Source organism: Symphalangus syndactylus, chromosome 11, assembly GCF_028878055.3.
Source record: "Symphalangus syndactylus isolate Jambi chromosome 11, NHGRI_mSymSyn1-v2.1_pri, whole genome shotgun sequence".
In the NCBI taxonomy this organism is placed as follows: domain Eukaryota; kingdom Metazoa; phylum Chordata; class Mammalia; order Primates; family Hylobatidae; genus Symphalangus; species Symphalangus syndactylus.
In genome coordinates, this window is record NC_072433.2 from 114,211,018 (window position 1) to 114,454,810 (window position 243,793).

General features: G+C 39.0%; 2 protein-coding genes and 1 long non-coding RNA gene across 3 annotated transcripts; 2 read left to right on the forward strand and 1 right to left on the reverse strand.

The window, feature by feature from the left end:
• Window positions 1-11,706: 11,706 nt before the first annotated feature.
• LOC129492704 (uncharacterized) lies at window positions 11,707-67,550 on the reverse strand. The gene is made up of 2 exons (XM_055297899.1): window positions 67,005-67,550; window positions 11,707-11,742 (listed from the first exon to the last, which is right to left on the reverse strand). The coding sequence occupies exons 1-2, from the start codon at window positions 67,548-67,550 to the stop codon at window positions 11,707-11,709; spliced, it is 582 nt and encodes a 193-aa protein (XP_055153874.1).
• On the forward strand, window positions 18,911-56,728 carry LOC134731858 (uncharacterized). The gene is made up of 3 exons (XR_010114502.1): window positions 18,911-18,932; window positions 41,283-41,367; window positions 55,207-56,728. It is a non-coding gene; the product is annotated as an uncharacterized lncRNA (long non-coding RNA).
• On the forward strand, window positions 67,240-242,791 carry MEGF10 (multiple EGF like domains 10). The gene is made up of 25 exons (XM_055299182.2): window positions 67,240-67,483; window positions 108,119-108,252; window positions 116,117-116,218; window positions 117,526-117,626; window positions 153,788-153,880; window positions 180,333-180,579; window positions 182,520-182,640; window positions 186,393-186,529; window positions 194,231-194,443; window positions 201,771-201,945; window positions 203,254-203,374; window positions 204,179-204,342; window positions 206,805-206,907; window positions 217,469-217,615; window positions 218,813-218,947; window positions 219,481-219,609; window positions 222,556-222,684; window positions 224,862-224,990; window positions 227,121-227,249; window positions 229,575-229,811; window positions 231,683-231,810; window positions 233,224-233,347; window positions 238,683-238,727; window positions 239,499-239,705; window positions 241,219-242,791. Exons 2-25 carry the CDS (start codon window positions 108,137-108,139, stop codon window positions 241,407-241,409), a joined length of 3,423 nt encoding a protein of 1,140 aa, XP_055155157.1. The 5' UTR covers window positions 67,240-67,483; window positions 108,119-108,136; the 3' UTR covers window positions 241,410-242,791.
• Window positions 242,792-243,793: the final 1,002 nt, after the last annotated feature.

Genomic DNA, 243,793 nt, shown 5'->3' on the forward strand with positions numbered 1-243,793 from the left:
GGCTGCAGTGAGCCCTAATTGTGCCACTGCATTCCAGCCTGGGAGACAGAGTGAGATCCTGTCTCAAAAAAAAAAAAAACAAAAAAAACAAAAAAGAAGGTAGAATTATCCCCGTGGGACTCTAGAAGGGGAAGTAGGATGAACTAAAAGGAGTTTCAGAGAAACCAACCTCAGCTAAATATAGTGGGAAACTTCTAATAGCCAAAGTGCCAAAGTTCTTAGGATAGAATAGTTTTTTGCTTTTGTTTTTTTTCAGAAGTACAGACTTCCTCATCCCTAAATTAAATTAAATTGCAGTTAGAAGAGTGATACCTACTGTTGGAGGTGAGGTTGGATGTGGCCTTGCTAACTGCAGAGCTAGGGCCTAATTTGAATGAGGTGTTTATTTACGGCCTGGCATCCTAAGCAAGTTCACTGAAATTTATGAACATTACAACATTCATTCTCACACTTGTTCTCCAACCATAAAAGAGATTATTTTCTTCACTGAGTAGGGCAGGGGGTTATGATTTTTTATAAGCAACCGCTCCAATAGCCTGTATTGTACAATCTCCCAGCCTCTAAGTCCCAAATGTACACAACACGGCGACATGGGTAAGGGGCACAGAACTGTCCAGGAGTGCTGCTGAGAGGTTTTGTTTTCCACTTACCCCTCACCCCTGAATGCATCATTATCCCTCCCCGGCTGAGGTGTCTCCTTCCCCTCAGCCCTTCCTCCAGGGTCCAGCTTCAGGAAAGGCCCCATGCTAAGTAATAAATAAGAGGAGGGCAGGATTTTAAATCTCACCACCCTGGCTTTATTTTCTGATAGTAAAATGGAAGAAAAATAGAGTGAAACCTTCATGATTTATGGGCTCCCTTCCCTTCGGAGGTTTTCCAGTTGCATCTTTGTGCTATGCTTGACATTTATGATATAAGGTATTAATATCTGCAAAGAAGAGCTGCTGGTGCTAATTATTCAGACCTGCTCTGACAGTGAACTGGTGAGCAGCACTCATATGTCAGATCCCATCTACACATTAAGTCTTTCACTTAAAATAGGTGGGAATTACGAGGCACTATGGGCCTTAGCTGTATAGATTGTGCAGAAAGTCTATAGGATATATTAGTAAATCAACTATGATAGGGCTGCTGAAAAGCAAGCCAATACCTGTCTGATAAATAGAATCCCCAGGAAAGTCTTTGATTTAGGAAATGTGCCAGAGACATAAAATGATATGAGGGAGGGAAAATGCAAATGATGAAACTAACTTTTCCTACTTCAGAAAGGAAAATGTTTGCCTCTCCATCCAGTCCTTCAGGTTGTCAGATGTGCCTTGTTTCTAGCAGCTATTTGTAATATTAATGATTTTAACAGTATCAAACAGACTGGGTTTTTACACTTGATAAATTTTTGATGTTGAACCTTTGAAAAATGCAGTGATGTGATTTTTTTTTTCTCCAGAGTTTCTCCCCAGAAACCACTGTTAATTTGCAGATGCCAACACATGACTAATGGTTTTATCTCAAAAGATTAATCCACATTAAATTAACATAGGACCAAGGCCTCAGGATTGTATAGCCTTTCGTTGTGAGAGATTCCAGGCTTTGTGACTCTGACAGACATGCTGGCAATTGTCTCCTCATAAGGGATGGTAGCTGGTTAATCAGTCAGTCAGCCTGGTAAACCCTATTATTGCCTACCTAAGAGTCAATGCCCTCTTCTTCATCAAGAACACCAATTTTGTTCAGGGAGCAATGTGCTCAGCTCCAGATGATGAGATATGATAGATCTGCTTCAGTTCTGGTGAACTAAATTCCCTGTGATTGGTTCAGAGGTGAGGAAGTGACCTAATTCCGGCCAATGAAATGCAAGAGAAGGATGGAAACGAGCTGAATGGGTTGGAGGAGGAAGGGATGGTGGCTTCTGGAAAAGAAAATAAAAGGTGATCATGACGTGGAAGTTAGTCCTTTTTGTTTCTGTAATTTCCTTCCTGAGACTGCATGTGGCTGTGAGAAAACTGGTTCCTGGAGCCAGCAGCTATGTTGGGCTCTTGAGTGGAGACCATAGCCAGAACTTTGGGTGGCAGAGCAGACAGACAGGAAGAAACTGAGCCCTTGCTGATGTCGTCAAGCCACCAAATCAACTGCAGTCAGTTCCTTCTGCCTACCTCTAGATCACTTTTTAAACAAATAACAAATGTCATGGTGCAAGGCACTGTTAGTAAAGGTTTCTGTATGCTGCTGCTGGAAGTATTTCTAATGATACAGCCAATTTTGCAAGCCTGGAAATTGTTCTTTCTCTCTTAAAAAAATTCATGTCAGGCCGGGCGCGGTGGCTCACGCTTGTAATCCCAGCACTTTGGGAGGCCGAGGCGGGCGGATCACGAGGTCAGGAGATCGAGACCACAGTGAAACCCCGTCTCTACTAAAAATACAAAAAATTAGCCGGGCGTGGTGGCGGGCGCTTGTAGTCCCAGCTACTCGGAGAGGCTGAGGCAGGAGAATGGCGTGAACCTGGGAGGCGGAGCTTGCAGTGAGCCGAGACTGCGCCACTGCACTCCAGCCTGGGCGACAGAGCGAGACTCCGTCTCAAAAAAAAAAAAAAAAAAAAAATTCATGTCATACACAGAGCAGGGAACATCACACACTGGAGCCTGTCAGGGGGTGAGGGGCTGGGGGAGGGATAGCATTAGGAGAAATACCTAATGTAAATGACGAGTTGATGGGTGCAGCAAACCAACATGGCACGTGTATACCTATGTAACAAACCTGCACTTTGTGCACAGTTAACCAAGAACTTGAAGTATAATAAAAAAATTTATGTCACACATGCATATGGTAAAGCAAAATGTTGAAAAATAGATCATGGTGTTAAATAGCAAGTGCAAGTATTATTCCCAGCTCCCAGTATCCTCCTCAGAGGCAACTACTTTTAATTGCTTCTGTTTCAGTCCTCTGATGGTTAGATTGTAATTTAGGGTAATTTGCCTATTCTTCTATACTGAACACATTATTTAGACAGTATATATGCCTTCCCTACTTTGAAAGAATTTATCTTCTACTACTCCCCACATGCATTACATTTCCTCTACAGCTACATTTATAGCTTTAAATCAATAAGTGCCACTTTTCACATTTTTTACTCCATTATATATAATTAAATGCAGAATTAAGTGGTTTAATCCCCAGAAAATGGAATGTAATCCTATGTCACTAAACTAGTCATAGAAGCATGTTCTAGGCATTAAGCTCAAATGGATTCTCTTTCTTCACACTCAATTTCTTCAAAATCATGCCACACTTTAGTTGTTCATATTTACACACTGGTTCTTGAAATTATTATTTTATCCAAAATTGCTAATTGTCTTACATTTTTCTTGTTGTGAACAGAAACACACGTGTTCTTCATGATACCACAAAGACATCAGCTTCTTAGTTATACTATTGTCAAATGAAAAAAACTTTCTTAGAAGATACTATTTTCCTAGGTGTCTGATTTCCTATCCTAATTTGGTCAATAATATATTCCTACAGAACTGTGAAAAAGGCATTGCTCCATTTTCTTCTGGTGGTATTTCAAATGAGAAGTGTGATGCCAATTTTATTTTAATTTTTCTGTAACTTTTTTCTTGACACTCTTTAGCATTTTCCCCACCCTTCTTTAGTGTTTAATTCCATAAGAATGAATTTGAGAGTATCTATATATTTACTCTGCTTCATATTGAACCTTCAATCTTTTTGTTTTGAGTTCCTGGAGATTTTCTTCTACTATTTTTTTTAAGTTAAAAATAAATAATTCACACACCATAAAATTCACCCTTTTAAAGCATACAAAGAAATGGTTTTTGTATATTTACAAAGCTGTGCAACCATCACCACACTCTAGCTTTAGAACATTTTCATCACCCCCAAAAGAAACCCCACGCCCATTAGCTATCACTCACTCATTACCCCTTTTCCCCAGCCCCTGGAAACTACTAATTTACTCTCTGTCTCTATGGCTTTGCCTATTCTGGACGTTTCATATAAATGGAATCATACAATATGTGGCCTTTGTGGCTTTGTGTCTGGTTTCTTTCACTCAGCATAATGTTGTCAAGGTTCATCCATGCTGTAGCATGTAGCTCCTTTCCTTTTTGTGACTGGATAATATTTCATTGTATGTATATACCACATTTTGTTTATCCATTCTTCACCTATGGTTTATTCAATGATTTTCTCCTGCACATTTTTTTTTCAGCTTTCTTCTGACAGTTCTGTTAGGCGGGTGTAAGACTTCTATTGATTCTCTGATTTTAACTTTTATTTCATATTTTTGATTTCTTTTTACTCATTATTTTGGTGGATTTCCTTGATTTCATTTTTCAGTGTTTGTGTTACAGGTAAAATTTTTTAGCAACCATATTTTTATGAGACTGAAGCACTACCAACTGAGCTAACGAGGCACCTTAGCCATATTTTTAATTTCCAGTAACCCTTTCTTGTTTTCTGGTTGTTTCTTTTTTATAAGAAGGCTCTTTTGGGCTGGATGCAGTGGCTCATGCCTGTAATCCTAGTGCTTCAGGAGGCTGGGGTGGGAGCATGGTTTGAGGCCTGGAGTTTAAGACTAGCCTGGGCAACAAAGCAAGGTACCCATCTCTACTAGTACTTAAAAAAAAAATTAGACAAGCATGGTGGCACGTGCCTGTAGTCTCAGCTACTCCATAGTAGGCTGAGGTAGGAGGATCCCTTGAGCCCAGGAATTTGAGGCTGCAGTGAGTTATGGTCATGCCACTGCACTGGTCACAGAAGTGTCATGACTTTATTTCTGCCTTATTTATTTACTGTAAATGTCATGTGGCTTTGCAAGGGGGAAGTGAACTTGTGTGCCCGGCATGCCATCCTGAAGTGTAAGTCTTCAAGGATCCCACGCATAAGAATCTATGGTACATCCAAGAGGTCGGCAAATAGTCAAATTATCAATTTTATTTATCTTTTCTTTCTTTCTTTTTTTTTTTTTTGAGACGGAGTCTTGCACTGTTGCCCAGGCTGGAGTGCAGTGGCATGATTTCGGCTCACTGCAAGCTCCGCCTCCTGGGTTCACGCCATTCTCCTGCCTTAGCCTCCCCAATAGTTGGGACTACAGGCGCCTGCCACCACGCCCGGCTAATTCTTTGTACTTTTAGTAGAGACGGGGTTTCACCGTGTTAGTCAGGATGGTCTCGATCTCCTGACCTTGTAATCCACCCGCCTTGGCCTCCCAAAGTGCTGGGTCTACAGGCATGAGCTACAGCGCCCGGCCTGGTCCCCTCCTCTTTCTTCTTGCCAAGAACTTCACAAAAGTATATTTCTCTCGGATGGCCTTCCTTCTGGTCACAGTAGTGTCATGACTTTATTTCTGCCTTATTTCTTTACCGTAAATGTCATGTGGCTTTGCAAGGGGGAAGCGAACTTGTGTGCCCGGCATGCCATCCTGAAGCGTAAGTCTTCAAGGATCCAGTGCAGAAGAATCTATGGTACATCCAACAGGTCGGCAGATAGTCAAATTATCTGGATGTATCTGGATGTCTTCTTAAGTGAAATAATTATTCAGAAAAAAGAACAAGTTCCCTGACTCACACTCCCATCACCTTGTACTTTGGCTCTCTTCATTCTAGTTATTTTTTTTTTTTCAGTAAATTAAAGTCCTAATTAAAAGAAAAAATGAACAGATTCTCACAGGTAGTTTCAGGAAGTATCCCAAAGACACTTAGGTATTGACATCTTCGAGAAGTTTAGCTTAGTTTTTTATCCATTCTGTATATATGGCCTGATAGTAGGTTACCTCCCCAGCTTACGTATTTGTGACATGGATGGAAGCTACAATTTAATTTTTACCAGTGTGGAACCTGAATCGGGGCAGCTTGACCTGGGTCATAAAGAAGTTCAAAAGGGACTCAAGACATTATATTAAAACCTACTAAAGTGGATATAAAAATATAAAACACATGCCTCACCTCAATTCCCACTAATTTTTTGAAAGCAGTTCTTTAGAAAAGGAAAATTCATTTAAAAACAAAACTAAAACACCCATTTATCTTTCCAAGGCATAAATGACCACTGTCTTTCACTTTGGGGCTTTCCTTTCTCTCTCTTAAAAATTCAAGGGGAGTTGGAGAGGCTATAAAAGTCTGTCTTTGGGTTGCAAAAAAAGGGAAGCTTTCTGTCGGCAAAAATCTCCAGCGGGTGGGCTGCAGTCTCCTCCCCGTGAGATCTTGCAGGTATAATATTCTGGCAAAAACGACTTTTCATTCCATGAGAGGGAAGGAAGACAGTGAGGACATCACAGCTTTCAAACTTCTTGTTGTCCATCGTCCTGGAGTGGGAAGGTGGTGAAGCTCTTACATTCGCTTGCCTTTTGTTTCTTCTGGGTCTTCGCTGTGATCTCTTTCCTTGTCCCCCGCCGGCCGCACCTGGACACAGTAAAGGGCCACAGTAAGGGCTCTCAAGCGTTGGAGCTGCTGAGTCATCTGACCTTCATCGCGCTAAGCTCCTGACAGATGTTAAACAGGTCAGGGATGTTTGGGCAAACCTCTCACCCTGGCATTGGAGTCCAGTCCAGCTCTGTCACTAATACTTAACCTTCTTATGGGCTCACTTTTCTCTTGTAAAAAGGGGTCCCTAATACTTGCCCACCTTACAGGAAGTAACATAAGCCAGGGTATTTGTGAGTGCGTTTTGGAAAGCACAAAGCCCCCTTGCAAATGTGAGATGTTATTATTGCTTCCCTTACCCTGGCTCTAGTTCCAGCCCGGGGCCTACCCACAGAAACCAGCTCTTCCTGTTTCCTCTGTGTCCCGCGGTAGCACCGAGGAGGCTGGTGCACCGGGATCCGTGGTTCCCGCCCGGGCCCGCCGCAGCCGGTTCTGAGGAAGCGGCTCTGAGGAAGCAGCTCCGCTGCACCGCCAGCCTCGTCCTCGCACCGGGGTCCCTGGAGCGGGTCACCTCGCCGGGTCGAAGCCACCCGGGCAGGCCTGGCGGAGGGAGGAGCGAGGCCTGTCTGCTGGAGACCCGGGGAGGCGCGTCATGTGCAAAAGGGTGAGGCTGCGAGGAGCTCACGCGCGGAGGAGTGAAAGAACGGGGTGCGGGGGCTGCTCGAGGGGAGGCGAGGCCGCGGGGAGGCGAGCGCGAGCGACCAGGAAGCAGGAAGCCGGGGCAAGCTACCTGTGCCCTTTACGGCACCCGTTTATTTTCAAGCGGCTTCCTCCCTCAGCAACTCCGGGCGTGTGTTATCAGCCGGCATGGCGTCGCTGCCCCATGCCCTGGGCCGCTAGGGGCCCGCAGGCGACGCGGGAGGCAGAGGGAGGGGAACGAGCAGCGCACCCCCCTCTAGCGGCCGAAGCAGGGACGCCCAGGGCGCAGGCTTTCGGGCTGGACCTCGAGACACGTGTGCAAAGTATGTGTTTTTGCTTGACACTTGGAGAATTCTGTTTTTTGGCTTTATTCCTGAAAGCAAAAATGGGCAATTGAGGTAAATGAAAAAGAGAGGCATCAATAAGAAAAACGAACGAGTTCATCAGTGAAGTTTTATAGCATCTAAAATTTTAGTTTTTGGTAACTAAAACATAGTGTAGGCAGCAGATGGGACTGTAATATCCCTTGTAGTTTGTCCATTTCGTTCCCCAAGTGTGAAGTACTGTGGCCGTCGGCAGCAAAAAAGCGTATTGGTGGGATTTCAGGGGATTAGATCTCTCACATCAGCAGCCATTCCATCCCATTTTCTTCTCAGGACTGGTTTTTGCTGTTCACTTTTTCCCCTTCCTAGCCCCATTGATCAGGGAAAGGGATGGAGCTGGAAGGCAGGGAAAAGTGTATGGGTCAAAATTAAGCTCCGATGTTAAAACCCTGGTATTGAAACCCCGGTGTACCCAGGCTTGAAGCTAACTGCATGGCGCTCACCCTTTAAATGGTCAACATCCAAGCGAGAAGGCAGAGAGGTCCAGGACTAAGCGACCACCCCAGGGAGGGAAGGACACAAGTGAAATCTGCTCTGGGAGTCCCAGATCTTAGTTCATCCTTGGAGAAAAGTCCCAGAGCCAAGAGACTTACAAAGTGACATGAATGAAAGAAAGAAAATAAACAATTGTTGGGTCTGTCAGGAAAGGAGAATGTGGAATTGACCAAGAACCGTTATATTCCCAGGCTCCTTACATATATTATGTATCCCTCCCAGCAGCACAGTGAGGCAGGCCTGTTTTGTGATTCCATTTTGTAGATGGGGAGACTGAGGCACGTGGAATCTGTTTGCCAACACCACATGGGTTTGTGGACCTTTGATTTGAATCTCAGCCTCTGTCGTTTTAAATCTTGTGTTATTTTCTTAATGGGAAGCAAGAAAAACATATTTGTGTCCTAAAAACCCAGTAGAACTGTGGTATTTTAGTGCTGGAAAAGTGCCTGCACTTATTCAGTCCCTTTCAACGCATTTATTTCAAAATTGAAGAGGCATTTATTTCAAAGTTGAAGAGGCAAAATTGCCCAGAGTTGGGCAAGGCAGGCTTGGAATGCTGTCTTGTGTCAGGAAGGGCACTCACCATCCACCCGAGCCTTTTAGCCCAAATCTGGACACTATCTTGGTGACTCCCTGCTACCTCTTACAGGGGATCCATTTGTAAGTCCTATAAGCTTCAGCTCTAAAGAACTGAATCCTCCCCCTTCTCTCTCCTGAGTTTATGCAGTTGTCTCCTAATTGATATTTCTAATTCCACTCTTCACCCTGTAGTCATAGTGATGTTTACAAAAATGAAATGGTTTCATTCCTCTGCTAAAAACACATCAAATACATCTCATACTCTTAGATTAAAATCTAACCTCCTCAGCATGGCTGCTAGATCCTCCATGAGCTTATCCTTTTCTGCTGATCTTGCTAGGGTCCCTCTCTTCTTCCTGCTCCCTGCTGTTGCCACATGGCCTCCTTTCTGTGCCTTGGGCATATTAGGGATGTGATGCCGGAAACACTCTTTCTGGGAATCTGGTTAGCACCTTCCCATCCATCAGGTCTCTGCTTAAATGGCAGAAAAGCCTTTCCTGACAGCTGCACTCCAAGTGACCCTGTAAAATTACTCTATCACATCAACCCCTTTATTTTCTTCATAGCATTTATCACCGTCTATAATCTTCTTGATAATCTGTATACTTATCTTTATGCACTAGAATGTAAGCTGGGGATTTCACTATCTTGTTCATGACTGCTTTCCAAGGCTTAGACCAAGGCCTGATACATAGAAAATACTCAAAAATATGTGTTGATTGAATAAATGACCAAATGAGCTTAGGCTTCTTGATTCCAGGCCAGTGCCCCTTCCTTCATTGGCCCACTATGATATAGGTGTGTGACATACTTGGGAGACGGAAAACAGAAATGTCGCCTTCAAAGGCTAGTAGAATCAGGAGAATGGAGAATTTGGAAGAAGAGAGAGAGCCTAAACAGACTGAGAAGCGTGGGAAGGGAGAGCAGGGATTAAGTCTGGACTGTGGCCTGTGACAAGATCTCCAGTGAATATTTCTTGATTTACCCACAAACACTGTGATGGGGTTTATTACACATAACAGCAAATTCCAAAGCAGCGGTGGCAGCAGAAAACAATGAAGGCAAAGGAAGTAAGCCCGGGAAGAGAAAGCAGTTTTTGGACAACAGTTCTTTCACCTCAGCATTTTTCATGGATTTCAAATAAGCGGTAACAATATTTTTATTTGCACATTTTCTTTGAAAGTAAAAATGATCTTATTGATTTTCAAAAATGAAGTAATCAAAGCATATGTTTACATTTTTCTTGCTATTTTATCTTATTTACAAGTGTAATGGTTACCATTCAGGTGAGGTGGCATATTCTGAAGCATCAGAAGCTTTCTCTCCAACGAAATTATCTTCCTCATTTTGCTTAAATTTTATATAAGTAGCTGAATGGAGCTTTAAAATGCTGACAATCAAGATCAACAAAGGCTGAGAAGTTACTACATACAATCCTGTGCTCCCTGAGCATGATACATAGACTTTGAGAACTTTGAGGACAGGCCCTGTGCTCTGTTCAGTTTAGTGTCCTAAGGTCAACGGCATATGGTAGGTGCTTGGGAAACAGTCACTGTCTTTAGGATGCATAGTAGATGTTCAATACATGTTTAAGATGTGGGAGGGGAGCAGAAGTGAAATGGTAACAAGAAGTAGTACAGGGTAAATGTCCCAAGAGAAGTGCAAAACTTGGAGATGTAAAGGAGGAAATTATGGCTTTTCAGAGGGGTCAGGGAGAACCTTATGAAGGGCAAGTATTTGAAGATAGAAAAGATGGGCACTTATTATTAAATGGATGAATGCATGCATTAAATTGCCAAAGGACAGAACATTCCAAGCAAACACAGAGGCAGGAAAGCATCGTGATTGTAGGATTCAAGCAGAGGAAGAAAAGCCAAATGTCTGGAGCAGCAGGTTGAGGAGACTGTGCTGTTGAGGCCTTGGACCCCAGTAGATGCCAGTAGAGTGTGCTGGATATTTCTGTGAGCCTTAATCCCACCTTGCTGGAGGTAAATTTAATTTGTCATTTGGATGTTCTTTGTTCTTCAGTATCTCAGAGACTTTGTGGTTCCTTAAAACACAGGAGAATCACTCCTAATTTTTGGCTCATTATGGTGGCCCTATTGTCGAAGTTGTCATGAACTCTTGAATGGCAGTGACTGTTTCTCTGCTCTTCTTGGCCTGCAGGCATCTTTCTTCACAATGGAGGCCCTATTGCCAAGGGTACAGCCTCCCTAGCTTCACCACACAGTTAGGCCCCGCAGAGGCCTTGTCTTCTTCCCCAGGTTCTGCCAGAAGTAGGACACAGGCCCGTTGATGATTGTGGAAACCACCACACCTTCCTGGTATAGGGCAGTCTCCTTCTCTCCTTTGTTACTTCTGCTTCTACCTATGTTCCTCCAGCATAATCCACTTCAGGAACCCAAGCTCTTGAAGACCAGACACAAGCAGGTGTAGTAGGTCATTTGCTTTCAAGCTTCTGCCACAAACTTCCCTGAAGTAAGGCAGCAATTAGCCTGGCTACTTGCTTGGAATAAGGGAGGAAAACACTGGCAATACAAAGCACAAATTAATAGTTCAATAGATTATCTTTCATATGCTTAACTGGGTGGACAATGAGAAGGCACTGAAGGTTAATGAATAGTAGTATTCACTCTTTATTATTCACTTTTTTTTTTCCCATTAGATTAAGAATGGAAGGGAAGATGAAAAGCAAAAAGAAAGCACAGTGCAGGATGGTAGAAATTAGAGATTTGGAGGACACAGTCTTACCGGGAACTCATTTGTCATGGCCAGCTAAACTCTGGGCTGCCCACTTCCTTTTTTCCTTCACTTTGTTTAATCCAGGCTGAAGCAGGTGGCCCTGGTAATAGGGTTGAGAAGTTTCCTGTTGCATCCAGGTGGGAATCAACTTTTCAATTGTTCCTGGACATTACATTAACTTTGAAAGCTATCTATGGGGATTTTTTACCTCAGACCATTTTCAAATAGGCCTTCTGTGTAGGGAGAAATTCACTAGGCCTTAAATAACAGAAACCCAGAAAAAAAGTGACTTAAAAAATTAGGGATCCGATTATTCTTATTTACATCTGGAAGCAGAGTCAGGGCTCATACTGAGGATTTGTGAAGCCCCCAGGATCCTCCTGTATTTCTGCTCAGTAATCCTTACCATGCTTTATCCTTTTGGGGCCTGGTGGTCACAAGACTTTGGCTCCACCTCCAACACGATGTATCTAGAAAGGAAGAAGGGTATGCACAAAGCATCTAGTCACTTGAGTCTATGTGCCTTTTAAAGAGCTTCCGCAGAAGTTTCATCCTTCGACTTTCACTTGTATTTCATTGGCCAGGACTGTGTTACGTGGCCATTCATAGGTGCAGAGTGGGCAGGGAAATAAAGTTTTCAGCTAGGTACATTGCCACTGAGAAAAATTCAGGTTGGTTTGTAAAGAAGAAATGGATATTGAATAGACAACTAACAGTGACTGCCACATTCTATACCATTTTGTCCTTTTATCCAAGTTAATGTGCCTCCTGGGAGAGCAAACCAAATTTTAGCAAACATAAATAAATCTTCTATCAATGCTTCTCTCCTCTGTGCATCCACCAAAATGAATCCACCAAAAAGAAATAACTTTTGTATTGGTATCTCATATTATGCATATTATAATTTCCCTCCGTTCACATAGATCATACTGAATTAATTATATTTAGGCATGCATAAATGTAGTTATTTAGAAAGCTCCCTATAATGGCCAGTTCTTTGTTAAGTGTCTTTTAGTGCTTTTTTCTTCTCTCACTTTTTACTTTTCTGTGTGGGCTATCATCTCATCTATATTGGTAGTTCAATAACAACTTATTTCCAACTCGCATATCTTTTTTTTTTCTTTTTTTGAGATGGAGTGTTGCTCTGTTGCCCAGGCTGGAGTGCAGTGGTGAAATCTCGGCTCACTGCAACCTCCACCTCCCTGGTTCAAGCAATTCCCCTGCCTCAGCCTGCCGAGTAGCTGGGATTACAGGCGCATGCCAGCACGCCCAGCTAATTTTTTTGTATTTTTAGTAGAGATAGGGTTTTACCATGTTGGCCAGACTGGTTGCGAACATCTCACCTCAGGTAATCTGCCCACCTTGGCCCGCCAAAGTGCTGGGATTACAGGCGTGAGCCACCGTGCCTGGCCTCCAACTTCCATGTCTTTATGAGCCAGTTATTGCTTATAACTGCCTATACATCCAACTTTATTCAGAATAAGAACTAGTTTCACAGATGCCTTAAATTCAAAATACCCAAGGGATCTTAGTGTCTTTCTCTCCCAAACTTTTACCTCCTCTGTGTTTTTTTCACCTTGGTGAGCACACATGCCCACGCCAGAAAACTGTGAGTCATTCCTGAATCTTCCCTTATGTTTCTTCCTCCCCATGACCATTTGATGTTTAAAGTTTTGTCCAGATAGTGTACTGAATATTCTCAAATGTGTCCTCTTTTCTCTAATCCATTGCTACCCCTTGTGTTCACCTGGTTTGGACTAGTTGTTTTTAGCTATTTGTTGCCATATGAATAGCTGTCTGTTAGATTTCTTCAATAACTGCATGTCATCCAGAATCTGCAGCTCTCTGGTAATTTTTAAATTATCGTGTTTTCATTTGGATGATATTTTAAAACATGAACAATTGTGGATCACCTCAATGGCTTCCTTAGAGCTGAGTACTGACAATTGATTTTGGTGCCTGCACCAAATCTATCTTCTGCATGGAAATCTGTCTCCATACAAGTGATGTCATCAGTCACATTGAATTAATAAATTAATTTGAATTGTATTGTTTTTGTTAGTTTATACACATTTTTATAGTTGCAAAAGAGCTATAAGCATAAGATGCTTGTGCTTAATTTTAAGTTTGCATATATCTAAATAACAATATACTAACAATATTTAAGTGGAGTTTGGCTCTAGGATAATTTATCCTTTTAAAGAGGGTGCATATATTACTGAAGTGGGTTAGCCCAGGGTCAGCAAACTTTTTTTTTTTTTGAGGTGGAGTCTTGCTCTATCGCCAGGCTGGAGTACAGGGGTGCGATCTCGTCTCACTCCAACCTCTGCCTCCAGGGTTCAAGTGATTCTTTTGCCTCAGCCTCCCAAGTAGCTGGGACTACAGGCACGCACCACCATGCCCAGCTAATTTTTGTATTTTTAGTAGAGACGGGGTTTCAACATGTTGGCCAGGATAGTCTCCATCTCTTGACCTCATGATCTGCCCACCTCAGCCTCCCAAAGTGCTGGGATTACAGGCATGAGTCACCAGGCCCAGCTAGCAAACTTTTAAGGTAAAGAGCTGGATGGTAAATATACTAGGCTTTGGTGGCCATATAGCCTCTGCCATAACTACCGAACTCTGATGTTGAAGCATGAAGGCAGCTGAAGACAGTAAGTAAACAAATGAGCATGGCTGTGTTCGGTACAACTTTGTTTACCAAACCAGGCTAGATTTGGACTCCATGTACAGTTTACCAAGCCCTGGTCTAGAGAATACACTCCAAATGCTTTGGCTTGATGTACAGTGTGTTCATCTCTCTAGACTCATCTCCTACCCAGTATTCTGAGCATGCCCTGTGCTCCAGCTGGACAGAACTACTTCTATTTCCCAAGGACATCACCCTCTCCCACTATTCCATGCGTTAGCAAATGCTTCCTGAGATATCCTTCCCTGTCTTCTTAAACTATCTCCATCTCACTCTTTCAGATAAAACTTAAAAACTGCCTCCTCTCGGAAGCTTCTCTGGCCCTTTGAACTGAGTTTATGCTTCTTTATACTTGCTCTGTACTTCCAAAACATTTTAGGGAAACTTAGCTATATTACAATTGGGCATTTACTTGATTATTTGACAGTCTGCTGTTCTGGACAGTCTCCTTGAGAGAACTGAGATAATCCTTTCTTTCTTTTCTGCAGCTCAAGCTGCTGTACCTGTTGCCCCCAGATTTAGGGAGTGATGGAGAGAACAGAAGGAAATAAGAGAGAGTATGAATTCCATATTGACTTCCTGTTTACCCAAAGAAACTAAGAAACAAATCCTAGAAATGTCTGCATTTTCCTTGAATTGGCAGTAAGGTATTTTTCCATTTGTGGAAGTGGGTCTTGTGATCTAAGTCAGTTTTAAAAAAATAAAGGGGGTTTTATGTTTGCACATCTGGGTTTGGGGACTGTAAAATTCATGCCTGTTATAGAAGTTATTTAACTTCAGCCAGGCATTGTGGTTCATGATTGTAATCCCAGCACTTTGGGAGGCCGAGGTGGGTAGATCACAATGTCAGGAGTTCAAGACCAGCCTGGCCAACACAGTGAAACCCTGTCTATACTAAAAATACAAAACTAGCTGGGCATGGTGGTGGGTGCCTGTAATCTCAGCTACTTGGGAGGCTGAGGCAGGAGAATCACTTGAACCCGGGAGGCAGAGGTTGCAGTGAGCTGAGATCACACCACTGCACTCCAGCCTGGGCAACAGAGCTAGACTCTGTCTCCAAAAAAAAAAAAAAAATTATTTAACTTTGATAAATGGTGGGACTTCATTGAAAAATAAGAGACGAAGAAGAAAAAGAAAACATGCTATGTGTGTTTTGGGTGTGGGTAGGTAGGCTGAGTTGGGGAGACAATAATGAAAGCCTGGATTTTTAAATCCTACAGCAGGAAGAAGCCCAGAGGGGATGGTTTAGGGAAGCAAGCCTGTGAGTGGTAGAAAGGCCAGTAATTTTAAGTCCTGGGCAGGGTTAGATTTGAGGACTCAGGGCAGGGATGTGGGACTTTCCCTCTCCCTCCACCTCTTTGTCCTTCCCTTGCTTCTCCCTTCTCCCTTCCTCTATTTCTGTCATCTGGATGTTTCTACCCTATGGTGTCTTCTACTGAATATTTGGGAAATGTTAATGCTAGTCATCTAATTGTTAAAATCAAACTCTTTTACCCTATGTAGTTCTCATTAAAAGATGTTGATTTTATACAAATGTGTTGACATTTTACCATATTATGTTTTTAACAGGGTATAAACTTCAGACTATATATATGTGTGTGTGTATATATATATATATATATATATATATATATATTATGTATATACTGAGATGGAGTCTTGCTCTGTCACCCAGGCTGGAGTGCAGTGGCGCAATCTTGGCTCACTGCAACCTCTGCCTCCCGGGTTCAAGCAATTCTCCTGCCTCAGCCTCCCGAGTAGCTGGGACTACAGACATGCACCACCACACCCAGCTAATTTCTGTATTTTTAGTAGAGACGGGGCTTTGCCATGTTGTCCAGGCTAGTCTCGAACTCCTGAACTCAGGTGGTCCACCCACCTCAGGCTCCCAAATTTCTGGGATTACAGGCGTGAGCCACCATGCCTGGTTTCAGACAATATTTTTTATATATTAAAAAAAACCAAAGTCTTCCTTTAGTCAACACATGGAGGTTAGTGGTCCTTCTCTAGAAACATTACCATCATCATCATCATCTCATTGACAGCTCGTGGTATGCCAGGCACTGCACAGGTAGCAACTCAGTGTTGACACCAACCATATAGGAAGAGTTCTGTGACATCCCATGTTACAGATGTGGACACAGAAAGGTTAAGTAACTTGCCCAAAGTCACAAGGGTGGGAAGTGGCAGGGCGGTCTGGCTCCTGAGGTGGTTTGCTTCACCTCCACACTTCACTTCCTCTCCAGATTCTAATTCCCAAACTTGCTAATATCTTCTAATTGCTGTAGGATATTCATCCCCCATCTGTGTCTATTTATGATCTATATCCACCTTTTGTGAATACAACCAATAAAGTTTTGTCTGTATAAATGATCTGTGTAAATGTCTCTTGGTATTAAGATGGCTCATGAGGAAATAGAAATTATATTTTGCAGTCTTTGTCTGGTTTCCACAGTAATGGATTATGTCTATAGGATATGAACTCAATAGGTTAGAAAAGTGAAAGAATCATCATCAGTAATGGTACAACTGACATCATGTGGCTCCTGAGGTGATATATTGAGAAGGACAAACATCACCTATGCGTTAGTACTGCCAAAATGTTTCACCTCAATCTAATCATGAGTAAACAATCAGACAAACACACATTAAAGGACATCCTGCAAAGCCGCTGGCCAGGACCCTTCACAGGCATCAATGTCATGAAAGACACAAACGCTGAGGAACGCTTGAGATTGTTGGAGACTAAAGAGACAAGATAATAAAATAAATGCGTGAGCATTATTTGGATCCTGGATCAGGGGAAAAAAACAGCTATACAGGATGTTATTGGAACACCTGGGAAATTTTGAATTTGTGTATTAGATAATGTTAAAGTTCCTGAGCAATAATTATATGCTGGTTGTATAAGAGAATGCCTTTGCTCTTAGGGGATAGATGATGGAAGACACACACACACACACACACACACGACAGAGAATATACACAGTATATATATATGTATATATATATACATATATATATACACACACACAGTATTACATATATATACTTTATATATATATAAAGTTAACAAAATGTTAACAATGGATCTAAACGAATGTTAAATGGATCATTATTGTAGTACTCTCATGACTTTTCTGAAGGTTTGAAATGTTCATAATTTAAAAATATATCTGGGAGTAGAGAAAGATTGGGAATATAGATCAGGCAAGATTAGTCCAGCATTGATTGTTGTTGGCGCTTAGGGTTGAGCATATAGGGGTTCATTAGATTATTCTGTCTGCTCTTTTAGATGTTTGAGATTTTTGCCCAATAGTTTTTAAAAAGAGAATGATTTAGTCATATTTCCTGCTGCTGACTCTCAATAAATGTTTGATGAGGATAAACTGCCATGACAGATGGCTTCTCTACCTGTGTCTTACCCTCACCCCTACTTCTACCCAGCCCCAGCTACTATTTTCCCTTGCCTGGACCCTGCCCCCATCCCCCATTTATTATCCAGCCTGAAGCCAAGGTGATGTTTTTTAAAATGCTAAACTGATCACACAAGCCCTGCCCGAAACTATTCAAAGTCTATCGAGTATTTTAGGAGAAAACTTTCTACCTCTGTTCAGCCTGGGCCTTCCTCACTCACCGGCTCCTTTCCTTGGGTTCTGGCCTCAGGGCAGTTTTAGGTCTCTTATTCTTGCCCCAGTCTTCCCTACACCTATGTAGAGGCTTGTCCCTCAGACCAGAATGCTGTTTTCCCTCTTTATCAAGTCAGGGCTTATTCACTCTTTAAATATCAGTTCAATATCGCTTCTTTATGAAATCCTTCCCTGGTCTATTTGCTTAGCATGAAGCCCCAGCATGGGCCTGGTAGCAGGTCCATTTCTCTGGTAACATCCTAGTTGGAATTATAATTCTCTGTGATTGGCTAATGACTTCCTCTAGGTTGAAAGCTCTCTGATGTCTCTGTTTTGCTCATCATTGTATCCATAGAAGGTGCTTGATATCGACACATAATTTCATACATTTTTAGCTATTTTTTTCACTAACATTATTTAGAATTTTTATCTTTATAGAGTTCCTTTGTACTTATCTTCAAAAGGACAGGTGATTGTCTCCTGAAGCTTAATTTTAGTTCTTAAATTGATGTGATCCCCTCTGACAATATGGAAACATTATTGTCATAATGCTTCTTGAAAAATTGGTTAAGTCACTTGGCTTCTGTTTCCTTTCACAGTCAATATGACTTCATGCAAAATGATGCAGCAGTTCACATCATTCTGTCAGCCCGTATCAAGGAAATATTGTTTCCTAAAATTAAAATTGTGAATCAACTCACAGAAGGATGTTGTCAAATAAACAAAGAATCATCGCTTATATTACACTGCCAAATTTTTGATAAGCTTAATTCCTCCAAATGCATTTAACTTTAATGAAGAGTAATACAATTTAATAACAACATAAAATGGAATAATTTATCTTTCCAGACCTAGACATTGGGCAGATGTCTTCTGCTTAATAAATTGTGTCAAAATGCAAAAGATTTTTCCTTCTCCTTCAGATTTATCTCTCCTTATTTTTATATATGTGGCTTGGGGAATGATCTATATGTACGTATTTAATTAAATCACTCATCAGGCTATAGTGTTTATGGCTGCACCTCTCTGGGATTTGTTGTTTCAAGTTCCCGAGGCACTGATATTTATATAACCCAATAAAATGTGATAATTATTAGTGTATTTGTCAAGATTTTTTAAGTCGCAAGTGACATATAAGCAAACTCAAATTAACTTAAGCAACAAAGGGAATTTACTGCCACATATAACTGTGGAAAGCAAAGGTGGAGGTTGGTTTCAGGGGCTCAGATGAGGTTGATAGGGGTGTCTCTTCATCTCCTGGCTTGCTTTGCCCTGTGCTACTATCATTCTCAGGTAAGCTCTCTTCTTATAGGTAACAAAGGAATGTTCATGAAGCAACGCAGTAAGTTATTCATTGATATAGGGTGAATTTTGGGTATTTACAGATGGGGTAAAAGGCTCCAGCTGAGCCTAAACTGGGGTTTGGATTGTGCCTGGGTGTCAATTTATGTGATATGATTTTTTGGTGGGGGGCTTAAGGAGAGGATTTGTTACAAGACTGCTGGGAGAGGGGCAAAATGGGGAGGCATTACTTGGTGCTATGTGTTCCACCATGGTTCAAGGACTATTAGTTTGGTGCAAAATTAATTGTGGTTTTAGCCATTAAAAATTACTTTTTTGAGCTTCTGTGGAAAGTAGAGCTATAACAGTGAAATAATCACTTTTTATGAAGAATTTCATAAGTTATGAGGGGATTGTACAGTTTTGGTACATTAGGGTGTGATAGCTATAAAATGCTTCCAGGAAGCAACAGTGCAAGACAGCACAGCATCTCACAGGGAGGCACTGAGGAGTCCAAAGGCTATAACTTCCCTCTTGAGCACCCTCTGGAGACTCCAGAGCTGCTTGGGTCCCTATGGTATGGTGCCAGAGAGTGGATTTTAGAAACAGTAGGTATATCTCCTTGTTTATGGAGGATGCTTCCACTTAGTTTTATAGGGATAGATTACATGACCCCAGAAGGTTACTTATAGGGAGGGGAACAATGCAGAACACATTGTCAGCATTAAATCAGTGGATGAATGTGAAGATACAAAGAAACAAGGTTTGTGTGTTGACAAATGCTTCAATTTGATAAGACATAAAACAGCCAGCTTATGTAGAAAGCCAGTGGCATTATCATAGGATGTTTCTCATTTACTGCCTATAAGGAAGTCATGTCATTGCTCTGTAAAAGCTTCCTAAGATAGAACCAGTACTAGAAGAACCATGTCAGTCATGTTGCAAATATCTGAGCAACATTAAGACTTCTTACATTGGGAATAGTCTTCCTATATAACCCCTTCTCTGGTTAAAAGCATTAAAAAATTTTAAGAGGCATATATAATGAAATTGCAGGGATTTATAAATTCAAATCAGTGATGTGGTCTGCAAAAGGTAAGTATAAATTGTTATCTAGGTAAAATCCTCTATTTTGTTTGTATAAGTTCGGATCTTAAATTAAACTGCTGCTAGCAGAATGCTCATTAAAGTGGGTTTAAAATTCCAAATGAAAAGTTATTGATTTCAAAAAGGGCAAACACAACTAAGCCTTTAGAATCATCTGAAGTTATTAAATTATCAACTTAGTTACTGTTTTTTATTTTTTTAGTAATTTGATCGTTTATTAGGTAAACTGCATAAGGTATAACGTTTGAAATGGAACTGAAAGATATCAGCCAATAGTTATTTTCCACAGACATTTAAAAATTAATGGTTTGCTGAAAAATGGTGATGGGTTTTGATCTCCGTTGCCCCCAGATTCCTGGACCTCATAAAAAATACAGCCTACTTTATGTCTATTTGAAGGAAAGATTAGGATGAGGGTCAGATGATAAATTTTTAGCCACAAGTATCTAGCCAAAAGAGCCTGACTTTGCCCTATCACATTTCCCATGTATATTTATGGACTGTACCATTTGGGTATTATAATAAAAATTTTTATCTGTCCCTGGAGGCAAAACTGAGTTATATATTAAATGGCTAGTTTCTTTGTTTTCTGCTTAGGTATGCATGTAATGTGGTAGCATAATATATATTCCACACTTGTTTCATTCCTGCAGAGAGATAATATTTTTGCAGCTGACAGAGTAAAGACATCCTGTGCTTGCAGAATAAGAGAGAACATATTGTCAGGATAAAATACAGATGTTCCCATTGTTTTTTCTACCTCATGGTTGTTTTCAGCAGAGGTTAACTTTCATGGGCATGTTTCCCTGTCCTTGTTTGGGCAGTTGGACACAGAATTTCATAGTAAATTCAGGACTATAAAAGATGGTTTCAAGGAATGTATTTCAAAATGTTTTTAGTGGGGGAAAGTAAGTAAAAAATTTATCCCTCCCAAAAAAGCTCTTTTCATAAAAATGTTGAAATTTAAATAACTTTCATGTTTCTCTGTAAGGAAGGAAGTTGAGTATGTCCAATTTTTCTTTCTTAAAAAATTTATTTTTCTTAAGTGAGAAACAAATACAAAGTTTCTTTCATCACAGTCTAGAAAAAAATAAACGGAATCTTTTGTGACAAAGATGGTATCCTCATTACATCTGATGACTTCCTCTTTTCTATTCTAGAAAGAAATCATCCAAAAAATGTAAAAGAGTTATAAAAAGGTCATTTGTGTATCATCATCAGACACTTTTTACCTATATCAATGAAGCTCAGGAGTTTTAGTTGGAAATGGTAGAGGTGGTAGCAAATGAGGGGGTCGCTAATAAGCCACTGTTCACATTTTGGCTGTTCATGCTGGAAAAACAAATTCTTCCACTGTAAAGATAAGAGAAAAATCACCAGTCAAAACCTAGAGACCAAAAATATGTCTTGAAAATAAAGAGAAGAGTAACTATAAAACATTCTTCTGCTGGGCATGGTGGCTCATGCCTGTAATCCCAGCAGTTTGGGAGGTGGAGGCAGGCGGATCACCTGAGGTTGGAAGTTCAAGACCAGGCTGACTAACGTGGAGAAACCCTGTCTCTACAAAAAATACAAAATTAGCTGGGCATGGTGGTGCATGCCTGTAATCCCAGCTACTCAGGAGGCTGAGGCAGGAGAATAGCTTGAACCCAGGAGGCGGAGGTTGCAGTGAGCCAAGACTGCGCCATTGCACTCCAGGATGGGCAACAAGAGAGAAATTCTGTCAAAAAAAAAATTATTCCAGAATGTAGGGTATAAATTTCAAGAACTGGCAATTTAGAAGACAGCCAAGAGGCAGGAAAGATGAAAGCAAAAGAAATAGTATTATTGGGCTATTGTGCCACTGCACTCCAGCCTCCAGCCCAGGTGACAGTGCAAGACTCCAAAAAAAAAAAAAAAAAAAAAAAGAGAAAAGAAATAGTATCGTTTTCACAGGAGTTCCAGAAGGAGAAAACTGTATGGATGAATGAAAGCAATAGCCAAAGAAATAGAAGAAGGCATTTTTTCCAAGTTGAAGAATTCAGTCTTCACATAGAGAAAGCTTACCGGAGACTGGGCAGGCATAATGAAAAAAAGCCATATTCAGGTGGTTCACCATATTCTGGATAAAGAACAAATGCTAGAAGCAGCCAACTAGGAAAAAATGTCACCCCCCACCCCACAAGTTTAAATGACATTGGACTTCTTATTTGCAACACTAACACTAGAAAACCTGAGAGAAAATGTGTGACTTCTGAAGAAAAGAAATTATGTTCCAATAATTATATACTAAACCAAGCTATTATCAAAACGCAAGGCAAATCAAAGCCTGGTTCAGATTTGCAAGAATTCAGAAATTGTATGACTCATGTATGCTTTTTCTTAAAAAAAAAAAAAAAAGTATACCTTTAAGAAAAAGCTAATCAAAACAAAGAATTTTAGAAATGTAAAGACATGTTTAAAAAATAGCAGTGAGCTGCTCAAGGAAATAGGAGAGGACACAAACAAATGGAAAAACATTCCATGCTCATGGATAGGAAGAATCAATATTGTGAAAATGGCCATGCTGCCCAAAGTAATGTATAGATTCAATGCTGTCCCCATCAAGCTACTATTGACTTTCTTCGCAGAATTAGAAAAAACTATTTTAAATTTCATATGGAAGCAAAAAAGAGCATGTATAGCCAAGACAATCCTAAGCAAAAAGAACAAAGCTGGAGGCATCACGCTACCTGTCTTCAAACTATACTACAAAGCTGTAGTAACCAAAACAGCATGCTACTGGTACCAAAACAGATATATAGACCAATGGAACAGAACAGAGGCCTCAGAAATAATGCCACACATCTACAACCAACTGATCTTTGACAAACCTGACAAAAACAAGGAATGGGGAAAGGACTCCCTATTTAATAAATGGTGTTGGGAAAACTAGCTAGCCATATGCAGAAAACTGAAACTAGACCCCTTCCCTACACCTTATACAAAAATGAACTCAAGATGGATTAAAGACTTAAACATAAGAACCCAAACCATAAAAACCATAGAAGAAAACTTAGGCAATACCATTCAGGACATAGGCGTGGGCAAAGACTTCATGACTAAAACACAAAAAGCAATGGCAACAAAAGCCAAAATTAACAAATAGGATCTAATTAAACTAAAGAGCTTCTGCACAGCAAAAGAAACTATCATCAGAGTGAATAGGCAACCTAGAGAATGGGAGAAAATTTTTGCAATCTATCCATCTGACAAAGGGCTAATATCCAGAATCTATAGGGAACTTAAATTTACAAGAAAAAAAACAAACAACCCCATCAAAAAGTGGGTGAAGGATATGAACAGACACTTCTCAAAAGAAGACATTTATGCAGCCAACAAACATATGAAAAAAGCTCATCATCACTGGCCATCAGAGAAATGCAAATCAAAACCACAATGAGATATCATCTCACGCCAGTTAGAATGGTGATCATTAAAAAGTCAGGAAACAACAGATGCTGGAGAGGACGTGGAGTAATAGGAATGCTTTTACACTGTTGGTGGGAGTCTAAATTAGTTCAACCATTGTGGAAGACAATGTGGCGATTCCTCAAGGATCTAGAACCAGAAATACCATTTGACTCAGCAATCCCATTACTGGGTATATACTCAAAGGATTATAAATCATTCTGCTATAAAGACATATGCACATGTGCACATGTATGTTTATTGTAGCACTGTTCACAATAGCAAAGACTTGGAACCAACCCAAATGCCCATCAATGATAGACTGGATAAAGAAAATGTGGCACATATACAACATGGAATACTATGAAGCTGTAAGAAGAATGAGTTCATGTTCTTTGCCAGAACATGGATGAAGTTGGAAACCACCATTCTCAGCAAACTAACACAGAAACAGAAAACCAAACACCACATGTTCTCACTCATAAGTGGGAGTTGAACAATGAGAATATATGGGTACAGGGAGGGGAACATCACACACCAGGGCCTGTTGGGGGGTGGGGAGCAAGGGGAGGGATAGCATTAGGAGAAATACCTAATGTAGATGACGGGTTGATGGGTGGAGCAAACTACCATGGCACATGTATACCTATGTAACAAACCTGCACATTCTGCATGTGTATCCTAGAACTTAAAGTATAATTAAAAAAAAAAAGCAGTGAGCAATAAAAACGTAAATTTAAGTCTAAAGAAAGTGTAATGTGGTTGTGAAACTAAGTGAAATTTACAACAATAAATTTTGAAAAGATATACATATATAAAATTTAGATTTAAAACATATTTTATATTTATATATATTTATAAATTATATTTATATATTTATATATTTATATATAATTCATAATATTTATAAATATTTAAAATAATAGATAATATATACTATTGCATATAATTTATAAATGTTTAAAATAATATATACTATATAATAGTATACATTATATAATAATGTATGATTATATTATATATAATATGTAATAATATATGTATAAAAATATTATATATATATATGTATATACCATACATACATAAATGAATGACCTGAAGTTCCCTAGAGGTGTGAGATGAAGAGAGAGGTAGGGAAAGAGGAAGTAAAGCATGATAGTTTTCAGCTTGAAAAAGAAGGGTCTATATATGTTTCTGGGTTCTTAACATTGATGGAGAATAAATTAAAACATGTTTTACAAAATTTTAGACAAAACAAATTTTAAATGAGACCATTTAAATAAGCCTGAAGGATCAAGAGAATGAGCCAGTTGTGTAGTTGCTGGCCAGAACAAAATATTATACTTTTAAAAGGGAGGCAATATAATCCAAACTGTGTATAATAGATCATCTGCAACATTTTATGTGCAATAGAAAATTACTATAGAGGCAAAGAACCAGGAAAATATGACCCATAGCAAAGATTTAAAAAAATAAAATAGAAAGAGATCCTGAGATGACTCAGATTTTGGAGTTAGAACAGTTTTTAAAACACTGTTTATACACGTGTTCAAAGATTTGAATGAAAACATGAATGTAATGAATGAACAGGTAGGAAATCTCAAAAGAGAAAAGCAAGGTATAAAAAATACCTAACTAAAAATACTAGAAGTAATAATTTCCCTCAGTGGCTCAAGACGAGATTGGATAATGCAGAATAAAAGATCAGAGAATTGGAAAACACAATGATGGAAGATAACAAAATGGAAAAACAAAGAGAAAATGTATTTTAAAACATGGATAGAGCCTTGGAATCTTGTGGGATAATATCAGTTGTCCCATATGTAGGGAAGTCTCAGAAGAAAAGGAAAAGGAGAATGAATCAGAACTATTCCAAGAAATAATAACCAAAAGTGAACTTGGTGAAAAAAAATTAATCTGCAGATCTAAAAACACCAAAGCAGTATGTCTTTTAAAGTATTCGTGAAGATTGAAAAGTAAAAAAAAAAAAAAAAAATTTAAATTAATGTAAACTGAAACTATTTGTCCACAATAGCCATGGTACTAAAAGAAATGCTAAAGAAAGTTCATCAAGCTGAAGATGAAACTTAGAACTATAGGAAGGAATGAAGATCATTGGACATGGTAAACGTGGGCAAATATAAATAAATTTTATTTTCTCACCTTTAAATTTCTTTAAAACATAATTGACTGGTTCAAGCAAAAATAATAACAATGTGTTGTGGCTTGGGTACTGTGTTGTGGCATTTCTAATATATGTAATAGTAAAAATGACAATAGCATTACAAATTGGGTGGGGTAAATGGGATTCTACTGTTGGAAGATTCTTATATTCTATGTGAAATGTTACAGTATTAATTAGAAGTAGACTGTGATAAGTTAAAAATATATACTACAATCCCTAGAGCAATCACTAATACATACACACACACAGAGAGAGAGAGAGAGAGAGAAGAAGAAGAAAAAGGTGGAGGAGGAGGAGGAGGAGAGAGAAATACTCAATAGAGATAGAGGCGATAAAATAGAGTACTAAATCATATTTCATCGATTTAAGAAGGTAGAAAAGGACAAATAAAAGAAACAAACATACAAACATGAGATGGAACAAATAGAATATGAACTGCAAGATGGTAAAATTAAAGTCAACCATTTAATTACATTGAATGTAAATGTACTAAATATTACAATTATGAGGCAGAGATTATTAGACTGGATATAAAAACAGGAGCCAACTAAAAGCTGTCTGTAAGAAAGTCTCTTTAAATAAAACCACATAGCTAGTTTGAAAGGAAAGACATAAAAAATTGTGGCTCATTCTGTTTTGTGCTGTGGAATCCCTGAGAGTGGGTAATTTATAAAGAATAAAAATTTATTTATTGCAGTTCTGGAGGCTGAGAAGTCCAAGGTCAGGGCAGCAGTAGGTTTAGTGTCTGGGAGGCTTTGGTCTCCACCTCCAAGATGGCATCTTGAATACTGCATCCAACAGAGGAAGCAACACTGTTGTTCACATGACAGAAGAGTGAAAGGAGGAATGCAAATTTACCTGTTTATGGCAAACCCACTCCTGTGATAACAGCGTTGATTCATTTTTGAGGGAGGAGCCCTCATGGCCTGATTACCACTTAATGGTCTTACCTGTTAACACTATTAAAGTGGTAATTAAGTTTCCAACACAAGCTTTTTGGGGGCCCATTTAAACGATAGCAAATATATACCATACAAATAGTAACCATGAATAAAACTTTTGTGGCTATGTTAATATCAGGCAAAATAGACTTCAAGATGAGGATTATTACCATAGATTAAAAAAACTTTCATAACAGAAAAAGGATCAGTTTGTCAAGAAGACACAGTAATCTTAAACGTGTATTTACCTAATAACTATGTTTAACATCATTTCTGGCACATAGGAAGAATACATTAAATGTAGCTATTATTAATACAAGGATGACTCAACACAAGGAAATCCATTAATATAATTTACTATATAAATAGATAAAAAAATTTATGACATTTCAATATGGGCAAAAATGTATTTGCTAAAATTCAATAATCATTTGTGATTAAAAACAAGTAAACAATAAGTGTTGGTAAGCTAGCAATAGAAGGAAACTTCATTGAACTAATAAAGATTAGCATAAAACCAGAACAAACACCATGTGTGATGTAAATCATCAGAAACATTCCTACTAAATTTAGAGACAAGATAAACTTGCTCCCAGCACGGTTGTCATTTAACCTTGTAATAGAGGGCCTAACTCTAACCAATGCAAATATACAGACCAAAAGAGAATAACATGACACATAAATATTATAAAGAAAAGACACAGATATAATTATTTGGAAACTAAAGATTGCCATGCAAATCCAAGAAATTATATGAAAAAATTATTAGAATCAGTAAAATTCAGTATGACAGTCACAAAATTAACATAGAAAAAAATCAATGCTTTTCTATATATTATCAGTAATATGCTAAAGAATGAAACAGAGAAAAAACCTATTTATAATAATAATAATAAAACCCTAACAATTGTAAGATTCATATGTTGAAAACTGTAAAATATAGAAAAAAATCCAATAATGCAGATATGCAGATCTTTCCTAAACAGAAGACAATTTTTTTTGAGATATCAGTCCTCCTCAAGTTAATTTAGAAATGTAATGCAATCCTAATCATTATTTATGAAACTTACATGCTATTCTATTGGTCAAATGGTAGACAAAATAGCAAGTGACCTGGAAAACTCCTAGAACAAAAAATGAGGGAAACTTGTCTTTCAAAAATCAAAACAAATTTGAAAATATTAAAGTATAGAGTTTGCACAGGTATAGGCAGAGATACTGGCTAATAAGATTGGATGGAATCTAGGAGGAGCAGTATGCACATCAGGGTTTAGTATAGTAAAGAGCACTGGATCTCAAGCTAGGCTACACAGTAGCTGTGTGTTCTTGGAGAAGTTACTTAAACTATCTGTGCCTTGGTTTCCTTATGTGTAAAAGAGGGATCATTATACTACCTACATCTTATGGTTGTTGTGAAGATTAAATACATTAATATACAGAAAGCACTTAGAAGAGTGCCTGAAATATGGTCAGAACTATGTAAGTGCTTGCTGCCATTAATAATAAAAATGGCAAACAATTAAGTAGGAAAATGAATTACTTTACAAATTAGGGTGAAACTTGGTTATCCATTTTCAAAGCAATACAGTTAGGGGTGATTTGTTATCCATTTTGAAAGAAATACATTCAGACATATGCCTTAAACCATACCCAAAAAGCTAAACATAAAAGTACTAGATATAGCTGCAGAAAAAATCTAAGCTTGGGGTAAAGAAAGCCTATCGAAGTAAGATATAAAACATTAAAACCATAAAGGAAAATAATCAAATATTAAAATACAATAAAATTTAAAAGGAAATTTTGTATGCAAAAGACATAGTAACATAATAGACAAGCTTCAGCCTGGAAATATATTTGCAAATATATTTTGCAAATATATATATATTATATTAGCAAAGGATTAATATCAATAAGCATCAGTAGGAAAATAACAATCCCTCCAATAGAAAAATGAATGATAGATATTAAAAAGCAATTTATAGAAAAAGAAATACAAATGTTCAATAAACCCTACAAAATATTCAACCTCATTGGTAATCAGATAAATGTAAATTAATGTGATACATTTTAATCAATTTTCACTAATCAGATTAACAAAATTATAGAAGCTTTATAATACCCAGGGTTAGTAAGGATATGATAGATTAACACAATGATACCTTATTGGTAGGAGGATAAGATGACAAAATCTTTTTGGCGAAAATTTTTTTACTATCTATTAAGATTAAAACTGCCTTTTTTTTTTTACTTAGTTATTCCACATTTATGATCTTATTCTGAAGAATATTTTGCATATAGTGGGCCTAAAGTCTATTTACAAGGATGATCATGGCAGGTTTGTTCATGATAGTGAAAAGAGGGAAACATCCAAATACTCATTAGTAGAAGAGTAGTTAAAGAGTGTATGGTAAAGCCATAATGTTGAATACTATGCAGCTATTAAAAAGGATGAAGTACATATAGTTTCATATCATTTATAATATATATGTGAAAAGCTTTTCAAGGAATAAGTGAAAGAGTAGTTTCAGAATAGTTCTATTTATTCTTTACACATGTATTAATGCACATATACTTGCATGTTCTGTTTACATGTAAATATGTGAGGGCATAGGAAAAATAATGAAAATAAAAGTACTAAATTGTTAATTGTGGTTAACTCTGGGGATGAGTGGGATAGAGTGAGAGAGATAGACTGCATTTTTAGTCTTTTCAATTAGGTATAGTTTTAACTTTCTATGATGAAAGTCCACTTATACACATCTTGTATAATAAAGGACAATGAAACATAATAGAAGAATAGCTATTGAAGAACTCAAAGAAAGACCAGGAGGCAGGTTGTTTTCTTGACAAATGCTCTTAATATCTAATTCCTACGACTTTAGCACTGTTTTAGAGCAAAGACATGAATGTTTTTTTTGAGACAGAGTCATGAATTTTAATTCATTTAATATAGCTAGCATAATCCTGAAACCAAATTTGACAAAGATAACATAGGGATAACACAACACTACAATTCATACTCATAAACACGGATACAAACATTTAAAATAAAGTGCTGAAAAATCCAGTTAATAATGAAGTGCAGTTTCTTCTAAAAATGCAAAAGTGATTTAACACTTTGACAAATATTAATGCTCTTCATAGGTTAAAAGAGACAAAGCATGTGATTGTCTAGAGGTGACTTTTCCACCTATTGATCTATTTGTTTAAAAAAAATTTATTGAGCCAGGGATCATTCTAAATTCTGGTATAAAAGCAAATACAAATATGATAAAGTATGAAGGAGTGTTTAGATAGGGGAAGTCCTAGATATGAAAGAAATAGATAATCAAGCTTCTATCTGATAGCAATAGGAAATAATATTCATGTTAGGGAAAACCAGGAGTATTCCTATTCAAGTTGGAAGCAATACAATCAATTATTATGATTATTAAAGCTGTATTTAATAAGTACTAACCAATGCAATAGGCTATATAAAAGAAATGTCATATATATTGGAAAAGAAAATTATAATACACAATTTTAGTTATTTGTACATTTATATGATTCTCTACCTAGAAAACTGAAGATAATGAGTTGAAAAAGTATTAGGAGATAGAGATAGGCATTTGGTAAGGTGTCAAGTTACAAGAAAAATACAGAGCTTTCCTGCACACTAGAAACAGCCAGTTATCATATGTATATAATGGAAAAGGATGTCATTATAATAGCAAAAATGATATAGCAGGCCCAGGCAAAAATAACAGAAAATTCACAGGACTTATAACAAGAAAATGATAAACTTTTTTTGAGAATTGAAAAGAAGTCTCAACCATGTTTCTAGAGGAAAATATTCAGAATTAGAAAAATGTCAGTTCTCCTTAAATTATCTTTCTTTAAAATCAATGCAATTCTAATAAAAAACAATAATGTAATTTGAGAATTGAAACATAGTTCTTATTTAAATTTTAATCTTTATTTTTGTCAAAGTCATACATATTCACTTTAAATATGCTGAGTTCTGCTAGCTTATAACAGCAATCTACAGCTTTGCACTTTCTAGCTTCTGATTCCCATTTCCAAAGTAAAAAATTTCCAACAGTTTAAGCAGTTTTTACTGGTATTTACATCCATATTTTCAAATAAGCAGATTTTTCTGCTACTTAAGTTTTGTTTTTCTTTTTCAGTTTTGAATATTATCTATTGACTTCCTACTATTGAAGATAAGATTTAGTTTTCTTAACCGCTCCTCAAACCCCAACCAGTCTCCCTCCCCCAACTCAAATACACCCTGCACAAATGCACAATCATTTAATCTTCTTTGGTTCTATTCATATACAGTGTTAAAATTATAATGTCTATATAAATATCATTCACAGGTGAGTCTCACAATGTTCTACAATTTCATTTTATAATGGAAATGAAGCACTGTTTCTTCTAAAAAAATGCAAAAGTAATTTTTTTATGACAAATATTAATACTTTTCATAGGTTAAAAGAGATAAAGCTTTTCCAGAAAAGCTAATAATTATTTCATTTTTTTAAAAGTTGCATTGTGACTGGGTGCAGTGGCTCACACCTGTAATCCTAGCACTTTGGGAGGTTGATGTGGGCGATCACCTGAGGTCAGGAGTTCAAGACCAGCCTGGCAAACATGGCGAAACCTCGTCTCTACTAAAAATACAAAAATTAGCCGGGTGTGTTGGTACATGCCTGTAATCCAAGCTACTTGGGAGGCTGAGGCAGGTGAATTGCTCAAACCCAGGAGGCGGAGGTTGCAGTGAGACAAGATCACGCCACTGTACTCCAGCCTGGGTGACAAAGTGAGACTCCATCTCGAAAAAAAAAAGTTGCTTTGTTACTGATATTGATATCGTAATCACCTGACAGGTTCTTTTTGCCCCCTGCACAGATAAAATCAACTCACTGAGACAGTGGTATTGCAGTAGAGAAAGAGTTTAATTAATGTAGAACTAGTCAAGCACAAGATGGGAATTTATTACTCAGATCAGCCTCATTGAGAACTCAGAGGCTATGGTTTGTATGGATAATTTGGTAGGCAGGGGGCCAGGGAATGAGTGCTGTTGATTGGTTGGGGATGAAATAACAGGAATGTGGAAGACAGTCCTTGTGCACTGAGTCAGCCTCTGGGTGGGGGCTGCAGGACTGGGTGAATCATGAGTCACAGGTCCAGGTGGAGTCAGTTGGTTGCCAGATTGCAAAAGTCTGAAAATCATCTCAAAAGACCAATCTTAGGTTTTACAACAGTGGTGTTATCTATAGGGGCAATTGAGGAAGTCACAAATCTTGTGACCGCTGGCCATGTGACAACTGAGCAGCAAGGGATTATAGAAAAGCAAGATAGGGAACAATGACTGGTTATCATTTAACTACGCCTACATTTTAGCAAAATTCCCCTTCTTATAATCCTAATCTCATAGCCTTTCGATAGTCTTACAAAGGCAATTTCAGTCCCCAGACAAGGAGGGGGGCAGTTTTAGGGAAGGACTATTATCATCCTTGCTTGGCCTACACCCACGAATGAGTGAGGACAGCCAGCCTATGAAGCTAGAAGCAAGATGGATTTAGCCATGCTACATTTATCTCACTGTCATAAACTTTGCAAAGGTGGTTTCAATACAATGGATAGAGCTAAAGGGGAGGAGACAGTAAGAATGAAAATAAGAACCTCTTAATACATTCAAGCACTTAAGGAAAATCTAAGAACTCCAGTTCTTGAAAATATGGATTTTGAATCCATCCTTCCACTCCACAATGGATTCGTCTTTTTCTAGTCTTACTGTCCTGCTGTGTTTCAGGACATTCCATTCATTGTCATCCTGGGAACACAACCTCGTTTTTTGATGTTGGAGCTCCATTTGCTGGATTCTATGTCTTCCTCTTTCATGGTTTACAGCCTTGTCTGTGGGGAGCACTTTATTGAGTAGATTCCAGGGAACTGTGCTACAGAACTGACCTAGCGAGGAAATGCTACTGCCACTGCCCCAACAGGCACGAGAGAAAACTGCTGTTGCTTCTGTGCCCCCTAGCTCAAACCAACCACTGGTATCCTCTGGGAAATCTGTGCTGCCATGACTGCCCTAACCAAAGCCTGGAAGCCTCTGCAGTCATCTGTGCCTGTAAGTTAAAACTGTACCTGGCATTGTGTTTTAAAATTAATCTGTTAGACCCTTTTCTTTAAATACATCTTTACAAGCTGTGTTTTTAAATGTTAAGAAATGTTAATGTTAAAAAAAATTTCCTCCATTCTATTTACACAGATTGGAATAATTTGAGCTTGATCAGGTGATATTCAAATGGATTAATTCTCATTGAGTTGGTGAGCAAAAACAACCTGTGATGACAAAATTAGTTTATAATTTTAAGTTAACATACACAGTTTTTTACAAGTTGTTTGACCAAAGGAGATAGTCCTTGATGTTTCCTGTTAATAATTATCCCTGATGTTTATTATTGATGTTTCCTCAAGGATATCCTTTATCCTTGATATTTTCTTTTAGTAATTTTCCATCCACTGACCACCCCCACAACCCTGCTCCATGGTCATAAATCCCCACTTGTTCTTATTGAAGTCAGAGTTGAGTTTGATCTCTCTCCCTTGCAGTGAGACCCTATTACTATGGTACCTATACCTATTGCTAAGGGCTCCCTTGCTTTGAGTAAAGTCTGCTTTAACAAGTGTCATGAATATATTTTTCTTTAACCATAGTAACTTATATCACATGGTCTAATTGCAAGTTTGTAAGTCAACATTTTATAGAAATATTAAAAATAAACCTTTGTAGGGTAGAAGAGGGCAAGTTTCCCCTTCACCCTCTGAAGACTCACTGAAAATAAACTGATGAAAGGAAGATTAATAGGAGAAAAAGGCATACAAAATTTATTTAATGTGCCCTGGGGAGAAACACAGGACAGTGATTACCCTAAACCAGTGAGGTCCAGTTTTTGGTTATATACTCTTCTTCATAGGGAAGAGAGAGATGGGGAGTAGGGTATAGGAGTAAATGATTTGCAGGGGAAATGAATAAGTCCCAAGAACAATGGCCTTGGGCAAAGTTCCTGTGAGCTCTGGAGGAAGTGGTTGCAAGGTGAGGGGCAGAACTTCATTGTGAGCAAAGGTTGTCTTATGCAGATAGAGTCTCCCAGTTAATCTCTTGGAGCTACTTCTCATAGATGAAAAGTGTGTGAGAATGACTCCCAGTCCCTTCTCTGTGGAAATTGACTCTTCTCCAGTGGTTAATCTTTCCTAGCTATTTGATGAGATTCCTAGGGCAGAGTCTTAAGACAATTGCATTTCTTTTGATTAAAAAAAAAAAAAGCTTTCTTAGTCAAATAAGGAAATTCCAGAGAGAATCCCTCCTGGTTCTTTGGGAAAGAAAGAGAATATCAGAGACAGGGCTTTGGGGGAAGGTCAGAGAGACTGGTTCCATGGCTTATTTCTGAGGCTTTTCAATTTTCTTTGATTCAAAGAACTCAGCATGACAAGTGCCATATTTTGTGGTACTGCTTCTTGTGCCTCAACAGGGCAAATAAAAAGGATTATCTTTGTAAACCAAAAAGTATCTGAGAAAAGTCTCAATCAATTTAGACGTTTATTATGCCAAGTTTAGGGACATGCCCGTGACAGTCTCAGGGGTTCCTGAGTGCCATATTAGGGGTATCATTTTCTGTACTCCCAACACTTTCAAGTATTATAAGAAAGCTTTGTTGTTAGCAAACTGACCTAGGCAGAAACTCAACTTTTTGGAGACCAAAAAAGAATAATTCTAACTTAGATTTCTTAGAAATAGGTATGTACATAATTGCTAAATATTACTTATATATTTGTAAAGTTGTAAGAGCTGTCACAAAGAGTAAACAGACTTATTTTTTCACATTTATTAAAAATTAAGATTTGTTTCTACTATTTGAATTACATTTGCTATCAAGTGCTCAACTAAAGAATATCTTTAACATAGTGATGAAACTATTTTCTGCAAGTCCATGGGTTTAAATTGTTTAAATAGTTGGGTGACAATATGAATCAGATGGAGACCCATCAATCTGATACTTAGCTTTAATTTCCAATTGTGCTCAGTATTCTTGCTTGCATAGCAAATTCTCTTCCTGCTGGAATAAAAGCATGAAAAAATTTTCCTAATCTCAGAATTGAGACCAAGTGACTTTTACGTTAGCATTAGTCATTCTCTCTTTGGGGTAATCTATGACAACACTGAGAAAATGAGATTGGTTTTAAGAGTTTGGAATACAAATGAGGATGAAGAAAATAAAGAAATAAGGAATTATGTAATGGTGGTAGTGGCTTCAAGCACTGTACCTTAAATTCTACAAAATTAATTATAGAACAGAGTTATAAGTACTTTCATGTTCCAAGTTAGAGCAATTTTGAGTTGAATATCATCCATTAGTAATTATTTGATTTTTTTTGCTTCAAATTTGGAACAATATTACTTTGAAAGATACACAAGGAAAAAATAGGATTGGAGGACAAAATTTATAGACATTTCTCTGAGTTTCCCTTACCTAGTGCTAAGGTTTGTTTGTTCCCTCCAAAACTTATGTCAAAATTTAATTGCCATTGTGATGGTACTGAAGGTGGGGCCTCTAATCGGTATTTAGGTTATGAGTGTTCCACCCTAATGAATGGACTAATGCTGTAATTGCAGTAGTGGATTTGCTCTCTCTTGCTCTCTCCTGTCCTCTTTTTGTCCTTCTGCCATGTGATGCATTTCATCATGTGTGATGTAACAAGAAGGCAGCTTGCAGTTTACAGGTCCTTGATCTTGAACTTCCCAGCCTCCAGAACTTTGAGAAATAAATTTCTGTTCGCTATAAACTACCCAGTCTATGGTATTCTCTTATAGTAACACAAAATAGACTGAGATACCTAGCTATATATCCATCTTTTGAGCAAGGCAACTATGGTGGTGAGGGTCATTGGAGAATGGCTGAGGGGGCCACAGTTATATAGTAAGACGTCTGATCTTAGCTGTGTCCAAGAGCCGATTACAATATAATTTGCATTTATGAGATGATCTGAGCTTGAAATCTGAACAATTCCAGATGAGAATAGGCAGCAGAGGAGGATACAATGAGGCTGATTGTGACCCTCCATGATGCAGGATTGGTAAACACAGCATGGGAGAGGGGATGCTCAAGATTATCAAAATAATCATCTGCCACTCCCAGGCCAAAGACCTAGTTCTGTATAATTAGGATGTACACTTCCAGGGCTATGATCTTCTCAGTTTATAACTTTTTATTTTTCCATGATCTAACAATCTCTGTTTTGAGCTTCCATTCTATTTGGTGGTAGAAAATTAACAGAGTCCATTCTTCATTCTTCCAAGATCTGAGGGATGGTGGGTCCTTGAGTTGCACTGAAATGTCAAAGGGGGAGAGTGTGGTTTCGGGACATCATCTGTCCTGTGTGGAATTTGCTGTGACCTAGAAATTATCTGGTTCCTGGTTGTCATTATCCTGCTGTTGTGATATCCAACATAATGTCCACATTCCTACAATGTTTCTGGTTTTGTGTGGCTTATACTGCTGTATCCCCTAATCATGGCTGCAAGACCCCTCCAAGTCTATCAGCCCCCTCTCAGCTAAATTGCTCAGCTTTTAGGGGTAACTTTTGGATGATGTCTTGTGCCACTCTGGAGCCGTGGGAAACTGGGGAGTTGTCTCAAGCCCTCTCTGCCTAGAGAGACTGCCGTGTCATGGTATTTCAGGGTGTCAGTTAACATGTTTCCAGCTGTGAATAACAAGAAACTTATCTTAAATTACCTAAGTGAAACTACCTTATACTGCATAAGAATTCAAGAGATGGCTGGGTACGGTGGCTCATGCCTGTAATCCCAGCACTTTGGGAGGCCAAGGTGGGCAGATCACCTGAGGTCAGGAGTTTGAGACCAGCCTGGCCAACATGGTGAAACCCTGTCTCTACTAAAAATACAAAAATTAGGCAGGCATGGTGGCGTGTGCCTATAATCCCATCTACTCAGGAGGCTGAGGCAGGAGAATCACTTGAACCTGGGAGGTAGAGGTTGCAGTGAGCTGAGATCACGCCACTGCACTCCAGCCTGGGCGACAGAGTGAGTCTCCATCTCAAAAATAAATAAATAAATAAGTAAATAAATAAATAAATGTAAAAAAAATAAAAAAGAATTCAAGAGGTAAGGTGGGTTTCAGGCTGTGTTGATCCAACAGTTCAGTAATGCAATTAAACACCCAGGTTCTCTGTGTTTCTCTACACTGCCTGTGACCTGTCACCTTTGTTCTTAAGCAGACTCCTGTCTTGGTTGTTTGATAGATGTAAGGAGAAAATAGGGATTTCTCTTTTATATCTAGCTGGTTTCTCATGATTCATACTTAAGAATAAAGAGTGTTCCCAGAAGGTTCTGGTAAACCTCCCTTCATGTCTCATTGTCATAAGTAGGTCACATGCTCATTTCTGAAACAATTCTTAGAAAGATAAATGGAATTACTCTTAGACCAAAATCAGGCTGAACCCTGAAGCTGAGGTAACTCTGTCACTCATTGTCTCCTGCTGTACTTGGCTACATGGTGAAGAGATGGGTATCTGGACAAAATTTAAAAATGTATTAGGAAGAGAACAAGGAAGATGGATATTCTCTGAGTAATACTACGAATCAGAATTTAGTTAGGAAAACAAACGACTCTAGGCATTTCAAGCACAGTGGATTTTAACAAAGGGAGTTAAGTGACAAAATTATTGGAAGGGATAAAAGAGACAAAAGGAAGGGGGATAATATGATGTTAGTCAGTGCTCAGGAACTTTAGGAAGATGCTACTGCTGCTACAGGAAACCACAACTGCGCAATCCCTCATTCCTCTGAAACTATTCTCGTTTGTTCCTGTAGTTGCTACAGTAGTAGGAACAGGAACTGTAGTGCAGTTCAGTACAGTACAGGAACTGTAGTGCTGTTCCTATGGGGCACTCTGCTCCAAAGCCAAAGCCAGGAGAAGATGTGCCTCTGCCTTCCTTCTTCCTTTTCATTTTGTAATAAACAGATTTATTGAGATATAATTTATATACCATATAATCCAATCATTTAAAATATATAATTCGATGCCTTTAGTATATTCACAGAGTTGTGAATTCATCACCACTATAAATTTTAGAACATTTCATTACCTCCAAAAAGAAATCCCTTCTCGTTAGACATCACCCCTCAATCCAAATCCCCTTATACCACACTATCTGGCTCTGGGCAATCAGTAATCTGCTTTTTGTCTCTATAGGTTTGCCTAATCCGGACATTTCATATAAATACAATCTTACAGTAAGTGGCCATTTGTAATAGATATCACTTAGCATAATGTTCTCAGTGTTATGGTTCATTCATTCTTGTTGTAATATGTGTCAATATTTCATGTGGTCTGATTACTAAATATACTGCATAGTATCAATATACCACATTTTACTTATCCATTCATTAGTTAATGAACATTTGGGTTATTTCTACTTTTTGGTTATTGTAAATAATATTGCTATGACCATTTGTGTACAAGGTTTTGTGTGGAATTATACATGTTGAATGTATACTTAGGAGTGGAATTGCTGGTTCATATGCTAACTCTAACCTTTTGAAGAATTGCTATGCTGATTTTAAAGCAGCTGCCCCATTTTACATTCCCACCAGCAATATATGAAGGTTCCAATTTCTCCACATTATCACTGACAGTTCTTATTATCTGTTTTTTAAAAAAATTTTATTATTGCCTTCTTAGTGGGCATGAAGTGATATTCCATTGTGATTTTGATTTGCATTTCCCTAATGTCTAATAATATTGAACATTTTTTCTTGTGCTTATTAGCCATTAGTATATCTTCTTCGGAGAAAAGTCTGTTCAGACGCTTTGCCCAGTTTTTAATCGGATCATTTGTCTTTTTATTATTGAGTTATAATAGTTCTTTATGTGTTCTAGATACAAGCATCTTGTTTTGCAAATATTTTCTTTTATATCATAGGCTGTCTTGCACTTTTTCTTAATGCCCTTTGGTATATGAGAGTTTTTAATTTTGATGAAGTCTAATTTACCTGTAATTGCTTTTGCTGCTTGTGCTTTGGGTATCATATGTGAAAATCTATTGCCAAATCTGAAATCATGAAGATTTACTCTCTACATTATCTTCTAAAAATTTTACAGATTTAGTAGGTACAATTAGGTCTTAGATCCATTTTGAGTTAATTTTTGTGTATGATGTAAGGAAGGGATCCAACTTCATTCTTTTGCATATGGCTATCCAGGTGTCCCAGCACTTCCCTTTAATCTTGTGCAAGTCCCTTCCACTGGCAAGTCTGGAACTAAAATTAGGCTAAAAAGGGAAATTGGTAAATGTAGTTTCCAGACGTCTAGCCCCTGTGATATAAGAGAGAGTTTACAAGGGTGGGGACCAACCCACAGTATTTAACACCTAACTACCATAAACATTAGGCTTCTGTGGGGGTTGCTGTCTCTTGGGTGTCTAGACAGAAAGCAGGCCACATGCCTCCTTTTGTTCAAAGATCCTAAACCTATCAAGGATCACTTTATCACCCTCAAATCTTGGGATGGATGCAGAATGTGGGATCCCAGCTCACTATTTTATTTCTCTCATCTCTGTTTTTCTTTCTCCCTAGTCCAGAGAATTCTAAAATTGAGTCTAAGAAAAACTCTGTCCTATATCTTTCCAGATATTTCTGCCTTCCACACTTTTGCTCTCTATCTCTCTTTCTTCTCTTAGATTGGATCCTTAAGTAAAACTGCCTGAAAAGGAGGGCCTTGATGAGGAAAATTTTGTTATTAATTAATACTTTGAAGTTTTATCCTGCCGTACACTGGTAGAAATAGAGATGAGATGGGTGTGGAGTGGGGCAAATTATTACAGTACTTGCTGAAAGTAACAATAGTAGCCATGTTAAGATAAAAGAGTAACAACGAAAAAGTCCTACTTCTTTAAGAAATATATGCATATGAGCATATGAGGTGTTCTCTACCTTTAAAGGTATATTGCCTTGCTTTTCTTAATTTCAAAATAATTTGAAACATACTATGGTAAGATTTTAAAAGAAGGAAAGAAAATCTTAAAGGTGCAAGATTATTTTAGACTGAATATTAGACAATAGAAAGCAGCACTTTGCCTGATAGATTGGGAAGATGGGCTCATGAATGTGATGCAGTGTGTCAGAGACAGGAATAAGAATTTGGTGAAGGAAGAGGGATTCCCAGGGGGAGGTGAATAATTATAGATAAGAAGCTAAAATTAATAGATAAGCAGGACATTCATGCCTTTGCTATAGATTTCCAGTTATGACTAAGCAGGTATTAGAGGGTAATTTGGCAATGGTTTTACAGTTGTATTTTATAATGAACCATAGCATACTAATATAGATTAAACTGTTTAAACATCTTGGGAGACTTTAATTTATTCAGCTTAAGAGCTTAGTTGAAGGGAAAATAGTGGAAAGTAAGCTGTAGGATTGCTTTTCCTGAATTCTAAATTTAGCTTAAGCATATTTCTAATCTTCTATGCCAGGAATATTTTTTCAAAAATGCATTTGAATTGATTAATCTGATCACCTTTATTAATATGGGATTTGGATAGACATAAACATGCTTACTGTATTTTACTGTGTCGGTTTTTAGGCTAAGTAATCCTGTAAATGGTTAGCTATTATATTCTGTTCGATTACCAAGGTACTTAACTTAAAGCCAGTATGATCATAAAAGGTAAGTAAATCTTCAGTGACAATGGTGGAGATTCCACACACGGTTACATGTGAGAAGGCAAAAGGAACTGCATCATGTGACCAGAGCCTGCAAAATGTAATTCCCATTACATTATGACAGAAATTTAAAAGAAATAGACTGTGGGAAGAGCAATACAAATTCACAGCCACTGTTTTGGGTCTGATGACCCAAAGATAAATAGTATTCCTCACCAAACTGATTCTCTTATGAAAGGAGGGAAACTTTCCATTACCAGTTGTATAAATTGCCCCTCTCCCTTTTCAATTTAGGCCCAGATGACCTCACATTACATATGGGTATAAATAAGGTACTTTTTAATGAACTACAGAAAAGGAAAACACTATGTGAAAACTCAAGGATGTGGTATCAGTATAACTCTCAAATTCAAAAAGGAAACTAACATATTCAGAGTATCTCTAACATACCATCTCATTTAATCCTCATAACAGGCCTAGGAAGAGGGAATTATTATCTCTAGAGGTGGAAACTGTATCAGAGATATTTTAGAATCTAGTTTGTCTGATTCCAAATTCTATGTACTTTTGATTGTTACATTTTGATAGCACTGTTTTAGGTGTGAAAGACAGAAACGAATTTAAATTAGCTGAAGAAAAGTGAGGGATTTATTGGCTCATAAAACTGAGAAGTATAGTGATAATCTTACTCAGTGAACAAGCTCAGCTGCAGGCATGGTTGGATCTAGAAGTCAAAATGGAACTCCTTCTCTCTGTGTCTTAGTTCTGCTTTTCTCTGTGTTGCACTCTCCATCAGGCAGGTTCTCAGAAGCTCTAGCTTAAATCCCATGGAAAAGAGATCCTCTTTCAAAGTTTCAATAAAGTTTCAGGATTGAATCTCATTGTCCTGGCTTGGTCTAAGTAATCCTAATACATGCTAAAAACGATTTGAAAGAAAATTAAGACAAAGGGGTAGCTGCTTCAGAAAATGTGAATTCTAACTCTTTTTTAAAATTTCCAACTTTTTTTTAATTTCAGGGGTACATGTGCAGGACGTGCAGGTTTGTTACATAGGTAAACGTGTGCCATGGTGGTTTGCTACACAGATCATCCCATTACCCAGGTATTTTTCTTTTATTATACTTTAAGTTCTAGGGTACATGTGCACAACGTGCAGGTTTGTTACATATGTATACATGTGCCATGTTGGTGTGCTGCACCCATTAACTCATCATTTACATTAGGTATATTTCCTAATGCTTTCCCTCCTCCCTTCCCCCTCTCCACAACAGGCCCCAGTGTGTGATGTTCCCCTACCTGTGTCCAAGTGTTCTCATTGTTCAATTCCCACCTATGAGTGAGAACATGCGGTGTTTGTTTTTTTGTTCTTGAGATAGTTTGCTGAGAATGATGGTTTCCAGCTTCATCCATGTCCCTACAAAGGACATGAACTCATCCTTTTTTATGGCTGCATAGTATTCCATGGTGTATATGTGCCACATTTTCTAAATCCAGTCTATCATTGATGGACATTTGAGTTGGTTCCAAGTCTTTGCTATTGTGAATAGTGCCACAATAAACACACGTGCATGTGCCTTTATAGCAACATGATTTATAATCCTCTGGGGATATACCCAGTAATGGGATGGCTGGGTCAAATGGTATTTCTAGTTCTAGATCCTTGAGGAAACACCACACTGTCTTCCACAATGGTTGAACTAGTATGCAGTCCCACCAACAGTGTAAAAGTGTTCCTATTTCTCCATATCCTCTCCAGCACCTGTTGTTTCCTGACATTTTAATGATTGCCATTCTAACTGGTGTGAGATGGTATCTCATTGTGGTTTTGATTTGCATTTCTCTGATGGCCAGCAATGATGAGCATTTTTTTGACTCTGTTGGCTGCATAAATGTCTTCTTTTGAGAAGTGTCTGTTCATATCCTTTGCCCACTTGTTGATGGGGTTGTTTGTTTTTTTCTTGTAAATTTGTTTGAGTTCGTTGTAGATTCTGGATATTAGCCCTTTGTCAGGCGGGTAGATTGCAAAAATTTTCTCCCATTCTGTAGGTTGCCTGTTCACTCTGATGGTAGTTTCTTTTGCTGTGCAGAAGCTCCTTAGTTTAATTAGATCCCATTTGTCAATGTTGGCTTTTGTTGCCATTGCTTTTGGTGTTTTAGACATGAAGTCCTTGCCCATGCCTATGTCCTGAATGGTATTGCCTAGGTTTTCTTCTAGGGTTTTTATGGTTTCAGGTCTAACATTAAGTCTTTAATCCATCTTGAATTAATTTTTGTATAAGATGTAAGGAAGGGATCCAGTTTCAGCTTTCTACATATGGCTAGCCAGTTTTCCCAGCACCATTTATTAAATAGGGAATCCTTTACTCATTTCTTGTTTTTGTCTGGTTTGTCAAAGATCCGATGGTTCTTGATGTGTGGTATTATTTCTGAGGGCTCTGTTCTGTTCCATTGGTCTATATCTCTGTTTTGGTACTAGTACCATGCTGTTTTGGTTACTGTAGCCTTGTAGTATAGTTTGAAGTCAGGTAGCATGATGCCTCCAGCTTTGTTCTTTTGGCTTAGGATTGTGTTGGAAATGCAGGCTCTTTTTTGGTTCCATATGAACTTTAAAGTAGTTTTTTCCAATTCTTTGAAGAAAGTCATTGGTAGCTTGATGGGGATGGCATTGAATCTATAAATTACCTTGGGCAGTATGGCCATTTTCACGATATTGATTCTTCCTATCCATGAGCATGGAATGTTCTTCCATTTGTTTGTGTCCTTTTTTATTTTGTTGAGCAGTGGTTTGTGGTTCTCCTTGAAGAGGTCCTTCACATTCCTTGTAAGTTGGAGTCCTAGGTATTTTATTCTCTTTGAAGCAATTGTGAATGGGAGTTCACTCATGATTTAGCTCTCTGTTTGTGTTATTGGCATATAAGAATGCTTGTGATTTTTGCATGTTAATTTTGTATCCTGAGACTTTGCTGAAGTTGCTTATCAGCTTGAGGAGATTTTGGGCTGAGATGATGGGGTTTTCTAGATATACAATCGTGTCATCTGCAAACAGGGATAATTTGACTTCCTCTTTTCCTAATTGGATACCCTTTATTTCTTTCTCCTGCCTAATTTCCCTGGCCAGAACTTGCAACACTATGTTGAATAGGAGTGGTGAGAGAGGGCATCCCTGTCTTGTGCCAGTTTTCAAGGGGAATGCTTCCAGTTTTTGCCCATTCAGTGTGATATTGGCTGTGAGTTTGTCATAAATAGCTCTTATTGTTTTGAGATACGTCCCATCGATACATAATTTATTGAGAGCTTTTAGCATGAAGGGCTGTTGAATTTTGTCAAAGGCCTTTTCTGCATCTATTGAGATAATCATGTGGTTTTTGTCTTTGGTTCTGTTTATATACTGTATTATGTTTATTGATTTGTGTATGTTGAACCAGCCTTGCATCCCAGGGATGAAGCCCACTTGATCATGGTGGATAAGCTTTTTGATGTGCTGCTGGATTCGGTTTGCCAGTATTTTATCGAGGATTTTCACATCAATGTTCATCAGGGATATTGGTCTAAAATTCTCTTTTTTTGTTGTGTCTCTGCCAGGCTTTGGTATCAGGATGATGCTGGTCTCATAAAATGAGTTAGGGAGGCTTTCCTCTTTTTCTGTTGATTGGAATAGTTTCAGAAGAAATGGTATCAGCTCCTCCTTGTACTTCTGGTAGAATTCGGCTGTGAGTCCATCTGGTCCTGGACTTTTTTTGGTTGGTAGGCTATTAATTATTGTCTCAATTTCAGAGCTTGTTATTGGTCTATTCAGGGATTCAAATTATTCCTGGTTTAATCTTGGGAGGGTGTATGTGTCCAGGAATTTATCCATTTCTTCTAGATTTTCTAGTTTATTTGCATAGACGTGTTTATAGTATTCTGTGATGGTAGTTTGTATTTCTGTGGGATTGGTGGTGATATCCCCTTTATCATTTTTTATTGTGTCTATTTGATTCTTCTCTCTTTTCTTCTTTATTAGTCTTTCTATTGGTCTATCAATTTCGTTGATCTTTTCAACAAACCAGCTCCTGGATTCATTGATTTTTTGAAGGGTTTTTTTGTGTCTCTATCTCCTTCAGTTCTTCTCTGATCTTAGTTATTTCTTGCCTTCTGCTAGCTTTTGAATGTGTTTGCTCTTGCTTCTCTAGTTCTTTTAATTGTGATGTTAGGGTGTCAATTTTAGATCTTTCCTACTTTCTCTTGTGGGCATTTAGTGCCATAAATTTCCCTTTACACACTCCTTTAAATGTGTCCCAGAGATTCTGGTATGTTGTGCCTTTGTTCTCATTGGTATCAAAGAATATCTTTATTTCTGCCTTCATTTCGTTATGTACCCAGTAGTCATTCAGGAGCAGGCTGTTCAGTTTCCATGTAGTTGAGTGGTTTTGAGTGAGTTTCTTAATCCTGAGTTCTAGTTTGATTGCACTGTGGTCTGAAAGACAATTTGTTATAATTTCTGTTCTTTTACATTTGCTGAGGAGTGCTTTACTTCCAACTATGTGGTCAATTTTGGAATAAGTGTGATGTGGTGCTAAGAAGAATGTATATTCTGTTGATTTGGGGTGGAGAGTTCTGTAGATGTCTATTAGGTTTGCTTCATGTAGAGCTGAGTTCAATTCCTGGATATCCTTTTTAACTTTGTGTCTCATTGATCTGTCTAATGTTGACAGAACTGCAATGCAGCAGTGAGTCTGGGGGAGGGGTGCCCGCCATTGGTGAGGCTCCAGTAGGTAAACAAAGTGGCCGGGAAGCTTGAACTGGGTGGAGCCCACCGCAACTCAAGGAGGCCTGCCTGCCTGTGTAGACTCCACCTCTGGTGGCAGGCAATAGCCGAACAAAAGGCAGCAGAAACCTCTGAAGACTTAAATGTCCCTGTCTGACAGCTCTGAAGAGAATAATGATTCTCCCAGCATGGAGTTTGAGATCTGAGAATGGACAGACTGACTCCTCAAGTGGGTCCCTGACCTCTGAGTAGCCTAACTGGGTGGCACCCCCAGTAGGGGCAGACTGACACTTCACTCGGTCGGGTACCCCTCTGAGAGGAAGCTTCCAGAGGAATGATCAGGCAGTAACATTTACTGTTCAGCAATATTCGCTGTTCTGCAGCCTCCACTGCTGATACCCAGGCAAACAGGGTCTGGAGTGGACCTCCAGCAAACTCCAACAGACCTGCAGCTGAGGGTCCTGACTGTTAGAAGGAAAACTAACAAACAGAAAGGACATCCACACCAAAACCCCATCTGTCGGTCACCATCATCAAAGACCAAAGGTAGATAAAACCACAAAGATGGGGGAAAAACAGAGCAGAAAAGCTGAAAATTCTAAAAATCAGAGCACCTCTCGCCTCCAAAGGAATGCAGCTCCTTGCCAGCAATGGAACAAAGCTGGATGGAGAATGATTTTGATGAGTTGAGAGAAGAAGGCTTCAGACGATCAAACTTCTCCAAGCTAAAGGAGCAAGTTCAAACCCAATGCAAAGAAGTTAAAAACCTTGAAAAAAGATTAGAACAAATGGCTAACTGGAATAACCAGTGTAGAGAAGTCCTTAAATGACCTGATTGAGCTGAAAACCATGGCATGAGAACTACGTGACAAATGCACAAGCTTCAGTAGCTGATTTGATCAACTGGAAGAAAGGGTATCAGTGATTGAAGATCAAATGAATGAAATGAAGCAAGAACAGAAGTTTAGAGAAAAAAGAATAAAAAGAAATGAACAAAGCCTCCAAGAAATATGGGACTATGTGAAAAGACCAAATCTATGTCTGATTGGTGTACCTGAAAGTGATGGGGAGAATGGAACCAAGTTGGAAAACACTCTTCAGGATATTATCCAGGAGAACTTCCTCAACCTAGCAAGGCAGGCCAACATTCAAATTCAGGAAATACAGAGAATGCCACAAAGATACTCCTCGAGAAGAGCAACTCCAAGACACATAATTGTCAGATTCACCAAAGTTGAAATGAGGGAAAAAATGTTAAGGGCAGCCAGAGAGAAAGATCAGGTTACCCACAAAGGGAAACCCATCAGACTAACAGCGGATCTCTCAGCAGAAACTCTATAAGCCAGAAGAGAGTGGGGGCAATATTCTTAAAGAAAAGAATTTTCAGCCCAGAATTTCATATCCAGCCAAACTAAGCTTCATAAGTGAAGGAGAAATAAAATCCTCTCCAGACAAGCAAATGCTGAGAGATTTTGTCACCACCAGGCCTGCCCTATAAGAGCTCCTGAAGGAAGCACTGAACATGGAAAGGAACAACCAGTACCAGCCACTGGAAAAACATGCCAAATTGTAAAGACCATCGAGGCTAGGAAGAAACTGCATCAACTAACGAGCAAAATAACCAGCTAACATCATAATGACAGTATCAAATTCACACATAACAATATTAAGCTTAAATGTAAATGGGCTAAATGCTCCAATTAAAAGACACAGGCTGGCAAATTGGATAAAAAGTCAAGACCCATCAGTGTGCTGTATTCAGGAGACTCATCTCATGTGCAGAGATTCACATAGACTCAAAATAAAGGGATGGAGGAAGATCTACCAAGCAAATGGAAAACAAAAAAAGGCAGGGGTTGCAGTCCTAGTCTCTGATAAAACAGACTTTAAACCAACAAAGATCAAAAGAGACAAAGAAGGCCATTACATAGTGGTAAAGGGATCAATTCAACAAGAAGAGCTAACTATCCTAAATATATATGCACCCAATACAGGAGCACCCAGATTCATAAAGCAAGTCCTTAGAGACTTACAAAGAGACTTAGACTCCCCCACAATAATAATGGGAGACTTTAACACCCCACTGTCAACATTACCCAGATATTAAGCCCAGCATCCATTAGCTGTTCTTCCTGATCCTCTTCCTCCTCCCACCCCCCACCCTCTGATAGGACCCAGTTTGTGTTGTTCCCCTGCCATGTGCCCATGTGTTTTCATAATTTAGCTCCCACTTATAAGTGAAAACATGCGGTATTTGGTTATATTTTCCTGCATTAGTTTGCTAAGGATAATGGCCTCCAGCTCCATCCAAGTCCCTGCAGAGGACATGATCTCATTTCTTTTTATGGCTGTATAGTATTCCATGGTGTATGTGTACCACATATTTTCTTTATCCAGTCTATCATTGATGGTTGATTCCATGTCTTTCCTTTTGTGAATAGTGCTGCAATAAACATATATGTGCACATGTCTTTATAGTAGATGATTTATATTCCTTTGGGTAGATACCCAGTAATGGGATGGCTGGGTCAAATGGTATTTCTGCCTGTAGGTCTTTGAGGAATTACCACACTATCTTCCACAATGGTTGAACTAATTTACACTCCTACCAACAATGTAAAAGCATTCCTTTCTCTCCATAACCTCAACAGCACCTGTTTCTTGACTTTTTAATAATAGCCATTCTGACTGGTGTGAGATGGTATCTCATTGTGGTTTTGATTTGCATTTCTCTAATGATCAGTGATGTTGAGCTTTTTTTAAATGTTTGTTGGCCACATGTGTGTCTTCTTTTGAGAAGTGGCTGTTCATGTCCTTTGCCTACTTTTAGTGGGGTTGTTTTTTTCTTATAAATTTGTTTAAGTTCCTTATAGATGCTGGATATTTAGACCTTTGTCAGATGCACAGATTGCAAACATTTTCTCCCATTCTGTAGGTTGTTTGTTTACTCTGTTTGATATGGTTTGGCTGTGTCCTCACCAAAATCTCATCTTGAATTGTAGTTCCCATAATCTCCATGTGTCATGGGAGGGACCTGGTGGGAGGTAATTGCATCATGGGGGTGGTCACCCCCCATGCTGTTCTCCTGATAGTGAGTGAGTTCTTACAAGATCTGATGGTTATATAAGGGGCTTTTCCCCCTTTGCTTGGCGTTTCTCCTTCCTGCTGCCATGTGGGAAAGATGTGTTTGCTTCCCCTTCTGCCATGATTGTAAGTTTCCTGAGGCCTCCCCAGCCCTGTGGAACTATGAATCAATTAAATCTCTTTCCTTTTTTTAATTACCCAGTCTCAGGTATTTCTTTATGGAAGCTTGAGAATGGATTAATACACTATTGTGAGTTTCTTTTCCTATGCAGAAGCTCTTAAGTTTAATTAGATCCCGTTTGTCAATTTTTGCTTTTGTTTCGATTGCTTTTGGGGTCTTTGTCATGAAATCTTTGCCTGTGCCTGTGTGCTGAATGGTATTGCCTAGATTTTCTTCTAGGGTTTTTATAGTTTTGGGTTTGACATTAAAGTCTTTAATCCATCTTGAGTTGATTTTTGTGTATGGTGTAAAGAAAGAGTCCAGTTTCAGTTTTCTGCATATGGCTAGCCAGTTCTCATGGCACCATTTATTAAATAGGGAATCCTTTCTCCATTGCTTGTTTTGTCAGGTTTGTTGAAGATCAGATGGTTGTAGGGGTGCTGTCTTATTTCTGGGTTCTCTATTCTGTTCCATTGATCTATGTGTCTGTTCTTGTACCAGTACCAGTACCATGCTGTTTTGGTTACTGTAGCCTGGTAGTATAGTTAGTATAGTTTGCCTCCAGCTTTGTTCATTTTGCTTGGGATTGCCTTGGCTACTCAGGCTCTTTTTTGGGTCTATATGAATTTTGAAATAGTTTTTTCCAATTCTGTGAAGAAAGTGAGTGGTATTTTAATGGAAATAGAATTGAATCTGTAAATTGCTTTGGACTGTATGGCCATTTTCATGATATTGATTCTTCCTATCCATGCGCATGGAATGTTTTTCCATTTGTTTCTGTCCTCTCTGATTTCCTTGAGCTGTGGTTTGTAGTTCTCCTTGAAGAGGTCCTTCATTTCCCTTGTTAGCTGTATTCCATGGTGTTTTATTCTTTTTGTGGCAATTGTGAATGGAAGTTCATTCATGATTTGGCTCTCAGCTTGCCTGTTGTTGATGTATAGGAATGCTAGTGATTTCTGCACACTGATTTTGTATCCTGAGACTTTGCTGAAGTTGCTTATCAGCTTAAGAAGCTTTTAGGTTGAGATGATAGGGTTTTCTAGATATAGGATCATGTCATCTGCAAACGGAGATAGTTTGACTTCCTCTCTTCTTATTCGAATACGCTTTATTTCTTTCTCTTGCCAGATTGCCCTGGCCAGATATTCCAATACTATGGCCAGAACTTCCAAAATAGGGGTGGTGAAAGAGGGCAATCTCTAGATCCCCTTCCTAGGGGTATGTACAGACCTCCCTCCTTGCCTGAGTTGCAGCCACGTTTGTTGGGGATCCTGGGGCTGGAGTATGTAAAGCTCCCAGGTCTCTGTGCATGCTGGAGCAGCTGCTCTGCTAAGACTCCACACAGCACTGTGTATTGGACCCAAAACCCTGACGGCATGGACTCACAAGGGGATCTCCTAATCTGAAGGTTGGAAAGATCTGTGGGAGAAGTGTGGTTTCCCAGGGTGGTGCATTCACTCACTGCTTCCCTTGGCCAAGGGTGGGGCTTCCCTTGGCTCATTGTTGCTCCTGGGTGGGCTATTGCCCCATGCTGCTTTTCTTCGTTCTCCACAGGTCGAGTTGTTTCCCTCATCAGTCCAAATGTGAGTACCTGGATATTTCAGTTGAAGGTGCTGTATTCACTCCCCACTTTCATTCTGCTCTGTGAGTGCCATGCACTGCAGCTGCTTCTAATTGGCCATCTTGGATCCCTTGAATTCTAACTCTTAAGCCTTGTGTATATATGTTAAAGATACAGACTGCAGAATAACTGCACTACTTATGAGATATTTTCATGTGGATAATGAAACCAGATAACCATAGCAATTGGTGCTGATCATGAAGATTCCTGAAGTAAACAGATGGCCTTTACTTCTCTGCTTTTGAAAAGGTCTTAGTTACATGATAAGGTCACACACACAGCTTCATTTGAATCTATATAGCAGTATATTTGATAGCATGCTTTTCTTAAACTATATTTGGAAGGCCAAAGAACTAACATTTATCAAATACCTACTTATGTACAGGCAGCATATAGGTACTTTAAATAATTCAGCAGGCATTAGCCACATGCAATATTTAAGTTTAGAATTTAAATTAATTAAAATTAAATTAAATGAAATTAAAATTCATTTCTTCATTCACACTAGCTGTACTTCAAGTGCTGAATGACCATGTGACCATAATGAGCAGCATAGATATAGAGCATTTCCATCATTGTAGATTCCACTGGACAGCTCTGGATGTCTATCTCAATTCTTTTTTCAGAATGAAATCTAGCAATCTTAAATCATGTTAAATAACACCATGAAAAAACAATCAGCCCAGAATGTGGTATTTTCTACAAAGAAACCCAAACAGATCTGAGACCTTATAAAAGCCAGTATCATGGGGAAAAAAAGTAGAGGCAGAAGATATTGTTCTAGATTTAAAAAGACTTACTTAAAAGAGCTAACAACCAAATGTAATGATTGATCTTGATCTGAACGGAAATAATTTTGTGAAAAATTTTTGTTTCAATGAAGAAACCTGAAAATGGACTAATTAGATAATACAAGTATCTAATTAAATTATCTAATAAAATTAGATAATACAATAGAGTTATTTTCAATTTTGCTAGGTATGATAAAGGTATCATGGTTTTGTAAGAGTATATTTCAATTTTTTGGAGATCTTTGCTGAAGCATTTAGAAGTAAAGTATTTTCATATTTTAAATTTACTTTAGAATGATATAATAAAAATAGATGGTAAACCAACTATGCCATAATTGTGAAATATAGGTGGTGGAAACTATTATATTATTTTAAATTTTGATATATTTTAAAACTTCTAAAATCAATGAAAAGATTTTAAAAATCTATTTTTTTAAAATGGATTTTGCCTTTGGTGTCACACTTAGAAAATGTTTTCTCAAGCAAGGGTTTTAAAAGTAATTACTAAGATTGTCTTCAAGTATTCTTATGGGTCATTTACTTCAATACTTAAATCTTTTATCTCTCTGAAATTTGTTTTGACGTGATGTATGAGATAAAGATGACTTTTATGTTCAGGTAGTTAGATGGTAGTGAATATTTTGTTGAGTCTCTAAATTTATTTACCATTTTTTTCTAGAAAAGCCCTTGCTTTTTCTTTAGGGATCCATATCCCTCTCATTTTTCTGGTTGTGTGTTTTGGGTAATAACAGTAATAGAAAATTATAAGCCTCATATTCTTTAATTTACCCTTGGCTAAGAAATAACTGAAGGAAAAACCATAGTGCTTGTTGGTAGTTTAATAGGAAATTGAAAGAATGAAAGTCTGTTGAGGCACCAGCAGACAAGCCCTGCGCTAGCCATCATTATATTGTGTTAAATAGATAGGAAAAAGCTTAGACAGTACTAACATATCTGTTACCATAAAACGAAAGTTAAACTATATGTTTATTGCCTGTTTTAGATCAAAAAGCAAAGTTTCTATGCCTGTTTTATAAGAAGGGATCAGACAATAATATGAAAAGCATTCTAAGTGTTTCAAGTAGAGGATTTACTACAATGCATCAGGTGCTTAAATAATCAAGGGCTGAAGGAGAGTGAGTCAAGGGCCTGCCACTAACTTTTAGGTGCAGCACCACAGAAGGTTAGAGTCTCTGTCTATCAGAGTCAGGAGCTTGCAGGAAGCTCCTGCTTATCTCATGGGACTTTGTAGCCCCAAGATGGGTGGAATGGCAGGGGACATAGAAGCTACTACAGAAACTCACATTTAGGAGACCCATGCTATGCCTTCTACTGCTGCCAGAGAAAGAAGAGAAATAATTTCTGCCTCACTGCTGCCTTTCAAAGATCATGTGAATTTATCTTTAAGATGGAGACTAAAAATACCTCCAGAACTCTGCTGGCTAGGATGTCACAGAAATATACTTCTCAGGCTTCTGGCCTCTGCACTGTAAGGAAGGATGGAAAAATTTATAAGGTGGGCTGAGTGTCAATAGACAAATCCAATAGAAGGGGTGAGGGACTTTCCTACATATTTAAATGTTTGTTTAAAAATTCAACGGATTGTTGACACCGAGAGTAGACTGTTTTTGTTACAGGAAAAGATATTTGTGAGACTAGTTGGTGAAGAAAGCAATTTGAAGTTGTAAATCATATTAGTCATAGAGGATTGGTTTCACTCACCAATTGGTTAGAATTCACTTCCTATGACATCATCTAATCTAGCAGAGCTTCCCCAACTGATGGGTCAGCCAACCCAAAGGGTAGTAGGGGTGGCTGAGCAGGGCTGGGTAACCAGGAAAGTCTTGCCAGGGGCTCCAATTCCCTTGTTTACCATATTATAACCATATAAACATAACTATCTTTTTCTTAGTGTAGTCAAAGCACTGCACTTAGTGAAACAACCTTCTGTTGTTTTCATGTCAGTGACATTCCAGAGTGTGAAGACTCCGAGGTAAATTAATGTACAAGAAATGTAAGGAAAGGCTCTGCCAGAGCACTTGCTCTTCATCTGTGTAAACACATCATGACCATTTAAGGCTGTAAACCGCAGGATATAATATTAATATCCCAGAGGGTAGTTGAGTAAATAACAAGGCAGGCTCATATGAATTCCCTGGGTTTAAAGAAAAATTAAAGCCTTGATTAATTAATTCATTATGTGCAGCTTCTCCTCCCTTCCTTTACTTTTATAGCAGGAGTGAGATAATTATTATAATCTGAGAGATAAGCCTGCTTCAACTGAGAGCTGTGTTTGGGCAACTCTGTGGTTTGGGCAAATGTATTAAGTGACTTAACAAATTCATACTCAGAAGACTCTGATGTTAAAAAGAATTTCCTACTTAGGAAAGATAATTTCCAAGTGGAAAAGAAAAATCCTCTACTGAGTTATAAAATTTTTGTTTAAAATATATTCATTATATTTGAGAATTGCTATGCACGAGGACACCTCTTCATGCTTGAGATGTATCAGTACACAAAATAGGCAAAGATTAAGAAATTTTTATTTTAGTGGGAGAAAGACATATCAAACAATAAACATAATGAATAAGTAAATTATATAGGATATTAGAAGGTGAAAAGTGGTATTAAAAAAGAAAAGGTAGAGCATGGTAGAGGGGATCAGGTGTGTTGGGGAAGGGGTGATGGGCTACAATACTGAATAAGAAGGCTCGTTGAGAAGATGAAATTTGAGTAAGATGTGCAGGAGATCAGGGAGCAAGCCACACATTCCAGGCAGAGGGAACTGCAAGGGCTCTAAGGTAGAAGTCAGTCTGGTGTATTTGAAGAAAAGCAAGGGGACCAAAGTATCTGAAGTATAGAGCAAGGGGAGAGCAGACGATAAAACCAAGAAGCACTGAGAGTAGTGGATACCATGTGCACTTCAGGACCAAGGCACTCATTTCCCCAGATGCAAGAGTTTTTGGCTGTAGATGGCTCCTAGCTCAGTTCCTCATCTGGCATTGCCTTCAACAGAAAAGAACTTCATTTGCAAGGTTATGCTCTCTTCCGTGAGCAGACCACATCCAAAGACTGTCCTTGAGGGAGTATAAGAGTTGGGTGCCCCTGCCTCAATTCAGGCCAGCTCTGTGGGCCTATTGTAACTATATCACAGTCCACTGGTCCTTCTGCCGAATTCTGCTTTCCTCACTTCCTTATAAGTGTTACTCCTGAGAGCAAACCCAAGAAACCTCCTGCCTACAAATCTCCATCTCAGAGTCCATTTTCTGGAGAACAAGACTTGAAACAGAGGCACTGTGAACACTTTGACTCTAAGATGAGAGAACATAGGGGCTAGAGTAAGAGAGAAACATGATCTAACTTATGTTTTAACAAGATAACTTTAGCTGTGGCACTGGGAGTGATTGGTGGAGGGTTAAGGTCAGCAACAGGGAGAACAATAAAGAGACCACTGCATTAATTCAGGAGTAATGATGAAGGTCTGGAGTAGGTTGGTGAATGTATTTTGAAGGTAGAGCCTACAGAATTTGCTTATAGTTTGAATGGTGCGTGTGAGAGAAAGAGCAGCTCAAGGATGACACCAAGGTTTTTGATATAAGCAAATGAAAGGATAAAGATGCGATTTGCTGAGATGGAGATGACAGGGATGAATTTGGGAAGGGCAGACTTTTGAGGGAAAATTGGGAGTTGGGTGTTGAACATATTAATTTTGAGATGCCCATCTGTGAACTAAGTGGTGATGTCCAGGAGGCAGTTGGGCGGAGATCAAGGCTGAAGATCTATATTTAGGAGTGGTCAGTAAAGGAATGGTATTTATGGTTCTGAGCCTGGATGAGATAGTCTATGGAGTTATTGTAGCTAGAAAAGAAAAGTGATCCAATGACTGAGAACTGGGCGCTTCAAAATTTAGAGGTTGGAAAGATGTGAAGAAACCAATAAAGGTAACACAGAAGGAGCCACCAGAGAGAAAAAGGGAAAACTATAAAAGTCTGGTATCCAGGATATCAAGTCAAGGAAAATATTCAATGAAGGGAAGAGAAAAATGTTTCTGACAATTGGTTTCAGCAACTTGAATCTCATTTGATTACCTTGAAAAAAAAGAGAGCAGTATTAAATTGAGGGTTGGAGCCAAAACCCTGATTAGAGGAGATTTAAGAGAGAATAGAAGGAAAATATATGAAGATACTAAATTTAGAAATTTAATTCAAGGAGTTTACAGTGAAGAGAATAGCTGTAGGAGGAGAACCAAACAAAGTTCTTTTTTTAAGTGGAAGAAATAATATTTGTGAATGCTGATGGGAATACTCTTGTTGAGAGGAGAGAATTAATAATGCAGGAAAGACAGGGAGAAATCCATGTCATTTGGGAGGCCCAAGGGAATGAATTTAGTGCAGAAGTGAGGAGGATGGCCTTAAATGAGAGTGTGGTCAATTCATCAGGAGGGAAGACAAAGCACACGACCAGACATGAAGGTGGATGACCAGCTGTAGTTGCAGAAGTTTGTGGAGATTCTTCTCTAATTGCTTCATTTTTCTCAGTGAAATAGGGAAATGAGAAGCAAGGTCTTCAACTGACAGTGAAGATGAAAGAAGAGATATTGGATGTTTGAAAAGAGAGAAGGTCACCATCTAGAAGAATGGAAGAGCAAGTGAACTAAGGAGATATAATTGGGTTGCTGGGTAGTGCCAAGGATCCACTTAGTACTAATAGTCATGAATTTAGAGTGATGCTCGTTAATGTTTGTATTTTTACTTTTCTCCAACACATTAAATTGCACCAGTGCCACCATGGAGTTTGTGGAGAGTTGGACTGAACCAGCATTGGGATTTTGCCGGGTGAGTAAAATGTAGCAAGAGAGGAGCAAATGAGTTGAGTGTATGGAAGTAAATTACCATGATGACTGACCATGGTATTTAAGCCAAGTAAGGAGGGAGGCAAAGACTTAAAATGTTGAGGAACATGAAAAGGCTAGGATCAACGGATTTGGATACTGATTTATTAGAAGAATTATTTGAGTTGGTGCTCCAGACTGAGTGAACAAGAGAGTTAGAAAAATAATTATGGAAGAGTGAGGTGCTTGAAACTGAGATTATGGAGAGGCTACAATTATTGATCATGACAAAGTCTAGGTTGTGGCAATAGTAGTCAGTAGCTGAGGTAAGATGGAGAACATGTTCATTGAAAGAAAGGAGATCCTGGAACTGAGTGCCCAGGATTGTTGAAAAGGTCATCCACAGAGAATACTAAAATAGCCAAGAATTCTCAGAAATAGTGTTGGAGTGATAGCGAGCCACCCCTCAGCTACACTGGATCTCCACGGGTCATTCCCAACAGCATGGGAAAACAGCAATTCCTCCCACCTCAGAAAACTCTCCTGTGATCTTATATCCCTGTCTAATTACTGCCTCATTTTTTTGCTACAGTTTAGAATAAAACTTGAAAGGCAATACTCTGTGTCAAATACTTCTCCTTCCATTCTAATTTGAACCCTCCCCAAATGGACTTTCAACCCAGCACCCCGCTATAGAAAGAGACTCCAGACATAGCATCTATAAAATCAACCAACCTAGAAGCTTGACGGGGTAATACATGCACAATACAATTGGGCTGATGCAGGATGGTGTTATAGACAAATAACTTAATTGAATCAAATCTGCTTTTTCCCTCCTGACTAGTTGATATAAAATGATCTGATCAATCTGTTTGTCTTTTCTATTTCTATTACTTTCAGGATGAAAATAGCAATAACTCACTAGTGTTTACTTTTAACTCGATCATGAATATGTGGGCAAAAGAGTTTATATATTATTATATTGTATTAAAATAATATCCACTGTTTTCTTTCAAAAACACTTGGCTAAATTATTGTCGTACTTGTGAACAAATGAATATTAATTTTAACATGAAAACATACAAAATTTTTTATAAATCTTCTTTGTTAAATATGAGAAAATGATCCTCTCATTCAGGAGGGGTGGTATTGTAAATCGTAACATTTGCACTGATTAAACATTTGCTGGTTCTAAGTAATTCTGCATGATGATTCAGATGTGCCTTCTCTCTGTCAATATTACTTGGTGCCTCCATTCACTGGAGGACAAATTCCATACAAGATGCAAAGAGATGCTCCTCATGATGGTGGTTCAGTTTTATTAATACATGAAGTGTGTGCTCAGCCAAGTCCAATATTTGCCTGGCTTTTGTTCACTTGTCTTGGTTTCATAATAGCATTTCTCCACTGGCCCACATTGAGTTGTGTGCTCATCATCTGTTAACTGTGTTTCTCCCTGTCTGATGTCTTCCTGTAGTATGTATTGTTACCTCAGTTGCATTCCCGTTTGTATTTGAGAAACACTCACCTTATTAGCAGGGCTACTACATACACGCGTGCAGTTTGTGGACTGCACAAAGGCTCCCAGCAGAGAAGGCACGTGAGGCTGAAATCCAGGCATGCTGTGATCCCTGATTCCTGACAGTGTTCTGTAGCCACTGGAGAAAGGAAGATTCCTGCTTATTTTCCCAACTAGAGGCATGCATTTTCCTCATTTTGCACAAAGCACCATATGGGCTTATAGCAACGCTGCTTATGAGACTTGCTGAGAGGAAGAGCTTTCCTCGCAGGAGAGAAACAACAAAGGGCATATACTTGCTTCTTAGGACTCCTTTCCAAAGGGGCCTTGGGCATGCGTCTGGGGCTCGGCCAATCAGATACATCAGCCCTGAGCTTTGAATTGGAACCTGGGACAATGGAGAATTCTTTTGGCAGCTTAGGGAAGTCAGCAACCTCCTATTCCCAGAGGCAGTGGTTGCCTCAGAGTCAGTGTCCAGGGCTGGAGGCAATGATGGTGAGAACTCCAACATCTGGCATCCAGTGGCAGGGCTTTCCCAGACCAGTTCCAAGGAATGATTTTAACTCTGGGAGCAGAACTTCATTCTGTCCTTGCACCATCTTCCTAACCTAGTCTTCCAGCCCTCTGGGTGTTATACTTAGCACCCAGTAGCTTCTTGATAAATTCCTTTTCTGCTTAAAGTACTGGAAGTCAGTTTCTTTTGCTGTGTAACCAGTTTATTGGAGAGTCAGTGGGATACTAACATGAAGCCCTTTTATCTGATTTCTCCTACATTGTTTTCAGGCATGCTTTGATGAGAGTTTTCTGTCCCTTCACGACGTCTCAGGAAGCGTCTGTGGCATTTCAGACACTTTCAGGTTTAAAAAGTTAAGTTTATAGCTCAAGCCTCATATCCACTTTTTCACTCTTCCTGTCAGTCCAGGTGTGACCAGGGGCCAGTGGTCCTGCCCTGGGGGAATTGTGTGTACATTGCTTCTCTCCTGCTCCTCTGCTTCCTGCTCTTCATCTTTTCTGTATCTCCTGGAGTGTTGGGGTCGTGCAGCAGGGATGAAGGAAAGGACAGGCATCTGTTTAGCTGCTGCTGCTGTGGTGCACACGGGATGGCCAACTGTGCCTGTGACAGATGTCTGGACACTGCTGAAAGGCAGGGCATGGGCAGGCTCTTCAGTAGGCCTAGCAGGGGCCCCAGTTGCACAGGCATCTGATGTGGGTGATGACCACAACCCGAGTTCTTCTGCCCCCTCCACCTTCTGCTCCCGCTCCTTGGCTGTGCTCCTCCACTAGCAGGCAACCCTCTTAGGCAGGGTAAGGACAAGATTGCTTAAGCCCAGATACCTCTTGTGGTGTCGGTTTGGCCCTAAGGAAACTCAGGCATTTTTGCCTCACCAAACGATGGGAACAGAAGCTGCCTACTGTCTCTTTCCAATTCCTTTCTTCCTGTTGAAATGTGTGGGGAGAGTAAATCTGCCTGCCCCGCCTCACAGAAGTCTAACTAGGGTTGGAGATGGCTGGCTTCTACCTCTTGCTAGCATTCTTCATCACTGTGATTGTTTCTTTTGCTTTCCCCTCCATTTTTACTTAACTTGCCATAGGAGGGAAGAAATATTCCTCTCACCTCTTATATGTGGAGCAGAAAAAAGTCACCAGTTGGGTTGATGACTCCCACGTGGCAGGAATTCTGATGACTCCTCTTGAGTTTCTTAGTTTTTTCCTATAGGGGAAAAGGAATAGCGGTTGGGGTGGCTGCAGCAGTGGTTGCTGGTGGTGTCGAAGCTGGTTTTCTGATGCCTTTTATTAAATCCTTCAAGGAGTGGATTTGGATACATGTTCGAATATGCACCAGTTATGATTTACTCTCTGAGACTATGCCCACGGTTCCCCAAAATTGAAATCCCATTTACTTTCCTGCTATACTTGTAATAAAGGCCTGACCAATTCGCAGTGCTGTGTCCAGTATAGTTTATTGATGACTTAGAATCTATTGCATTGGTGCAAAAGTAATTGCAGGCTTTGCCATTACTTTTAATTACTTTTAATGGCAAAACCTGGAATTATTTTTGCACCAATCTCATAGTTTCTTTTCCCAGTGGTATCCTGTTTTCTTTTTGGGACAATATCCCCTCTCCCCACTTTTCTGTGCTTCTGGAAGGATGGTGTATCAGGCACCTGTCCCACTACGGAAGTTTGAAGGGCCAAATCCTTCCTGTTTTCTCAGAATAGTCAGGAGGGAGTGCAAAACCTAAGTTCAGCCAAATGAATGCTCTCTCCTGTGACTTTGATCTTGAGAGCATGATGTGAAGACTAAGGAAAGAAATGGTTCAAGTTCATTAATCTCAGCAGGGACAGCCTGACCAGATTGGTTCAGCTCTGAGACCATGGCTTTGATTTTTTTTTTTTTCCCAGTCCTCTGAAGGGATTCTTGCTCATTTTTAACTTTGGTCCTCCCAGCTGCCCTCTCTTCTGGAATCCCTCAGTGTTGTTTTTATTAAGTTAGTTGGAGTTGGTTTCTGTTACTTGAAAACAAGAACACTGACTGATACAGTATGCATTCATATTGCAGACAAAAGAAGAGCACACTACAGGAAATGTTTTTTTTCCCCCGATACTTACATCACTGCCATATTCACCTTCAGTCAACTTTTGCAACTTTCTTTTCACACACATTCATAAGTCCTCATTATGCAGAATACTTAAATTTATTTATTCCAAATTATAATAGATGTATTCACTATATGAAATGTTGAAATTAAAAAAAAAGCAATTTCAGGAAGATATTCGTGTCTTTATTTCTGTGATTCTCTGGTCTTGGTATATGGAAGACAAATCCTGTTTCTTGCTGAACCTCTTCCAAGCATGATCCTACTTCACAGTAAGTTTATGTTTACAAGAATATCCTAGATAGGCGTGCTGCCCCAATACACCAGCAATGCTTTTACAAACTGCCAGTCCAGACATATTTGGGAGTCCTAAAAGTAATTTAACATTTAAATAAAACAATACAGAATAGAACTTTGCTTCTCAAAGTGCAAACCAAGAAACAGAAGCATCCATGTAGGAGTTTGTTAAAATGCAGTCTCCACCCTGGATACTGAATCAGAACCTCATATTTAACAAAATCTGTAGCTGATGAATGAGCACATTAAAGTTCGAGAAGCATCGTTAAGAAATCATGAGAGGGCATTACATATGGTAAGAGTAAGTGTTGTTTCATGAAACTTGTTCTGATTATATACTTACCAAGATAAGAATTTGTTCATAATGAAAAATGTACTTCTTACTGTGGATCATATTAAAACTTTTTTTGTGGGAAAACACTAAGCTAGGGGAAAATAAACAGATGAATCTGGAATCCCATTGTTGCCCCTTTCAAAGTAAGAATACTAGGATTGCCTTAAATCTGTGAAGACTATTACATGAAGAAGACAGAAAAGTACTCGTAACTCCTGATACAGGGTCCAAGGCTGCAAATACAATTTCCTCATCCATTGTTCTGCTCTTCCCTTTCTTCCTCCACTAACTTTAAAAGACAGTGATCTTCTCAAAAACCTGGACAAGAGTCATACTGGAGAAGGGAGCTTAAAAAATATCTAGGACTGGAAGAAGAAAACTGAAATGAAGGCATCTGGGAGGAGACTCATGGTCCAAGAACCCCACCTTTCTAATCCTCTACGTCCCTTGGCTGAGACCTATGGCTAAAGACACGACCTCTTCCAATCTTGCCCGCATTTGTGTTGTGGGGAGAGATAAAGCTGTGTACACACAAGAACTTTAAGGCTCCTGAGCATTTTTTTTTTCAGCGCAGATTTTCAGTGACTATGGGGAAAAAGTGTTTAAACATAGCACAATGGTGAGATTTGAGGAACCACAGTAAGCAATCAGAAGACCGGAACAAACATATGTAGTTCTGAGGCAGGTGAAGTGGCAGAGAGAGCACAAGCTTTGAAGTCAGACTCAGGGTCAGTCCTCCCTCTGCCACTCACTAGATATGGGATCATGGGCAAGATAATTGATCTCTCTGAGACTTCGTTTTCTTACCCGTAAAGCAGGAATAATATACATGCCTCTTGTTGTTAGAATTGAATGAAGTAAAAAAAATGATAACCTTCTGCCATACTTACGAGTTTACACTCTGCAGTAACCCCCACTTCTATTTTTTTAAGTGGGAAGAAGGTAAACTCTGTGAACTCTAGTCTATTGCTGTAACTAAGCAAGCTTTTAAATCATAGATTTAGAAGCATAATTTGAGAGCACTACTGAAAGGAAATTATGGGTATAAGAAGTCAATCTTGTTTGCTAAGAGGTAGAACTGGTAGGGTGACTTAGTTTTCTTTATTCAAAATATTAGCAGACAGGTAAATGGAACAAATGAGAATATATCTGGATTTATAAGGCAATTGAAAAAATATCTCATAAAATCCTTGTGGATCAGATGAAGAAAGTAGACTGGATGTAATAACAGAATTGTAGAATTTATCAGCAGTTGAATGACTATACTACAAGATGTGAATAAATATAAATGGACAGGAAAGTCTCTGTTAGAATATGCATTTTATTTCCTTCTGCTTCTACATTTCTAATAATTATTTGTTCAAGAGCATCGTGGCTTTCTGATCAATTCCCAATATCATGATTTCAAGCTGGCTAGCTAATATACTAGGAAAAGAGTTAGCTCCACCAAGCCCTTGACAGGTTCTAAAGATGGACTGCATATACAAAAATGGAATTTGATAGACCTAAATGAACAGTCTTATAAAATTACTATGAAATTCTCAACTAAAAATACAAATAATATTTTAAGATGTCAAGATTAATAGCAAATATGAAAAATAATTGGAATTTTAGTAGATTATAAATTCTATGTTAACAGAGTGATATAGTTACCACCAATAAAAAAGTCTACTTAATCTAAGATTACATTAGTTATGTTGTAGTGTTCAGAATAAAGGTAGTAAAAATTAGTAAGGAAATAGAAGACTTGACCAACAGTGTCAACTAATCAGACCCAGTTGACATTTTTAGAACAATCTACCCAATAGCAGCAGCAGTTGTACATTGTTTTCAGGTGCACATGAACCATTCACCAAGAAAGACCATATTTTTGCCATAAAGCAAGTCTCAGCACCTTTAAAAGCATTGAAATAAGATGAACAATTCTCACTGGCTGCAATAAAATTAAATTAAAACAAATAAAAATATATCTGAATGCCATTACTGGGTATTTAATCAAAGGAAGCGAAATCAATGTATCAGAAGGATACTTGTGCCCCATGCTTATTGCAGCACTATTCGTCATAGCAAAGAGATGGAATCCATGTAAGCATCCATCAATTGATGAATGGATTAAAAAATGTGGTATATACACAAAGTGGAATACTATTCGGCCTTAAAAAATTGGAATCTTGTTATCTGCAGCAACATGGAAGGAACTGGAGGACATTAAGTGAAATAAGCCAAATACAGAAAGAGGAATATCATGTGTTTTCACTCATATGTGGGAGCTAAGAAAGTTGATCTTTTGAAGGTAGAAAGTGAAATAATGGATACCAAATGTTGGGAAGAGTGTGTGAGTGAGAGGGAGACATGAAGAGAGGTTGGTTAATAAGTATAAATATTCAGTTAGATAGAAGTTATAGGTTCTAATGTTCAATAGCAGACAAGGGTGACTATTGTTAGCAGCCATGTGTTGTACATTTCAAAGTAGCTAGAAGAGAGGACTAGAAATGTTCCTAACACATAGTAATGATAAATGCTCAAGGTGATGAATACCCGAGATGCTCCCCTCGTAACATACTCTATGCATGTAACAAATTTTCACATGTATTCTGCAAATATGTAAAACATTATGTATCAATAAAACAAATATCTAAAAAATTCACTGAAATTTGGAAATTAAATTACAGTGTTCTGTATAACCTATGGGTTAAGGAAAAAATATTTCGAACTATATAAACAGGTTATCAAAATTTGTGGAACATGGTTACAGTAGTTATTAGAGAGGAGTTTATAATTTTAAATGCTTATATAAGAAAAAAGAAATATAAAAATCAATGAGCAAAAATTTGACTTTAAGAAATTAAAGAAAAAAGAAGAGAAAAATAAATCTAATGTATATAGAAGGAAGGAAATAGTAAAGGTAAGAGCTAAAATCAACAAAGTAGAAAATGTGTAAGTAATAGAAAAAAATCAATGAAACTAAAGGCTGATCCTTTGAATTGATTTTTAAAAATTGATGAACTTCTAACCAGACAAAGAAATAACAAGAAAATAAAAATGCAGACCAATAATTTTAATGAGTATAGATACAAGTATCCTGAACAAATTTTAACAAATCAAATCCAACAGTATATCAAATCTGTAATACATTACATGGACCAAGTAAGCTTTAACCCAAGAATGCAAGGCAAGTTTAATAAATAGTTCAATTAACTAACAGAAAAAAGGAGAAAAACCATATAATAATTTCAACTGACACGGAAAAACATTTGACAAAATTCAATAGTCACTCATGGTAAAATAAACAATTTCTAATGAACTATAAATAGAAGGAATTTCTCAATTAATAAAGGGAGTTTAATGAAACTTACAACGAACATCCTACTTAATGGTACAAGACAGATTGCTTTGGTTTATGATGAGCAACAAGGATGGGATACTAAATTTTAGCATTTGTATTCAATGTTGTACTGGGCATCCTATCCAGTGAAATAAGGCAAGACAAATAAGTAAAAGAAGCAGAGCATGTAGAAAATCCTAAGGAAACTGAAAAAGAAAAACTACCAGAACGAATAAGTAAATTTAGCCATGTTGCAAAATGTGAGGGTACTGCACAAAATTCCACTGTATTTCTCCATACTAGCAATGAACAATTGGAAACAAGAACTGAAAAATAATTCCATTTATGAAATATCAAAAATAAAATATTAGGGATTCATTTTTAAAACGGTGTGTAATACTGCTATGTTCAAAGCTACAAAATATTGCTGAAAAAAATTAAAGAATAACTAAATTAATGGAGAGATATAACATGTTCATAGGTTAGAGGAATCGATATTGTTATGTCCGTTCTCCTTAAATTGATCAATGGATTCAAGGCACTCTCAATTAGAAAAGTGAATTTTTAAAACATTGACAAGCGAATTCTGAAATTTACATGGAAGATGAAAACCAAAGAAACACAAAAACAAAAGCAGAAGAGTTGAACAAATTTTGAAAAAAAATAAAAGGAGCACAATTGGAAGACTTATTACATCTAAGTTGGAGTCCTATTATAAAGTTATAGCAATCGGAACAGTATGGTTTTGGCATAGGAATAGAAATATAGATCAAATGAAAGGAATAATGAGTGAATCCTGAAATAAACTCACTCATCTATGGCCAATTGATTTTCAATAAAGGTATCCACTTACTCAATGGGAAAAAAGATAATCTTCTCAACAAATGGTGCCAAAACAACTGGATATCCATGTGGACAATAATGAACCTCAGCCCTTACTTCATACCATACACAAAAGTTAACATCAGATAGACCGTAGACCTAAATATAACAGCTAAAACTATAAGCTTCTATAAGTAGCCATAGAAAATCTTCATGACCTTGGGGTAAGCAAAGATTACTTATGTAAAACCTAACAAGTACAACCACAAAAAAAAAACACACTTGATAAATTGGACTTCATCAAAATTAAAAACTGCTGTTTGAAAGACACCATTAAGAAATTGAAAGACAAGAAACAGACTGGGAGTGTATATTTGTTATATATATATCTGACAAATGCCTGGTATATGAAGAACTCCTACAACTCAGTAATAAGAATCCAAAGACTTGATTAAAAATTGAGCAATAAATTCAGACACTTTATCAAAGAACAGCTGGCATGAGAGCACATGAAAAGCTGGTAAACATCTTTTATGGTCACCATCATTAGTCAGTAGGGAAATGCAAATTAAAACCACGATGTGATACCACTGTGTACTCACTAGAATGGCAAAAATAAGACAGAAACTACCCAGTGTTGATGAGGATGTGAAGCAATTATCATATCTTGCTGGTGAGAATGTAAAATGTTTTCCACTTTGGAAAGCAGTTCATCTTTATATATAGTTAAACACACAGTTAGTGTATTAATAATTTTACTGATGTAAGATAAGAAAAATAATAATGTATGTCCACAAAAGGACTTGTTCAAGATTGTTCCTAGCAGCTTTATTCATAATAACCCCATATTGAAAACACCGCCAATGTCCATCATTTGGTAAACTGGTAAACAAATTGTGGTATGTCCATACAATGGAATACTACTCAGCAATAAAAAGGAACAAACTTCAGATACAGGCACAACATTAATGAGTTCCAAAAACATTGTGTGGAGTGAAGGAAGTCAGACACAAAGGACTATGTAAGTGATTCCATTCATATGAAATGTTAGAAAAGACAAATCTAATCTGTAGTTACAGAAAACAGCTAAGTGGGCCAAATATGGGGTGGGATAGAGGTTGACTTTAAAGGGGTGCAAGACAACCCTCTGAGGTGATGGAATTGTTCATTATCTTGATTGAAGCAGTGGTTACATGGATGTGTACATTATTCAAAGCTCATGAAGCTGTACAATTAATATGAGTGTAATATATTGAATGTAACTTATGCCCCCAATAAAGTTAATTAAAAAATTAAAAGGAAAGTGGGGCAACCAAGTTTCATAAAGCAAAATATCTTTGGGTAATAAGTGGCATCAGCTAACGGCCAATTTCCTTAGAAAACAGCCATACGCATTAATCACCTCTAGAATTATTTGTGCCTGTGCTGCCCAGATCAAAGTTCCAATTCCTGGCAGAGAGGGCCTGAGGGGCTTAGCTGAGGTCAGTTTCTCTGTTCTGGACAGGGAAAAGCTGGACCATCCTGACTGACCTTCCCGCCCAGACTGCTGTCCTTGTGGCAGGGATGGTATCTCAAAGAAAAATATAGGTACTGTTACCAGAGAAGGGGCAATGATGACTGCTAAACAAACAAACAAACACCAAAACAGTCTTCCCCTGTGTATTTCCAGGGAGAGTAAAGAGGATGGTGAAGGGGCTTCAAACTTATCTATGTTCATTCATTCCATTCATTTATTCACTCAAACATAATATGGAGTCTGTACTATTTTCCAAGAGCGTTATTGAGTAGGGACGCGAGTGCTCTTGAAGTCTCTCTAAAAAGGAGTTCTTATTAACGGGAGGAAGAGAAGCCTGGTAGGAGACGGTTATCTGGAGTGGTTATGGGGCTTAAGCCTGTTTTTGTTCTTTGTGGGGACAGAGGGATAGAATTCAACGACACAAGAAAGAACTTTGCAGCAATCAAATTTGTATCTTTTGGGGTCCTGTAAAAGCTGGAAAACTCTTTAGTCTGGAAGAGGAAGATGGACAGTCCGAGAAGCAGATTCCAGAATTCACGTCCTGTCTAACCCACAAATGGAAGAGCCCGTTCATGGTTTTAACATTCCATCACTGGGCCTCCCGGGGCCTCCTCGGCGAGTCGGCAGAGGGAGCCATTCCCCAGTAAATTGCCGCGCGAGGCCTCCGAGGACCTGGGGGGATTTTCCTGCTCGTCCCAGGAGTTCTCTCTCCGCCCCGCCTTGTTAAAGCAGACTATCCCACCCTCCACCCTCTGCCTTCACCTCCCCGCCCCACCTTTCCATGTACTTTGCTGCCACATCACATTCTCTGGCACGGCTTAATCACCATCCTTTCTGGGTCCCACCTTTGCGCCTTCTCCCCTGACACCACTGAGGACCCGCCGTCCACTCCAGTTGGCTGCTCGGGCGCCGGCCACCGTCCCACAAATCCTTACAGAGGGTCTAGAACACCTCCCAGGGACTCTGACGAGGGACTCGCACCCAACGTGCGTTGGGAATCAGGCGGGCACCCACTCTGACACCCCTTCGGTCACCCCCTGCGGTGACCCCAACATTTGCTAACTTCGCGACCAGGCCTTTGGCGGGGTCACCCACCAGGCGGAGGAAGCCGCTCAGGCAGGGGCGACTCACTATCGAGGTGCAGCGGTCAGGCCGGGAAGATCCTGCGTGTTGCGCTAGGGACTGCGCGCGGCGCCAAGCGACAACACCCCAGCGGCCACTGCCCCGGCAGCAGCAGCTGCAGCAGCGGCAACTGCTCGAATCCCGGCTCCGGCTCGGGTTACCCACCTCCCCCTCCTCCAGCATCTCGGGCCACACAGAGAAAACCTTGTTCAAGTTTGCAGCAAGTACTTTCCCGGTGCGCAAAACTGGGGGACTGGGAACGCATTGAGACGTTCCTGTTTCCCGCGTCTCCACCTTTACGCCTGAAACAAGACTCCCAAAGATCGCTTTCTTCTGGGACGCTGCTTGGACGCTAACCGCGTTCATTGGAACAGATTTTGTGTCTTGGCTGGCTTTGGGTGAAGACCGGGGGGAAAAGGTTGCGCTGCGATTCTCAAGATCTCTGGACCTGGGTAAGAGTTGGGCAAACTCAACTCCGGCGGCTGCTGGACCTTGGCCGGACGCCGGAAGGCTTCTCATGGGCGGGGGGCACATTTTCCTTAGCCAGGGTACCGGGGTGCGGCGTGAGGTGGGGCGAGATGGGCTCAGTCTGCGTTGTTCATGGGCTTCTCAAGGGTTTATTGTTGTTTGCATTTCGTTTTGTTACATGGGATTGTGTAGGAAAATCTTGGAGTATTTTTGATGGAGAGACATCCTCATTACGCATTTTATTTTGCATAATTCCTGCCCTTGTATTGCCTTGCCTTGTGTTTGTTTCATTTTACCGGGCTATATAGCTGGATGTAGGGAGATTTGTGGGGAATCGGACTGAGCTTGAAAGGCAGTTTCAGCTGGGCCCTTTCTTCTAGGTCAGTTGAACTTCCTTTCTGGGATCTTCACTGTTTTCTAAACTTCTCTTTCTCCGGTCCTTGGTATTCAGATTGTGCAGATAACGCTCTAGGTTGGCGGGATGCTCCCCCTTCCTGAGTTCTCAGCGATCAGTAGGGGTGTGAGGTCGCAGTCTTAGACCAAAGGGGCCTTGTCAGTATGCGTGGCTCCTTAAGGAGTGCTGGGAGGGACGGTTTTTCAAGTGATAGTTACTTAAGAAAGATAAATCCGGTGTTGATCTTTTTCTTTTAAATTCCTTGTTAGAGGACTTTTACACCTGGTTTAGGGAAGTGTTTTGGCCTTAATTTTCTTTCTGGAAGTATTTTTCTTAGTGACACCACTGAGTAAATGAATGATGGCAATATCTTTGCTGCTTCTTTAGAAAATATCCTCATGCAAGGACCCACATTCTTCAGGGGAAAGTCAAAGTTGGAGATTTTATTAGCCAAAATTTGCCATTATTATTGTTCTTAGGCAGCGATAACCCTGCTGTGCCAAGGCAGAAGAGAATGACATTTCTTCTTGGTTCTTCTTGCCTTACTCCTTTATATCCTGGGTCTCGCTTTGTGTATAGGCTTCCCAAATAAAAATGCTTCATTCCTTATGGACAGAAAGACTGGGGCCAACTTATATTATCCAGAAACGTCATCTTCCTGACAAGAGTGCTCCAAGAGGTCAGCTTGCAGGGAACTTTTAATTTTACCACTGAGAGGTCAAAGAGTTCAGTTGGTAAACTCTGGGCACCTGCCAGCCTGGGTTCAGCTCACAACTCTGCCACTTTCCAGTTCTGTAATTTTGGGGTAAGTTACTTAACCTGTTTATCCACATATGTAAAATCAAAATGACAATAATAGCACTTACATCAGATGATTGTTAAAGGGATTAAATAAGTTAATGCATGTGAAGGACCAAGAAGCCTGACACATAGGAGGCCCGAATTAGCTTTATTATTATTGTACAGCTAGCATTAACTATTGTGTATCCCACTAGTATAGCTTCTATTAGCTGTCAGTAAGTGTTAGCTATTATTCCTATTTGGATGGACTTTGAAGGCTGTGCTCATGTGTAAGCTTCACTACCACCTGTTGTCAAACTTAGCTCAAACATGATCTTCGTATTGCTTTTTTGTTGTGGCGCTTTTAGTAGGAAAAATAAAGGTGTATGTGGCAGAGCTGGAATTTATAGGGTGGTGGGTCATGGATGGGCACCAAAGACTACTTGGAACAGGTGAGGAGGTTGGAAATCTACACTCAGTTCACTGCCTGTATACCTCCTTGGAAATCCTTTGCATTAATATACTTTAACCTGTTTTTTAGAGGTCACTCATTTGTTCAGTAAGTATTTATTCAACATCTATTACATGTCAAGCACTGTTTTAGGTTTTGTATTTTAAAAATGACTATGCATGAGTATTGGCTTTATGTGCCTCCTCCCATTTCAAGTGTGTGACCTAGCACTCTATAAATTAAATCCCAAGTATTTTTAGCTACACAATTTCCATGCCCGTTAAAATGCACATAAGAGCACATAAAAAGCACGTATCATTGAGAAATTGAACAAAATATTCCGTAAGACCCCAAGCAGATTGCTTTTCTTCATTTAGGCTTCAGTTTTATTATGTATAAACTTGCGTTGAGAGGTAGGGAAAGAGTAGAATAATCTCCAGTGTTCCTTCTGGCTCCAAAATCCTTAAATTAGCTGCCTTACTTCATTGGTGGCTGTTTTTGAACCCCCCCTTTTCTCTTTTAACGTTTGTTTTAGGTACATAAATTACGTTACTTCCATCTTTGCATATTAATCAAAGTGAGTAACAACAACGATAATTAATGAAAAGGGAAAAGTGTTTATCTCTGTCTGTATTTCACTATTCTCAGACTTTGGTTTATACCAGAAGCATGCAGTGGGGAGACTTGTTAAAATATTAGAGTGAACTATGAGAAATTGTTGATATTTGACCATTTTTGACCTAAATAAATGGCAATTTCCTATGGTTCAAACTATATAAACCCTAACCCCTTCTGCCTTGATTTAGATGTAGTAAGTCTGTGAGTTGTGAGAAGTCTGCATTTTTACAAGTTCCCCAGGTGATTCTAATGGAAAACTCAAGTCACATGCTCATTTAGCAGCAGTGAATTTACCTTCTTTGTGATTGTCTGCTTGGTTTAATAGTGTATTTCTAAAATGCAAATCCGATCAGTTATTCCCTTGTTTAAAAATCTTTGGCAGCTCTCTGGATGGTGAATGTCAGTGTTACCTGGGTGCATGTTGAAAATACAGATTCCAGGGCTTCACTCCAGATGTAAGGGCCAGTAATCTGCATTCTGAGATCTCCAAGTGAACCTGGTAAAGGTGACCTCAGATCACATTTGGAGAAACACTGGCTTACAGCATAAAGTCTCACCTCTTTCCCACTATACACAAGACCACATTTGCAGCACTTCTCAGGGTTATTTTCTGCTTCTCTGGTCCCCAGCTCTCCAGCCCCCACTGATCTTGATCTTGTTACTATCTCAAGAATACGTTGTGCACTCTCACTCTTCCATGACCCAGCTGTGTATGCTGTTCCTTCCGCTGAAAATGTCTTTGACCCTCTTTCCTGACTAACCAACCACTTACCACCCATTCATCTTTTAAGACCCTATTCAAATCCCTTGGAAGACTTTCCCTCTGAAGTTTATTTTCCCAATTCTCTCATAAACTTAGCGATATCTCATGCGAGTTCCCATTCTTGTGGATGGCTTTAATATAGCATATATCACATTATATCACCCATATTTATTATCTGAATGTTTATCCCTAATAGATTGGTGAGTTCATCTTTCCTTATTGTAAGCTGTTATACAAGTGGCTGGCCCATAGTAGTTATGGAATAAATGCCTAAAGAATGTTGGAGAAAAGTAAATGAATGAATGATAGTCAATATTTTCTTAGCACACAAAGTGGTTGGTACAGTCTTGTATACATATGGGGAGTGTGGAAAAGCCAGTTGGGAATTTCCAGTTTGGCTAGACATAGCCTAGGAAGTTAATAACTTGAAGTGGGGCTGGGCATGGTGGCTTACGCCTGTAATCCCAGCGCTTTGTTAGACTGAGGTGGGAAGATCACTTGAGGCCAGGGATCCTAGACCAGTCTGGCCAACATGGTGAAACCCTGTCTCTACTAAAAATACCAAAATTAGCTGGGAGTGGTAGCACACACTTGTAATCCCAACTACTTGGGAGGCTGAGGCACAAGAATCACTTGACCTTGGAAGGCAGAGTTTGCGGTGAGCTGAGATCGCGACACTGCACTCCAGCCTGGGTGACAGAGTGAGACTCTGTCTCAAATAATAATAATAGTAATAATAATAATAAATAACTTGGAGTAGAAAAAGGACAAGACAGAATATCCTAAGAGGGCTTATGAAACACCAAATGCCACTGAATTAATGTTACATGTTGAACATTATTGCAGACAGTATAATGAAGAGATGAGCTTATCCTTTAGGATGGTTTTGGTTTGGTTTTTGGAATGACAGTGTCAGAGCACTGGAAAGGAAGTGCCAATGCCAATAAAAATAACCAGCTTTGCTCTGTGCTTTTCTATTTATAAAACACTTCTGCCTCTGTTTTTGTATTTGATCAGAAACACGGTGAATGCTTCAATACTGTTTTTCCTTCTTTCCTGAAAGGACACATTCCTGAAAATAGGTCTGAAGATTGTATAAAAGCCTACATATTATAAGGGATTCTGGCCCTAGAAAGCCAAATATATTATGAAATCTCTAATTATATCTTGCTATTTAGACACAGCGTTCAGTGTATACTCCTTTTTCTAATTTTTCTTTCTTTAAACTTTACACAATTTTGGTTATTTTCTCCTCATTTCAACAACAGTTGACCAGCTCAAGTTCAATAAATGTCTGATTCAGACGAAAAGATTTGCCATTTTTGGCATGTCTAATAACTTCTGCCTTTGTCTTACTTAGTTTATGAGACAAACACTTCTCATAATTACTATTAGGCTTTTAATTTCCCCATTTCCCATTCACTTTTTTGTAATAATGAAAATATGCAGTAACATTTGAATAAGTGAATGAATAATTCTCTGGGTAATGACAAGGATGGTGATTCTGCAAAAATTGAACTATTGGCTTATGGGCAGCTGCACCGTAAAATAAACAACATAAAAAGTTCATTCATTAGCTGGCATCTGAGTGTCGTCATGACACAGGGCAGGGAGGTAGTAGCATCAATAGATGTAGTACGAATATCCACATTGATGGACTTCAAACGAAGCAGTATTGAGGACTGCCTATACTCAATTTCTCAAGGGTGTGTACCCAGTATCTGGTTTTAATAATTAGTTTAGTTTTAAGAATTAATGTAAGATTCACTGGGTTCTGTTGATTTATCTTCTTTTAAAATTATGTTTCTGAAATGAACTTTTTCTAGCTTAGCATAAGCCTGTATCATTTTCTGCCAACCTTTGGAAGTCTTTTAACTGGTCTCCTAATCTCTTTATTCAGTCATTCATTCATTCTTCATATCTGAATGTCCTGAAATTTTCAATTTATCTTTTGTCTCTCTTTACCATTTTGGATTATTGCTCACCATGATCATTCTAACTCTTTTTAAATATAGTTATTGCAGAGGACTAATTTAGAGCATTTAATAAAAGGATTTCTCATACTATGAGGGAAAAAGAAGGTACAAACCAATGTTATTTTACTTTATAGAACTTTATTTGTGGAATGGCAAGTCACTGTGTGGATGTTATTTGATAATGCAAACTCTGTGGCATTAGCCAATCTGGAAAGTGTGAATGTGATAATACATCCTGTTATTATGGTTGTTCATTTCTATTGATTTCCTCTCTTATTTCATTTCTAGTGATTTATACTCCTAGCAAAAGAAACTATGTAAAGCATTTAATCACCTCAATTTCCTACCTAGAGGGCAATAAATTGTACCTCTTCCCACTTCTAAGACAAAGAAAACAGTATTTCAGTATGGAAAACCTCATCTTGATAGGTACATGTGCAGGATATTAGCATCTGGTAAAAACATCTTATCTTTGGGAACATCCTAGAGGATGACTAAGTGCCTTGTCATTAACGTCTTGTCTGACCCAGATGAGCTGTACAGATTTGGCTGGTTCTCAACATAGCCACAGGTGGTGGTTCCCAAGATGGATCTTTTGAATACCTTCTGCTGAAGAATTTTGTCTTTTTTAAAAAATAATTTTTGATGGCAAATTGAAAACTAAAACACACAAATTTAACTTGTTCCTCACAGAGTGAAATAGAACTATGAAATTTTTGCTTGGTGGCACAGAAGACTAATCCTACAATCAAAACAAAAACATTTAAAGATCCACCCCTATTGACATCTTGAGAAAAGTACTTGAGTTTGGATGAAGAATTGATAAAAAGATGTGACTTGGTTCTTTAAAAAAGTAATATGTTGGAGATTTACTTTTTGTTCCACCAGTTTTTTTTTTTTTTTTTTTTGAAATGGAGTTTCATTCTTGTTGCCCAGGCTGGAGTGCAATGGTGCAATCTCAGCTCACTGCAACCTCCGCCTCTGGGTTTCAAGCAATCCTCCTGCCTCAGCATCCCGAGCAGCTGGGATTACAGGCACGTGCCAACATACCTGACTAATTTTTGTATTTTTAATAGAGAGGAGGTTTTGCCATATTGGCCAGGCTGGTCTCGAACTCCTGACCTCAATTGATCCGCCTGCCTCAGCCTCTTAAAGTACTGGAATTACAGGCATGAGCCACCGCGCCTGGCCGTTTATCAGATATTTATTAGCTGTGTAGGGCATAGTGATAAATACCATGTGTAATTACCAAGAAGCTCTTGCCTTCGAGGGAAAAACAGATTAAAAAAGTACACATTGCATGTCTATATAAAATATCGCATGTAACCCATAAATATATACATCTACTATGTACTCTCAACAATTAAAAAAAATACAACTGAACAGGTAAGCCTGGGTATAGTAAGAGCCAAGTGGCAGTTTTGAGAGCTGCCACAAGAGCTCACTGGAGGCTTCCTGGCAGTGTGGAACCTTGAAGGAGAGATTTGAATGGATGGGGCATCTTAGGCGGGGGAATGGGCTCAGCAAACATGTAGTGGCAGGAATTTACAAGGCATCTTCAAGCAATACTGATTAAACCATTCCTCAGTAGTGGTGAGTTTACATTTGAGAATAATTTTATAATAGGCACTTACGGGACCTGCCCATCCCCATAGTACTATCTGCATTAAAGGAACCCTTCACATTACACTGCAGTTATTTTATAGAAACTAGATGAGATTAGGGGGACCTATCGAGATTCAAGTAAAAATTGGCTAGAAATCTTCCTCCCTATTCCATGAGAAGATGTAAAATGAGAAAACTGTTCTTCCTTTCAACCACTATGGAATTCTTGGGGCTAGAGACGGAGACAGGGCTCATGTTTCTTCTAGTGTCACCTAGATCTGAATTCATATTTTCCCTTAAGAAGTTTAAAGATGATCCGAAGCCACCCACCCAACCACGAATAACCTTCACTTCATAAAATGCCACCAAATGTGTGGCTTGAGTGTTTCGAATTTTAAGGTTTGGGACTATGGAAAGAGTTCATATCTTAATACTTAAAACTAAATATTAAACATCTTTGCTTTCTAACAGTTCATCCTACCATTGCCACGTTCTCACCACCCATCCTTTTCTGAAGGCTACCACCTCCACCAGGTGGCTTCAGCACTGTCCTGCTGTCCCTGCACTCCTGCTCTCTTGCTCATTGATGACCCACCCCCACATTCCTATTATCGTCTGAAGCCCTCATCATTCTCACCTGTCTTCGTCTCAGGTGTTTTTCCCCCAACACTAAGATTTGATAACCACAGTATAAGGTATTTGTCCTGCCAGTATCCTCCCTGCTTTCAGTTGGTTCCTTAAACACATGTGCAAAATCAGACCATGAGTGAGGTTAGAAATGCTTGAGGCGTGTTTACCCTGTGCTCTGACTTTAGAGGCACGAGAATCACCTGCAGATACTGGCTCCTCCCTAGCTTTTGATTCAGTAGGTGCGTAGTGGGGTCCCAGGATGTGTATTTTTAACAAGGTGTGCTGATGCAGGTGGCCCATATATGCATGACAATCCTTGTTAGACTTATAGTGCCCCATTCAAAAGGCATGCCTTTTTTGTGTGTTTTTAAATTTTAGTGACTTGGCCAGAGGGGATCACAGAGAATAGCTGGTCTGTGAGAACCCGTGCCTCTCCTCTCTACTTGAAGGGACAATGGCTGTAACACAACGCTGTTCATGTGACAGCCGGAGAAAAGGACCCATTGTTCAGGGGTTGGCTGATGTGCCATTCCGCTGCGGCCAGCCATCCAACTGAGCTCGGTAGCCCCAAGGAAACAGACACACTTAAATCAGAGAGACAAAGAAAGGAGGTCAAGGCCTTCCACAGTTAAACTACTTGCAGCAATGTGTCAGAGGTAGGATCTGGGAAAGAAAAAAGTAATTCCAAGGAAGTATCATTAATCCTTTGGTTCTGGAGCTGCAGACATGGCGTTGGGGGAACACAAGTCTGTCAAAAAACCAGTGGATCTTTGGCCAAGGAAGAATTATTTTCTACTGCGTCACACTGATTGCAGGACTTATCTGATTGCAGGATTTTATTACTGATTTTAAAAATAAAAAAGGCTCCCTGTGTCCCCAGGCTCATCAAAGGTACCTGATCTGAAAGCCTGCCTAAATCAAGATCTATGACTTCAGAGAACAATTCTGTGTTCCTGGGAATGGTCACTATGTATATATTAATAATTCCCTTCCAGATCTAGATAGCTGTTTTGAAGCTAAGAATTTTTTGAGTCTGAAATACAATGAGCGGCATTAGAAAGTTATTGATAAGTTTGGACAGTTATGAGGCTGGGGGGCTCTCCAGATGCCATCTAGATACCCTCCCTCACCCCTAACTTTCAAACTGGATTCTAGCCCTGGAGGGAAAGGGTTGCAAACTTCCTGTAAAGATCTAATCCTGAGCCCAACAATTGCTTACATTCTTTGTGTCAGAAGATTCAAATTCAAGGTCACAGCCTTTGCAAAGGTCGCAGACTTTTTCCACAGGATTGTTCTTTTAGCCTGATTACTCCCTTTATGAAAAAGTATGTCATTCATTCAGCCTTTGCCTCTGGATTTCTTTCAAAGGGAGACTTAGTTCCTAGTTCCTGTGGATACTTGTAGGTAGCTTTTCTTTTCTTTTCTTTCCTTTTTTTTTTAAGTTAATCACAGAATACAGACTCCAACAAGGCAGAACAGGGAAAGCCTTTTCTGGACGTGATGGGTTCTGGAGAGCCCATTTACACCAAGTGTTAGGCAGCTGGTGTTCACTGGCCAGTAGGAATCCTTTTGTCTCTGAGATAAGAGGTTTGTGTCCAGGAGAGGGCAATATGTGATTTGCTTGAGGTCACTTAGAGCTCCTAGTAATTATGTCTGTCATTGTACCTTGATTATAGATTATCATTGCAAATCCATTAAAGAAGGAGAAGCAAGCGGATTTCAGAGAGGCAAGTGGCTTTATTTTCTTCATTCTGTTTTCATCCCCCCCCGCCCCGTTACAGTTTGTTTCTTCTTTACTAAATGGTTTTACCAATGATATAGATGACTTTTAAGTGGAGAATGGGAAGAGGAGACTTCGTGGGTGGCAAAAGGATTGTGCTAAACACTCTCCTGATTAGTTCATTAATTTTCAATTTGTTGCCATTAGGTCTGTTCATTTGGCTCCCCATTTGTGTGATATAGAGAGGCTTGCCCTCAGTGCTTCGAGGCCTGAATACTGTGCTATCCTTGAAGTTCCGTGTAGGTGCAGCACTTTTTTAAAAAATAGGAAAGTTAAATGGTCCCTTTTATTGTTGTTGTTTGTGTCCCAAGTAGTATATATAATACTAAATGCCTTTGTAGGCATAGGATGCTTAATGGGACTTAGTTTTGTGTCAGAATAAGGGCCCTGCCCAACGAGGGCTTCTGGGATGCTGACATTACGTTTAATCTGAGCACTGGTTGTTATGGGTATGTTCAGTTTGTGGAAATTTATTGACCTGTTCAATTTTGATTTATGGCTTTTTTTCTGTCTGCATTTTACACTTCAATAAAAAATTCAAAAATTAAAGCCCCATGTTTAATGTAGAATTAAGAATCTATCATGATGGGAAACTGGAAACTCTCACATAATTTGAATCCTGGTGCAGCTGGGAGGGCCTAGAGCTTTAAATACCCATCAATTCACCCTTACTTCTATAGTCAGAGAGCTGTGTGTCAGAATGCAATGCATTAGCACCATCATAGGTGATTGCTTTACTTCTCTAGGCAGCAACTCTAGTGCCTAAGAGATCAATAGTGTTAGCAGAGCCCCACTCTTTAGAATCTAAAACAAATGCACCTCTCTAAGTTGGCCAAGCAGCAAATCTTTTCATTCCCACTTTCCACCCTCCTCCCATTCATTTTAATCTGTCAGGAGAAATCAGAAGAAGACTCTATGGATTATGGATGTTTTCCTGAATCTTTGGATGACATCTCTCTTATGGTCTAATAGTGGAATGCTTTGTTTCCCCCTGATTTCTCTAACTGGAATGAGTTGATATGAGGGGTGAAGTCTTTGGCTTATCTCTGTCACTCATTTCCACTGACACTTCCTTGGCTCCTCAGTGAGACACAGGAGCAATACCTGCAAACCCATGCTTCCAGTCCAAGAACAACCTGTCGTCCTTTTTCTCTTGAGAAGACCCTTGTCATCCATCAGTGTGGCACTGCATATATTATACTAAAGTGAGCCATGAGTCATTGTACCGATAGAACATTCCAGCTTGCTTTTATAATATGGAGTTGGTAGACTGAAATGGAGAAAATAGGAGCATTTTTTTTCTCCAAAAGAGAGTTTGGGGCCCTTCGCTTTGAAATGGGTGCAGCACATCTATGAGAGGTCTGAGTACTAAATGTGTACCCTTCATTTTGGCCATTGGACTTACAGGTTGGATGTTGATTTACACAAACACATGTGATTAAAGTTGTGTGTTAACAGACAAGATTCTGATGTTCTGGGTCTATTGCTGACTTTGTCATTTACTGTATGAGGTATGACAACCTGGGCTGGGATCCCTTCTCTACCACTGACATCTTGGTGACTTCGGGCAGGCTACTCAAGCTCTCTAAAGCCTCTTTTCATCAAATGTGAAAAGATAATAGCATATACTTCAAAGATTGTTGCATTTAGCATAGTGGTAGGCACATAGTAAATGCTCAATATATATTAGTTATTATTATTTAACACCAAGTAATGTTAAAATAGGGAAGAATAATTAACACATCTAGGAATCAGGTCTGTTTCTCATGAAAGAATCATTCAAATGCTTAAATAAGATTCTATTAATTAAATGCAGATGTTAGAAAATGTAGTTTCTGATAGAAGGCATAAACTATAAGGAATTTACAATATTTTGGAATACAAAACATTTAAATTTACTTATAAGGATAAATGTCTTTTGAGATAGTATGTTACTAAACAAAAAGTTATTTATCTTAACTATAGAATTAGGATGAGGCTGCTAGTGAATGAATTTGTTTTTCCTTGGTAAGATGTCAGCAGAATTGAAAACAGGTGTTCAAACAACGTCTTGTGTACAAATGCTCCTAGCAGCATTATTCACAAGAGCCAAAACTATTATTTTTGGTGGAAACAACCCAAATGTCCATCAACTGATAAATGGATAAACAAAATGTGATATATTTACAGAATGGAATATTATTTAGTCATGGAAAGAAATGAAGTACGTATGACACATGCTACAACATGGATGAACCTTAGCAACATTATGCTAAGTGAAAAAAAGCTAGACACAAAAGACCACATATTGTGTGGTTTCATTTACATAAAATATCTAGAAGAGGCAACTCAACAGAGACAGAAAGTGGGTTAGTGGATTCCACGGTCTGGGGGAAGGGAAAAATGAGGAGTGACTGTTTGATGGGCATGGCTTTTTCTTTTAGGACAATGGAAATATTCCAGAACTAGATAGTGATGATGGTTGCACAACAGGGTTAAAATGATGAATGTTTGGTTATGCAAATTTTTTAAAGGTCAAAAAAATTATTTCAAAAAAATCAGCAGATGTTTGCATTTAGGTGAGACGTGTCTGCATAGATCAGTTGACCCCTGGTCACATGTGTGCTATGAAGCAAGCCTTTGTTGCATGCTGAGGAGAATACCAAAAATGGCAAGATGCAGCCTTCAGCGCCTTGCCAGTCTGTTTATGAGGAAAGGAAAGGAGGAGGAAGCAGGTAATCTGTTCCAAGTGAATCCGTCTCAGAAGATCACCGGATTTGGTGACCAGAGAAGGCTTCTTGGAAGAGATGGGACATTGAAAGATTTGTGAGCTTTGTGTAATCACAGAAGAGGAGAGAGTGCCCCAATGGCAGAAATGTACAGCCCTGGGGAGGGAGAGGAGTATGGGCAAGGACAAGCAGGGATGGCCAGACTAAAGGATTTGTATAATGGAATATCAAGAGATAAGGTTGGGGCCGGTGCAGTGGCTCATGCCTATAAGCCTAGCACTTTGGGAGGCCAAGGTGGGCAGATCATTTGAGGTCAAGAGTTTGAGATCAGCCTGTCCAACATGGTGAAACCCAGTCTCTACTAAAATTCAAAAATTAGCTGGGCATGGTGGTGTGTGCCTATAATCCCAGCTACTCGGGAGGCTGAGGCAGGAGAGTCGCTTGAACCCAGGAGGCAGAGGTTGCAGTGAGCCGAGATTGCACTACTGCACTCCAGCCTGGACAACAGAGTGAGACTCCATCTCAAAAAAAACAAAAAAAAAGCAATAAGGTTGGAATTGTAGGTTGGAGCCAAGTAGGGAAGTCCTGGAAAGCCGGCTGCCAGTGCTTAAATTAAATTCACTAGGCAGTAGATAGCAAAGGCTTATCATTGATGATAAAAATAGAAAATGAATTAAAAATGGGGAAGACAATAAGGAGACTATTGCAGTAATTTTACTAATTGCAACACAACCCATCATTATTTCTTCAGTAAATATTGATTGAGCCCTCATTATACTCCATGCAATCTTCTATGCTAGGGACAGGGCAATATCTAAGATTAAACACATTTCCTGCCCCACTGGAGTTGCATTCTAGTACACATTTCAAGCATTGACTTCTATGTCCAGTGGACAAATGTAGTTGAAAAGTTAAGGTGTGGATGTATTAAAATGTAGTGGGGTATGGGTCCTAGAATCAGATTTCTTGGCTTTGAATCCTGGCTTGCCCCATTGTTAACTGAATGTATGTCCATGAAACAGTTACTCTATGCTTCAGTTTCCTTATAACTTAAGAGGGGATAATTATGGTAGCTCTTTAATAGAGCTGTTATGAAGTTTAATTGAGAAAATAAATGAAAAGGACTTAGGATAGTACCTGGCATATAGGAAATGCTCAGCAGGGCTTTCTTGTTTTTTGTATCTGAGATTTTAATTTCTACTCAAGGATTTGTCTAGGTCACTTCTGTTTTTAACTGAGTGAGTCTATTTCAGAATCCTGGCATATTGTATCTCACGTCTGAGCTCTCCTTAATATGCCGTATGATTTTGGACATTGAACTTATTGAATTAATTAGCATACAAACTCTGCCTTCCTAATTCAGGCAAGCTGCAAAATTCTTCTTTCCAACAGACCACCGTTCTGGTCTTGGTTTGGACAGAAGCTTCTAGATAATGCTCCTTCTAGACCCTGAATCAAGAAGTCTTTTGAAGCATCCTGGCCTGAGAGAGCCTGAGAGGTAACCAGACCTCAGCACATCTAGTCTCCCTCTGGAGAAAGCCAGAGTTTGAATTTAATTTCTTTGTGTTACCGCATCATAAGGGCCATGGGCCTCCTCAGCTCTCTGTGCCTCTGTGCCCCTTTCCATGAGCTGGGATGAAATAGCCAACTAGAACAGCTATCAGGACGTATGTTCTTTCTTTCTTCACTATTATTATTTTTTGAGACAAAGTCTCCCTCTGTCGCCCAGGCTGGAGTGCAGTGGCATGGTCTCAGCTCACTGTAACCTCTGCCTCCTAGGTTCAAGTGATTCTCTCACCTCAGCCTCCCAGGTAGCTGGGACTATAGGAGCCTGCCACCATGCCCTGCTAATTTTTGTATTTTTTGGTAGAGACGGGGTTTTGCCACGTTGGCCCGGCTGGTCTCAAACTCATGACCTCAAGTGATCCACCCCCCTCGGCCTCCGAAAGTTCTGGAATTACAGGGGTGAGCCACTGCAACTGGCCTGGAGGTGTGTTCCTATGAGTGTATTAAGAAGGATGCCTCGAAGCTTGTGGAAAGATTGCATAAGCTTTGAGGGCCCTTCAATCTGTACCATAAATTGATTGTAGAATGTAAGCTCCTTGAGCAGATAGAATTGATTTTATTTTCCTTTCTACTCCTAAATGGTTAAGCATAGAGCTGTGGACTGAATTGTGTCCTTTCCCACCCTCTAAATCCATATGTTGAAGTCCTCACCTCCAATGTGACTATGTGAGGAGAGAGCTTTTAGGAGGTTATTAAGGTGAAATGAAGTTGTTGGGTGAGGTCCTAATTTGATAGAGTTGGTCACCTTAAAAGACGAGGAAGAGACCGAGTGCTCTCTCTCTGCCATGTGATGATACAGTGAGAAGGCGGCTGTCTTCAAGCTAGAAAGAGAGCCCTTACCAGAAACCAAATTGGCTAGGACCTTGATCTTGGACTTCCTGCCTCCAGAACCATAAGAAATAAATTTCTATTGGTTAAGCCACTCTGTCTATGGTATTTTGTTAACAGCCTGAGCAGACCAAAGCATTACAAGAATATTTGTGGACCTAATTTCAAGATTATTCAGAATTGTGGTGACATAAGAAAAACATGAAAAACTGAACCTAACCCACAGTCCTAATATTCATTTAAATGGATAATGTTGACTTTATCTCCTACCATTCATTAGTGAGGCCAAAAGGTTACAGAATTGGTTGGTTAAAATTCCCCCAAGACTCATTTTTCCTCCAGAGGAGGTGCTAATGAGCAGTGAAATAGATCGAAAGCTGGTGAGAACCATCGTCAGAGAATATGAGGTAAGGAAAGAGCCTGGGCAGTTTTTACTTCAGACTTTTAGTTATTGAACAATTGGCCTCATAGCTGTGTTTTCATAGGATGCACCCAGATTTGAGGGGGTGAAATGTGAGGGGAGGCTGAGCAGCAGAGGCCTGCCAGTGAGGAAACATTTCACCTGGGCCCTAGGAGACATGTGAGGTGCTTCCTTGCACCCAAGAGAAGAGATCCTGCTTCCAGAAGAGTGATGACTGTGCCTGAACCCAGCCAAGGATTCAGGTGCGGAGATTTCCTCACTATAGCTAAGCCAGATGGTCCACTTTTATTTTGGTGAAGGGCAACCTGAAGCAAAGGCACTTTTCTTCTGCCACTAAAAAAAAAAAACAAAGCAAAAACAGAAACAAAAAAGCTTGTGATGTGGAGCTCTGCCAAGCTAGGGCTGGAAAAAAAAGTCCCTTGCTTTCCTTCCAAGGCAGTATGTAAATGATGCTTTGTAGTTTTGTTTGTGCAGCCACTGGGGATGGTTTAGAGTGCCTCACTAAAGACCATGGCTGCTATAGAATCTGATTTTTATGATTATGAATATCCTATAAGCTAACCATCTAGGTCCAGTTATCACCTCCCTGCACAATCGTCTTTGGTTGAAGATATTGAATTATATTGAATTGCTATGAAAGCCAAATATCTTCAGAAAGTGATTACCTTCATCTGCTTATAGAAGTTCGAGCATGTGCTTATGTGTAGCTCTTTCCCTAAAGGACAGGACTCTGATCTTTCTGGCTTTTTCTAGAGTTCAAGTGTGGCAGGCGTTAACTGAGACATTAACTCTGCACCCAAGGAGGGTTTCTTGTAGCTTAACCTAAGGAGTTTTCTGCTTAGCTAGAGAATTTGGAAGACCATTTTTCATTTCTTGGCCAGGTTGTGCTATTTACAAAAATGAGGCCATGTAATTAGGGCCCTGGTGGCGTGTGGATTCATTCACTGGTACGTAAGAGAGACTACAGTGTTTTCATGGGTTAGTGGCTGACTGTGCCCTCTCTGTTTCCTTTAATGGTAAATATGTCACTGCTGAGAAGGATGGCAACCAAGTCCTGACAGGCAGATTTTCAGAACAAAGTGTTAGTGAGAGAAGAAAGGTCTGTGCAAGACAGGCAAGGTTTGTCACTGAGTTCTAAGGAACAGTTCTTTAAAAAAAAACAGGCAGCTTCCCAATTTGTGTCTAGGATTTGGACCCAGCATAAGTAAAACCCCAGGTAGAGCAAAACCTATTTAGCGTATGCTGGGAACCACTGTGCCCTTCTTCCATGGTGCACTTACAGAAAAGAGGAGGGGACTGGGCCTCACAGCTTGGCTCCGACTGCTGTGCTCTAGAAGAAAGAGCCATGTGCAGTGGCCGTCCCATCCATTCACTGTGGCCCAGCATTGTTGGCAGCTAAGCGAAGATGCTCGCGGGTGGTTAGCACTGGGCCTCAGATTCCTTGTTGAAGGCCCAATGGGGAACCCATGGTTAGAGGAAAGAAGTCCAGGCGAAGCGGAGCTACTTAAGGAGAGACATGCTTTTAGGAGGTTTCGCTTCATTGACTCAGTTCAAGTTTTATCTTAAAGGTACTTTATGCTGGGTTGTGGGGGTGGTGGAATCAGCTGAGTTTGAGATTCCAGCATTACTCATGAGCCAAGCTTAGCTGCCTGCTTTTAGAATTGCATCAACTTGAGGTCATTTTTTTAATGTTTTCTAATCCTGGAGCAAATGAAAAGCATCGACAGTGATGCAGATTTCAAGGCCAATGTCACTAATCCATGAAAATGTTTGTTTTGTTTTGCTTTGGCATGGCCTTGAATGAAACAACGACAAAGAAATCCTTCCAGAGTGAGAGGAGCACACTTTTCCCCTAGAGTTCTGTTAGATAACCCAGAATACTCAAAAAAATACTGGCTCTGGAGCCTAAAGACCTTGCCTTGAGTTGTAGCTTTGCCACACCATATGATGTTAGACACCTGAGAAAACTGTTCTGTGCCTCGGTTTCTTTCTTCGCAAGACAAAGAGATCAAAAAGGCCCTTCCGAACCCTGTGAACTTGACTAGGGAGCCTCTGGGGCCATGTCTGGGCTGTTGGGGTGCAGCTGAGTGGTGGGAATGGGGTGGGCAAGGGTTTATCACTGGCAAAAGCTATGGCAGAGCCCCAGCTTCACCTGGGCTAGATGTTTTGCCTGGCCACGGAGCTGCACGCCGAATGGAAGTTATAAGACTGTGTGACTGAAAGTGTTTATTTTGAGGATGAGTATTAATATCTAATATCTGTGGGGCAGCTGTTTCCCTGGGTGCTCTTCCTCTATGTTGGCTCATGGTGAGGGCACAGCCTAAAGAGCTCTACTGACATGTCTCTTCGAATACAACTTTAGCATAGTCTCAAAATTTCACTAACTTCAGACCAAATCCAAATTTTCTTCTATCCATGATGGAGACATTTTCTTCCACCCCACCATGATAGATCTTTGAGAACATGTATAAAAATTAATGTTGCTATCTTCTTTTATTTTGAACTTACAAATTAAAAAAAAGGAAATTGTTGGCTTTAAAACATTTTGTAAAGTCTGTTTTCTGTTTGCCAAAAGACCCTGATGGCACAGAGCTTCGGTTCAGGAGTGTGGTCTGTAAACACCGGTCCTTCTCCATGGGATAATAGAGCCCCGGGATTCTAATCCATGCCACATGCGATGACCTGAGCAGACCCTGTAGGAAAACAGAAGTCTCGCTGTCCCCTCATGGAGCAGTTGTTCCCAGTCCGTTGTACAGCTGTGGCCTGCTTTGTTGGAAAGTGCAGCGTGACTTGATCTTTTAAGCTCTTTTCTCTCTATAGGTATTATAAATAACAACTGGTCTGTGGCAGTACCTGCCAGGAGAGCTTGAGATCTGCATTCTGTACCTAAAAAGCATTGTTTTTTTGTAATCTTAACTTCATTAGCAATTATGAGAGTGGAGAAAAATAAAACCCAAAATCAAAGTGACTTTGTTATGACCCAGAAAATCCAAATTAGGGAAATAAGAATTGAAATTGAGAAAGACAAGCTCCTTTAAAACCTCAAATTCCTTAGAACTTTTCTGAGAACATAAGGAACACAAACAGGTCCAGATCCCTAAGGTATTCCAAGTTCAACAAGCAAATCAGTTTGAATTCAGGCAGGCTATTGTCGAGAGCTGGAATTCTGACATTGCATAGTGGCTTTGAAATGCTTGACAGCCTTTTGGTTTCCATATACTTAAAGTTAAGAAAATGTGGCACATATATACCATGGAATACTATGCAGCCATAAAAAAGGATGAGTTCATGACCTTTGTAGGGACACGGATGAAGCTGGAAACCATCATTCTCAGTAAAGTGTCACAATGGCAAAAAACCAAACACCTCATGTTCTCACTCATAGGTGGGAATTGAACAATGAGAACACATGGACACAGGAAGGGGAACATCACACACCGGGGCCTGTTGTGGGGTGGGGGGAGCGGGGAGGGATAGCATTAGGAGATATACCTAATGTTAAATGACGAGTTAATGGGTGCAGCACATCAAAATGGCACATGTATACATATGTAACTAACCTGCATGTTGTGCACATGTACACTAAAACTTAAAGTAAGATAAAAAAAAAATAAAAATACAAAAAAATTAAAAAAAAAGAAAAAGTTAAATTGTTCTATTTTGGTTTCTGTGTGTGGGTTCTGGAGGGATTGCCATCTGTTTTAGAGCTCTCCAGAACCAAGAGGTAAAATTCTGGGACACTGGCCTAAGGAGAAGGGGGTGAAGAGACCAGGCTGACACGGGATCACATTGTTGTTATTATGTTTTCCCTCCTTCCACTTTGAAGTCCTAGCAACTGCATTACCAGTCTATGTGCGGTCCTTGTGATCCATGGAAGAATTCATGAATGTCTGTCTTCATCATGCAGATGAGTAGTGAAAAGAAGTCAACAAGGAGTTCTCACCTTTTGAGCAGACATCTGTTACTTACGCTTTAACACTAGCTTGCTTTTAGACTTTATAAAATATTGTGGTAAAATGCACATCACATACCATACAATTCAGCATTTTTTAATGTATGGTTCTGTGGCATTTTAAGTACATTCAAACTGTTGTGAAACCATCACCACCATCCATCTCCAGAACTTTTTCATGATCCCAAATTGAAACTCTGTACCCATTAAATAGCAGCTCCCCATTTTCCTCTTACTCCAGCCCCTGGCAACCACCATTCTACTTTCTGTCTTTATGAATTTGACTACTCTATGTACTTCATATAAATGGAATCAGACAGTATTTGTTCTTTTGTAACTGGCTGATTTTACTAGAATAATGTCCTCAAGGCTGGCCAAGTTGTAGCATGTGCCAGTTTCACTGCTTTTTGAGGCTAAATAATATTCAATTGTAGTATATACCACATTTTGTTTATCCATTCATTCATTAATGGACATTTGTGTCATTTCGACCTTTTGAGTATTGTGAATAGTGCTGCTATGAACATTGGTGTACAAATATCTGTTGAATTCCCTGCTTTCAATTCTTTTTTGGGTATATATAGCCAGAAGGGGAATTGCTGCAGCATATGGTAATTCCATGTTTTTTGAGGAATCACCATACTGTTTTTCTACAGTGGCTACTCCATTTTACATTTCCATCAGCAATGCACAAGAGTTCCAATTTTTCCACATCCTGCCAACACTTACTTACTGTCTGTCTTTCTTTCTCTTTCTTTCTTTCTTTCTTTCTTTCTTTCTTTCTTTCTTTCTTTCTTTCTTTCTTTCTTCTTTTTTTTTCTCTCTCTCTTTCGGAGGGGGTGATAATAGCAATCCTAATCAGTGTGAAGTTATCTCATTGTGGTTTGATTTGCATTTCCCTAATGATTGGTGATATTGGCCTTTTTTAAATGTGCATATTGGCCATTGGTATATCTTCTTTTAAAAAATGTCTATGCAAGTTATTTGCCCACATTTTAATTAAGTTGTCTATTTTGTTACTGCTGTGTTGTAGGAGTTCTTTTTATATTGTTGATATTGATCCTTTATCATGCATTACAAATATTTTCTCTCATTCTGTGGTTTGTGTTTTCACTCTGTTGATAGTGTCCTTTGTTGCAAAAATTTTTAAATTTTGATGAAGTCCAGTTTATCTGTTTTCTCTTTTATTGCTTGTGCTTTTAGTATCATATCCAAGAATCATTGCCAAATTGCTTTTAGATTTTTTTTTAAGGATAGCCCCTTTCTCTGTAATACCACAAAAGCCATTACTTGTAGAAATTTCTCTTTGAAGGGATTTTGCTCTGAGATGTCCCTTTTTTACTTGTTTGGAGAGTGGCCTTTTTAATTACTTGGGAATTGGTTGATTCCACTTTCACCATTCTCTATCATTCTCTTCTCTTCTTCTCAGGGAGATCACAAAGGCTCATTTATGGATAAAAAGAAAAGAGGGAGTGAGGGAAAGGCTTAGTTTGAAAATAGCCTCAATCATTTGTACTATAGGGGCTAAGGAGAGAAAGGGCAGGTTTCAGAACGTCTGGGGCATATGAGTGGGTTCTTTAGCAGTCATGACTTGCAAGGCATCTGTGACACCAAACTGGATTGCCATTTGTCTAAGAAGGCTGAGATCTACTTCCTAAAGCACCCTCCTTTTGTCCTCAGGCTGGAAAGATTGCTGAAAAGTGAGCAGGCCCCTAGGTGAACCTCTAAGGAACCTCAGCCCCCCTCCCAAAGACATAATATTCCATGCCTGAAACTTCTCCAAGTATATAGACAGTGACTTTTTATAAATGTTCATTCCTTTTTAGAAAACACAAGATATTCCTCTTATTTTTATTAAGTGTTGATAAAACCCTTCTAATTGAAAATCCTTTTCCTCCTTGCCAGTTTCTCATACTTTACTCACTATTATTTCTGGATTATATTCTGTGTACAAAAATCACCATTTAATAGTAACTACACATCCAAACACTATAGATATTGCTTAGTATAAAAAAGCAACTGGGGAGTACATCATAAATTCATACGATCTCATCTTGAAGAGCAAACTAAATACTGAGACAGCCTAAAGGACATTCTTCTTTACACTTGGTGGTTCCAGAAGAGTGTATTTAAATGTTATGTAAGTTTTAGTCTTTTCTCATTACTTATGTCACAGCTGTGGACTTCTGAGCCATGGGGCTGCTGTTTACTTTAGACAGACAGTTTTGAGTTAGGTGAGTATTTGAGTATTTTCCTACCCAGCATGTGTTCAGATGTGAGGTGTTTGCTTTTATGCTTGTATGTCTGGTATGAAGAATGGTTTTGTGTGCCAATAATTGTCCCTGTGCTGCTGCCTGTACAGTAATTTGACTCAGGAATACAGAGAACTGTGTCTGGAATTTGCAGTTTTAAGAAGTTGAATGATGACATACTTCATAAAGAGAACTCTTTTCAAATGAACTGTAGTTTAATTGGTAGATCCCTCACTTGCCTATGTATAGACTTGAAGAAGTCGGAGAACAGTTTTACTGATGTAAAGGAAGGCTGGCAATAAGTTTCTCTAATATGCATGTTACAGAATGCAGTGTTAAATTCCTGAAATCTCATTTGGTGATGGTCTTCAAAAAGAATCATTTTTATTCATACGGCCTCAACCATCTAAGGGACTAGATATCCAGATAAGACAGCTTCTCAGTGTTGCGTGTACTTTAAAAAGTCATAATTACTCCAGGAGCTAGGAAATTGCTTTAAATCAGCAGCATCCCATCACAACTCCTAATTTTAATGTGTACAAGTAGGCATCCTAACAAAACCACAGCTCAGCCCCCACCTCGTCTCGCCTTGCTCCTTCCTCTCTCACTGTGCCTCCTTTTCATGGGTTTCCAGGGAAGCATGGTCAGTTTTGAAGGAGGGAGAGAAGGCAGAGAGGGATGAAAGTCAGAGCAAGCAGCCCAGGCCCCACTTCTATCTTAACTGGCACCAAGAAAAAGTGCCTTCAGCTGGCACAGTGGCTTGTGGGCACCAGGCTTTGCTTGTTTGCCATAGAAATCCTGGTCGTAACAGAGCCCAATGCCATTAAGGCAGTGAGCAGGAAGCTGCTTTTATGGGGAGCTTTTTGGCACCGTGTCCGACATACACTCCAGTCAATCACAGTAAAGGGCCTAATAACAGATGTGGTAATTAAGCCTGAAGAACTGTCTCTATTTTTTCATTTTTATTTCAGAGAATAACAAAGTGCTTCATTAAACCCCCAATCACACAGAGTTTTGAATTGGGCATACTGATGTGGTAAAAACTTACATCTCTGTAAAGACTTTCTTCTGAAGTTCTTATCAGCAAGGATGCTTCAGAGGGAAGGTTGGATCCTTTTAGCCAGGACAGTTATGTTCTTTCTGGGTTGCACTTTGCACTCCAATACCAAACTATATTCCGAATCCTGGGGTACAACCAGTTTCCTATAAGTACCTTGGATATAAATAAACAGTTTTAGCTTTTATGTGCTTTTGTAAATGTAAAATGTTCTCTGACTCTCTTAGGTTCAATTTTACTGCTTATAGCAAGAAATTAACTATAGCTTTCAATCTCAGAAAGGTTTCAGATAACCTGAAACCATGGTAAATTACCATATTTTAATAAGATAAATTATCTTGAAAAAATTTAATTACATCTGAAAAGGTCTGTCTTTGATTGTGGCAGTTTCTAAGGCAAATGTCTTCATTAAGGTTGTTTTTCTTTCTTTTTAAATGATGAACATGAATCTGGCTCATCATTAAAGGAAATTAATCTAAGAATTTAATGACTTGGGACAGGTAGAAAAAGTATATGTTCTCAACAGCAAGAACACACGGCTGAAAACTTTCTCTTCAGCTCTTCCTGGATTGTGAAGGCTGGTTCTCTGTGACCCTGGGGCTCTTGGAAAAGAGCATGGCTGTCTTTCTGACATGGCTCTATGGGATCGTGTAGATTTGGAAGCCACATTTATATCCCAGAGATAATTTTTTTGTTTCTAATTCCATGTAGCCATAGATACACTTTGTAAGATTATTGCTTTATTATCTTCTCTCCAAATGCATACTTCTGAGTTTTCAGGGTACCTCCAAGAGAATCTGTAGTTGACTAGATTCTCTTAACCTGACCCATAAAGCATACGATTTATGGAGAAGAATCAAGATTTAATTATAATTTCAATTCTTGTGTTAATAAAGCATAAACTTAACCTACTCATCTGATTAGCCTAAAATGTAACTTGTGTGTATTTAACATTTGTACACACTTATATGCACAGACACATATAAAAACAGTACTAACCTTTATGGCACTTCATATTTGTTTTCTCGTCTGAAACTTAATATTTACAATTCACTTTTTACTACGTTTATCCATTTAGACAACCTTTTCCTCCATTGATGTTAAACATGTTTCTTGCTAAATGCAAAATCAGCAATGTACAGACTCAGATTTTGCCACATTAAAACTTGTTTTAAGAAACTACCCATATATACACCTTGTATCTAAAAGGGAGAACTCCCAGATACATTGGGGAAGACTTGTGCTCAGGCAGACATCTCCCTCAGGATTATTCAATTGCTGAAAAAGTAAAGCTTTTCTTTAAATAAGATTCAGAATAACTTCCTTATAGTTTTTCCTAAGAAGGGCAAGATTTTCTGGGATGATACACCTCACGTTTTAGTTTCGGTTCCATTACTGGTGGGGAGATATTTCTGTAGGTTCGGGGAGATGCCTTGAAGATGAAGTGGAAAGTTGGCCAACCAAGGGCGGCCCTGAGCTGAATCGCCACCTCCTGGCGGAATAGGTCACTTCAGGGATTGTTTCTCAGTTACCCAGGCTGCCTGCTGAGGCATCTGTTCTCCCCATTTATGGATCCCACTCTGTTGTTTCTCTCCCACCTCAACCCTCTGGATCGGTTGCCTGGGACTCACAGGATATGATCCCTTAACTCTCCTCAAGTGCTCAATATAGTTTAATGTTTCATGACGTTATAGATCCTGGTTTTGTTCTTACTCAGCAACCGTATATTGATCATCTGTTATATTCTTGCAGATGGGCAGAGAAGTAGAAGTCAGGGAGGAGTAGAATAGGAGACAAGACAAAACCATGGGCTCTGCTTTCAAGGACCCAACAGTCTAGTTGAAGAGGTGGGATTGGTTATGTCAAAAGATGACCAGCAGCCCAAGGCAACGGAGAAATATCAGATGAAGGATATGGAGAGTTGGTTCCGTTAGAGATTTCTATGCAGTTTCTAGTGAAAACACTAGAGAATTTTTACTTATGTCCTGAACACACTGTTAAGTAGATCTTGCATGAGAAAATAAATTATTGCAAAGAGAGAAGTAAGTTGACAGAAAGCTTATGTAATGGTTTGAATTTCAAACAATTAGGGAGGCTTAGATGTTGGACTAAGGGAATTTTAGAAATGAAATCATAGGCTCTTTCAAATTAGCAGGATAGGAAAAATATATTCCAGGCAGGAACTATTTCTACCCTTCATAGATTCTTCAACTGAGATATTCTTCATGTATAGTTTAAATCATTAGATTTTATTTTCCTGTTTAAATTAAATGATTAGGAAGTTTAAAATCTTGAACAAATGACAGTAATATAGTTTATGGAAACTGTCTTTATAAGAAGGAAATGAATGTATTCATTGTGATGGGGTGCACTTAATTTTGAGTGCTTTTGGCTGCTGTTGTTTCCAATATTTGCAGTAAAATGAAGGCACTGCTATTAAAGACTTTGAATCTTAAAAAAATAGGAGTTGAGGGAGAGAATTTATAATAAAAGCAACAGGGAAGTGACATTTGATGAGGACAAGAACAGAAATGATTAACGAAAATGTCAGAGGTTGCAAAGCTTGTGGCCCTGCTGAGTTCAGAACTCAGTGTTAGTTCAAAAACCTTTAGCTTCCTTAGTTCAAATTGCCCTTAAAGAGTTATCAGAACCTGCTTAAAAGTAAAGGTTTTTTCCCCATAAAACTGTAATTATCTTGATATTAATGTTCCAGTTTATTTATGTATTTATTTTTAACATTATACTTGGTGTGCATTTATGCCCACCTGTGCGTAAAGGAAATTCTTGCCTTATTTGGGTAATATACAAACACTTATGTACATTTGGGGTCCTTTAATATATTTTAAAATTTATAGTTACAGTATGACCTTCATCAAAGACCATCACAGAACTTAATTCCTTCTCAAAATTAAAACTTAAAAATATATGAATCTTGGCGGCCATGGTGACCCATGGCTGTAATCCCACAACTTTTGGAGGCTGATAGAGGCGAATTGCTTGAGCCCAGGAGTTCAAGACCAGCATGGGCAATATGATGAGACCCGTTGTACAAAAATTAGCCAGGTGTGTTGGAATGCATGTGTAGTCCCAGCTACTCAGGAGGCTGAGGTGAGAGGATCCATTCAGTTTGGGAGGTTGAGGCGGTGGTGAGCTGTGATTGTGTCACTGCACTCCAGCCTGGGCGACAGAGTGAGACCCTGTCTTAAAAAAACAAACCAAAACAAAATAACCCTTTTTTTTCTGTCTATATTTCAAGCATATATTTTGAATCACTTTGTAATAAAAATCTTTTTCTTTTCTAAACTGTGCTAATCTAACACTCCAAGAACATGTTGAAGCAGAGCAGTCTTTCAGTTGCTGTAGACCGTAGCAATCTGCTAATTGCTGAAGGTTCATCCTAGGGTATATTCCCACACATTGTTCTTTCTGGTGAAGTTTGCTGAAATGGGCCCCTGTACCAGCCCACACAGGCAGGCCCCAGGAATTTTGCTTTTTATCAATGGAGATGCAACACTTCAAAAGTCGCTTTAGTGCAGCAAAAGGCTGCCATATAAGTTTGGTGTCATTGCGACTTTGCTCTGCCTCCTTATCTTGCCTTTGTTAACTTCCTGCTGGCTTCTGCTGCATGACTCCCAGCCCCTCCTGGATGCTCCCTTTGCTGCTGTCAAATGTTTGCTCATAGTCACCTCACCTTGCCCACAGCTGATATGAATACCATGCCTGCAAGAATCATGACCAATGCAGCCATGTTTGAGCAGGTCCAATTATTGATAATACAGGAAGGCTAATGTGTAGAAAGCTTTAAGCTTTAAATGAATTTACAGAATGATTAACTATTAATTAAGCCATTGAAAGTGCCCATACTTTCTCTTCAGAGACTACGTATTTTTTATCTCTAATTAAAACAAATTTCCCCCAAACAAAACTTTCAGTGTTTTTTCATATTTATAATCACTGGTATTGCAATCACTTTGTTTCAACTCTAGGATTTTCCACTGCAGTTGTATATTAGCAATTAAATGAGATAATCTTGACCTTCCGTTTCTGCCTTTTAAATATTAAGAATAATGATTTCAGGGTTCCAGAACAACTGATTTGCATATTCTGAGTTTTATTTTTCCTGTGGGCCATGCATTCATTCAAGAATGCCAAGAACATGTAGAGATGAACAGTGTACCATTCTGACATTAAGGAGTTTGGTAGCTAGTGGAGAGTTGAGCGGTGTGGTGTGTGTTACTACTCTGACGAAGAACACATCAGCTACTCTTGGGATGTTTCAGGGTATTACAGGAGCAAAGAAGAAGAATGACAAGGTTAGCCAGGGAGCTCTTCTAAGAGAAAGTGACAGTTGATCCTTAAAGAATGAGTGAGAATTAAGTTGACCAGAGAGTTAAGGGCATTCCAAGAAGGAACAGCATGGGCTAAGACAGAGGAGTGAAAACCTCTAATGTTTGGGAAAATTCAAGTACCTGAGAATTGTTCAAGTGACATATACATGAGTTTGTTGAGTGATGAGCCTGGACTCAGATATCTTGAGTCTTAAATGCCAGTTTGAATTTTACCTAAAAGGCAAGCTCTCAAAAGCTTTTAAGAAGGGGAGTGTGGAGTTGTTTGTTTTTTTCTTATAAATTTGTTTAAGTTCTTTGTAGATTCTGGATATTAGCCCTTTGTCAGATGGGTAGATTGCAAAAATATTTTCCCATTCTGCGTGTTCACTCTGAGGGTAGTTTCTTTTGCTGTGCAGAAGCTCTTTCGTTTAATTAGATGCCATTTGTCAATTTTGGCTTTTGTTGCCATTGCTTTTGGTGTTTTAGTCATGAAATCCTTGCCCATGCCTATGTCCTGAATGTTATTGCCTAGGTTTTCTTCTAGGGTTTTCGTGGTTTTAGGTCTAACATTTAAGTCATTAATCCACCTTGAATTAATTTTTTTGTAAGGTGTAAGGAAGGGATCCAGTTTCAGCTTTCTACATAGAAAATGTGGCACATACACACCACGGAATACTATGCAGCCATAAAAAAGGATGAGTTCATGTCCTTTGCAGGGACATGGATGAAGCTGGAAACCATCATTCTGAACAAACTATCACAAAGACAGAAAACCAAACACCCCATGTTCTCACTCATAGGTGGGAATTGAACAATGAGAACACTTGGACACAGGGTGGGGAACATCACACACCGGGGCCTGTCATGTGTCCCCTGTTATGGGGGAGGGATAGCATTAGGAGAAATGCCTAATGTAAATGACGAGTTAATAGGTGCAGCAAACCAACATGGCACATGTATACCTATGTAACAAACCTGCATGTTGTGCACATGTACCCCCTAGAACTTAAAGTATAATAAAAAAAAAGTTGGGGGTGGGGGGTTTGATGTTCTGACTTGTGTTTTTAAAGCTTTGGTGACAGTGTGGAGGAGGAATTGAGTTGATTGGTAAAAAGGATGAACTAGGCCAGGCGCGGTGGCTCACGCTTGTAATCCCAGCATTTTGGGAGGCCGAGGCGGGCGGATCATGAGGTCAGGAGATCGAGACCACGGTGAAACCCCGTGTCTACTAAAAATAAAAAAATTAGCCGGGTGTGGTGGCGGGCACCTGTAGTCCCAGCTACTCGGAGAGGCTGAGGCAGGAGAATGGCGTGAACCCGGGAGGCGCAGCTTGCAGTGAGCCGAGATCGTGCCACTGCACTCCAGCCTGGGTGAGAAAGCGAGACTCCGTCTCCAAAAAAAAAAAAAAAAAAAAAAAAAAAAAAAGGATGAACTGATCAAACTGAAAAACTAGTCAAAGTTAGTGTTTCTTGACATTGGTTTTGAAACTTTGCTATCAGTAACGGGATCAGTAAGTATGATTAGTGTCCTTATAAATGAGACCTCAGGGTGCTGCCTTACCCCTTGCACCACGTGAGAACACAAGGAGAAGGCACCATCTGTGAATCAGGAAGCAGCCCCTCCCCAGACACTGAATCTGCCAGTGCCTTGATTCTGGACTTCCAGCCTCCAGAACTGTGAGAAATAAGTTTCTGCTGTTTTTAAGGCACCCGGTTTATCGCACTTGGTTATAGCAGCCTGACCTAACACACCTATTTTATCTTTACAGTAAAAAGTCAAACTGAGGGATAAAAACTTGATGATGTTTTCAGGAATACCCAACCAAAAAAGTGGCCATTTCCTCCTCCCTGATAGAAGTTTGTGCTAAGATAAAAAATGATAAACAGTTTTAAATCATGAGACCATACCAAGTAGCCATGATTGGCATCACTGGCTAAAAATGAATCTAAAAGAACTTTGAAAAGCAGACGAAGTAGCCAAATGATATGCTTTAAAAACTTGTAAAATCATCCTAGAATATACAAAGCTTAAAAATGCATGAAGTAAGAGATGAGAACTCTCCAACAATCTTGCCATTGAAAAATTGACTTAAACATAAAAAAAAATAAGTTAATGAAAAACACTGCCAATAAGCAGATCAAACATAATTGGCTGAGAATGAGGGGAGGAAAAGCTAAAATGCTGGTAAGCCTATAAAAGTTGTAAAACTATGTATGCCCAATTGCAAACAAACAAACAAACTCAAACTCCTCTACCAGAACTTTTAAAAAATAACAGAAGAGAATATTTTTAAGGTACATAAGCAATGCACAATTGCCTAATGGTCCATAAAAATTGCTAATTCCTGAAAAACCTGTGACTTGAAATATACATTTTTCAGTAAACTTTTATTTGTCAAACTCACCAATTCTAAATCTTGCTCCAAACCCTTTTCTTTACTTCTCTCTTTCATTACCTCCCTCCCTCCCTCCCTCCTTCCCTTACTTTCTCTCTTTCTTTCTTGATGGAGTCTGGCTCGTTGCCCAGCCTGGAGTGCAGTGGTACGATCTCGGCTCACTGCAACCTCTGCTTCCCAGGTTCAAGTGATTCTCCTGCTTCAGCCTCCCAAATAGCTGGGAATACAGGAGTCTGCCACCATGCCTGGCTAATTTTTGTATTTTTAGTAGAGACAGAGTTTTACCATGTTGGCCAGTCTGGTCTTGAACTCTTGACCTCAAGTGATCCACCTGCCTCAGCCTCACAAGGTATTAGGATTACAGGCATGAGCCACTGTGCCTGGCCTGGCTTTTCCTCTTTAAACTAGTTTTTCTTTTCTTAAATTATTTGTTCAGATTTACATAGACATAGAGACTCGTCTCTATGTCTTTATTGTTTAGATTCATTCATTCATTTGCTGTGCTGGGTGCTGTTTTAGGTACTGAGGATACTGCAGAGAACCAAGAAGGCATCATTGCACTGAGGAAATTAGGAGATGTCAGTTTACCTTCCATCAGCTCTTTCACATGGCCATTGGCAAAACTTCTACCATGCTTGCATCTAATCTGCTCCTTTGATGCATAGATTGAATAGACATAATTCACTGCGAGCTCTTCCTCCTGGGATTGAAAAGGAGCATTCACAAGTTGCCTTATTAAAGTCTTTGGCTAACTAATCAATTTTTTACTGTTAAACTTTTATAAGCACCCTAGGGCCAATTATCTCTATATTTGTACTCTATTAACAGTGGCATCAGACACAGAAAGAAAGTAATTGCATCTTTATTATCTTTGTGTATAGCAATTCATATTATTGGGCAAGACAAACTGACAGGATCTTGAATTTTGGCCTAATAGTGGCCTAAGGAGAAGCCATTTAGAAAATAGCTTTGTGACCTTGGGCATACTTTTAATTTCTCCAGACCACAGCATCATCATCTGTAAAATTAGAGTATTGGACCAGCTTTCTGCTAAAGGCTATGTTCACACAAAAGTCGATGAATCTTAGGCATTCTGGAGGTTTATAAGAAAAGCAAAGAGAAAATATCACTCTCATTATAAGTTTGCTTGCCATGAAAGCTGCTTTCCTGACAGATGTTTCTGAAAAGGAAATAAAACAGAGAGGGAGCCAGTAACCTGCGAGTGATCAGTTTGATGCTGCATCAGACTACAATTTACCCCTGTCACTGTCTCCACCTGCCCTCATGGCATCAGGTCCTGAATTTCACTAAAAATGGCAGGGAAGGACAAACCAGGAGACACAGGGAAATTAGAAGAGATAATTATGGATAATGTGAATGAAGGAAGTAATATGGAGAATGACGCTCGATTTCCTAACAATATGAGATTGTTCTCCAACCATTAGGGTCAGACAGGGTCATTTCTTGAGTGAAAGATCAGTCTAGATACCACAGGAAGTGGTGTTGCTAATTCAGCATGTGGCACTTTTATCTACTGAAACAAAGTTCCATTTTAAGAGTCATAAAGTTGGGATTTGGGTTGTGGCTTCGTATATTTGCATACATATGTGATTGGCCAGGAAGTGGAAGTGGGAGGTGAGGCTGCGCAAGCATTTTCTCCTTAACGTCCTGACCAAATGCAGCTTTGAATAATGACATTCTTTTACCTACTTATACTTCCTCAGCAGTTTCCTTGCATTTTTGCCTCAAATCTTCAAAGCTTTTGATGATGTGGGCTTAAAACCATGAGGATAAATGTGTTTAGATTCTTTTGTGGCAATGCCTGCTGCGAGATACCTGTGGTCACTCTGCTTCCTGGTCTGGGTTAGTGGTTCAGAACTGAGTCCACTGGGAAGAATGGCAGTTGAGTCACAAATGTCACTGATTATTCAAAACATCTGTACAGTGTAAATATGGAAATATCTTTTGTACTTTCCAATTCACATATTCAGTTTTGACCGGGAAGTAGCTTAGTCTCTTAGAGTATCTAACTTTTAGTGAATTTGCATTCCAAGAAGCATTTATTGCTACAATACACAGGTGAAGTGTTATTTTAGAAAGACTGAGACTGTTTTACCTGATGGACAGGTGATTTGACTATAAGTTAAGAGAACTGAGTTCTGGGTTCTAGTGTTGGGCCACCTACAAATGAGCTCTGTGATCACGGCCAAGTCATCTTAACTTGACCTTCTATTATTTTATCCATAAAATGAAAGGATTTTGATTGGAATCCATGAAGGCCTTCGACTCTAACATTCTGTTCTACTATTTCTTACACAAGAGCTCTGTGGATTCTGGACATATGTATTGCTCTAGAAACCCTTGGGAGCCAAGTAAATGTTTAAAAACTCAAATTTCTGTATCCTGTTAGAGGAATGCTCAGGGTGTGTGTGTGTGTATGTGTGTGTGTGCGTGTTCATGCATGTGTGTGCTCATGCTTGCCTTAATGGAATCTGGATAAATTCAGTTGACAGGAAAATTTTCTAAGATTTTGGTTTTACAGAAATTATTTTCCTCATAAGGTCTTTGTTCCTCTGTGGGGTTTTCTTTTGACCTTTGAGGAAAGGAAGGCTTAACTTGGATTGCTCATCTGTGTCCTAATAGTGAGTGTCTCAGTATTTGAAGGTTAGCTTAATGACCCAGAGATAGGAGAGCAGATGACATGTAGGTGCCCCTTGTCATGCCAGTGATAGGGGCAGAATATCTGTTAGCATCCTTCTGACTGTTGCTGCAGACACCACTGAAAAGGATCTTCCCGAGAGAGGGACCTAGGCTGTACTCAGGCTTCCTCTCAGTGTCCCTGTCCTCCCCATACCATGGGAAGGGAAAGACTGAAGATTCTGATGATGCTCAAGTACCCTGCTACATGTCAGAGAATTATATTTGCTCCTCTTTCTCCTTATTATAATTTGACTTGTCTTTTCTCAAGGAAATTGCCTTCTTTTGTCATTTATTCTATTATGATTGGATTTTTTCCCCTGCTTGTCTCATCAGAGGATTGGTCAAACTGGAAATCTTTCAGCTTCTTCAATTAGCGCTTTTGTTAAAAAAAAAAAAAAAAAGCGTTTTTGGTTAAAATAAAAAAAAAGCCCTAAGTCTTCTTTTCCTCCTGGGTTGATCATGTTCCATTTTCTGGGTCATTTTTCTCAGATTCCTTCACTGTTGGACTGCCTGAGGTCTCATGAGGTGTTTGGGTGTTTCACCTTGAGTCAATCTCAAGCCATAGTATTCATTGCCATTCCTGATCTGGCCCTAAACTTCCTTTCCCACTCACTTTCACACTGTGCTTCAAATAATCCTGCCTCTTTGCCTTTCCTCTGAGCACTCACTTTCTCCTGCCTTCGCTGTTACTGATTCCTCTGCCTATACTGCTCCATCTACCCAGCAAAAAGTTTCTTAAAGACCTTTTCTGTGGAGTCTTCAATAATGCTATCTGTTATCCGCATTCACCAGTTGTAAGTACTTTCTGAATGCCCATACATGTTTTGTAATCCTCCTTTCACCCTAATCACATTTTACATTGCCCTGTCATTGCCATCTACATGGTACTACTCTCATGTTAGATTGTTAATTCTTTGAGGGCAAACATGGCCTTCACATGATTACAACAGCTGATGAAATTTGAATTAGGTCTATGGATTAAATTGGTAGTATTGTATTAATGTTAAATTTTTTGTGTATCATTATACGATAATTATACAAGTAAATGTCCTTATTCTTAGGAAATGTACATTGAAGTATTTAGAAGTAAAGGAGCCTGATGTGCACAAATTACCCTTAAATGATTACAAAAAAATATAATGTGTATATATATATATATATACACACACACACAAACACACACGTTGCGTATATATATATATATGCACAGGCATTCTTTGTGGTATTTTTGTAACTTTCAAGTAAATTTGAAATTATTTTAAAATAAAAAGTTTAAAAAATTAAATTGTCATATATTACTGATCAGGGATAATCATAGAAAAGTAGCCCAAGTGCGGAAAAATAAAAGAAACATTTATTTATAGATGAAAAAGTAACCCAGCGAACAGTCTGAAATTCATTTATTTAATATTTTATAAGTGACCTACACACAGCACATGATGAACTCTCCAAGTTATGATGAGGCAGGTCAATTCTTCTAGCAAGTCGCATGCTAGATGACTATGCCTAAATGGCCAGAGAATCTGGGATGGTGCCTTGTGTGGAAGAATAGCAGATGTACCTCAAAGTACAGGCATTGTGAGGTTATGCCTCTTGGCACAAAATAACTCAAACTGTGATTAGAAGATGATGAGCTCTTGCCAGGAGTTACAATGTAGAGAAAAGATTTCAGAATCATTGCAGGTGGTTACTTCTGTATGTTAATGCTACTAAAGATGCCAATGAAATGATGGGCATTAGGAGGTATTTTGGAAGTAAAACTAATTTTGGTATGACATACTTAAATATAGGCATATTGGTTATATATTGCTGCTTCACATGAACTCAAAAATTAGTGGCCTAAAGCACCAAAGATTTATCACTCACAGTTTCTGTGGGCTAGGAAGTTGAGAGTAGCTTAGCTGGTGGTTCTAGGTCAGGGTCTCATGAGTTTATAATAAGTATGTTAGCAAAGGCTGCAGTCATCTAAAGGTTTAACAGGGGCTAGAGGATCCACTCCCAAGATGGATCACTTGCACAGCTGTTAGCAGGAGGCCTCAGTTCCTTACTGTGTTGGTCTCTCCACATGGCTGCTCGAGCATCCGAATATCGTAGCAGCTGGCATCCTGTGAAATGGTGTTCAAAGAAGTGAGATGGGAATTTCAGTGCCTTTTATGATCTAGTTTGGAAGTTTATCATTTTTGTAATATTCCATTGATTATACAAGCCCACTTATTCATTGTGAGAGGGGCTTACACAGGCAGGGATCGTTGGAGGCCATTTTGGAAGCTGGCTACAATAATACGGTATAATTATGGTTGCTGTAGCAGCATTGAAAAAAAGAGGAAAAAGAGAGTGAACTTTATAAAAATGCTAAGAGGGCTTTTGATTTTGGTGGACAGGCCAGGAAAATTAAGACTCTAAAGGTTGAGAAGAATGAGTAGGAATGTTATTGAACTGTATCAAATTATGACAAATTTGGAAAAATAAACATGATTTTATTCATCAAAGTTTGGAACAAGAAGTAGTGTTTGAAGTTTCTTTTTCTAATAAAAAAGAGATGTAACCTTGTTTTCTCAGTAGGAAATACATAGATTGAACCCAGAAGATATAACCAGGGGATTCAGAAAGCTTTAAACCCAAAACAGCTCTCCTTGATCTCTACCATAATTTATATTATTTCTCCCAGTCCTGCTGATTCTTTCTCTCATTGGTTTCTCGCACACTTCCAATTCCTAGGCTACCACCCTAGGAAGGTCGTTCCACTTCACACGTGAGTGCAGTAACCTCCACACTCTGTCTTTGCCTCCAAAGGATTTGGTCCCTTGGTTGGTTTTTGCACACCTTCTCTGTTAATCTCCCAAACACCTCTTTCATCAAATAATGCCCTTGCTCAAAGACTTCAAGTAGATTCTACTGCAGACAGAAAGAATTAAACTGAACTCCTTAGCTTGGTGCGAAGGCCTTTTATCACCACCAAACACCACCCTCCTTTCTAGGATTACTTCTCACAATCCGTCATAAAACCTTCTGCTCTCCACCCTCGAGGCTTGGCTGTTATCTTTCTCTTTGCCTTGTGGCCCCTCCTTGAGTTTTTATTTACTCGGGAGCTTCCTTTTATCCAGGTGTGATGCTGAGGGCTGGTCACAGGCATTGTCGCCATCAGCCAGGCCTGTTCGTATATCTGCTCTTACCTGATTGTCTGACTTCCAGGGAGACGTTTAATCTCAGTATTCCCTGTATGGGGATAATAGACCCTCTCCTGTGGACTCAGTGAGGTTTAATTGCTAGTGTGAGGTGCCACTCAGTGATTTCTAGATTCCTTTCTTTTTCAAGTCCCTGCTCAAGTCTGACTTTCTTCATGAGCCTTCATAGCTCTTGTTGGCTTCCCCTCCTCTTAAAACTCTGGCAAGTCATCTCTAAATGGACTCATTTGGCAAATAATCATATTTTGTTTATAATTTTTTCCTTAGTAGATTTTAAGCTATTATGGGCAGAGACTGTGCTTTACAAGTCACAGGAGTTGCCATAGTTTCTTGCACTTAGATCTTTAATGAGTATTGTTTTTAGATTTTTTCCCCCATATGTTGTGGGTGATGGATTCACGGAGACATTGTAGAGGATTTTCCAAAGCTGATGATGAGTGAGTTACCAGGGTCTTCCCCAAATTATCCCTTAACACCACCTATATAATGACTGTGCGGTTGGCTGTTTAGGTAGGTAGGGCCACATCGCTGTTCCCATAGCAGCTTTTTCTGGTCTTAATCATGGTGTGCATCATGCTGATTGAATAGGTCAGTTTGTGGCCATTTTCCATGTGGGGCTGTGAGCTCCTTCGGGATAGCTCAGCACTGGACATTGTCAGTGCCTTGCCCAGTTTTTGTTTGATGTGAAGTGCCCGAAGAATTAGAACCATTAGTAAACATTCACTTCATGCTAATGTTTAGGGATTTTTTTTGTGGAGGGGGGGCTTGTTTATAAAACCATTATAATTTTATAAACAGATTTGAGTGTGTATATATATATATATATATATATATATATATATATGTATACATATATATATGTATTTTTTTTAGACAGGGACTTGCTCTACCACCCAGCTGGAATGCAATGCCACAATCACAGCTCACTACAGCCTCGACCTCCCAGGCTCAAGCGATCCTCCTACCTCACCCTATATTCCACCCCTCTGAGTAGCTGGGACTACAGGTGCATGCCACCAAGCCTGGCTAATTTTTTTTTTTTTAGAGATGTGGTCTTGCTATTTTGCTGAGGCTAGTTGCAAACTCCTGGGCTCAAGTCATCCTCCTACCTCGGCTTCCCAAAGTATTAGGATTATGGGAGTGAGCCACCGCACCTGGCCTTTCTTTTATTAATGCTGGTAGGCACACTCATTTAACTTAAATGAATACTCTGTTTCTGCCATTACATGATTTAATTTGATTTAGAATATGTTTGTTGTGGGTCTGATGTTAGCAAAATGACATGAGGCCCTCAAAACAAAGTAAATATAGCACTTGTACTGTTTGAAATGAATAGTCATACCTGAATAATATGTTATTAGAATAACTAGCCTTGCTCAGTGAACAGAGAAGTCATGCTAATGCCTTAAGGATTCCTTTCATCAGCAAACTAGTATTTCCATGGAAGTCCCCATCTGAGATTGTTCTCAGGGCAACCAGCAAGCATTACTCATTCTACATCTTTAATGCACTGAAGCTGGACCATTGCTTCTCTGTTCACGGCCTCAAAGCTCCAGGAAGAACTTAGCACACTGCCTCTGCCAGCCTTTCTGAGTAGTTTGAGGAAGGGTGAGTACATCCTTTATAGATAACACGATGGAGTGGTCAGGTGAAATGGATGGCTCTTGTTGAAAAGTGGCTATTCTTAATCAATAAATTTGTTTTAATTTAACTTAGAGATATGTGAGAGAATCTTAGTAGCAGAAAATGAGCTTGAGAAAAAACTGGTTGAGGGTACCGAAGTTATTTCTATGTGTGCACTTAATTGATTCTAGGAAGAAAATAGATTTTGGAGCCAAAAGGAATCATCTGGAATAATTTTCCCCTCTGTTGTTTCAAAAATAAATTAGTAAGTCAACACCCCATTATTTATTTCTCTTTAACTCAATGATAAAGAAACTACTGCTTATCATCAGAACTAAGACTATCCATTGTAAGGATTTTGTTCATCCTGGTTATTTATTGAGGCTTTTGTGGTAGAATAAGCAAAGCTTGCCTTCCAAGTGGAGCTGCAAAACACAGGCAGCAAGAGTTAACTCTGTGGGCTGTTTCCCTTTCTAATAGGAGCACTTTAGCAATGCTAATCAGTTGTACTGATTTTGTTTTGATTTTTCCATAATAATTAAGTGAATGATCTGAAATGCAATCAAGTTTGGCACTAGGGGGTTTATGCAAATGACTCTTTTTTTTTTTTTACATTTTAAATTTTGTTAAATGGAATCATAAGGAAAGTTATTTGAAGAGGAAGTCTGAGTGGGTGAGGGTAGCCAACACCCAATTTAGAGATTTGAATGTATTCAAAATGTCTATCTTAAAGAAGCAAATCACCACTGCATTGCCTTTGTTTTCAACTGAAATAATACTATTTTTTAAAAATTGCATTTTGTTTTCATTTGCATTCCAAAGTGGAAAATTATAAGACAGGATGATGCAGCATAGAAGAGAGAAATGAGGAAGAATAAATTTACTGGACTTTCCTTCTTCAGAGTAGGCATAGTGGAAAAAGGGTACTCAATATGTTTACTCACCATGTTTACTCACCAAAACCTATAGAAGAAAACAAAGAAGATAGGGAAAAAGTAAATGAATGCCCTATCTATTTCTTTTTTCTTTTCTTTTTTTTTTTTTGAGTTAGAGTTTCACTCCTGTTGCCCAGGCTGGAGTGCAATGGCACAATCTTGGCTCATTGCAGCCTCTGCCTCCCAGGTTCAAGCAATTCTTCTGCCTCAGCCTCCCAAGTAGCTGAGATTATAGGCACCTGCCAGCATGCCTGGCTAATTTCTTCTATTTTTTAGTAAAGACGGGGTTTCACCATGTTGGCCAGGGTGGTTTCGAACTCCTGACCTCAGGTGATCCACTTGCCTCGGCCTCCCAAAGTGCTGGGATTACAGGAGTGAGCCATGACGCCTGGCCTAAATGTCCTATCAACTTCTGATTTTGATTGCATCTCAGTGCCTTTATTAAACAAGATAGAATGAAAGGATAATCCATGTTTCCTAATTTAGAGAAATGCTGTGTTTCTTAGTTCTCTACAGCTTATTGGCATATTTGTGAGATGTCTTCCCTCCTCATCGTCTATAACATCTGTGTTATTTTCACAAACAGTTTTAACCAGCTTATGTGAATTTGCATGATCCTTGCCTTTTGATCAAACAATTCTTTTTGGTTTTTCAGACTATTCTAGAGCTCAGTTAATTTTCTAATTTTAATTAGGAAAATGTATTGGGACAAAGAGACCAAGTAATACACACACATATCCACACATACACACACACACACACTTATTTTTCAATGTACTGATATTTTTTCTTTCAAAAATGGTACCTGTGACTTCTCAATGCAGTTTGATATTTCTGTACACTGAACTTCCAAAGCAATTAGAAGGTGGCCAAATTCTGTTTTTTCTCTGTTATCTCCTCTTCACAGGGCAATGCATCAGGTACAAAGCAAGAAGAGAAACCAGAAGATTAGTGTCAATATTTTTACATTAAAATAAAACTCACAACCTCTTTCTTGTTCTGGGACTTTGATTCATGGCTTGTGGCAATTTCTAACTTTACAGACTAAACATTTCTAATTGGTAAATGGATGGCTTGAGTCTGAGATGACTCAGGAAATAAACTTTCCCATTTGGGGTAATTGTTTATGAGTAGATGGCAGGTTACTGCTTACCAGCCTTCATGTCTTTGAGGAAAGAATGAAAGCTAAACACATTTCACACTTCATTGAAAGGAATTACTTCTCCTCACATAGATAAAGCAATGAGACAAGGAAATAATTGCCATGCTCATTTGTTACAGCCAAATATATTAAAGATTTTTTGGATGGATGAGGAAAACACTAGCTGAAACATCACATGGCTTCAACTGTAAAACAGGGACAATAAAAACTACTACTTAGTTAAGTTGCTGTAAGGATTACATAGATAATTCGCATAAATGGCTCAGTACTGTGTCTGGCACACAGTAATCGGTCAGGAAATGTTAGCTGTTATTGTTTATTATTATCATCATCATCATTTTTTATTCATTCCCCTTAAATGAAATAGCTTCTGTATATAATGTTAAGCTTCAGATTTTACAACTTCATGATGCATGTGAGAAACGTCAATAATTTGAATTAATCTATAAGTTAATTTTGGTTACCTATTTACACTTTATCTATTGGAATTATTTAGTGACCATTGAAATATCCTTTTTAAGATTTTACAGCTTCTTTAATGGCTTACACAGTATCTTTTAATTATACTACAAATTCATGATTTTTTTCCTTATTCCAAGTCAAACATTTTCTTTTAGCCTTTGTTGAGTCAGCAATAGGTAACTTGTCACAGTATACTTAAACAATCTTGATTTTGAAGAATTTAATATTTCCTCATTTGATCTGTCCTGAATTTGAATGATAAGCTATTTCCTAAAGTTGTTTTTTTGCTGTTATTGTTGTTTGTTTGTTTGTTTTAAGATAAATTTGTCTTTTCAAGCATTATTCAATACATTTGGTTCCCAAATATTAAAAACTTCTTGGTGTGGAAAATTAGTATAACTTCTTAAAATGCCAGCTCCCACCCAGAAAATCACTGCTTTGCTCAAATAATCTGGCTCATTATTACTAGTTTCACTAGTTTACCAACAAGCAGGTTGGTACTTATTTTGTTTGTAATTAAGAAATGGATCAGTGATTTCTAATTTTGTATCCATTTTTATAATGATTAGATGACATAGTATGACAATTAAACTTTTCCTTCTTACTAAATTCCAGAGGCTGCAGGAGTGCGTGTGATTCTCAGGTGCAAACCATTACAGGTGTTACAGACCCGGGCCTGGCGCGGGTCCTAGCACATCGCATGTGTTCAATAAATGCTTGTAGGTGGCTTTGCTTGATGATATCAGAGGAACCTTCAACTTGACATATCTAAAACTGAACCCAAAGCTTCCCCTCCCCAGAGGAGGGCTTCTGTGAGTCCCATCTCAGTGAGGGGCTAACAATCCCCAAAAGGGGCTAAACCAGAAGCTTCTCCCCTCCCTTAATCCATGTTCAATAGCCAAGTCCTGTCGATTCTGCATCCTAAAAATCTCCCAGAGCCACTCCACTTCCTGCAACCCCGTTGCTGCTGCCTTGATCTGTTCACAGTCGTGTCTCACCTGGCCTCCCTCCAAGAGCCTCCCCTTGCAGCTAGAGTCATTCTTCTAATGCCACTCTGCACCATTTACTAGCTCCATGTTATCCTTGGATGAAGTTCCCTACTGCACAATGGCTTATGAAACACATTGCGACTCACCCTCTGTCTCTTTCCCCAGCTGTCCCCTTTCTCTTGCCATGAATTAACTTGAACTCCCTAAATGCACCTGGCCCTCCCTTACGTGTGGATCCCTCTGCCTGGAACATTCACCCTCTTCTATCTCCTTTGCCAGCCTATCTATTTTCCAAACTTTTAAATATGTTACTTTACGGTCTTTAGGTTCATTTTCTCTAACATCGACATGCAAACAGCTTTACATGTTTTTCTATGTATAATCTAGTTTTTAGAAACCCCTGTGAGATGTTTGGTTTCATTTCTATTGAGCAGATGGAGAAATTGAAGCACTATGTTTAAGAAACTTATGTCATGATTACTAAATTATAAGTATCTTAATGGGCGGAGATAGGGACTGGTTCTGTGTTTTATATCCAGCCTTTGCATGATGACTAGGATGGAGCAGACATTCAGTGCATTGAGTGACTTATTGACTGAATCTCAGTTTGAGCCTGAGGTACCTCTGTCTTGATTCGATGGAGCTTCTGTTTCATCATTTATTTTCTAGAACAAATGAGGCCAGATACCTCTGTGTGCCCTCCTCTTCTAGAAGGGAAATATGCCAGGTGAGAGAATGTGGAGGCTTGTGTTGCTCTGAATTGTTCTGGTAGATTTCTTTAATATTGGCTGGCATAAATGAGAAGGGCTTTTGTTCTTGTGGCAATTGATGATGATTTGCATATTTTAGTAATTTACAAAATAGTAGCCACCCTGCACAACATAAGAAACACCCCTCTCTCCTGGACCATGGAATTTGGTGACCTGGCTATTGAAATACATGCCTTGTTATGCACATTTCAGCCCCAGTGACAACTGGTACCTGGTGGTTTCTGTACTGAAAAGAATTCTGTGTAAGTCATTTCAATGCATTTCTAATTGGGATTTTTTTTTCTTGTAGGTTGTTCTTCAGAAAAAAATGGTTATTTCTTTGAACTCATGCCTGAGCTTTATTTGTTTATTGTTATGCCACTGGATTGGGACAGCATCACCTCTGAATCTCGAAGACCCTAATGTGTGTAGCCACTGGGAAAGGTAATGGTTCTGAAAGGAGCCTGACAAAGAATTGCTGAGAAGTTCCCTTATTGACTATAATTATCAGTCAGATGTATAAAATTAGAATTTGTGAAGAGATTGTGAAATTACTTTTATGTAAAAATCATTAGTCATAGCTAGCAAATTAGGTAGTGTTAGTCACCTTGGTCTTATAGAGTATATATTATGTGAAAAAAATCTTGATATATCTAATTCTAATGCAGGTGCAATTGTAAGATTCAGGGAAGACATTAATGGTGCAATTAAAAGATCTTCCTAAGGTGTCGTCTCTGATTTGAATTTGCATTAATTTTGGGGAGCTGGACTTATGCATGGGAACCCATGAGTGAGAAGTGGAAAGGAGCATGAGATAATATACTGAAGTATTGAAATATATGGGATTTAAAAGAATTTTGCTGTAGATGGCTTGAAAAGGGAGACCTGAATTTGGTGTAAACTGGCAAGGCTGCACAGAGGTAGTGTCCCCTGAGATGCTCTTGAAGAACTGAATAAGATGAGTGGGTTGCAATGATTGGAAGGGGATCTTGGAAGGGGAGGCAGTTTGGCAGTTTGAAATCAGTGCCATGCGGACCACCGAAAACTGTGCACAACCAGAGCAGAGTTAGTACCGTATTGGAGGAAGGTGTGGTTGTGTGAAGGCAGATGATGTAATGTCCAGATATGAGCAATTTGCAGTAGAAAGTACAAAACAGTAGGTCATCTTCCAGGACTTTATAGTCCCTTTGGAACACAAAAATAGTACAAACCCATCCAGCCATATTGCAGTACAATAAAGTCCAGTTGGCTCTCCTCTAATGTGCTACTTGAATTTCCCAGAAATTATCTTTACCCAAAAAGTGTAAATGCAAGTGTTTTAAACAAAGAGAAGATGTTAAATACTGGAGGGTAATATGTATTTTTAGTAGCTGTAAGTACAATTATATCAAACTCTTGATCTTCAGCACCATGATTAGCAAACCACCGAGCACACATTCTAATCACCTTTGTCCCCCACTGTTAGGACGCATAAAGCCCAGAGCCTCTCAAGCACAGCAGTGGTATTATTCTGGGGACACGCTGGTTTCTCACTCAGTATTATTTTTGGTAAGGGCTTATCCCTACCTCCATTGGTAGTGTTACAAGCAGGGTAATTAAAACACAATTACCTGAGTAGTCAATGGAGTTATACATTATTATGAAACTTTAAGCTGCAGAGAGAATATATGTATATAATAAAGTTCTATATATTTGTGGTATTGACTACATTATACAGAATTTAAGCAGAAGGACTTCCGATTAGTTCTCTTTATAATATTTACAGCACCTCCCATAAAGCATTTCATCAATAAAATATATAATAAATACTTATTAAAGTAATGAATCAGTGGCTACATCAATGGGTACAGGTCAAATTTAGTAAAGGAAGAGACCATTGGTGGTTGAACTTCTTGGAGGGATGATAGATTTGGGATGGGAGGAGAAGTCAAGTTTGTGAGATGCTGTGAAATAAGAATCAACAGATCTTGATAATACATTGACTGAGGAAGTGAAGGAGGCAGAGAAGACCAGTATTTAGAACTTGCTGTGTGAAGTAATCCAGATGTCACTGCGCATATGGAAAAATAAAAGAAAGAGAGTTGATTTGAAAGGGAAGGGGTTAGCGTGGGTTTGCCATGTTGGGTTTATAAAATCAATTTAAAATATGGGCCTGGAAGTATTTGGGAATATAGATTTGGGAATATCCAGCATGATGAGATGTGAGATGTGAACAGATGAACTCTCTCAGGGAAAGACTATAAGAGAAAAAAAGGCTGGGTGCGGTGGCTCAAGCCTGTAATCCCAGCACGTTGGGAGGCCAAGGCAGATAGATCACTTTAGGCCAGGATTTCGAGACCAGCCTGGCCAAAATGGCAAAGCCCCATCTCTACTAAAAATATAAAAAGCCGAGTGTGGTGGCGCATGCCTGTAATCCAGCTACTCGGGACGCTGAGGCACAAGAATCACTTGAACTCAGGAGGTGGAGGCTGTAGTGAGCTGAGATCATGCCACTGCACTCCAGCCTGGGTGACAGAGTGAGACCCTGCCTCAAAAAAAAAAAAAAAAAAAGAGAGAGAGAGAAAACAATTTCAAGGCTTCAAATAATCCAGCACCCACTTATAAATACACATTTTGTTCTGCTTCCCTGGTCAGCAGTTGACCAGAGCTGCCAATGCATAAGTGCATTGTCTGGCTCACCACTGATAATTCCCACTGTCTAAAACACTGCCTTGCATTTGGCATGTGTTTAATAAATTGTTGAATGAGTTCATCTTCTGATAGGAAACCAAATGACTAAATATGTACATCAATGTGGGAGGGGCATGGAGAGTGAGAAAGACAGATAGACAAGGGGCACATTAATCTCTAAACCTAATAGAACCCAACAACTGTGCAAGTGATTAGTGCAAACTCTAAAATGCTCACTAAGGGGCAGGGAAATTGAATGTGAACAAATAGGAAAATGATGAAAAAAATTTCCAGTTTTTTTTAAATGTACTACCAGGAAGAAGAGTTGACAGCTATAATCTTCTTATTGATAAATTTTCTGTTGTAAGGCTAGATAATGATTTCTAGAAGAAAGGTAAAAGAAAGTAGAATTGTTTTGGTAAGAATGGGGACCAGTATAGAAGATAAATTGTTCAATTCTCACCTATGAGTGAGAACATGCGGTGTTTGGTTTTTTGTCCTTGCGATAGTTTACTGAGAATGATGTTTTCTAGACATGTACCCTAAAACCTAAAGTATAATAATAAAAAAAAAAGAAGATAAATTAAAATGATCAAATAAAGGCACAGGTGACCGGTTCATCTAGTATTTTCAAAAATGTAAATGGGCTTGAACTGAAATGGGGAGAGGAAGATGAGCTCCAAGGGCATAATTCTGGTAGTAGGGCTTATTTTAAGCTCTTCTTATGCTCAAAACCACCTGTAATCAATGGCTCAGAACCATGCAATCACCTGGAGGTTACTTCTCAGACTGGTTGGCAGAGCTGAGGCATGAACTTGTTAGAAATACAGACTCTCAGGTCCCAACCCAGACCTACTAAATCAAAATCTGCATTTTAACAAGATTCCAGGGAGATTTTTCTGCATATTCAAGTTCGAGAAGCACTAAACAAAAATACTTCCATCAATGGCTTCTAACTGCATCCCAATTGATATCTGAATATTTATTTTGAAATAGAGATGTGCCTTGTTTTAATGCAGCAATTGTGATTCTAAGAAATTGTACATAAAATGAAATTAAAGAAAATGAAATCATTTAAAATACTCAAGGGGTGTTTATGATTAAAGGAACTCTGTACAGTGTCTTTTTGGAAAATGAATAACTCTAGAAATTATCTATTCCTTCTCCTAACCTTCCTTCTGTATTCTGTGAATTTGAGTTTTTCCATTCAGTGGGGTTTCTTCCAAAGAAGGTGCAAGTGAAGAGAAACCACACTTTGACCAAACCTTCAATTACTAACACAGAAGGGAGAGTAATTGAATCAGCAGTTCTGAAGCAAGCAGAGATAAGAAATGAAGATTATTACCATATCTGATTAAAGTAACAAGATAATTTAGGCAGGTAAAATGTAATTAACCACTTTGGAACCTGCCCAAGTGATAATGGCTTCCTCCCCTTATTCTCCATCTCCTCCCCCACTCCCTGGTTCTTTGACCTTAAATTAAATCTTGCTGGGGTTTCTCCCCAGAAAATACTTAATAGATTAATATCATGGCAATGATATATTTTCAGTATGTCTGAGAAGATTAAACAAACAAACAGGAAATAAAGAGTTTTGCCTCTGAATGCTGAAAGTTGTGCAGAATTGGGATCAGATTTTTAAAATTCCAGTTTCCCACTCCTTGTCTGTTTTAGAAGCTTTAAATGCTCTATAGTGATGTTTGAGAGAGGATGGGGCAGGACAGTGTCTGAGGGTCTTGGTGTTACTGCTGACTCTATATGGAAGCTCAGTGTTGCTCATTGTCAATGAAAGTAGGATTGGACCAGATAATAGAGGAGATGCCCTCACACTCTGTGACTTCAGGAGCAGCTGCTGGTGAATGTGGAGGTATGGAGTGTTAGCAGAGGAGCTAATTAAGTTCCATTAGCAGCCTAAGCACTGGCCAAAGTGGCCATGATAAAGACCAGAGGAGGCAGGCCCATTCTTGAAGACTCTTCCCTTCATGATTCAAACACATTGCTTCCAGAAAATGGGCCCCTCGAAGAGTGACAGCTTAATGGCCTAATGATTGGTGGGTATTGAGCAAATTAGGTGTAGTCACTTACAAAGTATTTGGCAGTCATAATTTGAAGACTATGTACTAACAGGGGAAAATGCTTATGATATACTCAAGTTAAAAAGGAATGTTTTAGAAATATGTGCTTGGCATGATTATTATAATGTAAGAATTTAGAAGTACCCTCAACCCAAAACTAAAACCTCCTGGAAACTGTAAAGAAGCACAACAACATGCCATTGGTGGTTATGTGAGAGCTATGGAATTCTCTCTCTTGCTCTGTTTTTTAAAAATGTGTTTTCCAAATTCCATAGTGTGATTATAATACCTTTACAAATGAAAAAAAGGAAAAAACTGTGTAGAAAGAAAAATAATGTGTAAGAAACAACAGAAAAGAAATTCATGTTGGAAAGGCTTAGTACCTTTCTCCTATAAGCTTAAGTGGAAGCTTCAGTTTCTGACCAATGAAAATTAGGCAGGTAATTATCATCAGTCAGAAACTGAAGCTTCCACTCAAGTTTATACAGTAATTTAACTATGGTTAAATTAGTTGAACTGTAGTTTAACATAGTTAAATTAGTTGAACTATAGTTTAATATAGTTCAAAATAATTTATATGCAGTCAGTTCTGTACTGGGTTTGAGTGTCAAAACAATTTTAATGAGTAGAGCCAAGATTAAGGAGAAATACTCAAAACATAATGAATTTTATACTCCTATTTCCCCCAAGCTATATATATTTCTCCATGGAAAGCTATACTGTGTTAACATCCGGCATTTAAATATTGGCCTCTCATTAGATTGAGAGCTCCTTGAGGGCAGGAATTGCATAGAAGTTGCTCAATAAATGTTTGTTGAATTGAAATCCTAAATACTTTGATTGTCCTTTTAATAAAAGGGCTATTGGTGAGCAGCAAGTGACAAGAAGAGGAAATTCATGTACTCCAAAATTCCCTTTCATTTAAAAACTCTTTTTGGTTCCTAGAAATCAGTGAAAACATTTTATATGTGTGCTTATAGAATTGGTTCTTCATCCACATCAAATAGAACTGGCCAGGATGCATTTGTTGATGATAACTTTTGCACTCCAAGGCACACAAAATTGAATACCATAACATGGCCTTTGAAATTTTCTGGAAACTCTGTATCCGGTCTAGCTCCAACAAATGAATTTAGTTCAGCTAAATTAGTACTGTAGAGACTGGTTGAATAAGTTTTTTCTCCCAGCTGGCATTAATTTAGAGTGGCTTCTTTTTTGTTCTTACAGCATATGTGGTAAGTTGCTCTATTTTGCTCATAGGTGGTGTAGGACTGTACCTGTACACCAGTTGTATACACAGAGGACATTCATTCACTTTGTTCTCCACTAGAAATGGAACAGAGATATAATGCTGTAGGCCTTAAGATTCAGCTATTTACAAGCAGCTGAATAGAAAGTGTGAACTTTAAAGAATGAGAGTCAGAAAATATGATTTAGTATTGAGTTTATTCAGGCACAAAATTTGAGGGCGGCCATACAGAAAACACACTTCAAAGGAATGGGCTCAGTGTTCCCAAGTGGGGAAGTTAAATTTTCACCTATGTAGGCAGAAACAGAAGTTTAATAAGGTTCGACATTTTCCATAGAAAACCAGTACATATGTTACAGCGATTTGATTGATTACAGTTTGCTACATTTCAAGGAAGATTGCTTTAACATTTCATGAGGAAGGGTAATGATCTGAGGGGGTCTTATCTCTGATGCCATTTGGTTATTTCTAATCATTTATAGAAAAAAGAAGTTGCGGCGACAGAGCGAGACTCCGTCTCAAAAAAAAAAGAAAGAAAAAAGAAGTTGCAGCTGCCTGCTGCATGAGTCAGTCCACATGGTTATATTCCTCTCAAGGCTCAAAATAATTTAAAGTTCCACTAGCTTTAAATTTGAATTATTTAATTTCATTGGAGGAAGAAATATTGGTAAGGAAGTCTTAGAACCTCAGGACACTGCTAGGGGTCTGAAGAAAATACAGATAGCTTAATGTGATATGTCATTCCAAGAATATTAATATTTTAGCAGGGGCCTCTTGTGTTACCCAAAAGGAGTTACATCATAGCATGCAGGCATTTGCACACTGTATCCTCATCTGAACGTATTTTTGCAGGTAGCAATGGGTAACATTTGTTGGAGGCAGAAAGAAACAGTCATCTAAAGTATATGTTAGAAATTCAGGGTGCTAAATAAGAGGGGATCTTCAGCACCATCTCTGACTCCTTTTATTTTAAAATGTGATCATGAGGACCCAGGGAAGTGAGGTTATCTGCTGAACATCTCCCAGTTTCTCAGTGTCAGTACAGAATTATAACCTTCTAATCCAGTGCTCTTTTCAACAGAGCCTGTTTCATTGCCCAACATTTATGAAGGGTCCCTAAATTTACCTAGAAATAAATTGCAATATCCCAAAGAATGAAATACACAAAACTATGAATACTACGATTATTTCATGGCTGTCCTATTGAAGCCTGATACATAATGACTACCAGAGACCAGCTGCAGAAAGAAAACCCATTGTTTGTGAGGCTAGCACCACGTAGCTTTTCAAATGAGAAGGTTCTGTCTAACCTGAATTCTTCATGCTGACATTTTAACTTCCTTCCTATTAGTGAACTTGGGCTATTGATTTGCAGCAAATGAGTCTGTGATTATGGCCCATTTTTTTGTTTGTGTGAATTAAAGATTTTAGTGAAAATCTTTAAGAGAATTAAAGCAAATAGAATAAATTGTTTGGAGAAGATTATCCACGTTTTCTTATAGGCAGACACTAAGCTCTTTAGCATGTAATAGACTGTTTAAAATGAAGAAGTCTGGAATTGAACAATGAGTATTCTTCATATTTCATGGATGTTTTCCACCCGTGTTCTTAGGCCCATAGGCTTGTATGTTTTCACTCTAATAAGAACCTGTTAGTGAAAATGTATTGGAAAACAGACCATTTAAGTAGTAGCAAGCTGTTGGTATGATTATTTTAGGTTAATTATCTCAGCCATATGTTTAGAATCAGGTTTAAAGACTACTTTATAGTATTTATTTAGTTGTTGTATACTGTATAGTCTTCCTTTGCCTGAAATCAAATTATTCCAAGTTCCAACTAGAGAAAAATATGTTCTTTCTGATATTTTAAGAATCAGTAGCAAAATGCACTCTATTACTTTACTTGAATTGTTTCTTTGCTGAATAACATTATTTGCATGCAGACTTAGAATGAAAACCTCTGTGAATGATCTTTGTTATCCTTTGAGCCCTGGGGTAAGAGGAGGGAATTAAATGCAGAAAAATACAGAGTGGAATTTTTAAATTTGGGAATATTAGGGTTTATAGTGAATAGTAAAAGAGAATTTTCTTTAAAATTTACAGCACAAATCCTTGTATTTTAAATATATTGTTAAAATTGATCCTTTTGGGGTTCTAGTTTAAATAAAAACCCATAAAAACATGGACATTCTCTGTTAAAAGTCACTATGGAGTTGCAAATGGAGATAATTTAGCTTACAAACTTTTAAATACATAGTATATTATTAATTTAAAAAAGAGAAATATTGATTTCTTATTTTTCCATTTCTTTTCAGCTACTCAGTGACTGTGCAAGAGTCATACCCACATCCCTTTGATCAAATTTACTACACGAGCTGCACTGATATTCTAAACTGGTTTAAATGCACGCGGCACAGGTAATAGAAGCTCAGACATGTTTATGAGTTTGGCTAACTGGGAATAGATTCTAATACAGAGATATTAATGACAGCAGAAAGTGCATCCATTCATTCAGTGAATAGGTATTGAGGGCTTGCTACTGTCTTGTCTTTGTGCCAAATCACAGGGGATATAGAAAAGCAGAAAGATAGCCCATGCCATAAAGGAGCTTACAGCCTAACTGCAGAGAAAGTGTCTGCTGTTTACCATTATTTGTTAACAAGAATTCATCTAGCCTCTGTGTTGTGCATAACTGGGGGAGACCCTGTTACTTATGGACAGCAGCAGATGTCAAGAAATTCATATCTTAGCATATGTTTCCAGTTGAACATCTGACTCAGTTTAGACTAACTTAAATTTGACCCTTAAGTAAAACAAGACGTATTTTTTTCTATAAATGTGAACACAGAAACAAAACTAAAATATAATTAAATATTAATGTTAATATAGAAGGGAACTCTGATGCCCTAATTTTATTAGTAGTGTACTAACATTTATAGTGTATGAGTTATGCCTTGAGTGCAGCATCTGCTGATTGTACTGCACTAAATGATGTTATGCTCAATGTCATTTCTTCACACAAGCTGGCCTTGGCCACTCTGTGTAAATTAGCATTTCCCACCTGTCACATTCTATTCCCTGATTCAGGCTTTATTTTTCTTCACAGCATGTAAACATTACCTGCCATTATATGGTCTAATCATTTGTGTAATGCATGTCCTTACTTTAACAAATTCAGCCAGATCTGTCTTCCCGAGTAAAATGTAAGTTCCTTGAGAGCAAGGGGTTTGTATTGTTTTGCTCACTGCTCTTTCCCCAGTGTCTAGAACAGTGCCCAGGATATAGTAAGCGCTCAATAAACACATTCTATGTAAGTGCATCAGTGAATAAATGGTGCTTTAGTTCATTGGAGAGGTCTTTTGTCTGTTAGCCTTCTATATTATAATGGGATGAGACTGCCCTAAGGTTTTTAAGGGAATTCTGTGAACTCTTCCTTTAAAACATACATAAGTGAATGATGCTTAGATGGGTATCACATATGAATTAATCAATACTTTTCAACATATCTTAAGATAAGTGAAAGAGGGAAATCATGAAACTACTGACCCCTTGAAATAAAGCATAGATTGGCTTCTATAGGGAACCTTAATATCTTCTTAGCAAATTGATGAGTTAGTATTATATTGGTCTAGACATGTGTTCCATATTTCTTCATAACGAGTTTGACATACTTTGCTTTTCAGACCTTTATTATGTTTAATAGCTAATTTTTCCCTCTCTATAGAGTCAGTTATCGGACAGCCTATCGACATGGGGAGAAGACTATGTATCGGCGCAAGTCTCAGTGTTGTCCTGGATTTTATGAAAGTGGAGAAATGTGTGTCCGTAAGTAAGACTTTCACGCCTTTGAGATTTGCTTGTTTTTCCCAGTGCTGGTTTGCTTCTGTTAATGGCAGCTGAGACAGAGGCCTGGGGAGATGGGTGTCTTGGAACATTCCTTTTCACTCTGGTTGCTACTTTTCCTTGGCTTGTGTAATGAAGGAAACATTAACTCTGTCCTCCTGTCTTATCCAAAGTCTCCAAATGAATGTTGCTTAAGGTGAAAACAGCTGTTACAGAAAGATGATTCAAGGCCGGATGTGCTGATGTAAATTATAATTCTTCAATAAATGCGTCATTGGAAATTGGTCAGGACTCACTGGACCTGGGTCACAGAAGAGAACAGAGACCTAACTTTCCCGCAGCTGACCTGAGTCAACTTCCAAGAGGCCAGCATATTCTTTTCTGGTGCACAGAATGATGAGGCTTATTAAATGTAGAGGAGTTTTCACATTAAAAAATGACAATAAGTCTGCGTCACAAAATAGAACTTCTTTTCATTGTCATTTTCCCTCTTCTCTACCCTCTCCACTTCACCAATTCATTCTGAGATGCCTTGAGAGAAGTTTGGTATCTTATGACACACTTCAGAGAATCCTAGAATATGAGATGCATGTGAGATGCAGTTTGCAATTGAGATTTCTTTCTTTGTGTATAGGTCACTTAGAAGAGAGATCATTAAAGACTATTTTATTTGAGTATTATGGCTCAACACACAGCTAGAGGGGCAACTCTGCTTTCTGAGTTGAGACGCTGATGTTGAGTAGCATAGAGAGAAGGTTCTGCTGTAATTTGGAGGCACCAGGAAATGACTGGATAGATCTCAACTTAAGAATCTGGGGTGACTTTAGAGGGTGGAGCCAAGATGGCCGAATAGGAACAGCTCCGGTCTCCAGCTCCCAGACCGAGCGACACAGAAGACTGGTGATTTCTGCATTTCTGCTTGAGGTACCTGTTCCATCTCACTAGGGAGTGCCAAACAGTGGGTGCAGGACAGTCGGTGAAGCGCACTGTGCGCGAGCCAAAGCAGGGCGAGGCACTGCCTCACTCGGGAAGCGCAAGGGGTCAGGGAGTTCCCTTTCCTAGTCAAAGAAAGGGGTAACAGATGGCACCTGGAAAATCGGGTCAGTCCCACCCTCATAGTGTGCTTTCCCAACGGGCCTGGAAAACGGCACACTAGGAGATTGTATCCCGCACCTGGCTCGGAGGGTCCTATGCCCACGGAGTCTCTCTCGCTGATTGCTAGCACAGCAGTCTGAGATCAAGCTGCAAGGCGGCAGCGAGGCTGGGGGAAGGGCACCCGCCATTGCCCAGGCTTGCTTAGGTAAACAAAGCAGCCAGGAAGCTCGAACTGGGTGGAGCCCACCACAGCTCAAGGAGGCCTGTCTGCCTCTGTAGGCTCCACCTCTGGGGGCAGGGCACAGACAAACAAAAAGTCAGCAGGAATCCCCAGAGACTTAATTGTCCCTGTCTGACTGACAGCTTTGAAGAGAGTAGTGGTTCTCCCAGCACGCAGCTGGAGATCTGAGAACGGACAGACTGCCTCCTAAAGTGGGTCCCTCACCCCTGAGCAGCCTAACTGGGAGGCACCCCCCCAGTAGGGAAAGACTGACACCTCACTGGGCCGGGTACTCCTCTGAGACAAAACTTCCAGAGGAACTATCAGACAGCTGAATTTGTGGTCTCACGAAAATCCGCTGTTCTGCAGCCACCGCTGCTGACACCCAGCCAAACAGGGTCTGGAGTGGACCTCTAGTAAACTCCAACAGACCTACAGCTGAGGGTCCTGTCTGGTAGAAGGAAAACTAACAAACAGAAAGGACATCCACACCAAAAACCCATCTGTACATCACCATCATCAAAGCCCAAAAGTAGATAAAACCGCAAAGATGGGGAAAAAACAAAGCAGAAAAACTGGAAACTCTAAAAAGCAGAGCACCTCTCCTCCTCCAAAGGAACGCAGTTCCTCACCAGCAATGGAACAAAGCTGGATGGAGGATGACTTTGACGAGTTGAGAGAAGAAGGCTTCAGACGATCAAACTACTCTGAGCTACGGGAGGAAATTCAAAACAATAGCAAAGAAGTTAAAAACTTTGAAAAAAAATTAGAAGAATGGATAAATAGAATAACCAATGGAGAGAAGGGCTTAAAGGAGATGATGGAGCTGAAAGCCAAGTTTCGAGAACTACGCGAAGATTGCAGAAGCCTCAGTAGCAGATGCGATCAACTGGAAGAAAGGGTATTGCTGATGGAAAATGAAATGAATGAAATGAAGAGAGAAGGGAAGTCTAGAGAAAAAAGAATAAAAAGAAATGAACAAAGCCTCCAAGAAATTTGGGACTACGTGAAACGACCAAACCTACGTCTGATTGGTGTACCTGAAAATGACGGGGAGAATGGAAACAAGTTGGAAAACACTCTGCAAGATATTATCCAGGAGAACTTCCCCAATCTAGCAAGGCAGGCCAACATTCAGATTCAGGAAATACAGAGAACGCCACAAAGATACTCCTCGAGAAGAGCAACTCCAAGACACATAATTGTCAGATTCACCAAAGTTGAAGTGAAGGAAAAAATGTTAAGGGCAGCCAGAGAGAAAGGTCGGGTTACTCACAAAGGGAAGCCCATCAGACTAACAGCTGATCTCTCGGCAGAAACTCTACAAGCCAGAAGAGAGTGGGGGCCGATATTCAACATTCTTAAAGAAAAGAATTTTCAACCCAGAATTTCATATCCAGCCAAACTAAGCTTCATAAGTGAAGGAGAAATAAAATACTTTACAGACAAGCAAACGCTGAGTGATTTTGTCACCACCAGGCCTGCCCTAAAAGAGCTCCTGAAGGAAGCACTAAACATGGAAAGGAAAAACCGGTACCAGCTCCTGCAAAAACATGCCAAATTGTAAAGACCATCGAGGCTAGGAAGAAACTGCATCAACTAATGAGCAAAATAACCAACTAACATCATAATGACAGGATCAGATTCACACATAACAATATTAACGTTAAATGTAAATGGGCTAAATGCTCCAATTAAAAGACACAGACTGGCAAACTGGATAAGGAGTCAGGACCCATCAGTGTGCTGTATTCAGGAAACCCATCTCACGTGCAGAGACACACATAGACTCAAAATAAAGGGATGGAGGAAGATCTATCAAGTAAATGGAAAACAAAAAAAGGCAGGGGTTGCTATCCTCGTCTCTGACAAAATAGACTTTAAACCAACAAAGATCAAAAGAGACAAAGAAGGCCATTACATAATGGTAAAGGGATCAATTCAACAAGAAGAGCTAACTATCCTGAATATATATGCACCCAACACAGGAGCACCCAGATTCATAAAGCAAGTCCTGAGTGACCTACAAAGGGACTTAAACTCCCACACAATAATAATGGGAGATTTTAACACCCCACTGTCAACATTAGACAGATCATCGAGACAGAAAGTTAACAAGGATATCCAGGAATTGAACTCAGCTCTAAACAAAGTGGACCTAATAGACATCTACAGAACTCTCCACCCCAAATCAACAGAATATACATTTTTTTCAGCACCACACCACACCTATTCCAAAATTGACCACATAGTTGGAAGTAAAGCTCTCCTCAGCAAATGTAAAAGAACAGAAATTATAACAAACTGTCTCTCAGACCACAGTACAATCAAACTAGAACTCAGGATTAAGAAACTCACTCAAAACCGCTCAACTACATGGAAACTGAACAACATGCTCCTGAATGACTATTGGGTACATAATGAAATGAAGGCAGAAATAAAGATGTTCTTTGAAACCAACGAGAACAAAGACACAACATACCAGAATCTCTGGGACACATTCAAAGGAGTGTGTAGAGGGAAATTTATAGCACTAAATGCCCACAAGAGAAAGCAGGAAAAATCCAAAATTGACACCCTAACATCACAATTAAAAGAACTAGAAAAGCAAGAGCAAACACATTCAAAAGCTAGCGGAAGGCTAGAAATAACTAAAATCAGAGCAGAACTGAAGGAAATAGAGACACAAAAAACCCTTCAAAAAATCAATGAATCCAGGAGCTGGTTTTTTGAGAAGATCAACAAAATTGATAGACCGCTAGCAAGACTAATAAAGAAGAAAAGAGAGAAGAATCAAATAGATGCAATAAAAAATGAAAAAGGGGATATCACCACCGATCCCAAAGAAATACAATCTACCATCAGAGAATACTACAAACACCTCTATGCAAATAAACTAGAAAATCTAGAAGAAATGGATAAATTCCTCGACAAATACACCCTCCCAAGACTAAATCAGGAAGAAGTCGAATCTCTGAATAGACCAATAACAGGTTCTGAAATTGTGGCAATAATCAATAGCTTACCAACCAAAAAGAGTCCAGGACCTGATGGATTCACAGCTGAATTCTACCAGAGGTACAAGAAGGAACTGGTACCATTCCTTCTGAAACTATTCCAATCGATAGAAAAAGAGGGAATCCTCCCTAACACATTTTATGAAGCCAGCATCGTCCTGATACCAAAGCCAGGCAGAGACACAACCATAAAAGAGAATTTTAGACCAATATCCTTGATGAACATTGATGCAAAAATCCTCAATAAAATACTGGCAAACCAAATCCAGCAGCACATCAAAAAGCTTATACACCATGATCAAGTGGGCTTCATCCCTGGGATGCAAGGCTGGTTCAACATACGCAAATCAATAAATGTAATCCAGCATATAAACAGAACCAAAGACAAAAAGCACATGATTATCTCAATAGATGCAGAAAAGGCTTTTGACAAAATTCAACAACCTTCATGCTAAAAACTCTCAATAAATTAGGTATTGATGGGACGTATCTCAAAATAATAAGAGCTATCTACAACAAACCCACAGCCAATATCATACTGAATGGGCAAAAACTAGAAGCATTCCCTCTGAAAACTGGCACAAGACAGGGATGCCCTCTCTCACCGCTCCTATTCAACATAGTGCTGGAAGTTCTGGCCAGAGCAATCAGGCAGGAGAAGGAAATAAAGGGTATTCAATTAGGAAAAGAGGAAGTCAAACTGTCCCTGTTTGCAGATGACATGATTGTATATCTAGAAAATCCCATTGTCTCAGCCCAAAATCTCCTTAAGCTGATTAGCAACTTCAGCAAAGTCTCAGGATACAAAATCAATGTACAAAAATCACAAGCATTCTTGTACACCAATCACAGACAAACAGAGAGCCAAATCATGAGTGAACTCCCATTCACAATTGCTTCAAAGAGAATAAAATACCTAGGAATCCAACTTACAAGGGATGTGAAGGACCTTTTCAAGGAGAACTACAAACCACTGTTCAATGAAATAAAAGAGGATACAAACAAATGGAAGAACATTCCATGCTCATGGGTTGGAAGAATCAATATCGTGAAAATGGCCATACTGCCCAAAGTAATTTATAGATTCAATGCCATCCCCATCAAGCTACCAATGACTTTCTTCACAGAATTGGAAAAAACTACTTTAAAGTTCATATGGAACCAAAAAAGAGCCCGCATCGCCAAGTCAATCCTAAGCCAAAAGAACAAAGCTGGAGGCATCACGCTACCTGACTTCAAACTATACTACAAGGCTACAGTAACCAAAACAGCATGGTACTGGTACCACAACAGAGATATAGATCAATGGAACAGAACAGAGCCCTCAGAAATGATGCCGCATATCTACAACTATCTGATCTTTGACAAACCTGACAAAAACAAGCAATGGGGAAAGGATTCCCTATTTAATAAATGGTGCTGGGAAAACTGGCTAGCCATATGTAGAAAGCTGAAACTGGATCCCTTCCTTACACCTTATACAAAAATTAATTCAAGATGGATTAAAGACTTAAATGTTAGACCTAAAACCATTAAAATCCTACAAGAAAACCTAGGCAATACCATTCAGGCCATAGGCGTGGGCAAGGACTTCATGTCTAAAACACCAAAAGCAATGGCAACAAAAGCCAAAATTGACAAATGGGATCTCATTAAACTAAAGAGCTTCTGCACAGCAAAAGAAACTACCATCAGAGTGAACAGGCAACCTACAGAATGAGAGAAAATTTTTGCAACCTACTCATCTGACAAAGGGCTAATATCCAGAATCTACAATGAACTCAAACAAATTTACAAGAAAAAAAAAACAACCCCATCAAAAAGTGGGCAAAGGACATGAGCAGACACTTCTCAAAAGAAGACATTTATGCAGCCAAAAAACACATGAAGAAATGCTCATCATCACTGGCCATCAGAGAAATGCAAATCAAAACCACAGTGAGATACCCTCTCACACCAGTTAGAATGGCCATCATTAAAAAAGCAGGAAACAACAGGTGCTGGCGAGGATGTGGAGAAATAGGAACACTTTTACACTGTTGGTGGTACTGTAAACTAGTTCAACCATTGTGGAAGTCAGTGTGGCGATTCCTCAGGGATCTAGAACTAGAAATACCATTTGAGCCAGCCATCCCATTAGTGGGTATATACCCAAAGGAGTATAAATCATGCTGCTATAAAGACACATGCACACGTATGTTTATTGTGGCACTATTCACAATAGTAAAGAGTTGGAACCAACCCAAATGTCCAACAACGATAGACTGGATTAAGAAAATGTGGCACATATACACCATGGAATACTATGCAGCCATAAAAAATGATGAGTTCGTGTCCTTTGTAGGGACATGGATGAAACCGGAAAACATCATTCTCAGTAAACTATCGCAAGGACAAAAAACCAAACACCACATGTTCTCACTCATAGGTGGGAATTGAACAATGAGAACTCATGGACACAGGAAGGGGAACATCACATTCCGGGGACTGTTGTGGGGTGGGGGGGGGACAGCATTAGGAGATATACCTAATGCTAAATGACGAGTTAATGGGTGCAGGAAATCAACATGGCACATGGATACATATGTAACAAACCTGCACATTGTGCACATGTACCCTAAAACCTAAAGTATAATAAAAAAGAAAAAAAAAAAAAGAATCTGGAGAGCCCAGTGATATCACTGGTTCTACCATCACTTGCCTGGGTGGCCTCAGATAAACCATTTATACCTCTTGGAGGTTCCTTTGCTGCCTCAGAGATAGGGCTTGGAATAGTACATGTCTCATCTTTCTTCCAACCCCTGGATTCTATTCTGTATGCAGACAGGGGCAGCTCCTTAGCTTGGATTCAGAATGGGCTATATTTAATAATACATGTTCATAGAAAGAAAAATTAGAATATGTAACTAAGCAAAATGAAGAAAATAAAAATACGTTGTGGATATTTTTCCTGGTCAGTAATTATACTTCTGTAACATATTGCAAATGTCAGTATACTGTTGCATTATAAATACTTGTTTAATCAATCTCAGCTGTTGAATGTTCACACAATTTCCAAGTTTTACCTATTGTAAACTACTCTAAAGGACATCATTGTGGTTAAATAATTGTTCATATCCTTCATTAAGTAAAGATAAATTCCTAGCAGTAGAATTACTGGATTAGAAGTGTACATATTTTAAGACTTTCGGTGTATTTCTCTTTAAATACCCACCAGCAGTAAATGAGAATGCCTTTTTGCTTATACCCTGAGCCAATCTTCCTTTCACTAATTTTTTCTTAATTTGCATGTCTTTGCTTAATAATGTTGCTGAATAAGAAAAATTACATGTTTATAATCAAACATCTTAGGGAATAATCATGAGCAGATCTCAGTGGCCCAGGCTGATGGGAAATTTTCAAAAGAAAGCAGCGTGGAGTACACACAGGGGTGGGGATTGGGGAGGCCTGGCCACTTAGGCTGGCCGCTTCCCAGAGGCCTTCAGTGACATTATCTTGATGCCTTTACCTGGGTTCAACCTTACAAGCACAGCCATCAACATACCAAGAGAGTGCTTCTGTCTCCCAGCACACATTTCTATTAATCCAGGCATCATAGAATTTGTATATGAAGCCAGGATGCTATTTTCCTAAGTCATACAAAACTTAGAAAAGTGCTTGTGCCTGTCTTCTGGCCATACTTTCTCTCCTTGAAGGCCTGGCATGTGGGATGCTAGATTTCACTGGCAAGCTGGTGGGGGTGTGTAGATCCAAGCAAGCTCAAATAGAGAGACAGCTTCAGTGTTTCCTGGCATAAACCGCATAATTCAACACCTCTGTTTTTTAACTCAGTAGTGCAGCCCTTCTTAGAAAGTTAGGTAATTCCACTAGCACTATCATGCCTGAAATTACATGGGTAAAAATACGTTTTCTCTCCTGCTAGACAGCTTGCAAAGCATCCCCCAAACTGCTTGAATGGACACCTCTAGCATTTGCCTCAGAAATTCTCTTTTTTTCTAGGCCTCTTGCTGACCAACTGCCCCTGAGACTGCAACATTTTTTCCCCTAGATATGCTAATATATTTAATCAGCTTACTCTCTAGTCTCACTGGCCTGGGAGCTGTTGGTCTCTGGTCTCTAAAATATTTTGTGTCTCTCCACTCTGATGTCTTGATTTCATTGCTTCCCCCCACCCCCTCCCTGCCCAACAATTGTTACGCTTCTTTGTTCTTGGAGGTGACTCCCAGTGACTTTTCTGTACTCTTCACGGCTGGTACAAGTGAGGCAAGCTTGTAGATAGAGAAGGAACAAAGAATACTTGATTCTTGTTTGTGTTTTCATAGTCTCTTTTTTTCGACCAAGTTTTGCTGCCAGACAGATAACATGGTCACCTTTCTTAACTGGTCCAGTTACCAAAATAAATTAAACACAGGAATCAGTCATCATTTTAAGTTAATTCTTGGTAGTTTACCTAGAAGGAAAACAAGGATGATTTAATGCAAATACCTGTATTTGAAGCAAGTTTCTTTTATGTACTCAAGCAGCACCTTCAGGAGATCAGGTCCTGTCTTCCCCTCCCTCCCCACCTCTGTTCATCCTGCCCCACCCGCTCCTCCATGATAGATCCCACTGTAGATGGTCATTCTGGAGGCTTGACATGGAACTGCCAGCTGCCTCACCCTCTTTCCACAGCTTTCTGAGGTTTCCTGTGGGGACCTGGCCGGCTGTCTTCGCTATCAAGTGTTAGTGACATGTCCTTTTGGTTCTCATCTTCCCCTCACCCACTCCTCCCACTTTCAGAGATCAGAACACTTCACAAATATTAAAAGTAGCTCTTCCTTAGGAAATTGTCAGGGATATGTATGCTGAAGAATCATCTTCTCAGGGCCAAGCACGATGGCTCATGCCTGTAATCCCAGCCCTTTGGGAGGCTAAGGTGGGAGGATCCGTTGAGCCCAGGCATTCGAGACCAGCATGGGCAACATAGGGAGACCCTGTCTCTTAAAAAAAAAAAAAAGAGTCATCTTCTCTAGGCTCCAGAGACTTTGCTGAAGAGTGGGCTGCCAGTTCAGAGTCAGCTGTGGTTGAGGAAGGGGAGCTGAGTGGCCTCCAGGAGCCAGGCTCACCTTGTGAAGGAGTCTATGGAAGAGTGCCCATCTCAGAACCGTAAGGACAGCTTGTAGATGTCATCAGGATGGTGGTAGGACCATGCAGCTTAGTTTAACTTGTTTTGGGAGAAAAGCAGGTTTCTATTTTACTTGTCCATATAAAGGAAGTCATTGTTCCTTTATCGTAGTCATTTCCTCTTTCATGGGAAAAATCAGACTCAACACAGTGGATTCAATTCAATTGAATAAAACATGCATTGATTGACCTACAGTGTAAAAACCAATGAGCTAGACCCTAAAGACTATGTATATGTATGTGTATACATATAAGCCAGACATACTTTCTGCCATCAAAGAGTTTTGCAGTCTAAGCATCTTTTTCAATGCATTTCAGACAACAACAAAGTCATAGTTAAGTTTATTGTGTGCTTACTACGTACCAGGTATATACATTATCTTATAAAATTTCTAAAATACTATGAGGCAGATATAATCATACCCATGTTAAAGATGAGGAAAATGTGGCTTTGAGAAATTAAATAACTTTTTTATTCTGATCAATTGGTGGTGGGTAGAGGAGGAGGATGCAGATATTTATGCTGAACAGAGAATGAGATGCTTTACCTAAATAAAAGAAACGAAATTGGCAGAGTAGCTTATGAACCAAGGATTATCCAACTCCTGTCCATGTCACATGTTGTCAAGAAATTTTCAGCTGCATCTCGTTACATGACTGCAAAGATTTTAAAAAAACATATGTATTAAATAATTTTGCCTTGAAAAAAGAAGTTGAGAAAATTTTCTGTTCTCTATGTTCAATTCCATCTCTCTTTTTAAGGTGACTAAAGTCAATAAAAATCTCTTTTTTTTTGAAATTGGATTTTATAAGTTTCTTGAAAACAACTTTAGAGTAATTAAGTAAATAGGTCTCACACATGCGGTGATTCTGTCTACATCGACCAGAGGACTGATCGCTGACCTTACAGGCATCGTTGGTGGATATTCAGGATTGTTGTTACTGCTGCAGTTTCTAAACTTTTGGGAAATTTAGCAAGGCAGCCTAGTCAGGTGCTCCTGCCTTCTCTGTACTGTCAAGGTTCCAGGGAAAAGGACAGTAGCTCAGAAAGATCCTGAAGATTTTAAGTTTCATATTAATACATTGATGGCCAGAGCGTCCTGGAGTTAGTCCTTAATGTAGATTCACATGGCAACTGTCCCAAGATGAGGCTCTCATTTCATGTTTATGTGCAATAGAAACAGCAGGTGGTCACTGAATGGCTCTTCATTCTGTCAGCTGTGGAGATTCTTGGAGAAAAAAACTCTAGTTTTCTTGTGTATAGAGCATGATGAAGAGACCGGCTCTGCTTCTGACTGGAATGAGCACACAGAACTTTTGGGGAGGCTGGTAAAATGCAGATTCTGATTCCATGGGTCCAGAGTGGGGCCCAAAGGTACGCATTTCTGCTGAACCCTCAGGCTGTGTGGAAGCTCCTGGTCCACAGAGCAGACTTTGAGTAACAAGGCTGTCTGTCTGAAAGACCAATGCATGTCATCAGGCAGGAAAGACCAGAGCAGAGAGTATGGGCAACAGTGTGGTTAGAAGCCTTTTCTTAGAATGTGGTTAGAAAAAAAGAAAGGATTGGAAATTTTTTAATGAAAATATTACTAGGACAGGAAGAAATCTGTGATTCCTTGTGGTGGTTTTACTTTGTTTATAAATTTAATTAGACTCTAAATTTGTTCATCCTTCAAGATTAATATTCTTGCCTGATCTGTGGTAAGAATTTAGACATCTTTCATTATTTTTGATTTGGAGATTTTTCTTTTATTTCAATTGTTTTTTAAGGAACAGGTAGTGTTTGGTTATATGAATAAGTTCTTTAGTGGCGAATTCTGAGATTTTGGTGCACCCGTCAACCAAGTAATGTACACTGCACCCAATGTCTAGTCTTTTATCCTTCACCCACCTCCCACGCTTTCCCTTAAGTCCTCAAAGCCTATTGTATCATTCGTATGCCTTTGCATCCTCATGGCTTAGCTCCTACTTAATAAGAGAGAATATGCAATGTTTGGTTTTCCGTTCCTGAGTAACTTCACTTAGAATAATGGTTCCCAATTCCATCCAGGTTGCTGCAAATGTCATTATTTAATTCCTTTTTATGGGTGAGTAGCATTCCATGGTATGTATGTATGTACGTATGTATGTATGTATCTATCTATCTATCTATCTATCTATCTATCTATCATCTATCTATCTATCTATCTATCTATCTATCTATCTATCTATCTATCTATCATCTGTCACATTTTCTTTACTTGTTGATTGATGGGCATTTCGGCTTGTTTCTTAATTTTGCAATTGTGAATTGTGTTGCTATAAACATGCATGTGCAAGTATCTTTTTCGTATAATGACTTCTTTTCCTCTGCTAGATACCCAATAGTGGGATTGCTGAATCAAATGGTAGATCTACTTTTAGTTCTTTAAGGAATCTCCACACCGTTTTCCATAGTGGTTGTACTAGTTTATGTTCCCACCAACAGTGTAGAAGTGTTCCCTTTTCACCACATCCACACCGACATCTATTATTTTTGAATTTTTTGATTATGGCCATTCTTGCAGGAGTAAGGTGGTATCATATTATGGTTCTGATTGCATTTCCCTGATCATTAGTGCTGTTGAGCATTTTTTTCATATGTTTGTTGGCCATTTGTATATCTTCTTTTGAGAATTGTCTATTTATGTCCTTAGCCCACTTTTTGATGGGATTGTTTGTTTGTTTTTTTTCTTGCTGATTTGTTTGAGTTCCTTGTAGATTCTGAATATTAGTCCTTTGTCAGATGTATGGATTGTGAAGATTTTCTCCCACTCTGTGGGTTGTCTGTTTACTCTGGTGATTATTTCTTTTGCTGTGCAGAAGATTTTTAGTTTAATTAAGTGCCACCTATTTATCTTTGTTTTTGTTGCATTTGCTTTTGTGTTCTTGGTCATAATAATTTGGAGAATTTTAAGTACAGGTTGAGTATCCAAAATGCTTGGGACCAGAAGTGTTTCAGATTTTGGATTTTTTTGGGTTTAGGAATATCTTCGTATCCATAATGAGATATTCTGGGGATGGAACTCAAGTCTAAGCATGAAATTAATTTATATTTTATATACATCTTATACATATAGCTTAAAGGTATTTTTATACAACATTTTAAATAATTTTGTGTATAGAACAAGATTTTGACTGTGTTTTGACTATGGCAGGAGCTCAGGAATGAAATTTTCCACTTGTGGCTTCATGTCAGTACTCAAAATATTTTCAGATTTTGGAGCATTTTGGCTTTTGGGTTTTTGCATTAGGGATGCTCCACCTGCATTAATAAAGAAATCCTCAGAGAAATTAAATCGAGAAATGTCTGGAGGAATGAAATAGTTGTAATATATGTGTGTGTGTACATATACACGTGGGTATTTGTATATATGTATTTGTGTTGTGTGTATACATATATATTGTATGTTTTTAATGTCACATAACTGGCCTCTTATAAAATTGCTATTGATTTAAATCTCAGTTCTTGCACCTAAATATTGATCCAAACACATTCCAATATATTTTCATTAACACGTATCAGTTTTTATAATAAATATTTATGTATTCTAGAGACTTCTGTGGCTCTTCATGGGATGGCATAGAGTTAACCAACACTTTTTTGTTATATACATTAATCCTAATGCATACATAGGAACTATAGTTATGTTAGGGAGACAGAGAAGCAAGAATTGTGATTAGTTTAAACGTTTATGGTTAAGAAATCACTGGATACTATTCTCTGCTTTCAACATATACCCATCATTTGACTGTAAATGCAAATATGGACATCCTAAGTGGAGTACACATGACCAATGTATAGTTTTCCAAGGAAAACTGTTATATTTATTATCTCTCCCTTTTGGCCTCCAATAAAAAAAAAGTTCAGTTCAGATTGTTAACACAGAATGGAGAAAACACATGAATCAAACTTAGGTTCAAATCTCAAAGCTACCCTGCATATATAATGTCCCTGGGCCACAACATCCTTGATTTCTGTGAACCTCATTTCTTAACCTGTAAGATGGGTTCTAATGCCTATTAATCACGTAGGGTTGCTGTTAGGATCTAGTAAGATATATGAAAGTGTTTTGAAAAATGCAAAAGACTTGCATGTACAGTATTAACTAACTGAAAGTGATGGTTCTGGACTTGATTTTAGTAGTATTTGTGATGTTTGGATTTCAATTAGAAGATAACAATTCTTTTGCTGTAGCTCTAAAATTGAGTAAATATTAAGCCATAAGATTTTCATGAAGCTTAAAGTAATTCTCATGGGAATTCTTTATCATGAATATCAAACTGACTTGCTAAATTGTGCACCATGATCCATTTACTTATATCCATGTGCTTATGACTACTGTGATTAGAGATAATTAATATGATCAAATCTTCCTTTCTAGTCATATAAAATGTATTGTCTTTTCCTTTTCTCTCAGCAGAAGAGTGTCCCTGAAATGAAAAAGCCTGTCTTGTTTTTCTGATTCTAGCTTTGTAACACATGTAGCTATTTTAAAATGGAAATGCAATCAAATTTAAATGTGGAATTATTTTTATATCAGAAATACTTTTTTGATTTTTTTATCTCAAACTACAAAGGCAATGAATTTTTCATATAATAAGCCAGATCACCCAAATATGCTAACTGCTATTTAGTATTTGTTAAATGTGAAGTATGTGTGCTTCTGTATGTGTGGGTGGGTGTGTATGTGCGCACACGTATATGCAATATAAAAAAGCCTATTCAGAGCTATACTTTGTTTTTAATAATTAGTATTTGATTTACTATAGTTATAAATCCAAAAACATAGTTGCTTCTTAAGCAAAATTCAGCTTACAGATGTTTCATTCATTGGTCTAACAAATTTAACAAACACATTAAGAAGCCTTTGACTAATGTTTTATAAACTTAAACACCTTCAAGTTTTTAAAATGGAATTCGTACATTTAATAGATTTGATTTTCATTTTAAATAATTCAGCTTCCAGGCTGACAAACCTTCCCATATACTTAAACATTTTTGTAAATCTAATAAGCCCAACTTACAAATAAGGTGAAATCTTATGAACTCTAAAATGTTAAAATATAGGCTGGACGTGGTAGCTCACGCCTGTAATTCCAGCGCTTTGAAAGGTGACAAGAGCGAGACTCCATCTCAAAAAAAAAAAAATTTACATTAGTAAGATTAAACTTTAAAATGACATTTTAAAATCAATTATTCCAGTACACATTTAAAGAACAAAATTAGAAAGCTGACCTTTTATTCTACGGACCACATTCTCTTAAATATTATAAATGTCTTGTTAAAACTAAAAATATGAACGCTATAGATTTTGATTCTCTCTCACATTTCTGTGCTTAACTGAAAATCTTCACAAGGTTGAAAGATAGTTACCTTCTAAGCATCACCTCATAAATTTTGGTTTAATTTTTAATATAAGTTGGGTAGTCTCTTCAATCATTGAATTTCTTGATATTTATTTTTATTATGGTAAAAACACATGACATTAAATTTACCATTTTAACTATTTTTAAGTGTACCATTTAGCAGTATTAAATATAGTCGGCCAGGCGCAGTGGCTCACGCCTGTAATCCCAGCACTTTGGGAGGCCGAGGCGGGTGGATCACGAGGTCAGGAGATCGAGACCACAGTGAAACCCCGTCTCTACTAAAAATACAAAAAATTAGCCGGGCGCGGTGGCGGGCGCCTGTAGTCCCAGCTACTCCAGAGGCTGAGGCAGGAGAATGGTGTGAACCCGGGTGGCGGAGCTTGCAGCGAGCCGAGATCGCGCCAATGCACTCCAGCCTGGGCGACGAGCGAGACTCTGTCTCAAAATAAATAAATAAATAAATAAATAAATAAATAAATAAATAAATAAATAAAGTCATGTTTTTGTGCAACATATCTCTAGAACATTTTTGTCTTGCAAAACAGAAATTCTAGACTCATTAAACACCAACTACCCCTACCCACCTCCAGCCCTTGGCAACCACCTTTCTACTTTATGTTTTTATGATTTTGACTACTTTAAATTCTTCATATAAGTGGAATCAGACAGTATTTGTCCTTTCATGACTGGCTTATTTCACTTACCATAACCATAATGTCCTTGAGGTCCAGCCATATCATAGTAACATGGGACAGGACTTCCTTTTTTTGTTTTTGTTTTTTTTTGTTTTTTTGTTTTTTTTTTAGGCTACACAATATTTTTTCTGAAGTTTTTAAATATCAGAGAACATGGTCCTTGACTACTACCTCGATGGAGCATACTGAACTACCACCTGTTCTAGATGGCGTACCCTGTACTTATTCAATGTAAGACATATTATTTCCTAGTACTAGTTTCAAATTAGAACTCTCAATCCAGTTGGCTACTCTGATTGATTAAATTTTTGTGCATATCTTTGGTCATTGAGATATGTAAATATTTTTGGCCTAACTACCATGGTAATTGACAGAATTATGTATTCTTTTCATATAATTCTTATATGAAAATCTTATAAGATGTGTGGTCCTTTATTTCTTGTAAATGTTAAAAAGATATCCTATTGCATTTTTCGAATTTCATGGCTATGTTTGGAAGTGAAATCACAACCTCTAAGGTCATCTTGTTGACTCCCTTCCACTTTGCCTTTGGGCTCATCTCACATATAGTTTGAAGTTACGCCAGCGACATTGGTGTAGCTCTTTCTCCAGGGTGTTAATTTCATCTGCAATATCAGCAATCTCTAGACACTTCCCCTTTCTTTGTCCCCAACTTTCAGCCTGCCCGAGGCTCCAGATAGTTCTCTAATTTAGAATTTTGATCTTGTTCCTAAGATGAAAATATGTATAACTCAAGTTGTCTTGAATATTGTGTGTCCCAAGCTTGTCTGTTAATGTCTGTTCCCTCCCAATTGCTGTGCCTGTTTTGCTTCACTTTCTCCTTCTTTTCTCCCTGCCCCTTCCTGCCCTCCATTCCTTTTTCCTTCCTCCCTTGGTTCTCTTCCTCCTTTTGTCTCTCCTCCATTTTTTCCCCTTCTCTCCTTCCTTTCTAAGCAGCAGGCACACCGAAGACTGAAGGATGAGTAAACCACTGTTGATGTTCTTCAGGTCTCAGTCTGTACTAAAGAGAAGGAATGAAATACAGACTGCAGAAGGAAGGGAAAGACCCTTGGGCCCTTCCCTTCTCAACTGTGCTACTCTGTTTATCAGAAGTAAAACACCTAGGCTGCTTCAAAAAAGACATAAATTTGTTGTATATATATTTTTTTCATTGATTTTTAAAAAAATTTTGAAGTTGTGGTTTTTGTGGATACATAGAAGGTGTATATATTTATGGAGTGTATGGGATGTGTTGATACACGCATACAATATGTAATAATCACATCAGGGTAAATGGGGTGTTCATCACCTCAAGCATTTATTATTTGTGTTGCAAACAATTCAATTATACTCATAGAGGTAGAGAGTAGAATGACGGTTATCAGAGGATGGGAAGGATAGTGGGGGTGGGGTAGGGGGAAAATGGGGATGGTTAATGGGTAGAAAAAATAGAATGAATAAGATCTAGTGTTTGATAGCACAACAGGGTGATTATAGTCAGTAATTATTTAATTGTACTTTAAAAAATAACTAAAAGAGTAAAATTGGATTTTTTGTTGTATGTATTTTTTAATTACCTAAAATTATTTTTCATAGTGAAGCTATTTTTTTATCTGTGTAAAAAACTAGAAAACAGATGAGCAAAAAGAGAAAATAAATCATTCATAGTCCTGCCATTTTTGTTTGTATCTTTCCAGATATATTTCCATTTCTTTAAATTCAATATAAATTTGTAGGTTATACCATGCATATTTTTTGTAAGCTGCTTTGTTCATTTGTATTATATTGTAGACATATTTTCTTGTCTATAAATTACATCTAAATAATAATTTTATAATTACATTTTACTATATTAATATATACTAATGTTAGGCACACATAGTTTTGCAGCTACAGGGAGCATCATTTTATTTATCCCTTTGCATGTGTGAGTGATTCATACAATAAATTATTTTAGGTGGAATTTCTGGAATGAGAGGTATGCATACTGTATCATTTAGAATTAGATTTGGCTATGTAGTGCCTAGAAGTAGGCAAGCCAGCAGGGGACCCAAGCAGTTTTTACCTTTCTGCTCCACCATCTCTTTGTCACATGCTCTTGCCAAGCTACAAGGGCATCTTTATTCTGCCACTCCTGTAACTTCACACTACACGTGGAATGAGCCCAAAGGCAAGGTGGAAGAGAGTGAACAAGATGACCTTAGAGGTCGTGACTTCACCTCCAAACATAGCCATGAGACTTGCAAAGTGCAATGGAATATCGTTTTAACATTTACAAAAGTATGGTCTTCATTTCCATGTACCATTATTGACCCCCACACAACATCAACAGATGGAATAGGTGGGAGAAAGAGGCAAATGGCAATGCCAACTGTCTCCTAAGGAAGGTTCCTAGAAGTGATCATGTTCCTTTTATATCCCACTGGTCACTTGGTCTCACCAAGCTGCAAATGCATCTTTAGTCTGTGTGGTCAGAGGCCCAGTAAACATATGTAAAAATATATATATTTCTGTGGGAAGGGGGAAATGGATATTGGAAGACAGGAAAAATCTTAGCCACATTTTAATGCATTTTGAGACACATTGCCAAATTGCTGTCCAGACAGGTTGTGACAACTTACATGCCCACCAGTAATGTTTGAAGGTGCCCATTTACTTACATTTCTGCTGACCTAGGTATTATTATTGCTTTCAACCTTTTGGGTGAAAAATGGTACCTAGCTTTTTTTGCATTTCCTAATCATTAATAATGCTGTTCACTTTAAAAACTTATGTTTATTGCCGGGCATGATGGCTCACTCCTGTAATCCTAGCATTTTGGGAGGCCGAGGCAGGCAGATTACCTGAGGTCGGGAGTTCGAGACCAGCCTGGCCAACATGGCAAAACCTCGTCTTTACTAAAAACACAAAAATTACTAAAAATACAAAAATTAGCTGGGCCTGGTGATGCACACCTGTAATCCCAGTTACTTGGGAGGCTGACACAGGAGAATCGCTTGAACTCAGGAGGTGGAGGTTGCAGTGAGCCAGAGCTGAGATGGCACCATTTCACTCCAGCATGGGCGACAGAGTGAGACTCCGTCTCAAAAAAAAAAAAGAAAAAAAAACGGGGGGGTTTATTTACCATTTGTATTTTGGCTTTAGGGCCAGGACCAGGGTGGGAGATACAGTGAGACTGCCTTGTTCTTCAGAGAGCCATAAGAACAATGAACAGAAGCAACAGGGGACAGTGGCAAATGAAAGAAACAGGTTGATTTGGGGGCTGATAAAGAAGACAGTTGGAGAGAAAGTCTTTACTAACATATGCCCCAGAGAGATCAGTACCCATGGATGTGCCCAGCAGCAGCAGGAGGTCCAGGCCCTTCCTAGCTCTTGCCCTCATTGAAATCACGGATGCTTGTTCTCTCCTCACCCCATAATTCCATTAGGCCTCCTTTCCCAAGACCTCAACTGTTTGCAGTTTGCAGGGATGATCTAGAGCCAGGGAAATTTCTTGTCTTCTACTACTACCTACCTCTCCCATGAGCATTGTGGATAGAGGAATGATCTCTGATTTCTGGCAGTGAGGTAAGCTCTTGGCAGTCCACATAGATATGTGAATGGCTTGACCTATGGAAAGGAGAGAGACTCGTGATTCCCCACAGTACTGTGGTTCATTCAGGAACATGCTGGAATAAATGAACAACTATTGAGGTTGCCCTCGGGACCTAACCATTATTTATAATATTATAACTCCAAGAAAATTTACACAGCGGGTTTCCAAACACATCTTTGAAACCCGACCTCTTAGCATGTTGGGGACTGCTTATAGATTTAGTGACATGGGACTTGGAAAAGCTCACAGGAAAAGCAGCAGAAGAGCAGAGTGGGAAGTTGGCAGCTACCCTCTGTGGGAAGGATTGGTTAATCCAGAGAGAAGCCTGGCCATACGTTCTCAGTTGGATGTTCCTGGCTTCATCTCCACTGATGGCAGAGAAAGCGGATCATTGTAAGCAGGGCCGCTTGCAGCTGAATCGTGAATGACAAAGGAGATGTCCAGGGGTCCCTTCTCCAGTCCAGCTCCCATTCTCTTTGCCCTACATGCCTTGTCTTCTCCCGCTGGATGCTGCTGTAAAGGAAGGGACTGTTCTGATGATTATTTTCTTTGGGGTAGACTTAAGTCTGCTAACTCTGTTTTTGTTAGATGGAGAAGGTCAAATGCTAACTCCAAGTTCAAGTTCTAATGGGGGCGTCCAGGCAAGTGTGGCTTGTAAGAAGGACAGAGGGAAGAGGTTTAGGGACTGGGTAACCCACTTTATTGCCTGGCAGGCCAGTGCTGATGGTGAGAGATCAGTTCCCATGGATGTGTCCTGCCTGTCGTTGGCACTGGTTAAGAGAACTTTGGAACCGTAAATAAGAAGCCTTAACTCCCACACACTGAACTGTATATGATTTCCTGTTCTTAACAGAAAGGAGTGTGACAATTGATTACCAGAGCAGTGAATGAATATTCACAGCTGATTTTTAACTTGGCCAACTTTATGTAAAACTGAACCGGCTGTGGGCAGATAAGGAGCTGGAACTGTGGTTGGTGTTTATATGAAAAATAGTTCTGTAGATGAACTTTACTCTTGTTTGAATGTCATGCTTCAGAAAACAATGGGTTTTAAGCTTAAATTTTGAGGTGAGGGCTTAAAAACACCTGCAGCTCACTAACCCAAGACTCTTTTCCTTCCAGGAGACAGATATGCTACACAGGTGGCACTTTGGGAGTCACAATAACTGTTTGCCATATAATACGTTTTTCTTTATTTCTTCTTTTTTATATTGGAATATATGTTATTTTAGACTGGAATTAACAAAAAGCTTTCTTTTGGGAAAGGGAGTGCCATCTCTTGGAAGTGGCTGCCTGGAACATTGTGTTTAGAAGGATTCTGAGGCTGTGTCTGGGCTGAGAGAAAGAGCAGAGTGACTCACTAGTGATTTCTGCCATGGGATTGGAGTGGCAGTGGGTGGCCTGAGTGCGCCTAATTTGCCATCCGTGTATTTGACTGCATAGTATCCTGTGGCATTCTGGAATCATGGAGATATCAACTGAGGCTCCTGAATCATACACCTGGCCAAATGCTCCTGTTATATCTACCTCTGTCATTTAAGTGGGAAGTTATATTTACTGTTCTTGCTATTGTCCCCAGAAAAAAATTAGCTTTCTTTGTGAGCTGGAATATTTGACATGCTTAACTCGGGATCATATTGTCAACAGTTTTGTGTTGGGGATGGGAAAGGATTTTCAATGACTATGTTTTGTCTCAGTGTCAGCCACAGGGGGGTCTGATTAGTAGAGGGACTGGCAGGCTTGAGCAAATTGGGCACGGCTTCTGGGAAGAGCTGAACTGAAGATAGTTTCTTTCCCTACCTTACAATTATGTGAGGACACATTTAATTATTTATCCTGGCTTTGTATCATTTTGGTCTTTTCCTGCTGAAAAGTTTAGGGCCCAGATTCTTCAGGCTGAGAGGAGCTGCAGTGCAGGGAAGATGCCTTGTTTTGGGGTGGGAAGAGTTAGCCTTCAGCAGAGTCTGTTTAGGGGAGAGCTAGGCTCCTTGGGTGGATTTAGGGAAGTAAAAGGAGAGCTTCAGGAAAGGAGGAGTACCTTTTATTGGAGTTCAAGGCAGACAGAGCCTTCTGTTTTGGATTTGTTTGATTCTCTCAGGCTTGTTTAATGATAAAATTGTGATCTTGTCAAATATTAAAAAAAAAAAAAAAACCATAGTCTTTTGATTCATTTAAGCAGATCCTTTTGAGTAGAGATAAAAGTGAGACAATCCTGTTAAGCTAGTCAAAGAGAGCCTGACTGACAACAATCAGATGGTATGTTCCCAAATATACCTACCCATGATGCCCTCCCTGCCACCGGCAGTGGATTTTTTTCCTGTTTCCATAGGGACCCTGTACTCTGTTGCTATGGTGTCCGACGTGGTTCAGAGGAACCTACCAGTAAATACAAGGGAAGGCCTTTTGTCCACATACCGTGCCAGCAGAAATTCCAATTTTCCCACACATCTATCGGAACCTAAACTTCTGTTTTCCAGTTTGGGTCATTGGTCTCTGCTAGCAGGGAAGATAGGAAATCTAATAAATAACACGAGAAACCTTTGTTGCTTTACTGATTGACAATCCTTGCTCAGTGTTTAGGATTTTATAAATAGAAACTAAGAATTTAATTTTTAAAAAACCTACTATAAATTCAAGATAGCCTTAATCTAAACAGAAGGAGATCATGTCTGCTGCCTATTTTTTTTTTTTTTTTGCTTGAGAAAGCCTGACTTTAGAGTCCTATGGAGACAGGGTCAAAAGGAAATAATGAAAAAATCCTTGCCTTATCTCTAGAAAATTAGTTCCTGAAGTTGCAGTCTTTGCAGGACAGGTAGAATTTTTACAGGCCTAATAATTTATGCAATCCCCTTGCAGGGATAGAAAATGGCTAAAATAAAAGCCGGGAACTGAGAAGCAATTTTTATTGTACTATGGTTCAAATCTTTTCAGGGCAAAGTAATTTAAAAATAATAGAAAAAACACAGTTTGATCTAAGTGACCAACCACAAAACATTGACATGACCAGGTGGTGACAGAACTTGCATGTTTTTAGTCTGGGATAGCGACTGCCAGCGCTTTTACAGATAATCCAGTGGTAAACCTAGTGCATCCATCTGGGCCACACACAGAGATGCTAAAGGAGGGAGAGATTGATGCGCTGGTAGAATCAATGCTGCACTGACATTCTTCTTTCCTTCGGTTGTATTAATATCCCAAGGTCCAGACCTATTTTGTTTATTGATAACCAATTCTAAAAAAGGCCGGAAGAAAATCAGAGAGCTCCAAGAGAGTTAAGACAGAGAAACTCAGACTTCTTGATTCAAGTGACAGAAGGCACTATTAGCTCAAGGTGGGCCTCCCTGACCGGCTGGCCATGTTGGAAGGGCAAAAGTGGTTATGGCAAGTTTAAAGATATGGCCGTCAAAGTAATGGAGATTTAAGCTAAAAAACAATAGCTAAGTTAATTTATTGTACTTAGCACGAAATTGAGGGACATAAAAGGAAATATGCCACCATGAATGAAATGTACTTGTTGATCCAGGGAGGAGAATAGGTTTCCAGAAACTTGGATCCTAGGCACTATCTATAGTTGAATCCCTCTAGTGTGAGATATGGAATACTCATCCTGCAGAATTCACTGTTGCATTATTCAATTAGTTTGGGAAATGCAGTATGTTGGATCCCCTTTCTTGAAGATTTGCCTCAGCCTATTAAAGGCTCTGGGAATGCCTGCAGTAAAGGCATGTCTCAAACTTTTTTGACCATGGAATTCCTTACTCCCTATACCCTCTTCCCTTTTCTTTCCCCAAGAACATGATGGAAGAAATAGTTCTCAGAATCTACTTACTTGGAAAACACTGCTTTGAGGGATTTTGTTTTCTATAAACATAGACTGGGTAATTTTAAATATTTATAATTTATTTGAGACTCTTTGGACCTGTAATTTCTTCTAAGGACAATTATATTATCTGTTCTAACAACTCAAGAAAGGGAAAGCTTTAGTTGAGGCTGGAAGGCTATAATAGATACTTCCTTACCTTTGCTATGGCATGGAGAAGATGCATATTTTACTGCCTCATTGATAGGGACAACTTCTTCTGGGCCTCTCCCCCAAATTTTGAACTATTATCAACAGAGGTATTTTATGACAAAGAGTTGTTCACCAAAAGTAGAGTTGTCAATAAGTATGCATATAAAGTGGCTCCTGATGTGAAATTCAAAATAACTATATGATCAGTTAATAGGGTAGAGAGAAAGAAAAGAATCAAAACAGCTATATAAATGATAGATTGGGCGGGCAGTTGATACAGGGTCAAAAAAGTGAAATGAAGACAAAAGGGAGACTGAGGTGGGAGGATCACTTCAGCCTGGGAGGTAGAGGTTACAGTGAGCTGAGATTGTGCCACTGCACTCCAGGATAGGTGACAGAGCAAGACCCTGCCTCAAAATAAATAAATAAATAAATAAATAAATAAATAAAATTTAAAAAAAAGGAAGAAAGAAAAAAAAAAGCAACCCATCTAAGAACTTAAAATCCCTTTATTCTGTGTTCTTTTAGGACCATCACTTAGCAGGGGCTGGATGATCTGATGCATAATTGTAGGGGTTTTAGGGCCCATGTAATTTTATATTTTAAACAATTTTAACTTAAAACTTGAGACTTTCATCTTCCATGGAGAAATCAGGCTATTGGTAACACTGGCTTGATATTCCTATGTGGCAACAGACAAGAAACTGAAGAGAAGCATCCCCCTTTGGATAAGCGAGTGCTCCCTGAGTTTCCCCAGGTCTAACCTGATTTGTAATAGTTCTTTAATTTATCCATGTGGCCTCTGAAGGCATTTGAGTTTGTATTCCCTGGTTTTGGGGCATTCTCATAGCAAAGGTTCTGCTGCCAGCTTTCTCTTGAAACTGTAACCCTTCTCCTTTTGAAGAAATTCTAACTGCTTGATTTATACATTCGAATTAAGACTTTCATACCGAAATGCAAATGTTCCTGACAAGGGAAATAATCTCAGCTGTTGTTATTAGTCGTTGACTCCATTTATCCTCAAGCTGGTGTAGACAGGGAAAGAGACTGGAAAGAACACGAGGGCACCAGGGTTCTAGAGGAAATGTCCAGGCACCACCACTAAGGAGGGAGAAGGGGCAAAAGAAACAGAGTGGGAAAAGTGGTACTCTAATTCTGACTTCCATGGCCCTATTAACTTTCTCTAGGGCTGGCCTTTATTATTCACATGTGATTCAGATGTATTAGATAACCGGAAGCAAAATGACAGCAAGACGAAATAGGGCAGACCAGGGGAAATGCCATGTGGTGGAAAACATGCTGTGGGAAACAATATTTGTAAAAGAATTTGATGGCTCCATAGAGAGTGGTCAGGCCAAGACAAATGCCATTCTAAAAACAGAAGAGGCTGGGATGGCACTTCCTGTGCATAGAATCGTCATGCTTTCCTCACAGACACAGACACGGCAGGACCAGCTGGTAAATAATTTGTCCCAAATCAAGGTACCTTCCTTCTGATTTCTTCCCTAAACAATATGCTGACATTTTTGAAATCCTTCTCAAATTGAATCAATTTGCAGTTGTATCATCAGACCTGTTGTAGGTTCAGTTGTTAGGAATTTGTGCTCAGGAAAACTAGAGTTTATTCCAGTACTGGTTAACATTTTGATGTTATAGTCCATTAAGCTCATGTTACTTACGTTACTTAAATCTGACTCAACCTATAGAGACACACTGTGAGAGTTGTGGCCAGAACAGATAATGCCTATGTAAGTGTGGAATTAAGCTAAAAATTCTTTCTGTTTTCAAATAAATGAATAGGATTATGTGCTCCACAGATGGTATTTCAATCCCTTGTGTGGGATCCATTACAATAGACTATTTCAACACAAGCTGTTTTTTTTTTTTTTTTTTTTTTCTGTATAAGTCAATTACTTTGTAGAGGAAAAGCTTAGTAGAACATTGCATTGTCATTTTTTAGTATTAGCAGTTCCCCAAATAAATATTTATTGGGAGGGTCTAAAGCCAATACCTTCATAGGCATTTAAAGAGCTCTACCCTCCAGTGATGACAGCCTCTTTGTAAAATTGAATAGTATGTACATAGAGGATTTGAGTGTTAGCTCAGATTTTTTTTTTCTCTATGGAGAGAGGGCTCTTTGCCTCTCTCTAAAAGTTCTCCTCATACTCTAGGGTTTTTTTCGTTGTTTAAACAGCTTTATGGAGGTAAAATTGACATACAATAAGCTGCACATTTTAAAAGGTACAATTTGATAAATATTGACATATGTACACAACCCTTAAACCCTCACCTCAATCATGATAGTGAACCTATACATCACATACGAATGTTTCCTCATACCCTTTTGTAATTTCTCCTATCCACCCCTCCCTGCTCAGGCAACCACTGATCAGCTTTGTCACTCTAGATTACTTGGTATTTTCTAGAGCTTTATATAAGTGGACTCATAGAGTATGCTCGCTTTTATATCTGATTTCTTTCACTCATCATAATCATTTTGAGATTTATGACATTGCCCTATGCACTGTTAGCTCATTCCCTTTTATTGCTGAGTAGGATTCTATTGTACAGCTACACCACAATTTATACTTTCATATGCTTAGCACTTTTGGATTTTTTCCAGTTTTTGACAATTACACATAAAACTTCTCTGAAAACTTATGTACACATCTTTGTGTGGGCATAAATATGCTTTCATTTCTCTTGGGTAATACCTGGAGTTGAATGGCTGAACCACTTGGTAGTTGTACACAAGTGTTCAGAGATACTTTGTTTGAAATAGCCAAAATCTGGAAATGTTTGGTATTGCTTTGAATCTATACAACTATTGGAGGAGAATCAATATCTTATTAATAGAGTCATCTGACTCACAAACAAGTGCTGTCTCACTATTTAAGATAATGTGTATATTGTGCTGTTATTGGGTAGAGTGTTCTATAAATGTCAAATAGATCAAATTGATTGGCAGTTTTGTTCAATTCTTCTTTACTTTCTCTCAACAATGTTGTTGGTTTTTAGTGTACAGGTCCTTCACGTCTTTGGCTTGATTTGTCCTTAAGTATTTCACATTTTTTGATGTTATTGTAAATGGCTATTCAATTTCTGATTGTTGCTAATAAATAGAAATATAATTGAGGTTTTGCATAGCGACTTTTACCTGTAATTTTGTTAAGTGCTCTTTTTTTAGTAGTTTTTTTGTAGATTCCATTAGATTTTCTAAATAAATACATATATTTACATAGTCTGTAAATTAAGGCAGTTTTACTTCTTCCTTCCCAATCTATATAAGCTTTATTTCTTTTCCTTGCCTTATTACACTTGCTAGAACCCCCAGTACCATGCTGAATAGAAATTGTAAGAGCAAGAATCCTTGTTCTGTTGTTAATCTTAGAGGAAAGCATTTCATTCTTTTACCATTGACTGTGTTAGTAGTAGGTTTTACATATTTGCCCTTTATCAGATTGAGGAAACTCCCTCTGTTTCCAGTTTGCAGAAATTTTTTGTTAGGAATAAATATATTTTTCTAAATGCTTGCTAAATGCAGGCATCTTTTGAAATAACCATATATGTGATTATTTTATCATTCAGGTCTACTTAGGTTATATATATATATATATATATATATATATATATATATGAAGGAACTATATATATAGGTTATATATATATAAAGGAACTATATATGTGTGTGTGTGTATATATATGCATATGTATATGTGTGTATATATATGCATATGTATATGTGTGTATATATATGCATATGTATATGTGTGTATATATATGCATATATATGTATATATATGCATATGTATATGTGTATATATATATGCATATGTATATATGTATGTATATGCATATGTATATATGTATATATGTTGGAACAAACCTCACATGGTCATAAAGTTTAATTCTTTTACATATTGTTGGATGTAATTCACTAAATTTCACAAAATTCACTAAAATTTTGTTTAGAATCTTTGCACCTATGTGAGTGATACTTGTTTGTAGTTTGTTTCTTTCTTACTGCAAATGTCTCTGGTTTTAGTGTTAAGGTAATTTTGGCCTCACAGTTGGGAAGCTGGGAAGTAGTCTCTGGCCTTCAATTTTCTGGAATAAGTTTTTTTTAGAATTGGTATTATTTCTTCTTTTAATGTTTGGTATAATTCATCATTGAAACCATCTGGAATTGGAGGTTTTTTAAAATGGGAAAGCTTTTAACTATAATTTAATTGCTTTAAAATATATAGGTCCATTCAGATTATTTATTTCTACTTGAATAAGCTTTAGCAGTTTCTTCATTTCATCTAGGTTATCAAATTTATTGGCATAAAGTTTTTATTAACATTTACCTTTAAAAAAATCTATAGATTTTATAGTGATATCACTTCTCTCATTTCTAATACCAGTAATTTGTGTTTTCTCTCTTTTTTTCCTGATAAGTATGGTTAGAAGTTGATCCATTTTGCTGATCTTCTCAAAGAGCTAGGTTTTACTTTTGTTGATTTTCTCTTTTGCTTTTCTGTTTTTTATTTTATTGATTTCAGCTTTGATTTTTATTATTTCTTTTACTCTCCCTTTCATTGGGGTTTAATTTGATCTTTATTTTCTAGTTTCTTAAGGTGGAAGGTGAGATAATTTCAGACTTTTCTTCTTTCATAATGTAGGCATTTGGTGCTATAAAATTTCCTCTATGTGCTGCTTTAAGAGCATTTGACAATTTTGACATGTTGTGATTTTGTTTTCATTTACTTTAAAATACTTTCTGATTAATATATCTTTTGATTTCTTCATTGACTTTGAGTTATTTAGAAGTATGTTATTCAGTTCCAAATATTTAGAAGGATTTTCCAGATATCTTGCTGTTACTGATTTCTAACTAAATTTCCTTGTGGTTAGAAAACTGCTTTGTATGCACTGAATCTTTTAACATTGATTGAGATTTGTTTCATAGAATATGATATAACTTGATTATTGTTCTGTATGTTCTTGAAAAGCAAATATATTCTGCTGTTATTGGGTGGAGCGTACTATAAATATTAATTACATGAAGTTGGTTTTCAGTTTCAAATCTACTATATCTTTTCTTATTTTCTTTTTAATTGTTCTATCAATTATTAAGACTAGTTATTCAAATCTGCTTTAATTGTATCTTTTTCATTGCTGTTTTTGAAACTGTTATTAGATGCATAAATGTTTAGGATTATTATTTCATTGTAATGAATTGAACATGTTATCATTATAAAGTGACCTTCATTATCTCTAAGAATAGTCTTTGTTCTGAAATCTTCATTTGATATTAATATAGCTACTCCAGCTTTCTTTTGATTAGCGTTAGTATGGTTTTGTTTTTTTTTTTTACATACCTTTACTTTAAAAATTTTTTTTTTTTTTTTTTTTTTGAGACGGAGTCTTGGTCTGTCACCCAGACTGGAGTTCAGTGGCACGATCTCGGCTCACTGCAAGCTCCGCCTCCCAGGTTCACATCATTCTCTTGCCTCCCGAGTAGCTGGGACTACAGGTGCCTGCCACCACGCCTAGTTATTTTTTTTGTATTTTTAGTAGAGACGAGGTTTCACCATGTTTGCCAGGATGGTCTCGATCTCCTGACCTCGTGATACGCCCGCCTCAGCCTCCCAAAGTGCTAGGATTACAGGCATGTTACAGGCATGACCCACCGCACCCAGCCAAATATTTGCGTTTTTATCAAGTGTGTTTCTTGTACTTATAAGCAGCATATTGTTAGGTCTTACATTTTTAATCCAAGCTGTTAATCTCTGTCTTTTAATTTAGATATTAGACCATTTACGGTTAATATGATTATTGATATAGTTAGATTTGATTTCTGCTTGTCCTATCTGTTTTTTGTTCTCATTTTTCTCTTTTATACTTTCATTTTAAGTTGAATATTTTTTATAATTCTATTTTATCTTCTTCATTGGCTTACTAGCTATAACTCTTAGTTGTATTGTTTTCGTGGTTGTTTTGGGGTTTATAGTATCCACACTTAACTCTTCTCACATTGTAATTTGAGGCAAAATGATGCTTCAGGGAGAGAATGAGGTATGTATCTAATGGCCAGATTTCTAATTCCCCTCATATCTTTTGGTCTTCCCACTTGGACTAGGTCGTGACACCTTTACTTAAAATGTATGGCAGAAGTTCTGAGTTCTTGTATCTCCTCCTTATATAGATGGGTCGTCCATTTTTCTGCTAGTATAGATTTTTATTTAATTTAGTAACTGACTCACCTGAAAGATCGTTCAAAAGAGCAGTGTATTAGTTACAAATCATGTTTTGCTGCAATAAATAGAGATCTGAAAAATAGAAACATATACATAATAAGGATCCTCATGTCATAAGTCTGGAGGTGGGTGGTTTATGGCACTTATTTATCCATGCAAAGAATTCAGAGTGAAGGGTTCCATGATTCTCTTGGTCCTTCCCTCGGAGTTGCCTGGTGCTTTTTGCAGATTCAGCCATGTCTACACACCAGGCAGCAGGAAGGAGAAAGAGAAGGGGAGTTGCACTTACCACCTGAATCTGTCTCTTGAAACTGTTTTCCACATGGGCATTTCAATCTAGAAAGAAGGCCAATAAATGTAGTTTATTGCTGACATCACTGCTGGCCCTGGTACAAATAAGAGTCTGTTAATAAGGGTTGAAGGAAGAATAGACATTGGGTATACAATTGGCAATGTCTGCCAAAGATACTGCCAGTAATAGCTCTTTGTACTTGCCCTTAAATGACATGAAAACCCTATAAGGAATAGAGAGAAAAGACTTATAGATACAGAGTTTTTGCATTATTATTATTACATTTACTAAGTGCAAACGTCTAGGTTCCTAGTGTTCTCAAGCTCTTTCCACCACTGATCAGCCATTTACGGACATCACACATGTGGACCACTGGTGGCTGTGGGGTAAGAGCCCTTGACCCCAAGCAAAAAGTTATGCAACTTTAGGGATGGGATGCAAGGAAAAAGGTGTGTGAAGCAGCTGTTTTTGGGCACTCCTCCCTGCAACATTATTTCAAAGATACTACTTTTTCAGCTCAGATGTTTTATCTTTCATGAGATCCTTTTGATTTCACCCCAGTTGGAATTAACTGCTTCCACAGTCCCCACAGTATTGTTATAACAGTTTTGTCGAGAAGTAATTCACATACCATACAATTCAACCATTTAAAGTGTACAATTCAACCATTTTTAGTATATTCACAAAGTTGTACAGCCATCACATAATCAAGTTTTGAACATTTTCATCATCTCAGTACAACCCCTGTACCTATTACCCATCAACCAACATCAACCCACAGCCCTAGACAACCAACTAATATCCTGTCTATCCATATGGAATTGTCCATTTGGACATTTCAAATAAATTGAATCATTCAATATGCTCTCACAGTATTTTTCTGAAACCTCTCTTATTATCCCTGGATTCTACTCCACATTTATTGAGTTTGATGGATCTACATCATCAGATTTCCTTTACAGACTAAGAGTTCCCAGTCTGCCATCTTAATATACACAGTAGTGCCTATCAATGTACCTAGGGCATCAGTACATATTAAACTGAAGAAAAAGAGAATTCCCTTTCCTTTTTATAAGCAAACACAAAAGGGTATGCTGCAATATAATGTTTGGAAATATGAAAGCAAAATGATTCCTGTGCACTTGTAGTAGCAATTAGATTTTGTAAGGACTTTGCATGTAATTGTCCTCAGATAAAAGTGTGGGGAAGATAAGGTTTATCTTGGAAGTCAACTCTCTGTGTGCTTCTTTCTCCTTCCTCCTTCGAATCTTCTGACTCCTGACTGCTGGCCATCTACTACACCTGCCGTGGTATCTGACCCAGAACACCCTCTACCATTCTTTTCACCCCTGCTCCCTCTCGCTCCCATTAAAATCCATCTTATGTTTTGGTCCACTGGGAGTCAGGGACCAGGGTTTAATCCTATTTCTGTCTTTAATACCAACTATGAATATTGGGGAAATTACCCATTTTCCTGATCTGTTTTCTTGTCTGAAAAATGCAGGAATGATGCTCAGTAAAGGCACCTTTAACTCTAAAACTATATTCCTCTGTAGCAACTCACCGAATAAATGGAGAAAATAAGATTTGTGACTTACACTCTTTGCTCATAGCATCAGAATAAAAGGAACTTCTGGTGACAGATAGGTTAGCTGGAAGGTTTGTGTTTCTACTGGATAATTGTTTTAAAAAACTATTTTGATTCTGGAAACATTTTCCATATTAATTTAAATAAATATATTCTTTAAGACAATGGTATATACTGTCTTTAGAGATATAATTGGTTTATAATGAAGTCTTTAGTCTTTCTACTCCTCCTTTCACTTTTTTGACATCCCTAGGTGAAAATCCAAAGGGAATTGTATGTGGCAGAAGAAAAACTATTGAGTATAGTTAATGGCTCTCAGTATTAAAGCCAAGTATTTACAAGTAAAAGGAATGAGGTCCATGTCATTGGTAATGGGATTTAAATGGATTTAGGAACTGAGACTGAAACAGGAGCCTAATTAGAGAAGATTCCAGGGTCATCATGTCAGTGCCCACCTGTCCATCAGGCAGACAGACTGTCCACAGCTTTCGTTTCAAAGACATGGCCTGTTCTTCTCATCAGTGTCTCTTGCTTCCTAGTTCTTGAGGGAAAAGACGTCTTGGCTGCCCCGCGCAGCTTGTTGTGTCTGAAGGAGCATACTGAGAGTAGGTTGAGATTCAGCTTATATCTGGCCTCTAAAAAAGATTCGGACTCAGAATACGATCTTTAATGATTTTCTTAAAGATCGGTGCAGAAAAGAAATCATATTGGATAGATTATCTTTGCTTAGGTTATTCTAGTTTTAATTGCCCTTTTAAAAATAAGAAGAAAGGACGTGGGTAGGGAATAAAATATCTATTCCCATTCATGGGACAGCCACACTTATAATGGGTCCTTTGTACCTATTCTTTATATCTCCGCTACTGAACATCTGCTAAGTGGACCTCTGTTCCCTTTTTTCTTTTCTAGTTCATTTTGGGGTTTTCTACATGAACAATTAATGTCTTTAACCTACATTGGTTTTTCATGTGGAGCATGTTAGTTATAGAAGCAGCACCCAGAGTAGGTGGCATCTGAAGCTGAATAGGGGAGGTAAGACCAATGTAGTAATTGAGCTCAGCTAATCTCTTGGTGGTGGTGTGGGAGTCTGTGTCATGAATGTGCCATAGTCAGTGTTTCTGCACCTTGGTGAGTTGGGACATCAGAGAATAAAGAGAGTTCTATAGCTTATTCTGCCCTTCCTCTGTTGCTTTCCCTTTGCTGTTTTCTATCTTTGACGACGTTTGTTGCTGGATGTGGACAGCCAGAAATGGTGGAAAAGGGCATGGAGCAGAGATGGCACTTGTATAAGGGAGTCTAATGTGTAAAGATTCTCCATCATGGAAGTAGGATTTTGTGTTCTTTCCTTTTAGACTCCATCCCAACAATATTTCTCATCATTTAGATCATTATTTGCCTTTAGGTATCAATGCTCCGGGGTGATTCTATTGGCTTTAGCTTTAATTAAGAAAAAAGAAATCATTAGGGAAGCAGATTCCCCCTTCCAATTCCTAATTAACTTATAGGCTAATTTGTTTTCTGCTAATGACGCATCCACATTTTGTTTCAGACTTTGGCCAAATGTTAGCTCAAGGTTTTCATAAATGTAATCGATATTTTAAAATTACCATCACGGATTTTTTAAAAAAATTATTACAATTGACTGAACTTCTTGGAATTCATTTCATAAAACACAAAGCTTGCACTATCAGGAATCACACATAAGAACATTGTGTGATTATCTAGCAATCTCAAAGCATTCTGAAGCAGGTCTCCTTTGATTCTGCCCTTAGAAATTTACTTATTATCTTTTTCGGAGTTAACAAAATAAAAGCAACAAAAAAACAATGGATTGAGATCCAACCATATGCAATTCTGATTCTTACTTCTCTGGAATATATGCTTAACTTGTCATGCGTTTATTTACCCATTCTAATAAGTTATCTTGATATTAGAGCAAGGTGCTAGGCTGGCTTGCTCAATCTTACCTTTCTTACCGGTTGGTTCAGGTGGAACTCAATTGGTGTCACCCTGGAGTCAAGAGTCAACACAACTATAATTAAAACCAAATTTTAATCTCCAGCTTCTATGGTGTATATCAAATAAGTACTGTGTGGGAGAGAAAGACCAGTGGTAAAAAGTGAAAATGAAGATAAAAAGTGAAAAAGATGAAAGGATAGAGAAGAAAGGGAGAGCAGTAAATTGAGACCTGTCCATAGAATACTGGAAATATTCTCCCCTCATAGCCAGCTTCTTGCTAGATGAATACAAAACTCTAGGTTGCTCTGATGGAATCCAGGTTTTTGAGCACCCAGAAGTTTTCAAATTCTCAAATGGTAATATTAATCTTTTTGTTAAATAAAATCTTACATAGATGCCCAAGATATAAAAACAATTTAAGTAGTATTAATATAAATTTACCATATAAATGAACATTTATAACATTTCTTTAGTGTGAAGTTAATTGGTGAGAGCTACACTATTAAACACAAAAGTCTGAAATTCAAGAATATGGAGAATACTTCCTTTCATCAGCCACCACATTCAATTTCTGTGTTTTGGTTTAAATGCACAGGGTCAAAGAAATCTTGTTTCACATTAAAGGCAAAAAGTATCTAATTTTTAAAACTTCTGGAAATATTCAAACAGAATTTTAGTAGCTTTACTATGTTGAAGAAGGAGAATTGGTAAACTTGGGTCTGAAGGCTGTTCACTGTAATAGCTGCAAACATAGATGCTATCAGTACCTAAGACAAGTGGGAGGCAAAACCCTCTTGTGTTGACATATTTACAGTGGGTGCCAGAGCTCTCACTGGTGGAAGAGTCTCCTGTACCCATGCTGCCGTTTAACACAGTGTGAGATAGCATCCAGAGCATACCCTGCACTGTTAGACTCAAGCTTACTGTGACATTTAGTTGAACTTCCCACACTCAAGTATGGTAGTTTGCTGGGTTTAGGTATGTACATATCTAAATTTTAACAAAAGAACAGTACCTTGTGTTTACAAATGAATGACATCTACAAGTTCAAACACATACCTAGAGGTGGAAGCAGACACTGAACCCTGAAGTTGGCACATACTGACTTAATTTGGCAGCAAAAATCAAAATAATGCAGGGCCAGTGTGTTCATATGTTACAGGCAAGTTCTGCTTTTAATTGCAATGAAATATGTAATTGTCTGACTCAAATATTATGAGCTTGCTAAGCACTTCCTTCAAACTCTAGTATCAGAAAACTCTACCCTGGACCAGGGTCCCAAGCTCACCAGTCCTGGTATTCCTCACTAAATCGCCTAGGTGCTAAAGAGTTATTCTGATGATAGCAAGAGAGCTTGTGTTTTCCAAAATTTATGGCCACTTTATTTCACTGTGGTGTCCTCTGCCTGTTGGTTTCTTATAACAAATGTGTACTTTTCATTAAACTGATCCTAGTGAATTATCAGAATAAAGCCCCAACACCTTAATTTGGTTTTCAGGGTCTCTCTCTCTACCTTGCAAAGCTATTGCCCCAAACACTGCACCCAACAGAACTTATTTCATTTGTTTTTCCTTTTAGCTGTTGCTTTTGCTTTCTCTTCACCTAAAATGCCCTCCCTTATATATCTTCATCTCTAAATCTTATGATCAAGACCTTAGAAGTAGTCATTTTTGGTTCAGCAGTATATATGCATTGTGAGTGTGTGCACACGTGTGTATATACATATATACACACATATTAAATATACACTTAGTGCATAAATCACATGTATTAATATTAATGACATGGAAATATTATTGCCATTATGTTAAGTGGAAAAGCACATTGAAAAGTATGATTCTATTTTTTTTGAGGAGAAAAATATGTAGGAAAAAAAATTTCTGAAGGTTCTACATCCACAAAAATATTACCAGTTTGAGCTACTGGAGATAAGGCTTATTTTACTTTTTGGTGTTTTATATATTTGAACAGTAAGTCTTTTGTAATAAGACATACACTAATAAAATGCATCTCTAAAGTACAGAGCACCTCATCCCACCCTTAAATAAAATTTTAGAATATCTGAACCCCAAACCCTTTAAGTCATTCTCACAATTATGTGTATATTCAGATATTGTAAAGAATGTTTAACCAATGTGCATGGTACTAAGGTTGATGATAATGCTAAGATTTGGCACAGCATATTTTAATGCCTATTTTGGAAATCATCAGACTGTCCATTCACTCATGTTTGCAGTGATGCCCCTTTTGTCTCCAAGGGTTGAGTACACCTAAGATATTTACTAATGAAAGAGGATTGAGATTTACTGTTTCCCAAAGACCTGGGTGGCATTTTTCAAATATTCTCCTCAACAGAAAAAGAGCAAGCAATTCTGCTGTGTCATAGTTGTGAACAATGTGTTCACAAAGAAGTGTGACTATTGTTTCTGGTGAATGTATTATGTAAAAAAAATCATAATACATAATCATAATACTCCCCATCTACTCTGTCACTCTGAGGCCCTGATATCTTGCTTTATGGTTTGTTTCTCTTTATAGGCTTCTTCTGAAACAAAAAGGAATATTTGATACTCACTGATAATTTTTTTAAAGAGTGAATTAGGCAATTTTCCTTGAAACTTCTTTTCTAATTTAGCATGAAGTAGAATAGAATAGTAGAAATGATGGGATTTATTTGGTGATACCAAAATAAGAAGGGGAATTGTTTGGTCCTACAGCAGACTGTAAGAGGGCTGAGGAATGGACTGAAGAAAATTATCAAGCATGCATGTTGTTTTTAAGTGATACTTGAGACTTGGATGTGCAACAGCTGTGTTGTTGGCTTTTTTTTTCTTGTGCCAACTTTCTTTATTTGATTGATTTTCTCTCTGACAGCCCACTGTGCTGATAAATGTGTCCATGGTCGCTGTATTGCTCCAAACACCTGTCAGTGTGAGCCTGGCTGGGGAGGGACCAACTGCTCCAGTGGTAAGTTTCCACCTGCTGTTGTCTGTCTCGGGATGTTTTTGCTGTAAGGGCCTCCTTGTCTGCAGATAACCCTGAGCCATGCTTTCCCTCTTCATCCCTACACAGAGCATAGTGTGAATGCCACATCCAACTCAGTCATACAGTTTCTTTTAAATCTGTACATGTACATATACATTATTTGTTAATTAAGTATAAAGAAAAGTTCTTGGAAAGAAGGAAATTTCAACAATCATACAACAGCTCATACTTCTGTGGATATGAATGCATTTTCTAGAGTAGGGTCCACAATTTAGATTCCTTACCTCAGTAAGGCAGTTGTGGTAACACAGCTATTGTATCCTAACTTCTGTTTTTACCTGTTGATTTCTCTAAGAAATTTCTCTAAGATTAAAATTTACCACCTGTTCATTTTTAACTCAGAAGTGAAATTGGCATTTTTGATGCTAACATATCTTTTTGTCTCTGAATTCTGAGATGCAAATAATGAGTACTTGTTCAGATAACTTTAGGGAGACTTACCTGTAATAAATGAAAATTCATGAACATTTTGGTACTTGTTAAATCAATTCCTAACATAGTATATAATTTGTCTCCATTATGTTAGAATTAGAATTCTAAAATGATGGTATTTTGGACTACAAGCAGTCTACACGTAACATTTCATATTCATTATCATGAAGATTATATCATGGAATGTCATGTAATACAGTTGCTTTTCTAAATTTAACAGTTTAAACCAAAATCTTCTGGCTAACTTGTTGCTGTACACATAATTGCATCCACTTCCTTTTCCTTTATACTTCTTTTTTCGCCTTGAGAAACGTGAGAAGGAATTAAAGTGCAACTAAATTGTAATGCGTGAAACATTACATTTTGAAAAAGGAAGCAATCGTTTAAAAAAGTTAGCAAGTTCGCATGAGAGCACACATTTCTCTTTGTTGCCACCAAGTAATTTTTTGAAATTAGTCTGAATGGACTTATTTCAATAAGCTGATTTTAAAAATTTTTACTTGCTTATTTTGGAATTGGGGAGATGATTCTTTATCTTGCTAGGACTACTTGTTTCGGACTTGTGATCTCTTGGCTCTCCTTGAAGCAGCTTCTCCAGGGGAGGCCCTTGTGCTGTCTGTGCACAGAACACTTGGTGTGAAAGAGCCTTTTTACTGTACCTTAAACAGGGACTGGGAGAGTGTGTGTGTGTGTGTGTGTGTGTGTGTGTGTGTGTGTGTGTGTCTTTCTGCCTCTGACAGGCTTCTCAATTCCAGGGGAAAACTGTCTTGCAGGGTTTTGTTTTGCTTCTATTGGAAATCAGGAGAGTGGGCATTTTGTTCACACGCCATTAAGGCAAAATATTTGGGATGTGGGATCTGGCTCATGTCCATTTTTTTGGCCGACTGACCTCAAATGTGATGTTGCTTTCATTAACTTTTCCAGTTTATTTATTTTTTATTTTTTATTTTTTCTTGAGACGGAGTCTCGCTCTGTTGCCCGGCTGGAGTGCAGTGGCGCAATCTCGGCTCACTGCAAGCTCCGCCTCCCGGGTTCACGCCATTCTCCTGCCTCAGCCTCTCCGAGTAGCTGGGACTACAGGCGCCCGCCACCATGCCCGGCTAATTTTTTTGTATTTTTTAGTAGAGACGAGGTTTCACCGCGGTCTCGATCTCCTGACCTTGTGATCCGCCCGCCTCGGCCTCCCAAAGTGCTGGGATTACAAGCGTGAGCCACCGCGCCCGGCCAACTTTTCCAGTTTAAAAATCAGTCGTGCCTAGACATCTTGAAGAAAAATAACATTATTATAAACTAGTGGGATAGGGAAGAGTGGGCGTATTCGTCATTTAAAACTATGTGGTTTGCCACTAATTCCAGGGCAAGAATGCTACAGAATAACTTCAGTTGTATTCATACTTTGTCTCCTAAGAATTGCAGACTACCTCAAGCTAAGGGCTCAGACTGAAGTGTTTGTGTAAGCAAAACAAAAGCCTACATGGGTCTCAGACTCTCTAGAACTGATTAGGACCTTCTAGAAAATAAACCGTTGCTTTATTTTGGAGTTTAATGGAGACTCTAGAATTCTGAGAACAGATGTTCTTTTAACACTGAAATATGATATTGAAGCAACTTTTAGTTTATTTTTTACAACTCATGTTTTGGCTTTATAATGAACAAAAGCACAAATAAACATGAACAGATGTCTGAAATGTTTAAAGGTGTTCTGAGAAAAACATCTTTGATACCTTTTTAAGCAGGTAAAAAAATGACATTCTGAGCTGAACCCAGAATATAGGTCTTGCTATCTGGGTTTTGTCTGTGGCAATCAACATAATATCAGGGAATGTATCATTTTATTCATTCTTGACTAGATAATTCTGGAACCAAAATCTATTGTCTAGTAATATGCTACTTAGCAGAGTTTAAATGGCCTAATTTCTAAGGATTCTATTTCCATCTCCCCTCCTCTTTGGTTATTGTTATGCATCAATTTGATGGTGGACATTAGATCCATAATGTAATTGCTTTGATAATTAGACTGGCTCCTTGTATCACTGAAGATCCAATCAGGAGACAGAAACCACAGTAATTTTTAAATTTTTAAAATATAAATTGGTTTTATTTTGGAACACTTTTAGACTTATAGAAAAATTGCAAAGACAGTACAGAGCTCCTGTGTGCTCAAACCCAGTCTCCCCCATTGTTAACTTCTTAAATTACTATTAGTTTGTCAAAACTGGGAAACTGACCCTAGTATATTACTATTCAATCAACTGCAGGTGTTATTTGGATTTTATCAATGTTTCCACTAACCTCCTCTTTCTCTTCCAGATTCCAGCTTAGGCCAACACACTACATTTCACTGTCATGTCTCCCCTGTCTTCTCTGGTCTGTGACAATTTCTCAGTCTTTCCTTGTTTTCATGACCTTGAAATTGATAGTCTAGAGGAGAACTGGCCAGATATCCTGTAGAATGTTCCCCAATCTGTGTTTGTCTGGTGCTTTTCTCATGATCAGACATGGGTTATGAGTTTTGAAGAGAATACCAGAGTTGAAGTGCTCTTTCTCTTCACATCATATCATGATATCCATGTGACATCACTGATGTCATCACTTGGTTAACCTTCATCACTTGGTTAAGGTAGTGTGCTAGACTTCTCCACATAAAGTTACAATTTTCCCCTTTCTGTACTCTACTCTGTAGAAGCAAGTCACTAAGTCTATCCTACCTTCAGGGATGAAGTGCAGGACTCAAGCTCCATGTCTTTGAGGCAGGAATATATGCCTATATTATTTGGAATTTTTCTGTAAAGAAGATTTGTTTCTTCTCCTGCATTTATTCAAACATTTATTTATATCATTAAGGACTCATGTATATTTATTTGACATTTTGGGTTATAAAACAGTATTACATAATTTATTTTGTTGCCCAGGTCATTCCAGCTTTGGCCATTGTGTCTTTTTTTTGTTTTGTTTTTTAGACAGAGTCTCGCTCTGTCGCCCAGGCTGGAGTGCAATGACATGATCTTGGCTCACTGCAACCTCTGCCTCCTGGGTTCAAGCAATTCTCATGCTTCAGCCTCCATAGTAGCTGGGCTTACAGGCATGTGCTGCCACAGCTGGCTAATTTTTGTATTTTTAGCAGAGACGGGGTTTCACCATGTTGCCCAGGCTTGTCTTGAAGTCCTGACCTCAGGTAATCCACCCACCTCAGCCTCCCAAAATGCTGGGATTACAGGTGTGAGCCACCGTGCCCAACCCATTGTGTCCCTTTAACATGACTCATCTTTTTGATTTTGAGTGCTTTCTTACTTTCTGGTGCTAGAAGATATTCCAGGCTCATTTTTTATTTTTCCTACAGCAGCCCTAAAATGAACCATTTTTCAAAGGAGCCTTGGTACCTTTTATTGTAGAGTGGTATTTATAAACCAAGATCTAGGTGCTGGTGTGGTCATTGCTACTACAACACAGAGTAACTGGAAAGGAGAAAGTTTAATATAAAGATTATTAACTAACTATAACAGGAGATTGGAGTACTGAGGGATGGGCTAGTAAGAAGTAAATAGATCTCTAGAGAATATAGGAATAGCGGATATAAGAAGCAACCACTACCTCTAGGGTGGAGATAGAATGTTCAAAAAGGAAACCCCACTAAGGGTGTGATCCAGACCTGCTGGAGAGGGCACAGCTACAGCTCACTCAGATCCAGAGAGGTGCTGTGGTACTATCCTAGAAGAACTTGCTGGAAATATGCCCTCTAGAACTTTTATAGGACCTTTGAAAAAAACTCTTCAAGGAAAAGTCTCACCAGAAGCACTCTGCTACAAAAAAGGGGAAGTTGTTGGCTGATGGGTGCTGCTAGCCACAGTGTACTGCAGGAGCGCGATGCTAGAGAAGCTGTCCTTGCTGGAAGAGCTTGGTTCTGGATAAGCAATTTGTGCTACAGAAACAAGGCATTGGAAAAGCCATAGGTGCTCCAGGAGCCAGGTACTGGCGCAACTGTTAGCACTGTGCTTATATTGCAGAAGCTTGGTGCTTTAGGAGCCAAGAGCACTAGTGCACTGTGTGCTCTGAGTGCGCTGGAAGTAGAATGGAAAACTCCTTTTGCAGTGTCTCTCTAGCACCCCCTATTGAAAATACTTAACATTTGGTCAACCGGCAATAGAAAAATATTTGGAGGGCACATATCCATTTTTGTAGAGCAGGCAATGAAGTATAAATTTAGAGCTGAAAGGCAATAAATTGATATCTGTTGACGCACACTCCTTTGGTTATCCACCTCCTATATGCACCCTCCACACACATTTGCATTCCTATACATAAAAAACCCCTGTATTTCCACCTAATATACAACAATTCATCTTAGAAGTGAACATTCTCATACTCTCTTTCTAAAATGAGGAGATGCAAGTCCCAACATTCATTGGATTCATTGCTGGTTATATTAAATTTTTTTCAAATTAAGTCACAGTTCTACTGAATATTTTGTTTCCTAGATACTACAGTTAACTTGCAACAACTAGCATATAAAACAAAAAGGAAAAAAAAGAAAATAGCAGATAAAAATAAACATATACATATAACAAACAAATAACAAACATTAAGAGCTATTACAAATGTCTTTCATGTAATTGGTCAGAAGGCAGTAACTGATATCTATGGCTTCCGTCTTCTACTTCCCAACCCAGATTTCTCCCACTCTCAGCCCAAACTTCAGTTACTTGGGGTTATTTACCTGGTGGAGTGGGTCAAACCTTCATTACTGAAAGATCTGCATTCCTACCTGTCCTGCCTTTTTTTGGTTGTTGACATTTCTCGTCCACCTTTATTACTGGCATGGGAGTATTAAGAGGTATTCCACAAGATCCTCGGGTTCCAGACCTAGGTCTTCCCTCCCTGTGCAGCAGCAACACAATTTTCCCTTGGTAATCTGGATCAATCACTTCAACCAGAAGATTAACTCGTTTTATTGACATTAGGAGTCGAAAATGGTCAGATGGTAATCAATTGATAACTGTCATATATAGCTATCTTTTTTTTCCTTTCTAAAATACATGGGTGATTAAGGGACTGACAAACACCTTCAAATGTCCACTTTCACAAAGGCTTCTCTTTGAGATTTGATATGTCTGTTTACCTTGGCAGCTGAGGGAAGGGTTCCTGTGACAAACAGTCAGTGTTCTTGGCTTTCCTGGGTCTCAATTTATTCTCTATATAAAAAACCAGGTATGTCAGAGAATTGTAAAAAGTTAGTTCTCCCAGAATGAAATCATGATTTATTTGACTAGGCTTAGACATATTCCTTCTTTTTAATTTTGATTAAATTATTGTTTTAAAAAAGCACACATATGTTTTACCTTTACTGGCATCCTAATGCGTGTCCTAGCTTTTATGAGTGAAAGACATTTATCTATTTTACCCCATCTCCTTCTTCCCTCCCCTCTTTCCTGCTCTAGCTCTGTTCTTCCCCCCATAAATTTATCTGCCCATGCATCAATCCTCCATTGCTCTTTTCCCCTCACTGGATGATAAACAACTCCTGGAGGGCAAAGGCCATATGTTATTAATCTCTGTAAGCCTCCGTTGTGCCTGGCATGTGGTTGGAGCACAGTAAAGCTTCCATTTAATTAGACTGAAGGAACCATATGATTCTATATGATTCTGAGAAGGTCATTCGTGTGTTCATTTTGTGAACTTTCATTGAATGATTACTGTGTGCAAGGGACTGCATTGAATGCTGGGGATAAAGGAACAAATGAGTAATGGTTGCTGCTCTGACAGAGCTCATAGCTTGGGAGAAAGATAAAGTGAAAGAAAGAGAACTGCCTCTGTAGAAGAGGTAGACTGAGGGAAACTGGATGGAGTTAGATAAGGTAGTGAGAGATTTTCTGAGTGGACAAGGGAGAGAAGGGCTAAGAGTGTACAGCCCTTCACTTTCAGTTGGGGACAGAAAACAGATTGCAATAGACTACTCTTCCAGAAACTTCTCTGAGAAGCCAAGGAGAGGAAGCAAAGAAATAGAGAGTTAGTAAGAAGTAAGTGTAAGGTCAAGAAAAAGTTTTTTGTTTTCATGTCTTTGTCTATGTTTTAAGGTGAAAAAGACTCAGAAGCTGAGAAGATGGTGAAAGAAAAGAGGGAGAGGCTGGAGACCAGGTTGAGAGAGTGGATTGCGGAATAGAGGCAACAAGGCTCCTGAGAAGACAGCTGGCAGATGGGATGGGATCCTGGGCACTGACAGAGAGATTAGCAAGGAGTACTGCCCATTCCAAACAGAATGAGGAAGAAAAGCATGGCCAGAATAGGTGTAAACAGGTTTCTAGGTGTCAGGGGTGCTGGCAGGCAATGGGGAGGAGAATCTGAGGAAGTCTATATCAGATGACCTTCCTTCTCTTGATAAACTGGCAGGAAAGAGAGTCTGCTGATATAAAAGGGGGCAGAAGGGCAATTACATTGATGATCATGATGATAGTAATAGTTCACCTTTATTGAACACTTGATATGCAATCATCATTATAAGAGCTTTACAGGAATTACTCTCTTAATGGCCATAACATACTATGAGATGGTTGCGGTTATTGTTCCTAGTTTACAGATGAGGAAACAGAGGTGCAGAACATTTAGGTGACTTGCCTGAATTTATATATCTATTAAGTGATGGAGCCAAACTTGCATCTCATTCAGAGCCAGTAACTTTAATCACCATGGTATGGGGCCTCCGGAAGTTGGAAAACAGGTTTACTGAAAGTAGCAAGAGTCAGCAATAGTGAGGAGAATGAGAGCAGGAGACAGGGGCGGATGACACTGGACAATTATGAAAATAAACCCTCTGAGAGACATTGAGGGCCCATTAATATTAGAGATGATGAAATCATATTGGCACCCATCTAGACTTTCCTCATTCATAATCTTGTGAATGTTGGGGCAGATTCTATTTATGATCCTTTTCAACTCTGTGATTTTATGTATGACTTACTTTAATCAATATGTATATGCAATTCCTGAGATCTTTCTTTGTGATGGAAACTCTTTAAACCTTTTGTATGAATAGCAATAACACGTTTGTTTTCTTAATCCGTATAATCCTATTTATAATTTCCCAAACATCTATAGAGAAATCTATTTCACCTACAGCTATAGGGCACAAATGGTAGAGTCCTAAATCAGCCAGCATATGGTTTTCAAAGGCTTGACCCTCGGGCTCTTTGCTTTTGACATTAGTACCACATAGAGGCAAAAATAGAAATTAACTTTGGTCTAGAAACTCCAAACTTGGGTTTTATTGAGTCACTAATAGCATTCCGGTTAAATACACTTGGCAGTAGTGAAAATATCCCTAGGAGGCAAGACTAGCTCAAACATTTTCAGGTGCAGCGTAAGGAACACTGATAACCTTTTGTGTAAAGCAGGCATGATGTACAGCATGGAGAAAGTAATAAGATTTTGCCTGCAGGATGTTCGAATGGGGGAATCCATTCGAAGGATATTATGAGCCAGAAACATAAGGCACAAAAAGCTGACATATTTCCTAGCAAAGTCTGCCATAAAGATCTATTGACTGGCAACAATGGTGGGATCAATGCTGTCTGCGGAGAGTAGATGCTTGGAGCCCAGTCCTCGCTGCAGTCATTAACAGGCCTGTTGCGCTGTCAGAATTACTTTAGAAATAAGGTTGATGGAGCAGCAAGAATAAGAGTAGATCAGTTGGGTTCGCTGGTGTTGGGGGCAGGATGCTGATGATAACTGGGAAGGATTGGGTTCTGAACAGTTCATCAGAACGTTCCCAAAGGTAGTTTCACTGATGGATCATCCAGATAGTTTGATAGAGGTCACAGACAGAAACTGCTGATTTTGCCTTTCCTAAGGAGTCCAAAATTTGGACTGTTCTTCGCCACTTTCAGGAGGGGCAAAGAACTACTACCACCACCCTCTGTCACCCATCCTGGAATGGAATGGAATTGCTATCCTCCTAACTGCTCTCCTTTCTTTGATGTTTCTGTGCCTCCCTTTCCTCATACTTTGAACAAGGATAAGAATATCTATTATACTCATAGGCTTGTGGGGATTAAATGAGGAACTAACAGGTATTCTCCAGTGCTGTGCATGGCAGTATATAGTGACAAGTAAATGCCACTTATGATTCCTTGTGTGATCAACATAGCTTACACCACACTTCTTCACACATGGCCCAGTCTTTTGACTGAACAGAGGGTGGGGCAGCCCTTTGTGAGATCTCTTCTTGCCTCACAGGCCACATCCTTCTTTATTTACTTATTTATTTTTGAGACTGAGTCTTGCTCTGTCACACAGGTTGAAGTGCAGTGGTGTGACCATAGCTCACTGCAGCCTCGACCTTCTGGGATCATGCCATCTTCCCACCTCAGCCTCCCGAGTAGCTGGGACAACAGGCACACACCACCAAACCCAGCTAATTTTTTTATTTTTTGTAGAGGCAGGGTCTCCCCATGTCTCCCATGCAGGTCCCTAGTCTGGGGATCAAGAGATCCTCCTGCCTCAGCCTCCCAAAGTGTTGGGAATTACAGGCATGGGCCACTGCGCCCCGCCCCCTTCACCCTGCTTTAAATGGAGGCTGTCTTTGTCCACAGTTGCTTGCCACAAGATTCCCCAGATGGAAGACCTAGTAAAGTTTTATTTTTTTTTATTTTTATTTTTTGGTGCATTATTTCCAACCTCTGATCACAGATGTCCTTACCAGATGAAATCATATCCAGTTTATATTGCTTCTGGCATAGTGAGAATACTAATGATGTTTAAATTACTTGTGCTAGTGAGTTCATGCAGTGGCTTTAAAGAAAGGACTGGGCTGTCATGTTATTTAACTCCACTTCATATCATTCATTGATTTTTCTTTTTTTTTTTGATACTTGGTGCAATATTCATTTTTCAGCAAATCTTGTTGGTTCAACTCCAAAATATAACCCAATCCAACGTCTTCTCATTATCTCTACTGCTGCCACTCCCGTCCATGCCACATTCTCTCTAAACTGGTGATTGCAGTAGTCTCCTTGCTGGTCTCCCTGCTTCTTCCTCAGATGCCACCCAAGTCAATTATCTATGACCAGAGTGAGACTAGCGTGATCTTGTAAAAATGTACTTTAGAGCATGCTGCTCTCCTTCCCAAAACTGGCTGGAATTTCCCCTTACAGTTAGAATAAACTCCAAAGCCCTGAGCACAATCCATCCAGCCATGCATGATCTATTCCTTCCTGTTTCCCTGATGCCTTCTCATTCTTCTACCTTTCAGGATATCACACTGTTCAGCCTCTGCCTTTCATTTATGCATTTATGGAACACACTAATTTTATTTTTGTCTTTGCACTTGATATTTCCTCTGCTCAGAATAATACTCATCTCCCTGGTTCTTTATATGGCCAGCTTCTGTTTTTTTTTTTGAGACGGAGTCTCACTGTGTTGCCCAGGCTGGAGTGCAGTGGCACAATCTCGGCTCACTGCAACCTCTGCCTCCCAGGTTCAAGTGATTCTTGTCTCTCAGCCTCCTGAGTAGCTGGGATTACAGGCGCCCACCACCATGCCTGGCTAATTTTTGTATTTTTAGTAGAGATGGGATTCCACCATGTTGGCCAAGCTGGTCTCAAACTCCTGACCTCAAGAGATCTGCCCACCTCAGCTTCTTTCCAAAGTGCTGAAATTATGAGTGTGAGGCACTGCACCTGGCCACACAGCTGGCTTCTGTAGGTCAGTTAGTCAGCCTAAGTGCCACCACCATACAGACACTATCTCTGACCTCCATATGCAAAGAGTATGACCCTATTACTCTGTATCATATCTCCTTTTTAATGTTTTTAAATAGGAACTTTCTAAAAACACTTGATTTGTTAACTTGTTTTTTTTTTTTCTTGTCTGTCTTCCCCTCCAGGATGTAAGCCCCATGAAAACATGGATTTTTGTCTGATTTATCCCTGCTGTCTAGCTATCACTGAATGTCTAGCACTGTCCTGGGCACTCAGTTATGCTTAATAAGTATTTGTGGGTGGAACGAATGAAGGCATAAATGTGCCAGGAGCGGTGACAGGTATAAAAATGAGATATGAGAGATGAGTAAGACACTGTCTCTTCTTTCCAGGGGCTTTTAGTTTGATAGACAAGCTGAAGTATATAAACAAACAGATTGGCATCTGGAGCAGCCAGGGAGGAAGAGACCAAAGGTCTTCGACAGAGAGGGCATGATGTGAAGTCCTTCCTTCAGTGGCCTAAGGTGGCTCAGGCTCCTGTGGCTTCAGGACGCACCTTGGCTATGTGCAGTGTAGACACATTCTTTTTTTTTTTTTTTGAGTTGGAGTCTCGCACTGTCAACCAGGCTGGAGTGCAGCGGCGTGATCTTGGCTCACTGCAACCCTCACCTCCCGGGTTCAAGCGATTCTCCTACCTCAGCCTCTCAAGTAGCTGGGATTACAGGCGCCCATCACCACGTCCAGCTAATTTTTTATGTTTTTAGTAGAGGCATGGTTTCACCATGTCGGCCAGTCTGGTCTTGAACCCCTGACCTCATGATTCGCCCACTTTGGCCTCCCAAAGTGCTGGGATTACAGGTGTGAGCCACCGTGCCCAGCTGACGCATTCATTCTTAATGACTTGGTAGAAGATCCCCTGGCCATAGACTGGAAGCTGCAATGAAATTGTAGAAGTCAGGCAAGATGTACTGGGTGTGGTTTCTGCGAACTTTGAGGAAAATGTGTATCTGGGAGTTCCTCATCCTCAAGAGAGAATAAATTATAGTGTAAACATCAAGGTTATTACTGGGATGGAGTAGTGACTTCTGAAATGGTGGCCCCATGACTAAGGAAGGTGTTTGAAAATCAGCCCTTGTTTGAGTGGAGAATGTTTAACAGTTTTTCTATCTAAACTTTCTCATATTACTTCTCAAGGTGGAAATTCTATGTGAGGATGTAGAACTTAGTTGTTAAATTTGTACCCAAATGGTGTACAAATGCATACAAACTGCAAATGAACAGTAAGAAATTAGGCAAAGAAATGCAGACTACAAATTATTTCTAATCACATAGTGAGGAGTTGAATTTCATTAATCTTCTCAGACTCCTCTTTAATTAAATAAATAGCAGGAAATAACAGCCCGGTTTAAAAGAATGTTTGTACAGGGAGCAGAAATATTAGATCATAAATCTTTATAATTTCTTTCATATAAATGTACACATGAAACATATACAAACCATTTTCTGACTGTACCAATGTGCTTGCTGGCTGCTGTGCTCAGAGTGAAGTGATGATATGTACGAGATGGTGCTGTAGGCCCGCTTGTTTCCATCTCCTGTTGTCTTGGGCTACTGCCTGATTCTAATAGAGCCATGTGTGTCTTGTCTCAGAGGATTGTACTGTCCACTGTCCATTGGCTGAAACTAGGTGTTCTCGTTTATTTTATTTTATTTATTTATTTCGAGACAAGAGTCTCGCTCTGTCACCCAGGCTGGAGTGCAGTGCCGTGATCTCGACTGACTGCAACCTCCACCTCCTTGGTTCAAGTGATTCTCCTGCCTCAGCCTCCTGAGTAGCTGGGACTACAGGAGCACGCCACCACGCTCAGCTAATTTTTGTATTTTTAGTAGAGGCGGGGTTTCACCATGTGGGCCAGGCTGGTCTCAAACTCCTGACCTCAAATGATCCACCCACCTCGACCTCCCAAAGTGTTGGGATTACAGGCATGAGCCACCGCGCCCAGCCTGTTCTGGTTTATTTTTATAATTCGGTGTCTGTCATGGCTGTGTCTGATATCTTATTGTTTGTGAGTGTGTTAAAGAACTTTTTAAAACACTTGAAAATTTCCCCAGGTCAGAATTTCCCCCCAAAAGCTAATGACTCTTTTTCCTTCTTTGATCAAAGTATTTTTAAAATTCATACACGACCTAGTTAGTTTTAATGAGTTTGAACATTTGTGCCTATAGCCTGGAGAAAATTAAATGTTCTTGAGCTGAATAAAACTCATGAAGGGCAGAAGTAAAAAGACAACAATATTTGTCCTAGTTATATAGACTATTCCAGGAGGACAAATAGTAGAGTTTATAAGAACCTAGCTCTTGGTCCATAAATAAATGGTGTCATCTTAAAATTCTGTGAAAACCAAATGGTTTTACTACTCACTATTTTCGCATAAAACTAGTGGAGGTAGGTAGCTTGTAAAGAAAGTCTAAATTTTAATGGAATTGATTTGAATTTGATGTTAGCATATAATTGGAAATTTTTGTTCATACATTAAAGAAAAGCAGCCATTTTAAGAAAAAAGAAACTTATGTGGTAAAATCAGTATTATATAAGCAGATTTATCCATGCCTTAAATTAGTTTTTAGAATATTTAGGCCACATCAGAGTTTAAAAGATTTTTAAGGCAGAAGATACTATAAGCAAGGTTAAAGGAGAAGTGAGAGATTAGGAAAATATTTTTGCAACATAAGTAAACAGACAAATGATTATTATATAAAATATGTAAAGAACCCCCACAAATCAATAAGTAAAAGAACCTCTGAACTTTAAAATAGGCAAAGGGTAGGATGAGGTAATTCAGAGGCGAGAAACCCGATTGACCAATGAACATGACAGTATGCTAATCTTTGTAATAACAGGAAAGTACATAATAAAGAAACAAGATGTCATTTCTCACCATCAGATTGGCAATGGTTAAGAAGTCTGGCAATAGTTAAAAAGTTAAGTGTTGCCAAGGATGTGACAGGAAGCTTCCACATGCCACTTCCATGAAGGTAAATTGGCAGAGTAACTTTAGAGATCAATTTGACTATGTCTAGGGTAGAATTGTAATGTGTGGACCATGTAACCCAACAATTTTATTTCTACTTCTTTATAATTTGTTTATATATTTTTGGGAAATATGTATTAGGAGATAGATTATTTGCATCTTTTTAACAGTGAAAATTTGAAACAACTAAAAATGTCTGTGTATATGGGAAAAGGTAAATTTTTGGAGGCTGTTAATGTAGTGAAATGTTACATAGCAGTTTATATTATAATAATGAACTCCATTACTATAAACTTGTATATAGCATTCCATTATATTAGCAGATGTATCATTATTAATCACCTTATAGTCCTAGCTACCAAGGAGGCTGAGGTGGGGGTATTACTTGAGCCCAGGAGTTCAAGGCTGCAGTGAGCTAGGCTCATGCCACTGCACTCCAGCCTCAGAGACAGAGTGAGATAAAGAAATAAATAAATAAAAATAAAAAGTAAATCTCAATATCATAATGTTGGGTGAAAACAAAAGATTCACAGCAACATGAACACTTTATATAAAGCTAATACATATATAAAATAATTATATATCTTATTTCTAAATACACCTCCCAACACACCCACAGACCAGAAGAACATATATTAAAACTATCACAGCGTTTACTTTTGGGAAAAGGGTAGGGAAAGAGCTGGGAACCAGGCACGAAGGAGTCAAATAGGAATTTATCTGCCATGTTTTATTTCTTGAATTCAATGAGGAAACAAATGTTATACAATGTTCATAAACAGTTAAGTCTCTGCTGTGGATACATGAGCCTTTGTTATAGCATTGTTTGTAGTCTCTCATAGTCCCATCATTTAAATTTTTTTCTCAAGAAAACTATATTAAATCTTTCAGACCAAACAATTAGCATTGAGGATTCTAGTTTTCTTACTCTGAGATTTTAGGGAAGTGATTGAAAGCCTCTATCCTTTATCCTCACATGTCCAGAAGGAAGATAATAAGCATTTTCACAACAGTGGTCCTGAATGTTCATCCTTTAATATTCATCTCAATTCCTACTTCCTCTGGGAAACCTTCTCTCCCCCTCCTTTCTCTCCTCTGCCCAAAGGTACATGGACATAGGTCCTCTATGTTCCCCAGCAATGTGTGCAATCCTATGTCTTGTAACACCTAGCACATTCTTTTGTGATAAATCTCACTGTGGGCCAGTCTCTTCCAATAGATAAGGAAATCTTAGCTATGGTACATGGCTTGGTAAGGAGCAAGTAGTAAGTGCTCAATAAATAGAACTTTGTAGCCAGAGAAGATGCTTAACAAATTTTTAACGAAAGAATAAATAATCAACAGAATAAAAATATGACAAGACTTTTTATAGCAAGACATCTTATAAGGGCTCCTTAGATTGTTATTATTCTTTTGACGTCAGTGAATGAATGTAATCCTCCCAAATTATGTAATTTTAGCCTACAAGTTATATCCTTGAGATTTTCCTGCACCGTGAATAGGTCATCAGTATGTTGTCATAGAGATACATCAACATTTACACTTCAGCACAACAGAGAATAAATATTTCACAACCCTTTTTCTGGTTCATAATTTGAGATAAGCTTACACTGAAGTTATAAAATGACAGTTCATTTAACAAACATTTTAAAAGAAGAATAAAGGTTCTCTCTCAGTCACTGAATAAAATTAATATAAACAGCACTGGGTGGTTGTCCACGGTGATCGCTGGCACTCTGTCAGCTCTCCAGAGGGGTTTTTGACATGTGAAGGACATGGGGTTTTAGTGCTTTCAGAGTATCTGGAAAATACATCTTTATTATTCTTCTTCACGGATGGAAAAGCTTTAGAAGTTGTTTTATTTTTAAAGTGCTTGATGTTTTGAATGAGGATCTTTCCTTCTACCATTATTAACAAAGGGAATGACACACCACAGCCTTGTTAGCCTGAGGCGCAAGGAATGAAATCCCAGGGAGATAAAAGACCCTCAGGGAACTGAGGCTTAAGAAGAAAGGGTGTATGTTTCAGGAAGAACCATGTTTTTCTATCCTTTGAGACAGTGGAAAATTATTTTGGTCTCCTCTAAAAGCACTCTGTAGAGATATTTTCTTGAAAGTGACTTATTTGTACTTTGCCTATGTTTTAGACTATAAAGTATTAAATTTTCTTCTCTATTAATTTATCTCATAGTCATGGATTTTCCTATGTTTAAAGTCCATGGGGAACATTATAACCAAACCTCATGTAAATATATATTGTCAAGTCACTATACTGATTTTGATGCATCCTAATAAATACTTGATATTTATAATTTTTATTTTTTTTGAAACAGAGTCTCACTCTGTTGCCTAGGCTGGAATGCAGTGGTGTGATCTTGGCTCAAGTGATTCTCCTGCCTCAGCCTCCTGAGTACTGGGATTACAGGCATGCACCACCATGCCTGGCTAAGTTTTGTATTTTTAGTAGAGACGGGGTTTTGTCGTGTTGGCGAGGCTGGTCTCGAACTCCTGACCTCGGGTGATCCGCCCGACTTGGCCTCCCAAAGTGCTGGAATTACAGACGTGAGCCACTGCGCCGAGCTGACATTTATAATATTGAAGGCACATGTAGTGTTAGTTATTGCAAACAGTAACACCAGTGGGGTTAGTTATGTATTATAAGCAGACATCTCTTTCCCTATGATAAGCTTGAGTTCTAAGATTTGATATGTTATCCCACTGTAAGTATCTGGTAGAGAATTATCTTAAAGTTATTGACCCCTATATAATTCAACAATTAGATCCCAAGGCTATTAAACTAAGACTTTAAAACAACAGCAATAACAACAACAACCCGGCTGTGTGTGGTGGCTCATGACTATAATCCCTGCACTTTGGGAGGCCCAGGCAGGAGCACTGCTTGAGGCCAGGAGTTCAAGACCAGCCTGGGCATCATAGTGAGACCTTGTCTCTACAAAATATTTTTAAAAAATCAGCTGGGCATGGTAGCATGTGCTTGTAGTTCCAGCTACTCTAGAGGCTGAGGTGGGAGGATCGATCAAGCCCAGGAGTTAAAGGTTACAGTGAGCTATGTTTGTACCACTGCACTCCAGTCTAGGTAGCACAGTGAGACCCTGTCTCTAAAAACAAACAAACAAAACAAACAATAAAAAACACCTGACCTGCTCAGTTCATCTAGGGTTTGTTTACAATGTGTAAACACGGGTACACATAACTGGATACAGTACAGGTACACATAACTGGGCATTTCTGTTGCTATCTGTCGTTTAGAATCAGTTCCTTTAATAAGCATCTTACAGTTCAAAATGCATTTCAAGGTTGCTTCTGTTGTCTTAGTTGGTGAACCATGGGCATAGATAAACTGAAGAAAAATCAAGGCAGTGAGATTATTTGGCACCTCTCAATTTGGCAATGCTCTCCAGATTTTGTTTATGACATCTTTTTATGCTAAAGTGGGGATTACTAAGAAAGTCATGTTTTTGTTTATTTCTCCTTTTATGTTTCTGGACCCCATATACAAGCCTACACTTCTGGACATACAGTCACCAGCAAGTAGGAAATATCTAAACTCCAGTTTTTAATTGGCAATGAAGAAGACTAAATGTAAAGTAGTTCTGGGTTTCTTTGCAGGCCTGAACTCACTCCAATTGTCTTTGTAAAAATGAATGAAAGGTCCAAGCCTTGTTTTTTTCTTTATAGAGTTACTGGGCAATTTCGTTTTTGAAATTTTACATTGTGAGAACTAAGTTGTCCTTTCTGGCATGAATGATTCATGCAAGACAAACAAATAATACAAACCAAGGTCAGACATGTTAGTGCAGCTTCATACACAGTTGGAGGATGTTTTTCTAGGGCATTCTTTTTGCTGGGCTAGGACATCCCAGTTGCAAACATGGAATTTCTGCTGTTACTAGATCTGTGCAGTGTGACATATAACAAAAAGTACTTTTTGTGTAATTAGTGTGTTCCACCATCTTCATTTTACAAAAAATAAAGTTTGGGGACTACCCCAAGGTTCCATAGCAATGAATTGGCCATGGGCCAGCTAGGGCCTAGGTCTAGGCAGTGTAAAGAGGCTACAGTCCCTCCTTGAGCCAGCTAGTGACTGAAGAATTTGGTAACAAGATGAGCATGATGGTAAACATCACTTCTTTCTTAAAGGGCAAAATGAGTTCATCTGTTTTTATCCATTGCTTGGTTGGTTGCTGATGGAGTCCTTTGATGAGACAATGTATTAATATACCTTTATTCCTTCCTCCAGAGCACCTCTGCATTTAACATTTCTGTTTATCTCTAATCGTGCCCCCTTTCTTGTCCTTTGTCTACATGAAAACAAGAGATTTACTAGATTCTCTCCATGTGTTCAAAGACTTTTTCTAATGCCTTGTTTTTTGGTCAATACCTGTGTAATTATGGACATGATAGGATATTCCTCATCAAAACTATTCTGATGAAACTGCTGCCACATCTTGAAGCCTGGGAACTGTCATTTTAAGCAAACAACTATTATTTCTCAGATAAACAGCTGTGAGTCATTTGTTCTAGAATGTTCCCCTTTGAAAACCAGGCAGAAGCAGTTAATCTGCACTGATTCCGGTTTTGTAATTGATGACCATCACTTCTTTGGGGCGGTCAGGGTGGTATAAGAGATGATTGCAGCTTTGGTGACATTGCATTGTTGGATTTGGATGGAACCCTTGCTTTAGCCACTCAAATGCCAAGTGGCTTTGAACAAATTGCCATCTGAGTTCATTTTGCAAATGGAAATATTGGAATAATTATACCTAACTCATTGAGTTATTGTGAGGTTTAAATAAAATAGCTGCATAATGTCCCTCATAATGTAATAATGCCCGGCACATGTTAGAAACTCAATGTATCTTAGAAAGCCTCCCCTTCCACTCTCTGTTTCATGTCATTTGCATAGAAAATTGGGCTGAGGGTTTGAGGCAGGTTAGGAGAGAAGAATGTACCTAGAATTTTGATGATGATTTTCTGGGTTTCTCTGCTTGTGAAAGTTATAGCGCTCTACACTCACAATCACTCTCATTTATTCACCAGATATTTTCTGAGTGCCAGCCATGTGCCAGGTACTACATGGGCCTAATTTTCAGATCCATATACTCTTAAAGCTAGTGACATTGATACTATGTTCATAGCAAGCTTTCTAGCTTTTCTGTTTGTATAGAATTATCATTATTATTATTTTGAGACCGGATCTCACTCTGTCACCCAGGCTGGAGAGCAGTGGCACCATCTCAGTTCACTGCAGCCTCGACCTCCTGGCCTCAAGCAATCCTTCCTCCTCAGCCTCCTGAGTAGCTGGGACTACAGGTGCATGCCACCACATCCAGCTCATTTTTACATCTTTTGTAGAGACGGGGTTTCGCCATGTTACCCAGGCTGGTCTCTAACTCTTGAGCTCAAGCAATCCACCCACCTCAGCCTCCCAAAGTGCTGGAATTACAAGCGTAAGCCACCATGCCCACCCTACGTAGAATTATTATCAACTTCTAGAAGCTCTTCAAATCTGGCTATCTCCTTAATTTTCTTTTTTCTTTTTCTTTCTTTTTTTTTTTTGAGACGGAGTCTTGCTCTGTCGCCCAGGCTGGAGTGCAGTGGCAAGATCCCAGCTCACTGCAAGCTCCGCCTCCCGGGTTCATGCCATTCTCCTGCCTCAGCCTCCCAAGTAGCTGGGACTATAGGCGCCCGCCACCACGCCTGGCTAATTTTTTGTATTTTTAGTAGAGACGGGGTTTCACCGTGTTAGCCAGGATTGTCTCGATCTCCTGACCTCGTGATCCGCCAGCCTCAGCCCCACAAAGTGCTGGGATTACAGGCGTGAGCCACTGCACCTGGCCAATTTGATTTTTTCTTTGAGAAATGTCTTATGTTCTCACTACTGAGGTAATCTCTTTCTCAGTGTCCCTAAATACTGAGTAATTGGCTGACCCCAAAGCCTTACTCAGTGAATCATTAATCATTTGTTGCTCTGCGTTAGAAAGGGTGCTGATTTCATATTAGATGAGAAATATAATGGTGGAATATTATACTTAACCGAAACATATAATTTCAGTACTTCAGGAGCAGAATGGCCTCATGTAAAGCCCTTGACCTTTTGTATGCAGAAAGCCTTGGGTTTGAGTACTGATGCCACCACTGACTAGTTTTGGGACATTTTACCTAAATGTTCTAATCCTAAATATCCTCTATGTGCTTGTTATAATTGTCATGAGGACTAGAAATAGGTGTAATCCAGTCAGAATAGTTAGTATTAAAAAGTCAAAAAATAACAGATGCTGGTGAGGTTGTGGAGAAAAGGGAATACCCTGTTGGTTGGAGGGTAAATTAGTTCAATTATTGTGGAAAACAGTGTGGCGATTCCTCAAAGAGCTGAAAGCAGAACTACCATTCGACCCAGGAATCCCATTATTGGGTATATATCCAGAGGAATATAAATTGTTCCAACATAAAGATACATGCACGTCAATGTTCATTGCAGCCCTGTTCACAATACCAAAGACATTAAATCAACCTAAATGGCCATCAATGGCAGATTGGATAAAGAAAATGTGCTACAAATACCATGGAATACTGTGCAGCTATATAAGAGAATGAGATCATGTTTTTTGCAGGGACATGGATGGAGCTGGAGGCCATTATCCTTAGCAAACTGATGCAGGAACAGAAAACAAAATACTGTGTGTTCTCGTTTATAAGTGGGAGCTAAATATTGAGAATATGTGGACACATAAAGAGGAACAGACACTGGGGCCTATTGGCAAGTGGAGGGTGGGAGGAAGGAGAGGATCAGAAAAAAATAACTATTAGGTACTAGGCTTAGTACTAGGGTGATGAAATAATCTGTGTGACAAACCCCCATGACACGAGTTTACCTGCATAACAAACCTGCACATATACTTCCTTTTTAAAAAGAAAGAGATATGTAAAGCATAAAGCACAGAACCTGGCATGATGTAAATGCCCAGCAGTTAGAACCATTTAAAAAACCTGACTGCTTGCTTTTCTTTTACTGCCAAAAGCATACACATTTACTGTAAAATATTTAGAAAACCTGGTTAAACCAAATGAATAAAAGAATAATCATGCATAATCTCAAGACCCAGAGATACCCATTGATGCCATTTCACTCTAGCTCTGTCTCTCATTTTAACCCTTTTCCCTCTTTTCCCCAGATAGTAGTTTCAACCATATGCAATTGCTGCATCCTTACCTAAATTAATGGCAGTTTCATCAGGTTCATTCTGATACATTGCTAAAATTGGATTATATGGTGCATTGTTTTTTGGGTTTTTTTTTTTTTTTTTTTTTTAGACAGAGTCCCACTCTGTCATCCAGATTGGAATTCAGTAGAGCAATCATGACTCACTGCAGCCTCAACCTCCTGGGCTCAAGTGATCCTGCCAGCTTAGCCTCCTGAGTAGCTGAGACTACCAGTGCAAGCCACCACACTGGACTAATTTTTGTATATTTTTGTAGATGTGGGGTCTTGCTGTGTTTCCCAGGCCGGTCTCTAACTCCTGACCTCAAATGATACTCTTGTCTCAGCTTCACAAAGTGCTGGGATCACAGGCGTAAGCCACTGTGCCTGGCCTTTTTAAAATCTACTTTTTATAATTATGATATCATAAATATTGTTCCAGTTCATAAAATCATCTTTTATAAAAATCATTTAATTAATGGATAGTATTCCATTGTATGACTACCAAAATTTTTCCACCAGCTGCCTATTCCTGGAAAACTAGGTTGTTTTCAATTTATTGTTATAATCCGTGCTAGGATAAATGTCCTTACAGCTTTGGAGAGAGTGAAATATAGTGGTTTAGAACACGGGCTCTGGAGGCAGGAAGTCTTTGCTTCACCCCTTGCTATCTGCGTAACTTTGAGCAAGTCACCTGGATCTCAATTTCTTCATCTACATAATAGGGACAACAATAGCACCTATTTCATAGGGTCACTATGTGAGTTAATCTATCACAAGTGCTTGGAACAGTGTTTGTGGGCATGCTAAGGTATTATTAATGAGTTAGCTATTATCTTTTATGAATGGTTATTGTCTTTATGTGTGTATATACATACACACACACATACACACACACACACACAGTCACACACACATACATGCTTATTTCTTTGGGAAAAACTCCCAAAAGAAGAATTTATGGTAAAGGGCCTTTATTAGACTTTGTCAGACTAATTTCTAATAAGGATGTGGTAATTTACTGTCCTGTAGTACTATATAAGAGTGCTGGTTTCCAGCTGGGTGCAGCAGCTCATTCCTGTAATCCCAGCACTTTGAGATGCCAAGGTGCCCAGATAGCTTGAGCTCAGGAGTTCAAGACCAGCCTGGGCAACATGATGAAACCTCATCTCTACCAAAAATACAAAAAATTAGCCAGTCGTGGTGGCATGCGTCTATAGTCCCAGCTACTCAGGTGGGAGGATCACTGGAGCCCAGGGAAGGTTAAGGCTGCAGTGAGCCAAGATCGCACCACTGCACTCCAGCCTGGGTGACAGAGTGAGACCCTGTTTAAAAAAAAAAAAAGAGAGAGTGCTGGTTTCCACACAAAGGGAGAGGCTACCATTATCACTGTAAGTATCAGTCTCAACATTATTATTATTATGACTCAGGGTGCACAGATTTTCACCTCTGAAATCAGAATGTATCTAGTCATCATTGTCAAACAGATGACTGTCATTTATGATTGTACAAAACCTTCTGTTGACTGCTGAAATGAAGAAAGAGTGTCATTGCATCCTAACATCTATGAAATTCCGTTTCATTTGGAAGTTACAGAATAAGGCAAGCAAATATAAAGATTATGAACTAGTTGCTGGGCACAGTGGCTCACACCTGTAATCCTAGAACTTTGGGAGGCCAAGGCTGGAGGATCTCTTGAGGCCTGGAGTTCAAGATCAGCCTGGGCAACATAGTGAGACCCCATCTCTACAAAAAGTAAAATAAAGAAAAATTATTATCTGAGTTCAAAGTGAATGACATGGAAAATAGATAATGCCATTTTCAGAGAACATCTTAGATCAGTTCTCAAAAGTGTGCCTAAAGACAGAGTTTCCTGAGCTGCATTTGGAAGGCTGGGGAGTACTGGGGGAGCAAGAGGACAGGTCTACTATCTCTTCATAGTTATTTCTACTTCTTTTTGTTGTGTACAGAGCTGTGAAAGTGATAATGGCCATAGTACAATAGCAGAGAGAATCCAGTTCGTGTTCATAAGCTTTTGGCTGTTGCATGTATCATTCCCTGCAGCCCCTGCACCCCTCACACCCAGACTTTCTAGTTAACAATCCTCTACCCTGTACCTAAATGTGGCACACCCTGCCTTTTGGTCTCAGTTTAGGCATCAGTTTAGCTGGGAAGCCTTTTCTGATGTGCCAATACTGGTTGGTTAAGTACCATCTCCTTATGTTTTCCATTGTACCTAATCCATCCCCTGACCTTATTACTTATTATTCAGTATTGTATTGCTTCAGACTTGATGTCTCTGTCATTAAATGGAAAGCTGCTAGGAGCCTGTGCTCTTTATTTTCCTTTGAATTCCAGTCCAGCACCATGTCTGACACATGACAGGTACTTAAAAATATCATTTGAATGTACTTCAGTGCCCAGCCCATGAATGTAACCTGGGGTTACTGGGGTATTGGAAGTTATAGCCATAAGGGTTCCTATGTGAGTCTATTGTCTTGAGAAGATCCAGTTCTCTACTAGTTTTCACTTAAGGATTGGAGCTTGGTTTTTATGTAATCCAAGTAGTACCCAGCAGTTTAAACTTCCAACTTATTATGAGAGCTTATTAGAGCAAGCTGTCTGTGCCTGTCTGAGACTCTCATTAAGCCATTCCATGAAATATCTGCATGAATCTAGGCATCTTGCATCTGAGAGCCCATTTCTGGTGGTTAGCACAGTTAGAACTGAAACCAGAGGCTGAAAATGAGTCGGCGCTTGCTCACTAGCATTTAGGTCACTTTCAATTTAATCTGAAATAAAATTTTGTTCCTTTACCTCTTTTTTGAAAATTAGGATACTCAAGCTATTTTCATGTTTAGTATATATTTTCTAAGTTGTTAGTGGGAATAGCCAACCAGTCATTTTCTCTTGTGGAGTGAAAGAAACTCTTGCCCTGTGAGATTAGAGTGAGGTGTTAAGGAAAAGATGTCAGATAGTTTGAATTCAGACTCTCTCCGAGCTGTCTCTCCAAACATGGTACTTGAATTCAGGATAACTGGTCAAATTCTGCACTAAACATAAGGAATGAATTCTGCCTCCAGTCTAGACAAAGTCAGTGTACCCTTGTAGTTATCAGGGATGACAGCTGGCTTATGTGCTGTAGACTGTGTAACTCACTGGGATACATTTAAAAATGGATGCGTTGAAGTGGTTAAATATGACAAATGAAGAAAGGAAAGGAAGTCATGGTAGTGTCTGAATTCAACCCAGGTTTCTGTGTCCTACTTGTTCTAATTCCTATTTGTCTGTAAACATCTGTATGTGGATTTTTTTCATGAATAGACCATGTTGATGTACGGTATTCACATTGTGAGGTCCATGTATTAGTGGCATTTTAGGAAAATATAGCCCGAAGTGGGGAAGCTATCACTTGAAAACATGTCATCGTGCTTAGATATAGCCAGGAAATTAACCATGTCAACATGACAGTATTTCTTGAAAAGCCTGAAACCCATTTTTCTATGCTGATAGTTATCAGTTTCTGCTATAAACTCACTTGTAATATAAGATATCTTCAAATTTTTTTTTGTTCCTTTTTTTTGTTCTAATCCTAAGAAAACAGAGCTGGTGTCTGCCTGACTGCCCCACTGGGAGATAAATTGTTGAATGAGGTGTAGAACAAGGTTGTGAAGAAGAGGAGAAATCAGTGCTGTCCCCTCAGTTCCTCTACTTCTCCCTACCACTCTCTTGTTATATAAAACATGTTCTGTAAAGCGTATGTGCTTGGGGCCAACCTGACCACAGTGTTACATGGGGGAAAATTCTGTAATAACCCACCATGATTTTTTAAAGTGCTTTTGACATGATCTTGTTGTTCTTATCAAAGTAACTTTTATTAGGTAAAATTTGTTTTTTGTCAGTCAACTAATTCTCTACTGAATGTAAGGAGTTGACAGATATTTAATTCAATATCTGAGGTTCCTAGAAGTTAAGAGGGACTTGGAAACTTTGGAGAGCATTCAGTAAAAGGATAAATGAAATTGAATAAACTTTTTGAAAGTAAGTAAAAGTATTGGAGTGGTAGTATTTAGAGAAGAGCAGGCCAAACTGCATTCACGTTTGGGAATAAGGTCATTTTTAATATAGAAGAGAGTGGTGAACTGGTTTACTACACTGTGAAAAAGTCAGGAGAAAAAAAGGATTCAATGATAAGATAATGGATTTAGCTCATATGGAATGATTTTTCATACTCTTGAGGATTGATGAATCAAGTAACAAGTTACAAAGGCCTGTGTAATTTATTTTGGAGGCCCATCCAAACAGGACGGAGTCTTCTCTACCTGTGGTAGCTGAGAAGATCAAAAGGAACATACTATGTAATTTTCTTAAAGATTTTTTTCTTTTAAAATCCTACATTAAACGAATCACAGTGGAAAAAAGACTCATAGTCCTTATCCATAGGCAATAAAAGAAACAACTCATATGAATAACAATTAGGCTTCAGTCTCCTTTTGGAACTACCACCTAATCTTATTTTGTGAAAGAAGATTGTGAGTTCTTAGGTAATTGCTTTCTTGATCTGCTTTAGGTTCAATAATTCTCTCTCATTGTTTTTAATTGTATTAAAGTGTGTTTATTAAAGTACTAATGAGACCAAAGTCATACTGATTAAAAACAGAATTATTCATTTAAACCTTTTGATATTATGAAATCAAAGGTAGATTCTAATATTGGAAGACGGATTCAGTACTTCTGATGAGTTGTTTGCTGTGTACCTGGAGTTTTTTTCTTTTGAACAATTTATTCCATATCTGTTGAAGTTACAAAATTTTTATGAAATGAAACTTTTTTTTAATCATAAAAGCAGTTTATTCTAAGAGCTCTAGGCAGGGTGCTTATTCTTCAAGTGATTTTTATAGCATCTAATAAATATACTGCTGGCTCGGCAATACATATTAAGAGTAGATTTTGTTTATCATTGCCCTCTCTACTTTTTTAGAGTGTTTGGAATTGAAGTTTTTTTTTCCTTCCCTGCTCCCCTTTTCTACTCACTGACTTTTGTATCGCAGCCGGTCTTTCTTCTCTTTGGAACTGCACTTTAAATATATCTTTCAAATGCTATTTTCTTCTTTTGTCTTTTACCTGGTTTCGTTTGCCTATTATCTTTTCATTTAATTTGCATTTTTCAGCTTCAGGCTTGTCTTATTTTTTAAATATGTCAATATATTTGAGCATATTTGTCCATTTTTTTCCTGCCCTTTTTTTTTTTTTTTGGGTCGGTAATTCAGATTACCTTCCAATCACAGATGTTTTGACTGATATCTTAAAAGCAGATCAGTAGTTTGCTTCTTAGAGGACTCAGGACTCTGGCCCAGACCTGTAGCAGGGTCAGTCCACTCTCCAGTACCTCTGACTCTGTGTCCCCTCTCCCTTTTCATGGTTACTGCCTGTGATGGTCATCTGGACCGTTGCCATTTTTCCCGCTCAATCTCTCTGCCTCTCATTGTCAGCTCCTTCCACACACCTAGGAGGAGGCAAATCTGTGCTCTCCCTTCTTAAAGTCTTTCACTACCAATCCCTTGTTCACAAGATGCAATCCAAACCCCTTAATATGCAAAAAAGTCCCTGCATGAACTGATCATTCCCATCTGCCTAGCCAGCCTGCTCTCCTAGCAGAACTCCTGAGTTCTTCCCCTAGCCCATTTCTCTAGCCACATCAAACTCCACACTCTGGATGCTGAACACAGTCTGAGTAAAGGCATGGAGACTTTTTATTTATTTATTGACATGATTGTCAATGAAGTGATAGTTAAGCAATGGAGTGACAGGAGGTGGCCCAGTTGGTGCTGAGCACCAGTTTGTGAAGCATTGCCATGGGTTGGGGCCAGGGCCCTGATGGCCAGCTAATGAATGGCGATGAGAGGTCACCAAGCCATTCTCCCCAAGAGGAGAAGAAATCTGGTTCTCCCTCACCCACACCCATGCTCTGATATCCACCGTTTCTCTCCTCAACTTCAGCCTGCGATGGTGATCACTGGGGTCCCCACTGCACCAGCCGGTGCCAGTGCAAAAATGGGGCTCTGTGCAACCCCATCACCGGGGCTTGTCATTGTGCTGCGGGCTTCCGGGGTTGGCGCTGCGAGGACCGCTGTGAGCAGGGCACCTATGGTAATGACTGTCATCAGAGATGCCAGTGCCAGAATGGAGCCACCTGCGACCACGTCACGGGGGAATGCCGCTGCCCACCAGGATACACTGGAGCCTTGTAAGTCACATGCTGCTCAGCAGCACAGCAGAGCCCACCCACCCTCTCCATTCATGCTGCTGCTGCTATCATATTTCTTGTGCCTCAGTTTGCATTGCTGCCTGAAGAGTTACTGATGGGTCTAGGCTGCAGGCACAGTTATAGAGGTCAGCAGTGATGGCCACTAGGTGCAGCTGCTGTTTGGCCCTTGGACATAAGATCCCGGCCTGAATCTAAGGGCCAGCTTCCATGCTTTCCTTCTAGCAGGCAAAGAGAGAGAGGGTCCGTCAGGATGTTGTGTTGAATGGCACTATTTGGGGGTTGTTGGGGCATATTTGGGGTTCTGTTTGGATCTCCCGAGATTATGTTCATTTGTTCATTTGCTACATTTTCTTCATGTAGCAATAACATATGCTGGTTGTTAATGGTCCATGTCTTTTTGCTCTTTGTGGCAATTAATTAGCTGGGGAAAGCTGGGTGGGTTCAGTGCATTAGAAGAGAAAAGGAGGAAGGTGTTAAAAATAGTCCATAATAAAAGATTAACTCTTAGGGATACATACATTATTTAATGCCCATGGATACATATTGCTTTGTGAATGTAAAGATATATGTATTACATCTATGTAGATTATGTGCACACACATAGTTTAATTCTTTCTGAGGAACATTCAAGCAACTACTTAACCTCCACTGTCTTTATTTTGTGGGAAGGGCATTCTTCAGTTCACTTCTATTCACCAACAGAATTAAGAGGCAGAAGTTGCTAAAAAAAAAAGTAAGAGATAGAAAAATCCTCTTCCCTTACTGAGAAAATTACATTTATAAATCACAGAACTAAAACTTGAAAAAACAAAATGTGGCTGATTAGGTAAACACTTCCTGCCAACAGTGTTAAACATCTGTAGAGTGGAGCTAAAGAAAAAAATTGTATTAGCCTAGAAAGCCCTGATTTTCAGAATTGATGATTATCTCAAACTGCTTAATTGTTAATATTGCTTTTATGGGTTTTCATCAAGGCCACAATTGAATTGGGCTCTGGGAAACTTGGAGCGATTTCCCAGGAGAGCAGGAAAACAAAGGCTTAGAGAAGAAGGGCCATGAGACACCTGGGTGGGTGAGGGAAGGGAAACTTGTCAGTCAGGAGGAGAGAACACCAAAAATGGATGATGAGAAGGAGTTCATGCCCTTTGCAGGGACATGGATGAAGCTGGAAGCCATCATTCTCAGCAAACTAACACAGGAACAGAAAACCAAACACCACATGTTCTCACTCATAAGTGGGAGTTGAACAAGAGAACACATGGACACAGGGAGGGGAACATCACACACTGGAGTCTGTCGAGGGGTGGGGGGAAAGGGGAAGGAGAGCATTAGGACAAATACCTAATGCATGCGGGGCTTAAAACCTAGATGACAGGTTGATAGGTGCAGCAAACCTCCATGGCACATGTACACCTATGTAACAAACCTGCATATTCTGCACATGTATCCTGGAACTTAAAGTAAAATTTTAAAAATTAAAAAAAAATTGATGATGAATATGTGCACAAAGGGTGTGATGTGCAACATCTCAATTTTCTTTGGGAATAGAACAAACACATAAACAAAAGTAGACTTAAACTGGAGCACAAGCCCTTTGTAAGAGTTACATGAAAAGTTCTTGTCATCAATGAGTGTTTGGCCAGTTTTCTTCCTCAGTGTTCTCAGATAGGACAGCTTCTCTTCAAACCAAAATGGCTTTATTAGAAAGTACCCCAAAACAAAGGGAAGGACTGAGTGACTCCTCAAAGACACTTCCAGGCAATATGATTAATGTTCTTGATGTTAATTAATTAAATGAACAATTATTGAACACAGAAAGCTTGTCTATTTTGGGGATCCTGGGAACCGTTGTGCCTGTGAACCCGAGGGTCATGTGTCTGGGAAATAACAGTGTCCTTTGTCACATGTTAATCCCTCAGCTGTGAGGATCTTTGTCCTCCTGGTAAACATGGTCCACAGTGTGAGCAGAGATGCCCTTGTCAAAATGGAGGAGTGTGTCATCACGTCACTGGAGAATGCTCTTGCCCTTCTGGCTGGATGGTAAGCTTCCTTCCCACCTCCTCTGCCCCTACCCCAAAGTCACCCATTCCAGGATACTCAGTGCATACACATGCAGGAGACTTTAGCACAAAAGAAAGTTACCATGATGGTTGAAGATTCCAAAACTGGAAAGACTCAAGCCATTTTAAATCTGAAACTCTTCAGTTCTGAGGAGACAGAAGAGGGTGATTTAGTCCTAGACTTGAAGTGCATTGATGGTTGTTATGTAAAGGGTAGTGGCCATCTGTCCTGCATTTCCCTTGAGGATAAAAAAAAGAGAGACAAATATCCAGTCTCACATGATAGTCAGTGCTGATAAACACTGGATTTATTTAATAATCATTTTCATAATTTTGTTCCATGAGTTGCTGCTGTTCTTTGGAAACATTATTCTCAACAGTTTAAGTGTCACGTGAAAAAAAAATCATATAAATCTGGGGATACGTTGAGGTAAACCACATTTACCAAGTATTGCAGGACTTCTCAGAGCCTTGAGTGTGATAATCCAAGAGGAAGCTATTCAACATATTTTCCAAATTTTGACGAGGATACCCTTTCTTCATGTAGCAATTTCACATGCTTAGAGTTATGTAGAATTCACAGTGACAATTAGCTTCAAGTTAGACATCTGAAATCAGGAAATATAATAATATTGATGTCATCTCTCTGAGTTGATTTGTGCCTGTTTCTGCTTGAAGGCAGATGAGTGAGCAACCAATATCTGTTTCCTTCATTAACAAACTATTTAACAGAGCAATTGACTTTTTTATCACCTTCTATTTCCATGAACAGTGCTGAAGCTGTTCTTTCAGAGGTTACAAGGGACTTAATTACCAAGTCTCTTCTGTTCTCATTCAGCTTCATTTCTCCAAAGCTTTTCACTCTGTTGAGTACCAACCTCCCTTCCTTAATCCCTTTGCCTTCTATTTCTCTAATCATCCCGTCTCTTACCTTTCATACTAAAGATCTCTTTTCCTAATCCCCCTTCTTCTGCATACCACTTCATTACAGGATTTTGTAGGTTTAAGTCTTGCCCTCTTTTCTCACCATAAATCCACTCTGGCAATCTCATCCAGACCCATAGCTTTAAGAAGCACTTGATGGTTTTCCTAGATTTTGATCTTACCTGCCTTGAGCTTAGATTTATATTTGTCACCCCAACACTGATAACCTATAGACACAAAGCCACCGTCTCTTTGGGCAATGCCCAAGCTAGAGTCTCCACAGCCAGACCTGGGAGTAGAATTGGTCTGGTATTGCCCTTTCTTGTGGCTATGGAACAAAGGAGAACTGGAGTCCGCTTTTCCATGAGCGTCTTGGGAAGTAAGAACAGTTTAAGATGTCAAGGCCACTGGGACAAGTATACAATAAAAATCAGATCTGAGAGGGTTAGAAATGGTGGGTAGCCCAGACAAAGTTCATTCTGGAGCCAAAGCATGGAGAAACAGCATGAGGCAATCGAGTTAGAGAGAGAGGAGCACTTTAATTGAGCGCCTGAGGATGAAGACAAGGTGAAAAAGAAGCTATTTAAGGAGGATTGAGCAGGTTTGAGCAGGCCTGGCAGAGTCAATGTTAATAAATTTAATAAATCCAAACTTGTACACCCAAGCCTTTTGTAAGGCTACTCCTCGTCTACCTTTTTTTGTCTTGGTTAAAACTAACACTTCTCTCTTAGTTGTCTGAGGTAAAGAAGCTGGGTTATTTTTGACTCCTTCTATTCTTTCATTTCCTATACTCAGCCTTTTGCCAACGTTGGTCTTTCGCGATGAAAGTATTTTGCTGGAGCAGCAGAGGGTTGAGAACCCCATGATCTTTGGATAAGGAACTGCAGGTCTTTTACTCCTAGGACTTCTGTGTAGATATTGTCTGTGGAGTTGCCTTGCCTTGAGGCTGAAGCTCTTCTCAGTTGGGATGGTCAGGATGTGGTTTAATGGTAACCACAGGCTTGGGTTATGAGTCTCAGTACGTGGACAGATGGACACCTCCCTAGCAGCCCAACGGAGCCTCCCCTCACCTCTTTATCTGTGTCCTGGGCCCCTTACCTTACTTCTGCTTCAAAAATGCTTCAGCTTGTTTTTTTCTCCTGTGTAGCTGAGCTTTCAACTTATACTTCTTCTTTACAACATGTTATTTGTGCTGTCATCCTAGGTGCTTTTCAAAGATGAATATATATTCCTATTAGACACATATACCTTTGTATTGCAACTAAGATAAATCATGTCCTCTTTAAAGCTGCTTGTGAATGTTAATCCTTATGCACGAAAATATTTCTGCGCATTTCTGAAGCTTACGTGGGACCATTATGGGTAGTTAAGTCAGGTCCTGGGAGAGTGAGAATTTTCACCCCTGCTTACCACAGACCGACCTTCAGTATGTTATTCCTACAGTCATGCTTTTACCCCACACTAAGTATACCATGTCAGGCTAGAGTGGAGAGACTAGAGCGATTTTTACATCCGTTCCCCTCCCGACACTGTGCGCTAATTGAGGGTTGTTACCTTATCTTTGATTCTCGGTGCTTAGCTCAACACAGGCACGTAGATGATTCTCAGTTAAGTGCTGATTCGAATCATCTCTCAAAGGCCTTTTCCATTCCTAGAGTCTGTGGCAGAAATTTCCCTGTTTGTAGATAGCTGGAAACCACCAGAGGAGACTTAATTAGCACACCAACTGCCTTTGTGGGTAGCCAGGAGTTAGAGGAAATGTATTTTCTTATGCTGTCCAGAATAAACATTTAGGAAACCATCTGGTGTTCACTAGCCTCCAATTTCAGAGTGCCCACAGTCTGCCTTTTTTTAGAGAGAGGGAGGACAGAGCAACAGTTTCCAATAGTTAAAAACATTAGAAAAATCCCTGTTATTTGGGATATGTTGTTTGTCTAATTATAACTCCAATAAATAGATGAGAAGCTATGAGTCCAAGTGATACAGCCAAGTGAAGAAGAAAACAGTATTTTGTTGACTTACTGGTACAGTATCTTATTCTTATCCATGCGGGACTGGAGTAAATATAATGACTGTGCTTGACAAGATGGACAGCCTCTAGGGTGAGGAGAAATGTCCAAGTTATTCTCTTGGTTTTTCTCCCCAGGAAATAAGCTTTCCTATTGATCTTGGCTCAGCAATGCTTGTTGAATCTGCTGAAAATAAAATGTTTTTCTTCTGAAATAAATGTCTAGGTTCATTCCTGTAGAAGTCTTTCTTCCACAATGTGATTGTTAATTCAGGTACACAAAATTTCAATCTTGTGTTATGCTACATTTTAAGAAATAAAGCCAATGATAAAACGTGTATTTTCTCTAGAACATATGGTAAAGCATTTGGATATTCTGTGTGCGGCAGATGTTGCCATTTATGTAATGGATGCTCAATAAGTATTGTTGACTTATTGTGCGTGTAAGACACAAGGAAGAACACTTAGGAGGATTTATACATTCCTTAGGTTGCCATAATAATTTGATATAACTTTGTCTTAAACTTCAGTTTTTAATATGGATTTTGCTTAACATTACTATTCAGCCAGCTTTGAATGTATCTTGAGATTTGGGCTTACTGAGTAATTAAGTCAATTCAGTGTTTCTAATATTTTAAAGATGAGGAACAGTTTATGTGCTCTAAAATTCTCTAATCTAATGTTCTTGCAGCCCTATTCCCCTATCCCTCCTTTCTATTTACTCTCTTTTCTTCTTCATCCATCAGTTGTCTTTCCCTGGCTGGAGGCCCATCTAATTTTCCAAGTCTTTTTGAATGCAGGGCACAGTGTGTGGTCAGCCTTGCCCTGAGGGTCGCTTTGGAAAGAACTGTTCCCAAGAATGCCAGTGCCATAATGGAGGGACGTGTGATGCTGCCACGGGCCAATGTCATTGCAGTCCAGGATACACAGGGGAACGGTAAGGGATGCCCTTGTATTTCTCTGACTGTTCATAATGATGTGAAAGGAAAGTTTGTAGGGTCCAGGGAGCATCTTCAATACCATGTGTCCATGACTCTTCCATAATATTTCAGAAGTAGCTATACAGCCTCAATGTGTTTGACAGATTCTATCCTAATTCAGTGTATAGAAACTGAATTATAAATAGCAATGGTAAATTGAAGATAACAGAAAAAGCACTAAAAAAAGACCATAAAATATCAGCCATTCAGAACCCACGATGAAAATGTCATTCTAGAGAGTTGAGTGTTTAGGACTGCCACTTACATTGTAAGTACTTGGGGATAGATTTATTTTTAAATGGGATGTGTACTTAGGTACCTTTCAAAAGGAAAAATTACTTTCTTATTATTCAGTATTCTGTTAAGAATATTGATGATTATATTGTGTGGTGGTGATAGAGTCAGATCTGCTGGGACTTATAGCGCCCTCTGGTCCCACACGAAACAGGAAAAAAATGGCTGTGCTCGTGTGGGTCTTACTGCCCCTGTTTATCGTCCTCTGTATTTAATGGTAAACTGTTATCTCAGAGCGCTTTGCACACCCTACTTCTTTTTCTTTAATTTTTTTATTTTTATTTTTTTGTGGGCACATAGTAGATATATATATTTATGGGATACATGAGATGTTTTGATACAGGCATGCAATGAGAACTAACCACATCATGCAGAATGGGGTATCCATCCCCTCAAGCATTTATCCTTTGAGTTACAAGCAATTCAATTACACTCTTCAAATTATTTCAGAAAGTATAATGAAGTTACTATTGACCGTAGTCACCCTATTGTGCTATCAAATAGTAGGTCTTAGTTGTTCTTTCTAATTTTTTTTGTACCCATTAACCATCCCCATTTCTCCCACACCCTCCCACTATCCTTCCCAGCCTCTGGTAACCATTCTATTACTCTCTGTGTCCATGAGTTCAATTGTTTTGATTTTTAGATCCCACAAATAAATGAGAACATGTGATGTTTGTCTTTCTGTGCCTGGCTTATTTCATTTAACATAATGATCTCCGGTTCTATCCATGTTGTTGCAAATTACTGGATCTCATTCTTTTTATGGCTGAATAGTACTCCACTGTGTATATGTACCACATTTTCTTTATCCTTTCGTCTGTTGATAGACACGTAGGTTGCTTCCAAATCTTAGCTATTGTAAACAGTGCTGCAACAAACATAGGAGTGCAGATATTGCTTCCATATACTGATTTCCTTTCTTTGGATATATGCCCAGCAGTGGGATTGCTGGATTATAAGGTAGCTCACTTTTTAGTTTTTTGAGGAACCTCCAAACTGTTCTCCATAGTGGTTGTACTAATTTACATTCCCACTAACAGTGTACAAGGGTTCCCTTTTCTCTGTGTCCTCACCAGCATTTGTTGTTGCCTGTCTTTTGGATATAAGCCATTTTTAACTGGTTTGAGATTATATCTCATTGTAGTTTTGATTTGCATTTCTCTGATGATCAATTGTGTTGAGCACCTTTTCATATGCCTGTTTGCCATTTGTATGTCTTCTTTCGAGAAATGTCTTTTCAAATATTTTGCCTATTTTTGATTGGAGTGTTAGACTTTTTCCTATAGAATTGTTTGAGCGAGCTTCTTATATATTCTGATTATTAGGTTGGTGCAAAAGTAATTGTGGTTTTTGCCATTGAAAGTAATGGTGAAGACCACAATTACTTTTGCACCAACCTATAACCCCTTGTCAGATGGATAGTTTGGAAATACTTTATCCCATTTTGTGGATTGGCTCTTCACTTTGTTGATTGTATTCTTTGCTCTGCAGAAGGTTTTTAACTTGATGTGTGCATCCTTCTTTTAATGCTCTTGAATCTGTCATGTCCTGGAAGACTAGGTAGCCAAGCTCACTGGATGTGTGTGTAGGATTTGAGAAGAGACTTGAGAGGCAGAAGGTCATAGTGATTAAAAACAATTATTTGGAATCTAGGTTTAGGTCAATGTGTCCTTGGAAACACTTTATTTATTTATTTATTTTTATTATTATTTTTTTTTTGAGACGGAGTCTCGTTTTGTCCCCCAGGCTGGAGTGCAGTGGCACGTTCTCGGCTCACCACAACTTCCATCTCCCGGATTCAAGCAATTCTCCTGCCTCAGCCTCCCTAGTAGTTGGGATTACAGGCGCATGCTGCCACGTCAGGCTAATTTTTTGTATTTTAGTAGAGATGGGGTTTCACTGTGTTGCCCAGGTTGGTATCAAACTCCTGAGCTCAGGCAATCTGCCTGCCTCTGCCTCCCAAAGTGCTAAGATTACAGGCGTTGGAAACACCTTTGTCTGTAACATCCTAATAATAATTGTGCTTCTCTCTAGAGTTGTTATAAGGATTAAATAAGTTAGTGTGTTAAAACATTTAAAACAGCCCTGGAACTTACCAATATTAGATATTATTATTCTAGAGCAATTTCTACGAACTGTGTAAATACTAGTGATTATCAGTTTGAGTGCTGTTTACGAGCTGTATAAATATTAGGTATCATTATTTTTTATGATGTCTTTGAATTAAGAATTCCTTCAACTTTTTTTCCCTAATTTTTTCTCTTTCTAAAATCCTGGTCTAATTTTATGACTTTTAATAAGATACTGTCATGTTTGTTCCCTCCTCCTTCCAACTTAGACCCTGTACTTTCTTATTTAATTTATTTCTGAATATTTTGTAATTTTTTAAAATTTCATTTCTGCCTCTAATTGGATATTTCTGGTTGAAGAAAAACTTGCTTTTGACTATTTACTTTTTAATTTATTCATACTACCAAACTTTTAAGGTAATTTTAATATTGTTTTTAGCAAACGCTGGAGTTATTTATACTATCATATCATCTACAAATAAACATAAGTTAGTCTAATGATTATTTCATTTCCTTGAATTATTGCATAAATTTGAGCCTCCAAATTAGTGTTGCCAAGCAGCCATAAAAGTAAAAATCCCTGTCTTGTTTCCAAATTTATTGGAAATGGCTTCAGTATAGTTTCATGTTTGCTATTGGTATTTAGTAAATTATTTTCTTCATTCTTAAGTAGTTTTTTAAATCCCTTTTTTAATTAAAAATTTTGTTAATAGTAGCTGCTTAATTACATTAAATGACTTTTTGTCTTTTGCTAATATAATTACATATTTTTCCTTTAATTTTTCATGCAATGAATTATTGACATCCTTAGTACACAGTTTTTATAACATGTAGTTGGACTACTCAGATTTTGTAACTGACATCCTAGTTTTAGATTGTATTTTGGATAGATTAGGCTGTTCGATAATTTCTGGATCCATTTCACATCTTATTATAGAAAAATGAGTTGGGATAAGGGAGGCACAAGATGAAGCATAATCTTAATAATAGTTTCTTGTCATATTTTAGGGCACTAAAGTGGCAATATAATTATTTTTTTGCCTTCTAGGGATTTAAGTTTCAAATTAGAGGCAGCACAAGAACAATAAACATACAAGGTGAACGAGCTTATACCTATTGAATCCGGAGTACAGGGAAAGGTAATAACAGTTAATTTTCAGATAAATTTTACATTTGAGCCAAGGAAGGCCAGGGGCCAGAGAAAGAGAATGCAAGTAAAGAGAGAACTTGCTTCTCGACCTGCTGCCCTTGTAACTATTGTTTTTCTGATGAGCTAGTGACATCATTCCTGTTTTCAGCTGTCATCCCTGTCTGGGCTCTATAGTTCACACATATATACGACAAACACATTTGTCGCTATGAAAAGACAACAATGAATGGCCATGAGGCAGTCTGTGGCGGGAGGTGTGGGGAGACAGGCCTTGATAGGTTGGGTCTTAACTTGCCATTTCCCTTGTTTTGAGAAGTCAGCGAAATTTGATCAGTGAGGTTAGGGCAGAGGGCTGCTGGCCCTAGGAGCCTGCACAGAATTCCCAGGATGTGGGGACAGTCCTCCCCACCAGAGGGAAATAAGAAAATCCAAACAGGCACCCTGTAGGCTGGCAGAGCAGTGCATGGGATGCCCAAATAAAAGGCTTTGGGGTTTGTGGAAAGGTTGAGAGGATATTGTGGTGAGTAAATGTAACATGACACAGTCAAGTAAGAGTGAAGAGAAGATAGTTTCCAGATCCTCAAAAAACGCCTTCTGAAAGGGTTAAAAGAGTTTCGAATGCCGATGGTGCTGCCATAGAATCACTCTGGGCCCTGCGACAGCCTATTAGGGGCCCATGCACATGATTGGTGCTCAGTATTAGCTGGATGAAAGGATGCATGACTCAGAGATGAACTCCGTTAAGGTGAAGCCCAAAACGGCTCTGCCAAGTCTGTGTTCCATAGTACCCTGAAGGTGAAGATAAATGTGGGTGAAAGGAGGTGAAGTCAAAAATTATAGACAGGAATTGGGGGAACGCAGCATTGGTCGTCAATGGAGGAACTTTTTCCTGTGTCTAGGAGCGTGGAAATGTTGGCTCTTTCCCAGTGCTTTTTACATTTCCCCCAGAGCAGCAGTTCCAGATGTTAGAAAGGTAGGCAGCTGATTCATAGATTCCAGGTTTAATGAAGAATGTGATTCTTTCACAGTAAATCATGGTTTGGCCTAACTATTCAAATCACTCTAGGGGAGGACATGCTCAGAAGGACAGGGGTGAAAGTGGTATCTGTCACCCCTTACACGTTAACTCACTTCTTTTTTTCCTTAAGTTCACGATGACATGCAACATAATAATAGAAACAATATTAAAACCAGTCTATGACTCTCATTGGTTTTGGGAATTGATGTGTTAATACTTTATCTCTACTTAATGCTTATCCATTCTTACCAATTCCAGGACATTATTTGAAATGTAAAAAAATTAGAAACCCCAAATTTCCATATTTCTACTGTGGCTGATATTTATTGCTATATCTTTATTACTTTTCTGCTATCTGTCCTAAGAAAATGCATTTCCTATTTTACTGATTTTTGAGAGCTTTTTCTGTTCCATTTGGAACCACAGAAGCAGCATTAAGGGCGTAAAATTTGTTGTGAAATGGTGCTTCTTGAAGATAAAGGGACCAAGAAGGAGATAAAACTGCTTGATAAAGACTTGTAATGCAGCCAATCAGACAGGCATCAGCCATTTCATGATTATGTTTATTTTCAAGATGGAAAATATATACTTCTAGAAAGATATCCTACCATTTTCCTTTGGCAGATAGAAGTAGACAGAACTATTATTAACAGGATTGTCCTACAAGTGCAACACTGACAAAAAATAAAATGGGAATATGAATCCAGCTTAAATAATGGCTGCTTTAGTAAGTAACATTCAAATAGGACTTTTTGTTTTGTATTTATAATACAAACTAGTAGTGTGTTTAATTGTAGGTTAGAAAGGTAAATGTGGGTCAAGGCCAGCTATTATAGATTTTATTTTTCCTGAGAAAGGAAGTCTCTGCCAAGATATGATAAAACATACACACTAGTTCCCTGTAATTTGGTAACAGATACTTTCCCAGGCTTCCGATCTATACCACTTTCAACCACTTTTAAAGCTGTGCTTTTTACCAAGTTGAAATCCTGAAGATAGTTTAAAACTTAACATTTGGGTTTGTTTTCAAATCCTCTTAGGGGACAGAAAGTAATATTATTTATCTTTACCTTTTTCCTTTTGGTACTGACTTGCGACAAAATCTAACAGACAGGTTGAAAAGTTGTCCTGACAGCCTTTAGTAGGAGCCATAATGAGACCACATTATTGTACCTAAGCATTTACTTCCTTAAAGTTTACATCTTTAAGGAAGAAACTAAATGACTTGGCTTATTAAAGCTTCTTACAGTTTAAAAATAAAGAGCACCTTTTAAAAATACACTCTGGTCCAAAAATACGTGTACCCATGTGTAACTTTTAGGCAAACATTTTATTTTATGCTGAGTATTAATTAGTTCAATTACTCCATAACTTTTCTAATGGTTTTTTGAGCAGTTGAAGGTTTTACCTGTTGACAAATACACCTGAAGATGTCTAGAATCTGTGAAACTAAATTTACCTGAGATTCTTTTCCTTGTCTCCATCACATTAAATATATGCTAGAGCCAGAGGTAACCAGAAAAGCATCTAAGGGGCTGGTCCAAGAGGCTCATTCCTATAATCCCAACACTTTGGGAGGCTGAGGCAGGAGCATCACTTGAGTCTAGGAGTTTGAAACCAGCCTGGGTAACAAGACCTCATCTTTACAAAAAATTTAAAAATTAGCCTGACATGGTGGCGAGTGCCTGTGGTCCTAGCTACTCAGGAAGGCAGAGGTGGGAGGGTCACTTGAGCCCAGGAGTTCGAGGTTACAGTGAGCTATGATGGCACCACTGCACTCCAGTCTGGGTGATAGAGACAGACCCTGTCTCAAAAAAAAGTATCAAGATTTGTCCTCTACACTAAAATAGAATTCCTCCCACCCTGGTACTGTTACTTGTTGCACCCTATCATTAAAAATATGCAAAGTTTTGTGGAAACACTATTTCTTTGAAGTATGTTTCTTTTCTGTTTCTTTTAAGTGTGCTTGAATTTGTTATTATGCCTTGCTGCTCACATTACACAGATCGAAAAAATGCAAGGCTGACCTACATTTTTGACTCTAGTTCTGGCCTGACTTGAGAGCCACATGGGAAGTGGCTGCCGAGACAAAGTGTACCCTTCTTGTGGCGAGTGCTCGGCTGGGCAAAGCCCTGTCTCCCTCCCTTGGCAGAAAGCTCTCCTTCTGCTGCAGAGAGCCAGTCACCTGGCCTCGTCAAAAAGAAACTTGGCTAGTCTAAGAACTATTTGTGCTTTCCATGGAGCAATGAGAGATCATTTTCTCTTTTCTATCACGATTCCCTCTAGCAACTCAGCTTCCCACCTCATTCGTCTTACCTAGAGCATATCCTTTCTCTTGAACAGAGCTCCAATGCCACTTTTAAAAAGACAATAAAGTGAATTTTTGAGGGCTGATCTTTACTCCTTGCCATTTGGCAGCCCTTCGTCCCAACAGAGGGCAATACCCCACTAGCCAAACATTTCGTGTTAGAAAACTCCAAGCCTTCCTACTGGCAGGCACTTCCCATGCTGGAATCGAGGACGTCTGATTTTGGTAGCTCAGAGTTTCCCGGATCTAAAGAGGACTTGGCTTATTGGTTAAAGAACTTTCTAACTGAGGAGGAATGATTACCATTCAGCTTCGAATAAGAGTAGAAATGTGGCTAAGGTTAAAAATTAATGTCCACATAAAAGCCAAGAGAATTAAAATTTAGTTTCAAATTTGACACAAAGTTTTCTCTTTGGAATTGGGAAAGTATGTTTAGAAATTTCATAATTATGGACTAACATTTGAAAATTTCTTTTCTCATTTTCTTAGTATCTACTAAAGTGCTGTGTAACTTTGGCAAGCACTAAGTGTAAACATACCTCGTGTCCTAAGCTCCTATTTTTGTTTTGGTTTCATTTTGTTGTTGTTGTTATTTGTTTTGTTTTTGTTTTCTACAGGTCATGCTGCTGTTATTACAAATGTAGCCAGAGTAATGTATCTTAACGCTTTTCATCCCTGTAATGGGACAATCACTAAATAATTGCAAGAGCAAAAAGCAGCTTCAATTTATGCATAACAAATCCATTCCGGATCAACTGTTTATTTTCACATGGCATTAACTAATCTTTCTTCTTGCTCCTGCCTCTTGCTTGGTAGGTGCCAGGATGAATGTCCTGTTGGGACCTATGGCGTTCTCTGTGCTGAGACCTGCCAGTGTGTCAATGGAGGGAAGTGTTACCATGTGAGCGGCGCATGCCTCTGTGAAGCAGGCTTTGCTGGCGAGCGCTGTGAAGCACGCCTGTGTCCTGAGGGGCTCTACGGCATCAAATGTGACAAACAGTGTCCCTGCCACTTGGACAACACTCATAGGTGAGTGTCAGCTTCCCCTGGAAGGACGGGTCCTGTGAAAGTTTTAACCTCGGTTTTCAGGATTTGGAAGGAGGGATTGATAGAGTGATTCTCACCCTAAGCCCCCTCCTGCCTCTAGGCTACTCTGGGCAGGAATCACCAAGTAAAAGGAAGACTTTTTAACTTAATGTGTGATGGTCCACATCCTAGGTGCTAAAATTGTTCGATGGTTACTGGTGGATAGCAAATTCTATTCTCTATTAATGACCACTGATAAAAACAAAATTTGCTGAGGTTAGTAGAACTTTCTTTTAAGCAAGGGATTCTGTGACATTCTCTTAGAAGCAAAGAATCATCACATAGTCAAGCAAAAAATCATCAGTTAGTAAATAATTGTTATTTTGTGTCATTAGGTTTGGAGTAGTTTTTTTGTTTGTTTGTTTTTTAATGCTGCAAAAGCTACCTGATACAAACCCTTACCCAACTATATGGCTAAAATATATGTCAATGTGTATATCCATAGAACTCAATATATACCTAAAGACAATGTACATTATTAATTTATACTGTATTTGTTATCTCATTAATTATAATGGAAGGCTTTAGTATATCATAAATTAAATCTCATATCATAAAATGAGAGACAAGGAGTTCAGCAAAGTTTAGTATGCAAAAATATCACAAAATGATTCTTACTGCAGCATCTTTTATTCGACAGCACATCTGTGGAAGAAAAAAAAAGGCTAGAGAGAGGAAGTGTACTGGTGGAAGTTTTGTGAAAGTGTTTCACATGTGGCTGTCACATGTGGAATATCTTTTTCGAATTGATTACTCTGACATAGAACTCACAAGGGACTTTTAGCTAAAAAACCTCTCCAAGAATTTGAGAACAGGAAACCATGATCCCACCCACCCTACTGTACCTTGTCTGCCCTGAAAATATCTTCTTACCCCTGTTTCTTCTTTCCCTCCCCCGGGGACCAGATACACATAACTTAGAATACTGGGCCTCCTTTGCAGACTGCTGGAAAAGCTGACTTTGACAAAAATGTAGTGCATTATATAGCAGTTCAGATCTTACTAGAATTACTTTATTTGCATTCAGCACAGCTGTTACTTCATTTATACTTCTGAAAGATAAGTTGTAGCCACATCAAATCCAAAATGCACAGAAGTTAAAAGTAAACAAAAGCATGTGGTTGGTGTCTTTTTAAACCATTGTTAGTAACAAAAATATAGAGTTTGCATTCTGTGTGTGTGTGTGTGTGCTCATGTGTATGTGTGCTGGAATACATTTTAGTGGGACATATGAAAGACGTGTATTCTCAATATGATTCAAGTAACTTTGTAAGCCACATTAGTTAACTTTGGTTTTCTTCATTGGAAAATATTGCCTTTCTTTACTTGACAAGTTTACATAAATATTTGGGGGAATAAAAATGAATAATCTCCACAGGGTTTTGTTTTTCAACTCTCTAATATTTAAGGAGCTGGCAGGATTAGGGACAAGTCATGAATTTGGGTCCCTTTCCTACAGTGTAAGTGGTGTTGCAGCAAAAAGTAAGCCTCATGTAGTGACAACTAAGAACATTACACCAGTGTGCTGTTTCTTTGTATGTAGAGACAACTGAAATCAAATGGAATAATAAATCTATGCAAAGGAAGAGCTCTGCTATGAGAAGAATTGGAGAAGCAGAGAACATGTTGGTTTTGTTGGAACTGGATACCATATTAGTAGTGGCAAGGTGCAAAGTGGAGAATTAGTTAATTGATGGCAATACTGTGGTAATTTTGACATAGGTCATATGTACCTAAGCATATATGTGTTAACAAAGAAGTACATGACATTTTTTGACAATTACATAGATCAATAACACTAAAATCTGTCTAATATTGTATACCAAATAATCCGAATATTTTTAAAAAATCAGTCTTTTCATGATTTTGTAAATCATGAAAGGTATTTTTAAAGATTAGCTTTTACAAATTTCTATTAAAACAAGTTTAATGTTGTTTATATGACTCTATCTTGTTGAATTGATCATTGGAGCCATCTATCTAGTTTTTATATCTTAAACTTCTGTGTGTAAAGTTCCTGGAAGCCCAAGATCCCTTCAAACCAAAAAGCATAGAATCCAAGGCATAGAATCCTTGTATTAATTGAAAGTCTAGTTTGTTCACCTTATCATTTATCAAGCAAGTGGAGCTTTGCTGTTACATAATTTATGATATACTAAAGCCTTCCATTATAATTAATGAGATAACAAATACAGTATAAATTAATAATGTACATTGTCTTTAGGTATATATTGAGTTCTATGGATATACACATTGACATATATTTTAGCCATATTGTTGGGTAAAGGTTTGTATCAGGTAGCTTTTGTAGCATTAAAAAACAAACAAACAAAAAAACTACTCCAAACCTAATGACACAAAATAACAATTATTTACTAACTGATGATTTTTTGCTTGACTATGTGGGCTAGGCTCAACTTGGTGGTTCTTCTGCTGGTCTCCTTGTGTTCAGCTGGCAGATCAACTGGAGGCGGATTGGTCCTGGATATCCTCACTCACATGTCTGGCATTTGGCTGGGTGATGGGGGTGACTGAGCCACACATCTCCAGTATCTAGCAGGCTAGCCTGGGCTTTTTCACATGGTGACTGACTTCTAAAACAGAAGACAGTACAGACCCCCAACATACACTTTTTAAGCCTTTGGTTATGTCATGTTTGCTAATATCCCTTTAGATAAGGCAAGTCATCTAACCAAGTCCAGATTCAATATACCCCACCTCTCGATAGGAGGTGTTGCAAAGAAATTTGTAGACTGTTTTATTTTGCAATCTATCATACAACTGAAATGAATTTAAATATATTTATAAGTAATATTAGTATTTTAAACTTTAGCAGTATTATTGAGCCTAAAGATATTCACTGTGACCTGGACTTTTCAACTGAAAACTAACTGCTATGGTGGAAATGATTTTGAACAAGAAAATAAAATTTGACAATTAACAATATTCCACATGCAATATAGAGAGATAGATTAACTGCTTTTGGTAATAAAGACATTTAATAGCCATGGACAATCCGGATGTGCCTATTTGCAAATGTCACGTAATTGTCATTACATTTGATCATTAATAACATCTAAGGATATGAATAAAAGGAAGTTCAATGACTGTTTCAGCCAATATTATATAGTATTGGACTTTTGTTGTAATTCAACTATTAAATTGAACAGTTTCCTGGAATATATGTGTATAGTTATATGTGTTTATAAAATGACAACTATTCCCATATGTGTATAATCCTATTTTCACATACACAAAGCAATCTGTTCTTTACACAGAAAACAGGTAATGAGTATATCACCCTTCAGTCTCCAAACTGCTGCTCCTACAACAACATGTAAATCTCATTACCAATTAAGCTGCCTGCATGAGAACCCATCAAATACCTCCAAAGTGCTCTAGCTTCCTACATCTAATTATAAATTGCAGAATACTAATTTTGGTGTCAATCAATCTGAAAACCAGTGTGCTGCACTAACACTCACTGGGGGGCATTGAATATCAATTTCTCAGCCTGCCTCTTGCTTTGTTGAATTCCTTGTCATCCAAATTGTCTATTTTCTTTAACATTTTGTCTACACCATGAATACTATTTTCTACTTTTCAATGTAAAGTAATATTTTCTACCAAAAATATCATTTGTTTTACAATATATTAAGATAAGGTAGGCTACTTAAACCAATCCATCACTTGAAATATTTCTTCTCCGTTTATCAAATGTAAGGACTTACTGAAGTAAACTTAAAAATTTCCCTGTTTTTTTGTACAATATTTGTTTTTACTGATCCTGTTGACCCCTTTATATGTGCCAAATTCTAAATCTTAGCAATTCTCCTTCATGTCTGGTCCCTTTAGCAGGCTGTTAGCAAACCTCCCTTTTCTTTGGTATAAAAACAAACCTGGGTTCAAGTTTGATTCTGCCTCACTACCTGTGTGAGACTTTGAATAAATAATTTACCCTTTCTAGGCCTCTATTTTCTCATTTATAAAATGGGATCATACCATCTAGGATAGTTGTAAGGACTGAACTAAATGGTGCTCAGCACATTGCTGAGACTTACTCAGTGCCCAGTAAACGCTGACTCCTGGTCTGTGCCTTCACTCACAATATCATCACAAACATGGTGATGTTCATGAGTTGTTCTCTGTGATTAATGGCTATTTCCTTTAAGCCAAGACTTTGACATTTTAAAAACGAATTTTAGAGGAAATCTTCCCCTTTGTATACATATATACTGAGTATAATTTAACATTGTTCAGTGACTCTGAGATGTCAGGGAGAAGCAGATTAGTGTGGGAAAGCTAGATCCCTGGAGTCACATCCACTCTGTATCACCTGTGGCATTTTCACTTATTCATTCAATCTGCATTTACTGTGGGCCTACCATGTGCCCGTGAAAGGTGGCAAAACAGACTTAATTATTGCCCTCCTGGAACTCACAGTGTAGAAAAGAAGGAAGACATTAAAGGACTGGAAAAATAAACAGAATTATAGATTGTGAAAAGTGAGATGAGAAGAAGGATCAGGGTGGTAAGGAAGAGTGTAAGTGGAGAGACTTACCTTCAATTTGGGTGGACAGGGAAGGTTTCTTTGAGGAAAGGATATTTAAGCTGAGACTGGAAAGACAAACTGGAGAGAGATAGGCAGAGGGTAAGGAAACTGCATCCTAAGAACATGGAATAGCCCATGTGGAGGCCCCTGAGTTGAAAAAAAAAAAAAATGATGCTTTTACAAACTGGGAGAAATCCAATGTGGTCAAGCATAGCAATAAAGAGAGAATAGTGATGAAAGAAGAGGGTGAGGAGTAGGCAGTGGCCAGATGATGAGGCCCCACGGGCTGTATTTAGGGTGATTGTATATCAGGTTTCACAAGGATAGTCTGGTTTAGGCCTGTTGTCCTAGTATAATTATTAGCAGCTCTCTCTTCACTCTTAAAAATGCCCTGGTTTAGACAATAAATTGTATAGTCACTGTAGCTATATTAAACAGTCTGGGTTTTTTTCTAAGGTTAGTGGGGAGCCTTTGCAGAGTTTTAAGAAGGAGAATGATATGATTTACTCTTTAGGTGATAAGTCATGAGTGGATATGGGCAGCATAGTTGGAAGGCTGTTCAGGAGGTGAGGAGATAGATGGCATTGGCTGGAGCAGAATGAGGACAGTGAAGATAAAGGGATGTGGGTGGATTCAAAATATATTTTGAAGTTAGAATGGTTAAATTCTAGTGATGAGGCAGAAGGAGTTATCAAGAATAACTCCTAGGCCAGGCACAGTGGCTCACACTTATAATCCCAGCACTTTGGGAGGCTGAGGCGGGCAGATCACTTGAGGTCAGGAGTTCGAGATCAGCCTGGCCAAAATGGTGAAATTCCGTCTCTACTAAAAATACAAAAATTAGCTGGGCATGGAGCACAGGCCTGTAATCCCAGCTACTCGGGAGGCTGAGGCAGAAGAATCACTTGAACAGTGGAGACTGTAGTGAGCTGAGATCGTGCCACTGCACTCCAGCCTGGGTGACACAGAAAGACTCCATCTCAAAAAAAAAAAAAAAAAAGAATAACTCCTAGATAAACTAAGTGACTGATGGTGCTATTTACAGAAATTTGGACAATTAGGGGTAGATGCTGAGGGAAAGAACAAGGGCTCAGTTTTTTTTGTTTTTGTTTCTGTTTTTGTTTTTGTTTTTGTTTGAGACAGAGTCTCGCTCTGTCCCCAGGCTGGAGTGCAGTGGCGTGATCTCGGCTCATTGCAAGCTCCACCTCCCGGGTTCACACCATTCTCCTGCCTCAGCCTCCTGAGTAGCTGGGACTACAGACGCCCACCACCACGCTCCGCTAATTTTTTGTATTCTTTAGTAGAGACGAGGTTTCACTGTGTTAGCCAGGATGGTCTCGATCTCCTGACCTCGTGATCCGCCTGCCTCAGCCTCCCAAAGTGCTGGGATTACAAGTTTGAGCCACCACGCCTGGCCCAAGGGCTCAGTTTTTGACATGTTAAGTTTGAGATGCCGTGGAGATTCCATGTGACTGCTCTAGGATAAGCAATTGACCCAAGGATAATAGAAGATAAGCAGAATTGAGTAGATCTAAGTAGATCTGAGACTCACGCCCTGGTCCTGTGAATCTAAACCTACCCTCAAGAAACCACCTCATACGTAGAACTGTACTTAGGTATCCTTCATGCCATGTTTTCTGAGTGTTTGATGAATTTCTAGGCCCGTGCCTGTGAACACTAAGGTGCAGCAGCGGTCTAAAAGTATATTTAAATAAAATTCCAAAAATGAGCACCAAACTGTTCAACCCACAGGAATTTTCTGAACAAGGGGGAGGAGGAATATAGGATGTAAGATTATGGGGCGTGGCTGAGACCCTCACTTGACAGACTAGGACATCAGGCCCAAGGAAGCTGTATTTCACTGAGACTACTTAGGTAGTGGGAGAACTGGGATTACATCCTCAGTCTTCATCCCTCCCAGGTTGTCATTCTTTCCAAGAGTAGAAAATCTATGAACAGTCCTCCGATGAGAGGTCATTTAGCAAATGTCTGGATATGACAGAGGTGTTTGTTGTTGGCCCTAGTTAAGGGGAGGGTTTTAGCTCCATCAGGCAAGGAAGACCATCTTTAAACAGTCTTCCAGTTGTCAGGAGAACTCGTTTGATTGTTAAGATTTTCTCGTGGTGAGAAGCACATGTGTTTTGAGCCAGCGTGCCACAGAGGGCCCTATTGTGTCAACTCACTTACGCGTGCATCTCAGCGCAGCTGATACGTCCATTTGCTATGGAACAACAGCTGGTTGCCTGGTGGGTCAATGCGGCTGCTGTTTCAGGTGGAGACAGCTGCCAGCTACCAGGTATAGGGAACTGAGAGGAGAAACAGGCTGACAAGGTCACTGCTTTTGGTGTTCCTGGGACATCATACTAGTTAACTGGTTTGGTATTGTCCATTGGATGGAGTTTTTTTAGCTCCTCTCATAGAGTTGACCTCTTACAAAATTAGTGCGTTCAATTTAAGAGAATTAAAAGAATTTCAGACAAAAGAATGTGGTTGTAATACATCCTGCTAGAGATGATGCTGATTTCATACAACATTTCTGTAGTACCCTTCAGGTTTCAGCCAATTAATTAAATCATACCAAGCCTGGGAATGAAGTTTGAATTATTCTGCATGGAATTACCCACACATTTAGTGATCACTGCTAAAGCAACATTTGCACAGAAGTTGGGTGTCATGTTTACCCCAAAGTGACTTATTCCTTTCATCCATGTCTCTCAGCTGTCACCCCATGTCTGGAGAGTGTGCCTGCAAGCCAGGCTGGTCAGGACTCTACTGTAATGAGACATGTTCTCCTGGATTCTACGGGGAAGCTTGCCAGCAGATCTGCAGCTGCCAAAATGGGGCAGACTGTGACAGTGTGACTGGAAAGTGCACCTGTGCCCCAGGATTCAAAGTGAGTGACTAGGGCTCTGGAGGAAGGAGAAGAGGGGTGCAGTGTGAAGCATCTCGATACCATGATTTATATGACCTCCAGTGAAATACAGTGAATGTGCTACAGTCATCCACATCATTAATGAGAGAGAGAAAATGAGGGGAAAAATGCTAATAGAGATATAAGGAATTACCTTAGTACGATGACTGGGAAAGCTGGTAAAACTATAAATGTGGCATTAATTTTTAATATAAACATATGTCAGAAAGTATAATTATTCCTTAAGTAATTTATTTTATTGTGTTTTATAGGTGACAAAGAAGTTACTTTTCCAAGTAGATTATTACTGTTATTGTTGACAGCTTTTGTTTTTAATTCCACGAAATTTGAAGACACATTGAGTTAGCATTTGTAATGTATTTACATTCTGTATTTGGTAGTACACAAGTTTTTAGGTCCCTTTGAAAATCCAGACCCTATAAATATGCCTGTATTCCATGCATAATAGAGCAGAATTTTGCTTACAGTTTCTAAGATTTCATAGGGATAGGCTAGGAATCTTTGCTTTAAAGGAGAATGTGTTGTTCTTGAATTATTCCTTCCCATTTTAAAGAACACATTGAACTATGAAGAATGTTGATGATTATTCCAGAGCACATAATGTAGAACTGCTGGATCATAAAGTCACAGAGCTGAGAGGATCTTTAAAGCGTTTTCTAACCTATGTCGTAACCCTTTGGTCCGGCCCTTGAATTAGCTTTGTCTTAAGAGTCCCTTCTGTTTTGAAAGGAGATGACCTCCAGTTGCCTTCGGTAGCTTAATTCTGTGTTTAATGCTCCCTGTCGGATAAAGTGAATCATGTTGCTGAATGTGTTCTGTTGTTGCTTTGCTTTCCCTACTAAAAATATTACATATTATACAAGGATGTCTAGGAAGGGTTGAGATCTAATGTATAGTTCATATTGATGTTTATTTATTGACAGTAATTTTACAGATACAATTTATTTTTATATATCTACTTGTCTGAGCAACGAAAAAGGGTTTTTATTGTTGTTTTGTTTTAGTTCTGCTATGAAGGCGAAGCTAATGTAGGTGCAAGCTTTTTTGGATCCCATTTAATAATATATCCTAAACATAGACCAGCTAGTGTTGCCCTTAAATTTCTAAAATTTGTATAGTGGTGACATTATAACAAAATTTTAAAAATACAGTGTGTTAAAATTAGAGAGGAAGTATAATTAGCATTGCCAAGATATATTTTTGTTTATTTGTGTTGGCCTTATTTCAGTTGGCAAAATTGAGTGCATTTTGCTATTTGTGCCTATCTAGGGAATTGACTGCTCTACCCCATGCCCTCTGGGAACCTACGGGATAAACTGTTCCTCTCGCTGCGGCTGTAAAAATGATGCAGTCTGCTCTCCTGTGGACGGGTCTTGTACTTGCTTGGCAGGTAAGAATGGGTAACTAAGCCTTTAATTTGATCCTGGTCACGTTATCTCCTAAAGACACAAAAAAGAAAGAAACCTTAACCAGGGTTCTAGCTCCAGTTGCACCAAAATTCAGTGTCTGACCTCTGCAAGCCCCTCATCCAGTGTGGGCTGGAATGCTTTCCTGAGTCAAGGGAAGAGGCTCACATTAGATGATCTCTGAAGTCACTGCCTGCTCCAAAAGTCTATGTGTCTGTGCACTTTTGGGAAGAGTAAACAAGCAGACATGTGTTCATCCCCCTAAATTGACTGGCTTGGAGTCATGACAAGAAACGCAGCCAAGCACCAATTTTATATGAGCACTAGAACGTGTCCATCCATAGGTGCAGCCAGGATCCTGGATATACACAGTTGCTGGTTAATGGGGTCCTGCTTTAAAGATGGTGTGTGTTTTCAAGCAGAATCCTTCGTCTCCCTTCCATATAAATATTTCACTTTCCTGATCTGAACAAAACTCAGCATTCCACAGTGTGCATCACTGCCCATTAAAGGTGCTTTGACTCGATATCTCTTCCTCAGTAGCCCACTAGTATGCAGTGTTGGCATCCTCGACAGATCACACAACACACATGGCTGTTTGGGTCCTCAGGGGTGCCTTCTGTTCATTTCTGATGGAGGCCTAACTTGGCAGAACGAGTGCTCTCTGCTGCTGTGGCTGGGGCTTGCATCTCCAAGGTGTTTCTAAAGAGAAACGTGGTTTGGAAAGGCTCAACAAGGCTCCCTGCTGCCTTTGTTTGCTCACATGCTCTGGCGTTCTTGTCGCACAGGCTGGCACGGGGTGGACTGCTCCATCAGATGTCCCAGTGGCACATGGGGCTTTGGCTGTAACTTAACATGCCAGTGCCTCAACGGGGGAGCCTGCAACACCCTGGACGGGACCTGCACGTGTGCACCTGGATGGCGCGGGGAGAAATGCGAACTTCCCTGCCAGGTATGCACAAATCAGCGCCCTGACGGAAAATGCCTGTGAGGAACTGATGTTGTAAAGTTGGCTTCTTTTTGCAGTTTTCCTGACTTGAAGTGGCTCACTGTGAACCCAACTTCGGTAACTACTGGAAGAATCCAGGTATTTGGATTCAAATTGGACGTAGGATTGGAAAACGGATAGACATGGAAACTGGTTAGACAGGCTCTGCGAGAATTTTTTCCTTCTTTTCCTTCATCTTATTCAGTTTCCTCAACCCCCACCCTTTATTTTCTGTTTATTATACACCCATCTCTTGGTGGCAGCCAGTGAACAGTACTGGTCTCCAAATATTTTGTTTCCATTATCATGCCTTTAGGGTGGAAAGTGGCAGGGAGTTGAAAGGAGGATGGTGATCGATGTCATAGAAATGCTCATGGAAGTGTTGAAAGAAGGTTTGGAAACAGTGTCTTTTAACATAAGTATCTCTGGAGCCACAAGAATGTCTTAAGATGTCCCTATAGCTCACTCTATTCCCTTGACCTACTTTGGAGATACAGGTCATTGAAATCTCATAACTGCATCTACCTCAGGCTGTCAGGGAGTGCAAACGGGAAGTGCATTCTGGAGTAAGCTGCTGATTTCTTTTCCATCACTCTTTCTTCCTATATCAATTATTTTCTCCTGAGCCATTAGGCATTCTCTCTGTGGTGTGTGTTCTCTGCCTCCAGGACATCGTCTGATGGCGCGATAACAATGTGACCCCCCGAACTGGGCCCCTCGAGAAGGGCCTTCCACAGTGCTCTTGTGTCTCTGGGCTTCCTCCTCATTAAGTACAACCCATTTCCCAAAGTAGAAAGGATCCCACTCATGGATATCCCGTGGACAGAGCTGTCAGCTTTGCTGCCTCTCATCAATCTAGTGAACAAATTATCAGTACTTAGAGATGAGCTTGAAGATCACTTTTTACTCCCTATCTGATTGTAGACAAAGCAAAGCCCCTGGCACAATCTCGTCCTTTTTCATACCTTAGAGGAGTTAGTAAATCAGTGAAGGCTGAGGGTTTAGTGGTTCATTTCATGACAAAACTAAATCCTTTGTAGCTGTATCAAACATTGGTGGGGTCTACAAAATGATTGTTTTCTTTTTCTTATTTTAACAAGTTCTAGAGAAATAATTATTCATCTAGCATCCACTACCTGTCTATGCTCATTCCCATGTTCCTCCTCTGTGGTAATTCTGTACCCCTGTTTCTCTTAGTTCTTGGGTGGTGTTGGGAAGGCTTGTAGTGCCTCCCTCAATTCTCAGGATCTAGGGTGAAAGAGCTGAACTTTCCATTCTTTCTCCATAAACAAAACGATCATGTCTATGAGGACTCTTGTCTCCATCAGACCATCCAAACTGACGTGCACGTGAAAATATAAAAGATCTGGAAGGGGAGGAGCGAGGAGGTGTGTCAACTCATACTTAGCATTGTGAGTCAGAATATTTTGTGTGGCTTAGACTTCTTCCTGAAAAGCAGGATAATAATCAGAGAAAAGTAACAAAAGATCTTCATTTTTCTTTATAGTACCATGTCTCTCACTGGCAACTTATGGAAATGAACTTAATTCAATTAAAACTATAATTTTGAAGATTAGTTTATAATTAAAAAAATTTTTAAATTATAAAATTTTTTATATTTTATAAAATATAAATAGGCAGGAGAATGGTGTGAACCGGGAGGTGGAGCTTGCAGTGAGCTGAAATAGCGCCACTGCAGTCCGGCCTGGGCGAAAGAGTGAGACTCCGTCTCAAAAAAAAAAAAAAAAAAATACATAAAAAAAAAATGACCCTGATCCTCACAAAAAAGCTTTAAAACTATAGTTTTAAAACTATAATTTTATAATTTAAAAAATTTTTAAAATGTGTTGGCATGATTGGCTTCACTATTTATGTGTCCCAACCGTTGTGTCAGGCATAAACTAGGGTTCGTGTGACTTTAAAACACTGACTTCCTGGAGCCTATATTTTTGGGACTAAGAAGACATAGAAAGAGGAGATTAAGATACATCCCTCTGGCTGGGTGCGGTGGCTCATGCCTGTAATCCAAACATTTTGGGAGGCTGAGGCAAGTGGATCACCTGAGGTCAGGAGTTCGAGACCAGCCTGACCAACAAGGTGAAACCCTGTCTCTACTAAAAATACAAAAATTAGCCTGGCATGGTGGCAGGTGCCTGTAGTCCCAGCTACTTGGGAGGCTAAGAATTGCTTCAACCTGGGAGGCCAAGGTTGCGGTGAGCTGAAATCACACCACTGCACTCCAGTCTGGGCAACAGAGCGAGACTCCATCTCAAAAAAAAAAAAAGAAAAAAAAAAAGATGCATCCCTCTAAGAAGTGTTTGGGACAGCAGGGTACTGTAGTGAAATGGCTGACAGTGGCCTTTTCCTCTCCTGTTGTGGGATTTCCTAGGCCCTCATTGCTGCCTTTGATGCTGTTTTCCATGCAGGATGGCACGTACGGGCTGAATTGTGCTGAGCGCTGCGACTGCAGCCACGCAGATGGCTGCCACCCTACCACGGGCCATTGCCGCTGCCTCCCCGGATGGTCAGGTGAGAGCCAAGGACCACTAATTGAAAGGTGAAACCTGCCAACTTAACACCTAGTGCTGTTCCTTATCACTTCACAGAAACACACACAAGTCAACTTTTCAAAAAAAATGAAAATTCGATAAAGTTTCCAGTAAACTGAAACCTTTAATCTATAATCCAGGGCTGATTTTTTGTTGATTTGTGCAGGGGCAGTTCTCTTGAGGTACATGTAGGATCCAGCTGTCAAAATTCAGGCCATCAAGATGGGGAAAATGTGAATTGCTTTGAAGAGTTCAGCAAGACCGCTGTGGTATATTTTGAGCACTGAAGAAAGAATGATTGAAATAAACCCTAAAAATATAACAAGGGTCACCTTAGTGAGGCAAACAAATATGGATATTAATATGCTGAATATGCATATGCATATTATTGTATGGTTAATATGGAAATATTAAAATGTTCATTGCTGGAAGTAAAAGTTTTAAAACTTTCTTTTTTTTACGATAATGTTCGGGTCATGACAAATTCATAATATGATTGAGTGCAACTTCTGTAACCACAGGGTGGGAGTTTCTCCTTATTTATATAGCTTCACGGTTTCAGCCAGGAAGTTTATCAAGCTAAAAGTGATACTGAAAGAAGTTTCTGCTCACGGTATACAGACTTGCTAAGATATTTAATGCCACCTTCCAAATATCATGAGCAAAAACATTGTTCTTCTTCTAGGACTACTTTACATTCCTACCAGTAATGTACGAGGGTTCCATTTTTTTCATTTCCTCACCAACACTAGTTATTATCTGACTTTTTGATTCTAGCCATCCTAGTCAGTGTTCAGTGGTATCTCATTGTGGTTTTGCTTTCCATTTCTATGATGGCTGATGATGTTGAACATCTTTCTGTGCATTTATTGGTCATCTCTTATCTTCTTTATATAAATCCCTGCTCAGACTCTTTGTTCATTTTTTAACTGGATTTTCTTTTTACTATGGTGTTATAATCTTTATATTTTTTAGATATATGTCCTTATCAGATATATAATTTACAAATATTTCCTTCCATTGTTTGAGTTATTTTTTCCTTTCTTGATGATGACTTTTGCAGCAGAAAAGTTTTATTTTGATGAAGTCTAGTTTATCTTTTTTATTTCATTGCTTGTGCTTTTGGTGCTAAATGTAAAAAAACATTGCCTGATCCAAGGTCACAAGATTTATGTCCATGTTTCTCCTAAAAATTTTATAGTTTTAGCTTCCGTATTTAGATATTTGATCCATTTTGAGGTAGGGGTCCAACTTCATTCTTTTGCATGTGGCTGTCCAGTTGTCCCAGCACCATTTGTGAAAAGACTATTCTTTCCCCCACTGAATTGTCTTGATACCCTTTTTAAAATTCAGTGTTCCATAAATGTGTGAGGATTTATTTCTGGACTCTCTATTTCATTTCATTTGTCTATATGTCTCTCCTTATGCCAGCACCATAGTGTTTTGATTATTGTAGCTTTGTAGGAAGCATTAAAACTGAGAAATTTGAGTCCTTTTAAATTGGTTTTTCTTTTTCAGGATTGTTTTGACTATTCTGGGTCCTTGAATTTCCATGTGAATGATAACATCAATATGTTAATTTCCACAAAGAAGCAAGGTGGAAATTTAATGGAGATTGAATCTATAGATCAATTTGGGGAATACTGTCTACTTAACAATATGAAGTCTTCAGATTCATAAACATAGGATGTCACCAACAACTTCTTCAGTAGTGTCTGTCAGCCCCTTGGAAAATGTTGAGAGCTTCTTTGGTTTCTAAAGGAGTAAACTGAGACGAACTGTCATGTGTTTGATTTCTAGTGTCTGAGAGCTACCTTGGGAAACAGGCCAAGGCTGGCGCAATGGACTTTATTTTCTACCAATAGGAGCTACCCACAGACACGAGGCCTCCCAACCCTGTAGTTCCATCTTGACTTGCAAAACCTGAGATAACTTTGACTTCACAATAGGAAATTCTGCCTTCCAGTGTTTCGGCTTGGCTCTTCATCCCCAAATGTTAAAACTGCATCACACTAGGGATTAAACCAGATTTTGTGACTTCACTAGGGTTCTTGAAGTTCTTAAATGGAGAGATTGATACTAATTTCTCAATGACCACGGTGAAGCAAAATAACATTTTTAACCTTCTGGCAAATTCAGAACTTTTCTAATAGAGAGACCACATCATTTGTTTTATACAACACTCCACCAAATCTACTTTTGTCTTCTGAAGATAGAAAGAATGTGAGGTGTTCCTGAACACACCAGTCACTGCTCAAGGGTCCACCTGCTTTGATGATTTAGAACTAGCCTGTAAAAGGCACACTCTAGTGTACATGACAAGAGCAAGAGATAGGATTTGGCCTGAAGCCAGCCGGAAAATGTGTTAGTTGCATTCCACAGTCTGGGTCATGGGGTAAGACAAATTATCCCATCTGGCCTTAGACCTATCAAGCTCCTACGGGAATGCAGTGGCTTTGTCACACAATGTAATCTTGTAATCCTCTGTCCATCTGTGGCTGGCCTGCTTCTCTAAACGGGAAGACTACTGCTTCATGCTGCTCTGTTGCTCGTTGCCCACCATCTCTGCCTCATGGCCTGTCAGTCATTATTGCTCCTAGATCAGCTAAGTTGCCCCAGTGTCTCATTTCTGGGTCTTCTGTGTGGGCTGTTGGTCTGTAAGCATCTGTCAGTATCTAAGCCTGCTGTGAGGTCATCCCTCACAATTACAGAATACACTTGGTATACAAAAACACATGTAGAGGAAAAGAAAATTACTGAAGTTCCAAAAAACACCTACAATTGGACCAAGAATTGGCTTTTTTTTTTTTTTTTAAAGGAAAGAGCAGCTTCTGTATATTATTTACAAAGGACATCGTTTCGTTGTCTGCACTGGACAGACTAATAATTTTTTACCCATAAAATTGTTTTGGGTTAGTACCTTGTTAGGACCTTTTTGAATGTAAAGAAGGTTTTACTTTCCATTTAAGACACCAGGTTTGAGGTCAAAAAATAAACATAAGCCCAGGGAAGCAAGCAATTCTATTTCCTTTCATCCCTGTTGCTGAGATTGCTGTAGGTGAACTGTTAAGTATCCCTGGACAGGGCAGTAGTATGTAGGGTAGGAGGCTTGTGTGTAGTGAGGGTTTTATGAATAAATCAGTGAAATCTGACACAGAAGCCAGGGCTCTTCCCCTGACCAAATCAACAAGATGGCCTTAAGTGTTCTGTCAACTGTGGACACTGTGGGGAGAGGCTGATAGTTGGATTTGGAGCCAGAGATAAGGGTCAGGAGGGCCTTGTTCCTCTTTACAAAGGAATTGACATGACTAAATTGAGGAAGTCTCACCCTAAGGTGAGATGCCATGGAAGTTGGCTTGCTGTCTTACTGTGCACCCACATCCACCATTTCTTATAACTTCAACCCACTATCTAGTATTTGACTGTCTGTTCTCTCAAAGGAAGTGAGGCTTTTTTATTTCTATTATAATCGATAGTCCTATTTTACCTAGTCATAAAATAAGTCCTCGAAATATACTGTTATGAAAAGTAAACAAAATAGAAGTTGTGTTTGACATTTTAGATCCTATTTCCAAAAAAGTACCATTTTGTTGTAATATGTGGTTATTTAAAACCTTAATTTATTGTCATTTTTAGCCAATACACTATTTTATCAAAAAGAGGCAGATTGCAGTAGAAGAATGGGGAAAATGAAATACCATTCAGGATTTAGGCTGTGTCCTATGCTGCTTCTCCTACACCTCTGGACCTCTGGTTACACACACACACACCCACTGTCTCTCTCTCTCTCTGCTATAAAATGAGGCTGGCTTTTCAAAATGATTATACTGAAATTTCAGATGTCAATGAAATATAATTATGAGTGTTTGTGTATACTTATGTATGTATATTTCCAGAGTAGTGGAGTGAGATACTTTATAAAAGTATTTTCCCAAAATTACAGAAACAGGCTGAAGTTTATGTCTTCTTTTCTGGTCTGACTTCAGTCAGCCAGAACACCCATTTGCTGAGCATTACAGCTAATCAAGATTTCATTCCAGCTGACTGGGAACATGTGCAGTGTCCGGCCTCATTCCCAGCCCTGGCTAAGATCACTGTCACCTGGGACTCTTCGAACTTGCATATTCCCAGTCCCCACCTCACACCTACTAAATGAGAATTTGGAAAGTGGCTGAGGAGGAGGAAGATTATGGAGCCTCTGCCCATCCAGAAAGCACCTTTGATACAAATTTGGAAAAGATTTGGAAACCCCTCAGGATGTACTCCTTGGCACATGAAGTGCAAGCCGGATTTCTGCCCCAACTTAGCCCCTTGGGCAGGGGCTCTTGCATAGTGCACAACTTGCAAAACCTTACTTGGTGGCCTTGTCTGCCTTGGTGACCCAGGCAAGCAGTGGCATTTACGGTCTGCATAGTGGCATCTGCTGTGTTGTATTACTCTAGTTATTGAAGAGCTTGGGGTCTGGGGTGCATTTCTTTGACAGAAACCACATAATCAACGGCAAATGAGAAGAGGAGGTTTAAGGATGTGTTTATACCAGAATAAAAAAGTTAAATGCTGAACAGATAAAAAGGAGAATAGGACACCCAATCAAACTCTAGAGGTCTTGAGAAAGAGAGAAGAGACTAGCAAGGCATGGTATAATTTTATGGGGAGGGGAAGGAGAATAAGAGGAGAGGTTGGGGGCTCATCTGAGCTCAGCCATGAAGGGTGGAATTGGAAGGAGGAGCCCTGTGGGCAAGTTGATGAGAAGAGCCCACTTCTCCACTCTTCTCAGCAAGCAGAACTAGGCCTAGAGTGCCTCAGCCTGTCTCCACAAGGAAAGCTCTCCTTTCCATGTTTTACCAAACAACAAGTTTGAACAGCTGAGTGAGTGAGCTGCTACTTCAGGGACTAATCTGTCATGAGGTGATGTCTCATGCAGCTAAGGATGCCTGAATTGTTAAAATAAGAGGAGACCTACCTTCCTTTGTCCAGTGATATAAGTGCAAATCCAAGTTGGAGGTAATAACTTTAGTCAAATGAGTTTAATTAACATGCCTGCACCCAATCAGCCACAAGTACAAATGACTCACTATCTTACCGTTTTGGGTATTGAGGGCTGGGGAGTGTGTCTGCGGGTTCATATGTATATGTCTGTCTGTTTGGTCTTGGGGGAGGGGATCATATAAAAGCAGAAGGTTGGGCCCCTGCTGTGAGGGTGAAGGGAGGTGCTCATTTCCCACCCCCAAAAAAAGGCCACAGTAAAAACCAGAGGTCTAAGATCTGCCTAGCAATCCTTTCTGCTTGCTTTTATCTGAGTCCAGACTAAGGCAGGCCATGGTGTCTGGTATTTTTTTTTTTGTCTTGCAAGTGCAAAGGCAAACATCTCTGATTTATACTACTTATTAAGACTTTTTTCAACTTTGTTGAACTGTATAAAGCAGATTCTTTTTTATTGGATCTTTAAAATCCATAGTATCCAAATAGAAAGATTTGGTTTAACAACCATTTGTTGAGCGTCTCCAGGTTCTATGCAACCATAATGCTTCAGTGCTGGGAACACGGAGAGGAAGTGATGCCAACTCGCATCCTGCGAAGCTCACGTTGCATCAGAACAGCCACTCTGTCGGCAGAGATGGATATACCAGTGAATAACTTCTCTATACTACACTACACTACACTATACTACACTACACTACACTACACTACGCCACTGCTTTGTTGGTCAAAGGATTAGAAAAGCAGAAAAAGTGTTGTGACTAAATACTATAGTTCCTCCGTCTTATAATTACCAAGCCCAATTATTATTAACAAATATCTCTCTTTGCTCTAATATATGTTTAATAGCTTGTTGCCCAGAAACTAGATGTTGAATCAAAATAATTTCCTTCATTCACTAACGCTCCAAATATTGGAATACTGGCATAAGGAATATAAGCAATTAAGTAAGACAAGGATTTGGGGTTATATCTATGAGAGGGGAAAGAATGACACCCCAGATGATTTATTTACTGCATTCATGCAATCACAAATGCCCAGTGAATGCTGATTTCACATTGAGGCCGCTGGCATAATGCATCAGGCATTAATTGCACGAACATTTCTTTAGAGCTGCTTAGCTGAAGTTTATCACGATCATTCAGCCATTGCCTAGCAACTTGTGCAGGCTATCAAAGAGCTCTTTGTCCTCAGTCCTGGCAAAAACAGTCCCTTACAGATCTCCTTATCAGCATTAGAACATTTATCAGAAAAGAAATGCTCCCACTGAACCAGAGATGGCTGCAGATTTAAACCTACCCCCTTCCCATGTTGCCCCTTTTTCCCAATATTTTAGAAGTTATTTCCTGAACTATTAAAGATTTTATCTGTTTTTTGCTAAAACTTCTGAAGGAATTTCCTTAAGATGTCATATAATTCTTTTATGGCCTAATAATCTGGGCTTACATGTAAAAACACAGACCTGAGCCCCTAAATGTATATCTGCTCAAGAATAAGCATGGCAGACATCTCCACCTCCTTCGCAGGGAAGGGTCACCATTTTTGATACACAACCTATAAATATGTTGGGCTTCCTGGTTTGAGTGAAGACTTATTCAGGAAAGCAAAGAATGGTGTGGTTGCTCCATCCCATTGGAAAGTGGTCCTGAATATCATACAGGAAATAGGAATTATGCATATAGATTCATTCAACAAATATTTATTTAACACCTCCCATGTGCTAGGTACTATGGTGAGCAAAAACAGGCATTGTCTCTCCCTCAGGGAGCTGCCAGAATTAATTACCTCTGGTGGAGAATTGGAGGGGAGTCTTCATCTGCATTTTCTTCTATATCTCTCCAGAATTCCTCTTCCCCTGCATCTCTGCTGACATTGACTTAGTTTCATGCCTTGTCACTTTGATCATTTTTTTAATTTGGGGAACCCCAAATCGGGGTTCTGCAGGTAAAAGAGCACCTGACAGGTTTTCTTTCTTCCCAGGCTCAACGTCTTCCAGCCATCTTCTGCCCTCCTATAAAGCACAAATTTAGTTATGCCCCTTCCTTCTTAAAATTGTTCATTTGGTCCCTGTTAACACCAAGGGGAGGTTCACACTCTATAGCATGGCGCTCGTGGCTCAACTCAATGTGGCCACTGCTTGGCTGCCCAGATGCCTCACCTGCTCTCCCCAGCCCCTGAGTTTCAGCTGTACCCAACACTTGCAATTCCCAAAGGACAGACACTTCTTTGGGCCTCTGTGCCTTGCAGCCACTGTTCGCTTAGCCTGCAGTCCTCTTCCCCCTTCACAAGCTACCTGCCTTCCTGATCATGATCCGCAGGCAGAGCAGGGTGTGCCTGTTCTGTGGACGTTATCACCCTGGAGTTACATGTTTAAGAAAACTTCTCACAGCAAACCAGTAGTTAGCTGGCCAGATCCCTTGAATGTTTGCTGAGTTGGGTTTCCTTTTCTGCCTTTGACAAACAAGGAAATAAAAAAGATGTTTTGTAGGACTCTAGCAAAGCTGGCAAAAAATAAGAGGAGATAAATATAAATAATACACATATACACACACAGAGCCAGAAATAATGGTTAAAGCAAAACTTACAACTCTTCATCCTGGAGAATATTTCATTGCAGGGTTATCCTTACATGGAAGTCACATCAGCAGTCATATACCTGGTGCGACTTAGAGAAACACTTACCCGACACTCTCTTTGTGATACTCATTGCCTGAAATTCCACAATTAGATATTTATTTCTTAGGCTCTTAGAATGCGTGATCTCTTAGAATATCAATATTCTCCAGAGAAGTTACTACTCAGCAATAATAAATGTATCTTGTCCTTTTCTGACTATAAGATGAAGGGAAAAATAACTAGGAGGGCACAGAGGGCCAGAAGGGGAGAAGCAGCAATAGGAGAAGAGGGTACAGCAAGAGGAGGAAAGACAACTCCACACCTTTCCCTGGAATTGCCCCCTAACTGAGACATACTTGATACTTATCTTCACATAGATTAGGCATTAGTATCTGCAAAATGCTCACTCATTTTTTACTGATGATAGAGTAAAATAAAACGGCTTGAATTTTTAAGAGGGGGTTGGTAATAGAATTTTTATAATTTATATTCAAAGGAAACATTTCTTTGCAATTCTAAACTAAAACTTATTTTCAAGTAAGCTTGGGTCTGTTGAAAGATGCTTATATGATTGGACAGAGAAGGTTTGATCAATGATCTATAGAATTTGCTATGATTCTCTGGAAATGAAATGATGGGTAAACCATACGAAACAAGCTTATCTCTGCAGTGGATCTTCTTGCTATAGGGTGGGCCTTGTTACTTCTACAAACATTACCAGGATATAGTTGATTATGACTGTTGGGTAGGCTAATCAGCTGAACAAACCTCTTAAGGGAAGAGGAATCAGTTATGAAAGAGAGGATCTCTTTATTCAGATTTGCCTATCTGGCCTGTAGTCATTTTTCTTAACATGCTCTGATTGAGAATAGGCTAAACTATACATAAATCATGACAACCTATGATATAAAAAAGCAGCATATACTTTTGACCTAAAGTGTATACTCCATTCCATCTTCACTGAATTTATTAAGTGCAATTTGAAGTAGTGATTTGGCAAGTAGTTGATAAACTAAGTCATCATAAATGGCTAAATCTTACCTCCCCCCCGAGTCCCCACCCTAACAAAAAAGCATAAAAAATCGGGACTGCTTTTTCAGGATGATGATCAGTCAGATTAACCAGATAATTACTCAGCTTCCACTTCTTCAAAATCTTCATTGAGATTTGTCTTGATGGCACCAGACCAAAATGCCCTGGGTTGGTTGTCTAAGTTTCTGTGATAAGCATGTGTCCCCATCTTAGCTGTTGTTAAGCAGAAGTCTTGGCTCATGGTCAGAGTCTAGGACCTGAATCTGAATTGAGAGTGAAGCGTTTAGCAGATTACCCTTGTTGGTACTTTCTTTAAATTCTCAAAACAAAGTTTAAGTTTGCAGCCTCGTTTTGAAGTGGTTTACTGCTTAATATATTTGATGCTTCTGCCCAGCATAGGTGTGGATATAAATTCCAGGTAAGATTCTGTGGCTGACGTATCACATCTGGGGAGGGTAGAGTTTGCAATTTCATCTCAGATTTTCAAAAGAGATTTGAAAAAAAAAAAAAAAGATAATGTATTTATGATTGCAAGAAAAAACTCAACATAGTAGGCCCAGACTTCATACTTTATTCTATGGGAAACATTTAAACCCCAATTGGTTTATGAACACACCTGGTCTCCTTTCTTCAGCCCATGGTCCAAATGAAATAAAAGTCTATTTTTGGGTCAAGCTAGACACAATGAGGTCTGCGTGCTTTCTTGCCTACTTAATGGCCTTTACCATGTGGGAGACTTTCAGAAGGAAAAAAACAGGAATAGTAAAAAGTGGATCTTCTTGCTAGTCCAGTGTTCACCGGAAATGGTGTACCAATTAGCAACATTCATATTATAGTTTGGGACTGCTTCCATGTTAAGGTTCAGACTGTGGTGACTTTTTGCCTGATTACTTTAGAAGCTAAAACTGTAACACAAGACATGACTGTCTCAGCATCGTGGTACTGGGTGGTTGTTAGTATTCTGGAATCCTGGAGGGTGTGCGTGCTTGCTCTTAACATGTTTTCATTTGGTCTGAGGCCAGCAACTGCCAGTTCACTACTAATTATAACTTATTGCCTTTCAATGTGAAGAACATTCCTTTGAGTTGTGAGGAATTCTGGCAAGAAAGAGGCCCCTGTTGTATTTCCAATACAAATGTACCGAAGAGACTTTTATTTATCTCAAATAAAACCTGGTTTTAGTTTTATTTTTGCAAACTTGGATTTCCTTTCTGTTTCCTTTTGTCATTTTTTTAAATTCTAAAGTTTCTCAGTATTTAAAATGAGAGTTAAACACCTGCATACAGTTTCATAATAATCGATAGCATAGACAACAGCTACAAATAATGTCATTTGTGATATTCTGCCAGTATCTCTCCAATGTCAGGTAAGATTTTTAAGGAGGAATTTGGTGGCACGTGTCAGTGCATCTTTCTGTTTCGCACAATGCACCATCAAGTTATTTTAAGATTATGTTTATTTGTTTAATCCAGGGAAGGGTTTTCTTTATGTAAAACATTTTATGGAACTGTTTATTGCCTTATGCTTTTACACTTTATTTCTCTGTGAAAACAAAGAATGGGAGGAGGAGGAGGCAGTCACCAAGGGCTAAAAGATATCGTATTGTTGATAAATTTTACTTGCAATAGACAGAGCCCTTGGGCTTCCACTTTATTGCCTCTTCCTGAAGAAGAAAAATCAATATAACAAAAGTTTGTTATTCTTTCTTCGTGACTCCATAGAAAATAGTTCTGGGTATTATTTTAATGTTATGTTACTGTGTATTGATGTTTATAAGATGATAACCTCTCCATTCATTGCTGCTCGTGATCCTCAGATTTAATACAGTGAGCTTAGTCCTCATCTTTGAATTAGCATCTGTGGAAACTCCACACTGCCTCTTACTCAGCCTTGCCCCATGTGCATTATTTCAGGTGTCCACTGTGACAGCGTGTGTGCTGAGGGACACTGGGGCCCCAACTGCTCCCTGCCCTGCTACTGTAAAAATGGGGCTTCCTGCTCCCCTGATGATGGCATCTGCGAGTGTGCACCAGGCTTCCGAGGCACCACTTGTCAGAGGAGTAAGTGTCTCATTAGGCAGTAATTTCCACCTTCCCTTCCCTGGGCACCATGTATAGAATAATAATCTCTGTTCCACCTCTCAGTTTATAGTGATGTCCTGTTGCACTTGAAGGCAAAAGAGGGTGTAATGGTTCACTTGTCCTTTGCAGAACTGTGTTGAGAGCACTTCCCTAAGAGCTTCATTCTTTCCAGCCTTCAGAACTAACCTAACAGATGGGGATTTAACCATTTCTTCTCAATAATTACTTCATTGCCTTATTGGCACAACCATCAGGATATATTTCTTTACCCTTCCTGAAAGCTTGCAAATGGTGTTCTAGAAATTCATTGACCTGTAAATATTTTATTCAGCAATTTGGCATTGGCCTTACCTCAATTACCAGACGTCAACATCAGCCAAACCTTGAGGCAAATCATTCATCCTACTAGTAGTCTTAAAATCAGTGCTATGGGGAAAATGGAATTGTAAAGTTGAAAAAGGAGACTATTGACATTGGTCCTTAAGACTTCTGAGTTGGAGAAGGATCCTTAAGATTTTACTTAATCTTTTAGTAAATGCAATCAAAAAAGAATATATGACTAATTATAAGCTACACTAATTTTTTAAATTGCCTTTCCCCCCATAAGAATTCTATGCAGTTATCATGTATTTAAATCTGAATAATATCTTGGCAAGAACTTAAGCATATAGCATTTTGGTTAATCACTTTTCGATTACAGTCATTAACCTGGACAATTTTGAGGAGGAAAAATCTTCAAATTTTGACTGTTGATCTATTTTTATTGCCAGAAACGTCTCTTAAAGAATAAAGGATCAACAAATGGTTTGAGAGTACTTATTTGAGACTTATTAGTATTTCAATTTTTTTATGTCTTTATTTATTCAGTGAAAATTCCTGGAGCCCTGCTTTATGCCAAGACTTGAGCTAACTGGGGCCTTAAATGGGAAAATAAAGAAGACTTAAGACATTTGCTTGCTCTCAAGAAACTCAGAGTTTAGTGGCTTCTTTTCCTCATTAAAGAGTTTCTTTGTTCCTTCGTTGTTCTTGTTTTCCACTTGGAAAATTCTCCATATCTGTTTTACTTTTTTTTAAGGTTTTTCTTTTTAACCTCTAAAACTTTAACTAGATCCCGATCTGGAATGTGAGACAAACGCATCTCAGAAGGATAACTGCTGATTTCCCTTCTGTTTTCAGTCTGCTCCCCTGGTTTTTATGGGCATCGCTGCAGCCAGACATGCCCACAGTGCGTTCACAGCAGCGGGCCCTGCCACCACATCACCGGCCTGTGTGACTGCTTGCCTGGCTTCACAGGCGCCCTCTGCAACGAAGGTAAGGAACATCCCGGACAGCTGGGTGGTGATGAGCACGCCCCGGAGAGTCTGTCCTCAGGCCTCCCCTTGGCCTTCCTGAAGGCCATGTTTTCAGCTGTCTGCTGGGAATGTCTTCTGCTGTGGTGTGTCTGCAGCTTCTCAGATAGGACTTTGAGCTTTGGAAAAGCTGGCTTGCCACTCCAGCAAACCTTTTTATTCCCTGAGATGTGCCACTCTTCAGTTTTAGCTGGACATGTCCTCCCATAAAAAATCAATATGGGGAAGGATTTTAGACTCCCAGAGCAAGAAGTCGTGAAGTCATATTTCTAGAAGTGCAATGATGTCCACTGGTTTGTGATGCCTTAATGCAAATCTTTGGCTTCATGGATTTGTAAAAATGAGCCTATTCAAGATGAAGGATGCTGTTGAGCAGAGATAGCTACCAATGAGCAGCTGGGTCTGTGACCTTTAAAGTTATTTCCTGTGCTAAGATTCTAGGATTCTGTGAGAGGGGTTTTGATTGTGAGTTACTAACCTATAGCTTATTCACAGTGTGTCCCAGTGGCAGATTTGGGAAAAACTGTGCAGGAATTTGTACCTGCACCAACAACGGAACCTGTAACCCCATTGACAGATCTTGTCAGTGTTACCCCGGTTGGATTGGCAGTGACTGCTCTCAACGTAAGTCTTGTTTGAGAACAATTAATAAACTGTTCTTATTTGTTTGTTTTCAGATTCTTTAGGATTGAAGTATGAATGTTTTTATATAATCAAGAAAGAATATATGACTAATTAAGAGACACATTCTGCTTTAAATTCTTTTTTTAAAATTCTTTTTTTTTCTCCATTACAACCTCTATGTAATGGTCCTATGTTTAAATCCAAATAATGTCTTGGAAAGAACCTAAATATGTAACATTTTGCATATCCCCTTTTCAGTGATTCATCGTCCATTGAAATAAAGCAAAAACAGCTGTATTGAGAAATCTATCTCTTCATTTTGTGTTTATCTGGAGAGTTAATTACAGAGAAAGAAAAAATGGAATTAAATGATGTGAGCCTTAGAAACCTGTTGGGAACCTGAGTGAACTGCTCACCTAATATGCTTAGCTTCACCTTGGCATCACCCAAGTGCCTTCCACACCACTGGATTTCAGACAGGAATTGTGTGACCCTATAAGGGACTATATAGATGACTCTTAGAGCACCCATGTCATGAAAAAAATGACATTGACTATAAGTCATTCATGAATGTTTTGAAAGGGTCAGTGCAATGGCTAGAAGTACTCAACTTTTGACCAAAGAATAGCATATGTATGGGGTCATCTGCTTTCATTCATTATAAATTTTATGAAACAGTCTCAGTTTATAATGAATTCCCCCATCATGCACATAAGAGAAATCAAAGAATGACTGTGTGCAGTCATTTTACATGGTGCTTTATTGATAATTTAATTCAAACTTCACAGTTACAAGCAACCTGCAAATACTAATTGATGAGCAATATATTTTTTGCTGGAAGATTTTTTTCTGAATGTTAATTTTTTCCATAAGTAGTCCAGGCTGTACCCCATTTTTTAGGAATAAGGCAAGAGAGCTAATAAATCTCAGAAGTGTAGCTCTTTGGTGAAAGAAGTGTTATGTGATATGATTTCACTCCATTCTGGGGGCATCACTTCAGAAGAAATCAGTCTGTTTAAATCTACATGTGTTGCAAGGGCTCTAACTGATGGTTGGGCATATGGGTTTGGGAAGAGTAAAAGGTCCAATATCATTGTCATAAAATGATTCATTTATATTGCTCCTTTAAAAAGTAGTCTTTATTTTGGAAATTTGTCCCTTCCTCATTTGGACGAGGAATGTGCTGAAAGGAATAAAAATAGAAACACAACTATGAATGGAGACTTGTAGTGTGGCCTGCCCCAATAATCACTCCACAGGAAGCTGATTTATTTGGCAAAAGCCTTTGCTTCTCCCGGGGATCATTGATTTCATTGATTCCGTTACGGACTCTATGGAACCATCTTCATATTTCTTGGCTGATTGTGAGCCTGTCTAAAGGGAGCAAAGTCCTTCACAGTGAAAACACAGACTTTGAAAACTTAAAGGGGTACATTTAAAGGGGCAGGTGTCCTTGGGAAAATGATTTTTTAAAGCACTATCTCTACATTTACCTTTTGGGAATATAAAGTTGAGTAATGCTTATTCCCATTCTCTGATCATAACAAATATAGAGAGAAAAACCTAATGGCAGTGGGTTACCTCAGAAAAATATATTGTGAACATAAATGGGTTTACAAAAGCTGGTTAAATATCATCTAAGGAATAGGTTGTTTTAGGTAAAGAGTGCTTCACTGAGCATCAAATGGGCTAGACGCTTCAACAGTTTTCACCGAGTCTCACTGTGGCTTTGGGAAAGCTGTATTTGTCTAACAAATAACAAATATTATTATTAATCTATGTGACCTTGTATGAGTCACTATTAACCTTTTGTGTCCTTAGTTTCTTCATCTGTAAAATTAGGGTGTTGTATTTAGAAAATTTGTTCTAATGCTCACTCGAGACCTCAAGTGTCAGCTAGTATTTTCCCCTTGCTCTTGGACAAAAACAGTGCACACAATTATGGAAGAATTTTTTTCATTTAAAAAGTTACTTCATATGTATTATTGATTGTCTTTATTGGTCCGCATTCCCTACAGGGTAGCCATATAGAAATTACAGGTGGTCCTCCTTTTATGCAATTATGTTCCTGAAGTATTAATATGAATAAAAGTATTTTTTGTCAATGAAATTATTTTACCCCCTGATCTTATGTTATTTCACAGATACTTTATCTGACTTCCTGATGTCTTTTCAATCAGCAGTGACCCCTAATGATTTAATTGTATTATTTTCTGCATCTTCCAATTAAGAGTTTTTACAAGGAAACCAATTTTTACATACTGCTGGGAACCTCAATATTTAAAAGGAGCCTAAAGTGGCAACTCTAGAGTAGACTGAATAGTACAGGATTTAGAAATTGTGAACATGAGCTACATGGCCTTGGGTCCTTTAACCTCTCTTGAGTCAAGTCATTTTCCACACCTTATCTCTGCTCAAATGTCCTCTCCTCACAGAGGCCTTCCTCAGAGTAGTAGCTCCCAAGATTATTGTCTTCTTTATCCTCCTTATGTTTTGTCGTAATACTTACCACCATCGATTTTTCATTTTGTTGGTCGGTTGGTTGGTTTGCCTGCCTCCCCTACCAAAATATAAGCTTCCAGAGGGTGGTTTGGACTTTGTCTTATCCTCTGCTATCTCCCTTGTGCCTGGAACAGTGTTGGGTACATAATAGGTGTTGAATGTGTGTTTGTTTAATAACTGAATCTGTAAACTTGAGGTGGTTTTTGCCCCAGCCACCTCACTCTGCAGTTGTAAATGAATACATATCTCAATAATGACAGTCGTTGTTGAAGTTGGCATGGCCATCTGGGATTTAGTGCAGAATTCAGAGCAGTGTGCTTTCTTAGTCCTAATGTACACTGCTAACCTCTCACGTGCAGGGAGATGTGTAGGGGTGGATGGAATTCTCCCTACTTGGTATTGGCTTCAGAACTCTGATGGACTTCTCCACACCTGTAATTCCAGCATGTCCACCTGCCCACTGGGGCCCAAACTGCATCCACACGTGCAACTGCCACAATGGAGCTTTCTGCAGCGCCTACGATGGGGAATGTAAATGCACTCCTGGCTGGACAGGGCTCTACTGCACTCAGAGTAAGTGACAAGCCTTCTGAGGCTCACTAAGGGGAGCCTGGTCGAAGGAGGAAACAGCCTCACCCTCCGCATGCATGACCGGAGCTCAACAAAGGTCCCTGAGGTTGGAGTACCTCCCTCTCCTAATGACCTGTAGACATCTAAATTTCTCTAAGTGATTAAGAGCTACTTCATTCCAAGTATTCTGTCTCTAGGTTCTATCTCCACTGAGGTGGAGCAATGCTGTGTGATGGTGTGCAGTTTATTTCTCTTCTCTCCTTCAACCAAACCATATTTATATGGATCAAATTCTCAATCCTTTATTCTAACGGCACAAAAGTTAGGATAAGTATAGAGATTGGAAAGGTAGCGAAGACAACAAGCCTCAGTGCCTGATTTAATGTGCGCTCTTGGAAAAGGTGGAGTTCCATGTTTTTCGAACTGTATCAAGCTTCAGAATCATCTGGAGGACACAACAAACACAGAAGCTGGTCCCATCCCCAGAGAGCCGGAAGCAGTGGGTCTGGGCTGGCACCTGAGAATTGCCATTTTTATCAACTGGTAGTAATGCCAGGCTGGGACCATGCTTTGAGAGCCACTGCTCTAGTTCTTTTCCCCATTTTGTAATTCATAGCGTCCTAACCATTTTTTCTTCCATTAGGCTTTTAGCATGATAGGATATAATGTGCAAAGTACTTACTCCAAAGCTGAGCATCATTCGGGAAGGAAGTTTATTCTCTGCCCTCTTACCTTCTGTTGAATAAAGGAGACAAGAAAGGAAGGCATGTGTTATGGTTAAGTACCAATAATAGCGTATATTTTCAAATAATAGCAAGAAGCTGAGGAGGACAGATGGGTCTGAAATTGAGCAATTCTTATTTAATACTAATTAGAGTACATAATTAAAGAATAGGCTGAAAAAGTCTTTAGAAACTTTCTATAAGATAATGTAGACCTTGAGCCAAGAGTTGAAAAGGATAATTGGCAAGGAATGTGGCTGGCCCAAGCATATTCTTCAGAGATCGTATATCTATAAATATTGTTTACTTTCTTAGAGAAAGGTACTTGTAAGATATTATTTATAATTCTAAAATTAGAATGTGGTTCAAACAGAGAACCCTTTTTCAAGTGCAAGTGACATGATATAGTGGGAACAACATGGGGTCCGGAGCCATACCTCCCTGCGTTTGAATCATGGCCCTGTTGTCCTGCCAGTTGCCAGCTGTGTGACTTAGGGTACTTGGGGCTTAGTTCCTGTCTACAGGATGGGAATATCCATCCCTGCATTTCTGGCCTGCTGTAAAGATTAAACAAGAGAATGCATGAAAAGAATCTGGCACAGAGTAGGTGCTAAATAAACGCATGACAGCAGGGGGTCATCAGTGCGTACTGGCATCTGGGCACTGCCTCTGCTTCTTGAAAGTTCCATAAGAAAATGAGAAAATGAAAAGCATATGTAATATTTAGAAACAGTCATTGAATCAGCCTGCATTGAATCTTTCATCACTCCAGAGATCTCCAAGACACTCTTGCAGGGCAGCTGCCAGCCCATGTAAGCCAACAGAATTTGTGGGTGTCTTTAGCTCAAGAGACTCGCCGGTCTAAACATTGAAAATTATGGAGCAGTGTGAAGGGTTATTGCTTTTTACAAAGCACCCGTGAAGTACAATTGTTTTTTAAGGTAAGCATTCTAGTACACCTCTTCAGGGAAGTTGATATTATCTAAGATAATAACAGATACAGTGGACAAGGCTAGTGGCAACAATGGAGATGTTCTGTACTACAAGTAAAAGCATACAGGTAATTTTAATATAAAGTGCCCATCTCAGTCCATTGGCATTTGAGTCCAGGATTCTAGTAGAAATGTGAAAGAATGAAAGGAAATGTCCTATTCTTCCAGGATTGAAGGGATGTTTTGTTAGAAGGCACTAGTCTTGCCTCCAGGGGTACCAGTGATGGTTACACTGACAGGAATGGAACTTTTCTGCCTCCTGCTTACGAATTACAACCTCCTTGCAACAGCCCTGTCTTGGGACTTCAAAGAAGCTCTTGTGGCAAGCTGAGATATGTACTATTCACTGTATTCTCTGATGGCTCAGTGTCATTCAAGTTTAAACGCAAATATGTTGCAGGCACAAGCCTCCAAGTATTTCTCTTCAGCAGCCTCTTGACTCCTGCTGTCCTCCCTCCTCCCACAGGATGTCCTCTAGGGTTTTATGGAAAAGATTGTGCACTGATATGCCAATGTCAAAACGGAGCTGACTGCGACCACATCTCCGGGCAGTGTACTTGCCGCACTGGATTCATGGGACGGCACTGTGAGCAGAGTAAGTATGAGAGTGTGGCATCACTGGGTGGTATTTTTTTCCTCTAAAATCACATTTCCTAGATGCCAGGAAATATTAAGGCAGAATTCACCACTCCTAGGTTGTTTGAGCTGATGGCTGGTTACTTCTCAGCATGACTGACTTCCTCTCCCAGAGGTCAGGCCTCCCTGGGATCATCGCTGGTTACTCACTGCTCTGGGCAGAGGAGGTGTGACAACAAGAGTGAAGACAGAATTCAAGTTTTCCATTCTGTTCTTTTGGGCTCTCCCTTCCTCTCCTTCTTATTTTTGGAATGTGGCTGCTCAGAGCTTTAAAAGATCCAGTCGAGCTTTCTTCATGGCAGAGGCAGGACCCGGGTCTCACATTGGAGGACAGTACATTCAGTAGGGAGGAGGGCTGGTGGCCCAGGGCCAACCCCTGTTGCTGGTGAGGGAACAAATCCATGCAAACATTGCCACCCTTTCAACAACCTTCTCTAGATCGTACTTTTATACTGCTTCCATTAATAACTTCTCATCTTAGTCTTAACAACCTTCCAGACAACATACTGCCTTAAAATTTTTTTAAGTCCCACTGGGGGAGAATATGCCATTGGAATTACTCATCCTTATTTTTTTATTTCCACCCCACTAGCTATGCATCCCCTCACAGAGTTACAAGAACATTAGTCTTAATAAAATTGAATATTGCAAATTAGTTTATTATTCCTTTCCTCTATGCCTTTCTTTCAGTAATCACGATAAATAAATAAGGGCTTAGGGCTGTATCAGACCCACTTTCTTATGATAAAACCTTTTAGGCAGGAAAAGGTGAAGAACAATTCCTGTTCACCAGAGTTTGTACTCTCGGGAAAGATCTGCCAAGATTATGGCCATAGGAGCGGTGTGGCCTGGAAAAATTGATCAGGATAGCAGGACTCTGACAATAAAGCATCCCTCCCCACCCCACTCCACTGGAACCTCACAGAGCCACTCTGAAGCTGGTTGCCTCAATCTTATGTGCTAAACCCTAGGGTATTTTTGCATATCCTCTTTCTAGCAAATATAACAAAAGTGACATCCAGGAATCAGCTCACAACAGAGACAGCCCAATTTTAGTTTTGCATTACTGTTTCATTGAGTCATGAAACAGATCCTGACTGAGTGACGCAGTTGCATACACACCTCTATTGTGCATATAAATATTGTGTGTCTGTGTATAAATGTCTAAATATGCATGGAAACCAGAATAGGCTCAAAATTTTACTTGAATACCAGATGACTGGTTAAGGTCTTATTAAATAAGAAAACCTCTTAAGTGCTTCCGTGATTACTCTCAACAGCAAATTAAAGTGTCTCTATTTTTGGAGATTTCTCCCAATGCTTATTTGTAAACAGAAACCCTGTGTTTGACAGAGAATTCTAATAATAATAGCACATTGCCCCCTGCTGCTCACTTTATAAAAAATATCAATATTTTGTCACAAAGATTTTTAGATTTAACATGCTTACACTATCCTTTGAAATTCATGCCAAACTCTTATTAAGACCACATCGTAAGAATCCCATTACTTTTGTCTTCGAGACTTCAACAAAATCCAGAGTTTGAATCACTCCATAGCAAATGAAGTTCTTACCTAGAAAATCAACAAAACTTGTTGTCTGCCTCTTCTCCTATTCCTGGCTAATTCAATTGAGAATGTGCATTTATGAAGATCCCTGAGCCTACAGTAAAATATATATGTTCTCAAGAAAGCATCTTTAGTTTATGCTCTTCAGTCTAGGCCCCTTCCAGCCCACAGTTTTGCCTGGTGGACTTGTCTCAAATTGCCCTTAGTGATTATCTTCATCTGTTCCATGGGAATTCCAGACTCTCCATATACACATCATAGAGGTAAGTATGTAGCAGCTGAAAGTGTCAGGAGCTCTAATGTTGAGCAGCCCTGTCTCTAGCCCTGTGCAGTCTGGACTGTAGTGCCACCATGATTCCGGGAATGCTGTCCAGTTCTGGGACACTCTTGGGGGTACAAGTCAGCCTCAATAGGAATCCCCTGAAAGGACTCAGCTCTAGATGTGCAGGGGCTTGCAGTCAGAGACAGCCTTGCTCCAAATTCCCAAGGTTGGAAAGCTACATTTGACTTTCCTTCTCTAGAGTGCCCTGCAGGAACATATGGCTATGGCTGTCGCCAGATATGTGACTGTCTGAACAACTCCACCTGCGACCACATCACCGGGACCTGTTACTGCAGCCCCGGATGGAAGGGAGCGAGATGTGATCAAGGTAAAGACACTAGCTAACGTTTGTAGCACTGTAGTACTGTGTGAGCACCATGTACCAGGCAATGTGAAGTATTTTCACTTATGTTATTCAGCATAATCTTCACCACAACTCTAAATGGCATAATTGGTTACTTATTTAATTGCCAGATAAATGCCTTATTGTTGCTCTCCTGCAGATAAAGAAACAAAAGCTTAGAGAGGCTGAGTAATTTTCCCAAAGTCACATAGCTAATTTCTAGAATATGTCACAGCTTTTGTGCCAGATTTTTGTTATTCCAAAACTCATGAACTTTCTACTGGGTCTGTAATTTTTTTTCAGCTTTATTGAGGTGTAATTGATACACAAAAAACACACCTATTTAATGTGTACAATTTAATAAGACCTGGACTATCTATATACCTATGAAACCATCACCATAATAAATGAAATATCCATCACCATGTGTTTCCTCATGCCCCTCCCTACTCCTACCACCCCTAAGCCCCAGGTAATCACTCATCTCTTTTCGGTCAGTATAGTTTTCATTTTCTAGAATTTTATATAAATGAAATCATACTGTACTCTTTTGGGTCTGGCTTTGTTTACTCAGCATAATTATTTTGCAATGGAACCATGTTGTAGCACATATCAACAAGTCAGTTCTTTTCATTGCTGAATACTATTCCATTGTATGGATATACTACAATTTGTTTACCTATTCATGTGCTGATGGACATGTGGATTGTTTCCAGTTTGGGGCTATTACAGATAAAGCTGCTATGAACAAGAGTGAATCAAGTTTTTGCATGGACATGTGCTTTCATTTCTCTTGGGTAAATATCTAGGAGTAGAATAATTGGGGTATATAGTAGACATATGTTTAACTTTTTGTAAAACTTGTGCCCCTGGTTTTTAATTGGGGTGTGTGTCATAACGACCTGGGAATAGTTGTCAGGTATATGGTCCTATTTGGGAAATTCCGATTCTGGGGTTGGGGACTTTGAGAAAGTGCTTCTGATGGTTCTAAAGCATGCCCTCCAGAGAGCCACAGCTCTTACTGCATGTGGTACTCCCTGGTAGGCAATAAGCAGATGGGCTATAAAAGGCTTTAGAAAATCGATACACTGTTGTAGATGGAGTAATCTTAAACTGCAGACCATGTAAATATTTACAACATTTAATTTCTTTGGTAAAATAACTTTTACATGCTTATGATTTACATTTGACTGTCATAACAATAGAATGCGATCTTTCATTATCACATCATAATTACAAATACTCTGTAATCTCACTGCATTATCCTTGGCGGTCTGTGTTTCAGGGCAGATTGTTTTGTAAGAAGATCCTTCAGCATTTAGAATCATAAAATCATAGGAACATTTGCTTGAGCCGGAAGCAGTGACATGGAAGCCTCTTTTCTCATTTATAGATGATAAAACTGCAGCCTGAAAGCTTAAGGGAAAGTTCAGAATATCTAGGTCAATTTTTTTAGATGCCAGATTTCTTGAATGTCAACCCATGCCTTTAGTGTCCTCACTTGATGGACCATAAGGGAGAACTATGTAATGCCGAATTTTGAATTTAATGAGTAAGGTATTAGGGTAATGCTATCAGGTATTATCAGGACAAATCTTTCTGTCATGGAAAATAACTTCACAGAACAGTATCTTCTGAGGTAAAAGACCCATTGAAATTGGCAAAAGGTAGATCCTGTTCTTAGACTAGATTTATTATGGTGTTATGCTTGCTTGGAAGGAAAATTACTCTTAGAAATGCTAAGGATAGACATAAAATTTGGTCAAGCAGTTGGGACATTTAGCATTTAACTCTGCATAAGCTCAGTATTGAATAATAAATAAAGCAAAATAAAAATTAGATAAATTGTTACCCCAAATTAATTGCCAGTCTAAGTATTTAATTGGAAATACATAAGAAGCTCTCAAACCCTACTGTTGAATCTCTTTGGGTTCAGAAAATCCTGTGTCTTTCTTTATATTTTTTTGGAGACAGGGTCTTGCTGTGTTGGCCAGGCTGGTCTCTAACTGCTAGGCTAGATCAGTTCTCCCGCCTCAGTCTCCTGAGTGGCTGGAACTCCGGGCATGCATCATTGTGCCCAGCTTCTGTCTCTTTTTGAGGCTTACAGCAGCCTTTCTCTGGGCATGGATAGGCTGACAACATCTGACAATGAGGAATGTTTGCTTTTTCTTCCTGCTCTGTTTCCAAATTAATGTTTTATGAACTGAAAATATGCAGGCATTAGCACAGAAGGAGATTTTTGTAAGTAGAGATCAAACATTTATCCAGCACACTGTCATCCTTTCTCAAGTCTCTCTTTTCTTTTTCTAGCTGGTGTTATCATAGTTGGAAATCTGAACAGCTTAAGCCGAACCAGTACTGCTCTCCCTGCTGATTCCTACCAGATCGGGGCCATTGCGGGCATCATCATTCTTGTCCTAGTTGTTCTCTTCCTACTGGCATTGTTCATTATTTATAGACACAAGCAGAAGGGAAAGGAATCAAGCATGCCGGCAGTTACCTACACCCCTGCTATGAGGGTCATCAATGCAGATTATACCATTTCAGGTAAGAGCAGAGGCAGTAGAGGTATTTTGCTTCTTGAAAAGTTAAATTTCATCCTGGTTCCTTAAAACTGGGTGTTTGGCTGTGCTGTCCATTGTTTCTGTCAATTCTCATTGAGAGAATTCTATGTTTGGAAAAGGTATACATTGCTAGAGATGAGTTTTTTATTTCAACAATAGTAAATTATCATTCTGTGGTTTGCTATGAGGGTTTTAAAATTGAGCTCATTGTGTTTGTGGTTTAGATTTAGGGAATTTCAATCCATAAGGAGCTTTGTATCCAGCCTCAAGTTTTTGTCATATGTGAGGGGCGTGGGGAGGAAGAGAGGATGATAAGTTTACCTAGGTGGTGGATCAGATTAGGGAGCTGGACCAGTTCTCCTGTCTCTGAATGAGGGTTCTTTCTATGTGCTTCCCAGCCTCTCCCTAGGCCTACCCGAATCGTTAACTGGAGGGAACCAAGTTATATCAGAAACAGCTTTTTGGTATTAGCAAGAACCAAGGCAGCCCTTTAAGAAAACTCTTTTGATTTTTTCTGTTCTGTCACAATGCCTCATGAAAGGAAAAATAAAATTATAATCAATCATCAGTAGAAGCAACCACTTACATGGAGGAATTTAAAAACTTAAAATCTTTATTACTTTTTGGGTGATTATTGAAGGCTTTCTGGTTGGTTACCTGTTTAAAACTACAAAATTTTGTGGAAATATGAGAAGTAGCTGATTTACATAGTACTACATTTTCAATGCAGAATTATTGTGTCAAGAACTTAAGTGTTTAAAAAAAGGAAAGTTGCAGAGTAGCTTCAAACGATGCCTTCCCAGCTGTATAAGCCCGAAAGCAAAGAGCAGTTATCTGTGGACACTGTGAACAAACGTTCTCTGAAAAGGAATTTGAAGGAAAGAGATTTTATTCCAGTGAACAGTTTGCAAACCCAGGAGTTGCAGCCAGTGTAAAATGAAGGTGCAGTTCAGAGAACAAAGGGAAGGCTTGGGTTTTATAGCAAAAGTCCCCACCCAGCTTCCAATCAGGCCCTTTTAGGCAAGTGAAGGATTGAAACTGGTTTAATTCTAATTGGTCAGTGCAGCTGAGTGCTGGTTGGTTGACACAGCTGAACGCTGATCATTCGATAAAGTTGAGCCCTGATTAGCTAAGGCCGGTAAGCTCTGATTGGTTGGTTCAGCTGAGCTCTGAAAGACCCAAAGAGAAAAAGCTGGGTTTTCAGAGAACTCAGAGTACAGGTGTGATCCTTAGTCAGCAAAGGCCTGCTTGACTCTATTTTAAATTTAGGCCTAGTTGGCCACTCCTATGGATCTTAAACAATTGGTTCTTTCAGTTTCACATTTGTTCACAAGGCTTTCATACTTTTCCAAGGAGGCAGTTAGGAAGGTAGAGGCCTGTTGCTTCTAGAAGCTTTGCTGAGTAGGCTGGACAGGAGGAGATTCTCCCCAGCTTGTGATATGGAAGCAGTTCAGACATTTGTTCTAGTATTTATTTATTTGTTTATTTATTTAGAGATGGAGTCTCACTCTGTCACCAGGCTGGAGTGCAGTGGTGCGATCTTGGCTCACTGTAACCTCCACCTCCGGGGTTGAAGCGATTCTCCTGCCTCAGCCTCCCGAGTAGCTGGGACTACAGGCATGTGCTTCCATGCCCGGCTAATTTTTTTGTACTTTTAGTAGAGATGGGGTTTTACTGTGTTAGCCAAGATGGTCTCGATCTCCTGAACTCTTCATCTGCCCGCCTTGGCCTCCCAAAGTGCTGGGATTACAGGCGTGAGCCACCTCGCTGGGCCTGTTTTGTTATTTTGATTCCCTTTTTTCACACACATTTTTGGGAGCCTGCTGCCTTGACCATTTCCTTCCCTTCCTGCAGGAACCCTTCCTCACAGCAATGGTGGAAACGCTAATAGCCACTACTTCACCAATCCCAGTTACCACACGCTCACCCAGTGTGCCACATCCCCTCACGTCAACAACAGGGACAGGATGACCGCCACGAAGGTGAGAGGAATTGGCTCAAGTCTTTGAAAGTGGGCCGGGGAGGGAGGAAGGGAACCAGCATTTATTGAGAGCCGCTGTTCACCAGAGGCTGTTCTAGGTACTTTACATATATTATCTAATTTATTCCTCTAAACAGTCCTCTGAGTGTGCTTTGGGAATCTCAAGTTTACTGATGAAAACCTGAGTAGTGGGGAGTTTAAGTTACTTCCAGACATAGCTGCCTGATAATGAGTGAGGCAGCTGCTGTGTGAGTCAAAGTCTCTCTGTCTCTACAATCTGTACTGTTTCCATTACACTGCTTTAGAAAAACGTTTCTAATTTTACATGAGATTTTAAATTAATGACTCATAATGACATTAACAAAAACATAAAGACCTATAGCAGAATCAGCCATGGGCAAAATCTCCAAGTGCGTCTCTTCTGACCGCCCGTCCTCCAGTACCCTTTCCTGGCCACCTGTGCTTTAGTAACAACAACAGTAATAGGCACTGATTTGGGTTGAACCACATGAAATTGCTATTTTTGTAGGTCAACAGTGGTCACATAGCAACAACCTAATATCATGTGCCAAGCATTTATAATCACTTAAAAAATATAAACTTATTTAATCTTCACACCAGTCCTATAAATCGAGTGACTATTATGCCGATTTTACAGATGAGGAAACTGAGTGACAGAGAGGTTGGAGACAGAGTGTCTAGAACCCAGAGCTGCTACTCTAATAGCACCCAACTCACCCCGGGTCTTCCCCACAATGCTCTGAAATCTCGAACATTTCTTTCTTCCAGTCATAACCAAATTATATTTCTAATCTCTGTTGTCTAATTCCAGTGCTCTATTAGAACAAAAATCAAGCTAATTAAATTAAACCAGTTGTAATTTAATTAATGCAGCTATAGATTTTAATTATAGTACTTCATGGTTAAATATCACTCCACATTCTCCAGAGACTTTCACATTCATCAATTTATTTGTTCTCATACAAATTCAGGGAAGGAGGCAAAGCAGATAATCTTATTCTCATGTTTACGCCTAGGATAAGTGCTAAGAGTCACCTGTGACTCACAAAACATACAATTTTTGATGGGAGAGCTTAGACCAAGAGTTCTTTTTTTTTTTTTTTCAAATCAAAGTTATATGTGTATAAATCCAAATAAGGTCTAATTGGCACAGGATGACAGAGTGAAATGAAGATCTTGAGGTGGTGGAGGGAGTAGCTAGGACTGAAGGACATGAACTCCTGCCAGCCTCCAAGTCCCACCAGGTTACAAGCAGTCACCTCGGCCCCTGAGCTCAGGCCACTCTAAGGGCTGGTCCTTAATGTGTGCCCTGGACTTTTCCCCAGGTCCATAACGCTGTGCTGTGCCGCATTGTATTTTGTTTTTAATCTTTCATTGTTTATATTTTTCACAGTCAAAAAACAATCAACTGTTTGTGAATCTTAAAAATGTGAATCCTGGGAAGAGAGGCCCCGTGGGGGACTGCACTGGGACATTGCCGGCTGACTGGAAACATGGCGGCTACCTCAACGAGCTCGGTGAGTTCTCCCAACGCACGTCCCCAGCAGCACCTTGACCTGTCAGTCCCTGAAACAGTCACAGATCTCTGTTTGTGCCAAGGTGTTCTATTGAAAACTTGCATCAAAAAACACAATAACAGAATTATGCCTAACACCTGTACAGGGCTAACTACTGTCCTAAGGGCTTTATCTATTCAACAAACATTTATTGAATTCCTACTATGTGCCAGGAATTGATCAAAAGAGATTGGGATCTCTGCCTGCTCGTAGCTTACATTCTTGCTCTATGCCTGTTAATTTAATTCTCACAAGTACTCTAATAGGTAGGTACTATTGTTATCACCATCTCCATGTTACAGTTGAGAAACTGAGTCATAACGAGGTTATGTTACTTGCACAGGACCTCATCGCCTATTAAATGATAGAGCTAGTATTGGACCCTGTCAGCTTGGCTCCCAGCTGTGCGCTCTTCCTTATTTTCTTTTGATATAGGGTATCTGTACTTGAGATCCCCTTCCCTTTCAGGTGAGGAATCAGAGATACCAACAGGAATACAGTGAATCAGTTATTCTCAAACTTTTTGAAATTAGGACTCCTTTACATTCTTAAAATTTGTTGAGGACCCAAAAGAGCTTCTGTTGATAGGGGCTATATCTATTTATATTTACCATATTAAATGAAATTTAATATGTAAATAAAAACTGGAAAAAATAGAATATTAATTTATTTAAATTAATAATAATCACATTTCATAACATAAATTGTGTTTTTATAAAAAATAACTACATTTTCCAAAACCCTTCAAAATTAGTGAGAAGAGCAATGCTATTTTACATTTTTATAAAAAAAATCTCTTTAATGTCCAGCTTAATGGAAGATAGCTAGATTATCATGTCTGCTTTTGCATTCAGTTGGTTTTGATATCATACTTTATGTAGCTTCTGAAAAACTCCACTGTACACTTGAAAGAGAATTAGAGTGAAAATGGCAAATATTGTTGTTGTATTGTTATGGAAATAGTTTTGCAGCTGGGCACAATGGCACAGGCCTATAGCCCCAGCTACCTGGGAGCCTGAGGCAGGAGGATTGCTTGAGCCCAGGAGTTTGAGTCTGATCTGGATGACATAGCGAGACTCACCTCTTAAAATATATATGTGTATATATAGTTTTGATCTCATAGGCCTCCTGAAAAGGGGGCAGGAATGCTTGGTCCATACTTAAAGAACTTCTGTGATACACCATTAATTATGCAGTGCAGTTTCCAAGCCTGTACCCCATATTTTCAGAGAGGAGTTTGATGATGTAGTAATTTCTAGGTGTGCAGTGTCTTACGGATAACAAATCCTTTCATGTACATTTATTTGGAGGTAGGTGCCAGAAATCCCAGTTAAATTTGTATTTCAGATGGATAAACAACAAATATTTTTTGTATAAATATATCACAGATATTACATGGGATGTATACTAAAGATTATTTGTTGTTTCTTTTAAATTTTAATATAACTGACCTTTGTGTATTTTCATTTGCTAATGTTTTGTTTTGTTTTTGTTTTTGTTTTTGAGACAGAGTCTCGCTCTGTCATCTTGGCTGTAGTGCAGTGGTGCGATCTCGGCTCACTGCACGATCTGCCTTCTGGGTTCAAGTGATTCTCCTGACTTAGCCTCCCAAGCAGCTGGGATTACAGATGTGCACCACCATGCCCGGCTGATTTTTGCATTTTCAGTAGAGACAGGGTTTCTCCATGTTGGCCAGGCTGGTCTCAAACTCCTGACCTCAAGTGATCTGCTTGCCTCAGCCTCCCAAAGTGCTGGGATTACAGGCATGAGCCACCACACTTGGCCTATTTGCTAAATTGGGTGATCCTCCTGGGTGGACCCTCTCCCATGAATCTTGTTTTGTAGAGGAATAAACTGGGAGGCACAGAGCGGTTAACCCTCTTGTCTGAAATTTCAAAGAAGGAAAGGGGTAAAGCCAGATTTCAAAGTTGGTCTTCTGACTGCTCCCCTTAAACACTGCTTCTTCTGTAAGCAGTGTCAAGTTCTCTGAGCCAGTCATAGGAACTGATCCCTGTGGGAATGCCTCCTTCTATGGAAATAAAAATGTTTTAGTGGTGAATACAAATTCTCAGTCATTTCCATAGTGTAGTGGTTATCACGCTCGCTGTACAAATTCCTAACTTTTATCTGCATTCGATACCATTTTTATCAATAGGACGAGTATTTCTAACCACAGTAAAATTATTTACATACAAGAATCACAGTATGCTTATTGGTAACATCATCTAACATTAAAGGAGACTTTTTAGGAGTCTTAATTACATTTATAATTTAGCTCAAAGGAATATATGAATTGATATTCAGCAAAATACCAACCAGCGCTAGTGAAAGAAAAGTCCTCTGGTTCTATCTTAGACCACTGTGAAGACTCCAGAAGATACAGCATCACTATATTGGTCATATATAAACGTCTCTGCTTTCTGGCTCAATGAGACCCAAGGGACTCAGTGTTAGGAACATAGAATCTTCGTTGGAAATTCTGGATCTTCTTGGTTTGTTCTCACTCAGGAATAATTCTGCATTTAACATCCCTTTAAAGTTGTTGCACAGAAAAAGTTCTTCACAAACGACAGAGTCAGGCATGTTATGGATGATAAAGCGTACAGGTGCTTTAAATGATGGAACAGTTGTCGTCATGGTATCTGAAAGAGCCTTGAACTACACACAAAAGGCCCTGAGATATAGCACTGGGCCAATCACTTACCCTCACTTACCCTTGATTTGTTCATTTGTAAAATGGGAGTAATAACCATGTACTGGCTCGTTGTGTGAATTAAATTAAACCAAGCATTTGAAAGCCCTGCCCCAGGGATTGATATATACAGGAGTTTATAGGTAATCCTGACTGCTCCCTCATTAAAACAGCTCCCTGTTCCTCCAAGGCAATGAAGAGAGAATCTGGCAGGGGTGTCTGGCCTCATAGCCCCAGCTCTTGTTCTCTGACTTACTATCTGCTCCATGCTGGTTCTCTCTTTAACACCTTGGTGGAAGGCTAGCCACTGCACAGCTAAGATTAAAATGGACATTTAATAAGACTTTGCTACAGTCTGGAGATGGCCAAGAGTATTTGGCAAAGACGAGCATAGACAGAGCTCCTTGATAAAGCTGTTCTCAGAGGCCACAGACTGTGCCCCATCTTCATGGGTCCTCTTTATAAAGTCTGGGAATTCCTAAGACCACCCTGACTTCTGACATCAGCTACAAGTTGAAGGATCACCAAGACCACCCTCAGGATCAACATTTTGCTACAAGGACTCACTGAACTGATTGAATGGGCATTCTCATGGTTACAGTTTATGGGGGGCTCAGTCATATAGACATGATTGACTCCCATCATGTAGACATGATTGACCTTTAGTCTTTCCCCTTCCAGAGGTAGAGATGATACCATATGGCCCCAACCCCCCACCATAAATCACTCGGTTACACTATCCAGTGTATCCCTGGGCCTTCAGGTGAACAAAAGCACTCCTATTGGGCAGGACAGTCCAAGGACTTCAAGATCACCTCCCAGGAGCTGAGGGCAAAGGCCACCCTTTCTTTGATAAGGTTGATTCTTCACTACACACCCATTTATGCTGCCTCCCTGCATAACCGTGTGCCCTTCCCCCTAGCTATGGGCATGGTTAGACTCTTCACAACCCAGATGCAAGAGAGTGTGCCGGAGAGAGGAAAATATTCCCGTTTCCTGTCCCATGATGATTGATATCTGACAGACCCTCTCCCTTTAGGAGAGGCTGCTTCCTTCTCCACAACAGTGTGTGCTTACTCAGTGATCCCTATAGGACACCAACATCAGAACTTGAGCTTAACATCACTCTAAGAGATGCATGCACAGTGGCAAGGATATCATTTCCTTAACATTCTCAAATACTTACCTGGAATGTTCATTGCTAGTCATTACTTTACTCTCTGCTTTTAACCTAAGTCTGTAACATTCTTATTGTATTGTATTGTATTTCAAAAGATTAGTGATGAAGTTTTGCCATATTGCCCAGGCTGGTCTCAAACTCCTGGGCTCAAGCAGTCCACCCACCTTGGCCTCCCAAAGTCCTGGGATTACAGGCATGAGCCACCGCACCTGGCCTGTAATATTCTTTTAAAAGGCAATTGAAAATGCCTTGGAGTGCTTACGGAAAGACTGAAGCAGAGGGTAGTATAATGCACTGAGTGTTAGAGTAATTGGCACACTTCATTTGTCTGGTGCTTCAGAGTTTACAAAGCCTTTTCATATGCTCTGTTTCACTTAATGATGACAAAAACCCTGGAATGCTGGAAGGCAAATTTTGTTTTTCCCATTTTAGAGATGAGAAAATTGACACTCAGAGGGTGGAATATCTTGCCCAAAGTTATATGGCCAATAAGTGATAACATGTAATTCCTTTGTCTCCTAATCTATAGTTTTCTCCTTTTTGTCACAACACAGCTCCAATAGAATAATTGATTCTCATGCAGTATTAACAATGCAATTTTGCATGTATACACCAGATAGTATAAAATGGGCTAGGTAATGTCCTCTTATTTTGTTTTTAATAGTGCGAATTTGTGATTAAATGCTTATATTTTATACAACATGCTTGTGACCTGATTGATTTCTGTAAGTGGTTGCACATTCTCTCTTGCCTACATGCTCAATTTTTCCAGCATGAGCTGGAACACTCCTATTTCCCTCCCCACACCCACGAAATAAAGGCTGGCCATTTTCCAATGAGAAAGCAGGTTTTTTTGTGTGTATCTAGGCACATACACAATTATGTCCCCATACCTGGAAAAGTCAAATTATTAAAAGCTGAATAAAGAAGGGCAAGAGGTAGTATCACCTGTAAAGTGTTAGTCAACAGTGTTCGAAGCTTCCAGTCTCTAGAAAACACGCTTATAGTGAAGACAATAATATAACCGAATAATGATTATTGGGAAAACTATTTGAAAACCATCAGAGCCTTGAAAGAGCTGCACGTAGGTGTGAAATGTCAACTCTGGTCTTCGCTGTATCCTTTCTTTTCACTGTGCAACCTTGAATCAAGTATACTGATTTATCTCTGGGCCTAAGTTTCTATCCTGTTTTGACTAGCTTTTCCTGAGTCACGGTAAATAACTAGGTGAATGACCAAATGTGTGCGTGTTTAATTCTAAGCACTGGGGACATCTGGGACAACTGATCTGGTGTAAAGTCTTGAAGAGCAGCAGCCTGGTTGTTTGCTGCAGTGGGAGATCCTCTTCCAGGACCTTGGGATATTGGATGGGGGTTTTCTTCCTTTCAGTTCTCACTGGGTGTTTTTTTCTTCCTTTATTACAGGTGCTTTTGGACTTGACAGAAGCTATATGGGAAAATCCTTAAAAGGTATGGTGTAAATTTGAAGAAGAAATTAAATTTTTTTAACCTCAAAGACTGAAATATTTTTTAAACAAGCTAGAATGGCAAGAGAAAATGTAGAATTTTTAGTGTGGTTACTACAGCAAACACACAAACGTGGGACTGACATCAAGAAAGTGACCAGAGGTGGTCCTTGGTAGAGCTTAAGTCTTTGGGGAACAAAAGACTCAGTCTGCTGAGGAAACACTCATATTTCATTTGAAAGAAATATGGCTTATGGGGAGACGGAAACATATAAAGGGAAATAGCAGGGACAATAAGAAAAAATCCACATGGTTACATGTTGACCAAGGTCTGCTGTTTAGGATGGGTGTGCGTGATTAGGTGCCTAGTACAGAGCTTTTACCAGGAGTCCTCCCAGCACAAATGCCTTCTTGTCATGATAATAGAGCCCTGTTGGTGGTCCTGGAGCCATCAATAGCTGGTTTCTTGATTGAACTTCTGTAAATTTTCTATTAATAAAATAGAACGTAATTGATTATATTTGAATGTGATCATAAAAATGAAATCAGTTAATGATATTGATGTCAGTACTCATCTTGGAGAGGAGCTAAAACTACTTTAGGGATGGGTCATTTTATAGCAGATTCTCTCCAAAACAAGTGGAAAAGGTACAGTATTATTTTCAGTGTGTAGAATTATGGAAACCTAGCTATAAAGAAAAAAAGTAAAATATCACCAAGAAATGATGTTGCCAGTGACACAATATTAGCTTTCTCTTCTCATTTCTCTTTACAGACCTGGGAAAGAATTCTGAATATAATTCAAGTAACTGCTCCCTAAGCAGTTCTGAGAACCCATATGCCACTATTAAAGACCCACCTGTACTTATCCCTAAAAGCTCAGAGTGTGGTTATGTGGAGATGAAATCGCCGGCACGAAGAGATTCCCCATATGCAGAGATCAATAACTCAACTTCAGCCAACAAGAATGTCTATGAAGTTGGTGAGTTCTCTTAAACATAGAAAGAATCAAGTGCATAAGTTTTTAAAAACAATTTTAAAGTCTTTACGAATATAATAGTTGCAGGTCATAGAAATCTTATTGAAAATAATGATCTGTATTTTATTTTATTTTATATTTTTTTGAGATGGGGTCTCTCTGTCACCCAGGTGGTGTGCAGTGGCACAGTCTCGGCTCACTGCAACCTCCACCTCCCGGGCTCAAGCCATCCTCCCACTTCAGCCTCCCAAGTAGCTGAGACCACAGGCACGCACCACCACGCCCAGCTAATTTTTTGTATTTTGGGTAGAGACGGGGTTTTATCACCATATTTTATTAATAGATGTGACCTGTGTTTTTAGCGATCATATTAATTGGTGCCAAAGGAATTTTCCAGGGAAAATATCATTTAGAAAAATTCAAGGTAAATTTTCTTTATTTTTCACCTAATCCTCTATCTTTTGTTTTGTAACCATAGTGAATATTTTGGCACACATGTGGATAGCATATGTATCATACTAGTTAATATATCTAGTTAGCCAAAACAAATGGTTCAAGTGGATTAAACAGGTGATTCCATTTCCTGGTTCATTATATTAATATAATGCATTTAGCAAGATTGAAACATTTTACTTTTAAACTTGTCCAATATAGCAGTAATATTCTCTGATGTGAATGTGATGCAAATTAATATGAATTCAATTTAAAATTGGAGTTATTTTGATTGTCTTTTGCAAATACCACTTGGGAAATGATAAAATATTCCACCACTACTGTTGGCTAAACAATAGGGCTATATATTTTCATTTCTCTCTCTCTCTCTCTCTGTCTCTATTTCTATATCTCTCTGAGTATTTATGATTTTAACTTTAAAATATTCTCTACTACTTGTAAATTAAGTGCCTACTTTACTACTAGTAATTTATTTTATGCCAGATATGTCCCCGGGAAAAAATATACAAAATAATTTATTTTTAAAGTATTAAGACAGCTTTTTAAAATGAAAGTCAAAGTGAACTAAATTTATTTTTGGAAAGTCAGTAACAATTCTCCTTTAAACTGTCCCACAAACCCGCCACAGTAGGATGGGAACTCACATGAGAGCCTGAGTCTTGAGTCCTAAAGTTGTGAATTTGTGGAGTGTTTTCATGAACTGAATTAACGTTTGAGAACGTCAGTCTTGTCACCTGTGGAATAAGGGGCTTGGCCTACATTATCCCCAAGGTGTTTTACAGACCATGATTTATATCCAGGATTCTGTATATTCCCTTAATGTCTTCACCCTGATTATGTAGTCATCCTTTTGTTCTGAACGCCATTTGTGTTTGCCAGTTGATCCAACTACACAGAGTTGCCACCTGTATGTGATGATTTTTAAAATCATGTTTTTAAAACCAGCATTTCCTTATATATTTTTAAAAGTCCCTTTGGTGTGTTTGACATTTGCAAGAAATGTCATATTCTTTTTAAAAACATTTCCATTGCTGATAAATTAATATGTCCTTGGTTATCACAGAACCTACAGTGAGTGTTGTCCAAGGAGTATTCAGCAATAATGGGCATCTCTCCCAGGATCCATACGACCTCCCAAAGAACAGTCACATCCCTTGTCATTATGACCTGCTGCCAGTCCGAGACAGTTCAGCCTCCCCCAAGCAAGAGGACAGTGGCGGTAGCAGCAGCAACAGCAGCAGCAGCAGTGAATGACACCAAAGGACTGCTTGGTAGCTGCTGGAACCCTTTCCAGAACTGCTGTTTGGTTCTTCTCCATCCTCAATTTTGCCACTTTCATGTGAATGTTAGTCAACTCAGTAGGCAATTGTTGGACATGAACCAGAAAGCTGAAAGCTGAGGCTGCAATTGTTGGATATGAACCAGAAAGCTCAAAGCTGAGGCTGACATGGACTATAGGTGCTTTTTGTTCAGGTGGATTCGAAGGAGTTAGAGATGTGATTTGCCATTGCTGTTAGTTTTAGAACTATACCTGTGAAGCATGACTTATTGTAAGATGTTGGCTGAAAGCATGAACTTGCAGAACTCCCTCGGAGACGCAGGTTGCAGTGGACATTGGCATTGTTGCTTGAAAAATTAAAATTTGAATATATTCTTTCTCATTTGCATCATACAGCTGTACCTAGGATTGTACAGTTTACCATAAAATTTACTTCATGAAAGTGGGAATCACTAAACATGTAGAAGAAAAGGAACGTATTGTTAAGTCCTTATTCTTAACTTTATTCAACTGGATTCAGAATTGTGGGGATAACATGAATGCAGGAGGAAACATTCTGTCAGGTGGTATAACTGGATAGACTTTGAATATACTCTAAAAGTGGACAGAAAATTTAAATACAAAAATCTTAGATTTTGTTTAGAATGAGAAAATATACAATTAGAATTATTTTAGAAATAGTAGGAAGTATTGCAGAAGTCAATACACAAATATGCCAGGCAGAGGTGGTTTTCTCTGTTTGACTCTCAACCAACTTCAGATCTATGACATTATTCTGATCACTGGCTCCATCATACGTATTCACCGCTTGAGATTCATAACATATCAATAGTTGTTTCATAAGTATAGAAGTGAAATAATTTTATTTTTGACAGACTGGATGGAATGAGTGTGTAATGATTGATAAAGGTTGTAAATTTTAAGTGCAAGATGACGCTTACATTTTGTAAACCATTAGTAATACATGCTGTAATATAGAATTAGCAGAGCATTTTGATTAATCTTTCCCTAGAAATGACTGAAATATTTTTGTGCATATTTGAGAAAGGGCACTTTCCTTTTATTAATTGTCAATTTAGAGAAACTATGCTTAAGCTGGTCTTTTGCATTGCTAATGTGACATGTACCCAACTTTTCATTAATTTGTATTTCCATTTTTAAGTTGCATATTCTATGTTTTATAGCGTTTGGATTGTTAATGAAAAATTATTATATTATATGTTCATTGTTCCTTGTATTATTGCCGCTTATCTTTTGCTTGATAAAAATGCATTGTTCTTTTTTCTTTTGGAGGGACAAGATGAGAATATATAATTTGAATTGATTAAAATTGGTCGTTACTAAAATAGTATAGTAACCACGAGTGATTGGCTTATGATTGAAATAGAGATGCTTTTTAATATTCCAAAATAGAGTTCCTTTTGATCTGTTGGTTCTGAGCCTTGGTTAAACCAGGGAGAAGGGGAGCAGAAAAGAAACGTTGTTACTGATGCGTACCACAGACTCACCTTAAAAAAACCTCTCGTTATGGTGATCATAGAATTGACCATCCAAACTGGGACACTCTTGAGAGTAAATGGAGGGCATTATTAATAATTATCTTGTAATGAACTTAAATCTGGACTGTTCCAGGCAAACCAGACTTATCTTGCAATATGAGAATGCTGACACAATGCAAGAAAGCCAGTTTCCCTTTCATTGATCTACTTGACCAAGCAAAGGGGCCGAAAAACTGAATAAGGAAACAACTTTATAAGAGAAACAGTGGTCTTCAATCTTTTAAAGACATGAAATCGTATATGGCATTCTGTCTCAGTGAGTCAGTTAACAAATATGTATGTGCAACCCTTCTGCTAGTAGTGCAAGTAAGTGATTGTCCCTGCCAGGTATCGAGTTGGAATATCCAGTTATTTCATGTCACACATCGGCACGTATGATGGTGGTTTGATCAGATGGATAATACAGCAGACACACTTAGAACACTGACTGCATTGGTAGCTGTTCATTTTGAGGAACTCCAAAGTCATTTCAAGGAAATAAGGAATGACCTGGAACATGCCTTAGAAACAATTGATTTATTCCAATAGTTAACCACTGGCTGGATCCCAACTCTAGGTGATAGGCGTCTAATTGAGACACGTGTGAGTCAGTAGCCATCGGGGGTCCTTTTTGGTAAGAAAAAATAAGATATTTTCCCCCTTTTAAAGATCATCTCTTCAGAGCTCCAAGGTAAATTTGAATTTCCCCATTGTTCTCTAGAGATAGGTCAAAAAAACAACTGTTTCTTTTCTTATTCCACTATTAATAAATTGAAAGCTTGCTGTACAAAGGCAACAGCAACTTATAAAAGAAAATCTAG

What these genes read in the sequence shown, in the direction of transcription:
- LOC129492704 (XM_055297899.1), bottom strand. Translation starts at nt 67,550, where the DNA reads ATGAGAAGCCTTCCGGCGTCCGGCCAAGGTCCAGCAGCCGCCGGAGTT. An exon ending in TGAGCGGCTTCCTCCGCCTG is followed by an intron (nt 11,743 to 67,004) that starts GTGGGTGACCCC and finishes CTTCCTTTCTAG; the next exon opens with ATACATCGTGTTGGAGGTGG.
- MEGF10 (XM_055299182.2), top strand. Translation starts at nt 108,137, where the DNA reads ATGGTTATTTCTTTGAACTCATGCCTGAGCTTTATTTGTTTATTGTTA. An exon ending in CCAGGATACACTGGAGCCTT is followed by an intron (nt 180,580 to 182,519) that starts GTAAGTCACATG and finishes TTAATCCCTCAG; the next exon opens with CTGTGAGGATCTTTGTCCTC. An exon ending in GGGACGGCACTGTGAGCAGA is followed by an intron (nt 224,991 to 227,120) that starts GTAAGTATGAGA and finishes TTCCTTCTCTAG; the next exon opens with AGTGCCCTGCAGGAACATAT.